The 262,165-nt window shown below is 43.1% G+C and overlaps 1 protein-coding gene, 2 long non-coding RNA genes and 1 pseudogene across 5 annotated transcripts; 3 read left to right on the top strand and 1 right to left on the bottom strand.

Moving 5' to 3' along the window:
• Positions 1-40,330: 40,330 nt before the first annotated feature.
• On the top strand, positions 40,331-41,566 carry LOC103107364 (mediator of RNA polymerase II transcription subunit 7-like; annotated as a pseudogene).
• Positions 41,567-122,772: 81,206 nt separating this feature from the next.
• CNKSR3 (CNKSR family member 3) lies at positions 122,773-246,850 on the bottom strand. Of its 3 annotated transcripts, XM_060205301.1 has the most exons (15): positions 246,297-246,850; positions 206,569-206,667; positions 196,724-196,837; positions 167,149-167,312; positions 155,991-156,193; positions 153,970-154,057; positions 149,689-149,730; positions 146,706-146,825; positions 142,637-142,696; positions 135,156-135,224; positions 133,958-134,104; positions 130,387-130,511; positions 128,955-129,157; positions 128,376-128,465; positions 122,773-124,117 (listed from the first exon to the last, which is right to left on the bottom strand). In XM_060205301.1, exons 1-15 carry the CDS (start codon positions 246,346-246,348, stop codon positions 123,828-123,830), a joined length of 1,866 nt encoding a protein of 621 aa, XP_060061284.1. In that variant the 5' UTR covers positions 246,349-246,850; the 3' UTR covers positions 122,773-123,827. The 3 variants fall into 3 exon arrangements, with proteins under 3 accessions (XP_060061284.1, XP_060061285.1, XP_060061286.1); XM_060205302.1 differs by lacking the exon at positions 206,569-206,667 and having other exon boundaries at positions 246,297-246,849; XM_060205303.1 differs by lacking the exons at positions 196,724-196,837; positions 206,569-206,667 and having other exon boundaries at positions 246,297-246,847.
• On the top strand, positions 150,045-159,495 carry LOC132542658 (uncharacterized). The gene is made up of 3 exons (XR_009553622.1): positions 150,045-150,590; positions 158,883-158,959; positions 159,155-159,495. It is a non-coding gene; the product is annotated as an uncharacterized LOC132542658 (long non-coding RNA).
• A 1,363-nt stretch (positions 246,851-248,213) lies between the features above and the next one.
• On the top strand, positions 248,214-255,087 carry LOC132542475 (uncharacterized). Its single transcript, XR_009553485.1, has 3 exons — positions 248,214-248,268; positions 250,003-250,162; positions 252,693-255,087. It is a non-coding gene; the product is annotated as an uncharacterized LOC132542475 (long non-coding RNA).
• Positions 255,088-262,165: the final 7,078 nt, after the last annotated feature.

Genomic DNA, 262,165 nt, shown 5'->3' with positions numbered 1-262,165 from the left:
AGAAAGGAAGAAAGGAAGGAAGGAAGAGGAAGGAAGGAAGGAAGGAAGGAAGGAAGGAAGGAAGGAAGGAAGGAAGGGAAAAATCATTTTTAATTAATTTCAACTCAAACATGTAGCTTTTGCTGAGATATAAAATATAATTGGGTTTACAAAACCCAGGGGGTAATGGAATAAAAGCATGAGTTCCAGAAGAGAGAAGTGAGAAATTGAAAACTCCAAAGACTATTTTCTTCCTTTTGACACCAAAGTTATTAGTAGGGCATAGCTCCTACACAAATCTACCGCTCCTGTGGGCATTTTGTTCATTTGTTTGTTTGTTTGCTTGCTTATTTTTTAGATAGAGGGTGAGGTATAGAGAAAGAGGTGAAGAGAAACACAGAGGAGACACACCACGGCCCCATCATTGGTGAAATGTCCCCCCTGCAGATATGCCTAGTAGTAGCCACAGGGCACTCCAGCTTGGGTCCTCATACATGGTAACCTATGAGCTCTTTCAAGTGAACCACCTCCCAGTGCCTTCCAAGGATTACTTTAAAAACTAATAATGATGAGGCATATTAAATCTTTATGCAACTTATATTGCATTGGTTATATTTAAAGTTAAGTAAGTCAAGAGAAACACTATGCTGAAAAAGTATATTTCATAATTTATTTAAACATATCATTAATAATTCTAAGTGGCAAATATAATATGTTCTGATCCAGCAAAATTACTCTTATGCATTTATCCAAAGAATACAGGACTTGAAAACACTGATTCTATGCTCATAGCTGCATTATTCACAATAGCAAGTGTGGAAGCAGCCTATGCCCATCAGCAGATGACTGGCTAAATGTGTTATGGGATATCTAGTCCATGGAATACTACTCTGCAATCCAAAAAGATGATATTGTGTTCTTTAGGCCAAAATGGATGGAATTGGAGGTGATCCTATGGTTTCACTCATGTAGAGTCTGGAGAACACGATAAATATGAACTTGTAAAAAAAAAAAAAAAAAAAACCTTCCTAACAAATAAAAAATAATAACGGAAGCATATAAACTATTTCTAAGACTTTGTGAAAACTATGGTGGTTTTCTTTGAGAGGTGGCAGAGTGGGGGCACAGAACGTTACATGGTGGGTGCCATGTATAACTATAGCCTGTAATCTTACAATCTTATCATTCGCTATTAATCACAAATAAAAATAGTCTGAAAAAAACTATAATAACAAAATCAAACGTGCTGATATATTTGAAAAGAAAATGAAAAAAAATATGAGGAAATTTTCAATTTTTTTGGATGGGAGGTACATATTCCTAAAGAATGTGTTAAAACTCCTGCACCCATATGGATTAGAGTCTAATATTTCACCTCACTACCTAGTAACTGTGAACACTTTGAATACTTTCTCAGTTTTTCTGAATAGCAGATGCCTCGTCTGTTGAACAGAAATAATAACCAACTCATAGGACTTTGTGAATCTTCAATGAGCTATCACATGGGGAACATGCAGGGCACAGCGTCTGCTCAATACCTTGTAGCAATTACCTGGAATTGAGCAATTACCTAGAAGTAGCTTGATATAGAAAACTATTTTTCCTAATGGAATTAGCACATACCTAAAGAGTTTGAGGAAATGCGGTAACAGTTTCATCAAGTAGAATAGCTTTCACACTATAGGGTTGATTAAATTCCCTAAATTTCTCTCCAGAAACATTCATGGAACCTTGTTTCAGAGTTAGAAGAGTCATTCTCTGGGTCATTTTGGACATAGTAACTTTTCTTAAAGATCAGTCCTTTAACAGAGAACAACTTGATTTTATTGTTTCGTTTTGTGAAATGTATTTCTAGCTAAGCTCTAGCACTGAAAAGTGGAGTACATGTTTTCTTGATAAACAATCAATAAAGTTTATTCTGAAGAAGTGATTTTTTTTTCTATAACAGACAAGTATTGTTTGTGTTTGACAGTTTTTCAGCCTCTTGAATTCACCTTGAGTCTAACATGATAGTATTTGGAGATGATGAGATTGTCAGATTGGAAGCCTCAAGAATGAGTGTCTTCTCCAGAGAAAAGAGAGCTGTTATTGTTTATTTGTTTTCTACCATGCCCAGGTATAGAGAGAAGTCAGTCTGAAACTCAGAAGGAACTCTTCTAGCATCACGATCTCAAATTTCCAGCGCCCTGAACTGTGAGAAATAAATTTCAACTGTCAAAAAGCTTCTACAGTATTTGGTTAACAACCTCCCAAGTTGATTAAGACACTGGTAAGGTCATTCCATTTGCTTTAGAAAAACAACAGACAAAACACAAGTTTAAACTAGCAATGTATTCTAGAAACCATTTGCTAAGTTAAATCAGAAATATGAACTCTGGTTTCCTCTCATTTCAAAAACCAGAAAAGAAGCCAAGAATAGCAATATATAACCAATGGTCTATTGATTAAGAAGACAGAGAACAGTTTTAAAAAATAGTTATTTTTGAAAGCCAATAGAAAAATTATTGAAGAGCATTAGTTCTTCAATCGATCCCAAAGTAACTATCTAGATTATGCCCCTAATAGACATGGTCATCTTTGAGATTTTCACAATAAGTGCCATGCCTCATGTTAAATCATTATAAAGTGAATGATTTATCATAATTAGAGGCATTTTTAAAAGTGAAATAAATTACTGACTAGATTCATTCTCTATTTACAGAGGCAAACATAACTCTGAGCTAATTTTTTTAAACCCACAGATTAATTCATAGCATGCTTGTCCTTTAAAATTGCAGTGCTATCTGTGTTGGCAAGGTATTTTTCATAGCAGCAAATGAACATATAGAAAATCTATAAACACAGTCAAACAGTGTGCATTCTCTTTAAATCCAGAATCAAGAACTAGCGAGGAGAGAGAAAACACTGGTCACTTGTGAAGCAGACATTACCATGGCCAAAAATCATGTAATGCATGTGACAAATGAGCATGTTTTGATGTAGGATATTTATAGACCAGAGATTAGAGTAGTGCAGAGGACTGAACCTAGAGCCTTCAGGTAATATATATATATATATGTATATATATATATCCTAACCATAAGAGGACTGTGAACCTCCTCTAGTACTAACTATGTCTGCTTAACTAGCAGTGACATTTGTTCAAGACCAAGCATCTTCTAAAGATGTCATCTAAAGGACAGTCGATCTAGCAATGCCCTGAGAAGCAGGAGGGAAAAACCCATCTTAACTCATATTGAAAAACAAAAGGCGTGAAATATCCTTTCATGTTGCCATTTAGTAGATATCTCTTGTCAAAGTAGAGCAAGTAGAAGGAAGAAATATGCAAGCAGAAAAATCCACCTGAGCTGAAACAGTAATGTAAATGGTGGGATGTCCTGGGGTTATTAGATTTTGTAAAAGAAATTTACAAAAGGAAAAACTGACTTCATCTAGCTTAATCAAGTATTTTTCTTTCTTTATTATTATTTTCATTTGTCATCATCAGGACTTTACCACACCATACTGGAGAGGGGGGTGGGAGAGAGAGAGAGAGAGAGAGAGAGAGAGACTAGACAGCAACAAATCTTATCCCCAATGCTATAGTACTCACATGTATTATACCAGGAGATCAAACCTGAGGCTCACACATTGCAAAGCAGTCATCCTCCTAGGTGAGTTATCTATTTTCTTTCTGATTACAATCCATTTCCTACTTGCCCTTAAAATATTCTATCATTGCCAATGTCCATATCCAATGGAGAAACAATTACAGAAGCCAGAACTCCTACCTTCTGCACCCCAAAAAGAATTTTGATCTGTACTCCCAGAAGGGGATAAATGTTAGGAGAAGATGACTAGAGGACTCAGAACCACAATTCCATCAGGACCCAGAAAGAGAAGAGCGGGAAAATAGAAGCACACTCAGAAGTAGTAAGAGGTAATGGTGTGAATTAGGAAGTGAAGGCAAGACCATAGGGGAAAAAATGAACAAAAATAGACAGATGATAGATGGATAGATAGATAGATAGATAGATAGATAGATAGATAGATAGATAGATGATACATAGATAGATAGACAGACAGAAAGACAGATATAGAAATAATGGTCAACCCATATCTGTGATCTTGGGGAAACTATTGCAGTTTCTTCTGTTTTTTTTTTTTTTTTTTTACTTTTTTTTAACTGGTGATTTAATAATGATTGACAAGATTGTGGGGTAAGAAAGACACAATTCCATACAATCCTACCACAGAGTCACATATCCCACCACTTCACTAGAAGTTTCCCTACTCTTTATCCCTCTGGGAGTATGACCAGAGATCTTTACGGGGAACAGAAGTTGGGAGGTCTGGCTTCTGTAATTGCTTTTCCACTGGACATGGGCATTGACAGGCCGGTCTATACCCCAAACCTGTGTCTGTCTTTCCGTAATGGGACAGGACTCTGAGGAGATGGGGTTGCAGGACACATTGGTAAGGTTGTCTGCCCAGGGAAGTCAGAACAGCATCATGGTAGCACCTGCAACTTAGTGGCTGAAAAGCATTAAGATATAAGTCAAATAACTGTAGTTTCTAGTGGAGGCAATGGGGACATGGAGCTCTGGTTGTGGAAAAGATGTGAAACTATACCTTTGTTGTCTTATAATTTTGTAAATCACTAATAAGATTCTTTAAAATATATCATCAGTGTTTCGTTTGCTTTCTGTTTTGCTTTTGAGAAAGACTGAGAGAGAGCAGAGAGCAAAAGAGACCACAACACCAAACCCACCGTCAGTGTAGGGGGGCTGCTACTGAGCCTGGGTCACACCCACGGCAAAGCAATAAACCATTCAAGTGAAGTATTTTGCTGACCCTGTTTTATGTTAACTTTTCTACTAGTTTTTCCTGCATCTCTGTTCTGCTGTCTTTCTTGAGTTGAGAAAAACTGACAGATGGCTTGAAGAACCACAGCTTATTTAAAATGAAGGAAAAAAAAACCAGAAACTCAAATGATTAAAAATTAAATGAATTTCAACACCACTCAAATACTGTGATGCACAAGGAGAGGAGATTGACAGGCTTCCTCTCCCTGCTCCTTCATACATTCCCACATAAGCTGTCAGCCCTGACAATCACGACTGAGACATGAAAATCCACACGTCTATGTGGGGAAAACCCTTCTTTCAGCCAACAATGTCAATCTTTGCTCCCAGCAGACCATTTTACCATAGTAACCAAGGAGGTGAAGAACTGAAGAGAAAAAAAAAAAAAACTAGAACAATCTGTTTCTCTAAACTCTCGAAAGAACTTGCATCAGCTCCCCAGACAATAACTTGGATCCACCTGCATATCAGATTTCAGGCTCAAGGGAAAAAAAACTAGTATAGCCACAGGCCCTTTGGAATATAACTAAAATATCCTTATTAGCTATCTACAAAACGGAGACACCCCCCAACTCTTCATCTGCACTATTGCAGCCTTTACGTTCATGATTAGTCAACTTGTTTGGCTTTATATGTTAACTCTCTTTTCAGCCACCAGGTTCCAGATGTTAGCATGATACCAACCAGACTTCCCTGGACAGACAGTACCACCAATGTTCCCTGGAGCTCCGATTACCCAGAACCCCACCCCACTAGGGAAAGAGAGAGGCAGGCTGGGAGTATGGATCAACCTGTCAATGCCCATGTTCAGCGGGGAAGCAATTACAGAAGCCAGACCTTCCACCTTCTGTTCCCACAAGGACCTTGGGTCCATAATCCCAGAAGTTTAAAGAATGGGAAAGCAGGGAGTCAGGCAGTAGCGCAGTGGGTTAAGCACAGGTGGCACAAAGCGCAAGGACCGGCGTGAGGATCCCAGTTCCAGCCCCCGGCTCCCCACCTGCAGAGGAGTCGCTTCACAAGCAGTGAAGCAGGTCTGCAGGTGTCTCTCTTTCTCTCCCCCTCTCTTGTCTTCCCCTCCTCTCTCCATTTCTCTCTGTCCTATCCAATAACAACAACAATAAAACAAGGGCAACAAAAGGGAATAAATAAATAAATATTTTTTAAAAAAGAATAGGAAAGCTATCAGGGGAGGGGATGGGATACGGAGTTCTGGTGGTGGGAATTGTGTGGAGTTGTACCCCTCTTATCCTATAGTTTTCTCTGTGTTTCCTTTTTATAAATTAAAAAAAAAAACTGGGAAAAAAAAAAAAAAAGAACCTGCATCAGGCCAGTCTAACCAATGTATCCCATAATCTCACCTCACCCCACTAAGGAAAGATAGAAATGGGCTGGGGGTATGTGCTAATATCCAGGTCGAGTGGAAAAGCAATTACAGAAGCCAGAACTCCCACCTTCTGCACCCCAAAAGGAATTTTGGCTCATATTCCCAGAGAGAGAGAGGAATGCTAGGGAAAGACAACTAGAGGGCTCTGTACCCCAACTCCATCTGGAACTAGAGAAGAGGGAAAAAATGGAAAGACATTTGGAAGTAGTAATGGGTGTAGGGGTGACTCAGGAGGAGAATGCAGAATCACAGAAAATAATGGACAAACTATAGAGAGATAGACAGACACTTACAGAAATAATGGTCCACTCGCATCTATGACTTTGGGAGAACTATACAGTTTCCAATGGAGAGAATGGGGACACAAAACTCTGGTAGAACAGTGTGAAATTGTACTCCTGGTATCTTGTAATTTTGGAAACCAATATAAAATCACTAATAAAAAAGAGCCTGCCACAAATACCTGTTCCCTTGCACATCTGGACATCTGAACCTTCCATAAGCCTGCAGAACCTTCAGTCCCAAAACCTGGGGTCTAAGCCCCAGGATATCTGTAGCCTTGGGCAAAAGGGCTCTGCTGCTCTTCTCCTGGGAACTTAACTGGTCACCCCGTGCAACCTTATGACCATAGCTTCTCCTTGAGAAGCTCTCTTTTTGCCAGAGAATGGGTTGACCAGATGCCCAAGGGAAGACCAAATCTAATTTCTGTGGAATGGGTTCTGTTCTTATGGTAGTTTTTGCACTATTTTTAATGTGTTCTTAATGATGTAATAATGGTTTACAAAACTATAATATTTCATGGGTATGGTGTCATACAACACCACTATCGCCAAAGCTTTGTACAGCCCCCTCAGATAACCACCATAGTTCTCACAAAGTCTGGCATATCTGTTTGTTTTTGTCAGGCCACAGTTAATGAAGCAAGGGTCGCATACACATGTTATCATGTTGAGAGGTCTCTCCAACGCAAAATATATATTTTTTGTTATTACCACCAGGGTTGTCACTGGGGCTGGGCTACTGCATAATGAATCCACCTCTCCTGGTGGCATTTAATTTTTCCTTTTTTTTTTATTTGATAGAACAGAGACAAATTGAGGTGGGGTGGTTGGTGGCACACCCGGCTGAGCACAGATGTTACAATACACAAGGGCCGAGGTTCAAGTCCCCAGTCCCCACCTACAGAGGAGAAACTTTGCAAGTGGTGAAGCAGGGCTGCAGGTGTCTCTCTGTCTCTCTCCTTCTCTACCTTCCCCCTTCCTCTCAATTTCTGGCTGTCTCTACCAAACAAATAAATAAAGATAATAAAAAAATAAAGAAAATATTTTTTTTAAATTAGAAAAAAGAAATTGAGGTGGAGGGAATAGAGAGGGAGAGAGAAATTGAGACACCTATTAACCTGCTTCACTGCTCATGAAGCTTTTGCCCTGTAGGTGGGGACTGGGATCCTTGCACATGTTCATGTGTGTGCTTAAACAGATGCACCATTAACTGAGCCCCCAACTCAATATTTTTATTCTATATTCCTACAGAGACAAGAGGAGAGGGAAACGAAGAGAGAAAGAGACAGATGAACAGAGAAGAAGGTACACCACACCACTGCTCCATCATCCATAGAGTTCCCTTGGTGTTGTCCATAATATTCCGGTGTAAGACTGTGGATTGAACCCATGACCTTCTGTACAGTAAGCCATGCATTTCGTTTCCTAAGTTAATCCCCAGCTCCCTCCTGATAGTTTTGAATTCTATGATACTAGTCCCATGGGTGAGTGTTCCCATGGGTCCTCCAGGAAGATGTAGCACATTGAGTTACAATTCTTGAATCACTGACATAAGTGGACATGTCCCCCAGAACTATTAGAGATGCCCTCAGACGTATACAGGCCACAGCCTTGCACCCTGATTCAGATCAAGTCTGTATCTCACCTGGCTCATCTTCTAGGCAATGACAGCTCTGAGGGCCTTCCAGGAGTCAGTTATTCTACTACCCAAACTAGTTGTGATTCAATTCATGACAAGGGACCTGTGACCAAAACCCAAGGAGCCTTTTTCAAAGGCTTTCGGTAGCCCAGTTTGCTATCACATGTAGATAAGGGCCCGGGTAGTGGCACACCCAGTTAACAGCACATAGTACTAAGCACAGGAACCCTCACAAGGATCCAGGTTCAAGTCCCCAGCTCCCCACCTGCAAGAGGGATGTTTCACAAGCAGTGAAGCAGGTCTGCAGGTGTCTTTCTCTCTCCCTCTTCCAACCCCTCTCAATTTCTCTCTGCCCTATCCAATAAAATCGGAAGATGGCTGGTGGGAGCAGGGGATTCCTAGTGCCATGACCTAGCAATAACCCTGAAGGGAGAGAGAGACAGAGAGAGAGAGAGAGAGAAGGTCACCAGGTCAATGAGGGGTCACCCAGAGCCCTGGTTCTCCTGAGGCAAAGTATCGATTATTGGCTACACGGGAGATTCTTACAGAAACACACCTGTTCCCCTGCAGTCCCCTTAGTGGCAACACGAGTTCCCAGTCCCTGTCACAAACTCCAGCCCATGAGGTGTGAGCAGATACATAGCACTGACTGGGAACAAAATGGCAAAGCGCTGTGATGTGCATCCCTATGCTTCTCCACAGGGATAATAATAGCATTTCCTCTCTGGGGGAGACAAGATATTTTTCTACTTGGTGAGGTCTGCGTTGTGTGGGCATGCTCTCAGGTACCCCACTGTTTTCAGTTGCACACCCGCTTCCAATAACTTAGCATCCCATCAGTTTAGCCAGTGTCTTGCCCATGGGCCACGCTTTCCACCAAAGGGAACAGGTGTTCCTCCTGTAGTGGGGGGCTGGGGAGTGGAGAGCCTGCTGTGGTACCATTGCTGGCTGTGACAGAGCCCAAAAAAAAAAAAAAAAAAAAAAAGCAAAATGATTACATAAGTTTCTGGCTGTTCACACTCATTTCTCTGGAGTTGAAGCCAAAATTCCCTCTTTTTTATGCCTAGCTAGCTCTCTTTGGGAAATAACAGTCTAATGAGCCTCAATATTTGCAAAAGGTAAAACCCCGGTCCTCATCAGACAGGAGAATTAGATACCAAAAGAAACTCAACTGCTGGGTATCCGAAGGAGAAAGACAGTCTTAACTGGGAACAGAATGACTTCTCCTGCAGACCCTTACATTACTAATTTCCCAGAATTACGGCAATTTTTTTCAGCCTTCATAGGGATTCTTTTAAGAAATGCCACCTGTGCATTTACAAGTGAAGAAACTAACCAGCAGAGTAGGCGGCTAACAAGCCAAATATCCAGCACCTGGCTTTAGGTCTTCACACTGTAGGGTTTGGCAGAAAGCAAAATAAATTTTATGCCTGAGGCTCGAAGGTCCCAAGTTCAATCTCCAGCACCACCATAAGCTAGAGCTAAGCAGTACTTGGGTATTTGTCTCTGTCTCTTTCTTGCCATATCTCTCTTCCATAAATAAGTTAATTAAGGGGGCTGGATAGTGGCGCATCTGGTTGAGTGCACATGCTACAGGGCACAAAGCCCCCAATCCCCACCTGCAGGGGGAAAACTTTGTGAATGGTGAAGCAGTGTTGCAGGTGTCTCTCTGTCTGTCCCCCTCTCAAAGATCCAGGTTCGAGCCCCTAGTCCCCACTTGCAGGGGTAAATCTTCATGGGTGGTGAAGCAGGGCTGCAGGTGTCTCTCTGTCTGTCTCTCTCTAGCTCCTCTCCCCCTCTCAATTTCTGTCTCTATCAATAAGAAATTACATATATAAACTGTCAAACTTAAGCCATGCTTGAAAGTACCCCCAAATCCATGCTTTCAGAGATTTGCTTTCTCTGAAATCAAAACATGTATGCGAGGCGCCACCTAGTGGACATAAATATAAGTGCACAGGACTTCAGCCTAGACTGAAACATTTCGACAGTCTACTTGAACACTCTTGTAATTCCTATAAACTTCTTCTAAACCACTGTAATTAATATTTTATAAATCTAGGCATGGCAAAAGAATATGTTTACTTCTAAAGGGTAATTTTTTTGCCATTCTGTTTGTTTTCCAATTAGACAATCTTACTGCACAAAACGCTGGAAACAACTTGAAAATTATGGCATAGCTAACGATCGAGCGGATGATCCGCTCCAGGGTACCTGCCCCTGAATACATGGGTATTTATTTTACTTTTGTTTCCATCATTTTTCAGACGCCGTGTGTGAGACTTTCCGCTTGCCTCTGAGTTCTGTGCTTCTTAATATATATATTTTTTTTAAATTAAATAAAGGCAACGACTTTTTTTCTCACTCTTGGCTCATCTGCACATGGCTGTCGCATGACCCATCTCCTCACCCAGATTCAGCATCAGCATATAGCTATGCACCTGCTACCCCCCCACCCCGACCCAGAGTGTTTCACTTCACCTCCAATGTGAAAGTCTACCCTCACCCGAAAGGAGGGCTCCTCTGTTTTTCGTTTACTGCAGAGTACTGAAATTTGACTCTGCTGAAATTGAAGATAGAAAATTGCATCTCTACTCAATAGACACATTTATGAGACTTCAGGGGCTCAGAGTCATCGAAATTGAAATGGAAAAGAAGGACATTTGCTTGAGGGAAGCCAGGTGATGTGGACACAGTCTGGTTCCTCTATCATGCTGTGAACTGTCAAGCCAGGTGGGGGTTAGGTCCAGGAGAAAGAAGCACCACAAAAAAGCAGGGGTACCAAAGCTGAACATGGGGATCTGAGTCCTCCAGGGCACCGGGCAGTGGCGCAGCAGGTTAAGTGAACATGGTGCAAAACACAAGGACCAGCATAAGGATCCCGGTTCCCGGCTCCCCACCTGCAGCGGTGGGGAGGTCACTTCACAAGTGGTGAAGCAGGTCTGCAGGTGTCTCCCCCTCTCTGTATTCCCCTCCTCTCTTGCATTCTCTCTGTCTTACTGAACAACAATGACAGCAATAACACTAACAATAATAATAACAACAGCAATGATAAACAAAAAGATGAATTGCCTAAGTTCCCACAGCAATAAAGCAACACTACATTAAAAAAAAATTTTTTTTTTAAAGAAACTGAAGCTCTGGTATAACGCAGGCCTGCAGGTGTCTCTCTTTCTCTCCCCCTCTCTATAGCCCTACTTCTCTCTAGTTCTCTCTGTCCTATCTAATTAAAAATATATAAAAGAAAGGAAAAGTGGCTGCCAGGGGTGGTGGATCTGTAGTGCTAGCACCAAACCCCATCAATAACCTAATGGCAATTAAAAAGGAGGAGGAGGAAGAGAAGGGGGGGGGGACGAAAAAGCTGGGAGAAACTGAAAAAGGAAGTGAGGACCCAATGGTGGAGGGAGAGGACAAGTTGGTGCCAATGGTGGAGGGAGAGGACAAGTTGGTGCCAATGGTGGAGGGAGAGGACAAGTTGGTGCCAATGGTGGAGGGAGAGGACAAGTTGGTGCCAATGGTGGAGGGAGAGGACAAGTTGGTGCCAATGGTGGAGGGAGAGGACAAGTTGGTGCCAATGGTGGAGGGAGAGGACAAGTTGGTGGAGGGTGTGGTGTGCCGACACCTATCATGTGAAGATGTGCAATTTGTACACCTTTCACAAGAAGTTTTGCAAACCAATATTTTCTCAATAAGATGATCTATTCAAAAATTTATACCAATATTTTTGAACCAAAATCTGAGGAATCACACCTTTTATTAACTAGAGGGAAATGGCCCAAATATTTTAGCATGCTCTATCAACAGTTTGAAAGATTGCAGATTCTGGCAGCAGTAAAGATGATAAGGATGAGAGGAACCACACGATTTATCCTCTTTGCTGCTATGACTAATGAAGAAAAGAGTACCATGAATCAAGTTGCACTAGTCAGAAGGAAAGCAGAAAATAATAAACTAGAAAAATCTAGGACATAAAATTATACACAGCAAGGCTTTATATAAGAAAGGAAGGAAAAAAGGAAAGAAGAAAGGGAGAGAGGGAGGAAGGGAGGAATTTTTTTTATCTTGATTTACTTAATGGATAGAAACAGCCAGAAATGGTGAGGGAAGAGGGTGATAGAGGGGGAGAGAGGCAGAGAGACACCTGCACCACTAGCAAAGCTTTCCCCCTGCAGGTGGGGACCGGGGGCTTAAACCCAGATCCTTGTGCATTGCAACATGTACGCTCAACCAGTTGTGCCACCACCTGGCTCCCAGGTTTTATTTCAGAAAAGAAAAAAGTCAATATAATGCTCCTTCATCTAGCCAATTGTCTGTTTGTACCCCTTCTTTCTTTCTCCTGCATTGGTCTATTTGTTTAAAAAAAAATACGAGCCTTCAAGAAGAACATATAGATGGTCATCTATGTCTTGACTGCCAGTACACAGAATTTTAACATCAAATTTAACATAAGCCAAAACCTCCTTGAGGTTTACATTTTTCCATTAGGGATATGCTATGTGAGCCTACATGTTTCTCTTCTGGAAAATGTCCATTGACACGGAGTCACCTAGTAACATAAATTAACTTTAAGTAGGCCTTAGAACATAATTCTTACAGACACAATAAGAAACAAATAGGGAAAATATAACCTTCTGTGTCAAAGAAAATGTATTCACAGAAAAAAAATTATAATATTCACTGCCCAACAGGAATACGTCAAAATAATTAGACAAACATTCTATTCTTTAAGACTCTGTTGGTGGGGATGTTAAAAGATACAGCTGTGTGGAAAATAGTGTGGCAGTTCATCAAAATATTAGAAGTGGAATTACTATATAATCCATCTATTTGATTCCTAGGTGTGTAACAGAAAAATGAAAAAAAAAAGATCTCCAAGACATATTTGTATAGCTATGTTCACAGCAGCATTACTCATAACTATAAAGTGTAGAAGCAGCCCAACTCTCTGTTGACAGATATATGGATAAACTAAATGTGGTATGTAGCATACTGGAATATTATAAAGTCTTTAAAAGGAAGGGAATTCTACAATGTGGTACACCATAGATGAAGCCAAAAGGCATTATGCTAAGTGAATTAAGCAAATTAGAAAAGGACAGACCTGTATGATTCCACTTGTATAAAATACTGATAACATTTCATAATCATATGATAGAATCAGCAATTAAGGGGTTGGGAGGTAGCACAGTGGGTTAAGCGCACATGGCGCAAAGTGCAAGGACTGGCATAAGGATCCCGGTTTGAGTCCCCCGCTCCCCACCTGCAGGGGAGTTGCCTTACAGGCAGTGAAGCAGATCTGCAGGTGTCTATATTTCTCTACCCTTCTCTGTCTTCCCCTCCTCTCTCCATTTCTCTCTGTCCTATCCAACAACATTGACATCAATAACAACAATAATAACCTCAACAATGATAAAAAAAAGGGGGGCAATAAAAGGGGAAAAATAGCCTCCAGGAGCAGTAGATTCGTGGTACAGGCACTGAGCCCCAGCAATAACCCTGGAGGGAAAAAAGAAAAAAAAAAAAAGAAAAAAAACAGCAGTTAACAGGGAGTGAGAAGGGAAGGATACAATTTTATTGTTTCTTGGATACAAAGTTTCAGTTCCACAAGATAAAGAGTTATGGCAATAGATGATTGTGATGATTATGATGATGGTGATGGTTGTGATAATGGTGATAGTTGTCATGATGATTGTGATGATGGTGATGGTTGTGATGATGATTGTGATGGTGGTGATGGTTGTGATGATGGTGATGGTTGTGATAATGGTGATGGTTGTGATGATGATTGTGATGATGGTGATGGTTGTGATGATGGTGATGGTTGTGCAATTCTGCAGATGCATTTAGTGTCGCCTAAAAATAATTCGGATGTTAAAGTTTATGTATGTGTACTTTATCACAACAGAAGAGCAAGGAAGTATAGAGAAACAGAATGCTGTGAAGTATTAGAATCACCATGAGACCAGAAAGTTAGGCTCACAAGGAAGAAAATGAATTATAAGCTGTGAGCATCCACTGCACATGCTTCAGCTAAGAACTATGCCTCAGCTGTATGAGTGACTCCATGAGCAGACTTCCTCTACCATTGTTCAGTCGCAAGAGTCAAGATGAAAATGGCTAGCTAGCTAGTACCCCTCTGCATCAACTGGGACATATTTCATGATCTAGTAGCTTGTTCCAGACTTTCTATTAGGCAAATAGCTGGATTTCCTAGAAAAATAACACCATAAGTTCCTTTGTTATGAACTCTTAAGATCTGAAGACTAAACAGATAGCACATCAATTAGGGTACCAACACAGCCATGCCCAGTACCACCTGAGTGCCACCACACTAGAAGCAGCTCACTTTTAGTGATTATCTCTCCCTCTCTCTATTTCTATCTCTCCAGCTTAAAAAAAAAAAAAAAAGAAGTGGCCTAGGAGCAGTGAAATCATGTATGTGAACAATCTCCAGCTCATCAAAAAGTATCAATGATAAATTAGGGGAGCAGGTAGTGGCGAACCTGGTTGAGCGTCCATGTTAAAATGCACAAGGACCCATTTTCGAGCCATCTGCAGGAATAAAGCTTTATGAGTGGTGAAGCAGTGCTGCAGGTCTCTCTCTCTCTCTCTCTCTCTCTCTCTCTCTCTCCTTCCTATCTCCCCACTTCCCTCTCAATTTCTGGCTACCTCTATCCAATAAAATAAAGATTAAAAATGTAAAAATAAAATAAAACAATAAATTAGAGGGATAGGGGGGTAGTGTAACCAGTAAAATGCACATTACCACACAGGAAGATGTGTGTTTAAGACATTGGTCTCCACACCTACAGGGGGAAGTTTCACAAGCAATGGATCATTTCTGTAGATATCTCTTCTCTCTCTTTCTCTCTCTCTATCTCTCTATCTCTGCCTCTCTTTCCCTTCCTCTATCAAAATGAGAACTGTGGAGTTGTACAGGCCAACACACACACACACACACACACACACAAACACACACACACACCTCGCTCATGTGCTCTTCTGTTGCACATCTGTCTCTCGGTATATATCGCCTTTTTATCTTTCACTCTCAATCAAAAATAAAATGACCACCAACAGCAGAGGAGAAGGGGAGGAGGACAACATCAACAACAAGAACACTAATATCTTAATATCTTCTGAGATTCAGAAGCATTGTAATATGTGCAGAAATACTGACCTGAGACAGGGAGCAGGTAGGGTATGTGCTTGCAGGGACAGAAGGTTTACTTACAATGCTGATGTAAGTAGAAAGTAGTGAGCCCGCAAACTGGCTCACTGAGATAGCACGCTGTGTTAGCAGCGCTAATACAATTTTGAAAAGGAATGAAGAGTCTTCCTTACCATTAACCTCATCTTGGAGTGGGAAGCGGAGGAATTCTTGCCATTAAGTGTGAGTCTCACCTGTAGGAGTTTTGTAGATCTGTTTCAGTTTGAGAACTTTTTCCTCCCGTCCCAGTTTGTTAGGTCTTTTTCTTTGAATGATAAATGAATGTTGGATTTTTGTCAAATGCACTTTTTGCACCTTTGGCAAGTTTTCATGTGTAGTCTGTTGATCTCATAGATTATTTGGACTGCCACTTCCCAGGCTGCTTCTAAGTCACATTTTTATAGCATCTGGGTAAGTCCTTTAGCATAGCATCCTATCAAATTCTTCCTTCACAAATTAAACATCTTGGCAGAGATACACATGTGAAGTTGGAATGTTTTCTTCCCCATCTCCCACTGGGACTCAGAACTTGCTTGACTCCACTGTTTTCAGTGGTCTTTTTCTTTTAGACAGAAAGTGCGAGAGTAGGAGAGATGTAGAAATACCCTACCGCTATTCATGAAACTTCTCTGCCCTGAAGTACCTTCCCTATGGTGAGCTAGGGCTCAAACCCAAGTATTTGCACATGGTAATGTATATGCACTGGCATGTGAGTTAACTCTTGAGCCCCCCCCTCTTTTGTATGTATTAGGGGAAAAAAACCCACAAAACTGGGTTCAGTCATTTTTTTCCTCTCAATCACTTAACATTTAGCTATTGCCTGATGGAAAGGAAATTCAGTCTAACAGTTTACAATTTACAAAATGATTTGACGTAGTCTGACATACTAAATGTGTTATGACCACCTCATGAGATGGGAGTTTCCAACCCTCTTTTTCTTTTTGAATGAAAAACGTACCCAGCTCTATACAAAAAGTAAAGATCCGTCTATGCTCAAAACTTAAGTATAGAAATACCACAAATACCACAGGATACATGTCGTGTATAGTGAAGTATTATTTTCTTTCGTAAAATCTAACTCCCCTCGTCCAAACTAAGTGGCTTGCAATTCTAACATTTAAATTAGAAACTACGTAGGAGACTGTTAGCTGCCCTCGATGCCAAGAAATTGACCTTTGCTCATGTTTCTCTCTTTGTATTTTGGTGCACCCAGTAACCCACCGACTCTTCTTTTCTCCCCACAGAACTTTCCTCGCACTTTCATGGTTCTCAAAACAACAGAATCAGCACCATTTTGAGACATGGTTATCAGCATGTGCACAGAAAGTTCTTAGCCTATCAAACCAATCTGTTAATTTACTTTTGTACCCATGTACCTTACAATCTAAATTGGTCAGGGTCAAGTCAAGACAAATCGGGGTATTGAATTAAAGAACGTACAGGTAATTTGATTCATGGCCGGCCGACAACAGGAAGCTCAAACACAGACATTTCAGTTGCAAAGAGTAGGTGAGGCTCATCCTGTCCTTTTTAGTCAAGGGCACTGGTAAGAGTAGAGGGCAGACAGCTTCCACACTAATACTGGAATTCAAAATACAATGCCACCCATGTCAAACTAAGGGCATCTTCAGATATTTCTCTGCATTTATATACACACTCACTTCAGCCATTTGAAAGCTGAAAAGATTTTTAAAGAACCAACGTGTCATTTCCATAAACCACTTGCCACCTCCAGAAAGCCTCAAGTTGAGATGGCATTTTCATTTGTTCATTCCTCCTTGTGCAATTTCCCTAAACTAACTCTCAAGCATTTGAGTTTCCAAGTAAAAGAGAAGTTTCAAATACTTCGAGAATGAGTATGGTTTTGTTGCCTTTGTCCAGTGTTCAATTTTGTAAAGAAGCAGAGATACACTGCTAAAAAATACCTAGAGAAACAAAACTCTCTTTTCAAGTATTATAGAGTTCTGCAAGTGTAACTTTATGTTCTTTTGAATTGACGTATTATACATCCTCTTAAAAGGAAAAAAAATCTTTTTTCATTCCTAGGAAAAGTACTCATTCTTCAGTTGAATGAGACTTCAAGACCAAATCCAGTAAAATAAGCTATATTTGATCACTGTACCTTGAATATATAAACTGTGGCCAGACACAATGAGTGGTAAAAAATAAATTCAGCTGTGAAATCTTTAATAAAATAGATACCATTCATTTTCACCACCAACCCTTAATAGATTCCTATTATCTTCAAATAATAAGGGAAGTTGCCTACAGTTAATTTAATCACTGTAATTTCCTAAGAAATAAAGATTGATGTCTAGTTGAAATCATTCCAATTATTTCTTTGAAAATGAGTTCAAAACTGTTAAAATTACTACTTTCAACATTCTTACCAAATCAAAAAATAAATGACATTCGTTCCCAGAATTTTGCATTTAGTAAAATACTCAAATTTGAGGAGGCACAATTATTTTTAAATTTTTCTTCAAATTCAATTTGCTTACAGTTTAATGCAGCCCTGCCCCAATAGCCTGAGAAGCAATTTCTTGCTTAAAAGCAAAAACTTAGCCCAAGGTGGGTCGGGCGGTAGCACAGTGGGTTAAGCGCATGTGGCGCAAAGCACAAGGACCTGCGTAACGATCCTGGTTCCAGCCCCCAGCTCCCCACCTGCAGGGGAGTCGCTTCACAGGCAGGTCTGTAGGTGTCTTTCTCTCTCCCTCTCTGTCTTCCCTCCTCTCTCGATTTCTCTCTGGCCTATCCAACAACGAATGACATCAACATCAACAACAACAATAATAATCACAACAAGGCTACAACAACAAGGGCAACAAAAGGGGGGAAAAATGGCCTCTGGGAGTCTGGCGGTAGTGCAAATGGTTAAGCACAAGTGGCGCAAAGCTCAAGGACTGGTGGAAGGATCCTGGTTCAACCCCTAGCTCCCCAACTGCCCGGAGTCGCTTCACAGCCAGTGAGGCAGGTCTGCAGGTGTCTATCTTTCTCTCCCCCTCTCTGTCTTCCCTTCCACTCTCATGTCTCTCTGTCCTATCCAACAATGACTACAACAATAAAACAAAAGGGAATAAATAAATAAATAAATATGGCCTCCAGGAGCAGTGGATTCATGGTGCATACACTGAGCCCCAGCAATAACCCTGGAGGCAAAAGAAAAAAAAAGAAAGAAAGAAAGAAAGAAAGAAAGAAAGAAAGAAAGAAAGAAAGAAAGAACCTAGCCCAAGTGTGTTCTTCTGCTTCATATAAAACCAATCTATGTAACCACTAGAAAATAAAAAAGAAGATAAAAAGGAGAGAGAAAAGACATGACAAAACAACAGAGATCACAGTAACAGTAACATTTACTAGGGAGATAACCATATAATTGTCAATCAAGTGTTGATATTGTATGTGCATTGGTCAATTCATTATTCACAACAACTGTATTAAGTTGATGTTTATCATGTCCTGTTTTACAGATGAAGGGGTGACCCTGAACTTCACTACTCTGTCTGGCACTCTCCCTCTGATGAATGGACAGCTGTCATCCACTGCTAGTGGGTTTCTGTCTGTCCTGCCCCCACTCTCTAATGGGACACTTTACACACAGACACACACACACACACACACACACACACACACACACCCTTGTTTCTGGTCATTGCTTTGGTAAGCACTTTCCACAGTGACACATACTGTCTTTTGGTCATAGCTCTCTCCCTCCAGAACTATAGATGCTCTAAAAATGTGTTTGAGTGGGGAGAGATAGTAATCAGGGAGTTTTTAAGCCCAATCTCTGCACACACATTGAGGTCTCCCCCACAAAACCAAGCTTCTCAGACCAGCTTTGACCAAGGGTTCTGGGGCCAGCAGGTGGCACTGATGGTTAAGTACATGTGTTTCCATGCTCCAGGACCCTAGTCCAAGCCCTAGTCCCCACCTGCAAGAAGGAAGCTTCATAAGTGGTGAAGCAACGCTGCAGCTGTCTCTCTGTTTTCTTTCTCTATCCACCTTTCTTCATCAATTTAAATACATAAAGTTTTAAAAGTTTTTTTTTTTTAAAAAAAAAGGCCCCTACTGTCTCCCTCTGTTACAATTCCATTGGAATTCCTTCAACTGCCAATCAGGTCTGTCATGTATTTCTACACCACAATTGCAGACAAGCTGAACTACTTTCCTCCAGGGCTCCTGGACCTCATACCATGCACCTAGACATACCACTGATTCCCCTGGTAAAATTTCTCATGAGCCTTCACTGCCAGCAAGGAGGTGATCGTGTTTTGCAGCCTGATATTTCAGATGGTGTTGATAAACTTTCATCCCAGTTCTGCTCAAAACCTTATATTCCAAATAATTATCAGTATGGAGACAACTTTGCTCTGTGTTGTTTCATGGTAAGCTCTGAACTTTATATGTGAGAAGGAAAGACAATGGAAGAAGAGATATTTCAATGGTGAGTTCTCTGGGGACTTTGACAAGTCAGACGGTGGCATGAGGCAAGAAATTGGGGAAGGAAGGGAGGGATTTGCTGTAAGAAAAAGACACGAAGAGGATAAGAGAATGCTAACTGCAAAATTCACTTTCCAATTATGCCAGACTCTCATTAATGAATAAATAAAAAAAATTTTTAAAAAGAGGTTGTGCTTATTGGTACATAAAAGAAACAGACTACTCATACAACTGAAAAAAAATGGCACCACCTCAGAGAAAGCCAAGGAAATAAAAACAACCTTCCCTTAAAGAAAGAAAGGCAAGAATCTGGGTTCAAGTCCCTGGTCCCCACCTGCAGTGGGAAAAGCTTCATGAGTGATAAAGCAGGGCTGCAGGGGTCTCTCTTTCTCTGTCCGTCTTTTAACTACCTATGCCCTCTAATTTTCTCACTGTCTCTATCCACTAAATAAATAGGAAGAAGAAGAAAAAGAAGAAGGAGGAGGAGGAGGAAGAGGAGGAGAAAAGGAGGAGAAGAGGAGGAGGAGGAGGAGCTCCACAAACCCCAAGCCAACTTCTGGGTTGTTAGTTTGGGTTTTTTTTTTATTAATTATTTGTTTGTAGAGATTGTTCTTTTGTTCTATATATGTATTCATAAATTTTTCTGTCTCCTTTTATGTGTATAATAATAATAATAATAAACCGTGCTGGTTTATTATCATTATTATGCTGTCTGCTTAGTTTCTTTCTGTGTTTGCATCAGTGTTCTGTTGCTTGTTTGTTTGCTTATTTTGTTGTTGTTATTCTTTCTTCTGTTGCTTTTGTTTTCATTCTTAATTAATTTATTTTTTAATATTTATCTATTTCCTTTTGTTGCCCTTGTTGTTTTATTGTAGTTATTATTGTTGTTGTTATTGATGTCATTGTTGGTGGATGGGACAGAGAGAAATGGAGAGAGGAGGGGAGGATAGAGATGGGGAGAGAAAGACAGACACCTGCAGACCTGATTCACCACCTGTGAAGCGATTTCCCTGCAGGTGGGGAGTGGGGGGCTCGAACTGGGATGCTTACTCCCATCCTTGCACTTTGCACCACGTGCGCTTAATCCAATGCTACTGCCTGACTCCTTTGTTTTCATTATTAATGCTCCCCCAAAAAAATCTAGAGAGTGGAAAACCCACCCAACTCTGCAGCATCCCTACCCACTCTAGCCCTCCCCACCAGAGGCACTGCTGCTGCTCGCAGAACAACTCTACAACACTGCAGACATCTTCACCTTCTGTAATTTCAACAACTGACAGTAAAACGCCCTCTAGTGGATATAAATGCCTGCACTACTCCAGCCTTGAGACTTGTTTGACTTTATATGTTAGCTCTCTTTTCAGCCACCAGGTTCCAGATGCCAACCAGACTTCTCTGGACAGACAACCACACCACTGTGTCCTGGAGCTCTGATTCTCCAGAACCCCACCCCACTAGGGAAAGAGAGAGGCAGCTGGGAGTATGGATCGACCCGTCAACGCCCATGTTCAGCGGGGAAGCAATTACAAAAGCCAGACCTTCCACCTTCTGCATCCCACAATGACCTTGGGTCCATACTCCCAGAGGGTTAAAGAACAGAAAAGTTATCAGGGGAGGGGATGGGATACGGAGAGCTGGTGGTGGGAATTGTGTGGAGTTGTACCCCTCTTATCCTACACTTTTCTCAGTGTTTCCTTTTTATAAATAAAATAAAATAAAATAAATAAAAATAATTTTTAATTAGAAAAAATACAGTGCATATAATTAACTATGCAGTTGTGTTTATAAAATAAATTACCGAACCAAGTAGATCAGAAGCATCCAATAGCACAGCTATATACAAGATACTGGGTACTGTACAGCAAACCATAACAAAAGGACTTTTCAAAGTTAACCCAATTACCAAATAATGTGATGATAACATTAACTATCGATTGTCTTTTTGAACCCTAAGACAGCAGGAACCTCACATCTCCACTAAAGAGCCTCTACTTCCCCCAGTCCTGGAACCCTTAGATAGGGCCCACTTTCCCGTATGCATCTCCCAATCCAAACCAAATAATATTGCATCCGCTGATCACAACCTAACCAATGCAACAATTGCCACCTCAACATGCTTCACTTCAGACTGTGTCCAGAGACTTCACGTGTGGAATGACAACCCTTCAGCTTCATTACTCGGGTGAGACCTTTCCTTTCATAGTATACTCTAATTCCATCCCAGGTGGTTCACTTTCTAACAAAGTCCCAAAACCTAGATATACACCAGTTTCTGTGAGAGAGAGCATATCTTCACATGTATCTATAAACTACTGCAAAATATATACCTGAAAGCAGAAGTACACTAGAGTTTGCAGTGAGTACCTCCCTAACACTTCCTCTCCACTATTCCAAGCTTTGGGTCCATGATTGCTCAACAATTTGTTTGGCTTTGTATGTTAACTCTTTTCAGTCACCAGGTTCCAGATGCCATCAGGATGCTGGCCAGGCTTCCCTGGATTGAAGACCCCACCAATGTGTCCTGGAGCTCCGCTTCCCCAGAGACACACCCTACTAGGGAAAGAGAGAGGCAGACTGGGAGTATGGACCGACCAGTCAACGCCCATGTTCAGCGGGGAAGCAATTACAGAAGCCAGACCTTCCACCTTCTGCAACCCACAATGACCCTGGGTCCATGCTCCCAGAGGGATAGAGAATGGGAAAGCTATCAGGGGAGGGGGTGGGATATGGAGATTTGGTGGTGGGAATTGTGTGGAGTTGTACCCCTCCTACCCTATGGTTTTGTTAATTAATCCTTTCTTAAATATAAATAAATAAATAAATAACCGAAATACTTTTTAAAATAATAGGTTGAGGGGGTCGGGCAGTGGCGCAGTGGGTTGGGCGCACATGGCGCAAAGCACAGGGACCTGCGGAGAGATCCGGGTTCGAGCCCCCTCCCCACCTGCAGGGGAGTCTTTTCACGGGTGGTGAAGCAGGTCTGCAGGTGTCTGTCTTTCTCTCCCCCTCCCTGTCTTCCCCTCCTCTCTCCATTTCTCTCTGTCCTATCCAACAACAATGACATCAATGGAAACAATAATAATAACCACAACAGTGGTAAAGCAATGAGGGTAACAGAAGGGGGAAAAAGTAGTCTATTCATGGTTCAGGCACTGAGCCCCAGCAATGACCCAGGAGGCAAAAGAAAAAAAAATAATAGGTTGATAAATAAATAAAATGCTGTTTGTAGTCACCTAAATACTGTGGTTAGTGCCCTTAAACCTTTGCCTTCCTTTGATTTCTTTTCAGCTGAAAAACTGCCCCCACTCAGAGAAAACATAGATTGTATGCAATTGGGAGAGTAAGTCAAGGAAAGGTTACAGAGAGGCCTGTGGACAATCGAACACATGTTGGTTCCATCTTGGGCTCAGGACATATTTTCATTGAAAGAAAGGGCTGTATAATTTCTACACCTGTACGACTGGTGAATCATTCATCAGTTGATTTATTACTCTATCAGGGAAAACCCACTAGAGTCCAGGGGGAGGCTCAACAGTAGAGTGCATGCCTTCCAGTCTGGTGCAGTGGTGGCTGACGGAGCTTTGTGATGTTCTCCAGAAGCTATGAGAATCAGGACTGTAGGATTCAGGCACCTCTCCAAACGTGAAACATTAGCTTCATATTTTGGTCAGTGTGCCTGCAGTTTTCCCATTCTCTGGGTTATTTAAGCATTTGTTTAATCTGCAGTAAAGAATAATTGCATTCCCATGCTTGCCAGGAACATTAAGTCCAGCCAACTGGTTCCTAATCCATGTCAAAAGCTCAGTTACAATAAACAATATTTACATAATATGTTTAAAGGCCTATCTGTTTCTCTCAGTCCCAGAATTACTCACAACTCCAAGGGCTGGGACTTCAGGCAGAGACTTTGAAATCACATGCAGAATTTAGTGTGTGTCTACATTTGTAGTTTGCATCAGAGTCTTAAATTGGGCCAAACATAGAAAAATTAACATATAGTAATCTGCATTTCAAGAATAAGTACTTCCAATGAGATGGTACTAAAATACAAAGTAATAAAAAATACAAAGTAGGGGGTCGGACGGTAGCACAGCGGGCGCAAAGCGCAAGGACCCGGGTAAGAATCCCAGTTCGAGCCCCCGGCTCCCCACCTGCAAGGGAGTTGCTTCACACACGGTGAAGCAGGTCTGCAGGTGTCTTTCTCTCCCCCTCTCTGTCTTCCCCTCCTCTCTCCATTTCTCTCAGTCCTATCCAACAACAAACGACATCAACAATAACAATAATAACCACAAGAAGGCTATAACAACAAGGGCAACAAAGGGGTGGGGGGATGGCCTCCAGGAGCAGTGGATTTATGGTGCAGGCACTGAGCTCCAGCAATAATCCTGGAGGAAAAAAAAAAGTAATAATAATGTCTTATACCTTCAAAAATTAAAAAAAAAACTCATATTACTTTTTAAAATCAATTCCCAGCAGAAATGTGTGTCATTTCTGGCACTGACATAGCTCAATGTGGGAAGGAACCTGCTACAAAGCGCTGTCAATCTCCTTCCGCAGTGCTTCAGCACCATGGATTGAACTGCGCCTTTCCCCTTCCCCCAAATCCATATATTATGACCTAGTGAGGGGGCATATTGTTATGTGGAAAACTGAGAAATGTTATGCATGTACAAACTCTTGTATTTACTGTTGACTGTAAAACATTAATCCCCCAACAAATAATTTTTTTTTAAATCAATATATTGGAACTCTAATCTCAAATATTTGGAGATGGAGTTTTCCGAAAGTTATTAGAGTACAGGAGTGAAGACCTCAAGAGGGAATTTGTGCCTATAGAAAAGAGATAAGCAGAGGCTGAGTAATGTATCTGGCAGAATGCACACATTATAATATACAAGGACCCAGGTTCAAGTCCCCAGTCCCCACATGCAGCTGGGAAACTTCACAAGTGGTATGGGAGTGCCATTGGTGCCTCTCTCTCCCTCTCTTTCTCCCACCTTCCCTCTTAATTTCTCTCCATCCAAAATAAATACATTAAATGTTTTTTTAAAAAAAAAGAAAGGCAAGTACCTAACTCACTTCAATATGAGTTACTACTTTAAAAACAGAAATAAAAGAGATAAGAGATAGAGCTTAGAGACTATTTTTCTTTCCCTCTACACAGTGTGAAGAAGCCACAGAATATATTCCCATCTGTAAATGAACAAGATGAGTCTCTCTAGAACTCAGGCATGCTGACTGGCGTCCTGCTCTGTGCAGGTTCCAGAATTTTGAAATATAAAAGCCTGCTGTTTAAGCCACCCATCCTGCTGTATTTCTTATTTATTGGATAGAGATAGCCAGAAATAGAGACAAGAAGGGGAGATAGAGAAGGAGAAAGATAGAGACCTGCAGCCCTGCTTCACCACTCAAAGCTTCCTCCCTACAGGTGAGGAACTCGGGTCCTTATGCTTTGTAATATGTGCACTCAACTAGGTGCACCACCACCCGGTCCCTCTAATTTCTCTATAGCAGTCATTACAAAACAAAGGCTGTGGAGGTAAATTATCTCAAGATTCATTAGAGCACAGAACATCTTATTTTACTTTCCAGATGTCTGCATGAGTCTGAAACTAATTGACGCCCTAACATTGAATAACAGAAAATTTAGAACTAAGTTTGTCGTTGTTACTCTAGTAAGTGGCAAAAGCTTTCTTCTCCTATACACCTGCTATGTGAATGTCACTCCAAGAATAGGGTTCGTTTTCGAATAACTCTTTTGGTCCTGTTACTTATAATTTTATTTTACTTTGCTATATGCATTTAGGCAACCTACCTGAAATCACTACAAAAACATGACAGGCTCTAACTAGGAATATAAGTTCATGGGTTTTCCATTTGATAATTTAAAATACAAATTTTATAACTTCATCTGCAACCACAAACATTTTAACAGACAACTTTACGGGGGAAATATCGATTCACAAGACTGTTGTTTGCAAAGGTGTGCAATTTCACATGTGCCCATGACAGGTGTCAGCATACCACAAGCTTTACCAACTTGTCTTATTCCTTCACCACAAGACAGCCCCTTTTTCAGCCCTCTCCTATTCCCTCCTTCTATTTAAAGACACTTAATTCATTTCAACCATGGACATATTTCTCCAGAAATGACTTCTCTGTTTCTAGAGGTCCATCACAAGTATCATAAGACATCCGAGAAGACTATGAACACAATTTAGAGGGAAGATATTTGCATTTTCACTGCTTTCCGACTGCAACTTAGCATTTTCTTTAAATGCAAATATTGGCAACAAACCACAGAAGTATTAGCTGTCTCTGCATTTTTGTAGAAATCTCAGCTGTATTCACATCCAACTGTGGCTGTTGCACCTATCTCAGAATATCATCACCATGGTATATGATACTGTTTGAGATGTTAGTAAACATAGGGGCCAATGGATAACTCACCCTGTAGAATGCCCTTCAGTGTGCCCTGTGGTCAAATCCCAGCACCATGTGGGAGTGTCATGGCACTTGGGAAAACTCTGACACTGTGATGGCTCTCCTTCTCTCTCTTTGTGCCTTTGTGTCTATCTGTGGAGACATTAGTAAAAAACCAGTAAAATTACATATGCACTAAGAAGGGAAGAAAAGAAAAAGAAATACATATATTACTATCTCACAAAATTTTTATAATTACATATTATATTTGGTTTTATTCTAGACCTTTGATTTTTATTGGATTTTAAAGCATTATTCTGAGGGAGTCTTCCATAAGTTTCCTTCTACTGACATTGATGTCCAGGGCATAAAAGAAGCTAAAATTTTATCAAATACCGACTACATTTAGTTAGTATATCATATAATTTTTACAAATAACTTTGTGTTTGCAAATATACTAGACTGACACAGGAAAATGTTCATTGGTCCTGAAGGGAAAACAGTAGCATCCAACTTCCAATTAAAAAAAAAAAAGATTAGAAGTTGTAGGTGTGTTTTAGTGCTTTTGTCAACACAAAGTCCTAACCAGCACACACGAAACAGAACTATTTCTTAAGACTGTGTTGGCAACTTCTGGGAAGGCATTTAATAGCCTTGTGAAACTTTAGGTGAGCATTTCTATCAGATGGAGAAAGAGGAAGGAATAATTGACTTAACATTTAAGCATCTACCTAGAAGTTGTATCTTTGACTCAGCCATGTAAATATTCATCATTATCTCTGCCCCACCCTGCTTTATCCTTTGGAGAGGAGTCAGTGATTAAGTTAAGAAGCCTACTTAGTTTAAAAGCCCTCAGGCTCCAATAGCCTACAGGGAAGAAAAAGAACAAAAGAGGCTTTTAAGCCACCGAGCTCCAACTCAGGAATTAAAATAACATTGAAACAACTGTCAATTAACACAACTGTGAAACCTTTAATTACCTTACTTAGGCAAAAGACAATCCAGGCAAGAGTGATCTTGAATTTGAAAAGTATGGAGAGAGAGACCTCATAACATACTACATTAAATGGTTAAACCAACAAGAAGAAATATTGGAGAAACGAACCAGGAAAAGAGTCCAGCTAAAAGCCCCACAAAGGTTGAAGTACAAAACAATAAGGTCAACATCCAAACCCTAGTTAAGGAAATAATCACAGGAGTAAAGAGTTTGAAACAATTGTCATCAGAAATGCAGAAACAGCAGATAAGAATAAAAGTCCTGGACCAGATAGTTTTACAAATGAATTCTGAATGCCTATTAAAAGGTACAGAATAGCGAGATAGATCAGAAACCACAAGCCAACAACATGCTGTCTACAAGAAACCCACCTAACTCAAAAAGACAACACAGACTCAAAGTGAAAGGATGGAAAACTATCATACAATCCAATGGCCCACAAAAAAAGGGCAGGAACAGCTATTCTCATATCTGACACAATAGACTAAAAAATGAATAAAATTTAAAAAGATAGGGATGGACACTACTTAATGCTCAGAGGATCAGTCAATCAAAAGGATTTAACAATTCTTAACATCTATGCACCTAGTGAGAAGCCATCTAAATACATCAAACATCTACTGAAAAAGGTACAGCAATATATTAACAGCAACACACTAATAGTAGGGGACTTCAACACCCCTCTCTCTCAACTTGACAGGTCATCCAGGCAGAAAACTCAATAAAGACATAAGGGAGCTAAATGAAGAGATACATAAACTAGAACTATTGGACATTTTCAGAGTCATTCGTCCCAAGAAACTGGAATACACATTTTACTCAAGTCCACATGGGTCATTCTCAAGGATAGACCATATCTTAGGCCACAAAGACAGCATCAACAAGTTCAAGAGCATTGAAATCATCCCAAGCATTTTCTCAGACCACAGTGGAATTAAACAACACTTAACAATCAACAAAAGATTAGTAATAGTCCCAAAATGTGTCAAAACACTACAAAAAATGGGAATAGATGGAAAATTCCTGAAGATAGCAGAGTCTCTATATAGCAAACCTGCAGCCAACATCATACTCAATGGTGAAAAACTGGAAGCATTTCCCCTCAGATCAGGTACTAGACAGGGCTGCCCACTATCACCATTACTATTCAACATAATGTTGAAAGTTCTTGCCATAGCAATCAGGCAGGAGCAAGGAATTAAAGGCATACAGATTGGAAGAGAAGAAGTCAAACTCTCCCTATTTGCAGATGAAATGATAGTATACGTAGAAAAACATAAGGAATCCAGCAAGAAGCTTTTGGAAATCATCAGGCAATATGGTAAAGTGTCAGGCTACAAAATGAACATTCAAGAGGATATGAACAAAACATTCACTACAGAGGAGATCCAAAAGGCTGACAAACATATGAAAAACTGCTGGGAGTCGGGCTGTAGCGCAGCAGGTTAAGCGCAGGTGGCGCAAAGCAAAAGGACCGGCATAAGGATCCCGGTTCAAACCCCAGCTCCCCACCTGCAGGGGAGTCGCTTCACAGGTGGTGAAGCAGGTCTGCAGGTGTCTGTCTTTCTCTCCTCCTCTCTATCTTCCCCTCCTCTCTCCATTTCTCTCTGTCCTATCCAACAATGACGACAACAACAATAATAACTACAACAATAAAACAACAAGGGCAACAAAAGGGAATAAATAAATAAAAAATATTTTAAAAAAAAGAAAGAAAAACTGCTCTAGGTCACTGACTGTCAGAGAAATGCAAATCAAGACAACACTAAGATACCACCTCACTCATGTAAGAATGGCATACATAAAAAAGGACAGCAGCAACAAATGCTGGAGAGGATGTGGGGACAGAGGAACCCTTTTACATTGCTGGTGGGAATGTAAATTGGTACAGCCTCTGTGGAGAGCAGTCTGGAAAACTCTCACGAGGCTAGACATGGACCTTCCATATGATCCAGTAATTCCTCTCCTGTGGTTATACCCCAAGGACTCCATAACACCCAACCAAAAAGAGGTGTGTACTCCTATGTTCATAGCAGCACAATTCATAATAGCTAAAACCTGGAAGCAATCCAGGTGCCCAACAACAGATGAGTGGCTGAGAAAGCTGTGGCATATATACACAGTGGAATACTATGCAGCTATCAAGAACAATGAACCCACCTTCTCTGACCCATCTTGGACAGAGCTAGAAGGAATTATGTTAAGTGAGCTAAGTCAGAAAGATGAAGATGAGTATGGGATGATCCCACTCATCAACAGAAGTTGAGTAAGAAGATCTGAAAGGGAAACTAAAAGCAGGACCTGATCAAATTGTAAGTAGGGCACCAAAGTAAAAACCCTGTGGTGAGGGGTAGACATGCAGCTTCCTGGGCCAGTGTTGGGTGGGAATGGGTGGGAGGGGTGGGTCATAGTCTTTTGGTGGTGGTAATGGTGTTTATGTACACTCCTAGCAAAATGTAGTCATATAAATCACTAGTTAATTAATATGAGAGGGGGAAAATCAATTGTATGTCTCAAAGTTTTTCAAAACACAAACTGAATCTTTTTAAAATATAGGCTGTGTATTCGATATGCGGACTGTCTCAAAAGCCTAGACCAAGTAGATTAGAAGCATCCAATAGCACAGCTATATACAAGATACTGGATACTGTACAGCAAACCATAACAAAAGGACTTTTCAAAGTTAACCCAATTACCAAATAATGTGATGATAACATTAACTATCGATTGTCTTTTTGAACCCTAAGACAGCAGGAACCTCACATCTCCACTATAGAGCCCCTACTTCCCCCAGTCCTGGAACCCTTGGATAGGGCTTTCCCGTATGCCTTTCCCAATCCATACCAAATAATATTGCATCCGCCGATCACAACCTAACCAACGCAACGATTGCCACCTCAACATGCTTCACCTCAGACTGTGTCCAGAGACTTCACATGTGGAATGACAACCCTTCAGCTTCATTACTCGGGTGAGACCTTTCCTTTTATAGTACACTCTAATTTCATCTCAGGTGGTTCATTTTCTAACAAAGTCCCAAAACCTAGATATACACCAGTTTCTGTGAGAGAGCTTATGTTCACACGTATCTATAAACTACTGCAAAATATATACCTGAAAGCAGAAGTACACTAGAGTTTGCAGTGAGTACCTCCCTAACACTTCCTCTCCACTATTCCAAGCTTTGGGTCCATGATTGCTCAACAATTTGTTTGGCTTTGTATGTTAACTCTTTTCAGTCACCAGGTTCCAGATGCCATCAGGATGCTGGCCAGGCTTCCCTGGATTGAAGACCCCACCAATGTGTCCTGGAGCTCAGCTTCCCCAGAGACTCACCCTACTAGGGAAAGAGAGAGGCAGGCTGGGAGTATGGACCGACCAGTCAACGCCCATGTTCAGCGGGGAAGCAATTACAGAAGCCAGACCTTCTACCTTCTGCAACCCTCAATGACCCTGGGTCCATGCTCCCAGAGGGATAGAGAATGGGAAAGCTATCAGGGGAGGGGGTGTGATATGGAGATTGGGTGGTGGGAATTGTGTGGAGTTGTACCTCTCCTACCCCATGGTTTTGTTCATTAATCCTTTCTTAAATTAAAAAAAAAATTTTTTAATTAACATTCAAAAGTCAGTGGCATCCTCTATGCAAACACTAAGTTAGAAGATGAAACCCAGAAACCAAATCCTTTTGCTGTAGCAACAAAAACAATCAAATATCTAGGAGTAAACCTAACCAAAGAAGTGAAAGAACTGTATACCGAAAATTATGAGTCACTACTCAGGGAAATTGAAAAAGACACAAAGAAGTGGAAAGATATTCCATGTTCATGGGTTGGGAGAATTAACATCATCAGAATTAATATACTACCCAGAGCCACATACAAATTTAATGCTATCTCCATGAAGATCCCAACCACATTTTTAGTAGAATAGAACAAATGTTACAAATGTGTATCTGGAACCAGAAATGACCTAGAATTGCCAAAACAGTCTTGAGAAGAAAGAATAAAACTGGAGGCATCACACTCCCAGATCTCAAATTGTATTATAGGTCCATTGTCATCAAAAGTGCTTGGTAATGGAACAAAAATAGACACACTGACAAATGGAATAGAATTGTGAGCCCAGAAGTGAGCCCCCACACCTATGGACATCTAATTTTTGACAAAGGTGCCCAGACTATACAATAGGGAAAGCAGAGTCTCTTCAACAAATGGTGTTGGAAAAAAATGGGTTGAAACATGCAGAAGAATGAAACTGAACCACTATATTTCACCAAACACAAAAGTAAATTCCAAGTGGACCAAGGACTTGGATGTTAGACCACAAACTATCAAATACTTACAGGAAAATATTGGGAGAACTCTTTTCAGCACAAATTTTAAAGACATCTTCAATGAAACAAATCCAATTACAAAGAAGACTAAGACAAGCATAAACCTATGGGACTACATCAAATTAAAAAGCTTCTTCACAGCAAAAGAAACCACTACCCAAACCAAGAGACCCCTCACAGAATGGGAGAAGCTCTTTACATGCCATATATCAGACAATAAGCTAATAACCAAAATATATAAAGAGCTTGCCAAACTCAACAACAAGAAATCAAATAACCCCATCCAAAAATGGAGAAAGGACATGCACAGAATATTCACCACAGAAGAGATACAAAAGACGAAGAAACACATTAAAAAATGCTCTGAGTATGGGAGTCGGGCTGTAGCGCAGCGGTTTAAGCGCAGGTGGCGCAAAGCACAAGGACTGGCATAAGGATCCCGGTTCAAACCCCGGCTCCCCACCTGCATGGGAGTTGCTTCACAGGTGGTGAAGCAGGTCTGCAGGTGTCTATCTTTCTCTCCTCCTCTCTGTCTTCCCCTCCTCTCTCCATTTCTCTCTGTCCTATCCAACAACGACGACAACAACAATAATAACTACAACAATAAAACAACAAGGGCAACAAAAGGGAATTAATAAAAATAAATATTAAAAAAGAATATTAAAAAAATGCTCTGAGTCTTTGATTGTCAAAGAAATGCAAATAAAGACAACAGTGAGATACCACTTCACTCCTGTGAGAATGTCATACATCAGAAAAGGTAACAGCAGCAAATGCTGGAGAGGGTGTGGGGTCAAAGGAACCCTCCTGCACTGCTGGTGGGAATGTAAATTGTTCCCACCTCTGTGGAGAACAGTCTGGAGAACTCTCAAAAGGCTAGAAATGAACCTACCCTATGATCCTGTAGCTCCTTTCCTGAGGATATATTGTAAGGAAGCTTACACACCCATCCAAAAAGATCTTTGTATACATATGTTCTTAGCAGCACAATTTGTAATAGCCAAGCCCTGGAAGCAATCCAGGGGTCCAATAACAAATGAGTGTTTGAGCAAGTTGTGGTATATATACAGAATGGAATACTACTCAGCTATAAAAAACTGTGACTTCACTATTTTCAGCTGCTCTTGGATGAACCTTGAAAAATTTATGTTAAGTGAAATAAGTCAGAAACAGAAGGATGAATATGGGAGGATCTCACTCTCAGGCAGAAGTTGAAAAGCAAGATCAGATGAGAAAACACAAGTAGAACCTGACCTGGAATTGGCGTATTGCACCAAAGTAAAAGACTCTGGTTTGAGTGGAGAATAAAAGTCCAAGAAGGATGACAGAGGACCTAGTGGAGGTTGCATTGTTATGTGGGAAACTGGGAAATGTTTTCCATGTACAAACTATTGTATTTAATGTTGAATGTAAAACATTAATTCTCCAATAAATTCATTCCATCATACACTAGACATGGAAACCAGATATGCAAAAATGGATGAAGGGGAGACCCAAAGGCATTCTGAAAGAGCATAAAGGCATGATGCACAAGATTCATTGTGTAATGTTTATAGCTTTTCTTTTGAGTCTTCATAGACTTTTACTTATTTACTGACTCTTTTCTGGGTGCTACATGTGTGAATCTGTTGAGTAGGTCATTTGCAAATCAGTAAGAGTGAATTATCCTTGCTTTCCTGTGGAAATCATCCAGACAGTCCAACTTGTAGAAAGGTTCACCCCAGTTTGGAGCTGAAAGCAAGCTTCTGTTCCAGAGTTAACATTCTGACTGCAGAAACCACCTGGTCTTACTCTCAGAAATCTCTGAGTCACACAGTCATTTTCATGGAGGCAGCAAAACCACATTTTCCCACTTCCTCTTTCCCCTGTGCTTTATTTGTCTCATTTAGTTGTAACCACACAATGCGGTGGAAGGCCTGTGGACACACACTGAAGTCCTGCAGCTGTCTCCACCTCGTTATCGACTGTGAGGAAAAACTATTGTTCCTCTCTAAGTCTCAATATCTCCTTCTATAAAATCAATATAACTGGGGGTCAGGCGATAGTGCAGCGGGTTAAGCTCACATGGCACAAAGCTCAAGGACTGGCGTAGTGACCCCAGTTCAAGCCCCAGGCTCTCCACCTGTAGGGGAGTCACTTCACAGGCGGTGAAGCAGGTCTGCAGGTGTCTACCTTTTTCTCCCCACTCTGTCTTCCCCTTCTTTCTTGGTTACTCTCTGTCTTGTCCAACGATGAATGACATCAACAACAACAATAATAATCACAACAAGGCTACAACAACAAGGGCAACAAAAGGGAAAAAATGGCCTCCAGGAACAGTGTATTCATGGTGCAGGCACTGAGCCCCAGCAATAACCGTGGAGGCAAAAAAAAAAAAAAATCGGGAGTCGGGCTGTAGCGCAGCGGGTTAAGCGCAGGTGGCGCAAAGCACAAGGACCGGCATAAGGATCCCGGTTCGAACCCCGGCTCCCCACCTGCAGGGGAGTCGCTTCACAGGCGGTGAAGCAGGTCTGCAGGTGTCTAGCTTTCTCTCCTCCTCTCTGTCTTCCCCTCCTCTCTCCATTTCTCTCTGTCCTATCCAACAACGACAACAACAATAATAACTACAACAATAAAAAAAAAACAAGGGCAACAAAAGGGAATAAATAAATTAAATAAATAAAAAAAATTATAAAAAAAAAGAAAAAAATCAATATAACTTGGTACACAGGGTGTTTATGAGGATACAAGGACATAGTTGTCATTAATTTACCCAGTTGGCATCTAGAACTTGGTAGATGGTGAATATTACTTGTTTATTTTTTTATGCCTGTGAATATATTGACTTCTGTGGACACACAGATATCATCCGTTCCACCCCGGTTCCATGGCTGCCAGTTCTTAGCAACATCGCCAAATATTCGTCGGGATGCGGCATCATCTAAGTTCATTTCCCACGTCTACGCTAGACCGGACCTGCCAATCTACGCGGATATCTTCGCCCACCCTGTCCAACGCTTGACATCTCGTCACCCAATCTGGTCCCCTACGCCTACACTGAACTTCTCTGTTCCAGACTCTTGGAAACAGAGTTGGCAGTCAGCTGAGGTCAAGAACAAACACCTCATCACAGATCCCTGCAAGCATCAACCCGACTTTGACCTAGCACGTTATGATTGGGCCCTCCTCAATCGCTATCGAACAGGCCATGGCCGGTGTGTCGCTATGTTCCATCGCTGGGGAGCCAGAGACGACCCGAACTGCCCCTGCGGCTCCAGACAGACTATGACCCACATAGTCAATGACTGCCACCTCTCCAGATTCAAAGGAGGTCTTGAAACTTTACATCAGGCTCAACCTAACGCTGTTGACTGGCTAAGGAAGAAGGGCAAACGCTAGAAGAAGAAGAACAGATATACAGATTAATTTCAAAATTCATAGCTGTCCTTTTCAGTGAGGTGCTGTTGACCATCAACTCCTGAGTGTTATTAGAAAGTGTTTCTGAGTTCCCATCAGATTTTGAGCAGTTTTCAGATGGAATTTTTCACATTTTATATTACCTTGAATGTGTTACAAGGCAATTAGCCCTCAGACCAAGAGGTTCTTGAGAATGATGTGGGTTTCTCACTCTCTCAAGCATTCCCAACTCTTAGCTCATTCCCTAGGACATCAGCGAGCATCTAATAAATTAATAAAAGAGTGAAACACCATCTAGATGTCTTGCATGAAAGTTGGTTTCTGTTAGATTTCCAAGTTGGAAAAGAACTTGAGTCACAGTGGATGGCAACTGACCCTCTAGAAACACCTAGTACCAAGCACAGTGAGCCAGGTTCAACACTCTCCTCAACTGCAGTGAAGAAGTAGTTGAACCGGGAGTTGGGCTGTAGCGCAGCGGGTTAAACGCAGGTGGCGCAAAGCACAAGGACCGGCATAAGGATCCCGGTTCGAACCCCTGCTCCCCACCGGCAGGGGAGTCGCTTCACAGGTGGTGAAGCAGGTCTGCAGGTGTCTATCTTTCTCTCCTCCTCTCTGTCTTCCCCTCCTCTCTCCATTTCTCTCTGTCCTATCCAACAACGACAACAACAATAATAACTACAACAATAAAACAACAAGGGCAACAAAAGGGAATAAATAAATAAAATAAATATTTATAAAAAAAAGAAGTTTAAAAAAAAAGATGAAGAAGTAGTTGAACCGTGCTGCAAATGCCTCTCCTCTCTATCTCTTTCCCTTTTTCTCCCTCTCTCTTTCTTCTTGTCTCTCTATCACTGTGTGTTAACAAAAAAACAAAAAAAAACTAACACAAGAAGCAGTGGAGATATCGTGTGCAGCCATCAAGCCCCAGCACTAACCCTGGTGGCAAAATAAAAATATGAATAAAATTTTACAAAATAATAATGATTTTGATCGGAATCCAGCTATCTTGAAGGTCACAAGGCCAATATGATGGAATCCACAGACAGATCTCTGCTGACTAGCCATAGCAAACTTGGTTCATAAACTTAACCTCAGGAATTTCCACCTGCATCTGCAATTTGGAATTAAAAAAAAAATCTTCATTTGCATTGCTAGACAGAATCAGCCTGTCTGTGTCGAAAATAGTCTATCTCAGGTCACAAAGAAAATAAGTGAGAAGACGGGGGAAGGGAGCTCCAGGCCATTCACTCATTCCTCTCCCTTTTGGCCTATACCCAACTGGTGTCTTCCTGAGGAGAAAAGCAACTGGAGCTCAGTAACCTGCTCCTCCACAGATGCTTTCCAATTTACTTGTCTCCCTCACCCATTATGCCTGACCTCTAGGTAATTGTTCCCATGACTTTTCCATTAAGCATGTTGCTATCTCCACCATGACCATCAAGTCACTCTGTCTTTATGGTTCTCTATGGATTTTTGCAACTGTTCATTCTCTGACTTTCATGTCACAAAAGTGGCATATTCTGTTAAAAAAAGAATAAAGAAAGAAATTAGTAATAGTTTTCTAGCTTTCCTTTTCAACCAGTGAAACCATCCTCATCTTCCTTCTTCCTTCCCACATCACTTCTGGGAAGTGCTTTGTGTGGCAGGCAAATTAACTGTTTTATAACACTCATCCAATCTTGCTTCCTTCAGTGGCCTAGAAACATAACACTTTGTGGTGACAAATATTCTTAAAGAATCTGGCAATGCAACACAATCCTATGTTTTCCCTTTTTAAAGGGAGTGTATGTATTGCAACCTGGAAACAGCACAGTTGGATTTGCATGCCTGAGGCTCCCAGTTTGATTCCTGCTAGCACATGAACCAAAGTTGTACTGTGGCTTCTCTCTCAAATGAAAACCTCCTTATCTCATGTGAAAGAAATCATTTAAAGTTTTTGGAAGAATTGTTTTAGAAAGGAAAGAAGTTTTAAAAAATACAGATAGACTTATTCGTTTGATTTTCAATAGGGAGAAATAAAATACTTTTCAGTCCTGTTGTATAGTAGTACCAGGTATGGAACCTCTAACTTCAGAGTTCAAACATGTGAATCTAGTGTGCTACCAACATCTTTTCTCTCATCCCCTTTCTCTTTACAGTCAAGAAACAAAGATCTAAACATCCTTCTGTGAAGGCTCTTTGTTCAGTATTCCTGACTCTTGTCCTCTCTCTTCAGGAACTCTACAGCCAATGGAGAGACCTGGAGAAAAATAACAGGCATCATCCATCCGCCATGTCTGCTCCTCCTGGGAACTGAACACATGTGACTGCTAGCTGGTAAACTTTTAGACCCCGCCCCCTACAGCCATGAGAAACCTTTACTAGAGCTTATCTTATGGGACTAAACTTTGACAAGCATTTCCAGACATTATAGACTTAGTGTACACTTCACCCTTGATGATAATTGCTTATTTTGCCTTTTACCTGTTTCACTCTAATAAACCATGTATTATTTAAACCAGTTCCAAGATCCTGCTGAGAATCCTTTTACACGCCTAAAGCAGCCCCAACTTCCAAACCCCTTTTTAAGTTAATTTACAACACTCAGACATCTATCTATAGTCTCAATCTTACAAAGCCAAGAGGTTTCAATCTGGCAGTTTACCAGTTGAGACACCACCTCCAGTCTGTTTCACCAACAAAAAGACGGCTGAAGGGAGGAGAAGACTCCCCTAAGACTCACCAAATGCAACTGTGAGTTTCCATTGCTACTGCATTCAGAATCTGGAGCAGTGGGGGTGTGGGGGAGGCCCTATGCTGGCACCAGGGGACAGAGAACTAACCAGGAAACTCAGGAGAAGATCTATACCTCAGTGGTCTAGCAGTGGGGCTGTGAGAGTCACTTTGCATAACCACTGGATTATCTCTGCCACACCCTGCTTTATCTCTTGGTCAGCAGTCAGTTCTTCTTCTTCTAGCGTTTGCCCTTCTTCCGTAGCCAGTCAACAGCGTCAGGTTGAGCCTGATGTAAAGCTTCGAGACCTCTGAATCTGGAGAGGTGGCAGTCGTTGACTATGTGGGTCATTGTCTGTAGCAACAGGGGCAGTTCAGGTCGTCTCTGGCTCCCCAGCGATGGAACATAGCGGCGCACCGGCCATGGCCTGTAGTTAAGCCTACTTATAATTTAAAAGCCCTCAGGCTCCCATAGCATACAGGGAAGAAAAAGGACAAAAGAGGCTTTTAAGCCACTGAGCTCCAACTCAGGAATTAAAATAATATTGAAACAACTGTCAATTAACACAACTGTGAACCCTTTAATTACCTTACTAGGACACAAGTCAATCCAGGCAAGAGTGATCAGTAATTTGAAAAGTACTGAGAGAGGGAACTCATAACATAATATATAAAATGCTTAAACCAACAAGAAGAAATATTGGAGAAATAAAGCAGGACAAGAATCCAGCTGAAAGCTCCCCAGAGGTTGAAGCACAAAATAATGTGGTCAACATCCAAACCCTAGCTAAGGAAACAATCACAGGAGTGAAGAATTTGAAAGAATCATCATCAGAAATGCAGAAACAACAAATGAGACTCTGGAATAAAACACTAATTATCTCAAGGTTATTAGAGAGCTGAAAGCTGAAATAGCTGAGCTAAGAACACAACTAGCTGAACAAGCTAAAACAGTATCAGAACAGGGTAACAAAATAGATGAACTCCAGAAAACAGTAGAGAGGAGAGAGAATAGCATAACTGAGTCTGAAGACAGAATTAGCAAGATTGAGGACAAATTAGGGACAACTAAAAATGAAGTAGTATATCTCAAAAAGAGATTAAGAGATAGTGGAAACAATAACACAGACCTATGGGATGACTTCAAAAGAAAAAATATATGCATTATTGACTTACCAGAGGAATAAAGAGAGGGAGAAAGCATTCTTCAGGACATAAGACCTAGGAACTTCTCTAGTCTAGACAACATAACACATAATGGTTCAAGAAGCCCAGAGGGTCCCAAACAGAGCTAACCCAGACTTAAAGACACCAAGACACATCATATTTAGAATGGAAAGGAATAAGGATAAAGAAAGGATCCTCAAGGCTGCAAGAGAAAGGCAAAAAGTCATCTACAGAGGAAAACCCATTAAGATTAGCAGCAGACTTCTCCACACAAACACTACGGGCCAGAAAAGAATGGCAAGATCTCTATCGAGTGCTCAATGAGAAAGGCTTTCAACCAAGAATACTATATCCTGCTAGACTGTCATTCAGACTAGATGGAGGCATAAAAACTTTCTCAGACAAGCAACAGTTGTAAGAATCAACTATCACCAAGCCTTCCCTGAAAGAAGTTCTGAAAGGTCTCCTATAAACAGTCAGACCACCATAAATATGCCATTAATCAGAACACTCTAAAAATCTACAAGAATGGAATTTAAATTTCTTCAATCTTTGATATCAATAAATGTCAATGGCCTGAATTCACCTATTAAAAGGCACAGAGTAGCAAGATGGATCAGAAAACACAACCCAACAATATGCTGTCTACAAGAAACCCACCTAACTCAACAAGAAAAACAAAGACTCAAAGTAAAAGAATGGAAAACTATCATACAAGCCAATGGTCCACAAAAAAGGTAGGAACAGATATTCTCATATCTGACATGATAGACTTTTAAATAAATAAAATTTAAAAAGGTAGGGATGGACACTACTTAATGCTCAGAGGATCAGTCAATCAAGAGGACTTAACAAGTATTAACATCTATGCACCCAGTGAGAAGCCATCTAAATACAGCAAACTTCTACTGAAAGAGCTACAGCAATATATTAATAGCAAGAGAGTCATAGTATGGGACTTCAACACCCCTCTCTCAACTTGGCAGATCACCCAGGCAGAAAATCAATAAAGACATAAGGGAGCTAAATGATGAGATAGATAAACTAGAACTATTGGACATTTTCAGAGTCATTCGTCCCAAGAAACTGGAATACACATTTTACTCAAGTCCACATGGGTCATTATCAAGGATAGACCATATCTTAGGCTACAAAGACAGCATCAACAAGTTCAAGAGCATTGAAATCATCCCAAGCATCTTCTCAGACCACAGTGGAATTAATCGAACACTTAACAATCAACAAAAGATTAGTAATAGTCCCAAAATGTGGAAGCTCAACAGTACACTTCTTAACAACTTCTGGGTCAAAGAGGAAATCAAGGAAGAAATCAAAATGTTTCAAGAGTTCAATGAAAATGAAGACACAAGCTATCAAAATATTTGGGACACAGCTAAGGCAGTACTGAGAGGGAAGTTCATAGCCATACAAGCACACATTAGGAAACAAGAAAAAGCACAAATAAACAGCCTGATTGCACATCTTACAGACCTAGAAGAAAAAGAACAAAGGAACCCTAAAGCAACCAGAAGGACAGAAATAACTAAAGTTAGGGCAGAAATAAATAAAATACAATAAATAAATACAAGATATAAAGAAATAAATAAAAACAAGAAATAGGGGCTGTGGTGGCGTTGGCGGTGGCGGAGGCGGAGGCAGCCGGCGGTGTAAACCGAGAGCTGAGGTTTTTGATCTTCCACAATGGGTGAGCCACAGCAAGTGAGTGCTCTTCCTCCACCTCCAATGCAGTACATCAAGGAGTATAGAGATGAGAATATTCAGGAAGGCCTCGCTCCCAAACCTCCACCTCCAATAAAAGATGATTATATGATGTTTGGCAACCAGTTCCAATGCGATGACCTCATCATTCGGCCTTTAGAAAGTCAGGGCATTGAAAGACTTCACCCTGTGCAATATGATCACAAGAAGGAATTGAGAAAACTCAATATGTCTATCCTTATCAATTTCTTGGACCTCTTAGATATCTTGATAAGGAGTCCTGGGAGTATAAAGTGAGAAGAGAAGTTAGAGGATCTGAGCTGCTTTTTGTACATGTGCATCATCTCATAAATGAATATTGGCCCCACCAAGCAAGAGAGACCTTGAGAGTCATGATGGAGGTACAGAAACGGCAACGCCTGGAAACAGCTGAGAGGTTTTAGAAGCACCGAGAACGAGTCATTGAAATGATTCAGAATTGTTTGGCATCTTTGCCTGATGACTTGCCCCATTCTGAATCAGGGGTGAGAGTGAAAACTGAGCCAATGGACACTGATGAGAGCAACAGTTTTACTGGACAGAATGAACAACAGAGAGAAAATGCAAGCCAGAGAAGAGACCAAATCATAGAGAAAGATGCTGCCTTGTGTGTCCTGATTGATGAAATGAATGAAAGACCGTGAAGGATATTTTTCCTTCAGTCTTTTTCCTCTCAGTAAATAGCATCATATACTAGTTAATTTGCACTTGAACAGTTTTAAAAGAGATGTAGCTTTAAGTGACTCAGTTCTTGAACTTTATGGGTTGTGAGATGCTATATAGATAGCAATGTTACATTATGGCAAGTGTAGGCAAATTAAGTATGCCTACATTAAGAGTGAACCTTTAAAAAGCAAAGTACGTGCTGCTGTTGTGTGGAATGTTTCTGTTTTTGAAGTTGCAAATAAACATTGACAATATTCTTAGTAATAACAAACTTTCATCTTTTGAAAAGTAGATTTGTCATTTGCTTAAAGAATGATAAATAAAGAGTATTGAGTTATAAGTGTGAAAAAAAACAAGAAATAAATACAAACTATTGTATTTACTGTCAAATGTAAAACATTAATTCCACAATAAAGTAATTTAAAAAAAAGAAATTATCCCTGAAGGATAGTCTTTGTTGGCAAATTACTAATAGAACTTATTTCTTTGATGTAAATTATTATGTGAGAAAAATCTATGATTAATATTATACTTAATTATTAAAAGTTAATCACACCTATTAAGATAAGAAACCTCTTCCATTTCTACCCAACATTGTTTGGGCAATTCAACCAGGGTAACAATACAAAAAGAATGAATTAAAAGCATAAATCTAAAAACAGAAACTATTGTGGGGATAGATAGCATAATGCTTATGCAAATAGTCTCTCATGCTTGAGGCTGTAAGACCCCAGGTTCAGTCCCCCACATCATCATAAGCCAGAACTGAGCAATGCTCTGGAGGAAAAAAAAAAGACTAAAAACAGAAAAAAAACAAACTGTTTTATTCACAAACAGCATAACTATATATACAAAGAAATCTGTAAAACAGCCTGGGGATCCAAAATCCAAGGTTCAGCCCCCTTGCACCACCATAAGACAGAGCTGAGTGATGAAAAAAAGAGCCTGTGTGTGTGATTTACTTCCAACAATAACATCAATGCAAAGAAATAGGCTTTTTAAAAAAAATTTTAAGCAACAGTACTGGAATAAGTAGATGTCCATATGAAAAAAAAAAATCAGTCCCTATCTCACAGACTAAACATAAAATTAAAAAGACATCCAAGAGAAATCAAAATTAGAATGTTTTCAATATCTTGAGATAAGTAAAGATTTTTTTTTATCCAGGACACAGAAACCACTAAGTATAAAAGAAAAAAAAATTGGGGTGGTGGTGCACCTGGTTGAGCACATATTACATGCACAAGGACCCGGGTTTGAGCCCACGGTCCCCACCTGCAGGGGAAAGCTCTTTGAGTAAAACAGTATGGTAGGTGTCTCTCTTTTCTCTTTTTTGTTTGGGGGTTGGGAATCTCAGTGCTTGTACTACAAATCCACTAGTCCTGGTGAACATTTTTTCCTTTTTTTTTTGGATAGGACAGAGAGAAATTGGAAGGAAGGGGGGAGATAGAAAGGGAGGGAGAGAGAGACAAAGACACCTACAGACCTGCTTCACCACTTGTGAAGTGAACCCCCAACCCTGCAGATAGGAAACCAACTGCGGGGGGGGGGGGGGGTTGGGGGGGCTCGAACTGGGATCCTTGCACACGCCCTTGTGCTTGGCACTATGTGACTTTACCTAATCAGTGCACCACTGTCTGACCTCTGTCTCGCTTCCTCTCTACCTCCCTCTTCTCTCTCAATTTCTGACTGTATCTATCCAATAAATAAATAAGGATAATAAAAAATTTTAATTATTTAAGAAAAGAGAAAACTACTTCTGTGGTCCGGGAGGTGGTGCAGTGATAGGACTTTGGACTCCCAAGGATGAGGTCATGGGTTCGATCCCCGGCAGCACATGTGCCAGAGTGATATCTGGTTCTTTCTTTCTCTTCCTATCTTTCTCATTAATAAATAAATAAAATGTTTTTTAAAAATTACTTCTTCCTCACCATTCTATGATATAAATAATTAAAGCATCCACTAGGAGAAAATGTTCACAAACATCTATATTCAAATTGTATGAAGAAATCTCCCATCCCAATAACAAAATCACAAATATGTAACTGGGAGGTAACGGGGGTAGAACAAAGAACATGCAGGTGTAAAAATGTCTCCAGTTCAGTCCACAGAACCACAATGATGCTCTGATTCTCCCTCTCCATTTCTCTCTTTCTCAATCTCCCTCTTGTTAGTAATAAATAATATAACTCCAGAGTGACAAGTAGGTCAATTAAAGATGAAGAATTGACCTGAAAAATACACATCACAAAAGAGATACAAATGGTCTGTATGCACATGAAATGGAGCCAGATGTGGTCGAGCATTAGGAAAACACAACAAAACCACAGTGAAACACTGCAGTAGATAATGAGACAACTTTCAAAGATACGGGCAAATGAAAGCCAACCACAGCTCTCCAGGGTCATTGATGGGAGTATAAAAAATAGCAACTATTTCTAGAATGCTTGCCAGTTTCTTATAAAATTAGACATCACTAGTGTTTGGGGGTTTTGTTTGTTTGTTTGTTTGTTTTTGCCTGAGCCTGAGATCTGATATGCAGGTGGATCCAAGTTATTATCTGGGGAGATGATGTCATGGCTGGGAAAAGGACCAGAAAGCTGGATCAGGGAAGATCCCTAACATTAATAAGATCCCATGTTAGCTCCCTAACATGGGAAAGGGGTATAAATACTGTTGACTGTAAACCCCATTGATTTGATGTGATCTAGGGCCCATAATTAGCTTAGGAGCCAAAAAAACAAACAAAAACACTAGTATAGCTACAGGCCCTTTGAAATATAACTAAAATATGCCTACTAGCTATTGACAAAATGGAGGAGGACCCCCCCAGCACTTCATCTGCACTATTCCAGCCTTTAGGTTCATGACTGCTCAACAATCTGTTTGGCTTTATATGTTAACTCTCTTTTCAGCCACCAGGTTCCAGATGCTATCAGGATGCGACCAGACTTCCCTGGACAGACAACCCCACCAATGTGCCTTGGAGCTAGCTTCCCCAGAGCCCTTCCCCACTAGGGAAAGAGAGAGACAGGTTGGGAGTATGGATCGACCTGTCAACGCCCATGTTCAGTGAGGAAGCAATTACAGAAGCCAGACCTTCAACCTTCTGCATTCCACAATGATCTTGGGTCCATGATCCCAGAGGATTAAAGAATAGTAAAGCTCTGGTCCGGGAGGTGGCGCAGTGGATAAAACATTAGATTCTCAACCATGAGGTCCTGAGTTCGATCCCCGGCAGCACATGTACCAGAGTGATGTCTGGTTCTTTCTCTCCTCCTATCTTTCTCATGAGTAAATAAATAAATTCTTTTAAAAAAAAAAAAAAGAATAGGAAAGCTATCAGCGAAGGGGATGGGATACAGAGCTCTGGTGGTGGGAATTGTGCGAAGTTGCGCCCCTCTTATCCTATGGTTTTGTCCATGTTTCCTTTTTATAAATAAAAAAATTAATTAAAAAATTAGACATCACATTCTTTGATCACTGCTTTGACTTTTTAGTGTTTACTCAAGCAGGAGATGTGCGCATAAATACTTAGAGTGGCTTCAAACTAGAAACCATCTATGTGCCTATCACAAGAAAACAAGTTGTCATACATTCATGTGACAGAACAGAAAACACCCCATGGGAACATAAGCACTGCTGTCACATGCAGTGATACACTTGTGACACTCACACACACAATACTGGACAAACGGAGCCAAATCCATGAGAGCACATGTCATAAGACATTCTGTAACAGAAGCAACTAAGCTACGGGGAAAGAATTCAAGACAATGATGACGTCTGTTGAGAAGGAAAGGTGGGGAAATATCCCAGATGGAGCTAACAGCAAGGGTTACTTGAGTTGATGCATTTTTCAAAACTCTTGGAAGCATATCACTTCTGAACAGTACATTTCATCATATGGAAGCCATCCTGCAATAAAATAATTTATAGTACATCAGATAATTAAGGAATTTTGTTTTGGTGGAATGAACATTAAACTTGAAAACAAATAAAGCTTAAAAAAAAAGAGTGAATTTATTTCATTCCTTCTCTCAAGGATTACAAACTTTAGATTATGAGTAAGATGAGAGTTACAAATTTGTTTTCATTTCCACCTGACCAGGATCATTGTGTGTTTCTAGTTTTAAGGAGGTAATATTGTGGGAGGGGTTCAAGGAGGAAATGGCCTAGTTATAAAGGATAGGATTTCTGTACATGGAGTGTGGAGTCCAGGTTCATTGCCTAGAATCTATATACCAGACCTGAACTGTCCCTAGCTTTCTCTCACACATAAAAGTAAACAAAGTGGGAGTGGAGCAAAGATGGCAGCTTAGAGACAACACCTGGTGAGAGCTCTGCAGGGAAGCTGGGAATCTCAGCACCAGGTTCCAGATGCTACCATGATGCCAACCCGATCTCCTTAGGCAGACAACCCCACCAATGTGTCCTGGAGCCCCGCCTCCCCAGATCCCTGCCCCACTGGGGAAACAGAGAGACAGGCTGGGAGTATGGACCGACCTGTCAACAACGCTCATGTTCAGCAGGGAAGCAGTTACAGAAGCCAGATATTCCACCTTCTGCACCCCACAATGATCCTAGGTCCATACTCCCAGAGGGATAAAGAATAGGAAAGCTATCAAGGGAGGGGATTAGATACGGAGCTCTGGGGGTGGGCATTGTGTGGAAATGTACCCCTCTTATCCTATATATAGTCTTGTCAATGTTTCTATTTTATAAATAAAAAAGGTAAACAACGGTTTTTAATATTTTTTTACTTCATAAGACCAAGAGAAATTGAGAGGAAAGGGGGAACTAGAGATAGAAAGGGAGACACCTGCAGCACTGCTTCACCACTCATGAAACTGTCTCCCTGCACGAGGGGACAGAGGTCTTGAACTCAGGTCCTTGTAAATGGTAATGTGTGTTCTCAACCAGGTGCACCACCACCGGGAGCCAAGTAAACAAATACTTTAGAACACTTATTTTCCATATAACAGTAATCGATATCAATAACTGCTCCCCATTTGACCCACAAACTAAAATCAACTTTATCATTCAGAACTAACAGAAAATAAGGGGTATCTTTTCCAACATTAGCTGCAATGCCTATTATCTATTCCAAAGTCAGCTACACGTCTGTCTCCAACAAGAAGCTTCCCAGAAGACTTTAGAGGGGAAGTCTGAACCTGTATGATTTTTATCCTACGTTCCGACTTCACAACCTAATTGAAGCTACACTGTGATTCCGCAGTAATGTTTTCTATGTAAGTCGACAACTAATCTACACTAGATTCAACTGCATAACTAAATTCTTATGATATGGTTTTAAGTGATCTGGTTATGAATCACTGTACCAATTTGCTCTCAAACAATATTAGACATCTCCTTAATCCAGTCTCTATGAAAAAAAATAAAACATGAACTATTTATAAAACATTCAGACTCCTCATTTGGTTTTACTTACCAGGACTCATAAGCCATGCATGGTAAATTTCAGACCTATAATTTGTGGCTTCCTGCTTCTAAGATTACTCCAGAGTCGTTCTCATGTGACTGTTTTTCTAGTTAAATATTTACACATATACATGAGGTAGAGAGGCAGTTCATATTTGACATGATTTAACAGCCTCTACATCTGTGTCTCATCATAATATGACTCAGAAATGTGCCTACGAAACATTTTTTAGATGTATTTGTCCAAAACATTGTTTCCACTCTTCATCTTGAGACATTTCTGTGTAAAGAAAACAGAAGATAAGATGGTCTCTCCTCACTCTGGTTCCTTCCCAGGTCCCCTCCTCTGACTTCAGGGACCTCTCTGTCTCATTATACATCATTATTTTCCTAATCAAGAGTTGGGTCATGTATTTTTTTTTAAATCAGTGTGTAAGAAATGCATAATTACATTGAGATAAGAAAAGGGAAAATGTCTTGTTTAAATTTTTTTTAAGAGCCTCCAAAAATAACAACTGGCTTGGAATGTGGTATGAAGAAGTTAGCAAGATTGCATCTGTATAAAGTCCTTGCTGAAATAAACAGGTCCAAACTTCACAACTTGAAACATGGACGTTCCCAGCACAAGAACATTATTGACATTTCAGAAGACACCAGAATTTCACATTACAATACAAAGATCTCAACTAATTTCCCCTCTGTCTGTTTAGTCAAGTCCTTTTTTTTTCATTTTTTATTGGAGATTAATAGTGAGTTACAAGATTGTAAGATTACAGTGTCTAGTTTCACACCACACCCAGCACTAAAGTTCTGTGTCTTCACCCTCCCAGCTCCCAGAGATAACTCCCAGAGTTCTCACAAAGTCTTAGAAACAGTTTGTTACCTTGTTTTATTTGTCTGCTACATTTTAAGTTCATAACTTTTTACAGAAATGTGGGGCATAGATAATAGTTTATCTGAAATGTAACCAGAAAACATCTACTACAAATGAAAATACTACCTGAGGAAAGAAAATTCAGATCTTAAGAATAAAATTATATTGTGGCCCAGGAGGTAACACAGAGAATAAAGCACTCAACACTCAACCATGGGGTCCTGAATTTTATCTCAAGCCTCACATGTGCCAAAATGATGCTATGCTCTCTAATTCCATCCCAGATGGTTCACTTTCTAACAAAGTCCCAAACTCTAGATATACACCAGGTTCTGTGAGAGAGAGCATATGTTCACACATATCCATAAACTACTGCAAAATATATACCTGAAAGCAGAAGTACACTAGAGTTTGCAGTGAGTACCCCCCCAACACTTCCTCTCCACTATTCCAACCTTTGGGTCCATTATTGCTCAACAATTTGTTTGGCTTTGTATGTTAACTCTCTTTTCAGCCACCAGGTTCCAGATGTCATCAGGATGCCGGCCAGGCTTCCCTGGACTGAAGACCCCACCAATGTGTCCTGGAGCTCTGCTTCCCCAGAGACCCACCCTACTAGGGAAAGAGAGAGGCAGACTGGGAGTATGGACCGACCAGTCAACGTCCAAGTTCAGCTGGGAAGCAATTACAGAAGCCAGACCTCCCACCTTCTGCAACCCACAAGCTATCAGGGGAGGGGAGGGGATATAGAGATTGGGTGGTGGGAATTGTGTGGAGTTGTACCCCTCCTACCCTATGGTTTTGTTAATTTTTCCTTTCTTAAATAAAAAATAAATTTAAAAAAATGATGTTATGGTTCTTTTTTCTTCTCCTCACCTCTCTTTCCTCTCCTCTCTTTTTCTCTCCCTTCATCTCCTTTCCTCTCCTCTTCCTCTCCTCTCCCTTCATAAGTAAATATATCTTTAAAAAGAAAGAACAGATCTACAATTTAGAATGATTATCTTAAACAAAAAAAATCTAGAAAATATAAACATCACTTCATCACAAACATGACAGCATCTAGCTAGTTCTTCTTAACTGAGCTTTTAGATGTAATTAAATGTGTTTAGAACTTCCAGGGGAAAAAAAAACTAAACTTTTAATTAAAAATTCCCTGCAGGTGGGGAGCTGGGGGCTTGAACTGGCATCCTTAGGCCAGTCCTTGCGCTTCGCGCCATGTGCGCTTAACCTGCTGCGCTACCTCCTGACTCCCCTCTCTTACTATTTTATAAAGTACCTAAAAATACTACATCTGTCATTCTACTGTAGCCCATTTTAATCAAAGTGAGAAGAATTTTATTAAAGATTATTTAGATTCTCACATTCACCAAAAGCTTTTATGAGTCAAGTTTTCTAAGCTTCTTAAGAACAAAACTCTGCTTACGGACTCTTGAAGAGTTTGTCTTTATAACAAAACTCTCCTTAAAGACTCCACATTTCAGTCTTAGTTCCATTTATTATATTCTATCACTTTCTTTCCAGAGTGTAATGAGCTGTGAAGTGGTAAACAGAGAAAAGGAAAAAAAAAAATCAAGGTCTTGCATTAGACACAACTTGGAAAAAATCATCCCCAAATGATTGAAAACAATCATTCCTTTTGTTTTCACTTTTTGATATATATGAATTGTGGTCAACGTGGGAGTTATTGTTGTAGTTTTAAATTATGTGACTTTAGATATACTGACAATTAGTTACATATCTCTTAAATCAGTTAATGTAAGCTTTCCTCTATAGAGTTAGGGGAAAAAATAGTTAACTAATGAAAGTATTCTCTTCAAAACACTAAATAAAATAAGTCAATCTTTCTTTCAAACCATCGTATTTGGTTTCAGTCCTCAAATCTGCTTCCTCACTTTTTTCTGTATGGTGATATAAGAAGCAATAGCAAAGTGAAAAACTACAGGCGCTGAAGCAGGTCTGCAGGTGTCTGCCTTTCTCTCCCTCTCTGTCTTCCCCTCTTCTCTCCATTGCTCTCTGTTCTATCCAACAACAACGACATCAGTAACAACAACAATAATAAATACAACAACAATAAAAAAAAAAGACAACAAGTGCAACAAAAGGGAAAATAAAAAAAAATGTGGGCAAGGAAAGTGGCTTAGTAGTTATGTGCATGCATGAGATCATGGGATCATGGGTTTGATCTCTAAGATAAATAATTTATTTTTCATTAAATGTGACCAGAAATATAATAGAACAAAATATGCCACTGTACTATTCAAGCAAAAGCTGCCATTTATAAATATGCTAAAGAAAGATTTAGGGGTAGTGGAGTTTGCACAGTGGTAGAGAGCTTGCCTCTCATGCATGAGATCTTGAGTTCAATTCCTGAGACCATATAAAAAGAGAAAGAAGAATTAGTGGCCTAGAAAGTGGTGCACTGAGTTAAGACTTTAAACTCTCAATTACGAGGTGCCAAGATCAATCCTTGGCATCACATGTACCAGAGTGATGCTCTGGTTCCCTCCCCTCTTCCTCGTTGATAAATATACAGAATACTTTCTTAAGAAATGAAAGGGGGCCTGGGCAGTGGCACATCCTATTGAATCCTATTGAATGCACATGTTACCATGAGCAAAGGACCTGGATTTAAGTGTCCACTTCCCCACCTACAGAAGGGAAGCTTCGTGAGCAATGAAGCAGTGATACAGCATTCTGGCTCTATTTCTTGTTTTTTTTTTCTTTTTCCTCCAGGATTATTGCTGGGCTCGGTGCCTGCACCATGAATCCACTGCTCCTGGAGGCCATCTTTTCCCCTTTTGGTTGCCCTTGTTGTTGTAGCCTCATTGTGGTTATTATTATTGCCATTGTTGATGTTGTTCGTTGTTGGACAGGACAGAGAGAAATGGAGAGAGGAGGGGAAGACAGAAAGGGAGAGATAAAGATAAGACACCTGCAGACCTGCTTCACCGCCTGTGAAGCGACACCCCTGCAGGTGGGGAGCCCGGGGCTGGAACCCGGATCCTTACACCGGTCCTTGCGCTTTGCCCCACATGAGCTTAACCCACTGCGCCACCGCCCGACCCCCTCTGGCTCTGTTTCTATTTCCCCTTCCTCTTTCAATTTCTCTCGATTTAATCACACAAAAGGAAAAAGGAAAAAACAGTCACCAGGAGTAGTTGACTTATTTTGCAGGCACTGAGCCCCAGTGATAACCTTGAGCTCGAGAAGGAAAGAAGGGAGGTAGGGAGAAAGAAAATGAAAGGGGAATAGGGGAGGGAGAAAGGAAGAGAGGGAGAAAGAATGGAAGGAAAGAGAAAGGAAAAGAGAAAGAGGAGGTAGAAAGAAGGAAGAGATAGAGAAAGAGAGAATGTGGGGGCTTAGATAGCATAATGGTTATACAGAAAGACTTTCATGTCTGAGGCTCCAAAGTCCCAAATTCAATCCCCTGTACCATCATTAGCCAGAGCTAAGCAATGCTCTGAAAAACAATCAGAAATTAAATTTTTTAATTCTTTTTTTTAATTTTACTTATTAGATAGAGACAGAGAGAAATTAAGAAGAGAAGATAGGGAGAGAGACATCTACAGCCCTGCTTCACCACTTGTGAAGCATTCCCCCCTGCAGGTGGGGAGAAATTAAAATTTTAACAGAGAGAGAAAGATTAAGTGTCCATTTAGGGTCTTGGAAAATTCATTAATTCTGTTGACACAGTTCTTTAGAAAATCTGATTCTTCCATGTAATTGCAGACACAAGCAAGACCATAAAGTGAAAGTGGCAAAGATAGCCAGAAAGAGAGCAGAATTGTATTGCTTCCAGCAAAACCACCATTTCTGCATTTAAAAGTTCTGGAAGCTTCTGAATTTCCCTCCATGGGGAGGAAAGCTGGTGGTCAGTATAGGAGAGGTCAAGTTTGAATAAAACAACATTCTGTGGTTCAGTTGATGGCACATCGGGTTAAGCACACATAGTACAAAGCACAAAGATCCCAGTTCAAGTTCTCCGGCTCCCCACCTGCAAGGGGGGTAACTTCAAAAGCAGTGAAGCAGGTCTGAAGGTGTCTATTTCTTTCTCCCCCTCTCTATCTTCCGCCCTCTCAATTTCTCTCTGTCCAATAAAAATGAAAAATGGCTTCCAGGAGCAGTGATAATCCTAGAGGAAATAAAAAAACTTGCTATTTCCAGTTATACAGGTGAACTTATTCAGCAAAAAAGAAAAAAAAAAGAAAAATTAAATATCCCATCTTAGATAAGACCAAAAATGTCCAAATCTTGCTCATTGTGAAATGTTCCTCATTATTCACTATCGATTTTCATAAATTTGGAGTTTTCCACAATAACAAAGTTTTTAAAAATTTAATAAATGTTCAAATGCAACAAAATTTAAAAATGAAGCAGTTGGCATGCCAAATTGGTAGGAAAAAATTGACTTATTCAACCATGTGAGAAGCATCTGCTAGTGCAAGATTCCACCAAAATAACTTTCAGGTGAAGCAAGAAGTTGAATATATAAAATAAAAATAAAAAAACCATAGGATTATTAGGAGCAGTATTGGAGAATGTATTTCTTTTTGGAGAAAGAAGACTTTTCACAACACACAATACCCAACTTCCAAAAATATTAGTGAGTATGATTCTATTAATAATGATTTTTTTTTTGTGGACACAGAAATAATATCAAACAAGGTCAAAAGACAAATGATCAACTGGGAAAAATATTTCAATGCACAGGGCAATGACCTCATTTCCTTAAGATAGAAAGCTCTCTCACAAATTGGTATAAAAGACCGTGAGAGCATTTGAAAACTTGACAAAGAACTCCAAGACAGCTCATGGAAAAGAATCACCAGTGATTTCAAAGCATATAAAAAGACCTCAGTCCTAAAGAAATGAAAAGAGTCCATGAAATATCATTTTTCACTTATTGGAAGTCAGATCTTCAAATATGTGTCATCAAAGTAGATATTTAAAAGAAAAAAAAGCAAGATGAACAACAAAGAATACTCCTCTGTCTGCATGATGACAGTAGCTAAAACACATATAGATAAGACATTTTTACATTTATATTTATTATTCCAGAAAAACGTGTTCACATAATGGGAACTTGGAAGTCTTGACTGAAGTATAACTTTCCATCAGGAATTTCCCACAATGTTTAAATATTTAAATATATGTCTGTACTGCTTTTTCAGGGAATCCATACATTTCCACATAGATATGATGGGCCTAGTCTACTAATAGATCTGTCTCTCCACCACCACTGGTCACTTCCATCAGGAACTTGTGGGCCCATATAGGACCTCGCCCTCGCTGTATAAGCAGCAATGGTAAGGGCTGTTCCACTCTCTGAAGGGAGGCTGGGTCAGCCTACTCTGCCACTCGAGGAAGTCTGGTCCTGAAATGAGTGCAGCCTAGAATGTTCCCAGCTATGACCACAGAACACGGACTCAGATCAACAGAGACTCAGAAGTTATACAAGCTCCTGTGCTAAACAGGAATATTTATGGATCCTATGTCAGATTGATGTAGTAAACAGCTAATGGTATTTATATATTTTTCTCATGTTTGGGAACTACTTTCTGCCCTAATCCAGCTTTCTAGCCAGATTCTCAACTCTGATATCATCTTCCCAGACAATATTTTTAGTTCATGTGCATGTTAGCTATCAGGCGCAGGCAAAAATTACTAAAGTCATGGGCCCCTAGGAACATACCTAAAATAAAATTCCTAGCTTCTTACCACCCTAAAATCCCTATTCTCACCTCTCTATTCCTACTTTCTGGTTCCTACTTATTAAGTATTTCATCCTGCCTCATAACTTACTGCCTTTCAGACATCAAGTTGGAGATGCTGCTATGACTCTACCCTGAACTCCATGGGCAGATGACTTCACCAATGTGTCCTGGAACCTCACCTCTCCAGAACTCTGCCCCACTAGGGATAGAGAGAAACAGGCTGGGAGTATGGATCAATCTGCCAATATCCATGTCCAGCAAAGAAGCAACTACAGATCTTCCACCTTCTGCACCCTATAAAGAATTTTGGTCCATGCTTTCAGAGGTATAAAGAATAGAGAATTTGCCAATGGAGGGGATGGGACACAGAACTTGTGGTGGAACTCTATGGAAATGTACCCCTGTTATCTTACCATCTTGTTAATCATTATTAAATCATTAATAAAACATGTTTAAAAACTACTTGATTAGATAGAGTTGCTAAAAGAAATAAACTAGAATGACAAAGATGAAGAGTAGATGATCTCACTCATGCATGTGATTCAAGAAACAAAGCAAAGGAAAAGACTGGATGAGACACAAAGCAGTCATACTTCAGCATCTGCAGCTCTTAGGACACTAGAGGAAGGGGAAGGGGAGAAACAGTCAAAGGGACCTGAACCCAATCTCTTCCAGTGGATCAACATTGGTGCTACAGTGGAGGGTGAGATGTGTTAACCTAAACTTGGGAAAGATGTGAAATTGAACCTCTGAAACAACACAGTCTTGTGAACAGTAGCTCTCCAAGAAAAAAAAAAAAAAAAAACAGATTATCTAATAGCTACTTGATAAGTCAAAGGACATCATACAACAAATAGTCACTGTGCATCAACTTTGTGGCAACCACTATTTTAAGTTCTGGGGATTTAGATCAACATGGCTAAAGTAAATCTCAAATGAGTTATAATCAGTCTAGTAATCTTGACTGTTATCTCTGAGGCATTTTCTTTGGATGCATCTCTTTTGACGTAAGTGACTGTGTTCCGCTGTATATAAAATAATAGCTGCAGAAACACATTCTTTAGAAAGAACACAAGTGTCATCATCATAAGTTGGATAGGCCTTCTTGCATGGAATGAAGCAAGAAGGGTTAAGGTCATGCAACCATATACATCCATATCATTTAGGAATAACTTTCCCAGGCTCTCGTAATGACTCATCTGTAGAGTAAGTTATCAGTTCTAGGACCAGGCTCAAGCCCTAGCTCCTCACTTGCAGAGAAAAAGCTTTGTGAACGGTGGAGAAGTGCTGCAGATGTCTCTTTTCTCTCACTATCAACCTCTCTAATTCTATCTCCCATCTTCTATCAAAAAAGAAATAAAGAAATAGGAAAAAGAGCTTCCAGGAATAGTGAAGCTATGTAAGCACCAAACCCTAGCAATAACCCCTTGGCAAAAAAAAAAATCTGTATCATCCTCTTTGCAATATTCTGTCTAAACTTTGCATTTTACTTACAGAGACTTAACAAATCTTTTCAATACCATACCACTTCCTTCATTTATGTAAGTATTCAAATCTAAGTTAAATCTTAAAGACTCAGCACAATAGTCCCAAAGACTTTTACTACATTCGATACACATAAACCCCCTAGTCTTATTTCTAACATGTCACCATGTCTTTTTCTGTAGATTTTGAATACCCAGGCCAACACAATGCAAAACTACAGCCGCTTAAGACTTAGTTTCACTTTCAAAAGGTACACAGTTCAGTTATAAGATGAGTAAGATAGAGAACATTTCTGTTCAGTAAAGAGGTGAAAGACAACTACCAGATGATTTCATTCATGTGTGAAATACAGATATTGAGAGTGTATAAACTTGCAATAAAAAGACAAGCAAACTGTCTCTCAGACTTTGTGAGAACTATGTTGGTTATCATTACACAAAGGGGGAAAGGAGTAAGCACGGTACTTCATTGCTGAGTGTGATGTAAAACTATATCCCTGAAATCTGATAACTTTGTAAACCATTAGCAAGTCACTAATTAAAAAAATAAAGAGTGAGGGGTGTTGGATGTATACTGGGTCCAATTCCTTGGTGCCTTCTGGGCATGTGAAAAAAGTGTTTTTGCTTTTTGAACTTCAGATTCTTCCCTATGGAATTTCAATAATAGACAAACACATAGGATTATTGGAAGGATGCTGATCAGGCAAATTCAAATAAAAACAGTAAAACACCACTTTATATCTGTGAGACTGTCACATATTAGAAAAGGCAGAAACTCTAACTGCTAGAGAGACTGTAGGGGGAAAGGGAATCCCCTACATTTTTTATGGGAATGTAAGTTGGTCCAAACCTTATAGAAAACAGTCTGGAGATTCAACAGAACTCTAGAAATGACCCTACCTTATGACCCAGCAATCCCTCTTCTAAGGATTTACCCAGGGAAAACAAAAACAGTCATCCCAAAATGTCCAAAGTAGTACTGTCTAATAGTCCAAACTAGAAGCAACCTAGATGTCCAATGACAGGTGAATAGCTAAGGATATTGTGATATATATGACAGCTGTTCAAAATGATGAGGTAATCTTATTTGCAACAGCGTGGTCAGAACTCAAAGGTATTATGTTGAGTGATGATACAAGTCAGAAAGAGAAAGACTTACGATTTCACTTATAAATGGGCCTTAAGAACAAAGAGCTGCAGGAAGGAAAAAGATAAGGTGAAACTTGGACTGGGTGTGATGTTTTGCACCAAAGCAAAGGACTCTGGGGAAGGAGGGGAAGGGACAGGATGAAGTGACATTGGGGTCCTGGTATGTCTCCTAGACACCAATCAAAGGGAGATGGAGAGGTCATGCCTATGTGTTAAGGACCGTAATGTAGACCATTAATTCCCCAATTAAAAAAAAAAGGAGAGTCAACATAACGTGATTATGAAATTGCATAGTGAATGGGCATCAGTGTTAATCATTTTTAAGTACAGTATTTCTACAATATAGGTGGTGAACACTAGATATGCTGTTTTCTTTCATGAAGGGGTTCTATGGATAATAAATTAGGAAGGGCTGCTTACTAAATGTCTCCACATAAGATTCTCCCACATTGGATATTTACAATACACATTAGCGTTTTAGTTGTGCGAAATCATATAATGAAGAAATTCAATTAACTTTAAATTTCTTTCCTGAAAGAAACAGGCTGGGAGTATGGATTGACCTGTCAACACCCATGTTCAGCAGGGAAGCAATTACAGAAGCCAGGCCTTCCACCTTCTGCACCCTATAACGACCCTTGATCCATGCTCCCAGAGGGATAAAGACTAGGAAAGCTATCAGGGGAGGGGATGGGATACGGAGTTCTGGTGGTGGGAACTGTGTGGAGTTGTACTTCTCTTATCCTATGGGTTTTGTCAGTGTTTCCTTTTTATAAATAAAAATTATATACAAAAAATTATTTCCTTCCTCTTCCTCTCTCTTTTTCTGTCTTTCTTGTCTCTTACAAATTACTCCAGTTCTTTCATTTCTCAATTTTTTCATGACTCAAATTTTCTTCGGCCTTAATGTTCTAATATCTAAAATCTTAAGAGTTGAAACTGGGTGATGATTTGGGTTCCCATTCCACTTTATTGTTTTAGAATCCTGGTCTCACTTTAGACAAATGAAGCGACTTGAGTATTCAGTGTTACTACCCCACAGCACAGCTAAATTAATAATAATCAGCTACTACTGATTTACAAAATTTTCTTGATGATTGATGTGATGTGGGTTGACAGTTAGCCTAAAACATGAATAGACAACAAGTAACAAGAACTTTATTTTAATGCCTTTTCCAAGTCTACAAAGCATAAGTCTCAAAATGACGGGAATTATGTGGAATTGTACCCCTCTTATCCTATGGTCTTGTCAATGTTTCCATTTTATAAATAAAAACTAAAAAAAAAAAATCCTACACACTACACTGCAGAAAAGATTTATTTGTGTTCCAAATTTTTTTAGACTGCAAACAATGTTTTAATTTTTTTAATCAAATAAGAATTATATTTTAAGCATTTATACATATGAACAGCTTTGTCATGACCTGCTAAGTTAATTCTATGAAAAAGAAAGTAAAGTATTCTTTCATAGATTTTTCTACTCATTACCCAAAATTTCTGCACTAGTCTTTTGTTTTAGAAGTCAACTGCCAAGCATTGATAAATAGCGACAGGGAGTGAGAACACAAAATGTAACATGGACTGAACTTAGTGTATTGCACCAAAGCCAAGAACTCTGGGGAGGAAGGGGGACGGGAGGGAGCAAGAGAGTTTGGCGTCCTGATACATAATGAAATTAAACTCATGTCAATTACTGCACTGTAAACATGAAACCCCTCAGTAAAAAGAAGAAAAAAAGTTCAAATGCCCCAGAGCTGAGTGATGGTGTACCTGGTTCAGCACACAGTTACTAGGACCCAGGTTCAAGCCCCCAGTCCCCACCTGCAGTGGGGAAAGTTCTGTAAGTACTGAAGCAGTGCTTCAGAAGTCTCTAACTCTTATATCTCTCTTTTTAAAATTATCTTTATTTATTGGATAGAGACAGCCAGAAAACAAGATGGTAGAGGGAAATAGAGAGGGAGACACCTGTAACTCTGCTTCACCACTCACAAAGCTTTCCCCCTGCAGGTAGGGACAGGGGTTCAAAATTGAGTCCTTGCACTTTGTAACATATGCATTCAGCCAGGTGGGCCACCACCCAGCTCCCTGTCAACTCTATTTAAATTGCCCTCTTTATCTCCTCCTTGGTCCTGATTTCTGTTTCTATCCATTAAATAAGAAAAATATAATAATAAGTTCAAATGACACCAGAGACTGATGAAAATATAGGTCTCCTGACATGGGGACAAATTATCATATGATCCAAATAAGGAGTATCCTCAGTTTAGAATCTTCAACTTGCTTTTACGTCCACAGTACTTCTAGAAACCATACTATGAAAGTTCTATATAAGCTCACAGCTAACCTGAAGCTTTCTGATGCAAGAATCACCATGACCTACCTCTGTCCCAAGGACTGTGTGCTCAGTCTTCTGGCAAGAAGAAAATGAAAAGACTAAGTAAGTATCTGCGGATTTAGAGCAACTGAAATTCAATATTACCCACCAAATCACTTCCTCATAAGGATAATTCTCTGACACCACAATACCCAAAAACAACTGCAGAATCCAATTATTTTTAAGTATAGGATAAAAAATGATCCAATTAAAACCACTCCTCCAAACAAAATGTGATGACAAGGAACCTCCTTTTAAAAAGAGTGTATGGTGATATCCTCCTGACTTCCATGAGCAGATGACCTCACCGATGGGTCCAGAAATCTCACCTCTCCAGAGCCCTAGCCCACTAGGGAAAGAGAAAGAGGCTAGCAGTATGAATCGACCTACCAGCATCCATGTCCAGTGAAGAAGCAATTTCAGAAGCCAGACTTTCCCATCTTCTGCACCCCATAAAAACTTTGGTCCATAATCCCAGAGAGTGATAAAGAATAGGGAAGTTCCAATGGAAGAGATGGGACATAGAACTCTGGTGGTAGAAACTGTATGGAATTTATTATCCTTTGCCCCTCACAATCATGTTCAGTGGTGGGACAAAGCCTTACAAATTCTAAGTATCTCTTGAAGTATGTCACTGCACCTTATTTCTAAAGACTTCCTTGGAAAATAACGGTTTTGCTTAGTTCTGGAGTTTTACATAGAAGGCTCTGCAGCTTAATGGCAGAGGTCAGACCATAACAAATCAGTCTCCTGTTTCTATATTTTAAGGATATCATTCCCAAGAAGCAAACTTTGCTGCATATTACTAATTCCCCGTGCTCAGGAAGTGCAACTTAAAAGTCAATGACTGTGACATTTTCACACTTCTGACCTATAGATCAGGACTTTTTATAAAGCAGATTCCATTTATGGTAAAAGTATGTGAATGAAAAATACCTAAAGTCTAAGCTTAAGACTACATGGGTATATTTTCAAACTTAAAAAAAAAAAAAAAAAACTTGAAAATTTTTTAAGAGAATCTCTCCTTCAGCATTTGGGTCTAGAAGCAAGCATTTAGCAGAGGCGCTACATGAATTCCCACATCTTCCATGCCAATTAAGAGTGCCCTCCTCCACATCCATCTAGAACAGACCCCTCTGCAGGACCTAAGAAACCACCAGGGAGCAAGTCAGCAAAGCACTCCAGGTCTAGGTAAGAGAAGCTGTCACTGAATTAAGAAAGCTCAAGAGAGAAGTAAAGAATTCTGTTATAAAACAGATGGGTTATAGGATCCAGAAAAGCCATCAGCAAAGATATATGTGAACAAGAAATTCTGAAATGCCTCAAACCATACCTATGCTCAGCTGATTTTGAAGGATAGGAAGACATTAGACATTTTTCATTAGATCTAATGAAAAATCCATAGTTAATTACTTCCTGGTGGACCTGAAGATCTCTATAGCATCCATTACCACCAAAGTTAAATGCATTCCATTTCTTAATCTTCAGAGTGTTGATAAAAATAAAGTCATGGTTGGAGTCCCCCAAAAATGTTAATTCATTGAGATTTGTCCTGGTCACATACAAAACCTCAACTCTAATGGCTTGTACATGGAAATCTTGAGAGGATAGGGCTTTGGGGGCAAAGAAAGATGAATCAAAGTAAGTATATCATCTTCATACTTGAAGGGTAGTATCATATGTAGGAAGGCATTTAACTGACAAAAAGCTTAATGTTCAAAAATAAATAATATAGTTTTAGTTGTTAGAGAGTTAATATTTGAAGGGTTTAATTAGGCATTTATTTATCAGATTCAAGTTGTAGGGTCCATGGACCAAATTGCTTTGGTTATCCAAATCAGGTCTATGTAAGAAGAATCCCTTAGCTAATTCACACAGTCAGCATCTGATAATAATGTAAAGTTCTTTGCCTCCCCAGATATATTTATTGTAACCTAGATTTAAGAGTGAAAAAAAAATGTAAGAGTTAGGGAGTTTTAAGTGTTGAACTGAGCATTATTTATAATGAGTTCTACACATTTGGGAAATCACCAAATCTCTTTGGACTTCAGTTTCCTACCCCAAAAGTGACAGAGTTAGAGGAGATTAAGTCTAACTTCCCTTTTGCTAAGTTAGGTTTGGTATCTGCTTTTATGGAGTAAGTACTAACCTTAGGTAACCAAGACAGGTGAGTTGGGACTGTCCTACCCACTCAAGTGTTAGGTTAAAAAATAAAATAAAAACCATACCTAGAGCAATAGCACTGCCTGGGAGACACCAAGAAGTAGAGAATGATTGGGTTTGAATTCAAACCTTACTTAGATGGTAGGTCAAATAAGAGAAACTTGCCAAAGCCTTTGAGAGAAATATGAAAAGAGTGTGGTGGACAAAAATAGAGAGAGGATTTATCAAGCATCTTCTATAAAGTGAATATTCCCTAAACTCTCTGATGAATTTTCTTCTCCTTCTTGCTAATACTTGCCTTTTAGTTTTCCTTTGTGTCTACCGGGAAACTCAGAATGCAAAGGAAAATGAAACTAATTGGGAAGATCTATTAAAAGGCTTTAAAAAATGACAGAAACGCAAAAGTTGATGTACATTTTATAGATTATGTGGGTTCACTTCGATTTTCTCTAAGTATTATCATGGTATTTCATTATGAACTAACTATACTGAACCTGAGGCATTTATAATCTCTCCGTGCTCTGATCTATAAAGAAAAATGTGTAGGGGGTCAGGCGGTGGCGCAGTGGGTTGAGCGCACGTGGCGCAAAGTGCAAGGACCGGCGTAAGGATCCCAGTTCGAACCCCCGGCTCCCCACCTGCAGAGGAGTCGCTTCACAGGTGGTGAAGCAGGTCTGTAGGTGTCTGTCTTTCTCTCCCCCTCTCTGTCTTCCCCATCTCTCTCCATTTCTCTCTGTCCTATGCAACAATGACGACATCAACAACAACAATAATAACTATAACAAGGGCAACAAAAGGGAATAAATAAATAAATAAACATTAAAAATATTTATTTACATTGCCACTGGGCTTTCACTCGTGTTCTGTGCCAGCACCACAAATCCACCACTCCCAGTGACCATTCCTCCCTGCACTCCCATTTCCTTTCCTTTCTTTTCTTTCAACAATGGTAATGATAATAACCACAACGAGGCTACAACAACAAGGGCAACAAGGGGGGACAAGGATGGCCTCCAGGAGTGGTGGATTCATGGTGCAGGCACCAAGCCCAACAATAACCCTGGAGGAAAAAAATAAAAGAAAGAAAGAAAAATGTGGTATCTGGGGAAGTGTAACAGTAGATAGAGTATATGACTTGAATGCATCAAGTCCTGAGTTTGATCTCTAGAACTATATATGCTGGTGTGACACTCTGGTTGGCCATCAGTTGGACTGTCTGTCTATCTATCTTCAAAAAAATGAATAAATATGCTATTTTAAAAGAGAATGTGAGCAGTCTGGCAGTGGATGCAGTGGATAAGAAAACTGACTCTCCTCAACCTAATCAAAGCAACAAGTACCACCTCAGCAAGCTTCACCTCAGACTGTGTCCAGAGACGTCAGGCATGAAATGTCAACCCTTTAGCTTCGTAACTCGGGTGAGACCTTTCCTTTCATAGGATTCTCTAATTCCATTTCAGGTGGTTCACTTACTAACAAAGTCCCAAAACCTAGATATAGACCAGGTCCCATGAGATAGGGCATATGTTTACATGTATCCATAATTTAGGGCAAAATATATAACTGGATGCAAAAATACACAATAGTCTGCAGTGAGTCAATATATGCAGCAAGCAAGTAGAAAGACCTAAAAAGACACCATCAAGTTTCTCATGAAATAGGGTCTGCTTAGAAGTAGATAACCTCTTCACCTACCCATTACACTTCCCTCAGTCAATCCAAAGCTAACCGTATCAAAGTAAGGACTACAAAAGCTGAATAAGGACAAGAGACTGGTATACTTTAATGATGACTCTTTAGTCACTACCAGGCCATCCTATCCTAATTGGGGCCCTAGTTGAAGAGTCCTGAGATTCTCAAACAGACAAGATGGGTCTAGACCTCGAATAAATCCCACTGTCCATTGTTACTGGCCACCTCTATCAGGAACAGCAAAATAGATCCCTTTGTGGGCTCCCATAGGACCTTGCCCTCAACATGGATCAACAATGGTAAAGAATGTTCCATTCTCCGAAGGGAGACTGGGCAACATACTCTATGCTACACCTGAGGAAGATGGGTTCTGATATTGGGGCAGCTTGGATCATTCCAACTCATGACCACAGAATGTGAGCTCAGATCTACAGAAATGCATAGGTCACATAGGCTTCTAAGCTGAATATGGACCCCAGATCAAATCAAATCGATGGGATTTACAGTCAACAATATCTATACATCTTTCCCATATTTGGGAGCTACTCTCTTCCCTGATCCAGCTTTCTGGTCCTTTTTCCAGACATGACAGACAATAACTTGGGTCCACCTACATATCAGATGTCAGGCTCAAAAAAAAAAAAAAAAAAACTACTAGTATAGTCATGGGCCCTTTGGATATACCTAAAATATGCCTACTAACTATCTACAAAATGGAGACCCTCAAATCTTCATCTGCACTATTCCAGCCTTTAAGTTCATGATTAGTCAACATTTGTTTGGCTTTATATATCAACTCTTCTTTCAGCCACCAGGTTCCAGATGCTAGCATGCCAACCAGACTTCCCGGACAGACAACCCCACCTATCTGCCCTGCAGCCCCGCTTCCTCAGAGCCCAACCCCACTAGGGAAAGAGAGAGACAGGCTGGGAGTATGGATCCACCTGTTAACACCCATGTTTAGCAGGGAAGCAATTACAGAAGCCAGACCTTCCACCTTCTGCACCCCATAATGATCCTGGGTCCATGCTCCCAGAGGGTTAAAGAATAGGAAAGCTATCAATGAAGGGGATGGGATACAAAAATCTGGTGGTGGGAATTGTGTGGAATTGTACCCGTCTTATCTTATGGTTCTTGTCAGTGTTTCCTTTATATAAATAAAAACTATGAAAAATAAAGAAAGAAAAGAAAATTGACTCTCAAGTATGAATTCCCAAGTTTGATACCTAGCATCACATGTTCCAGAGTGAATGTCTGGTGTCTTCTCTCTCTCTCTCTCTCTCTGACAAACAAATCTTTAAATTTAAAAAAAAAAGTGATGTGTAAGCCTATACATGCTTCTTGAGCATTACCCCTCTACCTAATTAGATTGATAATATTTTCTAACTTCTACTCCACCTATTTGTTAAGCATTATGTCAGTGTACTTCTAAGGGAATCAAAAGTAAAATAATTGATATAAAAGAAAAGGCCAGGTGATGGTGCAGCTGGTTGAGTGCTCATGGCTCCAGGGTCAAGGACTGAGGTTTAAGCCCATAGTGCCTATCTGAAGGGAGTAAACTTCATGAATGGTGACACAGAGCTGCAGGCCTTTGTCTTTCTCCCTCTTTATCTCCCCCTTCCCTATCAATTCCTCTCTGTCTTATAAAAAAAATAATAAACAGAAGAAGAAATGTCCTTGTCCTCACAACCTGTTAAAGGCAAACAGCCCCCACTAAAATTCAAGAAAATGCCATTTTATTGAGACAAATCCATTGTAGCTTTCCTTTGTTGGTCTGGGGAGAAAGTACTATGGTGATGCACAATTTTATGCCCAAATGTTAAGTAAGAGTATTTCAAGATGACAAGAACATGGAAAATATTTTATTTTCTTTTTTGCTTACTTAAATGCCTTATTGGCAATAAATAGGCATTATATATGTGTCAGAGAAAAAATAGCTTTAAAGCTTAAGTAGTAAGTAGCAAGCAAGCTGATAAAAATTTGACATGTTTGATCAAATTATTTGCCCCAAAGAGTTTCTTCTTCCTTCTCTTCATCTAATTTGACATTTACTAATCTTCTTTGTTTGTTTTCTCCAAGAGCTTTTTATGGTTTTATAGTAAGTAGGACACACAAACAATGTCTACTGTGGCAAATTCTTAACTTTTAATTCCCTCTTTTCAGTCTTAATTTTTAGTAGCAAAGGCCCATCACCTTCATCCACAACCCTCTACAGCTTTAATCTGGAAATATCTTTAGGCACAAGATTTCCCCAGTGTTTAGGCAAATCTTTTCCAAGTATTCCTAACATTATCTTATTGTTCACTATAATGCTTCTTCTCATCTTGCTGGGCTAGTGTGGGGGTGCCTCTTCCCAGGCACATACTCTCTAGGTTGGAGAGAACTCGCAGGAGCCAGCCAGGGTTGCTACTCACTCAGCAACACGAGGGAGATGACTCAGGAACCAAGCTTGTGGTGGCGAGACAATGCAATATCTTTATTGATCAGAGAGCCAAGGCTTTTAAAGGGCAGACCCAGAAGTGGCAAGTCGGAAATGGAAATGGCTAGGAAAGGGGCAGAGAAAGGCAAAAGGCACTGGCAAGGTAGGAATTTCCTTAGCAACTGTTTCAAAGGTTTTAACTGCTAGGATTAATAATACCGTGGAGGCAGGGAGGGTCTTGAGGGTAGAAAGAAGATAGATCAAAGGAATGGAATGGGTGGGGATCTTTCAGGCAAAATAATGATTATGTAGATAGTCCATAGTATCAGGAATGCAGGGCGGAGCAGGGGGAGCTGGCTTAATGTTTTAAGGAATGCCAGGCTCCTGGAGGCAGAAAAATGCAGGAAGCTTTGTAAGGTTCCTCACAATCCCAACACATCTGATGCACACTCTCAGCTTCAAAATTGGGAAAAAGGCTAAGAAAAAACATAAAGTCGTCTTACTGTAAAAAAAAAAAAAAAAAGAAGAAAGAGAAAGAAAAATAAAGGAAGAAAGAAAAAGAAGTTATCTAGCATCCTTCTTCTTGTGCCCTCAAGACAGCCATATATTTTTAGACTCAAGAAACTTCTGTACCACATTCTAGATCAAGAGTTGGGGTTCTGATTATTAAATGACCTTGAGTTACATTCTTAAGTACGCAAAGCCTGTTATCAGAAAGGAGAAAAAAAAAAAAAAGGAAGTGCACTCATTGTAGCAACACTCCTAGTGTTCTTTGATTAGGAAGTTAGAAGATATACTAATGACTTTACTGAACACCTGCCCTAGTGGACAGTTAAGAGACCCATAAATATTACCAGTAGTTCTAAGTAAACACCAACCCACTGTGAAGATACAATCTGTTCAAGAAGCTGCAAGTCGAAACAAAGAGACCTTGAGACATCTATTTTCAGCCTTTGCTCAAAAGCTCACCTCTGGCTCTGATTGCCCAGAAAGTTGCAGGCTTTACTAAAGATAACTCCATTGTCTAAAGTCCCACCTTTGCATAATGAAATATACAAGTCTGTAGGGAGAAGACGGTGAGTGAATTCAGTCCAAGTTTGACAAGGTAAATCCATTACTAGTTTGTACCCAGCACAGAACACACCGGGAGGAGTGTTAAATTCAAAGTGAAACTGACTGTATTTCAGGTCCAAGGCCCTTGCTCTGTTCTGAACAGAAATACCAAAACTTAAAAAGCAACGTCACTTCAGAGGAAATCCCCTTACTTGCTCTGTTTACTTACCCTGCTGTGTTGAAGGTTCTGGTGTCTCTTTCTACAAGCTGACTTCCAGGCTCAGGACGACTGAGGCTCTGGAATTCTTCTCTAAACAACTGATTGACACGGACTTTTGGAATGTTTGTGACTGCTCAGGATCTAAGCAGAGTTCCAGTGGCTAGCTCAAACCTTGCTTGGCAATTCCCTCTTAAGCCTTGTTATGTACGCAAATGTGGCTCTGACTAATCAAGGTGAAAATTCAAGTGCAGAGAAGTCTTGGTAGCTTGGGTTCACAGGTACAGTCCAGCTGCGGCTGGAAAATCTTGGTCAGGAGAAACCAAAGAGTTCAAGTTCAGATGTTTCTTTTTTACAGACTAGCTGTAGCAACATCTGCCCAAGAAAAGATAGTGTCCTTTCACAAGATGACGGAAACTTCAAATGTGGTCATGTCTGTGATCTAGCAAGGACATATCTAGAAATTATTGGGTAGTCAATAATTACACACATTAATAAGAATAATTATTTGCCTGTCTTGACGGTAAGGTAAGAAAGAGTAGGATTGATGATATAAGAAGAAAAGAAAATGACCAGTAATATCAGTCACTTTAGGCTCTTGAAAGGTGGTAAGAATAAGGTTAAAAACAGACCCACAATTGAAGTGAATTAGTAAAACCTTCCTGTTGCAACCATTAATTTTCCAGAGTAGCAAAATCTTCAATCATGTTCAACAAATGGATTATTCTACATATGGCCACCAGACATAAATGACTGCAAATTTCTCCAACACTAGCCAGTAATCTGAGCTATTAAAGCCCAGTATGCATGGTTAGCTTTAAAGTATGACTTGTAGAGGCCTGGTGGTGGCAACATTCAGTTGAATGTATACGTTACCATATGCAAGAATCCAGGTTCAAGTCCCTAGACCCCCATCTGCAGGGGGAAAGCTTTGTAAGCAATGAAGCAAGGCTTCAGGTGTCTTTCTCTCTCCCTATTTTTCATTCTCCTCTCAATTTCTCTCTATCCTATCAAATATGAGAAAAATAAAACATTGAAAAATCTTTGAAGGAATAAAGAAATAATAAAATGAAGTAAAAAAAATAATAAAGTATAACTTCTGGTGGTCAACTAATGGCTTACCTGGTAGAAAGAACATTCCCATCACCATGTAAGAAAACCTGGTTCAAGCTCAAGCCCCCATCTCCACCTGCAGATAGGAAGATTCAGAAGCACTGACACAATATTGTAGGTGTCTCTCCTTCTCTCGTTTGCTTCCTCTCTCTCTCCCTGTCCCCCTCATGTGTACTCATGATGCAATACTCAGTGTCATGAGTAAGTCAACAGATTTTCATGACTGTAGAACCAAAGGTTCTGGGTTCAATCCTTGGTGCCACCATAAGCACCAGCTGAGCAATATTCTAGTTTTGAGCAAGCGTGGCTTTCACGTTGACAGCTTTTAGTCCAGTTTCTGAAAAAATTAAAGCTTGGGGCAGGGGTAGACAGCACAATGGTTATGCAAAAGAGATTCTCATGCCTGACACTTCAAAGTCCAGCACCGCCATAAACCAAAGCTGAACAGTGCTCTGGCTAAATAAACAAATAAAATAAAATAAAATAAAATAAAATAAAATAAAAACAGAAAGGAAAGGAAGGAAGGAAGGAAGGAAGGAAGGAAGGAAAAAGAGAAAAGAAGGAAGAAAGGGAGGAAGGAAGGAAAGAGACTAAAAGCTTCCTCTCTGGGGAGTCGGGCAGTAGCACAGCGGGTTAAGCACATGTGGCACAAGGACCTAAGTAAGGATCCGGGTTCAAGCCCCCAGCTCCCCACCTGCAGGGGACTTGCTTCACAGGCAGTGAAGCAGGTCTGCAGGTGTCTAACTTTCTCTCCCTCTCTCTGTCTTCCCCTTCTCTCTCCATTTCTCTCTGTCCTATCCAACAACAATGACATCAATAACAACAACAATAATAACTACAACAACAATAAACAACAACTAGGGTAACAAAAGGGAAAATAAATATTTTAAAAAACTTCCTCTTTAAAGTATAAGTGCAGCCAAACATCTTTTGGGTGAGTGGTGAAACCTTACACTGAAGATTTAAGTCAATTTAAACTTATTCACTCCTTCATTAGGAGTGAATTCAGCCTCCTGAGAATTATTTTAAATCAGATGCCTTTCTTTACTTTCTTTTTTTTTTTTTTTATTGTTGTAGTTATTGATGTTGTCGTTATTGGATAGGACAAAGAGAAATGGAGAGAGGAGGGGGAGACAAAGAGGGGGAGAGAAAGATAGACACCTGCAGACCTGCTTCACCGCCTGTGAAGCGACTCCCCTGCAGGTGGGGAGCCGGGGTTCGAACCGGGATCCTTATGCTGGTCCTTGTGCTTTGCGCCACCTGCGCTTAACCCGCTGCGCTACAGCCCGACTCCCCTTTCTTTACTTTCTAAGAGGTCTGTACATCTCTCTATTTTAGACAAAGGTACAGGACTTTTGCATAAAATTGCTGTAAATCCTTAATCTATGGTCATAGGGAAAAAATAAATGACCTCGATCAGATTTAAGAAGCCCTGTCACAATCTTCTATTGATGCACATTTTTAAAGAGATGCATATAAAATTAATAACAAGTCCTTAAAAATTGAATAATCTTACTAAACTAAGGGGAGTAATAGGAAGTAATGTCTAGCTTTACATTGACGGAACGAAGTAGCTTCCCACAGGATGATTTCCTTCTAAAGAATGTTGTTTTGCTAGGGATAATTAAGGGTATAAGAATTAGGGTAATTTAAGCTCTATTGAAAAGGAGTTTTTTTTTTATTTATTTAAAAAAGAAGACATTAACAAAACCATAGGATAAGAGAGGTACAACTCCCAGCACAATTCCCAGCACCAGATCTCCGTATCTCGTCCCCTCCCCTGATAGCTTTCCTATTGCAAAGAAACCTAAGAATGCCCCTGAAATTCTGGCTATTTGTGCTGTGTTTACAATAGCTATGCAGGTACATGATCAACTTTAAGCATCAAAGAGATCAACAATTACAGAATAAATCACTAAAATTACCAGGTATACCACTAAACATGGTATTTGTATTTGCTACAAGCTCAGAGTAGAACCTTAGATTCTACAAAAGTACCATCATACTGCACCATTTCTCAGTTTTACAGATTTGAACTCTCCCTACAAGATACACCATGAAAAATTAAATATTCTCCCAAGGCAACATTTCTGTTCCATATCTAGCATGTGATCACATTGGTATAATGATCTGGAATCCTAGCTTGACACATTTTATGAAAGGATGTCCTTTTATATCTTTCACAACAGGCTGGTTTCCATTTTGTGTGTCTCTTTGTTTAGTGTCCTGAATGATCCTCACTCCATGAAGAAATGACACTAGTGTTTGAGGTCCCCCAGTGCCACACTGAAAGCTGCAGAAATGAGTCACGTTGGATTTGGCCCCTCAAAACGCTTGCCAGCAACAGAGATGAGTTCATGGCTCACACTCAAAATGGCTTTTAGACTTTGCTCTCTGTATTCATTTCCTAAGGCTATTGCGTCAAAATACCACAAACTGAGTGACTTAAAACACCTGAAATGTGTTATCTGACAGGAAGACCAAGAGTCTTTGTTGATACGGACATGCTTACTCTGAAAGTTGCAGTGGACACTGCTTCCCAGACCTTCCCAAAGTTTCTGCTATTGGCTAGAGATTCCTTGTCAAGTATAAATGTCAACTAAAGGAAAATCATTTTTCTCTATGACAACCTCTATTATCATCATCCAACAAGTAAAATGCAGTCAAGCTTCAGGTTAACTTAGACCCTCCTTAAACCCTGTCTATCTCTCCCTAACTTGAGGCCAAATCCCATAAGACCAAGAATGGTTAGGATATAAGAAATGACACTCAATGATTTAGCAACTAGGATAAAGTCTAAGCTCATCAGGTAAAAAGAAGGACTACAAAAGATGCTTAAGGGCAAGAAACTGGAACACTTTAATTGATAAATACTAAGCCGAATACCCAAGACCAGGGGCTCTAGAATCCTTAGATTTCCTCATAGATACGATGGCCTAGACCTCTAGTAGGTCCCTCTTTCCACCATCACTGGTCACTTCTAACAGGAACATCATCATGATCCCTTTTGTGGGCCTCTCTGGGACCTTGCCCTCACTGTAGAGCAGCAATGGTAGGGAATGACCCATTCCCCAAAGGGAGGCTGGGTGAGCCTGCTATGTCACTTGAGAAAGAACGGTCCTGAAATTAGTTCAGCCTAGAACGTTCCTAGCTGTGAACATGTACTGCAACTCAGAGGTCACACAGGCTTCTCTGCTAAATATGAATATAAATAAACAAATAAGTATATATCAGACTCAGGCAAAAAAAAAAATCACTAAAGTCACGGGCCCCTTGAACATAGCTCAAATAGACAGCCTAGCTTCTTCCCACATGAAAACCCTAAATTTCATCTGCTCTACTCCTACCTTTGGGTTACTGTTCATTAAACAGTTTGTCCTGCTTTATATCTTTCAGTCAGCACGTTACAGATGCTACCATGACACCATCCTGACTTCCCTGGGCAGATGATCTCATCAATGTGTCCTGGAACCTCACCTCACCAGAGCCCTACCCCAATAGGAACAAAGAGAATCAGGCTGGGGGTTTTGGATGCACCTGCCAGCATCCAAGTCCAACAGAAAAGCAATTACAGTAGCCAGACCTTCCACCTTCTTCATTCCATAAAGAATTTTGGTCCATCCTCCCAGAGGTATAAAGAAGAGAGAAAGTTTCTAATGGAGGGGATGAGACAGGAACTCTGGTGGTGGGAACTGTATGGGATTATACCCCTGTTACATTACAGTTTTGTTAATCATTATTAAATCTCCAATTAAGAAAAAGAAATCCCTCTTCATCCCTTCGTTTGCAACTACATGATTCCAATCTATATCCTTATCAACACCTGGCATTCTTATGTGTCCCCCATCTTCTCAAAATTGAGTTTTTTTCTTTTTTAAAATAGAGACTGAGGCAGAGAGGTAGAGAGACAGAGACTGAAAAGATCACAGCACTGAATCTTCCCTCAGTGCAACAGGATGGCACAAAGCAGTACACCGTTAAAGCGAGTCATTCCACCAGCACCAAATTGTGTTGTTTTCTAGGGTTTTATTTACTTATGTGATAGGACAGAAAGAAATTGAGAAATAAAGGAGTGACGCGGGGAAGGGGACTAGACAGAAAGACACCTAAAGCACTGCTTCACTCTTGGTGAAGTTTCCTTCCTGCAAGTGGGGACTGGAGGCTTGAACCCAGCTCCTTATGCACTGTAACATGCAAAATCATGTTCTTAGGAATATATCAGTCGTTGGATTCAGTATCCATTTCATTATAACCATATTAAATTGGCTAATTGTAGTCACACTAATCTTTTTCCAACTAAGGTCAGATTCTTGAGAGTAATGGAATTTTGTTCTTTTGGGGAGAAAAGAGGACAAATTTAATCAGAACATCTTTTTAAAAAAAAACTTATAATCCTTTTCTGCCAGTAAAACTCATGTATGATAACTGATTAAGAAAATGAAATACACCTGGTGAGCCGGCCGGTAGCTCACCCAGTTAAGCAGACATAATACTGTGCAAAAGGATACACTCAAGGACCCAGGTTCGAGCCCCCAGGTCCCCATCTGCTGGGGAAGATCTTCGCAAGCAGTGAAGCAGGTCTGCAGGCATATATCTTTCTTTCTCCCTCTCTATCTCCACCTCCCCTCTCAATTTCTCTATGTCCTATCAAATGAAAAGTGTGAAAAGTAGGGCACCAAAGTAAAAACCCTGTGGTTGAGGGGTAGACATGCAGCTTCCTGGGCCAGTGGGAGGTGGGAGTGGGTGGGAAGGATGGGTCACAGTCTTTTGGTGGTGGGAATGGTGTTTATGTACACTCCTAGCAAAATGTAGACATATAAATTACTAGTTAATTAATATGAGGGGGAAAATCAATTGCATGTCTCAAAGTTTTTCAAAACACAAACTGAATCTTTTTAAAATATAGGCTGTGTATTCAATATGCGGACTGTCTCAAAAGCCTAGACCAAGTAGATCAGAAGCAACCAATAGCACAGCTATATACAAGATACTAGATACTGTACAGCAAACCATAACAAAAGGACTTTTCAAAGTTAACCCAATTACCAAATAATGTGATGATAACATTAACTATCGATTGTCTTTTTGAACCCTAAGACAGCAGGAACCTCACATCTCCACTATAGAGCCCCTACTTCCCCCAGTCCTGGAACCCTTGGATAGGGCCCACTTTCCCGTATGCCTCTCCCAACCCATATCAAATAATATTGCATCTGCCTATCACAACCTAACCAACGCAATGATTGCCACCTCAACATGCTTCACCTCAGACTGTGTCCAGAGACTTCACATGTGGAATGACTACCCTTCAGCTTGATTACTCGGGTGAGACCTTTCCTTTTATAGTATACTCTAATTCCATCCCAGGTGGTTCACTTTCTAACAAAGTCCCAAACTCTAGATATACACCAGTTTCTGTGAGAGAGAGCTTATGTTCACACGTATCCATAAACTACTGCAAAATATATACCTGAAAGCAGAGGTACACTAGAGTTTGCAGTGAGTACCTCCCTAACACTTTCTCTCCACTATTCCAAGCTTTGGGTCCACGAGTGCTCAACAATTTGTTTGGCTTTGTATGTTAACTCTCTTTTCAGTCACCAGGTGCCAGATGCCATCAGGATGCCGGCCAGGCTTCCCTGGACTGAAGACCCCACCCATGTGTCCTGGAGCTCCGCTTCCCCAGAGACCCACCCTACTAGGGAAAGAGAGAGGCAGACTAGGAGTATGGACCGACCAGTCAACGCCCATGTTCAGCGGGGAAGCAATTACAGAAGCCAGACCTTCTACCTTCTGCAACCCACAATGACCCTGGGTCCATGCTCCCAGAGGGATAGAGAATGGGAAAGCTATCAGGGGAGGGGGTGGGATATGGAGATTGGGTGGTGGGAATTGTGTGGAGTTGTACCCCTCCTACCCTATGGTTTTGTTCATTAATCCTTTCTTTAAAAAAAAAAAAAGAAAAGAAAAGTGTGAAAAAGTAAAATACCTTACTTACTGTATGATGGTTAAACACCACAGATGGACTATTCTGGTGTCTTAACCTTTATGTTCACGCTGTTCTCAATAATGGAAAACAAAACTTGGGGAGTAGCAGCAGCTGCCTTTTGCTCTCCTCACTCAACTAGGACTAGCAAAGAGAATCGCCTGAGAATGCAACAAGATAACACTAGCATCACTTCAGGAACGCAGCAAGTCACGGTCAAAAAAGTAGGATATCCCATCAATATTAGCTCATTGACTTTCAACATAAAGATACGATGCTTCCCCTATCGATGGAAATAGAAACTAGAGCAGCCCCTATAGAAAAGAGTTGAATAAATATATTTTTTTCAATGCTCTTGCTGTTTTTTTAATAAATATTTATTTATCCCCTTCTGTTGCTTGTTGTTTTATTGTTGTAGTTACTGATGTTGTTTTCATTGATGTCGTCGTTGTTGGCTAGGACAGAGAGAAATGGAGAGAGGAGGGGAAGACAGAGAGGGGGAGAGAAAGACGGACACCTGCAAACCTGCTTCACCGCTTGTGAAGGGACTCCCCTGCAGGTGGGGAGCTGGGGGCTCGAACTGGGATCCTTTCTCCTGTCCTTGCGCTTTGCACCACCTGCGCTTAACCCGCTGCGCTACCACCCAACTCCCAAATAAATATATTTTTAAAAAGAGGAAAAGGACAACTTTCTGATGGCTCTACTCATGTAGAGTAGTATTAACTAAAACAAGTGAACTTGCAGTAATAATAATAATAACCTATCAGACTCAGACCATGTTCAAACCATACCAGTTATCAGAGGTCAAATAGAGCAGAAATCAGAGGACAGAATGGTGAGTGTAGTGCGCTTATACACACATATACTGTTAAAAATTCTTTGAATATTTATTTATTTGGGATAGAGACAGAAGTTGAGAGGAGGGTGGGAGATACAGAGAGAGAGAAAGAGGCACCTGCAGTACTGATTCGTCACTCATGGAGCTTCCCCTCCCTGTTGGTGGGGACCTGGGGCTTGAACCTGGGTCCTTGCACACTGTAATATATGCTGTACTAGGTGTTCCACCTCCAGCCCTTACACTCCTAAGATCTCATTGTAATGTTAACAAAGTATTACATCAATAAAATCTTTTTGTAAAACGAAATATTTCCGGGGCCAGGAGGCAGCACACCTGGTAAAGTGCACATAGTACAAAGCACAAGGACCTGGCGTGAAGCAGGGCTGTAGGCATTTTTCTTTCTACCTCTCTATTTCCTCCTTCCTCTCTCAATTTCTCTCTGTCCTGTCCAATAAAAATGGAAAAAACAGGGGATAGGGCGGTTACACGGCAGGTTAAGCACACATGGCGCAAAGCGCAAGGACCCACAGAAAGATCTGGGTTGGAACCCCATGCTCCCCACCTGCAGGGGAGTCGCTTCACAGGCGGTGAAGCAGGTCTGCAGGTGTCTGTCTTTCTCTCCCCCTCTCTGTCTTCCCCTCCTCTCTCGATGTCTTTCTGTCCTATCCAACAACGAATGACAACAACAACAACAATGACCACAACAAGGCTACAACAACAAGGGCAACAAAAGGGGGGGGGGAATACACTCCAGGAGCAGTGGATTCATGGTGCAGGCACTGAGCACCAGAAATAACCCTGGAGGCAATAATAGCAATAATAATAATAATGATAGTATAAATAAAATGTTTTCAAAGTAGGTAAGGCAGTGCTGTATAAGAACACAAGGAATTCTTGTGCTGATGAAACTTTTTTATCCTTGTTTCACATGGGAGTATTCACTAACTGATAGAAACTTTCTACTCAAAAGCCTGTGAGCCATGATTTCTAGTTCAACTCATATTCCTTGCTAGTTGTTAGGTTTTTAACCGCTGAACATGTGGAGCAAATGTGGTTATTTGCTTGATTAATTCCTTTATTTCTAAATGTCAATAATTTTCACTGAATATTTGATAATTTTTAAACAGATTTTTAGAAAAATCCATCCACGTGCAGATGATCTGAGGCTTAAACTGGCTAATTTTTCACCATTAAACTATTTATGTTTCAGTGCTATGTTGGTTTGGAAGGCCTGACTCTGTTTATCTTTTGACCTCTTTGTCAACTCTCTCACACCTGATTATTTTGAAAGTAAACACCGGATTTTCATTCCAATGCCCCCATGTCAAAAAATTTAACTTTTTTATCATTATCTTTATTTATTTATTGGATAGAGACAACCAGAAATTGAAAGGGAAGGCATGATGAAGAGGGAGAAAGACACCTGCAGACCTGCTTTACCACTTGTAAAGCTTTCCCCCTGCAGGTGGGGACCAGGGGCTCAAACGCAGGTCCTTGCACACTGTAATATGTGCATTCAACCAGTTGCACCACCACCCAGCCCCTTGACTTTGTTAAGTCTCTGATGAGGCATAATGACAGTCTAGAATTATGGCACAGCGGCCATAATTTCTGGCCATTCACCAAATATACCTTGATCAATATTACCTAAAAAAGAATTACTATATTCACTCTGATATTGAGAAATTCAAGTTTAACTTAGAATCACTACCTATGGAGTTAACTGTTGAACTTGCTAGATTATCATCCAGTTCAAGATGAGAGGTAGTTACAACTCGAGTAGAGAAGATTAATCATATTTTCATGTGAAATACTCAACAAAAGTAAGTCTCTCATGATAATAAACACAGATGTTTAAAAGCAAGACTATTATAATCCCTACTTTGTACATTTTGAATTCCTGAGCTAGTAAGTGATAGGTAGACCAACTCTGAATAGTTATGTCTTACCCGAAATTGTTTTATCTCTTGCTGTGTCATATTACTCTCCCCATATTTTCTCTGGCTTCTTCCACTACCACTATCACCACCACCATAACCACCTCTCCCCCACCGTCTCCACAGTCACCTCCCTCACCACTTATGTCCAACATCTCACCCTCACCACCTCCACCAATACCATAACCAAAGCTTTCAATGCCACTTCCACCAACATCAATCAAACCATATTTACAATCTCCTCATCTGACCTTCCCCCACCAAATTTCTACTTCTCATCCTTCTTTTTATCTTTTTCCAGGACTCCTCTCTTCTCTTCACACCTTCCTATTTCCCTCCTCCCCAGAGGGACTCTGACCTGCATTTCCTTCAGCAGCTGGGTAGCAGAAATAAAGCAGACTCAGATATTTACCATTCAGCATATATTTACTGAGTGCAAACTAGGTAAGAGACAGGGTTCTGAGGACTAGGGGTGCAATCATCTTGCATTTGCTGGATTCTCTTCAGCACCCAACACTTATCTTTCTGGATCATCCTCACTCACACTCACCTCCTGGCTGGGCCTCCACACTGGAGGAGAAGCAGAAGTGAGCTGTTCAAGAAGGGACACATGAGTCAAAAGGAAAGTCTCAGGCAATAGCCATGAAGTAATTTCTTATCTTGTATTGCCACAGCCAACTACCACAGGAAAGAACTTCCTATTTCCATTCTTAGATGATCTGCATTTGCTTCACACAGCTTAACTGAAATAGTTCAGACCTGAGCCCTCTCCAGAGGATACGTGATAGACGCAACAAGGAAATGAAGGAAGGTAACAGATAAATTAAAGAATGAGCACAGTGACAGATAACCTAGCTGAAGCCCTTCTCCTTGTTTGCATGTGAGCAGAAAGCAACCTCTGTCCCTCCCATTGCTATTTTCTATCTAAGTAGAAAGCTGGAGAGGAATCAGTCTATGTATGACTAATACAATGCATAAGATGATTCTAGAAGCACAGGTCCCTACAGACTAATAAAGTTTACTATTACTAGTTTAATCTAAAATGCTTCTTTGGAGGGTTCCTTTGCTTATATACAAGCAAAAAAAAAAAAATTCCAGACACCCTTGGGGGGGGGGGAATCTCAAGCCAGTATCTCTTATGTTATCTTTTTTTATGCAGATATTTTGCCAAGTCTGTGACTTTTATCTAAAAGCAAAATCCCTTCCAATTGCCTGCATACAAAAGAGAGATTCTCCACAGAGAACACAGTTTCACAAAAGAGGGTGGCAGCCGAATATGCCCTCAAATGAACTGCCCAGAGCCAGAACACATGCTGAATTGTGCTCTTCACAACCAAACCCCCAGTCTATGGTCCAGGCAACTATCAAAGCAGCATCCCTGTAAGCAATCGAGAGAAGCAAGAAGAGTGAACAGCTCTTCTCTTCAAAGCTCTAAGAGAAAGAGATCCTAGAGCCCTGGAATCCAGTGGCAGGTTTACAAAGAGCTGAGCCAGTAATTAGTGCCAAGAGTAAGATTTTAGAACTCCCTGTTCTAGAGTTAGAATTGCAGTGCTGTTCGCTTTCCCATCTTGATGTGCCAAGTGGTCACTTCACCCCCATCAACCAAGAAGTGATGTTACTTACATACAATAGTAGAGACTAGATCCAAGCTGGCTGTATCCCTGAAGGGAGAAAGTGCATAATATTCTTAGTGGTCAAGGTTGAGGAGTCCACACAGCCTACATCTGAGTGCAGAGAGGACTACCAGCAGAAGCAGATCAGCCCCGTAACAGCTCTGTAGAAGAAGAGGAAGTGTCATCTATACTTCCCCAACTGCATTGTTCTTCCTTCTTGCTGTGATCCAACCCTTCCTAGATTCCAAAACCCAGGACACAATGCCTGCAAAATAGGCAAGTCCCATCTGCCTGGCCTCATCTGTCACTAAACATTACCCAGTATATTCATTTCCAGGACACATGGATGAAACATTCCAGGCCTTTGCTTTCCTAATTTGGAGGCAAAGATACTTATTTACAGGCAATAGGAGGTGGGGGGGGGGAAGGAGTGGACTCATTTGCTGAACTGTTCTCTGTGTGTTTCGCTGAGATGCCACTTTTTAAGCAGCAACCTCTTTAAGGCTCATTCTTCTTCCAAATTTCCTTTTGTTTGGTCTCCTCTCTTAATAGTTCCTAATTTGCTAGTAAACAGAGCACAGATCAATTAACATTAAAAAAATGTGTGCCACTGGTCACTTTCATAAGGAACAGCATCTTGTGGGCCCTCTCAGGACCTTGGCTCTACGGTAGGGATAGCCTTAGTCTCTGAAGGGAGGCGTGCGGGGGGGTGGGGGGGGGCGTTAATCCTGCCCTGCCGCTTGAAAAAAAAGACTGGTCCTGAAATGAGTGCAGCCTGCAGTGTTCCTCAGATGTGACCCAGATGTGACCATGAGCTATAAGCTCAGACCAATAGGGACTTAGAGGTTATACAGGCTCTGGCGCTTAATCTAAATACACATTTACATATGGGCCCTGGAGCAGGTGGATGGAGGAGGTAAATAGTTAATTTTAGCCACACATTTTTTTTTATAAGAATGGGAGCTACTCCCTTCCCTAGTCCAACTTTCTAGCCCTTTCTCCACTCTGACACCATTCTCTCAGACAATATTCTCATCCAACCTCAGGCTAGCTACCAAACTCAAACAAAACTACTTCAGTTGTACATCTCCAGGAACATGCCTAAAATAGTTCTCCAAGCTGTCTTCTACCTTAAAATCCCTAATCTCATCTGCTCTGATCCTACTTTCTGGTTTCTGCTCATTAACCATCTTGTCTCAGCTTGGGTCATGCCACCTTCCAGACACCAGGCTGCAGATGCTAACGTGACACCACCCCGACTTCTCTGGGCAGACAGCCTAGCCAGTGTGTCCTGGACCCTCACATCTCCAGTGCTCTGGTCTGGTCCACTAGGGAAAGATAGAAACAGGCTGGGGATATGGATCCACCTGTCAATGCCCATGCTCAGTGGAGAAGCAGCTACAGAAGTCAGAACTCCTACCTTCTGCTCCCCACAAACAACCTTGATCCAGACTCCCAGCAGGGGAGCAGTGATAGGATGAAGATAAGAGGACTCTGCACTCCAGCTCCATCAGCACCCAGAGAGAGAGAAGGAAAAAGAGAGGGACATATGGAGGTAATTTTGCTGTCATGAGTGGCTTAGAGGGAAAAAGACTGAATCAGAAAAAAAAAAAAAAAAGGAGCAACTATGTATAAATGTGAACAGATAGTTGTAGAGAAGATGGTTGGCCCACGTCTACAACTTTAGGGGAACTGTGGTGAGTTGCAGTGTGGAGAGTAAAGGTTCAGAACTCTGGTGGTGGGAATGGTGTGGATTCAAACCCCTGTTGACATAATTCTATAATATAAAAAATTTAAAAAGTGCTATAGCTGCCATTCTTTGCAACATCCATGATAATTCTCTCATGTCAAAACATTTGGTTGTCCTTTCACACTGGTGTAAAGGGGAAATGACAGACTGAAACGTCAGAAATGGTTGAACTCATCATCAGTAAATCATCATCCTGCCCTGTCATCAACCCTTTTCAAAACCCGCAGCTTGTTTCTTTATACCTTACTGTGGTCGGAGGCCCCACATTTGAACCCTGAGACCACTTTGTGCCAGAACTGAGCAGAACTTGGATCTTTCTGTTTTGAAAAAAAAAAAATCTTCAAAAGAAAACAGTAAGCTCTCGATATAGTTACACTGAACTTTCAGAGAAAAGGAAACCAATAGTCTGAAGTGAGCTTGCGGTCAATCGAGTTCTTTGCATTGGTTATCTTTCATTGCTTACTATTAGGATGTTGGTAAATGCTTGATGTTTTTGTTTTTCTATTGTTGTTCTGTTTTCCTATGCAAAAATGTATCATGACTTTTCTGAAAACCCATATAATGCCCTGAACTCAGAGGCTTATAGCAACAAGAACCTGTGACTTCCTAGTTTGTGTGAGTCAGATATCTGGGCCCAGTCTAGTCCATCATCTGGATATGAATTTCCCACAGAGATACATTCAAGGAGTTGGTCTAAACAATGACCATCTCTAGATAAAAAAGGAAACTCTTGGGGAGTCGGGCGGTAGCACAGCAGATTAAGTGCAGGTGGCACTTAATCTGTTTCTCCTTTTCTTCTTTAAAAGTAATGTAAATGATTAAGTGCACGTGGCACAAAGTGCAAGGACCCGCATAAGGATCCCGGTTCGAGCCCCTGGCTCCCCACCTGCAGGGGAGTCGCTTCACAGGTGGTAAAGCAGGTCTGCAGGTGTTTGTCTTTCTCTCCCCATCTCTGTCTTCCCCTCCTCTCTCCATTTCTCTCTGTCCTATCCAACAATGAATGACATCAACAATAACAATAATAACCACAACAAGGCTACAACAACAAGGGCAACAAAAGGGGGGAAAAATGGCCTCCAGGAGAAGTGGATTCATGGTGCAGGCACTGAGCCCAGCAATAACCCTGGAGGCAAAAAAAAAAAAAAAGAAGAAGAAGTCTGGAATACAGCATTCCTCCCAACTCCAGGGCCACACAGACATAAAACTTGGGGTTTGTAAAAACCTTATAGACTAGGAAAATGGAAGAAAAAAGTTAAAACTTCCTTGTGTTCTTATACTGTGACACTAAGACTAAATGATTAGAGGCTTAGCACTGTCATATTTGACTTAGTCACTTTATTTGCTTCAAGTATTTCTTATTTTGCCACCAGAGTTATTGCTTGGACTCTGCCTACCTGAGTCCACTATTCCAAGCAGCCATTTGTTCTTTTATTTTGATAGAGGGTAAGTGACACAGCTAGAAAAAGAGACACCTGCTGCACTGCTACACCACTTATGAAGACTCCCACCGCTGCAGATGAGGACCCGCAGCTTAAATCAGGATCTGAAAGCATCGTGATGTGTGGATGAACCACCACTCAGCCACTGTTTAAGTGTTAATAATTCAGTTATTTCTTTTTATAAGAAAAAGTGACCATAGTACCACTCATTTGTGGCATATGTTGCCAGGGCCTTCAGGCATAAAAATCCTGTATTCTAAAGTTTCCTTGGCCAGCCTTTTAATCATTTTTAAATTTTTTATTAGTGATTTAATAATTATTAACAAGAGAGTAAGATAACAGGGGTACAATTCCATACAGTTTCCACCACCAGAGTTCCATGTCCCATCCCCTCCACTGGAAACTTCCCTACTATTTATCCCTCTGGGAGTCTGGACAAATATTCTTTATGGGGGGCTAGAAGGAGGTCTGGCTTCTACAATTGCTTCTGTGCTGGACATGGGCAGGAGGATCCATACCCTTGGCCTGTTTCTCTCTTTACCTTGTGAGGCAGGGCTCTGGAGAGGTGAGGTTCTGGGACACATTGGTAGGGGCGCCTGTCTAGGGAAGTCAAGATGGCATTATAGTAACATCTGCAACTTGGTGGCTGAAAGGCGGTAAGATTTTAAGTGGAATAAACCACTTAATACACAGGAACCCAAAGGTGAATAGAGCAGGTGAAATTAGGGGTCTTCATGTGGGAAGGAGCTAAGAAGTCTATTTTAGGTATGCTCCAGGGGCCTATTTTGTTATTTTACTTTACTTATTTATTAGTGATCTAACAGTGTTTTACAAAATTATAAAATCCCAAGGGTATAGCTTCGCATCAATACACCGCTTATGTAAGTCAACATACTTCCCACCAAAGTCCTGTGCTGTGCTCTGCCTTAGTAAACAGCATACTTCTCACATCTGAGAGACAGTTTGGCTACCGTGTGTGTGTGTGTGTGTGTGTGTGTGTGTGTGTGTGTGTGTGTGTGTGTGTTTGGACAGAGTTCATTTGTTTTAAGTGAATAAGTATTTCATGTATAAATAAAACCCATCCAGTAGCTGTTCTTCACCTCTTTACTAATTTCACTTAGCATAATCACCTCCAGTTCTATCTATTATATTCCAAATGATACAATCTCACACTTTTTGACTATGGAATAATAGTCCCTCAAATGTATCCCATAATTTATTTATCCAATCATCTGTCATTGGGCTTTTAAGCTGCATCTACATTTTAGTTATGTGAGTAGTACAACTATGAACATAGGGGTGCAAATATCCTTTTTTGTTCAAAAATTATTACTATTATTATTATTATTAACTGGATAGAGACAGCCAGAAATCAAGAGGGTAGGGGGAGATAGAGAGGGAGAGAAAGAAAGATAGCACTGTAGCACTGCTTCATTACTCACAAAGCTTTCCCCCTTCAGGTGGGGGATGAGAGTTCAAACACAGGTCCTTGAACATTGTAACATGTGCACTCAACCAGGTGCACAAGCACCCAGCCCCCAGGTGTCCTTTCAAGTTTGTGTTTCCATGCTTTTTGGAGCTATGCCAAGAAGTAGTGTTGGATCACCAACACTTCCTTTTCAAGGTTCGTTTTCCCGAGAAAGAGAGGGAAGGAAAGACCAGCATATCTAACAAATGGTACTCTAAGGGAAGGAACCTTGGTCTCAGCAATACGAATCACGTGCTCTAACACAGTCCTCTCTAAGAAGATTAATTAAAAACTGGTAAGAGGGGGGTCGGTCGGTGGCGCAGTGGGTTAAGCGCATGTGGCGCAAAGCGCAGGGACAGGCGTAAGGATCCCGGTTCGAGCCCCCGGCTCCCCACCTGCAGGGAGTCGCTTCACAGGCGGTGAAGCAGGTCTGCAGGTGTCTGTCTTTCTCTCCCCATCTCTGTCTTCCCCTCCTCTCTCCATTTCTCTCTGTCCTATCTAACAACGAATTGCGTCAACAAGGGCAATAATAATAACCACAATGAAACTACAACAAGGGCAACAAAAGGGGGGGAAATGGCCTCCAGGAGCGGTGGATTCATGGTGCAGGCACTGAGCCCAGCAATAACCCTGGAGGAGGGGAAAAAAAAAAAACTGGTAAAAGGGGGTCGGGCGGTAGCGCAGCGCGTTAAGTGCACGTGGTGCAAAGCGAAAGGGCCAGTGTAAGGATCCTGGTTCCAGCCCCCAGCTCCCCACCTGCAGGGGAGTCCCTTCACAGGTGGTGAAGCAGATCTGCAGGCGTCTGTCTTTCTCTCCCACTCTGTCTTCCCCTCCTCTCTCCATTTATCTGTCCTATCCAACAACAAACGACATCAACAACAACAATAATAACCACAATAAGGCTACAACAACAAGGGCAACAAAAGGGGAAAAAAATGGCCTCCAGGAGCAGTGGATTCATGGTGCAGGCACTGAGCCCCAGCAATAACCCTGGAGGCAAAAATAAATAAATAAATAAATAAATAAAAATTTAAAAAACTTGTAAGAACCTAGAATTCCCAAACCACACCTAGCTCTCAAATATCTCCATCAGGGGGCAGTTAGTCTTCAGAGATAGGTTTACTCTGTCTAGAGTGAAAAGGTCTAGACAACACTTTAGAATCATGCTTTTGTCATGTTCAAAGAGAAATGTGTCTAGCCAAATAGCTTCACCTGGTCAGTGTCCCTGCTTTGTCACACGTGTGGCCCAGATGTGAGTCTGGCCTCCACCATATATATCAGAGGAAGCTTCAGCGCTTCGAAGTCTTCCTCTCTCCTTGTCGAGTTCTCTGTTTCTGTCCTCTACCTGCAATGTCATCTATTCACCCTGGCACTTTCCCTTTTGTTTTGTTCTTGGTGCTGCCAGGGATTTACAGCTGCAAGTTGACTTACAACTTGATTTACAACTTGGAGCTGTAAATCCCTGGCACCAACAACAAAACAAAAAGGAATGTGCTAGGGTGAACAGATGACACTGCAGGTAGAGGACGCACCTTACCACCTTGAGGCCCTGGATGCAACCCCTGGTACCAGAAAGAGACACCGTGATCAGAACTGATGGTGAAGGGATGTTGTAGTGTCTCTCCCTCTTTTCTGTCTAGTTGTAGATACAGATGATAATCACAGATACAGCCATAGATATAGGGATAACTATAAATATGTAGATACAGGTTTTTAATTGGGCCAAGAGTTTTCTTCGCAGTGGGTTTATTCTCCAATACATGAGCCATGTATGATTTTTTTCTCTCCTTCCCATTCTCTGTCTTCCTCCTGCCCATTAAATAAATAAATCATAAAAAAATAAAGCAACATCACAAATTCCCCTTGAATGAAGACAGTGCGTACTAGAATGAAAAATGTCTCAGTGTATGCCTTCAGTGACGAATTTCAGGTAACCGTAGATTTCAAAACACCACAGACAAAGGAAAAATCCTCAAATCTCCCAAACTGGAAAAAATGAGTCAATCTCACAAAAACAAGGAGTGGAAGGGTTCCAGATTTCTCCTGGGTAGTATTGAGAGTGAGAAGACAGGGGAGCAAAACCTTCAAAGTGGGAGTCGGGCGGTAGCGCAGCAGCAAAGCACAAGGACCAGCGTAAGGATCCCTGTTCGAGCCCCCAGATCCCCACCTGCAGGGGAGTCACTTCACAGGCAGTGAAGGTCTGCAGGTGTCTGTCTTTCTCTCCCCCTGTCTTCCCCTCCTCTCTCCATTTCTCTCTGTCCTATCAAACAACAATGACATCAGTAACAACAACAATAATAATTACAACAAGGACAACAAAAGGCAATAAATAAATATTAAACAGAAATTTTTTAAAAACCTCCAAAGTGTTCTGGAACGTCAACTTCACCCTAGAGTTCTCTTTTCATTAATTCATTAGGTTTTTCTGTGCACCACTGAGGCACAGGGGCAAAGTAAAGACTGAATAGTAGTAGAAAGCCTACTCTCAAGAGGCTGCCATGTTCAAGCTCCAGTCAAAATGGCTGCTCTGTCTGTCACCAAGATGCATCACAGACTGGAAACAGATAGTTGAGTGGGTTGAGTACACATTTACTGGGCTCAGGGCCTTAGGTTTGATCACTGGAACTACACAAAAACATTAGCTACAGCATCAACAGAACTCCAAGGAGCTAGAAAAAGATACATCACATACAACATACAAAGCAGTAACAAGTGTCAAGGAGGGAAAAAAAAACAAAGACAAAGCAGGATAGCAAAGAAAGACTCACAGAAGAGAAAATCCATTAGTCTCAGAAGAGCTAGTCAGAGAAGGACTCAGGAAGATGGCTTTGAGACAATGACCTACAGGAAATGCAGTGAGTCAGCTCTATGAGGCAAGAGGCAGAAGAGAGAAGGAACAGCAATGCAACCGGTTTGGGGGCTCCTGGGTCAGATTGGTGTGAGGAGGTGAGTCTGACTGGAGCAGAGGGAGAAACAGCCAGAAATGAAGGGTCTCACAGGAATGTCTGGTCACATGGGGACATGATAGCAACTTGGCTTTTTGACTCTTACCATGTCAACCAGGTGTTGGAAAACTTTATCTGAATAAACTAATAGAAAAATCGGTATCCTGAGCCTGAGAGCTAACATGTAGGTGGACTAAAAATATTGTCTGGGAAGATGTTGTCAGAGTTTGGAAGATACCTAAAATAGACTTCCTATTTGTGTCCCACCCCAAAGACCTCTAATTTCATCTGCTCTATACCTACTTTTGGGTTCCTGTTTATCAACAATATGTCCTGCTCTATATTTTACTGCCTTTCAGCCACCAAGTTGCAGATGTCTCTGTGATAACATCCTGACTTCCCTAGATAGACAACATCACCCATGTGTCCAGAAGTCTTCCCTCTCCAGACCCCTAACCCACTAGGTAAAGACAGAAACAGGCCGGGGTATGGATCGACCTGCCAATGCTCATCTCTGGCAGAGAAGCAATTACAGAAGTCAGACCTCCCACCTTCTGCATCCCCAAATGATCCTGGGTCCATGCTCCCAAAGGGATATAGAATAGGGAAGTTTCCAGTGGAAAGGATGGGACATGGAACTCTGGTGGTGGGAACTGTATGGAATTATACCCCTGTTATCTTACCATCTTGTTAATAACTATTAAATCACTAATAAAAAATCAAGACAAAAAGAAAATAAAAATCGGTAGCAAGCATTTAGCCATTAATCATGGTTCAACTCTTCAACTCTGCAGAGATAAGATCAAGCAGTCACTTCCCCCACACACACTGGGTCTTTCCTCTTGTATGATTTCACCACTCTTGGAAGACTCTATTTTTGTTATTTTAGATAGAGATAGAAAAATACAAAGAAGAAGAGAGAAGACAGAGAGAGGAGAGACACAATAGCACTGCTCTCCTGCTAAGAAAACTTCTCCTCAGATGCTCTTATGTGGTGGCTAGGGTCTAACTCTGGTGCTCCTGTATGGCAAAGTATGCACTCTAGTGAGTGAGACGTGTCCTGGGTTCACCACACCCCAACAAAAATCTCTTTCTAGGGCCAGGGAGATAGCTTAATAACTTGCTTGCCTGAGTCTCCTGGCTCATTCCACAACACCACATATGTATGAGCTGAGCAGTACTCTGGTCTTTAGTCTGTCTCTCTCTCATCAATTTTTTTATTTACTAAAAAAGAGAGAAAACCAGATTTTCACTCAGGCATATGTGGTAATGAAGATCAAACTCGATACCTCATTAGTGAACGTCCTACACTTTAACAAAGCATCACATTCTTTCTTCATCATCTCCTAAGAAAAATATTATTTTGAGATGTTATTATATTATCCTTTCCATGGTGGCTCCCCTACACACAAAGTAAGATACAGAATTAACCCTCCAAAAAAATCAATAATTTTCACCAATATAAGTTACAAATTAACCTAACCCCTCAATGAGGTGGGTCTATACTTTCTATTCTATGGCATAAAGATAACCATAGTGAGGTGTTTTTTCCCCCTTTTGTTGTCCTTGTTTTTTTTTTAATTGTTGTTATTGATGTCCATATTAGATAGGACACAGAGAAATGGAGAAAGGAGAAGACAGAGAGGGGGAGAGAAAGACAGACACCTGCAGACATGCTTCACCACCTGTGAAAGTGATCCTCTGCAGGTGAGGAGCCGGGGGATCAAACCTGGATCCTTCAGTGGGTCCTTGAGCTTCGCGCCATGTGCGCTTAACCTACTGCGCTACCGCCATACTCCCAACCATAGTGAGTTCTTTGCAGAGGGTACATTATGCAAAGAGAAACCATAAAGATATTAACATTAGCGTGAAGCTAGCCAATTCAGTCCCACCATCACCTCAACTACCTTTCAAGTTATCAATGCCACTCTGCCCCAGGGCATCCTCTGTCAGGTAACACAAATAGGGTTCAGCTGCATTAGTGCAGAAAGTTCCTCTGGAGAGCTCAGGATGTGAGGACAGAGCTAAGGTAAAGGTGCTGACTCATTTGGTAAGGAATCACCGGCAAGAAACAAACAAGAAAGCAAGCTCGCTGTTTATAAAGTCATCCAAATCATTAGCAGAAGCATTGAACTGGGGAGGTAATTATTGCAACAGAGGACTGGGATGAGGAAGCTTGTCAAGTGTGCCAAAGCCTCATCTCTTGTTTCCTGAGGTCAATAAACAATGTTGCAATTGACTGAAAAGAACAGCTGGAGCTCAGCACTTGAAAATCAGAGGGAGGGTTAAAAGCCGAGAAACCCAGCAACTCCTCTCCTCAGGATATATCCTAAGGAAACAAACCACCCACCCAAGGAGATCTGTGTACACCTTTGTTCACAGCAGCACAATTTGTAATAGCCCAAACCTGGAAACAATCTAAGTGTCCAAAAACAGATGAGTGGCTAAGAAAGATACGGTATAAGGGGTCGGGTGATAGTTCAGCAGGTTAAGCACACGTGTTGCAAAACGCAAGGACCCACGGAAGAATCCGGTTCGAGCCTCCGGTTCCCCACCAGAAGGGGAGTCACCTCACAGGCGGTGAAACAGGTCTGTAGGTGTCTATCTTTCCCTCTCTCTGTCATCACCTCCTCTCTCCATTTCTCTCTGTCCTATCCAACAATGATGACATCAACAACAATAAAACAAGGGCAACAAAAGAGAAAATAAATAATAAAAAAGAGAAAGATATGGTATATGCACACAATGGAATACTACTCAGCTATTAAGAATGATGAAGTTGCCTTCATGACACCTTGGATGGAGCTTGAAGGAATCATGTGAAGTGAGATAAGCCAGAAAGAGAAGGATGTATATGAGATGGTCTCGCTCATGGACAGAACCTGGGAAACAAGAACAGAAGGGAAAATGGGAGAGGGAAGCTTTTCAGGTTCTGCTGTATGGTGGTGGAAAAGGGCATAAGCTGGGGTCTGGCGGTAGTGCAGTGGGTTACTGGCATAAGTATCTCGGTTCGAGCCCTCAGCTCCCCACCTGTGGGGGGTCGCTTCACAGACAGTGAAGCAGGTCTACAGATGTCTTTCTCTCCCCCTTTCTGTCTCCCTTCCTCTCTCGATTTCTCTCTGTCCTATCCAACGACAATAATAACAATAATAAGGGCAACAAAATGGGAAAAAATGGCCTCCAGGAACAGTGGATTCTTAGAGCAGGCACCGAGCCCCAGCAGTAACCCTGGAGACAAAAAGAAAAAAGAAAGAAAGAAAGAAAGAAAGAAAGAAAGAAAGAAAGAAAGAAAGAAAGAAAGAAAGAAAAAAAAGGGTAAGTTGGGGGTAAAAGTGTTTTGCTGACACCTATCATGGTGAGATGGGAAATTCTACCCATATGCCAACAACTGTACTGTGAAACATTAACCTCCACCACCCCACCACCAATAAGATAATAAAAAGTAAGGGAGGGAGGGAGGAGGAGCACCCTTCAGGATTCAGCCCAGTAATCACTTTCTGGGGAAGCTTTCTCCTTTCCTCAGTCCAAGCCAGGCTCCATCTTTGCTCTCAGTGTTACACAGGTCATCACATTTCATTCCACGTTTTGTTTATAACCACATGTGATATGTGCCTTCCTGAGTCCCAGTGCTTAAAGGGACACGGTTTCATTTAGTTCTGATACCATCATCTCAAAATCTTTAAGAATCTATGAACCGGGGTCCCCCAACTTCATTTTAAACTATCCCTGTGAATGATACAGCCAGCTCATTTGTGACTCTGCCTTTTATCTAGATTTCAGCTCACTGAAAGCAAGATGAATCATTCCTGAAATCTGTAGCCCAAAGACCGAGTAGTCTGGGGCCCTCAGTAAATGATCTTTGCCCGCTGACTTTTTTTAATTGTTGTTAAGATTGCCATATAATGAGCTCTTCCTGCATCCCGTCAACTTTCCCACCTTCCTCTTCCTTTATGGTGGTCAGTGGATGTTTTTGAATCTCATTATATGACGGAGTAGTGATTTCCAAGACAGCTGCTGTGATAAGTGCACAGTCTCTTCTCCACAAAGATGGGTGTCTGCATGCTGCAGCCCATACCACCAAAACACATCTTCATCACCAATGTGAATTGAGTCCCCAACACCCTCCCTCGAATTTCATTCTTTTTTTGCAGTGTTTCCTTCTCTTGCCCCATCAATGTGTCAAGATGATGCAGATTTTGTGACGCTTAACAGAAAAGAATTTGTCAAATCTTTTTGATTTGGACAGAATCAATTCAATCTCCACAGCAAGCAAATCATGCTAAGTTCACATATCGAATTCATAATGCACAGCTATATGCTACTGTTTTTACTTCGGATAAAAACACATTTCTCTCTGAGCCTCAGTCACTATGAATTCGTGAAGTGAAATTCTGAGTCATTCGTGAAGATACATCAATACTAAATATTTGTTTCTAATTAGATATTATTTGTAACTTCCATGATGAGGTGAAGAAGATGAATTTCTCATTCTGACTAGCTGAGTAGTATTCCATTGTGTATATACACCGCAACTTTCTCAGCCACTCACCTGTTGTTGTACACCGAGGTTGCATTCCAGCTTTTGGCTATTACAAATTTGTGTGCACAGATCTTTTTGGATGGGTGTGATACATCTAGTCTATAAGCATTTATCTGGAACCAGAAAATACCTAGAATCACCAAACAATCTTGAGAAAAAGAGCAAAACTGATAGCATCAGGAGTCGGGCGGTAGGTAGCGCAGTAGGTTAAGCGCACATGGTGCAAAGCTCAAGGACTGGCAAGGATCCCTGTTCGAGCCCCAGCTCCCCACCTGCAGGGGGGTCACTTCACAGGCGGTGAAGCAGGTCTTCAGGTGTCTTTCTTTCTCTCCCCCTCTCCGTCTTCCCCTCCTCTCTCCATTTCTCTCTGTCCTATCCAACAACAACATCAATAACAATAATAACTACAACAATAATGAAAAACAACAAGGACAACAAAAAGAGAAAATAAATAAATAAAATATTTTTAAAAATTAATAGCATCACACTCCCAGATTTCAAACTATATTAGAGGGCCATTGCAATCAAAACTGCTTGGTACTGGAGCCTAATAAACAAAATTGTTTTTAAACCTGGTAGTTCCAAGAGTTCATCCTATTTACCTCAATCCCCTTGTCCTTCTTAGCAAGAAATAAGCCATAGAGAAGTTTCCACTCCCTTCTTTCCTCTAAAACAAAGATATGAGGAGATAGGCTTGAGCATGGCTTTTGCTTCTGTTTTCCTCAGACTGAAAGAAATGAGTCCTTCACCTTTTATAAATGTTGCTGTCACTGTGTCTGGCTTTCCGATACACCTGGTACTGAGAATCAGCAACATCAATTTACATAGAATTTGTTACTTGAACAATGATATGCAAGGTGTTAGAACCCTGGGGTCGGATAGCTAGGGATGGAGGAGGAGGACTGAGAGAGCTCAGTGCAAAAGAGCCTAAGAAGTAACATGCTGGGAGCCGGGTAGTGGCGCACCTGGTTGAGTGCACATGTTACAATGTGCAAGGACCCAGGTTCGAGTCCCCAGTCCCCACCTGCAAGGGGAAAAGCTTTACAAGTGGTGAAGCAGTGCTGCAGGTGTCTCTCTTCCTCTCTATCCCCCCACCTTCCCCTTTGATTTCTGGCTGTCTCTATCCAATAAATAAATTATGATTATTTTTAAAAATTATAAAAGAAGTAACTTGCTGTAAATGTCAAAGGACTGACTATGAGAGGTTAGAAATGAAAAAAAAAAAACTAATTTGACCTACTTGGGTCAGGGTCATGACTGGAATAGCTGAGGTTCTGACTTTTTTTTTATATTGATTTAATTATAATCAACAAATTTGTTGTATAAAAGGGGTACAATTCTACACAATTCATACCACCAGAGTTTTGCATCCCATCCCTCCATCAGAAGCTTTCCTATTCTTTATACCCCTGGGAGTATGGACCCAAGATCATTCTTAGGTACAGAAGGTGGAAGGCCTGGCTTCTGTAATTACTTCACTGTTGGATAAGGGTGTTGACAGGCTTATCCATACTCCCAGCCTGTTTCTGTCTTTCCCTAGTGGAACAAGGCTCTGGGGAAGTGGGGTTCCAGGACACACTGGTGAAGTTGTCTGCCCAGGAATTCATGATGGTGTCATGGCAGCATCTGTAACTTGGTGGCTGAAAAGAATTAAGATATAGGGAGTCGGGCGGTAGCGCAGTGGGTTAAGCGCAGGTGGCGCAAAGCGCAAGGACCGGCGTAAGGATCCAGGTTCCAGCCCCCGGCTCCCCACCTGCAGGGGAGTCGCTTCACAGGCGGTGAAGCAGGTCTGCAGGTGTCTATCTTTCTCTCCCCCCTCTGTCTTCCCCTCCTCTCTCCATTTCTCTCTGTCCTATCCAATAACAACCACATCAATAACAACAACAATAATAACTACAACAACAATAAAAAAGACAACAAGGGCAACAAAAGGGAAAATAAATAAAATAAAATAAAATAAACAACAAAAAAAAAGAATTAAGATATAAATCAAAATAAATTGCTTAAAGAATAGGGAAGCTTCCTACGGAGGGGATTGAATATGGCACTCTGGTGGTGGTATAGAATTGTACTCCTCTTATCCCACAATCTTGTCAGTTATTACTAAATCACTAATAATAATAAAAAAAAAAAACACAAAGCAGAATTTGGGCTGGGTTTAGTGTGTTTTACACCAGAGTAAAAGAGAATTCAGGCAGAGGAGAACCTAGAGGTGGTTGAATTGTTTTGTGGAAAACTGAGAAATGTTACACATATACAAACTACTGTATTTTTCTGTTGACTGTAAACCATTAATCCACAAATAAAGAAAAAAAAGAGTTGGTGTATTGCACTAAAGTGAAAGACTCTGGGGTGGGTGCAGGGGAGGGTTTGAGTCCTGGGATGATGGCGGAGGACACAGTGAGGGTTGTGTTGTTATGTGAAAAACTGGGAAATGTTATGTATGTACAAATTTTTGTATTTACTCTCGAATATAAAACATTAATTCCCCAATAAAAAAAATTAAAGGAAAAAAAGAAAGGGAAAAGACCATCAGGAGCAGTGGATTCTTGGTGCAGGCACCAAGCCCCCACAATAACCCTGAGACAAAACAACAACAACAACAACAACAAAACTATTAAGATGTTTGGAGTGTGGTCTTACGTCCACACTTGGTGCGTGTGCATCACACCACCCTTCTAAGTTCCGCAACCATCTCTCCAGAACCTTCCAAGTCCCCATAAAGTCCAAGAAACAGCGTTGTGCCCATTGTCTTCACAAGCTTGTTTGTAAATTTTTTCTTGTTTACTTCACTTATAACTTGCTATTTTAAAAATTCTAAAGTTTAAAAAAAAAAAAAAAAAGGAAACATGCTAAAACGTTGGCATTTGACATATAGAAGTTGTGACGTGCTGAGTGATTCCATTCTTTGCAGAATGGCTTCGCCAAATATCCTCCTATTGGATTGCAATAATTTGACTCAGAAATGAAAGTGTTAAGCATAAAATACATCCACTTTTATTGCTCCTGTGGTGAGGCTTTTTTTTTTTGCAGTTGTCTACACTGAAATATTCTTAATCAAGAATGTCTTTGCTCCCCACTTGCAGGGGGGTCATTTCACAGGCGGTGAAGCAGGTCTGTCAATGTCTCTCTTTCTCTCCCCATCTCTCTCTTCCCCTCCTCTCTCCATTTCTCTCTGTCCTAGCCAACAACAATGACAGCAACAACAACAACAATCACAACAATGGCACTGATGAACAACAAGGACAACAAAGGAGAAAAAATGGCCCCCAAGAGCAGTGGACTCTTAGTGCAGGCAACAAGCCCCGGCGATAACCCTGGAGGCAAAAAATAATAATAAGTAAATAAATATTTAAAAAGTAAAATAAAATTAGAGGGACAAACAGTGGTGTGCTTCATAGAGCAAACATGCTACAATGTTGAGGACCCAGATTGAAGCCCCTAGTCCCCACCTGCAGGAATAAAAGTTTCACAAGCAGTGAAGCAGTGCTACAAGTGTCTTTTTCCTCCTTTCCCTTTCAGTTTCTTCTGTCTATATGCAATGAATAAATAAATTTTTAAAATAATAATTAGTAAAGACACAAAGTATTCTGAATATAATCTTACTTTCCTTTTTTAAAGTCTTTTATTAATTCATGTTTAATGAAAGAGATATACAAGGAGAGAGATATAGACGGGAATTGTTGGGTGGTGGCATACTCAGTTAAGCTCACATATCACCATGCATAAGAACATGGGTTTGAGCCCCAGCTCCCCACCTGCAGGGGCAATGCTTCATGACTAGTAACACAGCAGTTCAAGCGTCTATCTTTCTCTCCCCCTTTCTGTCTCCCTCCCCTCTCAATTTCTCACTGTCCTGTCCAATAAAAACAGAAAGAGATAAAGGCAAAATGGTCAATGGATTTGTAGTGCAGGCACCAAGCCCCAACAATAACCCTGGTGGTAACAGAACAAAGCAAACAAACAAACAAAATCAAAAAAACCAGAGAGAGAAACGAGAGCATGCTCAGCTCTTGTTGCTGGTGGTGCTGGAGGCTGAAGGGGGTTGAACCTGGGACTTTAGAGCCTCAGGTATGAAAGCCTTTTGTATAACCATCATGTCCTTTTCCCAGCTCTAATGTTACTTTTCTAACTTGCAGAAACCTCCTTATTTAAAGAAGCAAGATTCTCAAAGACAAGGTTTTTTTTATATTTTTATTTTCTTTTTAACTCTAAACACCAAGCTATAATGCAAGACGCAAAATAACCAAGTAGTGTTGCTTAACTAAATTGTACTTTCCTATATTAAAGACTAGAATGTACAAACCTTAGTTTCTCTCTCTCTCTCTCTTTCTCTCTTTCTCTCTCTCTCTCTCTCTCTCTCTCTCTCTCTCACACACACACACACACACACACACACACACACACACTTGCTTAATTAGGAAAATCAACAGCTCCATTCTGATACCTTTAGGGTCTCCCTCTTAGCATGCAAGGATCTCTATATTAGTCTCACCAAATGGGTAGTTTCATCAGCTTGATCTCCCCCTTAAGCCTAAAACTCTAGAATTAAAAGAGTCGCTCCCTTTGTCAGTAAATGGCATAGTACGGGGGGCAATTTGAGCCTAGATCGCTTCTTTATAGCATCCTCCTGACAAATCTCGTGGAGTCTGCCATGCAGTTGTTTAAGAAGCGTTTTTGCCTTCTCTAAATTAAGCCTCACTCAACAATAAGAAGACCACCTGCAGGTCTGAGTGCAACAATTCAGCCGTTCTTCCCCACTTGCTTATGACCTTGAGAAAAGAAATGAGTCAGGATTCTAGAGATGAGACTAGAATCCAAATAAGGCGTAGAGCCCCAGTCAAAATCCAGCTCTTCAGCACAACAAAATGGCCAACAGAGATCTCATTCGTCACCAGAATGCCTTTTCTCAAACAACCCCTTCCAAGCACATGGAGCCCAGTTTTCATGCTAAGTGTTCTCAGCCCCTGGCCTATTACGTCAGTTCTGATTATACCCATTCCTCAGGTTGAGTGAGATGCTCAGCTTCACTGAGTTCTATAAACTCTTTTTTAATTTTTTTTTTTTTTGCCTCCAGGGTTATCGCTGGGGCTTGGTTCCTGCACTACAAATCCACTGCTCCTGGAGGCCAAATTTTTAGATATGACTAGCAACTGGAATCAGTATATTGTGAAGCCAGGGGTATTGTAGAACAAGGATTCAAGGCGTGGGGGGCAGGCAGTAGTACTGTGCATTAATTGCACATGGCCCAAAGCACAAGGACGGGTATAAGGATCCCTGTTCGAGCCCTGGCTCCCCACCTGCAGAAGGGTCACTTCACAAGCAGTGAATCAGTTCTACAGGTGTCTCTCTTTCTCTCCCCCTCTCTGTCTTCCCCTCCTCTCTCCACTTCTCTCTGTCCTATCCAGCAACAGCAGCAATGGCAACAACAACAAGGGCAACAAAATGGAAAAAATGGCCTCCAGGAGCGGCGGATTTATAATGCAGGCACCGAGCCCCTGTAGTCAGAAGAAAGAAAGAAAGAAAGAAAGAAAGAAAGAAAGAGAGAAATCTAGAGCAGTGGATCAAAGAACACAGGCAGCCCATGAACTCTGCAAAGGATTCTCTTCTATAGTCTCCTGAGAAGACAACTCACTGTTGTGCCCTTGTCTGTTGACCCTTCGGAACTCCTCTTTGGGAAAGATTCTGTTTATGTCCTCTCCCCATTTTTATGGGGTTGTTTGTTGTTGGTGGTGGGTTTACTGAGTTCTTTATTTTGAATATTAATCCTTTATCTAATGTATGGTATAGGAAGATCTTTTCCCATTTTTTGGGATATCTTTCTGTCATGGTAATGATTCCCTTTGCTATGCAGAAGTTTTTGTTTGTTTGTTTGTTGGTGGGTTAATGTTTTACATTCACCAGTAAATACAATCGTTTGTACATGCATAACATTTCTCAGTTTTCCACATAATACAACCCCCACTAGGTCCTCTGCCATCCTTTTTGGACCTGTATTCTCTCCTCCCCCACCCACCCCAGAGTCTTTTACTTTGGTGCGATACGCCAACTCCAGTTCAGGTTCTATTTGTGTTTTCTCTTCTGATCTTGTTTTCCAACTTCGCTATGCAGAATTTTTTTTTTTTAGTCTGATGTGGTCCCATTGGTTTACTTCTGTTCTTGTTTTCCTTAGTGCTAAATGTCTTCAAAGACATTTCCAAAGCATAGATCATGAAAAGCTGTGCCAATGTTGTCCTCTGTGTATTTGATAGTTTCTAGTCTAATGTTCATGCCTTTGATCTATTTGGATTTAAAGCACACTCCCTGACCTCAAACGATACTACAGGGCTGTGATAATTCAAACTTCCTGGTGCTAGAAGAAAAAAAAAAAAGACACATATACTACTGGAATAGAATTCAGAGCTTAGAAATATGCCACCATCACATAAGGGCAGTTAATTTTTGACAAGGGGGCCAGAACATGAAACAGAGAAAGCAGTCTCTTCAAGAAACCACGTTAGGAAAATTGGGTTGAAACAAACAAACAAATGACACTGGGGGTGCAGAAGTGGGTTTGCACAGAAGTCTGGTGATGAGTGTGGTGTGAAGCCCTACCCCCCGTAATCCTAGAATCATACAAATCGTCATTAAATCACTAGTAAATCACAGGGGTGTGTGAGTGACTCTTCAACCTGGACTAAACTTATCACTGCCACCCAGTGGTAAGTTTTGTCACTTGGAATTAGGAAGCATAGGGCACAGCAAGCAGCCATGTTCATTCAGTCATTCTGTCACAATCAGTGATTTGGCACAAACGGTCACTGGTCCACATAGGAGCTGAGATTCAAAACTAGCAGTGGTTTTTTTTTTTTCTTTTCTTTTTTACAAAACTGAGAAAAAGAGAGCAAGAAAATACTTACCAGCACCACCACAGAAAGTATGTTTACTTCCAGGGCCAGGTGGTGGTAGCGTACTGGGTTAAGCACATATTACAAAGCGTGAGGACTCACTCAAGGATCCTGGTTTGAGCACCTGCTCCCTTTTGTGAAGCAAGTCAGCAGGGGTCTTTTTTTCCCTCTCCCTCTCTATCAAAGAAAAAAAATTGAAAAAATGGCCACAGGAGCAGTGGATTTGTAGTGCAAGCACCAGGGAATTATGCATGCATAATTTTACCATTTTGGAATCAAATTTTCCTTTTTTCTCCTTCAAATAGAAGGGAAAGGAAGGAAAGAGAGAGGGAGGGAAGGAGGCAAAAAAAAAAAAGTATGTTTACTGCTACTTTCCTTTTTATATTCACACTTGTAAAACACAAACACGTCTTATTAAACTTGTCATTCAAAAGAATAGGATAATCAGGAATGTTATTTTCATAGTAACTTGAGGTCAGATATATTGGGGCCATGGTGGCCCACACCCTGTTGACGGCAAGTTTCCATGTACAAGGACCCAGGTTTAAATCCCCACCCCCCCCCCACCTGCAGAGGGGAAGCTTCACAAATTGTGAAGCAGATCTACTCTCAAATCTTATCTGTCCTATCAAACAAAATTAAAGTTAAAGAAAACATATTTTATTCATTGTGTAATATCGGTATGTGATCATGCATTTCCAACCATATCTTTTCTTTCTTTCTTTTGTCTCCAGGGTTACAACTGGAGCTCGGTGCCTACACTATGAATTCACTGCTCCTGGAGGCCATTTTGTTACCCTTGTTTCCCTCATTGTCGTTGTTGTTATTGCTATCGTTGTTGTTGGATAGGACAGAGAGAAATAGAGAGAGAAGGAGAAGACAGAGAGGGGAGGGAAAAATAAACATCTAAAGACCTGCTTCATTGCTTGTGAAGCAACCCTCCTGCAGGTGGGGAGCTGGGGGCTCGAACTAGGATCCTTTTGCCAGTCCTCGTGCTTCACACCATGTGCGCTACCGCCTGGCCCCCTGCCATTATCTTTTCCTATGTTCATCGTCCCTGACCACTGTCACTAAGTATATAAAACATCCTTAGGAGCTAGAGTGACTGTAATTAGGTCAAGTATAAATAATGTGTTCTTATCAAACATGACCATCTATAAAACCAATGTGCCAACTGTTGCTTCATTTAGATGTACAGGTCTTGTTGAAAAAAAACCTTACATAACTCTGATTCCATATTTCAACTCCCAGTTAGCATAAACTAGTTATTCTCACATTTAAAGTTACAGGATGGTGGGGCCAGGCAGTGGCGCACCTGGTTAAGCACACACACATTACAATGTGCAGGGACCTGGGTTCAAGCCCCTGGTCCCCACTTGCAGAGGGAAAGCTTCAAGAGTGGCGAAGCAGTGTTGCATGTATCTCTCTGTCTCTCTCCCTCTTTGTCTCCCTGAACCCTTCTCAATTTCTCTCTTTATCCAATAATAAATAAATAATCTTTTAAAATAATATAAAATCCGGGTTAAGCGCACGTGGCACCAAGCACAGGGACCAGCATAAGGATTCCAGTTCAAGCCCCAGACTCCCCACATGCAGGGGAGTCGCTTCACAAGAGGCGAAGCAGGTCTGCAGGTGTCTGTCTTTCTCTCCCCCTCTCTGTCTTCCCCTCCTCTCTCCATTTCTCTCTGTCCTATCCAACAACAAATGACATCAACAATAACAATAATAACCACAACAAGGCTACAACAAGGGCAACGAAAGGGGGAAAAATGGCCTCCAGGAGCAGTGGATTCATGGTGCAGGTACTGGTTTTTGCTGGTGCAGCCCCAGCAAAAACCCTGAAGGCAAAAATAAAATAAAATAAAATAAAATAATAAATATAAAATCATAGGATGATGGCTGAGGAAACATATCAGCTAGTAGAGACTGTCAACCTGACGCTGTTGACTGGCTATGGAAGAAGGGCAAATGCTAGAAGAAGAAGAAGCTAGTAGAGAGCGAGAACTGAATGTCCGACGCTCCTGGTTGGATCCCCAGCACCACATATGCCAGACTGGAAGCATTGTTCTCCGGCACATGTGAACCTCCCATGAAATAACTAAAATAATAGATCAAAGTCAAATAAGAATTACAGGATGGAAAAGTGTGATTCTTGAACAAATCATTTAGAATACCTTCTCTGAGCAGCTATTGTGTTGTCTGTAAAAAGCTGCTGGTGCCCACACTGTATGAAGTGACCTGTGCCAGTGGGTTTCATGCTCAAATAGCCTCGGATGCTCCATTCTGCCTTTGCTGCAGGCAATATGCATTATCTTTTGCCACACTGCCCTTCTCTTGCTTGGGTCTGTTTGGACATTCTTTAAATATTTATAATAATCTCTTGGTTTATTTGGATTATGATTCTTGTTACATGTCAGCTCTCAAGTTTGTTTGAGACATAGATAATAACTTGGGCGAATTCTGAAGCTTGAAGTCTCCATCTACAGCCTCTCCATGATTCAATTTGTTGCAGCATCAAATATGCCCTAAGTGGGTGATCAAGAAGCCAGGAAATCCAGGGAATGGCAAACACTGGAAAAGAGATTGGAAAAGTACAAGGTCTCAGGTTCAATCTCCAGTGACACCATAAACCAGAACTGAGGAGTGCTTTTCTTGGAAGAAAGGGGAAGAAAGAAAAAAAGAGAAGGGAGGGAGGGAAGGAGGAAGGAAGGAAAGAAGGAAAGAAGGAAGGAAGGAAAGAAGGAAGGAAGGAAGGAAGAGAGGTGGGGTAGAGGGAGAAGAAGAAGGAGTAGAGAAAAAAGGTTTAAAAGTAACTTAAGAAAAAAATGTGGCTGAGTTTAGTTTTGTTTGCTGTTGTTTATTTGTTTTTTGACAGGATATTTCTGATGTAAATTTTTTCAGGCCCAGGTTAAGTAAAGGAGATTTTTTTAAATGATGAAAATCAGCAGCAGCAAAAATAAAGAGAGAGAGAGGAGAGAATCAGAATCAGACAAGACAGAGTATCATCCAGGCAGCAGAGAAGCTGGAGAAACACGTGCTCCAAAGATGTAGCAGAGAAGGAAAGGCCAAGCTCCCTAGAAGACAGGTAATAAAACCCCCTGCTCCCTGGAGCGAGAGTTGAGCGGTAGCTCAGCAGGTTAAAGGCACGTGACACACAGCACCGGGACCAGCTGAAGGATCCCGGTTACAGCCCCAGCTCCCCACCTGCAGGGGAATCGCTTCACAGGCGGTGAAGCAGGTCTCCAGGTATCTGTCTTTCTCTCCCTGTCTCTGTCTTCCCTTCCTCTCTCCATTTCTCTCTGTCCTATCCAACAACGAATGACATCAACAATAACAATACTAACCACAACAAGGCTACAACAACAAGGGCAACAAAAGGGAGAAAAAAATGGCCTCCAGGAGCCATGGATTCATGGTGCAGGCAGTGAGCCCCAGCAATAACCCTGGAGGAAAAAAAAAAAAAAAACTCCCTGGAGCAAAGCAAAACAAAACAGCACAGCTGAGCTTCCCATGGGGCAGGGAGGTGGGATGAAGAGAGAACAGAGGAGGGAGGGGTTCAGTGGGTGGGGATCAAGTGTTTTTGGTACTTTAGTCTTGGTCATGTGTGATAAGTTGCCGGTGAAGTAGTAAGCGCCTTTATGGCTGAACCAAGGTATGCATTGTTTTAAACCCGTTACCTCAATAAAAAAAAAACAGAAAGTCATCTAGTTCTTAAGCAAATTGTAAAGTCTATATTGACATCTCATTATGAAATTTCCCGTTTAATCATCAAGCCCTCACTTTTGGTAGATTTGACTGTTGCTCGGATTTTTTTTTCCCTCTCTCTCTCTCTCTCCTTTCTTCCTTTCTTTCTTTTTTTTTCTTTCTTCTTTTGTGGCACCAGGGCTTCACACAGGCATAATTTCACCACTCGTGGGTAAAGTTTTCTTTCTTTCTCCCTCAGACAGACAGAGAGAAGGAGGGAGGGAGGGAAGAAGAGAGGAAGAGAAAGAGAGAGAATATGACCACACTGGAGTCTCCCTGAATATAACACACATCCATGCAGTGCTGGAGTTTGAACTAGTCATGCTCACAATAACATACATGCTCTGCCCAATGAGATATCCCTTGATGTCCCCACCTCTCCAGCTGGTCTTCTTTCCTCCCTTCCTTCCTTCCTTCCTTCCTTCCTTCCTTCCTTTATTCTTTCCTTTTATTTGACAGGAGAGAGAGAGAAACTGAGAGATAAGGGGGAGTTAGAGAGGGAAAAAGAGAGCGACATCTGCAACACTGCTTGTCCACAACTTGTGAAAACTTCCTCCTGCAGGTGGGGATTGAGGAATTTTGAAGCTGGGTCCTTGTGCATGGTTACTTGCGTGCTCAACTAGGCACAGGAGGTCCCCATAATTTAAAGGATTTCTTTTACACAGGAGAGAAGGAAAGTGGTGGGGAGAGAAGCCAGAACACTGCTCCAGTCAGGCGGTGCTGGTGATCCAACAGGCAGACTTAGGTACACAAGTCTGGTACTCAACTGGGGGGAGCCTTTGTCCAGCCACCTAGATCCTCGTATTTAAAGTTTCATCTCAGTTTCTGAAATAAGAGTACAGGAAGGAAAACAAACAAACAAACAAACATCTGGATCACTTCTGAGTCACTGAAGAAAACAACTGGGGAAGAAATGATGTCAAAGATTGATGGATCTAATAAAATCTTATCAGTAATGACAACTTTCCATCAGGATGCTTAGAAATTGACATTGGGATGATCCGACATAGGTGGGTTTGGCTACATGGTTGTCACTATGGCAAACATGAAGACATACAGCCCGTCCAGTTTGGGCAGCCTTAGATATCCTTGTCAGTGCTTTGCATAATTTCTTTACACATGAATTTAAGTGAAAAGACACCAGTCCTACAATAACATGATGCAAATTGCAGTTACCAAAGTAGAGGCCAGGTGGTGGCACATCTGGCTAAGTACACATATTACCGTGCACAAGGGCATAGGTTCAAGTCCCCAATTCCCACCTCCAGTGGAGCCACTTCACAAGTGGTGGAGCAGTGCTGCAGGTATCTCTCTCTCTTCCCCTCTGGCTCTCCCTCCCTCCTTCTCAACTTCTCTCTTTTTTATCAAATAAAATAATAAAGTAGTAAAAGTAAAAATAAATTACCAAAGTATATTCACAAAATGAAGAATTATGTCAAGTGTGAACTTCAAGACCAGCTCTCCTGTTCCTTGGCCATTACATAAATAACAGGTATTCTACATGGCCAGTGACCAGTCAAGTGATTTCTTCCATATTCTGTAGGTGGGGGATCACTTTACATCTGTTATTCACTTTATACCTAGACAGTGACATGTGTATAAGAATAAATCTCCGAAATATATAAAGAAGGAGTTAGGAGCAAATAGAGTGCGTGAGGCCCTGGGTTCAAGCCCTGGTTCCACAGGAGAGAACCAGAGATAGCACCAAGCAACCTCCATAAACGATAGAACAGCGCTTTGGCATTTTTCTCTTGCCTCACTCTCTGTCTCTCCCTCTATGCTATCATTCTCACTCCTGCTTGCCTTCTGAGGACATAATATTTAAAAATCTTGGACCAGGGAGGCTGCTCAGTGTTGTTACACATGTACCAGGTCCTTGGTTTATTCCCCAGTATTACAAAATATAAATGAATAAAATTGCATCAAAGAAATAAGAATAATAAGGCTGGGCAGTAGTTCCAGGTTGAGCACACACATTAACAGGTACAAGTACCCAGGTTGGAGCCCCCACTTTCCACTTCGGGGGTTGGTGGGGGTTGCTTCACAAACAATGAAGCAGATCTAAAGATGTCTTTCTCTCTGCCTCTCTGCTTCCCCCTCCTCTCTCAATTTTTCTTTGTCCTATCAAATAAAATAGAACAGAGAAAAAGAAGAGAGAAGAAAAGGAAAGGAAAGGAAAGGAAAGGAAAGGAAAGGAAAGGAAAGGAAAGGAAAGGAAAGGAAAGGAAAGGAAAGGAAAAGGAAAGGAAAGGAAAGGAAAGGAAGAAAAAGGAGATTGCGGGGTAGTGCAGCAGGTTAAGCGCACATGGCGCAAAGCGCAAGGACTGGCATAAGGATCCCAGTTCAAGCCCCCGGCTCCCTACCTGCAGGGGAGTTGCTTCACAGGCAGTGAAGCAGGTCTGCAGGTGTCTGTCTTTCTCTCCCCCTCTCTGTCTTCCCCTCCTCTTTCCATTTGTCTCTGTCCTATCCAACAACTAATGATATCAACAATAACAATAATAACCACAACAAGGGTGCAACAACAGGGCAAAGAAAAGGGGGGGAAAATGGCCTCCAGGAGCAGTGGATTCATGGTGCAGGCACTGAGCCCAGCAATAACCCTGGAGGCAAAAAAAAAAAAAAAAAAAGGAAGGAAAAGAAATGTGGCCACCAGGAGTAGTGATTATTATTTCTCTATGTTTGGTTTAAGTTAAAATGCTAAGGCTACCTATATAGGCAAAGTACTTATGAATAATGACACCAATTGAAATACAATCCATACTACAGCCTAGTAACGGGCACATGACAGCATCCTTGAAGCTACCAGTATGTCTGTCCTTGACCTCATCTTTTTCCTATCGCCCAAGAGAAGGTGTTCATGTGTGTCTCAGAGTCAGGTGAATACTTGGATCATTTCATCTTTTTTTATTCCCTTGTGGGTGAGACTTTGTGGTGGATAGACAAGACTTAGGCTCTCCATTCCAGGGTTGATGAAAGAATTTGCCCTCAGGAGTACCAGCTTTCCTGTCCATTTGCCACTCATCAGCTCAGTACTCTGGCCCTGAACATTCCTGGAAATCCAGCATTACCTTCTAAAATGTCTTCACTGTGATTGATGCCAAGACTTGTAATGGAGCAGGAGAACTCTTTGTATGGAGTGGAAACCTGTGGTTTGATCATTCTTGCCTGTGGTCTTATAAAAATAACCCTCTTTCTTACAATAGTCTGACCAATAGAGGATTACAGCAAATTCCATTTTTAAGTACTGTTATCTTTGAAGAGTTTCATGATCTATGACAGTATCAAATAGTTGTAGTTGCCTGAAATTCTGTCTTGAAGAAGTTGGGTTTCTTTTTCCTCCCCAAATTCTTTAGGAATGTATGCTTGATTTCTTCCATAAATAGTATGCAATGAGTGACAACAATTTAGACTTGATACATACAACTTCTGCATTTTTTTAGATAGATGTACATGCCTAAGTATTTTTTTTTTTTGGCTACCTAGATCTACCTTTTGAACTATAATTAATAAGATAGGAATTTTAAAAAAATAGACATCTCATCCTAACTCCCTACAAGACTTCTTTTTAAAATTAGATTTAATAATGGTTAACAAGATTGTAGGATAACATGGGTACAATTCCACACAATTCCCACCACCAGAGTTCTGTATCCCATCCTCTCCATGAGAAGCTTCCTTATTCTTTATCCCTCTGGGAGTATGAACCAAATATTTTTACTTTACTTTATTTTTTCAGTTCCAGCTTATCTCTGGGGCTGGGTGCCCGCACTATGAATCCTCTGCTCCTGGCAGCCATCTTCTTTCCATTATTGTTGCTGCTACTGTTGTTATTACTTTTATTGTTGCTGTTGTTGTTGGATAGGACAGAGAGAAATTTAGAGAGGAAGGGAAGACAGAGACGGGGAGAGAAAGAGAGACACCTGTAGACCTGCTTCACCACTTGTGAAGTGGCCCCCTGCAGGTGGAGAGCTGGAGGCTTGAAATAGGATACTTGTGCCAGTCATTGGGCTTCACACCACATGCTACTGCCTGCCCTCTCCCTCCCCCCAAAGATCTTCATGGGGTGCAGAAGGTGGCTGTCACTCAGACTTATAAGCAGCTTCCTCAAACCCATGACACTTACTTTGCCTCAGATTCCAAAATCCTAGTTTAAAAATGTGCTAAAGAAGCACGTTGTCAGCTGGACTTGTGTTTTATCCCGGGTCCTGTTCTGGCTGTTTTATCAATGCTGTTAATTTTTTTTTACTCTCTATTATAACACTATATAGTTTTCAGGTGTACGCCACTGAAAATCAACCTTAGTTCTCCCTTGGTCATGACTGATACTCATCCCACCAACTCTGAGGCCGTCCCTTTCTCCTTAGAGTAACCACTAAAAGATGTTTTAGCCCCAAAGTTTATTACTGTTTCATGTAATTCATTTGTCTATTTGTTTTCTCTATATACCATATCTGAGTGAAATCATATGTTGTTGGGTTTTCTCCATCTGTTTCATTTTACTATCATGACACCCTGCATGTCCACTATTCAGACCTTTTCATTAAAAAATATTTATTTGTTAATATGAGTGAAGGAGAAGCAGAGCATTACTGTAGCAGATGTGATGCTGGGAATTGAACTCAAGAGCTCAGGCTCTTAATGGTGAGTTAACACACTTTTCCCAAGTTGGAGGACTTCAGATGTATAATTTTATACCTAGACATAGTCTAAGTGTAAGCCGCTACGGCGTTCACCCAGTTCTGTATCTTATCTCTACTGCCACAGTTCTCACAAAGTTCAAGAAATCATTTGGGGGAGTCAGGCTTAGGTAACGCAGCGGGTTAAGCGCATGTGACGCAAAGCACAATGACTGGCGTGAGGATCCTGATTCCAGCTCCCGGCTCCCCACCTGCAGGGGAGTCGCTTCACAGGTGGTGAGGCAGGTCTGCAGGTGTCTATCTTCCTCTCCCCCTCTCTGTCTTCCCCTCCTCTCTCCCTTTCTCTCTGCCCTATCCAACAACAGCATAAGCAACAACAATAACTACAACAACAATAAAAACAACAAGGACAACAAAAAGGAAATAAATAAATAAATATTATTTTAAAAAATCTTTTTTAAAAAAAGAAAAGAAATCGTTTGGTTACCACATTTTTTCCCCAAGTTCAGTTGCTTTAGTCATTTACATTCCACGTATGAGTGAAACCTCTTTATGTCAATTAGCATAATCACCTCCAGTTTCTCCTCGCTTGTCCCAAATGATACAGTCTCGTGTTTTATATCCTATAACTTCCTTATCCAATCATCAGCTACTAGGCATTTAGGTTGTGTCTATATTTTGGCTGTTGTAAATAAGGCAATTCCATGCTTCTAAATCTAATACTCTTGCTACTTCCCCATCTACCAGGCCATTCAGTTCAGGATGCATGTCTAATGCTGATTACTAGTTAAATATAAACAGTTGGAATAATAGTAATTTCTTACTGTGTGACAAAACCTCTAAGATTGCACGAGCTGACAAAAACAATAGACTTATTTTCTCATGGGGTTTCTGTTAGCGTGAAACCAGGGGGGCATTCACTGGGTGGCTGGAGATTTCAAGAGTTCATTGTCAGGATGTCACAGGGGGCTTCAGGCACCTGAAGACAAGACTGGATAGAGAAGCCGCTTTCAGATTAGTTCCTTTGTTTGGTTGGCAAATCAGAGCTGAATAAAGCAGGGAGGTCTTGGTACCCTGACACAGAGTCCTCCCCATGGCACTGCGTGAGTGTCCTCCCAACATGGCAGCCCCGGATTCAGTGAGCTGAGAAGGAGCAAGATGGTACCTGGAGCACCTTCTTCAGTCCTCCCTCAGAGTCAGATGTCCTTTTTACAACATCCATATTGGTGACGGGTTTTTTACCGTTTACACCAGGAGAAAGCCCAGCCCCCATAGCACTTAAAGAAGCTCGGGTACTTGACTCTCTATCTCTGTCTTTCTATCTCTCTGTCTCTGCCTTCTCAGCCTCTATCTAATAAAATATCTTTTTTATATATCTATTTATTTTCCCTTTTGTTGCCCTTGTTGTTTTTTATTGTTGTTGTAGTTATTATCGTTGTTGTTATTGATGTCATTGTTTTTAGATAGGACAGAGAGAAATGGAGAGAGGAGGGGAAGCAGAGAGGGGGAGAGAAAGACAGACACCTGCAGACCTGCTTCACCGCCTGTGAAGCGACCCCCCTGCAGGTGGGGAGCCGGGGGCTCGAACCGGGATCTTTCCGCCGGTCCTTGCGCTTTGTGCCACATGCGCTTAACCCGCTGCGCCACCGCCCGGCTCCCATAAAATATCAATAAAGCAGGAAAAGGGTGCTTGCTGGTGGGAGTTGTTGGCATCGACCTGTAGACTGATTTCCTAGGGAATTGTTTCCTTTACAGGAGAACAAAGGCAAAGGTCCCTAGTGCCTAAATAATTGTTTTAATTGGGAGGTTGAAAGTTTATAATACACATGTTGATACATGGGTACAATTTCTCATCTACTCATGATAAGCGTCTGCAAAACATTCTCACCCCAACTTAGGTCATTTTCCATCTTTAGGAACTAAGACCTCAAAGTCTCCCCTACCTTCACACTCTGCCTGCACTTTTTTCCCAGAATCCTTTGCGTTGGTGCAATACAACAAACCTATCCCAACGTTTACTTTGTGCTTTCCCTTTCTGTTCTTGTTTCTTTTTTTTTTAATATTTTATTTTATTTATTTATTCCCTTTTGTTGCCCTTGTTGTTTTATTGTTGTAGTTATTGTTGTTGTCGTCGTTGTTGGATAGGACAGAGAGAAACAGAGAGAGGAGGGGAAGACAGAGAGGGGGAGAGAAAGACAGACGCCTGCAGACCTGCTTCACCGCCTGTGAAGCGACTCCCCTGCAGGTGGGGAGCCGGGGTTCCAACCGGGATCCATATGCCGGTCCTTGTGCTTTGCGCCACCTGTGCTTAACCCGCTGCGCTGCAGCCTGACTCCCTCTGTTCTTGTTTCTTAAGTTCTGTCAACAAATGAAATCCTCCCATATTCACCCCCGCCTTTTTTTTTGTTTTGTTTATCTTACTTAACATAACTTCTCCAGGCATCATCTAAGATGAAGTGAAGAAGGTGACTTCATCATTCTGAATAGTATGCTACTCTTAAGAGTAGTATTCAATTTTATATATATCACAAGTTTCTTGGCCACTCATCTGTTTTTGGTACCTACATCTTGATATTGGAAAGAACTAAAACATTCTCAATAAGGTGCAGAAAGTCAAATTTTACATTTCCTGTTCGAGATATTATTTCACATTTTATGCAAGAAGTCTGTAACTTTATCACCTGACATCAGTTTTGAGATTCCAGAGCTGAAATTTACAGCTTTCTAACTAAAGAATGAGGAGAAGCAAGTTGGACCGGGGGGAAAGCAGGGGAGACCAAGGAGAAAGTTGTTTGTTTCAAACATTCTTCAGTACTCTTCTTTAAAGTTGTTTGATTTATGGGCCCCAGATCAAATCAAATCAGCGGGGTTTATAGTCAACAATATTTATACACCTTTCCCATATTTGGGAGCTACTCTCTTCCCTGATCCAGCTTTCTGGTCCTTCTGCCAGCCATGGCATCTTCTCCCCAGACAATAACTAGGATCCACCTACATATCACATTTCAGGCTCAGGGAAAAAAAAAAAAAACTAGTATAGCCACAGGTCCTTTGTAATATAACTAAAATATGCCTACTAGCTATCTACAGAACGGACACCCGCCCCCCGACTCTTCATCTGCACTATTCCAGCCTTTAGGTTCGTGATTAGTCAACAACTTTTTTGGCTTTATATGTTAACTCTCTTTTCAGCCACCGGGTTCCAGATGCTAGCATGATGCCAACCAGACTTCCCTGGACATACGACCCTACCAATGTGTCCTGGAGCCCCACTTCTTCAGAGCCCTTCCCCACTAGGGAAAGAGAGAGGCAGGCTGGGAGTATGGATCGACCTGTCAATGCCCATGTTCAGCGGGGAAGCAAGTACAGAAGCCAGACCTTCCACCTTCTGCATCCCACAATGACTTTGGGTCCATACTCCCAGAGGGTTAAATAATAGGAAAGCTATGAAGGGAGGGGGTGGGATACGGAGTTCTGGTGGTGGGAATTGTGTGGAGTTGTAGCCCTCTTATCCTGTGGTTTTGTCAGTGTTCCTTTTTTATAAATAAATAAATAATAATAGGTTGTTTGGCTTAGTTTCTTTCTCAGACTGGTAATCTCCATGTAATGAAAAATGTACCTTCTACTTCTGAAAGTAACTGTCACCGTGGAATGACAGTAGGACTACATTCTGTTTTGTTTTGGTCTCTGGAATGTTTGATATGATAATATCTTAAGACTGTTTGGAATTTCCTTAGGATCTTCTAAGATGACAGAAAAATCATGAGTCTATTATAAGATGATGTTAGCCTTGTCACCGCTGGGTTGGCAAGCCAGAAATCTGGCAAGTTCTGATGAAGCAGCAGTTTAAAAATATTTATCTAAAACTTGATTTAGCTGCCAAACCCCTGTAGAACGAGAGTTTCTGCAAGCTGTTTCTGAGACCCGAGAGAATTGTGGTGGTTATCTCTGGAAGGTGAAAGAGTGGAGACGCAGAACTTTGGTGGTTGGGTGTAGTGCGAAACGGTACACTGTAATCTTACAATCTCGTAACCTACTATTAATCACAAATAAAAACTGTGTGGGGGGGGGTGGCGGGGGAAGTTTCTTGCTGGTCCTTAGATGTTTCACTGTCCCTTTGTGGAATCTGAATCTGTCCACACATTTGTAAATAACCCATTTGTGAGAATACATTGGTGACCGCCACTGAGGGTCCCATCTGTTTCCTATTGGGATCTTGACCCTCACTGTAAAGGCTGGTTCTTTAACCTTTCTATCAATACAACCAACATTTCATTCTCTCGCAAATGCAAAGTAAATTACAAAGAACTAAAGAAGCCAAATCCAGGGTGCACAGTTAAATAAATAACAAAATAATTTAGACACAGCCACACAGGAAAGGGAAGAAAGATGTCTTCTGGTACACAGCAATTAATGGAACCCATCAGAAAATGGAAGAAAGATGTCTTCTGGTGCACAGCAATTCATGGAACCCATCAGAAAGGAATGGTGAAAAAAGGAGGGTTCTTTGTCAGCCACAGAATCCATGATAACCACGGAGTACAGCATGCCGTGACCTTGTGTGGCTATTCACAGAGGAATATGAAAACACAACGTGAAATTTCTACCTGTAGTGGGAAAAAAAAGAAGTCTTAAAAACTGCAAACACACATATTCAAGTTCTTATTGAGTTTGACTTAGAGCAAAATGTCTCTAGTCAACTCTTTCATACATCATTTTGTAACATCTGAAGTAATAGCTGTGCATAAAACTGGAAAGCTAATTGGAGAATTAATATTTGAACTTCTCCCAGAGATCTTGATTCTGTCTCTCCATCAGATAGATTTTACCTAGTTTTTCAAAATAACAACCCAATTACTGGATATATGGAAGTAAGAAACTCTCATAGTTGAAAAGGAGGAGCTCTGTCTCTATAGGATAACAAACTCAAAAATGCTGTATTGAATGAATCATCTTTTTGGTATTTGACTCCTTATACATCAGCATTGTTAGTCTTGTGTTTGTCCTTTTATTTGCACATGCTGAGTTTTGAAAGTTGAGACTTCAGCATGTACAAACTGGATGAGAAGGACAATTTATATACTTTGTATATATATTTTTAATTTTTATTATCTTTATTTATTTATTGGATAGAAACATCCAGAAATTGAAAGGAAGGGGGAGATAAAGAGGAAGAGAGTCAGAGAGACATCCGCAGCTCAGCTTCACCACCTGTGAAGCTTTCCCCCTGCAGATAGGGACCAGGGGCTTGAACCCAGGTCCTTGCTCATTGTAACATGTGTGCTCAAGGTATACCACCCCCCCTTTTTTGTAATTTACCAGAGCACTGCCCAACTCTGGCTTTTGGCAGTGCTGGGAACTGAACCTGGGAACTTAGAATTTTGGGCACAAGGCATTTGCATCACCATTATACTGTTCCCCTAACCCTCCATTTTTTTTCTATGTGAGCTCAGGCATAAAGCATAATTATCTCTACGTATCATTTAAAATAAGTATTGATTTATTAATGATAGAGAAAATGAAAGAACCAGAGCATCACTCTGGCATATATAATACTAGGAATATAACTCAGAACCTCATGCTTTTAAGTCCAGTACGCTAGTCATTGCAACCTAGACCAATTTTTTTCTTTATTTAGAAAGAGAAAGAAGGGAGAGAAAGAAGTAGAAAAGAGAGACTCCATAGCACTGCCACTTCATCCATGAAGTTCCCCTGGTACCATTCAGGGTGGTATCAAGGATCCATTTTAGGGTCTCACACGCAGAGCACTATTCCTTCTCATTTTTCCATTTTTTATTTGTGATAAATAGGGTTGTCAATTTTTAAGACAACATGTATAGTTCCATATCACACCCACCACCAAAGTTCCCTTCCCACTTCCTAAAGATAACCAACATATTCTGACAAGTCTCAGAAACACTTTGCTTGCGTGTGTGTGTGTGTGTGTGTGTGTGTGTGTGTGTGTGTGTTCTAAGTTCATTTTTTATAAGGGACAAAGCCAGGAGAGAGATGCTGGGAAACCTTTTCTAACACAAACCTCAGTGTAACATGCTATACAGCTGTCAGAGGATCCGTGCCATGTGCTGTCAGTCACCTTCAGAGACAAAACGACTCTGTGATACATGCTGAAAAGCAGCTTCCTGAGGTACGTGCAGTAAAGGGCATCGCAGTCCCTGACCTTCTCCCAGACTAGACTAGAGACTGAGAGAATGTCTCAAATCCATAAAACAATAATTACATGATTGGGTGAAGGATCCAAATTCATGGGGAAATTTGCCAGAATTGGCTGTCTAAATGTGTCTTAGTAAATGTGCCCAGCGTTCCGTTCCAGACCAGGCTCTGAACAGTTCCAGGGTTCTCTGCCTCTGAGTGTTTTCATTTCCCTCCTCTCCTTCAGACACTTGTGGGGCTGGATTCCTGCACTGCAGAGCCAGCTTCCAGCAATTCATCGTTCAGCTCTTATTTCCCTTAACATAGTCACCTGTAGTGCCATCATTTTGGCCCAAGAAACACAGTCTCATTTTTTTTTAACTGCAGAGTAGTATTCCATGGAATGTATGCCCCCAAACTTCTTTATCCAGTCATCTGTTGATGGGCATCTAGGCTGCTTCCATTCTTTGACTATTGTGAATAATGCAGCTATGAACATAGAGGCGCATGTGTCCCTTCTAATCAGTGTTGAGTGTCCTTTGGATAAATGTCTAAGAGTGGTATTGCTAGATCATAAGGTGATTCCATTTTTATTTGTTTGAGGACTGTTCATTGTCTTTCAGAAGGGCTGTCCCAGTTTCCATTCCCATCAGCAGTGTAGCAGTCCACTTTTCTCCACAATCTTGCCAATACCTGTTGCTTTCTGTTTGGTTGGTGTAGGCCTTTCTCATAGGCCTTAAGATGGAATTGCAGTATACTTTTAATTTGCATTTCTTTAATAAGTGAAATGGAGCATTTCTTTATACGTCCATGTGTATCTCTAGAAAACTGTCAATTTAGTCTTTTTGTTTGTTTTTTGGTTTTAACTTTAGAGCTTTATTGAGTAATGGCTTATAATATAGTCTTTTTTTTTTTCACCACTCCTGTCACCTGTTTAGTTTTCCTTGTTTGTTTAAAGCTAAGCTATCTCCTGAACCCACTTCATGTCTTACTTATTTTTTAATGTCACATGAGTACATGTCCCGAAGACAGGAGTCAGTACACCTCTACCAAAGTCCTCTCTGACACGTCACATCTTTTTTTTAATTAATTAATTAATTTATTTATTTCCTCCAGGGTTATTGCTGGGCTTGGTGCCTGCACCATGAATCCACTGCTCCTGGAGGCCATTTTTTCCCCCTTTTGTTGCCCTTGTTGTTGTAGCCTCGTTGTGGTTATTATTATTACCATTGTGGATGTTGTTTGTTGTTGGATAGAACAGAGAGAAATGGAGAGAGGAGGGGAAGACAGAGAGGGGGAGAGAAAGATAGACACCTGCAGACCTGCTTCACCGCCTGTGAAGCGACTCCCCTGCGGGTGGGGAGCCGGGGCTCGAACCGGGATCCTTAAGCCGGTCCTTGTGCTTTGCACCACATGCGCTTAACCCACAGCGCCACTGCCCGACCCCCCACTTCACATCTTTTGTAACCTCATTCAAATTTCTTTTTTTCTCACCCTAGCTGCCTTGGATTTTAATCTTCCAAAGAAAGTGTCAATACTTTCATCCTCACTCCAGTTCTGGTTTTAAGAGTATCGGGTTACTACAACTGCCTATCCTGTCGATGTACTTGTGGGTTCTCTCCTATTCAGTGTTCTTGTTGCCCCACCAGAGGGAAAGAATGAATTTCCTGTCATTCTTTTCACTTTTTATTGATAAATTGTATCTGAGTTTCATTTGCTCCAGTTTTTTCCTTCATTTTAGAATACTACAATGTTTCACTATACCTTGAATGCTGACACTCTTTCCCATCTACAACTTGCTAATTAAAGTCATCTCTTTCATGAGAATAGCTAGACTTCTTTCATTCTGACTTGCAGTTCCACCATAAGAATAAACCACAACATGAACAGTTTGGAGGAGCACTGGGGCTGTGCTGTGAAAACACAGGCAGATAGCCAAGTGACACACATCAGAGCCCTCCTGGAGATGACCTGAATGTTCAGAAAAGGAAGCAGCAGGGGGCGAGTCAGCCCCTTGCTATAAATTTCATCAAGAGAAACAGACAAAGGTCTAACAAAGTCCAACCTCAGACTGAAGGAAAAGGTCCCTAAATCCTTAGTGGATTTCCTGGTTGAAGGAGGACCAGGTCCTCCCTACCAGGATCAGGAGTTGTGCTCTGAGCTGAGTGACCCTGCCAACTAACAACAGGATGTGTTACATTAAAATTCTTGGTGTGGAAGACATCACCCTGGCCTCCTAGGTAATATGAGGAAATTAAGGTCAACACTTTGCAGTGGATCAGGTTTTATTGCCCTGAATAATAGGTCAGAACCAGTTTCCATGGAACTCCTCAAGCACCGGACTCATTTTCTCAAAAATCAGCTTTAACAAAATGGGTCTTTAGCATGTTAACAATGCACCTCTCAGGTGGCTGCCATTTACTCTCCAAATTTAAACTCAGGTGTGAAGTTGCTGTGGCTTAGGATATGTGGGTGACTGATGCTGCTTTAACCTTGCGCCAGCGATGCAAAAAGTTTCACTGATTCTCCTGGTATGTTCTGCTATTTTTCCAGTTCCTTCCTTTTTTTTTTCCCCACTCAATTAACTATTAAGAGTACTTGTGTTTTCATTTTCTTATCTTTTTAAATTTTTATTAGTGATTTAATAATGATAAACAAGACTGTAAGTAAGATAAGAGGGGTACAATCTACACAGTTCTTACCACCAGAGTTCCATGTTCCACTTCCTCCATTGGAAGCTTCCTATTTGTTTTATCCCTCTGGGAGTATGGATCGAAATTCATTATGGGGTGCAGAAGGTGGACATTCTGGCTTCTGTAGTTGCTTTTCTGCTGGGCATGGACATTGGCAGGTTGACCCATACCCTGTTTCTATCTATCCCTAGTGGCGCAGGGCTCTGGAGAGGTGAGACTTCGAGACACATTGATAAGGTTGTCTGCTCAGAGAAGTCAAGATGGAATCATAATGACATCTGCAATTTGGCTAAAAAGTGGTAAGATATAACGCAGGACAAAATGTTTTTTAAAAAAACGTAACCCAAAGGTAGAAATAGAGCAGATGAAATTAGGGATCTTCCTGTGGGAAGAAGCTAGGATGTCTACGTTAGGTATGTTCCAAGGGACCTGTGACTTTAGTAATTTTGCCTGAGCCTGATAGCTAACATACAGGTGGGATAAAATTATTGTCTGGGAAGATGGTCAGAGTTGATAACAGGTATATTTTCATTTATATATGGATTGTTTGTGTTCTCTTTTTGATTTTTTAAATTATCTTTTTTATGTATTCAATAGAGACAGCTGGAAATTGAGAGGGAAGGGATGATAGAGAAGAAGGACAGAGAGAGACACCTGCAGCACTGCTTCACCACTTGCAAAGCTTTCCCCCTGCAGGTGGGGACCTGGAGTTTGAACCTGGGTCCTTGCACAGTGTGACATGTGTGCTCAGTCAGGTGCACCACCACCTAGCCGCAACTATGTGTGTTCTCTTCAGGGAGATAGGTTTCACTCACTTTGGTACTGACTTGTCTTTCTCTAACCAACTTGGAAGAAGGATTTATACATCCTTGGTGTTAATCCTTTGGATCTGATATCTTCCCTTAATTTGTAGCTTTGTTTTCTTTCCAAGCTTTTGATGAAAAAAAAATAAAGTGAGGAACATTAGTGTGGTTAAATTTATCAATCTTCTCTTTTACATTCAGATGTCTTATAGGACACATCCTTCCATATTCCATGGTCATAAATATAAAGAAATCCGAGGGTAGAGGAGATAACCTTGTCTTGTTCCTGAGGCTCTAAGATCCTGGGTTCAATCCCTAGAACCACCATACACCAGAGCTGAGCGGCCCTCTGGTGAATACACTTGATTTTCTCAGGTCCCAGCTGCTAGCCTTCAACTCAACACCATACAGTTGGACTAGTCCTCCATTCCATCTTGCCTACTGTATAGAATTCATCTTTTGCCCCTACTCCCATCATTAATTTTTGTATTGCTAATTTGAAACCGCCTGTCTGAGTCATAAATACATCCCTGCAGTCTTCTGAGTGGGTTCAAGTTCTCAGCAGTTGCTGCACTGTTGTAACTCAAGAAGCTGTTGTTGGACGTAAAGTTAATCCTCCCTATAAATATGACTGAGTTCTGACACCTGGCCTTTCTCTTCAAAATGAGAGCCAATGTCGTGAAATTCTATATGTGGTGGCAGCATGTGGGAGGAGAAAGCTTCATACAAAGTTTTGCTTTGTTTTCTCACAGAAAACTTTAGACACTTTTTCTATTTTTTCCCCTGACTACATTAATTTTACCATCCAATTACTTTACTAATATTTTCTCTACCTGCCACGTGACTTATACAGACCTTGCTTTTAAAGGCTCAGAATCTAAGTTGAAGAGACAAATGTCTAACTCATAAGAATCAATCAATGTTCTAGAAAAATAAGAGAGACCAATTAATTCTGTTCAAGAATGCTCAAAAGGATCTCAATAGGATGGCCCTGGGAGTCACCAAGTCTAAAAGGGTAATTCCTCCAAGGATATAAAATTCCAGAACCAAGAGCTAAATAAAGAGTGTAAAGAAAGTGCACTAGCTGAAGGTAACAGTTGATAGCTATTAGTTAAACAGCACACAGTTAATCAAAACACAAACCAAGTCTTACATGTTGGCACTTAGATTTTATGTTGTCTAAATTGTACAATTAAGTGACTTTGCTGAATACAGACTAAAGGGATTCCTTCCTTTAGGAAGAAGGAAACTAAAACAGGTAGAAGCACTTACAGGTAAAATAACCCTGAACAAGATTAGCTTAATGGTCTTCAGTTGATTTAATAGCCCTATAAGCAAAAAGAGAAGCAAATTTTCAGAGTCCTCATTTAATTATTTTCTTCTTCAAAGTCAAGTTCTAGTTTCATTTGCTAACTGCTTGCCTGACTTAAATGTCTACTGGCAGTCATTGTCTCTCCTCAGTATTGTCTTAAACACAAATAATAAAGTACCAATTTAGTCAATCCCCTTTTCTGAGGAGTTAAGCCGATAGTTTCCTAAAATATAAATAGCTGAGTAAGATCAAGTTTGAGAGTTGTCATTAGGTGTTTAGGAGCAGATATGAGATCTGAGAAGACAGATAACCTGCTATGACACATGGCACAGAAATGAGTTTTACTAGAAAGAGAATGAAGGGGCAAAAAAAAAAAAAAAAAAGACCTTTGTCCCTGGGGCATTTTCAGTCTACTAGGTGAACTCTATAGACTGCTGATTATGTGGGCTTTATGTTAATGTGGCTACATACCCACAAATTCATGCAGTTCCACCTAACAGAAGGAGGCAGATGTATGAGTTCCAGCAGAGAAAGGATCTGGGAAAGTTGCCCTAAAAATGTGAGTGCGGTTCCATTCGGTCTTGTAGCACAGATAAATAAATTTCATGGGCAATCACAGAAAGAGATTCTACCCATGAAATTCCTTCTGGAAGCAGCACATGAAAATATTACAGTTATGTCTGCTAGGCATCTGTGGGTCTGCGGGTTCACAGTCTGCTAACACTGAGCTCGCCCACATGGGTGAAAATCAGGCATAAAGTAAAAGCTGAGGCTGACAGCCATTTTCTAGGGCTCCTAGGTTCTTTTTCCTCTAGACCCACCGAAGCAAGAGTTAGATGAAGGCATCCCAGGATGAGTCTTTCATAACTTCTGCAGAAGCAAAAGCAATGTATCAGTTTCCTTTCTTCCTTTCTTCCTATTTATTGCCTCCAGGGTTATCACTGGGGCTCAGTGCAGGAACTACAAATCCACCCTTACTGGGAATTTTATTTTATTTTATTTGGCAGGACAGAGAGAAATTGAGAAGGAAGGGGGATAGAGAAGGAGAGGAAGAGAGACACCTGCCTGCAGGCCTGCTACTCTACTTGTAAAGGGTCTACACTGCAGGTGGGAAGTGTGGGCTGGAACCCATCTGGATCCTTGTGCTTGATCAAGTGTACCACTGCTGGACAACCCCATCTGTAAGTTTTATATTTTTGTCAGAGTTCCTTATTTCATGAGAATTCCAAAGTAAGGGCTGGCAAGAGAGCTAACCTGGATAGTAGTGTGTCTGGCTGATAGTAGTGTGTCTGGCTGATAGTAGTGTGTCTGGCTGACATACTGACAGACCAGGTTGGAGTTCAGTCTCCATCACACGGAGAAGGCTCAGTGCTATAGTATGTCTGTCTCTCCCTCTGTCTTTACAGCTGAACAAGCTAGCTCAGAGAGGTAAAGCCCTGATGATGACAACAATGAAAGGATTCTCAAAAGAGAGACCATTTTACATGATTCCTTAGTGTTTTGTGTCTCCACTGGACATGGGGATTGGCAGGTGGATCCATACCCCCAGCCTGATTCTTTCTTTTCTTATTGGGGTAGGGCTCTGGTGAGATGACAGTCCAGGACACATTGGTGAGGTCATCTGCCCAGGGAAGTCAGGATGGTGTCATGGTAGCATCTACAACTTGGTGACTGAAAGTGGGTAAGATATAAAGCAGGACAAAATGTTTAATAAATAGGAACCAAAAAAAAAAAAAAGGAATGAGCAGATGTGAATAGAGATCTTATGGTGGAAAGAAACTAAGAAATACATTTTAGGTATGTTCCTAGGGGCCCTTGACTTCGGTAATTTTTTGTTTAATAGTTAACATGCAGGTGGACTAAAAGTATTGTTTGGGAAGGTGGTGTCAAGAGTTGAGAATAGGGCTAGAAAGCTGGATTAAGGCTGAGAGTAGCCGCCAAACTTGGGTTTTCTAAATCATATGTGAAGCAGAGACATAAATGTTGAGTATAACTTCAAGCCAAGGTGAGAGACAGCGGTTATCCAGCCAACTAGGAGAGATGGAGCAAATGCTCAGATTTCCTTTGCTTTCATATATTACTTTATTAAAGAACATTGAACTGAAGAGTGAAGATGAGCTAATGATAAATCCATGCAGTGCTAAAATAATTCCCTCTTCTTCAGAGTACATCCAATCATAGACAGACTTCTATCATTTCACGAGTTCCGACTCTGCTAAAAAGTTCTGAATAACAGATTTGCCAAAGAAAAGTCTCCGGACAGCAGTCAGTCTTCTGACAGTGAGATATCATTTTGCCAGCTGTGGACAAAAGAATGAGCAACTCCCTCTTGACTGGGTCTGGTTTATGTATTAGAGCTACAGAGGGCATACACAAAGAGTTGCCTCAGTTATGGGCTGGGCATGAATACTGAGAATCCTACCAACATTATGGTCTTTAGTCCCCAGAATCATAGGACGTACAGTCTATTATTATCCTCATTTCATAGAGAACAGAGAGATATCATAGCGGGCTTCAAGTCACAGAACCATTAAACGGTAACACAGGACAGTGGGATTAGCTACTTTCAAAAGCAATCCCCCCCCAACACACACACACTACTAGGTGCCAATTTCTAAAAGAAATCTAAATCCCTCCATTCTTATCCTGGGATCAGTATCATAGCTAATTAGACCAAAAAAAATTTTTAAAGGTTCTCCAGGAAATTTAATAAGTAATCACTTTCTCCTTATATTAAGCCTCAAACCAACACACTTCCTGCAATCATGTTGATAAAAGAAAATAACAAATAAGCCCCTTAAGACAGAATTTGACTGTTGTAAAACTTCCATAAAATGATATGGTACCTTTTATAAGATGACTAATAGTGTTTTCTAGCCCTATATCCTACAGGTTGTAAACTAGACTTTATAGCTTCCATCAGGAATCACCAAACATCTAAGATGGCAGTTCTCCTAGACTTCATTCATTATGCAAGACTTCATACACATTTGAAGAAATATCAGAAAGATCAACTTTTAAATCAGTTTTTATTCATGAGATTTTTAAATACTTACCTTCCAGGTAATTAATATGAATATATATAAAAATATACATACTAGGGAGTTGGGCAGTAGCACAGTGGGTTAAGCGCAGGAGACGCAAAGCAAGGAACAGCGTAAGGATCCTGGCTCTTGCCCCCGGCTCCCCATCTGCAGGGGAGTCACTTCACAAGCGGTGAAGCAGGTCTGCAGGTGTCTTTCTCTCCCCCGTCTTCCCTGCCTCTCTCCATTTCTCTGTCCTATCTAACAACAACATCAATAAAAACTACAATAAAACAGCAAGGGCAACAGAAGGGAGTAAATAAAAATTATATATATATACACATATGTATATATATACATATGTATATATATATATATATATATATATATAGAGAGAGAGAGAGAGAAAGACAGAGAGAGAGAGAGAGAGAGTAATTTCAAATGTCATTGGACAAGTCAAAGATTACCACTCCCAGGGGTCGGGCAGTAGTGCAGCAGGTTAAATGCACGTATCACAAAGCGCAAGGACCGGCATGAGGATCCCGGTTTGAGCCCCCGGCCCCCCACCTGCAGGGGAGATGCTTCACAGGTGGTGAAGCAGATCTGCAGGTGTCTATCTTTCTCTCCCCGTCTTCCCCTCCTCTCTCCATTTCTCTCTGTCCTACCCAACAACAATGACATCAATAACAGTAATAGTAACTACAACAACAAAACAACAAAGGCAACAAAAGGGAAAATAAATAATAATAATGAAAGATTGCCACTCCAAAAGTAGTTTATTCATTTTCAAGATGGCTAAACTCTTGAGCTGTCATCTCATTACAAAGGAATGATGCAGTGACATCAGAGGAAGCACACTATGAATTACTTGTCTGCAAAGATTAACCACAAGAACCGGAGGTGAAAATATCCAAATTAGGCCAAAGCACCACCCCAGTTATGCCCATTGCAGCAAAAATAAAACAAAATAATATTTTTATTTGCTGATATTATTTAATGCCAAAGATATCTATTTACACATCTTCTTTGGGGGTATGTAACACTATGTGTAAATATGAAAAATGTGTACAGGGCCAGGTGGTGGCATTCCCATTAGAGCTCACGTGTTACCGCAGGCAAGGGACTGGTTTCAAGCCCAAGGTCCCCACTTGCAGGGTGGAAACTTTATGAATGTTGAAATGGTGCTGCCTGTCTATCTCCTTCTCTATCCCCCTCCCTATCTTCCCTTTCTGTCTCTATCAAGGGAAATAATTAATGGAGGTGATAATACACACACACACACACACACACACACACACACACACACACACACTTGCAGGTTAACAAAGTGAAACTTAGGAGTCTCCAGACCAGAGTTAGACAATACCTGATTTTCAGACAAAAACAAAACAAAACACACACACACTTTTTAAAAAAATATTTATTTTCCCTTTTGTTGCCCTTTTTATTGTTATAGTTATTATTGTTGTTATTGATGTCGTTGTTAGAAAGGACAGAGAGAAATGGAAAGAGGCGGGGAAGACAGAGAGGTGGAGAGAAAGACAGACACCTGCAGACCTGCTTCACCGCCTGTGAAGCGACTCCCCTACAGGTGGGAAGCCAGGGGCTCGAACCAGGATCCTTATGCTGGTCCTTGGGCTTTGCGCCACGTGCGCTCAACCCACTGCTCTACCACCTGACTGACACACACACACTTTTAAGACTTCACATCCATTGATGAGAGAATAGACATGAGAGAAGCAGAGAGAGAAAACAGACAAGAAAAACAAACAACAAAAAAAAAAACAAACAGAAAACAGACAAAAACCCTATAGCACCACCCACTGATGAGTGAGGGCTTATTTTCACACTCGTTCTCAAAGAGACTGCATCGCCCCCTAGAGGCAGTGTTGTGTTGGAACATGAAGGTGAGGGGGGGACCTTTTATACTTCATCTTAACTGGTATTTGGATGTTAACATGTGTCTTACACATTAGCTCCGAAACAGCAAAGAACTAACGTTCAACTGTTTTCAGCACAACTTTCAACTGTTCAAGTAGGCATACAGATGGACACCCACTTTAGAATTATCTATTTATCCCTAAATATCTGGGGGAATTTTCAGCTGTTTTAAAATGTGTTGGATTTTTAAAAAATCTTTTATTTTATTTTAATGAGACAGGAGAGAGAGAACACAGAACTGCTCAGCTCTGGCTTATGGTTGTGCTGGAGGCTGAACCTGAGACTTCGGAGCCTCAGGCATGAGAGTCATTTGCATAACCTTTTGCTCTCTACAGTTCCCTGAATTGGATTAAAAAATATTTTGCTTTATTAATGTTTTAATTTGGCTTATATATGACAGGGTAGACAGAAATTAAGAGCGGAGTGAGAGCTAGAGAGGATGAGAGCAAGTCACCTACCTACAGCACTGTCTGACACCGCATGAAATTTTCCCCTGCAGGTGAGGATTGGGGATATGAACCTGGGTCCTTGCATGTACACTCAACCAACTGTGCCACAGCCCAACCTGCACATATTTTTTAAAGACAGCAATTAGATTATTATTTATATTGAAGAAAGCCTTAGTTGAGAAACATGACTATGAGAATGGGTGTCTTCATTAGATCACTTCAATTTTAATCCCAGTGTTGCCTTTATCTGCTGTGTACCCACTAAACACTCTGTGGAATTACTATAAACTTCCATTTTATATAGAATTGGTCACATCTTAGAAAATCGTATTGTTGAATCAATCCCACTCCTTGTATTCAGTTAACCAACACACTCACCTGTATTAATCTGAATTTGTAATTGCCATGTTTGCGTTTTGCAAACAGACCCAGTGTGTGTGCACTGTTTTGTGATTTCACTGCATCTTGTAAACTAGCACTTAAAGGAAGCATTACAGAATATAAAATATTATGCATTTGCTTATATTTCATTTGGAAAAATTCAATCGATGCTTATATCTAGAGGCTGATCCTATTCTGCATCGACTTCACTTCTCAATAGTACATGGAGGGACTATGGAGATGTCTTAGTGGTAGGACACAGGACTTGAATGTCTGAAGCCCAAGTTTGAACCCTAGAACTGCATGAGTCAGAGCTGAGTGGGGCTCTGCTCATTGTCTCTTTATCTCATACAATCAAATACATATTTTAAACATTTTTTTCTGGGTAGTAAATGGAGGTGATGTTTTCATATCTGAAAATTCCAGTATATACTTATATTCATAGCAGCAGTTTGTAATAGACAAAGCTTGGAAGCGACCCAGATGCCCAACAACAGATACGTGGCTGAAAAAGCTGTGGTATACTCAGCTATTAAAAATGGTGAATTCATCTTCTTCACCTCATCTTGGACTAAGTTTGGAGGAATCCTGTGAAGTGAGATCAGCCAGAAAAAAGAGGATGCATAAGGGATGATCTCACTCATAGACAGAGTTGAAAAATACTTTTACAAAGCAGAATTTGGATTGGAGTTGGTGTATTGCACCAAAGTAAAAGACTCTAGGGGGTGGGGGTGGGGGGATGAATGCAAGGATCTGGGACGTGATGGCGGAGGAGGACAGGGGTGGGGGGCTGGGGTGGGGTGGTCAGGTTATGTGCAAAACTGAGGAATGTTACACACATATAAACCACTGTGTTTTGCTGTCAAAAGCATTAATCCTCTCCAACCAATAAAGAAAAAAAATTGCATTTGTCATTCATAATATTTATAAGAATGATACATGTCCTTACAAAAAATAGAGTTGGGTCCTCACTTCTAATCCCTAACATCCCCCAAATGCTTGAGAGTTTATTTGGTTATTTTGTGTTTGTTTGTTTGTTTGTTTGTCTTAAGATTAGTTCATTTATTTCATCAGAGCAAGAAAGAGAGATCAGAGCACGGCTCAGCTATGACATCGACTTGTATCAAGGAATGAACCCGGTACCTTCAGAGCCTCAAGTCTGAAAGTCTGGTGACTCCTGCTTCATATTGCCCTACAAGTATTTTGGTGTTTGACCACAGCACCCATGCTGGGCACTCATGAGCTGGAAACACCTCCAACACTCTTTTCCTTGAGATTTGTGTAAGCCGCAAAGCAGAAAAGTTCAACCACGCAACTGAGAGTAAGAAAAAATATACAACTATATTTAAAACACTTAAATTAACAGGACAGCACTTCTCCATTCTAGCGAAATATCATACATTCCATTGAGACAAGAATTAATATCAGACACACGGTTTTTGCTAGTTGGGAATGAGCTTAGTGACTGTGAGAGCTCCTGAGATAGGGAGCAAGATTTATAGGCCTTCAAAAAGAACCACCTGCTCCTTTAAAGAAAACAAATGCTCAACGAACAGGTCAAAATGCAGCCTGATGTCTCCCTCATAAACCTAAGAACTGGTGCTTCATTTTTTTTTTTTTTTGGTTTTGTTTTTGTCTGAATTGAGCCTTTTGGTTGCCAGTCAGCACATCATGTAACTTCTTTCCCCTTAAAGATGATAATATATAACAACCACCACACCTTCAAAGGAACCAGGAAGTTCTTCTTGTGGAATAAGCCCTCTGTGGACATGACCTCACATCTCTGTCAGCCTCAACCTACACAGACGTCATTATGAACAAGGGATGGAGCAAAAGTAATGGGTGTAGCCTTTATCTTCCGCTTCGAAGGAGCATCAGACAGAACTCTGTCACGTACTGCTTCACAGAAATGGCTACTGTCCTTCCCTTCCAGAAGGGGTAGCTAGATGGGGGGGGGGGGGTCAAATACATTTTCTTCACGTTCTTGTGCTTTGCCAGGAGCAGAAGTGGGACGGTCAAACTCACCTGTGTGACAATGGCCACCCACTTTCATCCCACCTCTCAAACAGTCTCCTCTTAGCCCCCAACACCCAGCCTCATTAGTGGCCAGAGCAACCCTGGTCATAGCTCAGGTTTCTAGAACAGTCCAGCTCCATCTTCTGACCAAGAACAACAGACACCCCAATCATTCTGTGTTGGTTCCCTTACAATCACTTCCAAATTCCATAAATGGTACACGCTTTCAAAAAAAAAGGGAGAAATGGCAGGAAGTCACTAATATAATACTGCGAATGCAAAATCAGGTCGGCAGCTGAGGACACAAGGCACTTGGTGGCAGGAGAAGAGAGCAGCTGGGGGGAGAGGAAAGGGCTCAGTGAGTCAAGAGTTTGAGGCGAGTGAGCCAGCTGACCAACAAGGAGGGTTCAGTGGACTTGGCCCCCGTGGACACGGCTTTCTTTTTGGTCCCTTCCTCCTGGAACGGGATGGTGGCGCTGCTGTGGAGATCCGAATTGAGGTAGCACCTGCTGCCCCGGATGTAGTCGGCACCCCTCACCAGCTGCCTCTCCACTGGGGCCCTGGAGAAGCGGTACTGAGGACAGCTCTCCTCCACAATGGGCGGGATGCGCTCGTTGCTGAAGTACCTGCAGAGAGCATCCTCACCTGTGGACAGACAAATGTCCGGAGGTCACTGGCAAGGATCAAAAGACTCATGGGAGTATCTGTTGAGCTGAAGCAACACATCTACTGTGGTCTCCAACTGTCCACCTGAGTGTGGACACTGAATCAGCCCAAGTGTCTTGACAGGTGAGTGGAGAAGCAGAATGGTGTCTGCCTACAGAGTAGAGTCCTGCTCTACTGAGAAAAAGATGAGACCTTGCCGCTTGCAATGACAGAGGTGGAACTGGAAGAGATGGTGTTACAGTAATACACCAGAGAAGGACAAATAACAGATGGTCTCGCTCGTCGGTGGGCTTCAGGAAACAAAACCAGGAAGGAAATATAGGCTAAAGGGTTAATAAACTGTGGTCTGTCTCAACAGACCCAACGACTGAAAACAAGGAATGCAAGTAGGAAAAGAAAGGGAGTCTGGGGGCCCACTGTTCTGTGATGGAAGGAGATGACACTTTGATAATAAGCGAGGGTGTTTACATTTATCTTCAGGAGATGGAAAACGGACTCTATGTTGTCAAACACGTCTTCAATAAGTAAATAGAAAGGCCTGGTGGTAGCACAACTGGTTTCAGCACACATACCTGATATGATTATTTTTTTTTAGATACGGCTATTGTGTGGAACCTTTCATCCTAAAATGAGATACATAGAATATGAGGGAGACTATCAAGTCTTTCTCTCGCTTCCTGACCTCTTTTTTCTACCCTCTCTGCACCCCCTTGCTACACACACACACACACACACACACAGAGAGAGAGAGAGAGAGAGAGAGACTAAGTGGGCCTTTAAGAGGTTAACAGTATGAGAAAGAGGATGCTGACATGTTTAACACTAAACAAAGGCTAGTCCTGCCACCTGCTGACTGTTCTTCAGATTGTCACTTGTTATCTCGGCATCCTGGACTGACCCAGGAACCTTCTGCCTGCCTTTTCCACATTAGTATGATCCAGGTGAAACAGACGCTTAAGGGAAAAGCTTTTTCCAAGTCCCAGCAGATGGCAGGGAATAAGGACTCTGGAAGCTGTGTCTCCAGCACTGTTTTCTTCTTCCTTTTACTATCTCAGAACTAGTGCATTTGAACTCTTCACTTGTTCTGGTTTCCGCACTGTAAAGGTCATGTTATAACTCCCCTTCCAGTGCTGATAATCGAATGTAATCTATCTATATGAATAAACACACTGAATACTAATCCAATAGCCAGTAATTTTGACTATCTGTTGAATAAACACTAATTTCATTCCTCATAGTAATTACTTTCTAACAAAAAGGATTTGAAAGGATGGGGGAAAAAAAATGATGTCTATCAAAAAATCAAACAGATTCTAATAATAATAGATTTCAAAACTAGGGAACTGTTTAAGAAATCATGCCTGACTACTAATTTTAAAAACGATACTTTTAAACATCAATTGTGCCAGCCATCTTTTAGTCCTCGGCATTTATCCAAAGGACATAGAAACATCAATTGGAAAGGCTGTTCGCAGCCCTATGTTCACAGAAACATCATTCACTATAGTCAAAATATGAAATCAACTTAACTACCCACTGACAGGTGACTGGATAAAAAAGTTGTGGCATCTATTAGGTGGAATCATATTCTTCCCTTAAAAAAATAATAGGGGGGCTGGGCGGTGGCACAGCCAGTTAAGCACGAGGACTCAGATTTGAGCCCCACTCCCACCTGCAATGGGAATGCTTCACAAGCAGTGAAGTAGGTCTGCAAGCATCTATCTATCTATCTATCTATCTACCTATCTCTATCTTCCTCTCCTCTCTCAATTCCTCTATCTATCTCTATCTTCCTCTCCTCTCTCAATTCCTCTATTTCTATCTTCCTCTCCTCTCTCAATTCCTCTCTGTCCTATTCAATAAAACGGGGGAGAAATGGCCACCAAGAATAGTGGTGGATTTGTAGTGCTGGTACTGAGCCTCAGCAATAACCCTGGTGGCAATAATAATAGTAATAATAATAGTAAATGATAAAATTGTTCCCTTTGGTGTGGGAACAAAGGAACCCTCTTGCGCTGCTGGTGAGAATGCCAGTTGGTCCAACCCCTGTGGAGAGCAGTCTAGAGAACTCTCAGAAGGCTAGAAATGGACCTACCCTATGACCCTGCAATTCCTCTCCTGGGGATATATCCTCAGGAACCCAACACACCCATCCAAAAAGATCTGTGTACACATATGTTCTTAGCAGCACAATCTGTAATAGCCAAAACCTGGAAGCAACCCCGGTGTCCAACAGCAGATGAGTGGCTGGGCAAGTTGTGGTCTATATATACAGTGGAACACTACTCAGCTATTAAAAATGGAGAATTCACCTTCTTCACCCCATCTTGGGTGGAACCTGAAGAAACCACGTTAAGTGAGGTAAGTCAGAAGTAAAAGGATGAATATGAGATGATCTCACTCAGAGAGAGAAGGTAAAAAGTAAGATCAGAAGGGAAAACACTAAGCAGAACTTGGACTGGAGTTGGTGTATTGCACCAAAGTAAAACACTGGGGGTGGAGGGAGGCTTCAGGACCTGGAACAGGATGGCAGAGGAGGACCTAGTGAGGGTTGTATTGTTATGTGGAAAACTGGGAAATATTATGCATGTACAAACTATTGTATTTACTGTCATCTGTAAACCATTAATCCCCCAATAAAGAAAGGGGAAAACAAAAGAAAGAAATTGTTCCTTTCAGGATGAAAATGGATGGAACTGGGGGTTGAGTGGTGGCGCAGAGGGTTAAGTGCACGTGGCACAAAGGGCAAGGACCGGCATAAGGATCCCCGTTCGAGCCCCTGGCTTCCCACCTCCAGGAGGAGTTGCTTCACAAGTGGTGAAGCCGGTCTGCAGGTGTCTGTCTCTCTGTCTCCCCTCCTCTATTTCTCTCTGTCCTATCCAACAACAACAACAGCAATAACAATAATAATAACAACAGCAAGGGTAGCAAAATGGGAAAAATGGCCTCCAGGAGCAGTGGATTCATAGTGCAGGCACCCATCCCCAGCAATAACCCTGGAGGCAAAAAAAAAAAAAGGTTGGAACTTGAGGTTACCAGCTAAAGACAATTAGTTCACTGGATAGCTTCACTCTTATGCAAAATATAAATAATCAAAGCCAATGAAGTGGCAGAAAGAAATAACTCCTAGACCCGGTGAAAACTTTTATGTGGGGGCTGGGTGGTGGTGCACCGGGCTGAGCACACATGTTACAATGCACAAGGACCCAGGTTCAAGTCCCTGGCCCCCACCTGCAGAGGGAAAACTTCACAAATGGTGAAGCAAGGCTGCAGGTGTCTCTCCGTCTCTCTCCTTCTCTATCTCCCATTTCCCTCTCAATTTCTGACTGTCTTGGTCCAATAAATAAAGATAATAAAAATTAAAAGGGGGGCCAGGCAGTGGGGCACCTAGTTAAGTGCATACATTACAGTGCACAAAGATCCAGGTTCAAGCTCCTGGTCCCCACCTGCAGGGGGAGGAATCTTCACAAGTGGTGAAGCGGGGCTGCAGGTGTCTCTCTGTCTCTCTCCCTCTCTACCTTCCCCTCCCCCTCAATTTCTCTCTGTCTCTATCCAATAAAAAAATAAATAAATAAAACATAAAAAATAAGAGTCCAGGTTCTTTAAAACATAAATTAAAAATAAATAAAAAAACTTGTATAGGTATTGGAGGGGAAAGGGCACGGGGTCAAGGGTCTTTCTGATAGTAAGATGACAGACACTACTAGGACCTTGGGAGAGTGTGTAACCGGAAACTGGGGAGCCAGGTTGTGGCGCACCTGGTTGAGCACACATGTTGCAATGAGCAAGGACCTGAGTTCAAGCCCCCGGTCCCCACCTGCAGGGGGGAAGCTCTGTGAGTGGTGAAGCAGGGTTGCAAGTGTCTTTCTGTCTCTTTCTCTCTCTGTCTCCCCCTTCCTCTCAATTTCAGACCGTCTCTAGCCAATAAATAAATAAAGATAATAAAAAATAAATAAATAAAATTGGCAAAAATAAGCTTAAAAATGTGGACCATTCTCTTTTAGAGCTTGTTCAAGTACCCAGGACTAATCAAGAAGACACTGCGGTTCTAGAATCCTTCCGTTCTAGAACTAAGTGGGCTGGGAGATCTTAAGCACTTCCGGTTTCATAGGAGGGAAGACAAGAACTGTGAAGGATGAAGGACTCTAAGCAATTACCACAGCACGTTGGGAAGGAGAGCGGGAACCAAGGTCTGGACTCTACTGGGTGCCCTCTTATTTGCTTAAACAAAGCCTACCTTTCCTTCCGTGGCCTCTAGGTCTGGCAAAAGGATCCACAATCCCCATCCAGCTCCCATCAGCAGGCATGGACAAAGGTCGGGGCTTGCCTTCAAGGGGGGAAAAGAGTGACAAGCTGATGTGATGTGGGGCTTCTTGTCCTTGTTTATAGTTGAAACACCCATCCCCCCAACTTAGCATTCACTTTAAGAACATTGTTTTTTCAAATATGCAAAGCATTTTACAGCATCAGATTTCCATAGCGAGCAGTTAGGATAGAGGCAGGTTGAATTTGAGTGTGTGGGTCTCAGGAGCCAATAAAAATAATAAATAAATCGAGTTCAACCCAGGCACTATAAGTTAAAAAGGGTAACGTGATCTCACCCCAATGGGCTGCGGATGCCAAGCAGAGTAGTGACTCAACAAGGCCGTGTTTGAGAGCAGTGAATAAAGGTCTCATACTTAGCATTTCATTGAGGTTTCTGCTTTTCTCAGATTACCCTGCCTGCCTGCCAAATCCAGCCACCAGCCCCAATAAGGAAGGGGGTGGGGAAGAGGAGAAGCCAAGGAAGGAACACAACAAACACAGGCAAACTCACCATAAGATGATGTTTTCTCTCTCATTTTTGTGGGCAGGACATTGGTCTCTACTGAATAGCCAGGCAGCTGATCAGAATCAGCAATGGTGAACCTCCTTCTCTGGCTTTCCTGGTCCAAGAAGGAATTGGGGGACTCGGAACCCTTCCGGACAGGCTGTTTGCATTTACTGAAGCCCCCGGAGACAAAACTTCCATGGTCATCCCTGCAAGAGAAGGGGTAGTCATGACTTTGTTTACAGATGTCCTCTCATTATTACCGGGGACATAGCAATTAGCACACAAAGGGAAATTCAAATCCTCCTTTCCACTAGTAGATGGCTTCTTTTCGTCTTCACTGGAGTTTCACCACTCTAGGCTTAGGAATTGCCTCCTGAGAGTCAGTCTGCGCCCCAACTTCTCTCCAAAAGTAGCCACCACAATTCTCCCAGACTAACAGATACAGATTCACTTCCTTCCTTATTTCATTAAGCATGATCACTATCAGTTCCATCCAGTCAGTTCCAACGGACACATATTATAGTAGTTACCTGCTGAGTATATGTCTCATGACTTTCTTTTTGTATTTGTAAGACTCAAACTAGTGATTTTGGGTTTCTTTATTCTTTTTTTTTTCTTTTTTGCCTCTAGTGTTATCGCTGAGGCTCGGTGCCTGCACTACAAATAGACTGCTCCTGGAAGCCATTTTTTCCACTGTTGTTGTCATTGTTATTTTGTTGCTGTTGTTGTTGTTGAACAGGACAGAGAAATGGAGAGAGGAAGAGAAGACAGAGGAGGGAGAGAAAGATAGACACCTGCAGACCTGCCTCACCATTTGCGAAGTGAACCCCCTGCAGGTGGGGAGCTGGGGGCTCCAGCTGGGATCCTCATGCCGGTCCTTGTGCTTCGCACTATGTGCACACTTAACCCAGTACACCACTGCCTGACCCCAAGTTAATGACTTTTATTCCATTGTCCGAAGCCTTTGTTTTCCCCCTACCTCTAAGAATTCTTCACAGTGTTTTCTCCCTCATTATTTTAAACTCTTGATCAGGAAGATGAAAAGCCACACCCCAAGAAGACACGAGGGGGCATTTGAACAAAGATGGCTGACTCCATGTGGAAGCTGATAGCTGTTTTTATTAATTTCTAAGGCCCCCATCTTCACTTCCTTTCTAAGCACACCTACACCTGTAATATTACAACTTATGGGTGTCCTTCCTTTTTCCTTTTCCCCGTCACATACAGGAAACAGGGTCTGACTCCTTCCGGTGTTCTCTGGATTCTCCTCCCCCTTCAGCGATGGGGCAGGATCACAATTTCCAACAGTAGTTTGGAGACAGCTGTCACAGTGGAGTTGAGCTCCCTTCCCTTTCTTAAGACCCCTGCTGGTCTTCACGTCGTATCTGAAATCTGCCTCCACAGAAGACCATGAAGTGGACAGGCACTGACATACCGGGGAGAGTAGGGGACAGCAGGTGGAGGGGGGATGTACAGGTCCAGGATGGCGGGCTTCTCCTTCTTCAACGAGGCGTCCATGGTGCTCTCAGGGGACTGGGTTGTGGTGGGAGGAGGTGAGGTCTGACACAGAAGCAAGCACACAAGGTTAGCTTGGAGGTCTTTCTCCGTGTTCCCCAAACCTGCACCAGAGCCCACATAATCAGAAACCAGTCACTCATGTTTATGCCTACTGGCAACATGTAACTTGTGTTACTAGAAGTACACAGAAATAACTGAGGTGGGAGTCGGGCGGTAGCACAGCGGGTTAAACGCAGGTGGCGCAAAGCACAAGGACTGGAGTAAAGATCCCGGTTCAAGCCCCCAGCTCCCTACCTCCAGGGGAGTCGCTTCACAGGCAGTGAAGCAGGTCTGCAGGTGTCTGTCTTTCTCTCCCCCTCTCTGTCTTCCCCATCTCTCTCCATTTCTCTCTGTCCTATTTAACAACATGACATCAATAAAAACAATAATTACAACAATAAAAAAGAAAAAAGTTTATAAAAAAAGACGTAAAAAGGAAATAACTGAGGTGTGTGTAGAGGGGAGAGGCAGGTTCAGCTAGCAGAGTACAGAACTTGCATGCCTGAAGCTACCAGTTCAAATTCTGAGCAGTGGCTTGACTTCTCTATTTTTTTTTATTTTATTTTTATATTTATTTTCCCTTTTGTTGCCCTTTTTATTGTTGTTGTAGTTGTTACTGATATTGTCATTGTTGGATAGGACAGAGAGAAGTGGAGAGAGGAGGGGAAGACAGAGAGGGGGAGAGAAAGATAGACACCTGCAGACCTGCTTCACCGCCTGTGAAGCGATCCCCCTCCCCCCGCTGGTGGGGAGCCGAGGGCTAGAACCGGAATCCTTAAGTTGGTCCTTGCGCTTCGACCATGTGTGCTTAACCTGCTGTACTACCGCCCGACTCCCAACTTCTCTCTTCTTTTTCTTGCTCTCAGGTGAAGCTCTAGCTCATATGAAATAAATAAGGTAAAACATTTTTTTAAAGATAGACACAAAGAAGGCAGAGAGGAGGGGCCAGTGGTGGCACACTGGGTTAACCGCACATAGTAAGGACCTGCACAAGGATCCCGGTTCGAGCTCCCAGCTCCCCAGCTGTAGGGGGATCACTTCACAAGTGGTGAAGCAGATCTACAGGTTCTTCTATATCCCTTCTACCCTCTCTACATCCCTCTACCCTCTCAATTTCTCTCTGCCCTATCCAAAATCATAGCCACAGGAGCAGTGGGTTCATAGTGCAGGCATCCAGCGCCAGCAAAAACCCTGGAAGGAAAAACAAACAAACAAAAAAGGCAGGGACTGAAAGAGAATTGACAAGATCACAGTACCAAAAATTCCTTCAAGGCACTGGGTGCTGGGTTCAAACCTGGATCACGCACATGGGAGATAAAAGAAGATGTAGTAACTAGCAGTTTCCAAAGCCTGGCTACATTGGATGTGAGGGCGATCTGGCTGCGACATCTGTCACCCCATTGATCGCCAGGGTTGATTCGGCTGATCTGGCTGGCTAGGCGGGTGTCCCCTTCCTCCCTCACCGCTCCATGTGCGTCCCTCCCAAAGCTGCGCGCTCGGTCGAAGAGGACGGCCTTCCGCGAATAGAGACGGACCGGTCTTCGGTCGAGGGTATACGAGTAGCTGCGCTCCCCTGCTAGAACCTCCAAACAAGCTCTCAAGGTCCAAAGCCTGGCTACATACAAAGCCTCAAGAACCAATAACCTGGGATAGAATTCTAGACGGAAGGACAAACACAGATACCCTGTCCTTGGTGTCACACTGACGGCACCTCTCTCAAGCAAGTCGCAGTGAGGAGTCTATGAGCTAATTCTGACTGATTTGTTCTACCCCACCCCATAAAATGAAAATGAGACACATTTCCAGGGTGTGAAACACCAAGAAGTATCAAATCCATGGCCTGGAGCCAGTGCTACTCCTTCTATTTGAAAGTATCCAATAAAAACCACAGATGGTTATGAACAAATTGCAATCTTAATCTGATGAAAAGGATATTAAAAGCGCTTTTCAGGGGTCAGGAGGTGAAGCACTTGGTAAAAAGGACCCATAACAAGGCATGGAACCCAGGTTCAAGGTCCTGTCACCCACCTGCGGGGGGTGGGGGTGGGGGGAGCGTCATAAGCAGTGAAGCAGGGCTGCAGGTATCTCTCCCTCTCTCCTTTTCTATCTCCCCTTCTTTCTCAATTTGCCTCTGTCTCTCTATTTTGAATAGATTAATTAATAAATTATTATTATTTGCCTCCAGGGTTATCACTGGGGCTCGATGCCTGTACTATGAATCCACTGCTCCTGCAGCCTTTTTTTTTTTTTATAGGACAGAGAGAAGTTGAGAGAGGAAGGAAGACAGACACCTGCAGACCTGCTTTACTGCTTGTGAAGTAACCCCCCACCCCACCCCCGCTGCAGGTGGGGAGCTGGGGCTTGAATCAGGATCCTTGCACTGCGGGTCCTTAAGCTTTGTACCATGTACACTTAACTGGATGTGCCACTGGCTGCCCCGCCCCCCCCCCCCCCCCGTTATTTTTAAATGACTTTGAAAATGTACTTTTCAGGGCCTGGAGAGCTAGCCCAGCACATGAGAACACAAAACTTGCAAGCAAGGTTCCCAGCACCACTTATGCCACAGCAGCAGATCACAGAACTGGCTCCTCTCTCTCTCTCTCTCTCTCTGTCTCTCTCACTAGCGATGGCATATTGCATCAAAACAAAGGGCTCTGAGGGAGGAAAAAAAGAACAGGATGAAGAACACTGGGGTCCTAGTGCGTCCGCTAGACACCAAACAAGAGAAATGAGAGGCTGTGCCTATGAGTTAAAGACTATATTGTAGGGGCCAGACGGTGGAGCACCTGGTTAAGCACACACACTACATACAGTGCGCAAGGAGCCGAGTTCAAGCCCCTGGTCCCCACCTGCAGGGGGAAAGCTTCATGAGTGGTAAAGCAGGGCTACAGGTGTCTCTCTGTCTCTCTCCCTCCCCTTCCCCTCTCAATTTCTGTCTCTGTTCAATCTCTTTCTTTCTCTCTCTCTCTCTCTTTCTTTCTCTCTCTTTTTTTCTTCCTCTCTTTCTCTTTCTTTTTTAAAGAAGAAGAGGTAGTTACTAGCAATTTCCACAGCCTGGCTACATGGTGGAAAACAAAGCCTCAAGAACCAATAACCTGGGACAGAATTCTAGAATCAAGAACATATAAATAAAAATAAATAAATAAGTAAATAAAAAGGTTTAAGGAAAAAACACTATACTGTAAAGCATTAACCTCCCCCCCAATAAAATTTAAAGTAAAATAACTACTTTTTAAACTGCACAGTACCATAAGGGGGCCATACTGTTTACTGCAAATCTAGACTTTCTATGTCCACACAAGTTAAGATAATCAGGTGTATATGAACCAAGTCTTGAAACTAATCACTGTCCAATGTCAGCCTTTTATTTTTGGAGGCAAAACTGACACTGGATAAAGGATGGAGCCCCTCACAAGCACCTGTCCCTGCACCTGTCCTTGTCCCTGTACCTGCACGAGAGGCGGCTTCCAGCGCAGGTTTTTTAGGGGCGCAGGAGTGAAGTTGAAGGAGCCTGTGGGGCGCTTCTTAAGCAGCAGCACGACTCCTGTAGGATTCTCTCTCAACTTTCTCACCAGGTTTTTCAGCTGCCACCCCACCTGTAGAGAAGAAAAGAGAGGAGAGTCAATCATGGTGGTGAAAGGGAGTCAGTCTTGCATCTAAGAGCCAGGTTTGCTGGTAGAACACACGACCACCATGCCTCACTTCGAGTATCAGAGTGGTGCTCTGGTGTGTGTCTGTGTCTGTCTCTCTCTCTCCCCTCCCTCCCTCTTTCTCTCTCTCTATCCTCTCTCCTCTATGAAACTCACTCTCTCTTTGAATTTATTTATTGGATAGACAGAGAGAAGTCGAGAGGGCAAGGGAAAATAAGGGGAAGAGAAAAAGACAGACACCTGAAACCTGCATCATCACCTTGGCAGGTGGGGCCCGGGGACTTGAACCTGGGTCCTTGCACATTATAATATGTGTACTCACTATGTGTGCCAACACTTGGCCCCTATGCAACTCACTATTTCCTATGAATTAGGTCTTTTAGAAATCAGTTCATCTTACCACTTCATTTAAAAAACAATTATTATTATCTTTATTTATTTATTGGATAGAGACAGCCAGAAATCAAGAGGAAGGTGGTGTGGGGGAGAGAGAGAGAGAGAGAGAAGAGAGAAGAGAAAGAAGAGAGAGAGAGAGAGACCTGCAGCACTGCTTCAGGTTGCTACAAGTCGTCAAGTTTTCCCCCCTGCAGGTGGGGTCTGGGAGCTTGAACCCAGATCCTTGTGTGTTGTAACATGTGCGTTCAACCAGGTATGCCACCACCTGGTCCCTCACTTCATTTTAAAAAATATTTTATTTTTTATTTGAATAGTTATAGAGAGTCATTGAGAGAGAAGGGTGAAATAGAGAGAGAGAGAGAGAGAGAGACTGACCTGCAGCACTGCTTTCCAACTTGTGAAATACTGGGGATTTGAACTGAGGTCCTTGTGCATGTAACACATGCACTCAACCACGTGCACCATCCCTTTCTTAGCACATCTTAAAATGATGGGAAATTGGCTATAATATATATATTTAATTGAGATACATGGGTGTGGATTTCATGGGAGTTGTGGTGGATGTTAGGGCAAAGAGTAAAGTCTTAATGAAGACACTCACCACAGTTTGCCGATTGACTTGAATAACTTCATCACCAGCGTGGATCTTCTGAGACTTATCTGCGGGCGACTGTTAGAAACAAAGAAATTATTAGAAATAGAAAGCTGGGGGGGGGGGGATAACCTATCTGCTGTGAGTATAAGCAATGGAAATAAAATGTTCTCAAGAAATGTTACACAGTGTACTTAAGTTCCCTGAGACTGCAGGACGGGCAGAATCTGACCTGACGCCCCTGGGTTCAACCCTCACCAACACTAAACACTGTGCAAAATGTTTTCGATAACACTGAGAGGTCAGGACAACAGAAACATTTATTTCTTCGGAGAAAATAATTTGACCTTTTTTCCCCACATTAAAAAATAAATGCATTTTAGAAAGTCCGGTGGTGCTGAAACTGGTTGAATACCCACATTACCATGTGCGAAAAAAAAAAATCAAACCCCTGCTCCTCACCTGCAGGGGGGGCACTTCACCAGCAGTGAAGCAAGTCTACAGGTGTCTCCCTTTCTACTCCCTTTAACTCCCCTCCCAATTTCTCTCTATCCTGTAAAAAAAGAAAAGAAAAGAAAAGAAAGCCCCCACCTGCAGGGGAGTCGCTTCACAGGCAGTGAAGCAGGTCTGCAGGTGTCTATCTTTCTCTCCCCCTCTCTGTCTTCCCCTCCTCTCTCCATTTCACTCTGTCCTACCCAACAACAACAACAGCTATGACAACAATAACAACTACAACAAGCACAATAACAAGGGCAACAAAATGGGAAAAATAGACTCCAGGAGCAGTGGATTCGTAGTGCAGGCACCCAGCCCCAACAGTAACCCTGAAGACAAAAAAAAAAAAAAGAAAAGAAAAGAATAAGATGGCCCCCAGGTTCACAGTGCTGGCACCAAGCCCCAAGGATAACCCTGGTGGGGAAAAAAATGTCATCTGCCCCTTAAAAGTCAGCAGCATATTTGCAAGTGAGATCTGTGTCGTGGTCACCATGGGGGTATGGATCTGGAAAAGGGAATGCCCTATGTGTTCCATTTTGTGCTGCATGTCTAATGCTCACCCAACACTGCTAACTTAATGTTCCTGGACTAAGGATTCATTTAAAAAGAGCTTCACTTGGGAGCTGGGTGGCCTTGTACCTGGTAGAGCACACATGATACAATGTACTTGGACCCAGGTTCAAGTCCCTGGTCCCCACTTGTAGGGGAAAAGCTTACCGAGCAGTGAAGCAGTGCTGCTGGTATCCCCCTCTTCACCTCTCTAACTCCTCTTTCCTTTCCAGCATCTACTTCTATTCAGTAAATAAACAGAAATTTTAAAAGTTCCATAAGTGAGCTAAGGACTATATACGCCATAGAATACTACTACCCTGCAACCAAAAAAAGGATGAAATTGTGTCCTTTGGGACAAACTGGATGGAACTGGAGGTGATGATACTCAGCAAAATAAGTAAATGAAAAACAGCTACCAGAGGGTTTCACTCAGATCTAGAGAAATGATACACGTAAACTTGGAAGAAAAAAGACAGAAATAGAAGCAAGCAAACTGTTTCTAAGACTGTGTGAGAACTCTGGTGGCTACCTTTGGGAAGTGGGAGCGTGGGGACACAGACGTTAGTGTGGGCTTTGTGTGGAGCTATACACCGTAACCTTTAAGTTAGTAACCTACTGTTAACCACAAATTTAAAAACTGAAGAAAAAGACAAAGAGAAGAGCTTCACTATTAAAAGATGGCCTTTTGGGGGCCTGGAAGTCCCTATTTATGATATGTAATCTTAAAAATAATACTAACAGGGGGTCGGGCGGTGGTGCAGTGGGTAAGCGCAGGTGGCGCAAAGCGCAGGGACCGGCGTAAGGATCCCGGTTCGAGCCCCCTCACAGGTGGTGAAGCAGGTCTGCAGGTGTCTGTCTTTCTCTCCCTCTGTCTCCCCCTCCCTCTCTCCATTTCTCTCTGTCCTATCTAACAACGAATTGCGTCAACAAGGGCAATGATAATAGCCACAACGAAGCTACAACAAGGGCAACAAAAGGGGGAAAAAATGGCCTCCAGGAGCGGTGGATTCATGGTGCAGGCACCGAGCCCAGCAATAACCCTGGAGGAGGAAGAAAATAAATAAATAATACTAACAAAGCTGTCCTGAAATGACTTCCCAAGGATTCTCATACTTTCATTTCTCAAATGTCCTACACAGTGATTAAAGGTTGTGCTTGGCAGAACACTGGTAAAGAGAGAGCTTGATACCAAAATTCTCCTCAGGGCAGAATCTCTTGCCCATCTTCACCATGAGCCAGAGTGTTGAAAAAGGATTCTTGCCCTGGTTTGCTACAGAAGCATGATGATCTGAAGAAGAATGGATCCATTCTTCAGAGGTGAATCTAATCCCATCTGAGCTCAGGGTGGAGAATAGAAGAAACAGACAGATGCCTATCAAGATGCCTGATCAAGGCCCTGAACATCAACCAAGAGGTCAAACAACAACAACAACAAAAAAATCGGGTTCAGTTAATCTGACCTTAGAATGATCTGGGCTCCTCATGCAACTTCCTCCCCAAAAAGAGCAGAGGCCTGAGGTGGCCTGCTGGTACTGCTTCAGTCTAGAGTCCAAGTAAGAGGAAGATGGGGATGATGGGGCTAGGCGCAAGTGCATCTAGTTAAGCACTTATGTTACCATGCGCAAAAACCCAGGTTTGAGCCTCCCGCTCCACACAGGTATACTTCACAAATAGGGGTAACACTTCACGAGTGGTGAAGCAGGTCTGCATGTGTCTATCTTTCTCTCTCCCTCTCTATCCGTTGCCCCTCTCAATTTCTCCGTCCTGTTAAATTAGATAGATAGATAGATAGATAGATAGATAGATAGATAGATAGATATGGAGAGGAAAACATGATTAAAAAAAAAAGGCTGGGGTCAGGTGGCACAGCGGGTTAAGCGCACATGGTGCAAAGCACAAGGACTGGCGGAAGGATCCTGGTTCGAGCCCCCGGCTCCCCACCTGCAGGGGAGTCGCTTCACAGGCGGTGAAGCAGGTCTGTAGGTGTCTATCTTTCTCTCCCCCTCTCTGTTTTCCCCTCCTCTCTCCATTTATCTCTGTCCTATCCAACAACAAACGACATCAATAACAACAATAATAATCACAACAAGGCTACAACAACAAGGGCAACAAAAGGGGGAAAAAAGAAAAGGCCTCCAGGAGCAGTCGATTCATGGTGCAGGCACTGAGCCCCAGCAATAACGCTGAAGGCAAAAAAAAAAAAGGTCACTGGGAGCTATGAATTCATTGTATAGATATCAAGCCCCAAAGATAATCCTGGTGGTAAAATGAGAGAGAGAGAGAGAGAAGGAGAGGGGAAGGGAGAAGGAGGAGAGAGAGAAAAGGAGAGGGAGGGGGGAGAGAAAGAGAGAGAGGGAGAGGGAGGGGGAGGGAGAGGAAGGAAAGAAGGCAGGCAGTGGATATTTCCAGGCACCATCACCCTCCTAAGCCAGGTTTCCACCAACATTGACTCTGAAATCACAGTAACCTGGAAAGCTGTCCAGAAGTCGACAGTTTCTACTGCTGTTGAAGCATAAAGTACCTGGAATCACACACAAAATATCCAGACTAAGTCCTAGGGAGGTGCGCTCTGACCTAGCTTCTCAGTCTTTCAATAAGACTCAGCAAGTGTTGAGCACATTCCAAGTATTCAGTGGAGCACAAGTTGATGGTACTCAGTCAATGCAAGAACAAGTGACAGTTTCAAATGACTACCAGGTAGAATAAAACAAGTTTCTTCTTTCTGGACCCGAAACAAGATGGCAAACAAATCTCTTTTTGAGATGATTTATGTATGGAATCACTAGTGTTAATGGCACCTAAGCAAGCCAACCTTGATCTATCTATGCTCAAACCCCCATCTATGAGTCTGATAAGAATTGTAGGATATGGATCATTGTGTTTTATATCTCATCTGAAAACAGCTTAGTTTAGTCTCTCATTCAACTCATTTTTATATATATATTCATTTATTTATTTTCCCTTTTGTCGTCCTTGTTTTTCATTGTTGTTGTCACTATTATTGTTGTTGTTGTTGATGTCGTCATTGTTGGATAGGACAGAGAGAAATGGAGAGAGGAGAGGAAGACAGAGAGGGGGAGACAAAGACAGACACCTGCAGACCTGCTTCGCCACTTGTGAAGCGACTCCCCTGCAGGTGGGGAGCCGGGGGCTCGAACTGGGATCCTTGCACTGGGCCTTGTGCTTTGAGCCACGTGTGCATAACCCCGCTGTTCTACCACCCGACTTCCTCTCATTCAACTCTTACTCTCAAAACAAAAGAAGAGAAATCCATGTACCCACTAGCAGCAGAGTACACAGGTTTCCATAAGCAAGGGCCCAGGTTCAAGACCCCAGTCTTTACTTGTAGGGGGGAAGCTTCATGAGAGTGGAGGTGCTACAATTTGCTCTCTTTGTGTCTCTCATTCAACTCTCTTTCACCTCTATACAAAAGTGGAAGAAAAAGGAAGAAAAGAGGTAGGAGGATGGTTTCTGGCAACAGTGTAGCATGCAAGCACCAAACACCAAAGCTTACCTTGGTGGTTTAAAAAGAAAGAAAGAAAGAAAGAAAGAAAGAAAGAAAGAAAGAAAGAAAGAAAGAAAGAAAGAAAGAAAAGAAGATAAGGCTGGACAAGAATACCACGATGTAGCCCTTTAAGAACTGAAACCATTTCTCTGAATCCTTCCAAATCCAAACCAAGGCCCTGGGTGGTCCAACTAAGTGGTCCAACTAAAATGTGTGGAAAGTTCTGATGAGAAGAGATGGACTATTTAATGCATTGTGTGTATATGACAGAGAAAGAGAGAGACAGAGAGAGTGAGTTGCATTACGCCCAGCCTAAATACAGAACTCCCTATATTATTACAGATCAGTGACACAGTATAAACATTTCTAGGGTTTGTCAGTGAATTCTCCAACTCAATAAAAACTACTTACAGACTCTTCCGTCTTCAAGCCACTTTCTGTCAGTCACAAGATTTATTTATAATTTACTAACTGTCCTAACAATGTCAATTTTCCCCTACTTTAAAACTCATGTGTGTGTCCCACACAGTCCGTCATGCTTATTCCATCTTATTTCATTTTAAAAAAATATGTTATTTCATCATCCAAAACAAAATGGATAGAACTGGAGGCGATTATACTAAAGTGGAAGGAGTAAAGAGGCAGAAGAGAGCTACCAGATGGTTCCACTCATATGCATAAATAGATAATGAAAGCAAATAGTCTGGCAAAAAAAAAAAATAGCCAAACTAAAGTAAATTATCTGGAGAAAAAAATAGTAGCCAAATTGTCTCTTAAACTGGGTGAGAACTATTGTGGTTGTCAGAGGGACTGGGTAGGAGAGCAAGGGAACTGGTGGTCACTATCTTCTTAATACATATATATTGATGTAAATGGAGAACTCTACCTCTGAAATCTATAGTCTCACAAACTGTTATTGAATCACTAATAACCAAGATTATCATATAATTTTAAAAAAATGCCTCACAACTACAGCTCAAAATTTGATGCCCATTTCTACTGAACAAACTGAAGAGGAAAAAAAAAACTTACTGTAGTTTTAAGAATTATTTCCTCCTCTCTTCATTACTTAAATTAATTAATTCCCCTGATGCATACTCCAGAGAAGCTATTCGAACATTTTAGGCTTCCTAACCACACCAGTCAACACCAAGCCATACTGCAGGTTGCAAGATGAACACACTCAGATGTGAGGGCGATCTGGCTGTGACATCTGTCACTCCCTGATCACCAGGGTTGATTCTGCTGGTCTGGCTCGTTAGATGAGTGCTCCCTTCCTCCCTCACTGATCCACATCATGTGTGTCCCTCCCAAAGCTGCAAGCTCGGTTGAAAAGGAAAGCCTTCCCTGAATGGAGGTGAACCAGTCTTCGGTTGAGAGTAGCGGCACTCAATCTGCTAGAACCTTCGACCAAGCTCTCAAGAAGAACACATTCAACTGATTCTGTTTTAGAAATGTCAGGGGGAAAAAAAAACCTTGCATGTGGGGTAGGGGAGCTATCGCAGCATTAAAGGATCTGCATGCCTTAGACCACCCCCCCCCTGAGATGCCAGGTTCAAGCCTCAGCACCATCATATGCCAGAGCTCTCTCTAAAAAAAAAAAAAATGTAAAGATAAAAATCCTTTTATGTGGTATATTGCCCCAAAGCAAAGGACTCTGGGGATGCGAAGGAAGAAAGGAAAGAGATGAGGTGGAAAGGGTCTGGGATCCTGGGTAGATAAATGACAAGCAGAGGTGGGGCGGGGGGTGGGGGAGACCTTTCAAGAAGCAGAACTTCCAAAGGGAAGAGTGTATACAGCCTGCACATTGCCGATAGAAGACAGCCTTGCTTTTCCCAACCGAAGGACTTGATGGAGGAATCCAACTTCAGTCTCATGCCAATATGAAGACATACGACTCCTGGGACCAGGCAGTGGCACCTGGTTGATGGCATATATTACCATATGCAAGGACCCAGGTTCAAGCCCCTGGTCCTTACCTGTAGGGGTGGAAGTGTCACAAGTGGTCCAGCAGATATGCAGGTGTCTCTCTTCTATCTCCCCCTCCATTCTCACTTTCTCTCTGCCTCTATCCAATAATAAATTAAAGAGAAAAAAAAACTACGCGTCTTTAAAGGGGAGGAAGGAAGGAAAGAAGGGAGGGAGGGAGGGAGGGAGGGAGGGAGGGAGGGAGGGAGGAAGGAAGGAAGGAAGGAAGGAAGGAAGGAAGGAAGGAAGGAAGACAACACTATGAAAAGAACTGATGTCATGCAAAAATCCCAAAGCAATTGCTCTGGTAACATGTGTAAGTTCCACTTCCAACAATTTGGATCACTATGCGCGTTATGGCCACTGATTGCAGTTTACGGAAGAGTAATTGTCTAAGAGGAAGTGAACACTGTTCCTGTACCCGTGGGTTAACACTTCCAGGGAGCGAGAGAAACTATTAACACAAGGGCTGGGCTGGGAGGCGGACTGGTACAAGGTGTGCAAACAGAAGCAATCAAAGGGGAATTTAAATAATAAATTAATGGCAGCTGGCGAGAGGCAGCAGCCTAGCAACGGCCGTCAGCAAACAACTTGAATGCGTTCTTAGGACAAATAATAAAAGAGGATGTGAGTGTTTCTTTTTTTAATTTTTTAATATTTATTTATTTTGCCTTTTGTTGTCCTTGGTTTTGTTGTTGTTGTAGTTATTATTGTTGTTGTTATTGATGTCCTTGTTAGATAAGACAGAAATGGAGAGAGGAGTGGAAGACAGAGAGGGGGAGAGAAAGATAGACACCTGCAGACCTGCCTCACCACCTGTGAAGCGACTCCCCAGGTGGGGAGCTGGGGGCTCGAACTGGGATCCTTACACCGGTTCTTGTGCTTGGCGCCACATGGGATATTTCCCCAACCCCGTGTCTCACTGGCTTAAGCCTATAATGGTGCTGACACTGGCCAGACATACACTTACATTTTCTGTGGTCCCGGTGATCACATGGAGCCCGTCGTAGGTGGATTTGATGTACATGCCCTGGAGTGAGGCACAAATAAACCGACTCAGGAAATGGAGCCCCAAGTGAGATCCCCACTCATAAAACATTCAAGGCAGCCCCCCTTCAGCACAACCCTCATCTTTAAACCTCCTGAATTACCATGAAACAAGAGCTGGAGGGGAACGGAACATACCGAGAGGTGAATGAAAGCAATCACAAGGGAGATCTCTTTGCTATTGACAACTGTGTACCAGGCACAGAATTTTGCCATAACCCCAGGGACGCAGAGACTGGAATCTTCTCAGGCCCACAGGGTGAATGAGAGGTTTCACATGGGGACTGTTCTCTCCCACCCATCTCTGTGTGCGGTGACACAATACAGCCAGTCAGTTCAACTTGGTGTCAGCAGTGACAGCAGGGTCATTCGGACAAGTCACTAAGAATCCAGATCTGGACTTATATGGGCAGAATGTTAAATAACATGTCGGAGATAAATTAGAAGTGGGTCCATGTATTTATAGAAAGATAAATCCACTCCTTCCTAAAAAAAAAAAAAAAAACCCAAAAAAACCAAACTCAGAGAGGTGACCAACATATTGCTACGGAGACATTTCTGTAAGGTCATGCAAAAGATTTCCTACTCGGTGGTCCAGGAGGCGGTGCAATGGATAAAGCACTGACCTTCCAAGCATGAGGTCCCGAGTTCAGGCCCCGGCAGCACATGTACCAGAGTGATGCCTGGTTCTTTCTCTCCTCCTACATTTCTCATTAATAAACATATAAAATCTTTTTTTAAAAAAAAATCTTATTCAGGCAGCGTGGAGGAGCACCCAGCGGAGTGCGCACGTTAACAAGTATGAAGACCCAGATTCAAGTCATTTTATTATTATTTTTTTTATTATCTTTATTTATTGGATAGAGACAGTCAGAAATCAAGAGGAAGGGAAAGACAGAGAGGGAGAGAGACAGAGAGACACCTGCAACCCTGCTTTACCACTCACAGAGCTTTCCCCCTGCAGGTGGGGACCGGGGGCTCGAACCCAGGTCCTTGAACATTGCAACATGTGCGCTCAACCAGTTGTGCCACCACCCAGACCCCCAGGGTCAAGTCTTAAGTTCCTACCTGTAGAGTGGAAGATACATGAGTGGTGGAGCAGTGCTTCAGGTGTCTCCTTGATCTCTCTCTCTCCCTCTCTCTCTCTCTCCCTCCCTCTCTCTTTCCCTCTGTGAATCCCTCCCTCCATCAAAGAAAAAAAGGTAAAAGTGGCTACTGGAAGTGCTGGAGTTGTGAAAGGCACAAGTCCTAGAAATAAACCCTGGTAGAGAAAAAAATAAAATCCGGGCTGGATGGTGGCGCACATGTCACAATGAGCAAAGATCTGGGTTCAAGTGCCTGCCTGGTCCCCAACTACAGAGGGAAAGTTTCACAAGTGGTGAAGCAGTGCTACTGGTGCTTCTCTCTTTTTCTCTCCATCTCTCTCTTCTCTCTCAGTTTCTCTGGGTCTCTATCCAATCAATCAAAAGTATTTTTTTAAACCAATAAACAAATAACAGAAGACACTGGGACATTTCACCAATGATTGAAGAGGTTCAAGCCCTCCAGGCCCCAATTATATGGAGAAAGCTTCACAAGTAGTTAAGCGATGCTGCAGCTGTCTCTCTTTCCCTTTCCCTCTCCCTCTCTTGTCCTTTCTCCCCATCAAAAACAGAGGGGAGGGAGAAAGGGGGAAAAAATGGCTGCCAGGAACAGTGAATTTTGTAGGTGCCAAGCGGCAGTGTTAACTCTGGTGGCAACAAGCGAACAAAAAGCAAATAAATTTCCTGCTAAACTTGTCTAAGAGGGAGGAGAGAAAAAACATATACAGGACAGACAGAAGTTGGCCACCCAGGAATGGCTATGTGAGGGCGCAGATGCACTTCAGACATCCTTTCCACCTTGAACTTGCCATGCTCTCGACTGGAGTCTGTCTACTGTACGTCACTGGGCAGTGAACATTGCAAAGTCCTTCCAGGTGCCCCACATGCCTCTCCCTCCCTTTCCGCGCCCGGGTGGAGCAGCCACTGCCCACAGAACCTCCGTACACCTTCCAGGAGCATTTGTAGGCACAACTTTTTTTTTTTTTTTTTTTTTTTTTGCCACCAGGGTTATCTCTGGGGCTTGGCACCTGCACTATAAATCACCGCTCTTGACAGACATTTTTTCCTCCCTCTCCCCCAATCTTATTTGACAGGACAGAGAGAAATAATTGAGAGGAGAGTCAGAAAGGAAGAAAGATAGACTCCCATAGGCCTACTTCAAGAACCGCTCATGAAGCAGCCTCCCTTCAGGTGGGGAGTGAGGGGTTGAACCCGGGTCCTTGCATGTAGTGGTATGTGTGTTTAACCTGCTGTGCCATTGTCTGGGTCCTGTGGGCACAGCTTTATCTGGAAACACAAACTCCATTTCTGCCCAGTGGTGCCGGGCACCTCACTGCTTTTGTACTTGACAGTAACTCAGTGCCCTGGAGGCTTTCCTGCCTCATCTAATGCAGTTCATCATTTCTGTTGAAGCCCGATGGTGTCAGTGGGCTTGTTTCTATCCACTAAGAAAAATAAATTTTTTAAAAAAGGAGACAATAACTTGGATTCACTGGCATATCAGATTTCAGGCTCAGGGACAAAGAGAAAAAGGAAAAAAAAAAACTAGTATATCCACGGACCCTTTGGAATTTAACTAAAATATGCCTACTAGCTATCTACAAAACGGAGGACCCCCCAACTCTTCATCTGCACTACTCCAGCCCTTAGGTCCATGACTGCTCAACAATCTGTTTGGCTTTATATGTTAACTCTCTTGTCAACCACCAGGTTCCAGATGCTAGCATGATGCCAACCAGACTTCCCTGGACAGACAACCCCACCAATGTGTCCTGGAGCTCCACTTCCCCAGAGCCCTTTCCCACTAGGGAAAGGGAGAGACAGGCTGGGAGTATGGATCCACCTGCCAATGCCCATGTTCAGCGGGGAAGCAATTACAGAAGCCAGACCTTCCACCTTCTACATCCCACAATGATCCTGGGTCCATACTCCCAGAGGGATAAAGAATAGGAAAGCTATCAGGGGAAGGGATGGGATACAGAGTTCTGGCGGTGGGAATGTGTGGAATTGTACCCCTCTTATCCTATGGTTTTGTCAATATTTTCTTTTTATAAATAAAAAAAATTTTTTTAAAAGGTGAGGGAAAATATGGTCATTGGTAGTGGTAGATTCACTGTGCTGGCACTGAGCCTAACTGGTAGTAATAAAGATAAGATCTTTTTTATTTTTATTTATAAAATGGAAATATTGACAGTACTATAGGATAACAGGGGTACATTTCCACACAATGCCCAACCCCAGAGCTCCATATCCAAGCCCCTCCTTTGATTGCAAGGGAAGATAAATATATTTTTATCTTCTTATTTATTTATTTATTTTGCCTCCAGGGTTACTGCTGGGGCTCAATGCCTGCACCATGAATCCACTGCTCCTGGAGGCTATTTTTTTCCCTTTTATTGTCCTTGTTGTTTAATGTTGTGGTTATTATCATTGTTGTTATCGATGTTGTTGTTGGATAGGACAGAGAGAAATGGAGAGAGGAGGGGAAGACAGAGAGGAGGAGAGGAAGACAGACACCTGCAGACCTGCTTCACCTCTTGTGAAACGAGCCCCCTGCAGGTGGGGAGCTGGGGGCTGGAACCAGGATCTTTACGCCGGTCCTGGTGCTTTGCCCCATGTGGCGCTTAACCCGCTGCACTACCACCCGACCCCCTGGAAGATAAATAGTTTTCAGTGTAGCAAAGGTTGGGAGATAACACAACCATAAGACCACAGAACTTGCATGTCTGCATCCCCAGCTTCAGGCTCAATCCCCAGCACCACCATATGTCAGAGCAGGGCCGGGCTCTAGCTTCTTTCCCTTCTCCTAATGAACGGCAAATGAGTGGCTTCTAAGAGGCAAGTCTTTCCACTCATAGTGTCGATCCTAGCAAGGGAACAGGTGTAAAGCAGGTGCCAACCGGTGCTTACCAGGCCCTCCCCAGGCTTGATGTTGGGTAAGTGGACTTCCTCCAGGCACGCACACTGGCTCATCACTGGGTCCGCCGTGGAGCGGACAGTTTTGTCACAGATGCCATTTAAGACCTTGACCTAGAGGAAAAGGCAGTTGGGAGAGGCTTGATCATTAACCAGGTTCATCTCAAGTTGAACGCTATAGAGGTGTCCTTCCTGTCTCCTCTGCTCAGGCCGGCTAACATGTGGGTGTCACTGTTCAATGCCTGTGTAGCTTCCGGACCCCACGTTTGCAACCCATAGAAAGACTGTCACCATTTCAGCTTGTTTGGAAAAGGTGCCACTTTCATTTTAACTAGGCTACAACCACTGAGAAGCAGGGGCCGGAATTCCACAGCCAAAAGGAAGCATGTCTATGGTTTGTAAGAACCACCCCCATTCCATCATAACACATCCTGACAAGGCAAGAAAGATCTTTTGCCTGAGTCTGCTTTTTTCCTTTTCTTTTGCCTCCAGGGTTATCACTGGGGCTCAGTGCTGGAACGAACCTTCTGCTCCTGTTGGCCTTTTTTTTTTTTTTTTTACTAAATAGGACTAGAAAAATTGAGAGAAGGGAGGGAGATAGGGATAGAGAAAGACAGACACCTGCTTCACTGCTCATGACGCTTCCTCCCTGCAAGTGGGGAGCCAGGGGCTTGAACCTGGATCCTTGCTCAGGTCCTTGTGCTTAATAGGTTGTTCCACCGCCCACCCCCCTTGATCACACTGTCTTTCATGAATCATACTTCATGTCGCAAACCTCATCACCAAACTCAGTCTCCTGGATTCTATCGAGGTGCTGTTTTGTCTTTTTTTTTTTAATTAACTTTTTTTTTTTATTATCTTTGTTTATTGGACAGAGACAGCCAGAAATCAAGAGGGTGATACAGAGGGAGAGAGACAGAGAGAGACACCTGCAGCACTACTTCACCACTCGCAAAGCTTTCCTCCTGCTGGTGGGGGCCAGGGGTTTGAACCTGGGTCTTTGCACATTGTAACACATGCGCTCAACCAGGTGTGCCACCACCTGGCCCCTGTTTTGTTTGTCTTAAGTTTGAGTCTACAATCTGTTTTGTGATCACTCATTCTCTACACACCAACCAAGTATGCCAGGGAGCTAGCTCAGTCTGTCAGAACAAAGGACTTGCAAGCCAAGACCCCAGATTGCAGGTTCAACTTCTAGATAGCAGAGGCCAAAGCTGAATGGTACATTCAGGTCATTTCTTAGACTTCTTTCTCTAGCTCCATTCTCCACCATTATCTCCTAATAAATCTTGAGATACCAATCAGCAATTGTGTACAAGGTGAGAGACAGCATGAGTGAGGGGCAAGCTACTTGCTCTCCCTGTGGAATCCCAGTGGTCACAGAAGGTTGTATCTTCCAATCAGATCGACCTAACTTTTCAAAATTAAACAACCAACGAAATCGGGACATCCCAAAGAGGAATTTTTCTTTTCTTTTTTTTTTCCCCCAAGAAGAGAATCCAAGAAGTGACACATTGTACATCCCTCCCCCCAATGACTGAACCTCCCTATTTATGGAAAACATATTTATAGCAGCTTCATTTCTGAATTCCTTAGCATCAGGCGGAGGGAAGCCTTATCAAAAGAGCGCAGGCTAGTTTCTGTCAAAAGGAGGAAGTCGTGATGCATAGTGACAAACCTCATACAGTCACAATCATCTCTCCACCACCACGTCCCACAAGATCGGGGTGTGCCAAGTTTGTGTGTGTGTGTGTGTGTGTGTGTGTGTGTGTGTGTGTGTGTGTGTGTGTGTGTGTTTTGGAAATTATTTATTTCCATAAACCAAAGAGAGTACACAACTCAAGCAGAGGCAGTGCCAGGCATCCTTCCCAGATACTCCATGCAGATAAGTCCTGCACTCTACCAACTGAGTCATCTCTCTACACACACATACACATACACACACACACACACACACACACACACACACATTTTTTTAATGCAGAGCAAGGTAGTGAATTCCAGGCCTTACAGCTGTGTAGTATCAAGACTAGCCTCCAGACCTGATTTTTCCAGTTTGTTGTTGTTGTTGTTGTTTGTTTGGGATGAGGGAGGCAGAAAGACAGAAACAGGAAATCAGAGTGAGGGGTGAGACGAGGGAAGCAGAGAGAGAGAGGACAGCACTGTGGAATTGCTCTGCCTCCCATGGAGCTCCTTTCGCCTGTGTTCCCACATGATGCCAGGACTCAAGTCCAAAGCTTTGTTGCTTGGAAAGGTATATGTCCCTCCGGGTAAGCCATTTTCCAACCTTCTTCAATTTCCAAATGGTCCTAGAGTAAAATCTGCAGATCAGGGTCAAGGAGATACCTCAGTTTGTTAAACACCAACTTGCTTGCTTGAGGCTCTTGAGTTCAATTCCTGACACCACCGTATGTCGATCCTGAACTGTGCCCTGGAACTCTCTCTCTCTCTGTCTTTCTGTCCTTCCTCTCTATAAATAACTAAATGATTCTTTAAAATGATATGAGGAAAATATCTTATTTCTTAACAATCAATTTCAGACCAGTTTAACCCTGACTAATAGGCTAGCCAGCAATTTAAATACAAAGAGATAGTTTAGCTTTGGAGGACAAGACTAAGCCCCCCAGAGGCCCCAGATTCAGCTGCTGATACAATCAGAGCTGAGTAAAACTGTTTTCCTTCTTCCCCTCTCATTCTCTCTTTACTCCTATCAAAAAATATATGATTTTTTTTACTATAATTGTACCTTAGTGAAATGTCTGCAAGGGGGAAAAAATATACCTAAGTAAATACAGCAACTCTCTCAGTAGTGGGGCTTGCTAAGTATCTTACTTTCTTCCCACCTCAATTAATAGATCCACATTCCCAATGCCAATGTTTGGAAATATATCTCAGCATAACTAAACACAGTGCATCTGCTTCAACTCACTATCTTAGGAGAAGAAACATACCAGTGGCTTTTAGAGTAGATACTTACTACAGTTAAAACTTTATCCTCCATCTCAGCAACCAGGCAATCCTAAAAAGTAGAAGACAAAAAGAAAATGAACATCTAAGAGCAAAAATACTTTCTGAGACAGTTGGTTTTGCCCTCTAGATTTTTCCTGGAGCCCAGGATGGTTCCCATCATGCCGTCCACCTCAAGTCTCAGGTTCTAGAGGGGCAAAGGAAGAGATATCTAGACTAGACGGAGTTTGCACAATGAAAATGGAGGTGACATCCAACTAAGCTCTCTCCTGAGACAAGAAACATATCACCCCCAAGAACCAACTCATCTGAGCACCTGTGACAATCCACCTGCCAACCAGATTCTACAAGATCAACAGACCAGAGGCCAAAGTCCAGAAACCCAGCAATGGTTCTCCACAGTTTCCCAGACTCTAGGAGCAATGAAGGAACCAGTCAGGGAGCCCTTAGCTCTGGGCCCACCTCTGTTAAGAATAGCTTTCAAATCAGAGCCTGAGTAAACTTATAACCACAAAGATTTATTTTAAGCACCAAGGAGATTAAATCAGAGACCTCAGCCCCGGGGTAGATGAAAAAGGCTCAACAAAACATTCATTAACACGGAGCCAAAAAAAAAAAAAAAAAGTGGTCCTGAGGTATGTGCTTGATGGCATCACATAAAGGGCTGGAATGTGGAGCATTGTTTATTCAAGTTCAAGAACAAAAGCCTGGAAACCCTCAGAACCAGATTGGCCAGCCAGGGACTGTAAGAATCACCACTGTCCTCTCAGAAAGAGGCCAACAGAAAATGACCAATGTGAAACTCTCACCAGCCAACCTTCCAGAACTGGTCTGAAGCAGATGTCCATCTCCATGGCAGGGCACACGCAAAAGAAAAAAAGAAAGCAGGTCCAGCTGACTCAGGCCTGTGAGGTATAATCCCTATGGGAGACAGCCTCAGGAATATGGTGACTGTTTCCTATATCCGAAGGATAGTGATCAACCCTGTGGAGTTTCACTTCAAGCAAAAGGTTTTTTTATAGGACCAGGTCCCCCAGCTCTCCACCTGCGGGGGAGTCGCTTCACAGGCGGTGAAGCAGGTCTGCAGGTGTCTATCTTTGTCCCCCCCTCTCTGTCTTCCCCTTCTCTCTCCATTTCTCTCTGTCGTTCTCTCTGTCGTTCTCAAGGAACGACATCAACAATGACAATAATAACCACAACAAGGTTACAACAATAAGGGCAACAACAAAAAAAAAAGTGGAAAAAAATGGCCTCTAGGAGCAGTGGATTCACTGTGCAGGCACTGAGCCCCAGCAATAACCCTGGAGACAACAACAAAAAAAAAAAGTAGAAAAGGAGAAGTGGAGAAGGAGGGAAAGGGAAGGGAGAGGGGGAGGAGGGGGAGGAGAGGAGGGAGAGAGTGCAGATGGATTCCTGGGAACCAGCAGAGAGCTGAGCAGGTAGTGACCACCTTACTATGTGTGAGGTCTTCTTGGGTTCAAGACCTAGCAACACAGGTCAGCACAATGGGCAGAACATAGGGCACTCTCTGGTGGGGTAGTATTTTATTGTTCCTTTCACCCTCTCTCTAAATATCAAGATTTTTTTTATTGATGTGTCAAAGAGGTCGCTTCATGGCAGCCTGCTTGCATGAGGTCTGCGGCTCATTCCCCAGAACTGCGGGGGGCGGGGGGCGGGGGTATGTGTGTGTTGGTAATGATGGAGCCAACAGGACAGAGACACTCTGCTGCCCACCCCCCCAGGCCCCCCTTGTCTAAGTCAGCATGAGGAAGGGGTCCGTTTTTACCTTGCATAACATCACTGTGGGTTCCCACACCCACTGCTGCCAGAGGAAGCAGCTGCAGGTGTGACTTCATAGCATTTGGCAGAAGGCAACCGAATGGAACAAAGGACGAGGACCAGGTCACCCCCCTCCCTTGAGTCACATGCTGGGGAGTGGTGATACCTTTCCCTTGGGTGGGTAGACACAGGCCAGCCTGCCTGGCAGAGACCCGGCCGTGGGACAGCTACCAGCCACCTCTTCCACCTTCCACCTGTTCTTTTCTTTTTAATTTTTTTTCCAGTGGAACTGTATTTCTTTTATGAGTGATCTAATATTGATTCACAAAATTACAAGATAACGGATACAATCACGCTCTGTTCCCATCACCCCAGTCCTGTGTCCCCATTTTCTCCCCTGGAAACTGCAGTGGTTTTCCCAAAGTCACAGATAGGGGCTGACTATTATTTCTACAATTATCTGTATGCATATATATATATATATATATATATATATATATCAATTTTCCCTATGTTGTTCTTGCCTTCTCTTCCTTCCTAAGTCACACCTATCCCTATTACATTATTATTACTGTTATTATTATTTAAAGATAGACAGACGGCCGCATGCAGCACCTCATTAGGATGTGTCTGGAGTCTAGGAAGCTTGACTACCCTACGTTCTCCTACAAATGGACCTCGAGAGCTTGTTTGGAGGTTCTAGCAGGGGAGCGCAGCTACTCCTATGCCCTCGACTAAAGACCAGTCTGTCTATTCAGGGAAGGCTGTCCCCCTCGAGAGAGCGCGCAACTTCAGGAGGGACGCACATGGAGCGGTGAGGGAGGAAGGGGACACCTGCCCAGTCAGCCAGATCAGCCGAATCAACCCTGGCTATCAACGGGGTGACAGATGTCCCAGCTAGATCGCCCTCACATCTCCTATTACTGCTTCCAAATGCCCTTCCTTTTTCTCCCTCTTCTCTCTCTACAGGCTCCTGATGGGACTGGGAATTCAGAGCCCTCTAATGACCTTCCCCTAACACGTCTCCCCCTCTGGGAGTTATGGACCCCAATTCTTTATGGGGTGCAGAAGGTGGGAGGTCTGGCTTCTGTAATTGCTTCTCCGCTGAACATGGACGTTGGCAGGTCTATTCACACCCCCAACCCATTTCTAACTTTCTCTAGTGGGGTAGGGGTCTGCAGAGGTGAGGTTCCAGGATGCATTAATGAGGCTGTCTGCTCCAGGGAAGTCAGGATGGAATCATAGCAGCATCTGCGACTTGATGTCTGATGGTTTCATTTTAATTTTTTGAAACTTCTTTAATTTTTAAAAATGTTTATATTGTCACCCGGGTTATTATTGCTGCATGATGAGTCTACTACCCTTCCTGATAACCATTTTTTCCTTTATCTGCGCCTCCCCCCTTCACTCCTTTCTTTTTCTTTTTTGATAGAAACAGAAAAACTGGAAGGGGAGGGGAAGACAGAGAGGGAGAGAGGACATCCTGCACTGCCTCAATGCTTACAAAGCTTCCCCCCTGCAGACTGGGAGCAGGGGCTTTAAGTCTGGGTTCTTACACATGATGATGTGCGCCACACAGGTCTGCCCCTCCAGCTGCATTCACAGACAGATGCAAAAGGACAAAAAAGTAGAGGGAAAATAGTGAGAATGTGTGCTGCGGCTGGGGAGTTAGCTCAGCTAGCAGAGCACAGGACATCAGAGTCTGAGGGTCATGGTTCATTCCCCCAAGCCACATATCCTGACTGACCTGGTATCTGACTTCTCTCTCATTAAACAGAAATCACACCTAAATGTAAATAAAACCAGACTCCAGGGACTGGGCTATGGTATAAACAGCTGAAAACATACACAAGGGCCTGGGTTCAAGCCCCGGGTCCCCGCCTGCAGGGGGGAAGCTTCATGAGTAGTAAAGCAGTGTTGCCTGTGTCTCTCGGTCTCTCTCCCTATCTCCCATTCTCCTCTCAATTTCTCTTTGCCCTGTCAAAGAAGGAGGAGGATGAGAATGGGGATATAAAACTAGATTCTGTTCTCAGTTCCTCTTCTCTCTCCTTCCTTAGCCGATCTCTTAATTCTAACTTGTCACCATTTTCTCTTTCTCCTCAGAAATTGTTAAGTTCCAGTAGTTGTACATGGGCCTAGGTTCAAGTCCCCCAGTCCCAGCCTGTGGGGATGGGAGAACTTCACTTCTCTCTTTCTCCCTCCCTCTCTATTCCTCAGAGCCCAACAACCTTGGTGTCAAAAAAAAAAAAAAATCTAGACTATTAAATCAGTTATCTTACAAAAACAAAAGAAGTCAGCTTTATGATGTTAAAACTATGGGCTATTTTTTTTACTGAAACAATCGGTACAGAGACATCTAATTTCCAGACTTCTCTGTCAGCTTTCTTCTGATAGGGGGGAGGGGGGGTTGAAAAAGAGAGAACAGTCCTTCACACTTGTGCATCAACCCTCTGAGAAAGAGGGGAAATGGAAAAAGGCAAGGGGATCAGTTGAGGAAGTGACGAGGACTCACCTTCTGGACCGTGGTGGTCAGGTCCAGGCAAAGCTGGATGATTTTGTTCTTCGTTGCTGAGAAATCTGAGATCCCAGTGAATGGAGCCCTAGAAAACAACAAAACTTCCTTAAAATAAGCGTGTGGGGAGGGAGGACACTGTGTAGCCTGCCAAGCAGCCTGGCTACCCGACAGGCCAGGACAAACACCTATATGGAACTGTTTCCTCTTACCTCACATACAGAAGCAAGATGGAAATAAGAGGCTGGATAAAAGCCCAGTGAAGGGAGTCGGCCGGTAGCGCAGCGGGTTAAGCACAGATGGCACCAAGCACAAGGACCGGCATGAGGATCCCGGTTCGAGCCCCCGGCTCCCCACCTGCAGGGGAGTCGCTTCCCAGGCGGTGAAGCAGGTCTGCAGGTGTCTGTCTGTCTCTCCCCCTCTCTGTCTTCCCCTCCTCTCTCCATTTCTCTCTGTCCTATCCAACAACAACGACGACATCAATAACCACAACAATGTTAAACAACAAGGGCAACAAAAGGGAAAATAAATAAATGATTAAAGAAAAAAAAAAAAAGCCCAGTGAAGCCGAGCAGAGAGGGTCCAGAGAGATAGCCCACCGGACCATATGTACAGGCCAGGAGGTTCGAGTCCTTGTGACACGTGGAAAACGCTATGGCAATGAAAACCATTCCAGTAATGTTCTCGTTCTCTCTGCCTCTGTCTCTGTCTCTCTCTTTCTCTCACTGAAAAAGTGACAGGACAGTGGAAAGAATTTACTTGGATAGTATACTGCTTTGCCCTGTACATTACCCTGCTTTAAGCCAGGCCTTCACACCACATTGATGGGAGGCTTTGGTGCTATAGGTTCTTTGAATCTATTAAAAATAATAATAATAAGTGGTCCAGGAGGTGGCACAGTGGATAAAGCATTGGACTCTCAAACATGAGGTCCTGAGTTTGATCCCGGCAGCACATGTACCAGAGTGATGTCTGGTTCTTTCTCTCTCCTATCTTTCTCATGAATATTTTTTTTTCTTTTTTATTTAAGAAAGGATTAATTAACAAAACCATAGGGTAGGAGGGGAATAAATAAAATCTTTAAAAAAATAATAAATCAGGGAGTCGGTTGGTAGCGCAGTGGGTTAAGCACAGGTGGTGCAAAGCGCAAGGACCGGCGGTAAGGATCCTGGTTCGAGCCCCCGGCTCCCCACCTGCAGAGGAGTCGCTTCACAAACAGTGAAGCAAGTCTGCAGGTGTCTATCTTTCTCTCCTCCTCTCTGTCTTCCCCTCCTCTCTCCATTTCTCTCTGTCCTATCTAACAACGACAACATCAATAACAACAATAATAATAACTACAACAATAAAACAACAAGGGCAACAAAAAAGGAATAAATAAATATTTTTTAAAAAACAAAAAAATAAATAAATCGATGTAAAGGCAAGTGGCTGGGGGTGGAACACCTGGTAAAGCACACATGCCGCTGTGCGCAAGGAGCCAGGGTCAAGCCCCCACCCCTAAATGCACGAGGGAAGCTTCCCAAGCAGTGAAGCAGAACTGCAGGTAGGTCTGTAACTCTTCTCTTTCCTCCTCCTCCTCTCAGTTTCTCTCTCCTATGAACAAAGAAGGGAGGGAGAGAGGGGAGGCAGGCAGGCAGGCAGAAAAGAAGGAAAGAAGGAGAAATCATGCAAGCATGAGGTCCTAGCTGCCCCCAGGGGGGAAAAATGTGCAGAGAGAATTCAAGCTGCCTCTTTAGCTCGACAGTAGCCCTTACACCTGCCAAACATTTCATCACTGATCTTTAACCTCAGCAAAACACAATCTCAGCAGTTTCGCTTTGTCAAGGAGAGTTTAATTTGTCCCAACTAGTCTCCTTTCTCCGAAGGGAGTCAAAAACCTAGCACATTCCCAGCACTGCCCAAGAGTCCCAGATGCAAGGGCAGAGAAGGAGGAACAGCGACTCCTCTCCCTGAAGCAGCGTGTGCAGGCTTCTTCACATCTCTGCTCTCCTCACCGGCAGGAAAGCCAGCCCATCACTTACCGGTCCAGCCACGCCAGCAAGGCCTTGGCAGCGCCGATGAGCTCCACCACGGAAGTCAGGAACTCATTGGGGGGCTTGCGGGATGTGTTCCCGTCGTAAGCTGGGCTCTTCCGCCGGCTGCTTGTGTAATTCTGCAAGTTGTGGGAAGAGGCTCGGAGCTTCAGAACCAAGTTCTTCATGTTATCGGTCTCAAGGCCATAGTTCTGTGGGAAATAAAACCAACAGGGAGGAATTCAAAACCATCAGCGGCATCTAAACTCTCAGAATAACACAAAAGCCCAGGGAGTGACTTGATTATTAACTCCCTACAATAGCCGCAAGACCCTCTATGATCTACCCACAGTGATGTACCCAGCTACTCGGGCGGGTTGGTCCTTCTTTCTGTTCCTCCCTCTGCCTGCTCTGGCTTCTGAACCTTGTTCTTGCTAGAGACTCTCTCTCTCTCCCTCTCTCTCTATCTATCTATCTATCTATCTATCTTCCAGAAATACTGCTTCCATGACTCTGGTCACAGACAGCTCATTCTGAATTCTTATATCCTAACTCAAATGTTTCTTCTTCTTTGAAGTTTATCTGACCCTCAAACGCAGTTTAAGAACTTTGACATTCGGAGTTTAATCATGGGAGATAGTTTGCTCAGTAGAGTGTCTTCTTCACCCTGAGCAAAACTCTGGGTTCAACACCCAGCGACACATGGGAACTCCTCAGATAGCACAAGGGAGCCTCTGTAAATGCTGGACTGGTGCTGTGGTGACTCTCCTCTCTGTATCTATCTCACTGACTTTCAAATAAACAAGAGAACTGAAGATTTAAGTTCTGACCAACATCCATATCCAGTGCAGAAGCAATTACAGAAGCCAGAACTCCTTCTTTCTTTTTTTTTAAAAAAAAAAAAAAAAGAATTTGGGTCCATACCTCCAGAAAGAGAAAATGTCAGGGGAAGATGACCTGAGAATTCTGAATCCCAATTTCACTAGGACTCAAACATTAGTCACCAGGAATCTTTGTTTTCACACCATCATTGAAAGGGAAGGGAATCTGGGGAACACCAAAGGGACGCAGGTACTATTTCATTTATCTGAGAGGAAAGAAGAAAAAGGAAGGACATTCAGGAGTAGTAATAGATGTAGGTGTGACTTAGAAAGGAAGTGAAGAGGCAGAGGGTAGATAGCATAATGGTTGTGTATGTTTTAGGAGTACAATGCTAAAACTAGATTTGTATTTGAACTTTTAAGTTGCTTCCTTGCAAAATAATGCATATTTTCTATTACTTAGGAACTTGGTGGGGAGGGGGAGGAATTAATGGATGACAGTTGCTGATGCCTGTGTTAAGAGTTTCCAGCTTGCTGCAAAGCACTCTCTCCCCAGCCTAGATCCCCTCCACCTTCCTGCACCAGGACACGAAAGCCCCCTACCCCCTGGCTTCCAAAGTCCTTTACTCTGCAATACAACGAACCCAGTCCAAGTTCTGCTTTGTGTTCCCTTTTTTAATTTTTCTATTGGGGGATTAACGGTTTACAGTTGACCATAGGATATAATAGCTTGTACATATATAACATTCCCCAATTTTCCATATAACAATTCAACCCCCATTAGGTCTTTCTCTGACATCATGTTCCAGGATCTGAACCTTCCCCCTGACCCCAGAGGGTTTTTTTGTTGTTTGTTTTGTTTTGATTTTTCTGTTTTTTTTTTTTTTTTACATTGGTGCAATACACCAACTCCAGTCCAAGTTCTGCTTTGTGGTTTCCCTTCTGATCTTGTTTTTTAACTTTTGTCTATGAGTGAGATCATCCCATATGCATCCTTCTCTTTCTGGCTTATCTCACCTAACAAGATTCCTTCAAGCTCCATATAAGATGAGGTAAAGAAAGCAAATTTATCATTTTTAACAGCTGAGTAGTATTCCATTGTGTATATAGACCATCACTTTCTCAGCCACTCATCTGTTGTTGGACGCCTGAGTTGTTTCCAGGTTTTGAATATTACAAATTGTGCTGCTAGAACATGAGTATACATAGGTCTTTGGGGGTAGGTTTGTTGGGTTCTTAGAATATATCCCCAGAAGAGGAACTTCAGAATTATAGGGTAGGTCCATTTCTAGCCTTGTGAGAGTTCTCCAGACTGCTCTCCACAGGGATGGACCGATTTACATTCCCACCAGCAGTGCAGGAGGGTTCCTTTCCCAAAGCAACCTCTCCACCACTTGTAGTTACTGTCATTTCTGATGGATGACCTTCTTTCTCATAGGAATTGAGTGGTATAAATGCTGTCTCATTATTGTCCTTAGTTGCATTCCTCTGACATGAACTTGGAGCATTTTTTCCTATGTCTGGTGGTCTTTTGGATTTCTTCTTTGGTGAATATTCTGTCCATATCCTCTCCCAACTTTTGGATAGGGTCCTTTTTGTTGTTGTTGAGTTTAGTGACATATCTCTCTATATATACATACATACACACACACACACACACACACACACACACACTGCTTATTGGCCTTTTGTCTAATGTATGGCATGTAAAGATCTTCTCCCATTCTGTAAGGAGTCTCTTTGTTTGAGAGGTAGTTTCTTTTGCTGTGTAGTAGCTTTCCAATTGGATAGACAGGGAGTTGGAAGTTAAGTACAAAAAAGAGAGATTGCACACTTACAACTGAACACCATCTTTCTCTAGCTTTAGAAACAAACAACTATAGGGATCAAGAGATGGCTGCCCAGTAGGGCACAAACATACTATGTAGGAGAGCCCAGGTTCAAGCTCACATTCCCCTACCTGCACTGGGAAAGCTGCATAAGCAATGAGGCCGTGCGTGCTGTAGGTGTCTTTCATTTTCTTTGTCTCTTTATCTATCAGCCTTTGTAAGTCTTTCTATCTCTGTCTCTCACCCTCTAGCAAAAAAAGAAAGAAAAAGGAGTCTTCTGGGAATGGTGGAGCAGTACGGGAGCCAAACCCCAAGAACAGCCCAGGAGGTAACAAGAATAAATCACTAACCTTCATGGTAAATGTACGACTAATAATATACTCAGTACTAACAGTAATGTTCTATGTAAACCCCGTACTGATATTTTTCTCAGTTATTTTCTAGAGAAGAAACTTTACAGTGTCCTTCAATGGAGAAGACAACAATGAAAAAGAGGAATTTTTGTCATGTCCTTTAAATTCAGAGCATCAAAGACTCACAGTGGATAGTGGGTGAAGAGTCACATGACACAGTTTTGAACAAACGGTGACTGAGATTAAATGGAACTGTGCCTTCATTCGGTCATTCAGCCTGCCAACTTACATCAAGAGTTCTGAATCTTAAGAAAGCAGGAAAAATCAGCTTTCTATTGCCAATGTCACCACAGATTACCTGGAACTTCTATTATTACGCCAAACATTTACCTCTTCAACTCAGCGAAGAAGAAATGTATTTTTTGTCTTTCAGAAAGTTTAAAATTGTAATCTGCTACAAAGCTAGCACTCTGAAGATTGAAAAATGAAGTGCTACATTTCCTTTCCTTCATGCAAACTCTCTCTGCAATTTGTTCTCATTTTATTCTATTTTATTTTATTTTATTCCCCAGAGTAAAAACTCTGAACGGGAAGGATAAATAGATTTAGCAATGATAAAGCATCACATTTTTTAAAGGAGGAAAGAATAAACAAAGCTAGGAAGGAAAAGACATTCCCTACAACCCCATTCTACTATAAGAAAAGAACAAAAAAGGGATTATTTTCACTCAGAAAGAACCTCCACTGTAGAAACATAATCAGGAAAGGATTACTGACTTAAGTGCCCATAGTGAAAGACAGAAAGTGAGCAATTTATGTAACCAGATTTGATTATTTTCACAAGTCTCCACACACACACACACACACACACACCCCGCCTGCAAACGTGTCTCTCAGAAACTCCTTTAAGATAAAACATCAGGAAGCCAGAAAAGTGACAGGAGTCTGCAAAACTGTATACACAGACACCAAGCTTCACTTTCAGAATTAACCAGTGGGGTCAGTTCCTGAATGAGCAGCAATAACCCATGAGCTAAGGAAGGAAAAAGAAAAGGAGTAGATTCTTACTACTGGCGCTACATATTTCAACTACAGATCATCTCATCCAACTTTTCCACCACTGTCTCCCATTCCTAATAGCTCCATTCATGAGTCAAGGCATTCACAAAGGAAGTCGTTGGGATGCACAAAGTCATCCTACTGGCTGGGATCAGTTAAGATTCAACCCAGGATGAGGAGACAGCATAGTGGTTACGCAAAGAGACCCTCAGCCCTGAGGCTCTGAAGTACCAGGTTCAATCCCCTGCATCACTATAAGCCAGAGCTGAGCAGTGTTCTGGTAAAATAAGTATTTTAAAAAATAAATTTGACGGGGGTCGGGCGGTGGCGCAGTGGGTTAAGCGCATGTGGCGCAAAGTGCAGGGACCGGTGTAAGGATCCCGGTTCGAGCCCCCGGCTCCCCACCTGCAGGGGAGTCGCTTCACAGGCGGTGACGCAGGTCTGCAGGTGTCTATCTTTCTCTCCCCTTCTCTGTCTTCCCCTCCTCTCTCCATTTCTCTCTATCCTATCCAACAACGAATTGCGTCAACAAGGGCAATAATAATAACCACAACGAAGCTACAACAAGGGCAACAAAAGGGGGGAGGATGGCCTCCAGGAGCGGTGGATTCATGGTGCAGGCACCGAGCCCAGCAATAACCCTGGAGGAGGAAATAAATAAATAAATAAATAAATAAATAAATAAATAAATTTGACTTCTGGAGGTGTGGCTATGGAGCCGGAGCCATCAGACTGCTCTCTTGTGAAACTAGGAAAAAAACAAAACAAAACAAAAACCTGGAGACTCAACAAAATACAACCAGGATTTCTTCAGAAACTTACTAAGCGGGAGTCGGGCGGTGGCGCAGTGGGTTAAGCACACGTGGTGCAAAGCGCAGGGACCGGGTAAGGGTCCCGGTTCGAGCCCCCGGCTCCCCACCTGCAGGGGAGTCGCTTCACGGGCGGTGAAGCAGGTCTGCAGGTGTCTATCTTTCTCTCCCCTCTCTTTCTGTCTTCCCCTCCTCTCTCCATTTCTCTCTGTCCTATCCAACAACAAAGCAACGTCAACAATGGCAATAATAACCGCAACGAGGCTGCAACAACTAGGGCAACAAAAAAAGGGGAAAAAAATGGCCTCCAGGAGCGGTGGATTCATGGTGCAGGCACCGAGCCCAGCAATAACCCTGGAGGAAAAAAAAAAAAAGAAAAGAAAAAAAAAAAAAAAAAAAAAAAAGAAATTTACTAAGCCACAGCCACCAAATTGCAGATGATACTATGATCCCTGGGCAGATGACCTCACCAATGTGCCCCGGAAACCTCGCCTCTCCAGAGCCTTACCCCACTAGGGCAAGATAGAATTAGGTTGGGTGTACGGATCCACCTGCCAATGCCCATATTCAGCAGAAGAGCAATTATAGAAGGCAGGCCTTCCACCTTTTCCACCACTAAAAGAACTTTGGTCCATACTTCCAGAGGGGGAGAAGTGTTAGGGGAAGATGGCTACAGGGCTTTGAACCCCAATTCCATCAAGACTCAGAGAACAGGAAAAAAGGAAGGATATTCGGAAGTAGTAACAGGTGTAGATGTGACTTAGGAAGAGAAGTCACAATTACAAACTAGTGCAGGTGTGACTTACAGAGGAAGAGAAGGTAGGATCAAGGTGGGGAAAAGGATATATATGTATGAAGGTAGATAGCTTTATAAATAATAATCGACCCATATCTGTGACCTTGGGAGAACCACTGCAGTTTCCAATGGAAGGAATTAGGGACACAGAACTCGTGAGATCATGAAAATGGTATGGAATTACACCCCTGTTATCTCATAATTTTGTAAATCAATATTAAATGACTAACAAAAAATTTAAAGAAAATAAATAAATTCCTTGGCGCAAAGCGCAAGGACCAGCATAAAAATCCCAGTTCCAGCCCCTGGCTCCCCACCCTGCAGGGGAGTCGCTTCAAAGGTGGTGAAGCAGGTCTGCAGGTGTCTATCTTTCCCTCCCCCTCTCTGTCTTCCCCTCCTCTCTCCATTTCTCTCTGTCCTGTCCAACACTGATGACAGCAATAAAAACAATAATAATAACTACAACAACAATAAAACAACCAGGGCCACAAAAGGGGGGGGAAATAGCCTCCAGGAGCAGTGAATTCATAGTGCAGGCACTGAGCCCCAGAAATAACTCTGAAGGCAAAAAAAAGAAAAGAAATAAATTCAACCAAAAAAAAAGTTAACCATTTTCCTAAAGGCATCTAGTTCACTCTTAAGCAAGATCAAGTTAAATACAAAGCACTAGCAAGGATTCCTCTTGCAGTACAATCTTGCCCACTAAGGACAGCGTGTCTGAATGATTGGTCATGGATGAACATAGAATGATCTCAAGGATGCACAAGCCCTGCGGGCAGGTAAGGATTAGACAAACATCATCAGTATTTCAGGCCTTCAATGACACAGTTAGGTGGCCTCACTTAGCGTGAGGCCACTCCACTTTCTTAGAGTCTATTTTAAAGTTGAAGACACATCTGTCCCTCTTTGGCTCTTCACAAAGCTGAGGTCTGCTTGAGTGGACAAGGAAATGGGTTCAATTATACTGTTACTCTCAATCCTACCCTGTGGACCAAGGCCATTCAAATGGGCTTTATGCTATAGTGAGTCTTCTCATCTACTCTGCCCATGGACGGGACCAGAACAAGGTAGCAGCTACTGGGAACCTGAAATGGACCAAGTGGGACCAGAGAGATTGAATTGGGTTTTATTTTAATTTTTGTATTCTTTTTTTTTTCCTCCAGGGTTATTGCTGGGCTCGGTGCCTGCACCATGAATCCACCGCTCCTGGAGGCCATTTTTCCCCCTTTTTTTGTTGCCCTAGTTGTTGCAGCCTCGTTGCGGTTATTATTGCCATTGTTGACGTTGCTTTGTTGTTGGATAGGACAGAGAGAAATGGAGAGAGGAGGGGAAGACAGAGAGAGGGGGGGAGAAAGATAGACACCTGCAGACCTGCTTCACCGCCCGTGAAGCGACTCCCCTGCAGGTGGGGAGCCGGGGGCTCGAACCGGGATCCTTATGCGGGTCCCTGCGCTTTGCGCCACGTGTGCTTAACCCACTGCGCCACCGCCCGACCTCCAATTTTTGTATTCTTTATTATTGGATAGAGACAGAGAGAAATTGATAGGGGGAGGAGGAAATAGAGAGGGAGAGAGACAGAGAGACACCTGCAGCCCTGCTTCACCACTCGCGATGCTTTCCCCCTGCAGGTGGCAACCAGGGGCTTGAACATGAGTCCTTGTGCACTGTAATGTGTGCACTTACTCAGGTGTGCCACTGGCTGGCCCCAGTTTTATTTTAATTTTACATAGCTGCAAATAAATACAAGCTATCCCACTGGGTTTTGAAAGAGCTCAGGAGTTGGACTTCATTTCTGAGAAGCAATGCTGGTTCCACCGCAGAGCACAAGTCCTTCACCGGAGTCACCTCCTCAGTCAAGCTCAGTGTCCACACAAGGCAGTGCTCCTCTGTGCTGTGTCCGCACCACTTCACAGTCCGTCTACACAGCACTTCTGGAACTGTAATCTCTAGCACTTGGCTATTTCAGGCTCCTATTCTTTCTCTCTGCTCTTTGCCTTTGAGAGACTTTGATTTCTTTCATTCCCCCCCCCCTTACTTCTAATTCTATTAATTTCCTGTCCAGCAGCAAATCAACATCCACTAACCTAGGTTTTCATAAAATAATAATAATAATAATAATAATAATAAACCTTTTACAACACCAGGGTCAACCACTGATATAAAGATATAAATTAACTGCTGGGGGGGGAGAGGCAGGGAATGTGTGTGGAGGGGACAGTGATTGTTAGAGGCAAAACACATCATCAATTCACATATGCTGTCATCTATTCGGTGCCAACAAATTAACTTCATTCTATCCCTGATACATTTATTACGGGAATATTTACTTGCCCCGAGTCCTTTGCTTTGGTGTATGATGGTAGAAAAAGACCTAAATTAGGGGGAGAGAGTTTCGCACACACATGTCATCATGGGGTGATGAGGGGCTGTACCCCTGTGTCAACAAGTTGACTATGAACTGTGACCCCCACCAATAAAGTGATTTAGGAAACAACAGTATTTACACAGGAGATTGCATTAAGACTATAGACAGTGCAGTAAAATTCTTCTACAAACCTTCCCCAAGCCTCCCCCAAAAGGCATGCTCAACTGTAAAGTCTCTTGGGAACCTGTCAAATGTATTCCCCAGAACTCTACTGCATGAAGCCAGAGTCTGAGGTCAGACATTTATCTACAAAGGAAATTACAAGGAAATTGTAGGAGATAAAACACAGCTTTTGCTTCTGGCATCTGTCCAGCTTTGTTCAGCTTCATCTAATATTTTTTTTGGGGGGGGACGGGGGTAAAGGAAGGCAGCCGTCACCTGGAGCAGCCCACCTGATGTGACAGCACAAAGTGCCTCTAGTCCATCCTTCCTTCCCTGCACCTCAAGGTGGGGAATTCAAAGGGATTTTGCTTATCTTCAAAAGCATCCTCCCTGAGCAGGGATGGCAATGGGCAGAAAAGACCCAAAAAAAGCTATGCTTGCAGGAAATAAACTCCAATGTGATTTACTGTGGTGAACAACAGTTTTAATAATAAGCAGGATTGTCAAATGTCTTTGGGAGAGAGCAAAGCACATATGCACGTAAATCGTGGGCCACATCAGGGGAGTGTGACTGCACAGATGGGGGAAACAGACACCACCGCTGCTTCCCTGAAGAGCACAGAAGACCCCAGTGCTCAGCAAAGCCTGCCCCTCCACCAACGCTCACCTCACTGTGTCCCAGTGACCCCCAAGTGACAGATTATTTATCAGCCACCAAGAAGCTCCCCAAATAAGACCTTGGTGTATCTCAGAGCCAGACAGGGCCCTATCCTTTAAAAAAAAAAAAGGACATACACAATGTGGCAGGTTATATAATCAGTGGAAAGCAGCCCCAGTAATGGGCAAAGAATCAGGGGCACATTCTCTCCCACTGCCCTTTGTGATTCCATTGTATATTGTCCTGGCTCGAGGCCCCAACACTGAAAACCCAGCCCAGGTGCTGCTGGGTGTCACCAAATCCTGACAGTTCCAGAAAAAAACCAAAATGGATCAAGCCAATGCCATGGTGTGGTGACAGACAAGTGAAGATCTCACCCCATGCCCACCCATTTATAAACTCAGGGGCACTGCAGGTAGGAGAGGTCCCATCTAAAGGAGGCATCCAGAAGCCACAGGTGCACAGAAAGAGTCGGGTCCTGGAAGAATCTTCCGTTCCAGCCAAAATTCAGTCATCTGCAAAATGTTAACTGACTTCACTATTTTTCTCCCTTTAGCTACCGCTGTGTAGCTGGGCTGTTGCAAATACAATCGTGTTTAACTATCGCAAATATTTGAGTAACGCAGATGCTTTTAACAGTGCCGGGAATAGACATGAAAACCAGAGCCCGTTTCTCACTTCTGTGTAGAAGGACACACTCTCTTCACTCGTTTCCATCTCTGTCTTTATCAAGGATAACAAGATCAACTAATGCAGGCTTTTTCTGCAAAAGATAACTTCTTCCTGTGAAGTGCAACACAGAAAATGTTCTGGATTTGGGAGGAACTGACAACCCCTGAAACAGCAACTTCACTCTACCTTTGCAGTGTAGGGGAAGCTGGGAAACACATAAATGAATGGTTGTTTTCCAATAAAACCTTATTTTCCAAAAGGGGCAGTGGGAGGGGGGGGTCAGAGAGATAGCTCAATGGGTAAGGTGTACGTGCCTCATACTGGAACCCCAGCACATGGTGTCACAGTTTTGGGGGGAAGCTCTGGTTCTCTGGTCTTTATCTTTCTATCTGAATTAAAACAAAACAAACAAAAAAGGGAGTCTGGGGAAGCTATCACGGGAAGGGATTGGATACAGAGTTCTGGAGGTGGGAATTGTGTGGAATTGTACCCCTCTTATCCTATAGCCTTGTCAATATTTCCATTTTATAAATAAAACTCTTTTAAAAGCAGCCTGGTAGTTAAATCACACATGCATAAGCACCAGCTCCACATTAAATAATAAGTGACAATAGTAATGAAAGATAGTGGATCGGGTTTGGGGAGACAGCATAATGGCTCTGCTAATGACTTTCATGCCTAACAATCCAGGTTCAACCCCCAACACAACTTTAAACTAGCTGTCATCTCTGCCTGCCCACCCCCACCCCCAGGCCTTTTGCCTCCAGGGTTGTTGCTGGGGCTTGATGCCTATACTATGAATCCACTGCTCCTGGGGGTCATTTTTTTTTTCCATTTTAGTGAACAGGACAGAGAGAAATTGAGAGGGAAGGGAAGAGAGAAAGAAAGAAAGAGAGAGAGAAATGTAGTAATCTGCAGACCTGCTTCACTGTTTGCGAAGTGACACCACCACCTCCCACCCTGCACCCCACCCCTGCAGGTGAGGAGTCAGGGGATCAAACCAGGATCCTTGTGCTGATCCTTGCACTTTGTACTATGTGCGATTCACCTGGTGCACCATCGTCTGATCCTGCTTCTCTCTCCACCCCTGTATTTCTCTCATTAAAATTAATAAAGTATTTTATGACATGGACATATATTTTTAAAAAAAAGAGAGTGGGTCAGATTTAGCTTATAGGTCATAGTTTATCAGCTCTTCAACAACTGATTTCTTTCTATTCTCTCTGACTTTTTTTTTTTTTTTTGCAATGCTGGGGCCTGGCACACGGACTGTCTCTCTACTTCAGGGCTTACTTTTTTATTATTTTAATTCACATCCAGAAGAAAAGAGAAGAAAAGAAAAGAAGGAGAAAGAGATGGCAGCACTGATCCACCATCTGTGGGGCCTCCCTCGACCCCATAGTGCTTCTACTTAGCACTGGGACATACACCCAGGGCCCCAAGCACAGTAAGGTGTGTGCATGTGGTCCACCATGGGAGCAATCCCTCCAGCCCCACTTCCCACCTTACATCATCTTCAGCTTAGGCTTTAACTTCAACCCGTCATTATTCAATAGCAATAAGCTAAATCACAAAGGATGCAGACATAGGAGACTGAGACAGAAGACCAGCATGGTACAGAGAGCCCTTTGCTCTGAACTCACCAGTGCACAGAGTAGGTCGACAGCCTCCAACACAAGCTCCTGGTGTCCGATCCGTGTGACACCGAGCTCCTCCAGATCCTGATGAGAGATTTGCAGCAGCTGCTCCCCATTGATCTTCTCCCGCTCAAACTTGTGGACATACTGCTGCAGGCAATCGTCCAAGCCTACCAGAAAAGGCACAAAAGAAAAATCACTATAGTCATTCTGTTTCCTTTCTTCAAATGGCTATTTTACACCTGAGTGTAAAAGCAACTTCTGGAGTCTCCACTTACACTACACTTATTGACTGTCTATGTATTGCGTATCTCCACTGACCTTGCAGGTATGTGCTCATCTCATTTTGTACCTTACCTGGGAGAAAAAGGGTATCGACATTCAATTGCTGATTTTCATTCAGTTAAGAAACATTTTTGGTATTCTCAGAAGGCTAGAAATGGACAGTCTACTCTATGACCCTACGATCTCTCTCCTGGGGTTATATCCTAAGGAACCCAACACACCCATCCAAAAAGATTTAGGAAGACCTATGTTCATAGCAGCACAATTTGTAATAGGCAAAACCTGGAAGCAACCCAGGTGTCCAACAACAGATGAGTGGCTGAGAAAGTTGTGGTCTGTATACACAATGGGATACTACTCAGCTATTAAGAATGGTAAATTTGTCTTCTTTAACTCATCTTGGGTGGAGCTTGAAGGTATCGTGTTAAGTGAGATAAGCCAGAAAGAGAAGGATGAATATGGGATGATCTCACTCAAGAACAGAAGTTGAAAAATAAGAACAGAGGGGAAGATACAGAGCAGAACTTGGACTGGGTTTGGTGTACTGCACCAAAGTAAAGGACTAACGGGGGCTTTCAGGACCTGGTGCATGATGGTAGATGCATGATGGTGGATGAGGGCCTAGGTGTGGGGTTGGAGCGTTTAGCAGAGAATTGAGAAATTTTACACATGTACCAACAACTGTATTTACCACTGACTATAAACCATTTATTCCCCAATAAAAAAAATTCTAAAGAAGCATCTTGTGTCTTATACTATAATGCAATGCTCAGTGCTAAGCAGTGAACTTCCAACATCCAAACCAATTTTCAGCTTACAACATAACATTGTCACATGGCTGTCACAGTTTTATGACAGTTATCAACTGAGAGAATAAACAAGGAACCCCGGCTGACATGAATGCCAGTTTTCTGTACTTAGTTTGTCTATTTGCAAAGCATCTCTTCCTTTGAGACACTATCACTACCGGTTTCCCAGTGGAGGTGATCTCACTGGGCTGGCCTACCTAGATGCTTGCCACAGGATTCTATCTACTGGCTTGCTATAGGTTACGGAGTGGTCATGTGACCCAACGACAGCCAATCAAAATCTCCCTGATACTTGGTAAACCAACATGGGAAATCAGAAGGTCTTTTTCCTTTGCAAATGGAAACCATGAGGATGTTCAAAGTCTTTTTTTTTTTCTGATCAAGTTTCTGGGAAATAAATCAATTTGAGAGACAAAGAGAGACTTGTTAATAGCTTACAAGTCCCAGGACTTAACACTCTGTAAAGATATTTCTATCTCTAGCATTATTCACATATTAAACTAAACTCTTTATATATATATACTTTAAATTTAAGTTGGTTTGTGCTGAGTTTCTGTCCCCAGTAAAAGAAAAAAAAAAATGAAGGTCTGGAGAAGGAAGCAGCACTGGTTCCAGAGAAAGGCCACAGGAAGTAGGTTAGCTTACGGGAATGCTTTAAGGTGAATGCAACCACCAACAATTCTGTATTCTGATGCTCTTATATAATAAAGTAGGGGAGCCATATAGTATCTTAAAGCATTTTTTGTGTTTTTTTTTTCATTTGTTTTGTTTTGTTTCCCTGTATATACACAGGAACTCTCTAGTCTACTTGAATAGTCTTGCTGGAATAAAACTTTACCCAGAGTCAATGGAGTTACTCAGACCTGTTGTAATAAGGGACACCTCCACATTTTTGAAAGATGAGGTTTACATAAATTCAATTCCAATGGAAAGAATAAAAGTTCAACAGTGAAAAAAGTGTATGTGGGAGGTGTGTCGCTGTGTCCCCTCCCAACACACACACACACACACACACACACACACACACACACACACGATTTACTTCTCATAAAGATTTACTATGTAAGATTCCCTACACTGGGAAAAGAAGACACAAGGACCATAAGAAGTACTAAGGCAGAAGCAGAAGAAGCTTCAGTGTTGTGGTGTTTCTCCTCTCTCTTTCTTTCTTTCTTTCTTTCTTTCTTTCTTTCTTTCTTTCTTTCTTTCTTTCTTTTTTTTTTGCCTCCAGGGTTACTGCAGGGGCTCAGTGCCAGCACAAGGAATCCACTGTTCCTGGCAGCCATTTTTTTCTCTCCACCCCCACCCCCAATTTTATTCGATAGAATAGAGAGAAACTGAGAGGGGAGGGGAAGATAGAGAGGAAGACAGAAGATTGACACCTGCAGATCTGCTTCACCACTTGTGAAGCATCCCCACTGCAGGTGGGGATCAGGGGGCTCAAAGCTGGGTTTTAGAGAGGTTCTGTCTCTCTATCTGAATGAAAAAAGTGGTCAAGGGTGGTGAAATCATGCAGGCAAGAAGACTGGTTTCACTAAATAACAGTAACTAATAATTACAGATTTCATTTGTCATCAAATTTCAGAACATCTGTGTTATATATGTGTTTCTGTTTCCCTCTCCTGGACTCTAATGTTGATGAAAATCATAGGCCCCAGGAATTCAAAATGCAGTTCAACTTGGAAACAGCATCTCTGAAGTGGGGGTTTAAGTTAAAATGAGGTCACATGCAAGGGTCTTAACTTAATATGACTGCGTCTTTATACAAGGAAGTACACAGAGAAGGAAGAAAATGAGAAGACAGTGGGAGAGAAGAAGGAATCTACAAGCCAAGGGCAGAAGCCTCGAAAGAACTAAACTCTGCCTGCCACTAAACAAGAACCTACTGAAGCAGAAGGTAAATTTGTGTTCACAGTGCCACACAAGGCAACTTTGAATATTAAGCAGAAATAAAGATGAAATCAGTCTTTCCATTTCATTAACTGTGAACGTTAATTCTGTGAAGGGACAAGAGAGGATTCCAGACGTACATTTTAGAAGTAGCTTCTAGAGCACTGTAGAATATTTTAGACAAAGAGAAGGATGAGGATGAGGATGAAGTGGAAGGTAGGACAACATTCTAGTGGGGAAGGGTGTTATAAAAAGAGATTGAGACCTGAAGGATCTAGAAAATTTCCTTGAAAGGAGAGATCAAAATTGTTTTGAAGACCTCCAGGAATATGAATGATCCAACCTCAAATAATCAGATGATTCCAGAGATGTCAGAGAATGACCAAGTAGAAGAATCATTTTGTAACCTGCTCAAAGTCAAAGCTGTAGCGCCTTAAAGAGTTCCCCACAAGGAACACTCATATATTGAATATGCTAGGATTTAGATTATATTGTCCTCAGTTTTATTATTCCAATACATCATAGCTATTGTTCAGTCATTCTATTGTTTTGTATACGATTAAACATTTATAAACCACCAAATGCAACTATCAGGCCATCCCACAATGGAGGGGGAATTTCCCAATATCGAGTGGTTTTAGAATTTGCAATGAAGCATACACTTTTACTTATTTGTCAAATGTAGCTACGTGCCAGTTCCTTGCCTCAAGGAATTTACAGAAAGTCTAGCAGGACTGAGAGAAATGCATAATTAAATAAAATTAGATTAAACACATTCCAGTTACACAAATTAGATTAAACACATAATTCAATGTGAAAGAGCCATGAAGGAAACGAATGGACTCCCACAGTCTAGAATGCCTCCCACAGCAAGAGGCGGCCCTAAACTTCCTCCAGTATCACTCAGTTCCTGTGCTGTTGAAATTGTCCTCAACCACCACCACCCTCCCACGTCCCAATCTGTGAAGGAGAACAGAAATCACTCATCCCACACACAGGAAGTGGTGGAAGTGGCTAAGAGTCTGAGCTCCTATCTTAAATCCACGTTTTGGAACCAGGGCAAAGCATCCCCCCCAAGCCATCCCCCCCCCACAAAAACCAGGGACAAAGCCACCTCCTAGTGACCTAGAGCTGCAAAGAAAATTAAATTTTATTTTTTAAAATAAAAAGCTTCAAAGTGAACACTATGAATTTTGTCAAAAAAAAAAAAAAGTGATCTGCTCAGATTCTCAATTCTTTTTGTATAGAATACAAGTTTCAGGGGCCAGGCAGTGGCACATCTGGTTAAGTGCACGCATTACAGTGTGCAAGGACCCAGGTTCAAATCCCTGGTCCTCACCTACAGGAAGAAAGCTTCACAAGTGGTGAAGCAGGGCTGCAGGTATCTCTCAGCCTCTTTCCTTCTCTGTCTCCCCGACTTCTCTCAATTTTCTCTCTGTCTCTATCCAATAATAAATAAATAAATATTTAAAAGAAAGAATACAAGTTGCCAAAGAGACACAGAAACTCCCCCAAAGTTTGGGTACACCCCCCCCCCAACATGGACAGAGAGAGAAAAGTAACCTTTCACAGAAATGTTCCCAAATTTGAGGACCCACCATAATCATTGAATCCACTGGCAAATGTTTTAAGATTTACATTAGAATAGAGACACCATGGGCTAGAGAGGCAGCTTGTGGGAAATGGTGCCTGACTTCCCACATGTGGACACCGCCCAGGTTCTAACTCCAACACCACAAGGGAATGCTGAGATACCAGGAAATCTAGCTCTAATGCTACAGTCTCTCTCTCTCACACTGTCTATCTCTCTCTGAATGAAAATATGGGCCCAGGGGCAGGCAGTAAAACCACACATGCATGAAGGAAAAAAAAAAAAAAAAAGGAAGAAAATAGGAAAAAAAAATATATAGAAAGAGACAAATTTTGAATAATTCCTTTCATTCTTTTTAAATTCCCCATGACCTAGAATATTGTCTAGTGGTCTGGGAAACCTCTACAGTGGCTAGAAATCCCTGAGTTTAATTTCCAGTAGTTTAGATTTCAGAGTGATTCTCTGGTTCTCTCTCTCTTCCCTCTCTCTCATTTTCAAGTAAGCAAATAAATCTTTAAAAAAAAAAAAATCATCATTTGAGCTCAATTACATTGGTGAAATGGATGCATGAGCTTGTGAAAACAAAGGACTTCACTTAAGTATTAAAGTCACACTAATGAAGAGGTCAGCTGGTCTTATCTTTCCCGCCACCTCCCCTCACCCCCACCCCCACCCAGCACGTAAGTACTTAACGATAATGAAAACTTCTCACCTTAATATCAGTTACAGGTATTTGCTCCAGTTTCAACCTCAGTGATGAAAGGAGGTCATTTCTACATTAGGAGGACTGTCATACACAAAACAAAAAGGCCCTCTTTGTGAGAGGGTATTTGTACTCCACTAAGAATTATTTTTATTAATCTCACTAAAATACGCAAAGGACTATGGAGATGAAGGTCTCATAGTCCGAGTAAATGTCCCAGCTCAAAATTCTCCAGCTACTCTCTTCCTAGTTCGTGGATCAGACTGAAACCAGATCGTAGACCCTCTGATCTGGCAGGTGAGGCCCAGTGGAAAAAAAAAAAAAAAGTCACAGAGGGGCCAGGTGGTGGCGCACCTGGTTAAGCGCTCATATTACAGAGTGCAAGGACCTGGGTTCAAGCCCCTGGTCCTCACCTGTGGGGGGGGGGGAACCTCACGAGTGGTGAAGCAGTGCTGCAGGTGTCCCTCTGTTTCTTTCCCTCTCTATCTCCCCCTCCTTTCTTAATTTCTCTGTCTCTAGCCAATATAAATAAATAAAAAGTTTTTTTTAAAAAATGTCACAGAACTCTGCTTTTAGCCTTGAGACTCCAGGTGGCCTAAGTACAAAGAGTCCAGAGCACATCTTAGTGTGGTTCACTTTGAGTACTTCTTTTATACATACATACATACATATATATATATATATATATATATATATATATATATATATATATATATTTCCCTTTTGTTGCCCTTGTTGTTGTAGTTACTATTATTGTTGTTATTATTGATGTCATCGTTGTTAGGGCAGAGAGAAATGGAGAGAGGAGGGGAAGACGGGGAGATAAAGATACCTGCTTCACTGCCTATGAAGCGACTCCCCTGCAGGTGGGGAGCCGGGGGCTCAAACCGGGATCCTTAACGCTGGTCCTTGCACTTTGTGCCATGTGCGCTTAACCCGCTGTGCTGCTGCCCGCCTCCCAAACATTGAGTACTTCTGACTGTTCAAGCATGTTTTATCTACAGTGGAGGTGAGGAGGTGTTTGCTTGCTTTGCTGTTGCTTTTTCAAATAAGAATTTTTTAATTTGGGGACCAAGAATTTTTTAATTTGATGGCATATCCTCAGTTGAGTGCACAAGCATAAGGGCCCAGGTGTAACGCCTCAAAGCCCACCTGAAGGGAAGGTCACAATCAATCAAGGAAGCAATGCTGCAGGTGTCTATCTTTCCCTTCCCTCTTCATTTCTTTCTGTCAGAGCAAATAAAACAAGTATTTTTCAAATGCTTTCATTTAGTACACGTCTGCATTCTCATCTCTTTCAGAACTTTTGAAGGCCATAAGTGACAGACAATGCAAGTGGGATTGGGGTACAGTGTGTTCCACTGGGAGTAGCTGTAAAAATCGATCACAGATCACACAGATTCAGTGTTAGTGAGTGAATCCAAACCTACAAAGCAATTACTACACGCAAAGCACAATGCTAGAGCTGAGCTTTCATCACAAGGAAGACGATGAAGGATGAGAAGTTGGCCTATCTTTGAATCTCTGCGCCATAGAAAAAGAAGTAAGGCTGATGTGGTACAACTGCAGCTAACTACAAGATCCTCAGACTTCTCAGTACCTTTAAAGACATGACAGGATGAAGATATAACATCAGTACTTGTTAGTATTTGCAATCTTCCAACACTCCTCATAACTTTGCCCAAATATGAGACCTGCTAAAAATTAAAACTTGAGTTTAAAACAAAAGAAACTCAAGATCTCTGGGCTTCTATAGATGCTCACAGTAGGACTGAAAGAGCAGAGCTGGTTTCAGACCCTGCCCAAAGGTAGAATGCTAAGACCTACATAAAGAAGACCTCTCCAGTCTCTTTCAGGTCTAAAAGAAAACGGTATCTGGGGCCAAAAGGCAGTGCATCTGTTAGGGTTCATGCCCTGTCATGCACATATCCTGTGGGTAAACCTTAGCACCACGTGGGAGGATCACAGCACTGGGGAGAAGTCTGGCGCTGAGGTGTTTCTCCTTCTCCTTCTTTCTTTCTCTATATATGCATTTGAAATGGAAAAGAATGTCAAAATCCAGCCTGGGAGCAGTGGCACTGCACATGTGTGAGGCCCCAGCACAGGTAGGTGGGTGGGTAGGTAGACAGATTCTATATAATGCCTGAACAATAAATAAACGAGTAGGTTTCTACATAATACCTGAGCCGCTGTAAGTCACACAGACTTATGGTTGGAAAATATAGAGAAGGAAAGAATTTTCCCAGGAACTTACATCCCAAACATCTTCAGAGTTGGAGGGGGAGAAGTGTTAACAAATGTAATAACTTGGTCGTAAGAATAACTTGGTTTTTCTACCTTGACTCACGCTATGAGCATAGAAAGTCATTGGCTGAGTGCATCGTTCATTTGAAGAAGCTACATGAAACCCAGAGAGATCAAAGATCCAGCCACAAAGGACTGGGGAGACAGTTCAGTGCACTAGAGCACAGAACCTGCACTCCAGAGGGCCAAGTCCAGTCCCCAGCATCACCATATGCCAAAGCTGGACATGACTCTGGTCTCTCTCCCTCCCTCTGACAGATAAATAAATATAAAGTTTAGGGACAGGAGATAGCACACCCTGTAGAATATGTGTTTTGCCAACTGGATCCAGGTGTCCAACAACAGATGAGTAGCTGAGAAAGTTGTGGTCTAATATACACAATGGAATACTACTCAGCTATTAAAAAGGGTGATTTCACCTTCTTCACCCCATCTTGAATAGAGCTTGAAGTAATCATGTTAACTGAGGTAAGTCAGAAGCAGAAGGATGACTCTGGGATGACTGCACTCATAGATGGAAGTTGAAAAACAAGATCAGAAAGGAAAACACTAAGCAGAACTTCGACTGGAGTTGGTGTATTATAGCAAAGCAGAAGACTCTGGGGAGGGCTGTGGAGGATCCTGGAACGTAATGGCAGTGGGGGGTATATTATTATGTGGAAAACTGGGAAATGCTATGCATGCACAAACTATTATATTTTACTGTCAACTATCAGACCATTAATCCCCCAATAAAAAATAATAATAAAACAGAACATGTGTTTTTGCAATACATGAGGACTTGGTCAAGGCCCAGCACCACAGAAGAACACCATGGCACCAGAGACAGTAGAACGATGCAGTAGTCTTTGTCGCTAAAACAAAGAGAATGAAAAAGCCAACCTGCTTTGGACCACTTGCAGAAAGCTGATCCATACATCCCTTCTGAAGTGCCACCAAGGAAGCGTCAACTAATTCACAGCTTCGGTCTCTTACAAGAAGCAATGTCAGGGAGGGAGTGAGCAAAGGAGAGAGTAAAGGGTAGCCATGTTTTGCTTCCAAAACAAATTCAAATTGTGCCTGTTAATAATCCCTTGCTTCTCTGACTCCACGTCACTCAGGAGACATCAGAGAATGGAACTAAGAAATGAACCCTCCTTGGGTTTCACTACACGTGCAGATATATAAAAGGTTGAAGCAACCATCCTTTTAATGCCAAGGTCACCTAGGAAGCGAAAACAAGAAGTACCTTACTTCAAGAATTCAAGCTACTCAGAAAGTAGCCATCAGAAAGGTTGCCCTTCGTTTGAAGCTTCTGAAGTTTTGAAGTACTAATAAGTACTACATCCCAGCTGACTAGGAACCAAGACACTGGCTTCCAAACCATGCATCTGACTGGCCCACCCAGTTTGATTTTCCCTCCCACCCCACCCCAACCGGCTGCACAGATTCTGATGTTGTGGCAGGGACCCATCCCTCTAACCTCCACCCCCCCCCATACACCCATACTCCACCCCAAGATTCTGAAATGTTGAACAAAACCCAGCCACAACAGAACAAAGTGTTCAGCACAGATGAATAAAGAAGTTAGTATGGAGTATGGGACACGGAACTCTGGTGATGGGAATTGTATTCCTGTTGTCTTACAATCTTGTTAATCATTATTAAATCACTAGTAAAAAATTTTTTTAAATAGGGGCCAGTGGTGGCGCACCTGTTTGAACACACGTTACAATACACACAACACACAAGGACTCTGGTTCCAGCCCCCGATCCCCACCTGCAGGGAGAAAACTTTGTGGTGAAGCAGTGTTACAGATGTCTCTCTGTCTCTCTCCATTTCCTGTTTTGCTTTTTCCCCCCTTATTTTTTTAGGCCAGAAATCAAGAGGGAAGGGGGGTGATGCAAAAGGGAGTTTGCAAAAGATATAAATTGGATTTGGTCTAAAGACAACTGTTTTGCCATGTCCACAACCTAGAGAGGGAGAGAAACGGAGACGTGGGAAGCCCTGCTTCACCACTCGCAATGCTTCCCCCCTGCAGGTGGGGACCAGGGGCTCGAACCTGAATCCTTGTGCACTGTAACATGTGTGTTAAACTAACCAGGTGCACCACCACCACCCGGAACCTCTTTCTCCCTTTCTATCACCTTCTTCCCTCTTAATTTCTGGCTGTCTCTAGCCAATAAATAAAGATAATTTTTTAAAAAATTTTAATTAAAAAAGTTAGTATGGTCACAAGTCATCTCTTATACTAAATAACTGAAAAGAAAATGAAAAAGAAAGGGTATGTTAATCAGAGTCAAGCAATCCATCTGATGCAAGACGACCGGAATCCAGAATCCGGCAGTCCTGAATGATCAGACTGGAGTGGACGACCGGAATCCAGAATCCGGCAGTCCTGAATGATCAGACTGGAGTGGACGACCGGAATCCAGAATCCGGCAGTCCTGAATGATCAGACTGGAGTGGACGACCGGAATCCAGAATCCGGCAGTCCTGAATGATCAGACTGGAGTGGACGACCGGAATCCAGAATCCGGCAGTCCTGAATGATCAGACTGGAGTGGACGACTGGAATCCAGAATCCGGCAGTCCTGAATGATCAGACTGGAGTGGACGACCAGAATCCAGAATCCAGCAGTCCTGAATGATCAGACTGGAGTCATTTTCCCATATTCCTGCCCCCAGAAAGCACGAGGCTATGAGATATGCTAATGAAGACGGGGTGCAGACTCCATACCGACTTGCACATCTGAGGTTGTGTGTACAGAAGTGAGTCAGCTACCTGTGTATCCTTGTGAACAGCCAAATAACACAGTGGCCAGTGAGTTTTCAGACTTGAAGACCTTGGAGAGAGATCCACAACACCTTGCCAGGACACTCTGAGAAGAGATGTGTGATGGCCATTCAGGAACCAAACCACTGCATCCAACTGTGTCAGGCTCAGACCAGAGAGAAGGAGGAGAGGAAGACCGTCTCTGTGTGTGTGTGTGTGTGTGTGTGTGTGTGTGTGTGTGTGTGTGTGTGTGAGAGAGAGAGAGAGAGAGAGAGAGCACGTGCCTGCCTGCCTGATTGCCTATATATATATTTATGATGTATCTATCTATCTATCTGAAAAGTCAGCCTAGAGCAGTGAAATCATGTGTAAAAGGTTCTAGCCATGGAAAAAAATTATGTCAAACATTAACACGAGCAAAATAGCTCAGAGAGTGCTCCTGCTTTGACACGTGCATGGTGCCTGAGCCAAGTCCCAGCCTGGCCCCCAGTGCACTAGAGGAAGCAGTGAGGTAGCTTTTTCCCTCTGACTCGATGTCTTGTCTCTGTCTCTCTGAAAAAGTTGGATCAGAGCAGTGAAGTGCCAGCAATAACAACAATGAAAATCTTATGTTAACTCTGCTCAGGTCTGGCGGTGCTGGGGATTGAACCTAGAACCTCAGAGCCTCAGGCATGAGAGTAACCATTACTCTGTCTCCTCTACCATTCACTGCACTTAGCTTTAATTTTTACTGTGCTAAACCTTGGGGGGAAGAAGAAAGCAGTACCCACACTCAACAGCAAGCTAAAGTCTCAAGCACGAATCCTTGTAGCCTGTGGACCACACGGTAGCCGAGGAAGCAAGTTTGGAGTCTCAAGATCCCCCCACAATAACGGGGTTGTCAATTCTAATTCTGCCGGGTGGAAAGTTCCAGCATGGGAGAGGGATACTCACAACACATCAGTCACCCGTACCTGAACCTATCAGGATTTCCATGGAAGAAAGAAAAAAAAAAAATCCACCATGTGTCCAGCCTTCTACTGCTGTGGTCATTTCAAAGTCCACGGTCTAAACAGCCAGATGGCATGTTAAATACAGGCCCTGGTTTAACAGGGTGCTGGAGGGCACCCAGTACCCGGATGGACTGGGCTGTTTCTCTGATCCCTGTCCTGCCGCCAGGGCGGGATGCTGGCCGGGTGATCATTATCTTCATTTAACTGATGGAGAAACCAGAACGCAGAGTGGGCCTTCCCCCAGCACACCAGGACACTAAAATTACGCAGAAAAGCATAGCTAGAACCTCAGTGGGGCACTGGGGCCCTCGCAGAGGCCCATAAAGAAACAGATGGGAGGGGAAGTGACATACACGGTACATGAGTACAGAGACCGTGCCCTAGGCGCCATGCTAAAGACTGCAGGAAATGGTAGCTGGCACACTACTGAGCACACGCCTTACTAAGCACAAGGACCGGGGTTCAAGTCCCTGGTCTCCACCTACAAGGAAAAAGGTTTCATGAGCAGTGAGGCAGGGCTGCAGGGGTCTCTTTTTCTCTCTCCCTCTCTATTGTCCCTTTCCTTCTCAATTTCTCTCTGTCTCTATCCGCTGAGATTAAAGTATCTTTTAGAAAGACACAGCTGTGGTTCACATAACATAACTGAAGCTCAAAGAACCAGCCAATAAAGTGGGATTTAAAATCCACTTTTCTGGGGAGAAGAAGCTGCAAGGTGGATGATTTTGGGGAATTGGGCCACTGGAACCAAAGTGTCTGGATTCTGTTCTGCTTCTGCTTTGTGACTTTGTGCAAATTACTTAACCTCTCTGTGTCTTGGGATTTTTCTTTTCTCACAGAGAAAACAGAAGTACCCACTTCCTAAAAGCCTCTGGGTGATTCAGAGATTCAACACTTGTGAGTGAGTCCATAAAGCTCTTAGAAACACTCATGGGAGGCGGGAGGTAGCACAGTGGGTTAAGCACACGTGGCGCAAAGTGCAAGGACCAGCGTAAGGATCCCGGTTCGAGCCCCAGGCTCCCCACCTGCAGGGGAGTCGCTTCACAGGCGGTGAAGCAGGTCTGCAGGTGTCTGTCTTTCTCTCCCCCTCTCTGTCTTCCCCTCCTCTCTCCATTTCTCTCTGTCCTATCTAACAATGACGACATCAATAACAACAATAATAACCACAACCATAATAAAAAAACAAGGGCAACAAAAGGGAAAATAAATAAATATTTAAAAAATTTTTTTAAAAGAAACACTCATAATGGGACATGGTGGTGGCACACCTGGTGAAGCTCACATACTACAGTGAGTAAGGACCCAGGTTCAAGCCCCTGGTCCTCTCCTGCAGGAAGGAAGCTTCACACGTGGTGAGGCAGGGCTGCAGGTGACTCACTGTCTCTCTCCCTCTTTATCTCTCCCTCTCCCCTCAATTTCTGTCTCTATCCAGTAATAATAAATAAATAAAAATTTTTTTAAAGAGATAAAGAAGCATTCATGACTAGGACAAGTCAGAAGACTCTATCTATAAGCTGCTACAAGCTATATTTTAGGAGAAACATATGATGTTCCAGGAAGCCAGGTGACCTGAGACTTTACCTCCTATTTTTTCCCAAGACCTGAACCCAACCTATTTTTCAAGAAATAGATAAGATAGAAGGTGCTCCCTTTCTTTTTTCAATCTGGTGATTTTATTTGTTCACTTTTTGTTTATTTTATTTGAATTTTATTTATTTACTTATTGATGGATAGAAACCAAGAGATATTGAGAAGGGAAGGGGAGATAGAAAGGGAAAGAAACAGAGAGACACCTGCAGCCCTACTTTGCCACTTGTGAAGCTTTGCCCCTGTAGGTAGGTGGGGACCAATGGCTTGAACCCAGGTCCTTTCACACTGTAATGTGTGCATGTAACCAGGTGCACCACGGCCTGGGCCCTATTTATTTTATTTGATAGAGGCAAAGAAATTGCGAGGAGTAGGGGATATATTATATATGGGGGGGGGGGAGAGACCGAGACCTGTAGCACTGCTTCATCACTTGCAAAGCTTTCCTCCTACAGATGGGGAACAGAGTCTTGAATGGGGGGGGGTCCATGCACATGGTAACATGTATACTCAACTAGATGCACCACCGCCCAGTGCCCCCAAGGTCATCCTTCTGCCTGTATACAATTATAAATTAGTAAAGTCATGAGCCCCTTGGAATATACCTAAAATAGACCTACTAGCTTTTTCCAAAATGGAGACCCCCAAATCTCATCTGCTCTATTCTTACCTTTAGGTTCCAGATAGTTTAACAATTTGTTCGGCTTTCTATCTTAGTGCTTTTTCAGACACCAAATTGCAGATGCTACCATGATGCCAGCCTGACTTCCCTGGGCAAATGACCTCACCAATGTGTCCTGGAACCCCACCTCTCCAGAGCCTGCCTCACTAGGGAAAGATAGAAACAGGCTGGGAGTATGGATAGACCTGCCAACACCCACGTGCAGTGGAGAAGCAATTACAGAAGCCAGACCTTCCACCTTTTGCACCCCATAATGATCCTGGGTCCATAGTCACAGAGGAATAAAGAACAGAAAAACTTTCAAGGGAGGGGATGGGATACAGAGCTCTGGTGGTAGGAACTGTGTGGAATTGTATCCCTCCTATCCTATGGTCTTGTCAGTATTTTTTATTTTATATATACATTTTTTAAAAAATAATAATAAATTGTAAGTATTCCCCTACAAAAATAGGATAGTGAAGTAGATTTGAGTATTGGCCCTGCCTCCATTATACTCTGGAATATCATAAAGTCTTTCCTTTCTTGCAAAGGCTGTGAAGTAACCTGTTTGGCTTTCTGATGCAGTCAGTACAGACCTCATTCAGCATCTCTCTCCCCTTTACTAGTGAGGCTTTTACACTGTGCAGGGAGAAAAGTTTGTGAGCCTGAAGCTCTAATTCATAAATGCTAAACAACCTCTATCAGTTCATATTATCTGTTCACCAAAGTCGGATGCACAGAGGCTAGAAAGCTGATGCACGGGACCAGGCAGTGGCACACCTGATTGAGTGCGCACGTTACAATGCGTAAGGACCCGGGTTCAAGCCCCTAGCCCCCACCTTCAGGGGAAAAGCTTCACAAGGGGTGAAGGAGGACTGCAGGTGTCTTTCTGTCTCCCCCTTCTTCTCAATTTCCAGTTGTCTCTATCAAGTAAATAAAGATAATTCTTAAAAAATTTTTAAAAAGAAATCAAGCTGATTGCATGGTCCCTCTGGTGCAACATTTCTAGGATCCTGAGGTCTTGGGAGCACTAGGCATGGCTTATTTGATCACTGATTTATGACACTTCACTTACTCTTACTCCTTTGCTTGCTGTGTACTTTACAAGTGGAAAATCCGAGTCAGCTCTGCATTCGGCAGTTTTGTTTTTGTTTGCTTTCCTCAGCAATGCATGCTCACACCATGGCTTGGCATCACACTGGGCTTTTAGATGTCGTGCTATTTGCACACTTCCCAGGCCACGATACAGTGAGCAAACGTATATCCTGCATGCATTCTGCAACCCACAAAACTGCGTGACTCGCTTTACTGTGGTGTTTGCTTTATTGAGGTGGTCTGGCACCAGGCCCTGGCATTTCCAAGGTGTATCACTCGACCATCTTCTCGTCTTCGCATGAACACAACACCACTGTTATCTAATCCGCGGCTGGCACGATGGTCGAGTGCTCTAGATCCCATTGATGGGCAAGTAATGGGCACTACACTTGGTATACGGTGACGTCCATGTGGAAAAGGCAGTGCTGTGCGGGGTGGCCGGTGGCCCTCCCACTACAATCGCACAGTTCCGTGCATGTGGACCCAGGTTTGAGCACTGGGCTAGCGCATGAGAACATGGACAAGAAAGATCGATACTGCGGTGTCTCTCCTTCTCTGTGTGTGTCTCCCCCCTCCTCTCTCTCTGCCTCTCACGCTCTACATAGAAGAGATAAAAATACATGGCAGCTGGGAACAGCAGAGCACTAAGCCCCAGCACCAAGTTCCAGCAATAGGCCTGGTGGCAAGAGGAGAGGAGGAGGAGGAAAGAGAGAGAAAGGTGAGGAGGGAGAAGATGAAAGAATGGAAGAAAGAAAAGAAGGAAGGCCTTGGGGGAGGTGGTGCTGAGGGAAAGAGGAAGGAAGGAAGGAAGGAAGGAAGGAAGGAAGGAAGGAAGGAAGGAAGGAAGGAAATAGGGTATAAAGGTGAAAAATTGCAAGATCTAACAGGTTAGAGTAGAATGTCACGCTCCCTATTTTTGCATCATAACCTCCAAAGTGCAGTTGTGTACATGACACTTTTGATTGACACTCAGGTTTTGTGTTAACGTCATCTGGGTCTGATAAGGATACAGATGTCTTGACCTCCAAGGATCAATGACATCATGGAGAAGGGACAATGTTACAAAGCAGGGACAGTAATACCCTCTGCTCTTCCTCCCTCAAGGAGAACAGGAGATGCCTGACAAGCTTTGTGAGCTTTAAAGTAAAAAGAAAATTGGGTGGGGGTAGATAGCGTAATGGGTATGTGAAGAGATTCTTATGCTTGAGGGTCCGAAGTCCCAAGTTCAATCCCCTGCCTCACTGTAAACCAGAGCTGAACAGTGCTGTGGTGATAATAATACAGGGTTGGGGGGGGGGGGACATACACCTTGATGTCTACAACATGGATTTTGGAGAAAGTTAAAAGCCAGCATGCTCTCAAGAGGGGTATCACTGATGGTAAGGAAGCAAAGGTAGTGGAGAAACCTCCGAAATATCTGCATTTGATGAGGAAACATGGCAGCCCTCTCTCTCCTCCTGCAAGTTGGACTTTACCCATGAACCATTTTACTGGCCCTGGCCCAGATTTTTCCTTCAGATAAAAAGAGCAGTAATGGACACAGAGTAGAGTGACACTAATAAAACTGACTGACTTTAAAACACAAAGAATTGGGGCTGGAGCGACAGCATAATGGTTCTGCAAAAAGACTTTCATGCCTGAGACTCTGAGGTCCCAGGTTCAATCCTCAGCACCACCATAAGCCAGAGTTGAGAAGTATTCTGGTCTCTCTCCCTCTCTCCCCTTTTCCCCTATATCTCTCTCATTAAATAAATATTTAAAAGAGAATGGTTAAAAAAATAATTTACAAAACTCAAAGAATTTGTGGAATTCACAGAAGTCTCTACCTGGTTTAATTAGGACAAAACTAAACTCTCATGCTAGGACCAAAAAATACACACCATCAGATACTGCCCTGAAGGTTCTAGTGAACAGCCCAGAATATTCCAGAATATACCATGAACACCCCAGAGAAAAGGCACAGGGAGAAGAGAGAATACTCCAGAGAGAGAGGGAGAGGAATGAGGGAGAGCGAGAGGGAGAGGGAGAGGGAGAAACAGTGCTGAGAAGCTGTCAGTGCAAGTCAACCCCTACCTATATATCCTGGAAGAAAAACAAAGAGGAAGAGAACCTGTCTGAGGTGTGTATTCTTAAGTCAGAAAACAACCCAGCTCACTGGGGTCCTGTACAGACTTGCATCTTTGCCCAAAAACCAAAAGCAGAAAGAGTGTCTGCCTTACAGAAGCGCACAGAAGCCTGAGCAAGGACGCTGGCAAGAAATCAGAAAATATTGTCAAGCTGGAGTGTTTGCTCTATTACCCTCTGTAACCCAGGCTTTGCCCCAAGAGAGAACTGAGCAATCAGTCCCTTGAAAGAAAACTCTTTGCAGGGGAAGGAAGTGAAGAAAGATACATTGTCCTCCTCCGGTTGTGTTTTCTTATGGGAGGGAGGCTTCTCTATGGGAAAGAAAGAAAAAAAAGTTAATCAGAATGCACAAATAAGAGGAAAGAAAGCAAGAAGAAAGCATGAGGAGAAACTCTGGGAAAAAACAGATGCAAATGTCATGGCTACACTGTTTCCACAAAGAACTCTTGCTAGTTCCACAGACGCTGGGACCTTAAAGGAAACAAAAGTTACTGAAAGCTTTCCATGGAAGCTTCTACCCTATCTCCTACCAAAGCAAGTCCACCACTGACTCCCCCCACTAGCACCAGCACCCGCCCCAAACTCAGTTATGTCCCTGGAATCCCCTCCAGACTTTTCATTTGTAAGCTTCTACTCTGGGACTGTCGAGGCATTATCAACAAAACAAAATCTTTTTTTATAAGCAACCCCCCCCCCCAAATGACATTTATCAAGGCCTGGAGATAGCTCACCCAGAAAGAGTGCACACTTTACATGGGCATGCCATATGAGAACACCATGGATGGTACTAGGTCTCTCGTCTGTCTGCTTCTCCCTCATTTCTTTCCTTGTATCTCTCCCTAAATGAAAAATCCAGACCCAAGAAGTCACACAGGGGCGACATGCACACAAAGGATCCTGAGTTGACTCCCATCACACACACACACACACGACATTATTCCTCCACCAAAAGGCTCATTTCTGAACCAACTTAGCTTGACTTTCTTTGCATGAACTGTAAAACAGCACCTCTGTGGGAGCATCTTAGAAACACCCTCAGGAGTTTTTCATGAAATACACACTCAACAGGTGCCTCTACAGAGGACCAGCAGCTGGAGAGGCCATTCAGGCATCAACAATTGTGCAGGAACCCTAAACAGAGAGCCAGAGACCGCATTCCTAAGACAGAGCCTCTCCAAGCGCTGTTGCATTTATGCACTAAAAGTAAAGTCACGTATCTAGAATGATGTGTATGGAAAACGTATGTCACGTTCCTCTATAGCTAATCTGAGTGCCATTTCTTCTATGTGCTCAGTTGGTTTAACTCATCTTAACACCATTTTCAAGTCTTTAAATCACTGCTGTCTGGCATATGTAATAGCCAAGGAATGGAAACAAGCTATTCTTTAGTCAAGGACTGATGAGTGGGCAGAGTAGATGTGGTTTATATTCAGAATGAAATTTAAATCAGCTACTAAGAGAAAGAGAGAGAGAGAGAGATCAATCTTTGCCTTCTGCATGGAACGGAAAGGAACTATGCTAAGTGAATTAAATCCAAAGCACAAGGACACAAAATGGATGGTAATATTCATATGTGGGACTTAAGAAAGAAATCATAGCTTTCCTCATGTCTGGGAGCTACTTTCTGCCCTAACCAAGGCTTTCTAGCCCGATTCTCAACTCTGACACCATTTTTCCCAGACAATATTTTTAGACCATCTGCATTTCAGCTATCAGGCTCAAGCAAAAATTACTAAAGTTATGGGCCCCTTGGAACATACCTAAAATAGACTGCCTAGCTTCTTCCCACACGAAGACCCCCAATTTCATCTGTTCTATTTCCTACCTTTGGGTTCCTGTATACTGAACAATTTGTCCTGCTTTATATCTTACCGTCTTTCAGCCACCAAGTTGCAGACATTATTAGGATTCCATCCTGACTTCTCTGTGCAGACAACATCACCAATGTGTCCTGGGACTTCACTTCTCCACAGCCCTACCTGACTAGGGAAAAACTGAAACAGTCTGGGGGTATGGATCCACCAGCTCAAGTCCATGTCTAGTGGAGAAGCAATTACAGAAGCCAGAAATTCCACTTTCTGCTGCACCCCCCCAAAAAATTTCAGAAGTCTATTTTATGCATATTCCAAAGGGCCCATGACTTAGTACTAAGTTTGCCTGAGCCATCCACACTTCCAGAGAGACAAAGAATAGAGAAGTTTCCAACAGAGGAGACGGCACATGGAACTCTGGTGGTAGGAACTGTATGGAATTATCCCCCCATTCTCTTATAATCGTGCTGATGATTATAAAGTTACTAATGAAAGAAATCAGAAAAGAAACAAGTCAGGGGAACAGACAGAGGAGTAGAGCATAAATAAATCTGTGGTCTACATCTGCAGATCAAAGATCTCAGGAGAAGAGAGCTGGGGGTGGGGGGGCAATGCTAACATGTGTTTTGGGAAGATGTAAAACTTTACCCTGGAAACAAGAGCCTTGTAAAACATTTCTTCAGTTGAAAGTACTAGTGATATGACAAATGAACCACTGTTGTAAATTACTATCAGATGCCATAACAGAAAGTATCAGAAAACTTAAATGCTGTGAAAATAAAGAAAAACCCAGTAGATAGTTATCTTTCATGCTTCATCACGGTAAAAGGCAAATAAATAGCAAGTGACAGATACGGGGGTGTGGGGGGGGGGAGATGAGCTACAAACTATCTCCCCTTGATCCAGCCATGACAGTATGAACTCATCCATAATACAACCACAGGCTCCTTCTTCTAGAAGGTTCTTCTGTACCATTTCGGGAGATGCCATTCCTGAAAGGAAATGTTAGAAAATGAGAATTGGTCACACCAGGGAGTTTAAAGAATGATGCCTGACAGTCGTCCTATCTGGGTACCTGCAAAGGATGCCTCTTCGCCAAGTCAACAGACTCTGTTCAGCAAATTTCCAAGATGTCAGTCAGTCCATACTCCAGCTGCAAGCACCTGGCTTGGTCAAGTTTCAACAAAAGCAACTTTCAGAGCAAACGCACACCACAGAAACACAAAGAAAGAGCACCTGCCCTTTGGGCAGACAAGCCCAGACAGCACTCTTCATGATGTGACAAAGTGCCTGATGGGGCACGGCTGGCCCCGTGTGTAATAAACACAAAGCCGCCCTGAGCAAGAGCACCCAGCCTCCCCCTGTCCACTCCCACCCCCTGCCCCGGGCCAGCGTAATGCACCTATTTATACTCAAGTCAGATAAAAGCAGCATATCCTTGACAGCATATTCGGGTACCCGCAGAGCTGCAGAGTAGAGGGCTAATTATCACCTGTCATCCTCCAAGCTTAATAAAATGCTAACTAGCATACCACATTCAAAGAGAAAGAGCCAGTATTCAATTTGCATGTATCCCATTGTCTCCTTCCTTGGGCATTCGTCTACGACTCAATTGTTAGCTCTCAACTGCGAGGTCCTTTCCGATGGGAATCGCTCCCTGGCCCTCAGCACTCCTCCTTCCGTATCTCATTGCACACCTTGCTGTGTAATCTACTTATGGAGCTGGTGTCTTTCTCCACAACATGACAAATTCTATGCAGACCAGTTCAGATTGGTTTTGCCCATCATCAGACTTTCATCCATTGGGAAAGTTATTGGCACAGAGTAAGCTTGCAAGAATAATTTGTTGGGTGAATGTGTTCGAAGGCTGTGAATTTGTGCTATATGATAGAAGGCTTGGCGGTGGGCAGAGCATTTAAGAGGCTATTTCAAGGCCTGAGCAGTGGCTTATCCAGGAGAAAGCATGTCTTATCGAGTGTAGGGTCCTAAATTCAAATCTCAGCACCACATGACAGCACCATGGAGTTCTGTGGATGGTGGAACAGTGCTGTGGTGTCTCTCCTCTCTGTGTCTGTCTCTTCCTCTCATTCTTTCCTTAAATAAGAAGGAGGGAAAAAAGAAAGAGGAGAAGGAGGTGAGGGAGATAGAAGGGAGGAAGAGTGGAAATAAGGACAGGAGAGAGGAAGTGGGGAAGAGAGAGAGGGAGGTAGGCAGAAATATTGAACCAGGGAAGCTGATGGCTAGTATTATTCATGCATAAGATCCTAGGTTCCTTTTTTCAACACTGTTTTTGTTTGTTTTTATATTTATTTTCCCTTTTGTTGCCCTTGTTTTTGTTGTTATTGATGTCGTCGTTGTTGGACAGGACAGAGAGAAATGAAGAGAGGAGGAGAAAAGAGAGAGGAGGAGAGAAAGACAGACACCTGCAGACCCGCTTCACCGCCTTTGAAGTGACTCCCCTGCAGGTGGGGAGCCGGGGGCTCGAACCAGGATCTTTACGCCGGTCCTTGCACTTTGTGCCACGTGCGCTTAACCCGCTGTGCTACCACCCGACTCCCAACACCATGTTTTTATGAAAGGAGCCCTACCATGTGCTAACCATTTCCATGTGTGGTGTGTAGGACTGAATCACCTGGCACACTAGCATATTGATTCTTCATATGCAACCTCTGAAGTGGCATTACCATTACCCTCAGCCTATGGAGAAAAACTATGGCTGCAAAGATGTAATGCCACCAAAGCCAGGCTTCTGGAAGTGTCTGCCATCTGAAGCACAGGCTGGTTGAGTTCATTTATAGCAGAACACTTACCCCTCCCCTTCTCCCTCCTCCCTCCTGCCTCCTGTTCTGATGTTGGGAGAGAAAGACTGGGGCTTGCATGCAAAGAAAGGAGAAATCAAACTGCATGCAGTCACTAAGTGTCCACTCTATGTCCGGATGAGGCATGAATTGTGGGAAGCACAGACCAGAGATAAAACTCTGTCACAGAGATGGAAGACAGTGGAGATGGACTAGGTCTTAAGACCATAGGGGCTTGGGATCACAAAAGAGATTCAGAATTAGAACATGTCTTGCATGTGTGAAGCTCTGAGTTCAATCCCAGACACTAGCCAAGTGAAGACAGGTTTGGTAGAAGAGAAGTCAATAGGATCTGGAAAATATGAGGCTGGCTAAGCCAGATTCCCTCAGGAAAACCTCAGAGTCATCCAGGTATGAAGTGATGGAAGGGGAGGAGGAGACATGACAAGAGAGAAAGTGCCAGAACGGAGGACCTATTAGGAATGACACATGACAAGTAAGAGTTAAGTCAGAGGCAACACCCAGGGTTTGAAGTAAGCTGACTGCAAGACTCAAGCTCTAACCAGGTGGAAAATGGTTGATAAGAAAGGGCAGATCTAAAGAGAGATTGAGGACATGTAGGAAGAGGAGGCGATGTGTTTCCTCCTGCACCTGCCAGGCTGACAGTGCCCCTGTGAGTCAGAGCACAGGCACCGCCCAAGGGCCTGAGGATGGGCCAGCCCAAGGAAATGACTGTTTACTACATGTTTACTAAGTTTGTAGAGAGCTGGTTAAACGTAAGTCTCAATTATTCTCAGGAGTCCGCAAGACCAGTCTTGCTATCTCCCTTCCTTTCACAAGGAAGTGGACATTTAAGGGAAGACAATGGCAGAAGGGACCCAACTAGAAAGTGGTAGAACTAGTCTAGAGATTTGAGTTTCCCAGAACTCACGGTCTGCCCACTGGTAGACACCGACAGAGAAGCAGGAGAGTCAACAGGCTTTTCTGAAGAATGCGAGATGAGAGGTGTAACACAGGCCCGGCCCCTTTCCACCACCTCCTGGGCACTGTTCAATTCCTCTTGGCCAACCTTCACTGCCTTCTCCAATTGAGCAATTGTGTTCATGAGTCAAGAGCCAACAATAATCCTTCCAGATCCATGCAGTTTCCATGAACCACTCCCCCTTTTCAAGTGAAAGCGATTGCCTCCCCACAACCCCATGCTCCTCACCACCCGTCCACTCACACACCCCCATCACCCCTCCTACCACCCATCCAACTTCCCCCTTCACCCACACCACCATGCACCCACCATGCCAGCACAGACAAGCTGAGGCTCAGTGCCCGCACTACAAATCCACAGTCCCTGGAAGCCATTTTCTCCATTCTGTTGTTGTTCTTATTGTTGTCATTGTTATTGTTGCTGTTGGATAGAACAGGGAGAAATCGAGAGAGAAGGGGAAGAGAGAGAGGGGGAAAGAAAGATAGACACCCTCAGGTCTGTTTCACCGCTTGTGAAGTGAATCCCCCCCTCGCCACAGGTGGGGATCAGGGGCTCAAACCAGGATCCTTAAGCTGTCTTTGCGCTTCTTACCATGTGCACTTAACCCAGTACGCTACCACTTGGCCCCCAAAGACAAGTTCTAATTCAGATACACTGAAGCAGTCACTACAAAGCACCCCCCTGACCGCAGGGCTTATTCCATGCTTCCCTGGGGCCTCTCTCCTCTGGCTCCATCTGAGTGATGATTATAGAATCCTCAGTCTAAGGTCAGCCTTCTGGAGAGAGGAAGCTTGCTCAGCTCACTGCAGGGCTGCTCCTGGGGCTGTGACCTCCAATAAGTCCCAAATCCCATAGCTGTTTCTCCTTCACCACTTCCTCTTCCAAAGCAGAATGGCAATTTCTAGGAAAAAGACAGGCCCTCCCTCCCCACCACCACGGTGTTCTCTGTGCATTGCAGACAGCAGGTGCCAGCAAGGCATCACTGTTGCCACAGATGATGAAATCCAGCCTGCACTACAGTAACCCCTCCAGGGACCTCCCCTCGCACACCTGGGAACCCAAAGATGAAGTCTCCAAGCCGGCAGAACAAGAGCCTTAAGGATCCCTTTTCCCATCCTGCACTCTCTCCCCACCTAGCAAGCAGTATTGCAATGATATTAAAGGTCTTTTCTTTTTCAGATATGTCAGGAAGATTTGAGTTCTCTTTCTTGAAATGGGATAAACCCTATGCCATAAAGTGCATCCAGTTAAATCACACAGTGCAGGACTTCTCTGAAACCCTCACTCAAAGCCAACTGGCTTCATTATAGAAAGCAGTTCATGAGCCGGGCGGTGGCACAGCGGGTTAAGCGCACATGGCGTGTAGAAACCAGTTCTTTTCTTGCCTACCCTCCAAAGAAGCAAGTTGAGAAAGTTCTAGAAAGGGTTCTGGGGGTCTGTTGCTAGGAACATCTGCTACCTAAATACCCAGAGCAGTAACTCTGGGAATGTGATAGACATTCTGGGGTCAGTTGGCAAAGACATTCATGGCAACATATTACCATCACAGCAATCACATGCTTCAGAGAGTATGCCAAATCCATTCTTTCATAAGCTCAGGATGCTGGAGGCGCTCTGTTCCTCCAGCATAAGAAAGTATATTAGTGGGGCCAGGCAGTGACACAGCCGGTTAAGCGCACACATACAGTGGACAAGGATTCAGGTTCAAGCCCCTGGTCCCCATCTGCAGGGGGAAGCTTCATGAATGGTGAAGCAGGGCTGCAGGTGTCTCTCTGTCTCTCCCCCATTCTATCTCCCTGTCTCTTCTCAATTTCTCTCTGTCTTTATCCAAAAAATAAATAGATTTATATATAAAAAAAGAAAGTAAATCATTTGTTTTAGGATGATTCCCAAAATCGTAGCGAAAATCCAAATTATATTCCTCGATTCCAAATTATATTCCTCCATGAGGATAATTTCTGGAACCATCCGTTCCACCCCGGTTCCATGGCTGCCAGTTCTTAGCAACATCGCCCTGCCAGATATTCGTCGGGATGCGGCATCATCTAAGTTCATTTCCCACGTCTACGCTCGACCGGACCTGCCAATCTACGCGGATATCTTCGCCCACCCTGTTCAACGCTTGACATCTCGTCACCCAATCTGGTCCCCTATGCCTACACTGAACTTCTCTGTTCCAGTCTCTTGGAAACAGAGCTGGCAGTCAGCTGAGGTCAAGAACAAACACCTCATCACAGACCCCTGCAGGCGTCAACCCGGCTTTGACATAGCACGTTATGGTTGGGCCCTCCTCAATCGCTATCGAACAGGCCATGGCCGCTGCGCCGCTATGTTCCATCGCTGGGGAGCCAGAGACGACCTGAACTGCCCCTGCGGCTCCAGACAGACTATGACCCACATAGTCAACGACTGCCACCTCTCTAGATTCAAAGGAGGTCTCGAAACTTTACATCAGGCTCAACCTGACGCTGTTGACTGGCTACGGAAGAAGGGCAAACGCTAGAAGAAGAAGTAGCGAAAATAAAAACACTCAGGTCATGTGGTGTAGTACACCAAAGCAAATGACTATGGGAAAGGAGGGGAAGGAAAGGGACTTGGGTTTGGGGGGGGGAGGCTTTGGGGTAGTGGAGCATGAAGGCAGGAAATTACCTAAGTTGACTTAGGGGTGTTTTGTAGATGCCTATCACTGGAAGATGAGAAACCACATCCATGTGTTAACTGTACTATAATCCATTAACTCTCCCAATAAAGTACAATGAAAAGGAAGAGAAATTCCCAGGCCAGGAAACAATGTTCTGTGGGAAGATTCCCATCCAAAGTTGTAAGGGAACATTTTTAAATGCCCAGGTCTTAGAGAGTGACTATCAGAAGCATATCTATCTCTGGACAAGGCATTCCCTCATCAAGCCTAGAAGACAGGATGATAAAGCCATATCTATACTCTGAAAAACTACAGAGTCCACTTCCTTATCTTTCCAAAACTTCACAAACAACTTCACTCGCTGCAAGACAGAAATAGCTGTGCAGTCACCTGCCTTGAAGTCAGTTCAAATCTCTCTGTACAGATAAAACACACCTTCTATCAAAGTATCCAAGACCTTTCAAGGAGAGGGATTTCATTGTGATTTCTCAAATCTGTCCACCACCGGAGTATCAATAAATGAGAAAATGGGGGGGGGGGGGCAGGCAATGACATACCCAGTTGAGCACACATAGTACTAAGTTCAAGGACCCGTGCCAAGGGTCTGGGTTCAAGCCCCTTGCTCCCTACCTGCAAGGGGGGATGCTTCACAAGTGGTGAAGCAGCTCTGCAGGTGTCTGTCTTTCTCCCCCTCTTCCCTCAATCTCTCTCTGTCCTTTCCAATAAAGTGGAAAAAATGGCCACCAGAAGCAGTGGATTTGTAACGCCAGCACTGAGTCCCAGCAATAACCCTGGAGGCCAAATATAAGTAAATAAATAAATAAATAAGAAAATGAATATAAGATGATGAGACTGTGATTTCTACTGAAATACATGGGAAAGGAGAGTGGGGCTAAGGACAGATTCTTAGAATCTCTCTGCAACTTGTACAGCTTTCTAAAATCTTTTAAAAAAAAATATTTATTAATAAAAACAAAGAGAAACTGGGAGAGAGAGATAGACAGGGAGAGAGAATGACAGACACCTGCAGACCTGTTTGACTGCTTAGGAAGCATCCCCCCTGCAGGTGGGGAGCCAGGGGTGGTTGAAAAGGAGAAAGGGAGATTGCAGAGGAGGCAAGGCACACCCGCAGCACTGCTTGACTACTTGTGACGCTCTTCCCCTGCAGATGCAGGCCAGGGACTTGAACCCAGGCCCTGGCACATTTATAACATATCCTCCCTACTTGTACAGTTTCACATGATCTTAAATAAAAGAACCACTACACTGTCTGTTGCTAATTCACTAGATCAGCGTGGCCTGGACTCACCCAAGATCGTTAGCACACTCTGTCCCCTTGTCCTCTACGTGCACTAAGAAACTCCCTTTCTAAGACTTGCTGTCAGTTCTATGTACCCTCATGTTGCTTTTCCTAAACTCACAAATATACTCATGTGACACCCATCCTTACCCCCGCCCATCCCTGGGTTAGTCCCTTTCAGAGGATGAAGTCTAAATATCCTGTTATCACTTAATGTCAAACACTACTGGGGTTGTGCCAGAAGCCAGTCCTGAGCCCAGAGAGCTCCTAAACTAACAGAGACAAGCAATGACCACACTCAGGTGACAGGTCAGGGGGCACATGCCAGAGCAAAGATCCAAGCAGGGAAAGGAGACGAAAAGTCATGCTGATCAGAGAAGGTTTCCCTCCTCTGAAAGGCTGCAACATCCTGGAGGAAATGGCAACATTTATGAGGAGCAAAGGCCTCTCAACTTGGTGAATCTACTTCAGGGCCAGGCCTGGGGTTAACAGCATAATGGTTATGCAAGGATACTCTCAAGCCTGGGCTTCCAAAGTCCTAGGCTCAATCCCCTGCACCACCATATGCCAGAGCTAAACAGAGGTCTAGTTAAAAAAAAAAAAAAAGGAAAAAAGGAAGGAAGGTAAGTCAGTTGGTCGGTCGGTTGGTCGGTCAGTCTGTCTGTCTGTCTGTCTGTCTGAGACTTCAGGGCCAAGCTCCTCCTCAGTCTTCAGGCCCTTGCCTCCTATAGCCCCAGCCACATGGAGAAGGAATTCCTTCTTCCACACTGGGATGATTCCTGATTGTATGTACACTTGCATGCAGTTTCTCTCTGCATGTTGTACCCACCACACACCTGCCTTATTTGGCAGACCCCTCTTGATGCTCCAGGCTCCCCTGAATCTTCTCCAGACACCTGTCACATGCCAACCACCCCATGGCCCTCTGTAGGAATCAATTCATCTGTTCTCCTACCCCAGACCACACATTTTTATCCATGTCCCCTGAGTCCTTGATATGTGGAACTATGTGATGACACTAGTCCCTAAAACCTAATCGTTCAAGGGACTCAGTGAATGAATGAATGAATGAATGAATGAATGAACGAATAAACAACTGGGTCTGTTTTTCTAGTACCATCTCTGAAAATATCTGCCTTGTCATAAAACCTATGGTCTGACAGATTCACAAACCTATGAACACTCTTTTTTTATTTAAAATCACCTTTGTGGGTCAAGGCTATAGCTCAGTGCATAAACGGGAGAAATGCATCCAGAAGGCTCTAGGTTCAATCCCCCATGACCACAAACAGGATGAAGCAATGCTCTGTGTACTTTCATTTAAAAAACAAACAAACAAACAAAGAAATAGAGAGTTCTGGGAGATACTCAACATCAGAGCACAGGACTTTCCTATCTGATCCCCACCCTTCCCCGAGGCCACAAGTCTAATCCCCAGCACCACCATATGCCAGAGCTAACTGGTGTTCTGACCTCTCACTTTCTCATTTTCCCTCTCTCTCTGATTTTCCTGTTTCTTTGTTTTTCTTGTTGTTGTTTTTGCCTCTGGATTATCACTGGGCCTCGGTAGGTGCTGGCAGCCATTTTTTCCACTTTATGGGCTAGGACAGAGAGAAACTGAGAGAGGAGAGGAAGACAGAGTGAGAGAGAGAAAGATAGACACTTGCAGACCTGCTTCATTGCTTGTGAAGCGTCCTCCTGGGTCCTTGCTCAGATCCTTGCACTTAGTACTATGTGCGTTTAACCGGGTTCACCACCCAGACCCCCACTTTCTCATACTCTTATCATATAAAAATAAAAAGTAGATCTTTTTAAAGGTCTTCATAGAAAGAGAAATACAGATAAACCCTCTCTTGTAAAGGTGACCATCCCCCCCACCCCGCCCCATGAAAACTGTGTGTTTTGCAAGTCTTTGAAGTTCTTTTCACCCTGTATAAAATCACCCTGACACCTAGAAGTCACGTGTCACTCACTAGAATCAGGGACAACTGGGTTCTGTGAAGGCAGAATCCCTTTGTGCCGAGACAGTAAAAGGATTTGCACAGAGGATGAGAATCCAGGGCTGGGTGCAGTGAAAGTAGCTTCTAATCTTATAGCCTGTGACTGTTCAAAAACACCCTAACCATACACCCTCTTGGGATGGGGTGGGGTGCTTATCTTCTTCTATATCTTTAATGTCTTGAACTATACCAGTTTCATCCTAGGGGTTAACTCAAGAGAGTGGAGGAGTGGGATGGGGAGGTGGACTGGAAGCAAGACCAAGAACCAAGACACTGTACTGTTTTTAATAAAAAGTCAAGGCAATTCAGCCACCAAGTTTCAGATGCTACTGAATGTCATGGGCAAAATGACCTCAGCAGTTTAGCGCAGAACCTCACCACTCCAGAGCCCTAGCTCACTAGGGAAAGGCAGAAACAGGCTGGGGGGTTATGCATCAACCTGCCAATGCCCATGTCCAGGAAAAAAAAAAAAAAACAATGGCAGAAGCCAGAATTCCCACTTTCTGCACCCCAAAAATAATTTTGGTCTATGTTCCCAGAGGAGGATAAATGTTAGGGAAAGATGAACAGAGGGCTCTGAACCCCAGTTCCATCAGGACCCTGAGAGAGAAGAGAAAAAAAAAAAAAAGAAAGAAAGGACACTTGGAAGTAGTAAGAGGTATAGGTGTGACTAAGAAAGGAAGAGAAGGTGGGGCGGGTTGTAGCTCACTGGGTGAAGTGTACATAGTGGGAATCACAAGGATCTGGGTTCAAGTCCCCGGCTCCCTGCCTGCAGGAGGGTAGCTTCGCAAGCTGTGAAGCAGGTCTGCAGGTGTCTATCTTTCTCTCTTCCTCTGTCTTCCCCTCCTCTCTCCATTTCTCTCTGTCCTATCCAGCAACAGCAACAACATTGAAAAAAAAAAAAAAAAAAGAGTCTCCAGGAGCAATGGATTCATAGTGCAGGCACTGAGCCCTGGTGATAACCCTGGGGGCAGAAAAGAAAGGAAGAGCAGACAGAATTCTAGGGGGAAAAAATGGGCAAAAAAAAGAGAGAGAGAGAGAGAAATTTCAAGAATCAGAGAGATACATAGTTATAGAAGAAATAGTCAACCCTATCTGTGACCTTGGGAGAACTGCCGTAGGAAATGGGGACACAGAACTCCAGTGGTGGGAACAGTGTGGAATCACACCCTTGTTGTCTTATAATTTTGTAAATCAATATTAAATGATGTGTGTGTGTGTGTGTGTGTGTGTGTGTGTGTGTGTGTGTGTGTACCTGTCAAAGCAAGAAAGTGTCCCTTCAGCACAGAACCCTCTACCATGCTTTGAGTTTCTATCTTGTCTTTCATGTTGGGCAAATCCAAGCTCTCAAGGTAAGATGCTCCCATCTCTGTGGAAGAATATGAGGTTCAGAGTGGTGTTTCAGCTGCAGAAAACTTTGACTAACTGATCTTAGAAGGACCCACCAGGCCACACCACCAGCTGTCCTTCCTCAGACAGCAAACCCCCAGCACTGAAACTAAAGGCTCTTTAAAAATAACAAAGGAAAACATCTCAGCTGCTGCAGCCAAATGCAAACACAAAAGAAGGGGCTGGAGGGAGGTGAATCGCTTCCATATTTCACAGAAAGGCAGGGAGGAATGCACCACAGTGAAACCCCGGGCTGACAATGACTACCCACACGACTGGGACCCCTGCTAAAAATTAACACAAAAATGTGCAAGGCAGAGCTCCAAGAGCCGGGCAAAGCTATTGGGAAATGTGTGTGTTGACTGCCCAGTTGTTGTTCAAATCAGGTGTCCTCTTCCTGGGATTCGTGCGGATTTTTCTCTCTCGGTCCACAGGAAGCACCTGGAAGAGGCTTTCAAATGCAAACACTCGTGCCAGAGTAAGTTAAGATTCAGTACGTGCAACCTACTGTAACTGTAGAGGGTTGTCGCCACCTCCCCCCTCCCCCCCCAGCCCTGACTGCTTCACACAGTGGTTAAGATTACTGGGCCCTGGAAGAGATGGGGGCGGGGGTGGGGGGCACTTCTGCACTGCTGGGGTCCTGGCTGGGAAGAAAACGGAACCCAAGCCAGGCCCATAAATCACGCAACTGCTGCTATTCCAGACGGGTGATTTCTGCAGAAGCAAATGTTCTCGCGATTGACTGTCAGCAGTGAAGGAGACAGACTTGAATTTGCAGCTTTCCTTTTGTCTTTCTTCTTCTTTCTTTCTTTTATTATTATATTGAAGGGATACTGCTGTACTAGATAGCTGTGGACAAATGGGTACAGTGTTTTATCTGCCCTTGACAGATGGCACCTCTGTGTTTTAAGAAAGAAATTGAGAGGGGTAAAAGGTTGTAAGCAAGCCACAAGAAGTGGTCGTTTACATACCCGTGTGAGGGGCAGGGACTTGAGCGGCAGATCCTGGCTGAATAACAATGGCAGTTCTGGCTTGTCACCTTGTGACTTGAAGGGCCAACCTGACCACACAGTAGGACCCAGGGGTGGCTGGACCCCAAGGATAATGATGGCAGGGACAGAACCTAAGGAGGTTGGATTTGGGACATGGCCCCCAAGCCTCTATGTGATGCCATGGCCTTTCTTGGTTTTGCTTGGGTTTTAATTAGTAACTGTTTGTCTCTTAGAACCAATAATAGTTTAGTCTGTCTCTGAAGGTCAGTCTGATGAGCTGAGACGTTTGCAAATGTTCTCTGTTTTGTTTGTTTCTTTTTGTTTTGCCTCCTGGGTTAATTGCTGGGGCTACGAATCCACTGCTCCTGGCGGCCATCTTTTTAAATTCCTGATTCATACTCCGTTGAATATATGTCCCATAGCTACTTTTCTTTCCCCCTTTTGGATAGGACAGAGAGAAATTGAGAGAGATGGGAAAATAGAGGAAAAAGATTGACATCTGCAGACTTGCTTCACCTCTTGTGAGGCTACCCTCCTGCAGGTAGGGAGCCAAGGACTCGAACCAGGATCCTTGTGCAGGTCCTTACACTTCTTACTTTGTGCGCTTAACCTGGTGTGGCACCGCCTGACCCCCGTCCCACAGTTTCTTTATTCGGTCATCTGTTGATGAGCACTAAGTTTCTTCCATATTCTGGCTATTGTGAATAATGCAGCTATGAGCATAGGGGCTCTTATGTCCCTTTAAATTAGCCTCTTTTTTTGCCTCCAGGGTTATTGCTGGGGCTCAGTGCCTGCACCAAGGAGGCCATTTTTTCCCCTTTTGTTGCCCTTGTTGTTGTAGCCTTGTTGTAGTTATTATTGTTGCTGATGATGTCGTTTGTTGTTGGATAGGACAGAGAGAAATAAAGAGAAGAGGGGAAGACAGAGGGGGGAGAGAAAGATAGACACCTACAGATCTGCTTCACCACCTGTGAAGTGACTCCTCTGCAGGTGGGGAGCCCGGGGCTCAAACTAGGATCCTTCCGCTGGTCCTTGAGCTTTGCGCCACGTGCACTTAACCCACTGTGCTACCGCCTGACCCCCTAGTGTTTTCATGTAAGAGAGAGAGAGATTTATACAGGAGAGGGAGAGTTTCACATGACACACAGAAACAGAGAGAAGCCACTCTGGTTACATACAATGCTGGGGATCCAACCAGGAGCTTAGGGCGGGTAGATCCAACACTTCACCAGCTGAGTCATTACTCCAGCCATCTTCGCCCACTCATCTGATAACAGTTTGTTCCTATCAAAGATCTAAGTAACTGACCAGCAAAGTCTCTCTCCCTCCCGCATATCTCTCCCTCTTTCTCTCTCATCTAGAATTTTCCTCCCTAAGGAAGGCAGCAACTGGTAGCACAAAAAGTGAGAAACTGTGGAGAGAAGATTAGGGAAACAGGTACCATGTGGCCATCGGCTGTGTTTTCACAAGAGCGCTGATGGCTAGATTCGTTCAGGTCACCTTCAGAGCACTGAAGGAAAAGAAGATACTGAATGAAGCGTCTTCCTCCTTTGTCTAAATAGCTTGTGCTGAGTTCACAGCGACAGCACCCAGTACCAGGAATTGTAGCCTTGTAGGGAACACTCACAAACACCCATTGGACTGCTGGGAGTTAATAGGCTTGTATACAAAATAACATTTTAGCAAGTTGTCACCAAATATTTCCCATGATGTCAGCATCCCAGGAATGTACCCCAACACTGACCTGCCCTGCTTCCTCTCCCCAATTCTGGGTCTCACGCCTCATCGGCAAAATTCAAAGACATGCCCTTTAGGTCAAAGAGTTGACCAACTTCTCTTAAAAAGAGTTTGCAAAGTTATAAAGCAGGGTCCGGAGAAAGATGTGAGATACGTTCTCTCCGTGCTTGAGTTGGAGATGTCAAAGACTGTAAATCAAGTATCTTCTAACTTTAGCTCAGCCCTGACATAATAAAATAAAAGTAAACATTTAGGGTAGAATTGGCGCCACGGTCATAAACTCTCAGGACAGGAGATGAGCTCGCCCAAGCTGAGCTGACCCAAGATATTTTGCCAGGTGCCGGCCAGCCTGCCATAAAACATGTCCAGTCTGCTGGCCAGCACCAAGGTGGGTGGGCCCATGCTCTCCCTGGCCTCTCCCTAAAAGGCACCCAGATTTGGAGAGGTCTTTTCTGAAATCACTGGTGAAGTGAACTCACTTGGTGGTGTAAGAAATGTTCTTAAAACGTTTGAGGTTTCTCTAAATTCCCTATGTGGAAAGACCTTGAAGGCTGTAGTAAATGTTTGGGTTCTGGTTTGCGTTTTTGTTTTACACAGCAAGAAGCTAGTGCATGAAGAATTTCACCACTTCTTTGCATTGAGAGAGAGATAGAGAGAGACAGAGAGAAAAGGAGGGGAAGGGAGAGGAGATGAGGGAGGGGAAACAGGAATGGAAGTACCATGGTCCCGGACCTCAAACTTTATCACAGGACTATTGGTAATAAAGATTGCCTAGTGCTGGGGGTGGGGAGATGTGTGTGGGTGGGCAGTGGCACATCTCGTTAAGTGCATGTGGTACTATGCACCAGGACCTGAGCATGGACCTGGGCTTGAGCTCCTGATCCCCACCTGCAGCTCGGATGCTTCAGGAGTGGAGAATCACTTTACGAGTGGAGAATCAGATCTGCAGCTGTTTCTCTTTCTCCTTCTCTGCTCCCCCCTCCCTCCTCAATTTCTCTCTGTCCTTTTGAATAAAATAGAAAATTGCCAGGTATTGGAACAAAAATACTCATGTCCAAATGCTTTATGTTAAGTATTTCTTTAAAAAACATACAGGATGGAGGGCCAGGCATAGCAAAGTGGGTTAAGCACACAAGGTGTGAAGCACAAGGACTGGCCTAAGGATATTAGGGGTCACTTCACAGGTGGTGAAGGAGGTCTGCAGGTGTCTATCTTTCTCTCTCCCTTTCTGTCTTCCCCTCTCTTGAATCGTCTCTGTCCTGTCCAACAACGGCAGCAATGACAACAATAACAATAATGACAACAAGGGCCACAAAAATGGGAAAAAATGACCTCCAGGAGCAGTGGATTCACAGTGCAGGCACCGAGCCCTAATGATAACCCTGGAGGCAAAATATATAGTGGGGGAGCAGGAGAGAAGTCACCTGCTGATACACAAAAGTTATCTATTGTGAGGTGGTCTGAGCCCCAGCACCACATGTGAGAACCGTGGACGCACTGGGGAAACTCCATGGATGGGGGATCGGTGGTGTCTCTCCCTCCCTCTCTATCCTCTCTCATTCGTTTCTCATGATTATTTGCAAGATAGTTGTGCCACTCTCCTCGCACCCACACCACTGCAGCTTCAGACCTCTGTGTATAGAGAGGTGAGCCCATAATGATTGACACTGTGGGCTTGGGATGCTGTTAAAATTCTCCTACTTCCGCACTGATTTTAAACGTTGAAAAAAAATCCACAGGAAACTCCCTAAAGAAAGAATTAACATTCAAGTTAAACAGCTGCACTATCTTCAGTGGACTGGGCACCTATCTCGAGAAAGTGGGGTAAAGTAACCCCCCTCCAAAGGACTAAAGAGTGAGACCAAGTTCAGCCTCCGTCCCTTTGGCCAGTCTCCAGCCTCAGAGAGACCCCGGCCTTGCTGTCTGAGTTCTTTGGCTGCTTGAATTTGCAACAGAGGCAGCTGCTTCAGTTAAGATGATAGTCATTTGTTTTATATTTTAAAAAGCATTGATTTCTTTCATGTGAGGATAGAGGTCTCTGGTCGATGTGGTGTGCACAGAACTGGGAACCTCAGGCACTCAGACTCTGCTCTACCAGCTGAGGTTTTCTCTTGACAGTGGTCATCACAGTTTATTTTCAACATTGGATTCATTTGTTTGGGAAAAGATGCAGGGAGAAAAGCATACTAGGGTTTTGATGGGAGAGACCTGGCCCCTTTGAGTGAAGGGATGTGAAGTGATAGGCAGAATTGAGATGTGACTCTGTTTTCAGTTGTGAACCAGAAGACCACCTGTATCTTCAGAACTTTCGGGGGTTGGGGGGTGTGTGCTAGTATTTCTTGACTTCTGCAGGGAGCAGGACAAGTGAGGGTGTCATTGGCTTTCTTTGGCACAGATACCATGGTTCCTCCCATCACTGTCATTTTGAGCAAATATACCTCCTTTTAGGTGAAGCAATGGTTTTGGTTTGTAGTGAAAGAAACAACAACCCAGAGAGGGAGCTAGTACCTAGATGAGGGAAGGGAGGGAAGATGAGGAAGGGGAGAGGAGAGGAGGAGAGGTAAGGAGAAGGGGGGGAGAGGGGAGGGAGAGGAGAAGAGAAACAGTCACAGCATCCAAGCTTCCCCAAGAGCTGAAACACCTCCCAGATGGTACCCGGGCTTGAACCTGGGTCTCCTACACAGCAGAGCACACACCCTATCCCAATGAGCTACCTCTTCAGATCAAGGCAGTATTACATGTAAAGGAAATTGCGACTCAAACATCAGCTATGCATGTGTCCACTCACTCACAGAAAATCATTACCAGTGAGCATTTGAATAAGTATGAATATTCACACACATTTATTAGGTATGAATGTGTTTCCACCGTCATGCAAATAGCAAGGAAGGGCTCTGGGAAATGCCACGCCCACAGACTTGGCCAGTAGGGACAGCTTTTTCTCATTATCTACAGGCCTGACTGTAAAGAGTTTTATAAGAAAGCCTCTCTGTAGAATCGGATGAAGAAAATTAAAATCTGCAGGCAGCAGAGAGACAATGGAGGTGGTTGGTGGTGAGGGGTGTTGCAGGCAGCTGTGAAAACAAATCCCGCTCCACTGCTTCCAAATGTTTCACCGGAGAATTTTCCGCGATCACCAAGCTGCGTTTCTGCTGGCTGGGACTGCGTCAAAAGTGGTCTACCATGTTGTATCTGTTTCCATGGCCATTAAAAACTAATCAGGCCCTGCCGTCTGGCTCCAGAAGGTGATCATGGAAATTCACATCCACACCTTCATCCCAGCGGCACCTTAGAGGAAAAGCAGGGAAACAGAATCTGCTGCTTTGAGCCTTCAGAATCTAAGGTAGAGTGATATTCCAGAACTGTCTTCCTGACTAAATACACCTAAGCCCAGAAAAGAGCCTCCAGTCTCTGGTAGGTCCACACGGCCCTCACAACAGTCATACTGCCCCAGATGCTCAGAAATATCCGGCACCCTTTAGGCTAGAACAAACTGGGGTCAGGGCCCGGCAGTGGCAAAAGAGGTAGGTATACAGATTACCCTGTGTACGGATCCGGGTTTGAGCCCCCACTCCCCACCTGCGGGGGGGGGGGGGATTTCACAAGTCTGCAGCTCTCTCTATCTCTCTCGTGCTTGTTCTCTCTCTCTCTCTCTCCCCCATATTCTTATCCTCTCTCAATTTCTCTCCACCCTATTCAATTAAAAAAAAATAGGGGTAGATAGCTTAATGATTATACAAAGAGACTCTCATGCCTGAGGCTCCAAAGTCCCAGTTTCAATCCCTTGCACCATCCTAAATCAGAGCTGAGCAGTGCTCTGGGAAGGAGAAGGAAGAGAAGGAGGAGGAGAAGGAGAAGAAGAAAGAGGAAGGAAGAAGAGGAAGAAGGAGGAGGAGGTGGTGGGGGGGAGGGGGAGGGGAGGAAGAAGATAGAAAAGAAATGAAAGGGAAAAAACTAAAAAGAAAAAAAAATGGCCACCAGGAACGATGGATTCATAATGCCAGCACTGAGTCCCAGGGATAACCTTGGTGGCAATAAAAGTAAATAAAGAAATAAATAAGGAACTGGGGTCACTGGTGATCTTTCAGTGCCTCTTTCCCTCCCAGAAACAAGTTGCAAACAGTCCATCTTGTCTTAAGAGCTTATGACTTCTACACCTTGCACAGTTTCTGCTGCTTGTTCTGGTAAGATTTCCAACATCACCCTCCAGCCTGGCCACTGGACCATTTTTAGTTTCTTTGCTCCATACTTATCGATTCATTTATGACAAAAGACAGACCCAGAGCGTCACTCTGGCACAGGCAACACCAGGCGGCGAACTCAAGACCTCAAACCTACAAGCCCCATATCCTAGCACACCGCCGCCTCCTGGGCTGACAATTTGATTTTCTTAAGTTTTTCAGCAAGAAGGTCTCACATCCTCAAGCAACTAACTAACCTAAATCTCTCTCTCTCTCTCTCTCTCATCAACTGCAGGTACACCAGACCATACTGTTATAATTCATGTTGACATCCACCTTGCCGGATGAAAAGCTCTTCTCTCCCTGACCTCCCAAGTCTTCTTACTCTAGCACATGACGGTATCAACACCAACGATTATTCTAGAAGCAAGGCAGACAAGGAAGAGACTAGGACAGTCTTCACTACTGCTGGGGTGAGGCCCACAGGGCAGAAAGCTTTTTAGGACTGGGAGGAGAAGAAGGGCATGAGAACCAATAGGTAGAGGTTGGAAAAACAGTGTGACGGAGTTGGGCGGTGGCCCACCTGGTTAAGTGCACACACTACAGTGTGCAAGGACTCAGGTTCAAGCCCCTGGTCCCCACCTGCAGGGGGCAAGCTTCATAAGTGGTGAAACAGGTGTGCAAGTGTCTCTCTGTCTCTTTTTTTTTTAAGTTTTTTAATATTTATGTATTCCCTTTTGTTGCCCTTGTTGTTTTATTGTTGTAGTTATTATTGATGTCCTCATTGTTGGATAGGACAGAGAAATGGAGAAAGGAGGGGAAGACAGAGAGGGGGGAGAGAAAGATAGACACCTGCAGACGTGTTTCACCGCCTGTGAAGCGACTCCCCTGCAGGTGAGGAGCCAGGGGCTCGAACCGGGATCCTCATGCCGGTCCTTGCGCTTTGCACCACATGCACTTGACCTGCCGCACCACCACCCGACTCCCTCTGTCTCTCTTCTTATCTCCCCCAGTTCTTAATTTCTATCTTCCTCTATCCAATAATAAACAAACAAACAAATAAATAAATAATAAATACATAAAAAAAGGAAAGCAGTAGAGCTTCTAAAACAGAGTTCTGGAGAATTCCGTTTCCCCGCCCCACCCCCTCAGTATTTCTAGATAGAGGAATGAATCATTCCTAAGTTAAGTTATGTGAGATAAGCCAAAACGAGAAGAATGAATATGGTGGTCTGATCTCACTTGTGGGTAGGAACTAAGAAACAAGGGCAGAAAGAGAAAATACAGGGCTGGGTGGTGGCGCAGCTGGTGGAGCGCACACATTACAATGCAAAGGCCCCAGGTTCCAGTCCCCACCTGCAGGAGGAAAACTTGGCGAGTGGTGAAGCAGTGCTGCAGGTGTCTCTCTTTCTCCCTCTTTATCTGCTCCTTCCCTCTCAATTTCTGGCTGTCTCTATCCAATAAATGAATAAAGATAACTAAAAAAAATAATAATAGAGAGAAAACGTATGGGGATGGTGTACTGCACCAAAGCAAAGAATGAAATGGGAAGGGGAAGGGAGGAAGGGGGGAGGGGGGAGGCAGAAGGGTCCTGGTGCATGATGGGAGAGGTAGAAAAGGACCTAAATTGGGGAGAGAGAATGTTTTGCAGACACCTGTCTAAAGGAGATGAGAATTGTAGCCATATGCCAACAACTATACTGTTAGCCACTAACCCTCCAATCAAATTATTAAAAAAAAATAAATAAAGATTGGGACCAGGGCAAGGGAGATAGCATAATGGTTATGCAAACTTGAATCTCATGCCTGAGGCTTTAAGGTCATAAACCAGAACTGGGGGGGAGGGGAGGAACAAAATTGGGAGATAAATATATTGAACTGGAAACATCTGGAAGAAAGAGTGTGTCACGTTTCTCAGGAGGAAGAACCTTCTCCAGGAAAACACAGATTTACCCCATGTTAAGACAACTTCCCCACCCTGCCCCGTTCCTCCTGGTGCTGAGATCCCATCAGAAGCAGACAAACATGAATTGAAATATAAAAGCTTTTCCTTGGGGCTGGAAGGTGCATTAGAAAAAAAAAGTCCACTTCAATTACAGATAAGCAAACCAGGTAAATGTTTAAGCTATTTATTGAACCTCTCCCAAAACAAACATCAGGACTGCGTTTGAATCTCAAGCCCAGGTCTAAGCTCTCAGCACTACAGTGAGGGTCACATTCCTCCAGCTGCTACCCGTACAGGTGACCCTCCGACACCTCCCTCTGCACTTGTAAGCAAAATGTCCCTGGAGAAGTCGGTGGCTTTTTGTGACTTTGAAACTGAGGAGAGCCTCTCCAGTGACTAAGAACCAGAAGTAATCTCCATCCTGGCAGCTCTTCCCACAGTGCTTACAAGAGGCGAGCTTACGAAAGAACCTCTCGGCTCCCAAGAAAGACACCGAGCTGGTTTCTTTAATTGGACTTGGAGCAACCGAGAAACCTTCCATGTGGGTCTGTTGGGCCAGATGATGACAGACGACTATTACTCAGTAATAGGCACGACAAGTCAGGGACACACCCGAGGATTACTGTCACACCTACCAGTTATCAAAGCCCACAGTAAGCAGGCAATGTTAATAAGCCATGGACGTTAATTGTAATATAACAAGAAATTTGAACTTGATGGACCTGCCTTGGACGACAGCCTTCCCAACCTGTGAGCGACAGCACTCTATACACTTGGCTCCCAGCAGCTGTCAGGCCTCAGAACACAATGTCCGTGGGATAAGCACAGAGGAATAAGAAGTCTTAAACATCCTGACCTACGGGGCTGTTCAAAAGTGTAGAACACAGGACTTGCAGGTGTGACAGGTCCCAGGTTTGGTCCCTGACATCATCATACGCCAGAGTTGATCCATGATCTGCTTAAAAACAACAAGAAGAGTTGGGTGTTGGTGCACCCAGTTGAGTGTGCGCAAACATAGGTTCAAGCCCCTAGTCCCCACCTGCAGTGGAGAAGCTTCATGGATGATTAAGCAGTGCTACAGCTGTCTCTCTTCTTCTTTCTCTATCTCCCCTTTCCTTCATGATTCCTCTCTGTATCTATCAAAGAAAGAAAGAAAATGGGGCCAGACAGTGGCACACCTGGTCAAGCACTCACATTACAGTGTGCAAGGATGCAGGTTTAAGCCCCTGGTCCCCACCTGTAGGGGGAAAGCTTCAGGAGTGGTGAAGCAGGGTTGCAAATATTTCTCTGTCTGTTTCCCTCCCTATCTCTCCCTTCCCTCTCAGTTTCTGGCTCTATCTAATAATAGATTTTTTAACAATTGTTTAAAAAGAAAATGAAAAAATATAAGAACAACAAGAAGGGAAGAAGGAAGAAAGGAAGGAAGGAAGGAAATGAAACCATCCATATCTTGACTTTTAACGGGTATATCTGGCATTTGCTCTTTTGAATACCACTGTCTGTCAACATTCTCATCGAAGAACATGTGATAAGGTCCTGTCTTACAGTTCTTCTCATTGATTTGTGGTTTGCCACATGTGAAAGATTAGCTGTTTTTGTTTAACTATTTCATTGTCCTGTTGGAAAGTAAATTTCCCCACACATCCAAATATGTTTTATTCTATGCAACCAAATTAACAGCTGGGACTTCACTCAGTATATACTATATATTGTGTGGTTTATTTTCCCATGTGCTATGACAAACCTGCTCTCTTTCTTATTTTATTAAGATAGAGGCAGAAAGGCAGAGGGAAAACATATCATGACAAGTCTTCTCTCTTATTTTATTAAGACAGAGACAAAAAGGCAAGAGAGGGAGTGAAGAGACCCTAGCAGCAAAGCTTCTTCCTTCAGTGCAGTGGGGGCCAAATTCGAACCTGGGTTGCACACAAGACAAGCCAGCACACTCTGCAACGGAGCTACTTCATGGGCCCAGCCAATCTTCTCTCAACTTTATCTGACCTGAACTTGGTAGAGTCTCTCTACCATTTGACCTTGACTTGTCAATGTTAACTACTCAACAGAAGGAGGAAGCAAGCCTGTTTGTTGTTTACCTTTATTTCTGTGTGAAATAATGTGAAAGCATCCAAATATATTAACCTTTTCTGTTGTTCAACACATAATGTTACACTCAGTTTATGTGTGTCACCTAGTGTGAAATTATCTCATTCACAGGAACATAAATCTTGATGGTCTGTGAATAGAGTGACCCCAAATTTCAAATCAAAGCTAATCAGGCAAACAATGCATATCTTCAGTTGACAATGTCCATATAGTAAGTGACGATCAAGGATCCGAATGTCGGCAGTGGCTCTTCACCAACATCTTAAGAAGGCAGCAGTCACCAGAGTTTTCAGAGTGAGAAATGGCTCACACAAAAGAGAAATCTGTACAATCAAAACTGGGAGAACCACTGACTACACCAGTTCACTTTCTCTCCAGACAATCCTCAAGACTTCAACATGTGGCCATGCAAACTCATGTCACTGAGAGTCATGTCATGGGCTATCTGCATTTTCCCCAAGATATACATGTATATATATATATATATATATATATATGTATATATATATATATATATATATATATATATATATACATATATATATATATATATATATATATATTTGCCTCCAGGGTTATCACTGGGGCTCGGTGCCTGCACTATGAATCTACTGCTCCCTGTAGCCATTTTTTTTCCATTGCTGTTGTTGTTATTGTTGTTGTCATTGCTGCTATTGTTATTAGATAAGACAGAGAGAAACTGAGAGAGGAGGGAAAGACAAAGAGAGAAAGACAGATAACTGTACACCTGCCTCACGGTTTGTGAAGCAAGTGGTGGGCAGCCAGGGCTCAAACTGGGATCCTTACACCAGTCTTTGCACTTCAACCCTCAAACCATTTTACTGGGTGAAATTACTGGTTTATAAGACAGCAATTAGCACTTGGGTCCAATTTATCATCTGCCTGTGTATCTGCACACCAGTCCCACCACCAACTGATTGTCTCCTTTGTTGCATCTTGGGTAGAACATGAAGGAATTGTGTTACATGAGATAAAACAGAAGGAGAAAGGCAAATATTGGAAGATCTCCTTTATAGGTGGAACTTAGGAAAGAAGGGGAAACAGAAGGTGAAACTGGGACTGGGTGTGGTATATTACAACAAAGCAAAAGCCCACAGGTGGGTGGTAAGATAGGAGGGGATAGAGAGGACACTAGGCACAGCCATGATATTTAAAGCTTTTTTTATATTTATTTATTTATTTATTCCCTTTTGTTGCCCTTGTTTTATTGTTGTAGTTATTATTGCCATCGTTGTTGGATAGGACAGAGAGAAATGGAGAGAGGAGGGGAAGACAGAGAGGGTGAGAGAAAGATAGACACCTGCAGACCTGCTTCACCACCTGTGAAGCGACTCCCCTGCAGGTGGGGAGCCAGGGGCTTGAACTGGGATCCTGACACCCGTCCTTGCATTTTGTACCACCTGCGCTTAACCCACTGCACTACCGCTCGCCTCCCAGCCATGATTTTTAAAAGTTAAGTCCAACTTTGTTAGAAAGACCTTCAGGTCTTATATTCTTCACTATCAAATACTGACCAAAGGTCTAGATTGCTAGGTTGAATAGATAAGTAGCTATCGGCCCTGATTCTTTCAGGTCTACATGTGAGTCTTATCATCTGACTTTGGAGTAAAAATTACCACTCGTGGGGGCCAGGCGGTGGCACACCTGGTTAAGTGCACAAACTACAGTGTGCAAGGACCCAGGTTCAAGGCCCTGGTCCCCACCTGCAGGGAGGGAGCTTCTCAAGTGGTGAAGCAGGGCTGCAGGTGTCTCTCTGTCTCTCTCCCTCTCTATATCCCTGGCCCCTCTCAATTTCTCTGTCTCAGTCCAATAATAAATCAATACATTTTTTTAATGACCACTTGTTGAAAAAAAAAAGGAATGGGGGAGTCCACAGCGTACCCGGTTAAGTATAGGTGGCACAAAGCGCAAAGATCAGAGTAAGGATCCCGGTTCAAGCCCCCAGCTCCCCACCTGCAGGGGTGTCACTTCACAGGCGGTGAAGCAGGTCTGCAGGTGTCTATGTTTCTCTCCCCCTCTGTCTTCCCCTCCTCTCTCCATTTCTCCCTGTCCTATCCAACACAACATCAATAATAACTACAACAATAAAACAACAAGGGCAACAAAAGGGAATAAATAAATAAATAAATAAATAAACAAACAAACAAAGGCATGGTAATTGTATGGAAGAAAGCAGAACAATTATAATTATTATTGATTTAACAGAGTACCAGCAGCTGTGTTTTTCTTCTCTCCTCTCCTGGGTCAACTAGGAACACCAAAGGAGACCACCTGGGACAGCAACAAGACAGGACTAGAACGACTTCAGGAACTCACCAAATCACCAGTGAGTGCAAACATGTGTGGCTCGTGGAAAGAGAGGAGCCTGGTGAGAGATTAAGTAGCTGGTAACAGTCCGGCAGTTTACCAATTGAGACACCACCTCTAGTCTGTTTCACCAACAAAAAGACGGCTGAAGGGAGGAGAGGACTCCCCTAAGATTCACCAAATGCAACTGTGAGTCTCCATTGCTACAGCCCTCAGAATCTGGAGTGGGGGGGTGGGAGTGGGTTCTGTGCTGAAACCCGGGGACAGAGAACTAGCCAGGAGAAGATCTATACCTTAGTGGCCTAGCATAAACCTATGGGACTATATCTTTGATTGTCAGAGAAATGCAAATAAAGACAAAAATGAGATACCACCTCACTCCTATGAGAATGTCAGACATCAGAAAAGGTAACAGCAGCAAATGCTGGGAAGATTGTGAGATCAAAGGAACCCTCCTGCACTGCTGATGGGAGTGTAAATTGGTCCAACCTCTGTGTAGAACAGTCTGAAGAACTCTCAGAAGGCTAGAAATGGACCTACCCTATGATTCTGCAATTCCTCTCCTGGGGATATATCCTAAGGAACCCAACACACCCATCCAAAAAGACCTGTGTACACATATGTTCTTGGCAGCACAATTTGTAACAGCCGAAACCTGGAAGCAACCCAGGGGGTCCAACAACAGATGAGTGGCTGAGCAAGTTGTGGTCTATATACACAGTGGAATACTACTCAGCTATTAAAAATGGTGACTTCACCGTTTTTTCAGCCGATCTTGGATGGATCTTGAAAACTTCATGTTAAGTGAAATAAGTCAGAAAGAGAAGGATGAATATGGGATGATCTCACTCTCAGGCAGAAGTTGACAAACAAGATCAGAAGAGAAAACACAAGTAGAACCTGACCTGGAATTGGCATATTGCACCAAAGTAAAAGACTCTACGGTGGGTGGGGTGGGGGGGGATACAGGTCCAAAAAGGATGACAGAGGACCTATTGGGGGGTTGTATTGTTATATGGAAAACTGGGAAATGTTATGCATGTACAAACTATTGTATTTACTGTTGAATGTATAACATTAATTCCCCAATTAAGAAATTAAAAATATACTAATAATAATGATCGATCGACAAGACCATAGAATAAGAGGGGTACAATTTCCCATAATGCCCACCACCAGAGCTCCGTATCCCATCCTCTCCACTGGAAGCTTTCCTATTCTTTATCCCTCTGGGAGCATAGAGCCAGGATCATTATGGGGAAAGCAGAACAATTCTTCTATTCTTCACTTCTTCTCATGCAACAGTATGTCACCTTCGCTGGAACTGTGAGTCTGCATCAAGCAAGCCAAGGCAACAATTGCAATAACAAAACACACAACATCCAATCTGTTTTTATAAGGGAAAAAAATAAAAGACTCCTCTAAGGTTAGCATTATCGTTATCTAGCTATCATTCAGGATAATAATTATATACCTTAGCCCACAAAATTGTTGTGAGATCTTCTGATTGACAATTAAGTGATTACAAAGGATTGATTTCATCCACCATTAATCACACCCAGGAAGTCTCCCCTAATTGCATTTAATAAGGTAGATTTCTTAGAGTTCTCCCTAAACTCCTGGGGTTGCATTATAAGCATTTATATTTTTTCTCTTGTTGCTAGTCTTAGAAAGTAGTCTTTTCTTTTTTTCTCTCTTTTTTTTCTTTTTTAAGATTTTAATTATTTTTTTAAATTTTTTTTTTATTTAAGGAAGGATTAATTAACAAAACCATAGGGTAGGAGGGGTATAACTCCACACAATTCCCACCACCCAATCTCTATATCCCACCCCCTCCCCTGATAGCTTTCCCATTCTCTATCCCTCTGGGAGCATGGACCCAGGGTCATTGTGGGTTGCAGAAGGTGGAAGGTCTGGCTTCTGTAATTGCCTCCCCGCTGAACATGGGCATTGACTGGTCGGTCCATACTCCCAGTCTGCCTCTCTCTTTCCCTAGTAGGGTGTGTCTCTGGGGAAGCTGAGCTCCAGGACACATTGGTGGGGTCTTCAATCCAGGAAAGCCTGGCCAGCATCCTGATGGCATCTGGAACCGTTTCCAGAAGATGTGATCAGAGCTCAAGCCACTAGCAGCTTCTCAGTCCTCCATCTTCCGGGAACCCCCAAGATTTTAATTATTAATGAGAAAGATAGGAGGAGAGAGAAAGAACCAGACATCACTCTGGCACAAGTGCTGTAGGGGATCGAACTCAGGACCTTATGCTTGAGAGTCCAAAGCTTTATCACTGTGCCACCTCTCGGACCATGAGAAGTATTCTTTTCTTCTGGATTCAATTGACCATGATTTTATTAAATGAATTTACTTTCTGTAGCTGAGCTGTATAGTGCATATTATCAAGGTATGCATTGGATCGACCTTCTCGTGGTGCATCCCGTGAGTATCCATTCATTGGGGAAACTGACGATCCTTCCTAGCTGACTGAATCCACATGGATCCCAGTCACTTTCAAAGCCAGCAACAAGCAGCTCCTGACAGCTTTCAACCTGACCTGTTGACTGGCTACGGAAGAAGGGCAAACGCTAGAAGAAGAAGAATCAAGGTAAACTTATTTATTTTAATCAAGAAGTAAGAAAAAGAGGCCAGGATGCATGCTGCCTTAATAGAATGTGTTTTTAACATCATTCCTAGCTAAGGTTTTTTTAAAAAATAATAATAATACACGTGGTCTGGGAAATAGCACAGTGGATAAAGCATTGGACTCAAGCATGAGGTCTTGAGTTCAATCCCTATCAGCACATGTATCAGAGTGGTGCCTGCTTCTTTCTCTTTCCCTCTTTCTCATTAATAAATAAATCTTTTAAAAAATACAATGAAATAAAAGCAAAAATCCTCTCAAATGGTGGTTGGGAAATGAATAAAAAAAATTAGCATGCAAACTGTCAGATTGTTTAAAAAAACATACAGAGAAGAACATCCAATTGGTTGAAGTAACAGCTATAAACATCCTCCAAGAATCAGGTACTCAAAATCAAGAGGTCAGGAGTGGAGGCTAGAAGCAGAAAAACTAGGAGCCTTTTTTTTTTTTCTTAAGGCAACTGTTCCAAACAGAAGTTTCACAATGATAACTTTTCCCTCACCAGGGCCTTGCTAAAAAGCTTCAGTCTACCTGATTCCACTACTTATGAATTTTTCCCTTTACATTGCGCTCTGGTGGCTCTCTTGGGGTTGGGGAGGGAGTGCTCAAACCAGATTCTGGAGTACAGTCACATGTATGCTCTACCAAGTCTACCATGATAAATCACTTTGAAAGCCACATGCCGCCCAATGGCAATCGTGGCTTCAGGAAAATGGAAGCTTTCCCAGCTAAGCATAGATGTGGCAATGTCAGCCACCCACAGCAGGCCGGGAGACAATGCCCAGCAAGAGAAAGGGCAGCCCCACCCTGCAGAGGTGGGGTTCTTACTCTGTTTTGTGTCATCCAACCATAATCTGGTCCCATTTGTCTTAAATATAATCTGTGTGTCCTGCCAGAGTTCAGGACCTCAGAACTTCTCTGTTCCAGACTCTTGGAAACAGAGTTGGCAGTCAGCTGAGGTCAAGGACAAACACCTCATCACAGACCCCTGCAAGCGTCAACCCGGCTTTGACCTAGCACGTTATGACTGGGCCCTCCTCAATCGCTATCGAACAGGCCATGGCCGGTGCGCCGCTATGTTCCATCGCTGGGGAGCCAGAGACGACCCGAACTGCCCCTGCGGCTCCAGACAGACTGTGACCCACATAGTCAACGACTGCCACCTCTCCAGATTCAAAGGAGGTCTCGAAACCTTACATCAGGCTCAACCTGACGCTGTTGACTGGCTACTGAAGAAGGGCAAACGGAGGAAGAAGAAGAAGAAGGAGAAGGAGAAGGAGAAGGAGAAGGAGAAGGAGAAGGAGAAGGAGAAGGAGAAGGAGAAGGAGAAGGAGAAGGAGAAGGAGAAGGAGAAGAAGAAGAAGAAGAAGAAGGACCTCAGAAACACATCCCCACGTGGCTCGTCTCTGGGTCTGGAAGAGCAAGTCTGCTTCACCCGGGCCTAGGTCTGCAGTGTTCAGAGGGTGCATCTGAAAAGATTCAGGTGCAAACTGCACCATGTGCAAGTCAGCAAAGTGAGTCAGCGGAAGGAATAGGATGTGCAAGCCTGAAGTCCCGGGTTCAGTTCCCCAGCACTGTGTATGTCAAAATGGATTGGTACTCTGACCTGTGTCTCTCTCCCTTCCTCCTTCCCTCCCTTGAAACAGATAAAGGTTACCAAATGGAAATCACAAAGTGAGAGAAACAGTTTATCTTACTCGCTAGAATGAGGGGAAAGGAGGAGACTTCCCAGCCTTAGATGATTCTTCTTTCCACTTCTAGAGAATAAATTCCTCTAAAGGTGTTGCTTCAGAAGGCCGGGTGGTAGCACACTCAATTAAGTACATGTATTACCAAGTGCAAAGACCCAGGTTCAAGGCCCCCTACACACCTTCAGGGGGGAAGGCTTCAAGAGCAGTGAAGCAGGTCTGCAGGTGTCTATCTTTCTCTCTCCCTCTTTAACTCTCCCTCCCCTCTCAATTTCTCTCTTATTCTATCCAATAAAATAGGGGTAAAAGCCTCCAGGAGCAATGGATTTGTAGCACCAGTACCGAGCCCTAGCAATAACCCTGGTGGCAAAAATAAACAAACAAACAAACAAATAAAGGCATTGCTGTTCCTTTGGTTCACCCCACGAGAGTGAACACAACATTAACAGACCCCGTAGCTAGAACACAGGATTTGCACACAGAAGGGCCTAAGTTTAATCACTAGCATTGCACAGGCCAGACTTGATACTTTGATTCAGTCTCTCCTGAAACAAAGAAAAACTCTTTTTAGTTTATGCGTTTTACCGAGACAAGAGAAAAAATGAGAGGGAAGGGGACTGTGAAGCGTCCCTGTCTCCTGTGCAGGTAGAGACCAGGGCACTTGAACCGGGGTAGTGGCACATGCACTCAACTGGGTTCGCCACTGCTTGGCTCTTATAAGTAAATAAACGTTTTTAAGATGACATTATACGCTAAGCTGGAAACCACCATTAATCATTAACCAGATACGGGCAGGTTGCAGGTGGTAACACACAGAAAATCTCCACACCTGAGTCCCCTCAGCACCTTTTAGTTGGGCTCCTGGTCTCTCCCACCCCCCAGCCCCCCACCCCCGCACCTCCCCACCCCATCAGCCTCAGTCCCTCACCTTTTTCTGTGCTGCCTTCCCTTTACTCCCCCACAGCCAGGTTGCCCAACCTCCACATTCTGAAACTCGTGTCAGTGTGTTTGTAGTTCCGCATTTTTAATGAGTTTTTATGCTTCCTTACACTAAAAGGCAGACCAGCTTCAGATTCCACAGACCAAAGGAAATAAATACCCAGGAAGTCCAGGGGACTTTAGCTCACAGACTGTAACTGCTAGTTCTTGAGAGTCAGAGGTTGCCAATAGAGTCCAGACTTCACTCTGGGTGAAACTCTATTAGAGAGAGATAGCTCTCCACAGAATTCTGAGTCAAATAATGAAATACAGCAGTCTGTAAACACACACACACACACACACACACACACACACACACACACACACACCATGGTATCTCCAGAAACCAGATCCCTGATAACTGCAAAAAAAAAAAGAAAAAGAGGGAGTCGGGTGGTAGTGCAGCGGGTTAAGTGCACATGGCACAAAGCGCAAGGACCAGCATAAGGATCCAGGTTCGAGCCCCCGGCTCCCCGCCTGCAGGGGAGTCGCTTCACAGGTGGTGAAGCAGGTCTGCAGGTGTCTTTCTTTCTCTCCCCCTCTCTGTCTTCCCCTCCTCTCTCCGTTTCTCTCTGTGCTATCCAACAACAATATCAATAACAACAATAATAACTACAACAATAAAACAACAGGGCAACAAAAGGGAATAAATATTTTAAAAAAAAGAAAAAAATCAGTGTTGCTCAAGACCCTTATTTCTTTTTGTATTTTTATTTATTTTGTTAGTTAAAGACAGAGAGAAATTGAGAGGGGAGGGGCAAATAGAGAGGAGAAGACGTAGTGACGCACGTGCTGTCCTTCCTAACCACTTGTGAAGCTTCCCCCTGCAGGTGGGGACCAGAGGCTTGAACCTAGGGCCTTGTGCACTGTTGCACTTAACCAGGTACACCACTACCTGGCCCCAGGACCCTTATAATAAATGGTGTAGTACTTGCTTGCATTCTGAATTTCAGTACATCTTTCTTCCTTTTTTTTTTTTTTCCTTTCTTGCCACCAAGATTATCATCTGTAGGTTTCGGTGCTGGCACTACGAATCCACTGCTCCTGGTGTCCTTTTTTTTCTTTTTCTATTTTATTGGATAAGACAGAAAGAAATTGAGAGAGGAAAGGGATAGAGATGACAGATACCCACAGACCTGCTTCGCCAGTTTGTGAAGTGTTCCCCCTGCAGGTGGGGGGAGCCAGGGGATCAAACCCAGATCCTAGTGCAGGTCCTTGTGCTTAGTATCATGTGCGCCAACACCTGGCCCCATCAGTTCTGTCTTTCAATGTGGGAAAGTAAATCATCAGCAACAAGGAATTTTTCAAAAGGTTTGCATTCATTCCCCAACAACTTTTTTTTTCCAAGCTATTTTAACAAGAAAGATAGGGAAAAAAAAAAAAAAAAAAAAAAAAAAAAAAAAAAAAAGGAGCCAGGCAGCTATTAAGAACAATGAACCCACCTTCTCTAACCCATCGTGGATAGAGCTAGAAAGAATTATGTTAAGTGAGCTAAGTCAGAAAGATAAAGACTAGTATGGGATGATCCCACTCATAAACAGAAGTTGAGAAAGAAGAACAGAAAGGGAAACTCAAAGCAGGATTTGACTAAATTTGTAGTAGGGCACCAAAGTAAAAACCCTGGGTGAAGGGTGAGGGTGGATGTTCAGCTTCATGGGGTGGGGTAGGGTTGGGGGAAGGGATGGGACACAGTCTTTTGGTGATGGGCATGGTGTTTATGTACACTACTATTAATTTGTAGACATATAAATCACTAAGTAATAAGAGAGGGGAAAAACTGATTGAATGTCTCAAACTTTTTAAAGCACAGACTGAGTCTTTTTAATACATAGGCGGAGTCTTTGATATGTTGACTCTCTTAAAAGCTTAGTCTAGGGAAAACAGAAGCAACTGGTGGCATAGCTGTATATAAATAATGTCAAAGGACAAACAATATGGTGATGGTGTGTATGATACAGTAAATCCTAACAAAGGGATATTTCAGAGTTAACCCAACTGCCAAACAATGTGATTACAGCAATAACTAGCTATTGTCTTCTTAAACCCTAAGACAGCAGGAACCTTCTGCTTCCTCTATAGAGCCTTTATTTCCCCCAATTCTGGAACCTCTGGGATGGGGCTCACTTTCCTGTGTGCTTCTCTCAAGTCATACCAAATGATACTGCATCCGCCGACCCCAACCTAATCAATGCAACGAGCACCACCTCAGCATGCTTCACTTCAGACTGTATCCAGAGACATAGGGTGTGGAATGCCAACCTTCACCCTCATTACTCCGGTGAGACCTTTCCTTTCATAGTATTCCCTAATTCCATTCCAGGTGGTTCACTTCCTAACAAAGTCCCAAAACCTAGATATAGACGAGGTCCTGTGAGATACAGCATATGTTCACATGTATGCATAAATTAGGGCAAAATATATACCTGAAAGCAGAAGTACACAGTAGTCTGTGGTGAGTCAGTATCAAGTTCATAAAGAAACAGTGTCTAATCCTCCCAGGATACCCAGGGTATCCCTCCTCACCTACATCCTATTACAATTCTCTCACTCACTCCAAAGCTAACCTCATCAAAGCAAGGACTGCAAAAGCTGACTGAATAAGGGCAAGAGACTGGCATACTTTAACCATGACTCTTTAGTCACTATCAGGCCACCCTGTCAGCTGGGGCCCTATTTGGGAGTGCTGGGATTCCCAAACAGACATGATGGGCCTAGACCTCAAATAAATCCCTCTCTCCATTGTTACCGGTCATCTCTATCAGGAACAACAAAATAGACACCTTTGTGGGCCTTGATAGGACCTTGCCCTCAACTTGGATCAACAATGGTAAAGAATGTTCCATCCTCCAAAGGGAGGCTGGACAACATACTCTATGCTACACCTGAGGAAGATGGGTCAATATTGGGGCAGCTTGGAATGTTCCTACTCATGACCACAGAATGTGAGCTCAGATCTACAGGGATGCAGAGGTCACAGAGGCTCCTAAGCTAATTATGTGCCCAGATCACATCAAATTGTTGGGGTTTACAGTAAACAATATTTATACCCCTTCCCCATATTAGGGAGCTACTCTCTTTCCTGATCCAGCTTTCTGTTCCTTTTCAAGCCATGACATCATCTCCCCAGACAATAACTTGGATCCACTGGCATATCAGATTTTAAGCTCATGGGCAAAAAGAAAAAGGAAAAAAAAAATAGTATAGACACAGGCCCTTTGAATATAACTAAAATATGCCTACTAGCTATCTATAAAATAGAGGACCCCCCAACACTTCATCTGCACTATTCCAGCCCTTAGGTCCATAACTGGTCGACAATTTGTTTAGCTTTGTATGTTAACTCTCTTTTCAACCACCAGGTTCCAGATGTTAGCATGATGCTGACCAAACTTCTCTGGACAGACAACCCCACCAATGTGTCCTGGAGCTTCGCTTCCCCATAGCCCTTCCCCACTAGGGAAAGAGAGAGACAGGCTGGGAGTATGGATCGATCAGTCAACGCCCATGTTCAGCAGGAAAGCAATTACAGAAGCCAGACCTTCCACCTTCTGCATCCCACAATGACGTTGGGTCCATGCTCCCAGAGGGTTCAAGAATAGGAAAGCTATCAGAGGAGGGGATGGGATACAGAGTTCTGGTGGTGGGAACTGTGCGACGCTGTACCTCTCTTATGCTATGGTTTTGCCAATGTTTCGTTTTTATAAATAAATTTAAAAAAGAAAGAAAGAAAGAAAAAGAAAAAGGAAAAGGGAGCCAGGCGATGGCACAGCAGGTTAAGCACACACAGTATAAAGCACAAGGACCTGCTCAAAGATCCTGGTTCGAGCCCCCAGTTCCCCACCTGCAGGAGGGTCACTTCACAAGCAGTGAAGCAGGTCTGCAGGTGTCTATCTTTCTTTCTCCCTCTCTGTCTTTCCTTTCTCTCTCAATTTCTCTCTATCCTAACCTATAAAAAGTGAGGGAAAGAAAGATACAGAGATAGATATCAGAGCACTTCTCAGATCTGGTTTATAGTGTTATTGGGGACTGAACTGGGGACCTCAAAGCCTCAGGTGTAAGAAAATCTTTCCCATAACCACTGTGCTGCTGTCTCCTCGTTGCTACTTGTCTCCCCTTTTCTATCTAAATGGGCAAACTATGGAATAACACCAAACTCTAGCACAGCTTTTTTTTTTTTTTATCTCATTTCCAAATTTTCATTTGGCAGAAAAAAAAAAAAAGGACTTTCTACTGCACTCACTCATTTTTGTACAAGCCAAGAGGACACTGTCATTTACCAAGTGAGGTCTTGTTGGAACTAAAATAAAAGATTATATAATCAAATGTGTAGTGTTACCCATCCAGAGGGTGTGACACGTCCCAATTTATCAAATATCTTGTTAACACAGTTGTCTAGGCCTGAAGTCAGTGCTGATTGTTAAAGAATTAAAATTCATGCAGCTCTTAAGTCACACTGAAGAGAAGTGTGTTTATTCTTGGAAGGTGCTCTCACACTGGGTGGTCTCTTGTGTTTCAATTCCTCTCCTCCCTTTTTTTAAATTTATTTATAAAAAAGAGACATTAAAAAAAACCATAGGAATCAAATACAGGGGTACAACTTCACACAATTCCCACCACCAGCTCTCCGTATCCCATCCCCTCCTCTGATAGCTTTCCTATTCTTGAACCCTCTGGGAGTATGGACCCAAGGTCATTGTGGGAAGCAGAAGGTGGAAGGTCTCTAATTGCTTCCCCGCTGAATATGGGCATTGACAGGTCGATCCATACTCCCAGCCTGTCTCTCTCTTTCCCTAGTGGGGAAGGGCTGTGGGGAAGCGAAGCTCCAGGACACATTGGTGGGGTTGTCTGTCCAGAGAAGTTTGGTCAGCATCATGCTAACATCTGGAACCTGGTGGCTGAAAAGAGAGTTAACATACAAAGCCAAACAAATTGTCGACCAGTTATGGACCTAAGGGCTGGAATAGTGCAGATGAAGTGTTGGGGGGTCCTCTATTTTGTAGATAGCTAGTAGGCATATTTTAGTTATGTTCCAAAAGACCTGTGGCTATACTAGTTTTTGTTTGTTTGTTTTTCCCTGAGCCTGAAATCTGATATGCCAGTGGATCCAAGTTATTGTCTGGGGAGATGATGCCATGGCTTGAAAAGGAACAGAAAGCTGGATCAGGAAAGAGAGTAGCTCCCTAATATGGGAAAGGGGTATAAATATTGTTGACTATAAACCCCAACAATTTGATGTGATCTGGGCACATAATTAGCTTAGGAGCCTCTGTGACCTCTGCATCCCTGTAGATCTGAGCTCACATTCTGTGGTCATGAGTAGGAACATTCCAAGCTGCCCCAATATTGACCCATCTTCCTCAGGTGTAGCATAGAGTATGTTGTCCAGCCTCCCTTTGGAGGATGGAACATTCTTTACCATTGTTGATCCAAGTTGAGGGCAAGGTCCTATCAAGGCCCACAAAGGTGTCTATTTTGTTGTTCCTGATAGAGATGACCGGTAACAATGGAGAGAGGGATTTATTTGAGGTCTAGGCCCATCATGTCTGTTTGGGAATCCCAGCACTCCCAAACAGGGCCCCAGCTGACAGGGTGGCCTGATAGTGACTAAAGAGTCATGGTTAAAGTATGCCAGTCTCTTGCCCTTATTCAGCTTTTGCAGTCCTTGCTTTGCTAAGGTCAACTTTGGAGTGAGTGAGAGAACTGTAATAGGAAGTAGGGGAGGAGGGTATCTAAGTCTAAGTAGACACTATTTCGTTATGAACTTGATACTGACTCACTACAGACTATTGTGTACTTTTGTTTTCAGGTATATATTTTGCCCTAGTTTATGGATACATGTGAACATATGCTGTATCTCACAGGACCTGGTCTATATCTAGGTTTTGGGACTTTGTTAGGAAGTGAACCGTCTGGAATGGAATTAGGGAATACTATGAAAGGAAAGGTCTCACAAGAGTAATGAAGCTGAAGAGTTGACATTTTCCACCTGAAATCTCTGGACTCCTCTCTTCCTTTTCCTATAATCACTGTACCCAGTTCAAGACGCCCATCACAGCGGAACACGGGGGCCCAGTCTCAGGCATTGGCTTTTACTGGTCTAACAGCAGAATTTGGCCTACTGGTCATTCATCCTTCTGGGGACACACTCTTCAATGCCCCCAGAACAGTGCCTTCTCTCAGTGTCCCTTCTCTCAGTTACCACTAAGAGGACACTTTGTTGCCATCTCTGCTGGTCGTTCATCTCCATATTTTTAACAGTTGGAATCCCTGCCCAGCCCCTCACCTCCCTGCCTGAAAAGGTCTTCCTGGGAGTCAGGCGATAGCGCAGCACGTTAAGCGCATGTGGTGCAAAGCGCAAGGACCGGAGTAAGGATCCCGGTTCGAGCCCCCAGCTCCCCACCTGCAGGGGAGTCGCTTCACAAGCAGAAAAGGTCTTCCTTTCTCTAACTTCCCTGGGTGATACTATCCAGACTGAAAGCTCTGGTACTCAGTCTACTAACTACTCACTCACCCAACCTCGTCCATACATCTAGACACAATATGTAACTACCTACCTGTTGGAAAACTGTTGGAAGACCCCCCCCCATTTTCTTGATGTTGTAGACCTCTGAATTAGAATGCCTGTTACTTACTGATAATTGGTGATTTCTTGAGTAGGGGTAGATAGCTTAATGGTTATGCAAAGAGACTCTTGTGCCTGAGGCTCCAAAGTCCCGGGTTCAATCCCGTACACTGCCATATGGGGTTGGGCGGTAGCACAGAGGGTTAAGCGCACATGGAGCAAATACCACCATAAGACAGAGTTGAGCAGTGCTCTGGTCACAAAAATAACAATAATAATAAATAAACAAATAAACAAAATTTCAGGGGCATCAAGGATTGAATCGTTGCTCTTTTAGGGGTAGTTATCCTTTAAAAAAAATAATAAAAATAATTGCTGATTTCTCTGCTGAACTATCTTCCTAACTACTGAGAAGCTATGTATAGAACAAAAAGAATGCTGACCACCTGCAATCTCCCACGTTCCCACTCTGGCTACAAATTCCTATTCTCTGATGGGCCTCTGGTAGGTATGTCTTATACTCACGAGCAGTTTGGGTCAACAGACTCGAAGACAAAAAGCTGCCCAAAGGTGCAGACTGTGACCAACACTGCAGCCCTCACAGACCCCGCAATGCGTGATGTGAATAAGCAATCTGTATACCTACTGCATGACAATGCCATGGGGGTCTAGCATGAACTGTCATAACTTGTGTGTGCCCTTATGAAGATGCTTTTGATGTAATACAAACTTTTGTCTATTAGAGTCCTGGATAGGATTACACTATCAATACAGGTGTGTGTGTGTGTGTGTGTGTGTGTGTGTGTGTGTGTGTGTGTCCACCTCCAGATTTGATTTCACAGGCAAGAGTGTTTGAAGATTATCTATCTACCTATCCACACTGAGACACGATGGGGGCTCAGAGGCCTGACATCTGCTCCTTGATATCGAATACTATATTTCTCTAAGTTACTTTGCTGCGTAAATGACCAGGCACTGCAAATAAAATCAGGACCACCTCCCCTTTCCCTCCACTTGTGTTCTTCCACCACTCTGAAAGATGAAAAATCTATTATCCACCACCATCCTCCCAAGACCAAAAGCTCCATGAGTATCCTTCCTCATGGATACTGGATTCCTACGTAAACTCCATCACCCTTTCATGGAAAGCTCTCCTGGTGACCATGCACACTGCCGGTCACCCATGTTCACCTCATTTCATCAGCATGGTCTAAACTGTGCCCCTGACTCTGCCCTGCTTCATTCTTCTCAACACAGCCAAAAGCAAATCAGTGTCACTCCTCAGTCTTCCACTGCTCCAAAGCCTTCTATTGCCCCAAATATCCACACAGAAAAAAAAAAAATCCCACTACCATAAATTCAAGTCAAAACTGAATAATGATCCCTTCTTCTTCTAGCGTTTGCCCTTCTTCCGTAGCCAATCAACAGCGTCAGGTTGAGCCTGATGTCAAGTTTCAAGACCTCCTTTGAATCTGGAGAGGTGGCAGTCGTTGACTATGTGGGTCAGAGTCTGTCTGGAGCCGCAGGGGCAGTTCGGGTCGTCTCTGGCTCCCCAGCGATGGAACATAGCGGCGCACCGGCCATGGCCTGTTCGATAGTGATGGAGGAGGGCCCAATCATAACGTGCTAGGTCAAAGCCGGGTTGACGCTTGCAGGGGTCTGTGATGAGGTGTTTGTTCTTGACCTCAGCTGACTGCCAACTCTGTTTCCAAGAGACTGGAACAGAGAAGTTCAGTGTAGGCGTAGGGGACCAGATTGGGTGACGAGACGTCAAGCGTTGGACAGGGTGGGCGAAGATATCCGCGTAGATTGGCAGGTCCGGTCGAGCGTAGACGTGGGAAATGAACTTAGATGATGCCGCATCCCGACGAATATCCGGCGGGGCGATGTTGCTAAGAACTGGCAGCCATGGAACCGGGGTGGAACGGATGGTTCCAGAAATTATCCTCATGGAGGAATGATCCCTAAGGCCCCATCACTCCTCTCCAGTCTCCACTTCTTCATTCACTCACTCTGCTCTGGCCACCTGGACCTCCTTGGTTCTTCCACATGTCGGACTCCCTCCTGTGTCAGGGCTTCTGCAAATGTTATTCCCTCTGGCAAGAAAGGACTTCCATGTGTGAGCTGCACTGCTCACTGAAATCTTTACCTAAAGAGCCCTCCACTCTGGTATGGACCACATCGGAATACTATGAATTTGGCTTCTTGTCTGTCTATCCCACTTGACTCTCAGTTCCAGGAGGACGAGAACTATCACATTAAAAAATAAGAAGAAGAAAAGAGTTATGCGACAGAGAGTTTCACATGAGGAAGAAGTCAGAGCCCCGTTCTAGCATGTGCAGTGGCAGAGATGGAACCAGGAGGCTCAGGCAAGCAAGTCCCGCACTGTACAAGCTGAAATTATGGTCGATTATTTTATTCACTACTATCACGGCTCTTGACTAGTCCCTGGCAAACAGCAGTCACTCAATAAATACCTGTTGGCTAATTGTGTGGCTCTAGCAACCCTTCACAGGCCAATGGTGCCAAAGGTAAGAATGCCATTTCCACACATGTGGCCCAGTGAGACGGTCTTCCATCAACAACTTGGTTTCCAGAGCTAAAATTAATATGAAAGGGCTGGGAAGACAGCATAATGGTTCTACAAGAAACTCTCATGCCTGAGCCTCTGAGGTCCCAGGTTCAACCCCCAGCAATACCATAAACCAGAGCCAAGCGGGGCTCTAGTCTTTCATACTGTGTCTTTCTCTTCTCTCTCTCTCAAAATAAAATAAATATTTTTAAAATTAAATTAACGTGAAAGATAAGGAACAACCTTCCCAAATACCAGAGGATTCAAAGGAGCATGGATTTGAGAAGCATCAATGAGAAAAGTGTGTCTTGTGATAGAAATGCCAACCATGCCAACATGGGGAAAGATGTTATTTTTAAAAAGTCTATCACTTTATAGCCAATTTTATTAAGAATCTTATCACTGGGGCTGGGCGGTGGCATACCGGGTTAAACACACATAGGAAGAATCTGATCACTGTACCCAAAGGAAATCATAGCAGATGTCCCATTTACTTTTAATTAGTTTTTTTTCTTTATTTGATAGGACAGAGAAAAGCTGAGAGGGAAGTAGGAGAGGGAGACTGAGAGACACCTACAGCACTGCTTCACTACTCATGAGGTATGCCCCCTGCAGGTAGGGGTAAGGGACTTGAACCCAGGCCCTTGCACATGGTGACATGTGCACTTAAGCAGATGCAACAACACCTTGTCTCTCATCCCATCTACTTCTAAGGGACGATGGAGAATGTGAAGCGGGACTCAGGCCACAGGTATGAAGGAAGGACCAGCGACAATCTCCCTTGGGTGCCAAGCCCCTGGAGAGCCCTCCACACCCTAGACTGTCTTCCAGCTGGTCCTTCTAGTCACCTTGGGCTCTGGCAGCCTACAGAGGAACAAAGCTCGGGGACTTGGCTCCCTCCACCCACACAGCAACTGCAGCCAAGCGTGTCAGCCAGAATTGCTCTGCTTATCTCTTGTCACTAGACCGAACAATTGGGATTACTCCACATGGCACTGTGCAAGTATCAGCATGGACTTTCTTTTATTTATTTATTTATTCACTCACTTTTGTTGCCCTTGCTTTTTTTTTTTTAATTGCTGTAGTTATTGATGTCATTGTTGTTGGGTAGGACAGAGAGAAATGGAGAGAGATGGGGAAGACAGAGGGGGAGAGAAAGACAGACACCTGCAGAACTGCTTCACCGCCTGTGAAGCGACTCCCCTGCAGGTGGGGAGCCAGGGGCTCGGACCTGGATCCTTATACTGGTCCTTGCGCTTTGCGCCACCTGCACTCAATCCTCTGTGCTACCGCCCGACTTCTTTGGACTTTCTTTTAAAAAACATTTCATTTATTTATTTATTTTGAATAGAGATGGAGAAATTGAGAGGGAAGGGGGAAGTAGAGAGGGAGAGAGAAAGAGAGAGAGAGACCAGCAGCATTGTGAAGTGTCCACCTGTAGGTGAGGACTGGGGTCCTCACCCAGGATTCTCCTCCTATACTGTAATCTGTGCCCTTAACCAGGTGTACCACCACCCAACCCCATCATTCTGGACTTTTTGCATGTACTCATGGCTTTCTAGAACTCTAAAACCATCTCGACTGTGTTCTGTGTTCCATCACTTAGCAAGGGAAGGCACGTGGGGAGGGGGCTGTACAACACGAATTCTGGGTGTCGCGTACACTAGCACGTCGTCGTTCATTTCACACTCAAGTTGCTGAGGGTGTGGGTTACAGCCGGCACGATTCTATTTCTGCATTTCTTCACGTGCCAAGATGCATGATATTTACACCTCATTAAAAGAGGAGACAATTATGGCACTGCAGTAGGAGTGGCCACTGTATATTTCTCAAGTGCTTGAACCATGCAGGATGTTAGTGACGATGCAAGGAGTATCATCTAGGATTTTTTTGGGGGAGGGGGGCAGTGGTGAGCTGTCGCTGTAAGTTAAGCTCACTCTTAACCCTGCAAAGCAGTTCTCCAGAATTCAGTGTCCACCTAATGGTGCTGCCATGCTGAGAGATATATATATTCACAAGGTCCCTTTAAAACACACACACGCACACACACACACACACACACGGGGCCAAGTGGTAGCACACTTGGTTGCTTGAACATGTTACAATGCACAAAGACCCAGGTTCCAACCCCCGGTCCCCACCTGCAAGGGGAAAGCTTTGCGAGTGGTAAAGCAGTGCTGCAGGTGTCTCTTTTGTCTCTCTTCTTCTCTATCTCCCCCTTTCCTCTCAATTTCTGTCTCTATTCAACAAATAAAAAACACTACCCAAACCAAGAGACCCCTCACAGAATGGGAGAAGATCTTTACATGCCATACAGCAGACAAGAACTTGCCAAAATATATAAAGAGCTTGCCAAACTCAACAACAAGAAAACAGATTACCCCATCCAAAAATGGGAGAGGACATGGACAGAATATTCACCACAAAAGAGATCCAAAAGGCCGAGAAACACATGAAAAAATGCTTCAAGTCTTTGACTGTCAGAGAAACGCAAATAAAGACAAAAATGAGATGCCACTTCACTCCTGTGAGAATGTCACACATCAGAAAAGGTAACAGCAGCAAATGCTGGAGAGGTTGTGGGGTCAAAGGAACCCTCCTGCACTGCTGGTGGGAATGTCAATTGGTCCAGCCTCTGTGGAGAACAGTCTGGAGAACTCTCACAAGGCTAGAAATGAAACTACCCTATGATCCTGCAATTCCCCTCCTGGGGATATATCCTAAGGAACCCAACACATCCATCCAAAAAGATCTGTGTACACATATGTTCTTGGCAGCACAATTTGTAATAGCCAAAACCTGGAATTAACCCAGGGGGTCCAACAACAGATGAGTGGCTGAGCAAGTTGTGGTCTCTATACACAGTGGAATACTACTCAGCTATAAAAAATGGTGACTTCACCGTTTTTTCAGCCGATCTTGGATGGATCTTGAAAACTTCATGTTAAGTGAAATAAGTCAGAAAGAGAAGGATGAATATGGGGTGATCTCACTCTCAGGCAGAAGTTGAAAAACAAGATCAGAAGAGAAAACACAAGTAGAACCTGACCTAGAATTGGTGTATTGCACCAAAGTAAAAGACTCTGGGGTGGGTGGATGAAGAGAATACAGGTCCAAGAAGGATGACAGAGGACCTGGTGGGGGTTGTGTTGTTATATGGGAAACTGGGGAATGTTATGCATGAACAAACTATTGTATTTACTGTCAAATGTCAAGCATTAATTCCTCAAAGAAATTTTTAAAAAAAGATTAAAGGAGGTGTACATAAGGTCAAACTTGAACTGGGTGTGGCGTGTTGCACCTAAACTAAGGACTCTGGGTAAGGAGGGAAAGGGAGGGGCCAGGCAGTGGCACACCCAGTGAAGCCTAGTACTAAGCTGAGGGACCTGCGCATGAATCTGGGTTCGAGTACCAGCCCCCCCACCTGCAAGGGAGTCACTTCACAAGCAGTGAAGCAGGGCTGCAGGTGTTTATCTTTCTCTCTCTATATTTCTACCTCCTCTCTCAATTTCTCTCTGTCCTGTCCAATTAAAAAAAGAAAAAAGGGGACCAGGCGGTGGTGCACCAGGCTAAGCACTCACGTTACAGTGTACAAGGACCTGGGTTCAAGCCCCTGGTCCCCACCTAGAGGGGGAAAGCTTCACAAGTGGTGAAGCAGGACTGCAGGTGTCTCTTTGTCTCTCTCCCTCTCTATCTCCCCCTTCCCTCTCCATTTCTTTCTGTCTCTATCCAATCCAATAATAAATAAATATAAAAAAAAAAAAAGGAAAAGATTGCCACCAGGGCAGTGGATTCATAGTGCCAGCACCAAGTCCCAACAATAACCCTGAAGGCAAAAAAAAAAAAAAGGCTATACTGTAAATCATTAACCCGGCACCCCTCCCTCCAATATATTTTTTTTAATTTGGGGCTAAAATCTGATTTGGTCTATACTAGTGCCTCTGTTCTTTTTGTTTATTTGTTTATTGGATGCCAACCTGACTTCCCTGGGCAGATGACCCCACCAATGTGACCTGAAGCCCTGGAGCCCCACTTCCCCAGTGCCCCACCCCACTAGGGAAAGAGAGAGACAGGCTGGGAGTATGGATCAACCTGCCAATGCCCATGTTCAGCGGGGAAGCAATTACAGAAGCCAGACCTTCCACCTTCTGCACCCCATAATGACCCTGGGTCCATACTCCCAGAGGGACAAAGAATAGTAAAGCTATCAGGGGAAGGGACTGGATACGGAATTCTGGTGGTGGGAATTATATTACATATAAATTATATATATAAGCTTATATATAATTTATATATACTATATATATAAATAATATATAAATTTACCCCTCTTCTCCTATGGTCAGGTCAATACTTCCATTTTATAAATAAATAAATTTTTTAGAAATCAGGGAATGAACAATCATGGACCCAAAGCTTGGAAAAGTGGAGAGGAAGTATTAGGGAGGTACTCACTGCAAACTCTAGTGTACTTCTGCTTTCTTACTTCTCCACTTTTCCAAGCTTTGGGTCCATGATTGCTCAACAATTTGTTTGGCTTTGTATGTTAACTCTCTTTTCAGTCACCAGGTTCCAGGTGTCATCAGGATGCCGGCCAGACTTCCCTGGATTGAAGACCCCACCAATATGTCCTGGAGCTCAGCTTCCCCAGAGACACACCCTACTAGGGAAAGAGAGAGGCAGACTGGGAGTATGGACCGACCAGTCAATGCCCATGTTCAGCGGGGAAGCAATTACAGAAGCCAGACCTTCTACCTTCTGCAACCCACAGCGACCCTGGGTCCATGCTCCCAGAGGGATAGAGAATGGGAAAGCTATCGGGGGAGGGGTGGGATATGGAGATTGGGCGGTGGGAATTGTGTGGAGTTGTACCCCTCCTACCCTATGGTTTTGTTAATTAATCCTTTCTTAAATAAAAAAAAAAATTAAAAAAAAAAAAAAAAGAAATCAGGGAATGAACCCAGGGTCTTGACCATGTGCAATACCACTGTGTAACTTCTTCAGCCTAACTTCTGAAATGGTTTCTTAACTCTTGAGTGTATATACAGACACGTATACACTCTGTGAATATGTATTTGTGTGTATACTCTGTAAGCACGTACACATATATCCATACATATCTATATAAAAAGAGAGGATCTATTCACTTAACAGGGTAAACTGACAGCTTCCGATACTCCTTAACTTTGTCAAGAAAATTTTGTAGATTGCATTCTGAGTGAATACTGCTCTAGCATAATCTCTGAAAATTAGTGGTTTTGTTTCCCAATTCAGAGCACACTCAACATCAAAAGACTTTGTGTCAACTGATAAGTTGATCAGTTCATACAGAAGCTCGCAAAGCAGCACAGAACATTGGCTCCTAACCCCTTTTTTCAAGTCACCTGTGAATTCTTTCTGTATCTGCAGAAACAGTTCCTCTGAAGGTCAATGTCACACAGCCAAGGGCAAAGCAAAATCAACCAAGAGAATCCAAAGGTCTTGTTTTCATACACAAGAGTAACTAACTCAACGGTGATCTCCTGGGTCCATCAAATTCATATTTCTGGCTTAATATTTCATATTTCTGCAGTTTTGGGAAAAGTGCAACAGGAAAATGAAGTCATCAGGGAAACTACATAGTTGATGAACTACTATAGAGTTCATTATATTTTCATGCTAAGCATATGTTTCTCAGTAGGGCAACTCACACCTGAACTCGGCTATCCACAGAGGGTATTGCAAATGATCCACAGATATGTTTTATTTAAACGATATCCAAAAATAAGCAGTTCTCTAAAAACAGGGAAGTGTCAGTGGACTTTCTAAATTTCCAGCTGCATTCAAAAACAACAACAAAACTCCCAAATCAAAAGATCCAAGCGCTGTAGGTCCACAGTTGGCTGGAACTGAGCAGTCAATGTGTTGGGGATTCGTCACAGTCACCATCACTCCCTAATGTCTCTCACACCCCTGTTTTTCGATATCTATCACTGCTTTCTGGGCCTGCCAAGTCCTGATATCACTTCTGGTCCTGAGTATTCACTTGTGTTCACTTTTTTTTTTTTTTTTCCTCCAGGGTTATTGCTGGGGCTTGATGCCTGCACCACAAATCCACTGCTCCTAGAGGCTACTTTTTCCCATTTTTGTTGCCTTCGTTGTTGTTATTATTGTCATTGCTGCCATTGTTGTTGTTTGAGAGGACTGAGAGAAATCGGGAGAGGAGGGGAAGAGAAAGACAAGACACCTGCAGACCTGCTTCACCACTTGTGAAATGATCCCCCCTACAGGAGGGGAGCCGAGGGCTTGAACCCAGATCCTTGAGCTTCACACCATGTGTGTTTAACCCACTGCACCACTGCCCAGTCCCCTTGAGTGTTCCCTTCTACAGCATCTTTTTCACTCTGAACCGTCTTGGTCTTTGCTGACTTTATCAAACTCTGCCTACAGTGATTCCATGTCCAGGCACTAAGACAAAAGAGCTTTTCAGGTTGGAGCTGTAGCATACCTGCCATTCTGAGTATTTCTCATTTTATGGTCTTTCCTAATTAGTCCTTTTTTTTTTTAATTCTTATCTCTTTTACTTCAGAGAAGAAAGAGAGAATGAGAAGGGCGTCCAGGTGGTGGTGCACCTAGTTAAGCACACATATCAAAGTGCAAGGACTTGAGTTCAAGCCCCCGCTCCCCACCTTCAGGGGGAAGGTTTCATGAGCGATGAAGCAGGTCTGCAGGTGTCTATCTTCCTCTCCCTCTATCTCCCCTCCCCTCTCAATTTCTCTCTGTCATGTCGAATAAAAATTAAAATTAAAAAAATTGATGAAAAAATTGGCCACCAGGAGTGGTGGATTCGTAGTGCAGGCACCGAGCCCCAGCAAAAAACCCTGAGAGAAAGAGAGAGACAGAGAGACAGAGAAGCAAAGACCATAACGTCACTTTACCATACATGGAGCTTTCCTAGCACCATCCATAGTGCCCCCACGCGTGCCAAGGTTCAGGCCTGGGGTCTGAGACAGAGTAATTGCTTTTTTTGCATGAGCAATCTCCTTGCCCCTTACTCTGACATAATGGGTTAGCTAAAAAACCAACCACAGGCAGAAACAATGAGGTAACTGGCCTGACTTTCTCATTCTTTCTCCCTGATAAAGATAATACTTTTAACTTTTTATTTTTTACTAGAGCACTGCTCAGCTCTTACTTTTAACTGTTTTTTTTTACTAGAGCACTGCTCAGCTCTTACTTTTAACTTTTTTTTTTTACTAGAGCACTGCTCAGCTCTTACTTTTAACTTTTTTTTTTTTTTTTTTACTAGAGCACTGCTCAGCTCTGGCTTGTGGTGGTGCAAGGGATTGAACTTGGGATTTTGGAGTCTCAGGCATGAGAGTCTCTTTGTATAACTACTATGCTGTCTACCCACCCAAAATAATACTTTTAAAATAACAATTAAAACATTCTTCTTTTTTAAAAAAATGCATATATCTGTTCTTTTTCTCAAATTTAAGCTCTTGGGAGTCAAAGTAATCCTATATTCCAGGTGCCATTATATGTCTCTGGTGGATGGTATTAAGTAAAATTCAAGGATTTCTCTGCCTGCCAAAAAGACCTTTCTTTACACAGTACAACTGAATGCATGTTTCTAACCAAACCGCTTCATACCAGATGTCTGTAGATGCCTGAGAAGCAAGGAGTCTCTATGCTTCCAAGTATTTCTTACCAATAATTTCAGGCTTTCGTGCAGGTGGTCATTGTCAAATACAAGACTCAGAGCCTTACAGTCTGCCCACCGTTCGCTGAGGGCTCCAGTTGTTATCCGTGCTAAGACTGTGCTGACAACCTCAACAGGTGTCCGGAAGGTCCGAGCCTAGCTACACAGTCAGCCAGCCTCCCTCTGCTTCAAAGACCAAACTCCAGCCTGTCTTGTGCTAGGTCATGATAGAAAATCACTCCAGTGAGACACCATGGACTGTGCAGTGAAACCAGACTGGATTTAAGGCAGGCGCACACACACACACACACACACACACACACACACACACACACACACACTCCTATACCCAAAAGCACTGAATGTCCCCTCTGTTGCAAATCTCTGAAAATAGGAAGTAGGACGTTTCCTTTCACTAAAAGGCTTTCCTGAGGAAAACATGAATCAGACGATCACTATCACTAGAGAGGGGGTTTCCTCTCGAAAAGGACTAAAGGGTATTCTCCTGCAAGGCGTGTGCAGGGGTGGGCGGCGGTGGAAAGTGCATTAAGCTTCCAGGTGATTCTAACAGGAGCCTCCTCCTCCCTGCCTCCCACTTCTGTAGGGGGAAGTGAGGCATTAAGGATTCAAAGATGTGCTCAGCTCTTGTCTACTAAGGATTTCTCCAAGTTATGGCAGTGAAGGCAGGCGTCTACTCAAAGAGCCACCCATTCAGGCCCATCTTTCTCCAGGTTCCTTTGACACAAATGCTTTTTAAGTTATAATCGCGAGCTTTCTCCCGTTTGAGGTTCACTGATCCGCAGCCGAAGGAAGTGTTGTGCTCAAATAAACACCACCACCTTTGGCCTTCTGGTCCCAGGTTAGAAAACGGTTCAGCCATCTGATGTCAAAGAAAACAAACCGAGCAGAATCCACTTTCACAATGTGCCAGGAGAGAACGACAAGGAAAGAAAGCTTATGGGTGCAAAACAGAAAAAAAAATAGATCCGGCTATTTTCCCCCAAGACCTAATTATTTATTCTTATGAGGGACAAAGACCAGAAGAGTTTCTTGGGCTAAATCGAGGGCCTGATACCTGCAAGTCCTATACTCTGCCCACTGAGCTGCTTCTTCTCCCTAGCTACAATCTTTTTTTTCTTACTTTTCTTTCTTTCTTTCTTTTTTTTTTTTTTTTGCCTCCAGGGTGATTGCTGGGGCTCAGTGCCTGCACCATGAACCCATTGCTCCTGGAGGCCATTCCCCCCCCCTTTTGTTGCCCTTGTAGTTATAGCCTTGTTGTAGTTATTAGTGTTGTTGTGGTTATTATTATTATTATTGTAGATGTCATTCGTTGTTGGATACGACAGAGAGAAATAGAGAGAAGAGGGGGAGAGAAAGAGAGACACCTGCAGACCTGCTTCACCGCCTGTAAAGCGACTCCCCTGCACGTGGGGAGCCAGGGGCTCGAACCGGGATCCTTATGCTGGTCCTTGCGTTTTGCACCACGTGCGCTTAACCTGCTACACTACTGCCTGACCCCCCCTTTCTTTCTTTTTTTACAGATTTATTTTTTAATTTTACATGAGAGAAAATAAAAGTGACCAGAGCATTGCTCTGGCCTCTGTAGTGCCAGAAGCATATTTGCATTCACACATGCAAGTCCTGTGCTCTGCCCAGCTCTCCCTGAGTCTTTGTACTGGCTTCCTACATACACTCCCAGCTCCATCACACCACAGGGCCTTTGCACCAGCTGTCCTCTCTATTGGCAATGCTCCTCCCTCTGATTCACCAGGGGCTCACAGCTTCCATCCATTCATGTGTGATGCAATATTCAGAAAGGCGTCCCCAGTAAGTCCCTGAAGGAGTCTCCTGCCTGTCACTCCCCTTTCTCTCTATCTTTCTTCCTGAAGATTATCCACAGCAGATTGTTTTCAGTCCTGAGCTAAAGAATAAACTCAGGTATCTCCACCTTCCAGGCCCAACGTTTTCCCTTTAATTTAGAGAGAGACAGAGGAGGAGTGAGGAGAGAGGAACACGCCACCACACTACTCCATCATCCATGAAGCTCCCCCAGGGCCACCCATGATGTTCACATGCAGTGCAGGAGCTCAAACCCAAGGTCTTGTACATGAAAAGGAATATGCGTTACAGGCTGGGGGTGTGGCCTGACCTGCCAATACCCATGTTCAGTGGATAAACAGTTACAGAAACCTGAATTGCCACCTTCTGCAACCCATGAAGAATTTTGGTCCATATTCCTAGAGAGGGAGAAATGACAGGAGGAAGATGACCAGAGGGCTCTGAACTCCAACTCCATCAGGACCCGGGGAGAGAAGACTAAAAATGCAGGAACACTGAGATGTAGTCATAGGTGTATTAGTTGGAAAGAAAGAGAAGATGGGACCATAAAAAAGGGAGGGGAGCAAACAGACAGTTGTAGAAATAATAGTTAATCCTTAGGAGAACTGTTATAGCTTACGATAAACGCAATGGGGATATGAAACTCTAGAGACAGGACTGGTGCAAAGCTGTACCCCTGTGACCTTGTAATTTTGTAAATCACTAATAAAATATTTTTTTAAAAAAGGTGGGGGGGGCAATCATCCAAGGGCCAAAGCTATACCAGCCTCTCTGGAGAAGTGACTCCTGCTATGAATTACTTGCCCTCGCTGCCAAGTGATGTTTATTACAAACACAAGCGCGCATCTTGAAATTGCCTTTGGCTCTCATCAGCACCAGGTCAAGTATCCTCTTACAAAGTGTCATCACTGCAGACCACACACACACAAAAAAAAAAAAACCAGGTTGAGCACATGTGTCCAGCCTAATAGGTGAAAACATGTCTGGAGTGCTGGGCTAGCAAGCACAGACCTCGACTGCCCCTCAAGCCACGATGAGCACACCATCCCCTAAACATGCAGATTCTAATCCAGCCCACCTGTCCTCCCTGTGCATCTCTAACCAGCTCCCGGGTGATAGTCACAAACCCAGCAGGTACCAGCCAAGGGTCAGCAGACAAGGGCAAAATCCAGTCCCCGGGCCATGCTCACTGGAAGTCTAGTTACTCAAAACAGAAATGTTGACAGTCAAAGGAGGTTTTTCAAAGGAGGTTTGTGAACTTGGCAGAAGGCCTCTTGATCAGCTGCGGACCCTGGCCCGTGGGGCACTGGGTAGAGGCTAGGAGATGGCAGGGAAATATCTTTGAAACTGACTGTCCCCCCCTCCCCAAATGATAGGAATCAACCTCCTGACATACCCCACTGCTCACAGAAGAACTCATGTCCTGGAGCTATAGGATAAAAGAGAGGAAGCAATAAAAGTCAGAAATAGTCATTTAAGAAGAGCTCCCACTAAGATCACAGAGCTGGGGCAGAACTGGTTACAAAACCTGAGTTTGATTCTGGGGTTTACACTCAGCACCAAGCTTACCTGGGAAGAGGCCACATGAGGACTCTCTCTCTCTCTCTCTCTCTCTCTTCATCCCTTCATCTTTACTATGGGGCTACTGATGGTCTGAAAAGTCATCTGCAGAACTATGTTCATGGCAGCACTATTTACAACAGCCAAGCGTCCAACGACAGACAAGCGGATAAGCAAATGGTACATACACACATTGGAATATCCTACTCAGCTGTAACAGTGGTGAGGTCTTGGCCTTTGCTACAACAAGGATGAAACTGGAGGTGGTCGCTTCAAGTGAAATGAAGTTTGAATGAGAAGACCAAACACTGGAGGGCCACACTCATATAGGGAGTACAATGCCACCAAGTCAAACTGTTGAATGACAAGGAATACCTGGAGGGCTCAGTAGTACCACCCAGAAAATAGAAGTGATTACAAGTGTGGCTTGGAAAGGTGGAGGCAGGGCTTGGGTTTTAAAAGTAAGACCTCGGTCTCTCTCTCTCTCTCTCTCTCTGCCTGGACCATCATGTAAGTGGTTACTTGGTTTTTCATTCTCTCTTTCTCTGTCTCTCTCCATCTTTCTCTCATCCCCTAACATGTGAATATTCCCAATTTTCCCAAATAAACTTTAAGGTACCCAGAAAATGCATGATGAACTTTTTCGTGTCGAAGGGAACATCAGCCTCCCCTTCCCCCCCATAACACAAAAAACAAACCCTGAGGTTCCGAGGCACAACTGCGTTTGCAAAAATGGGAGAGGGATGTCCAATGGGCAGTGGGAGATGGCTCCTGGCACCCTGGTGGTGGTGTGGGAATAACACACTGTAAACGCTGAGTCTTGTAAGCCGACTCCGGATAATAACAATACCTTGCACAGCTGACCGAGTTTTCTGAGAATGAACCGCAGAAGGCCAAGGACAGCACTGAGCAGTGTCTGACACATAATAAATGCTTCAAGACTGCTTTTGTTGTTGCTGCTGCTGTTATGATTAAGAAAACTGGGGGCTGGATTTCAGTAAAACCCAAAACTCTGGAGAGAGAGCATCTGCTTTGCATATGTGAGGTTCTGGGTTCCATCCCTGGCATCAGGAGGCAAGAAGAATCTAATAGTTTAGGGGACCATGGAAGTGGCTCAGTGGTAGAACACAACTATGCATGTATGAGGCCCCGAGATCCATGACCAGCATTGCATCAAAAGAGAGTCAAGGCCTTGCAGCCACCAAGTCGCAGATGCTGCTATGACTCCATCCTGACTTCCCTGGGCAGACGGCCTCACCAGTATGTCCTGGAACCCCACCTCCTCAGAGCCCTGCCCTCTCTAGACAGCCACACTGGTGAGGCCGTCTGCCCAGGGAAGTCAGACAGAAACAGGCTGGGGGGATGGATCCACCTGCCAATGCCTATGTCCAGACCTTCCACCTTCTGCACCCCCATAAAGAAATCTTAGTCCATACTCCCAGAAGGATTAAGAATAGGCAAGTTTCCAATGGAGGGGAGGGGGACATGGAATTATGGTGATGTGAATTGTATGGAATTATACCTCTGTTATATTACAATCTTGTTAATCACTAATAAAAAAAAAATGAATAAAAAGGACCGCAGAATGAAAAGAATAATTTTTGAAGATGACCGAAAGGTAGACTCAACAGTTTTTCCCCCATCCAAGAAAGAGATCTCCCTCTTTCAGTGACCTCAAAGACTCCAGAGATATTGGAGGTGCTATACAAGCTGGAAGCTAGACAGATCTACAGGAAGCTGCTAACAGAGGACTGCGGCCGAGAAGGCAGGATGGACTTAGCCCACAGCTCACATACAGCAGGTCCCCAACACAAACAACCCAACACTCACAGGCTCAGACCCTGAACAAGATAAGTCCCCTAAAGTGCAAGGACCGGCATAAGGATCCCGGTTCAAGCCCCTGGCTCTCCCACCTGCAGGGGAGTCGCTTCACAAGCGGTGAAGCAGGTCTGCAGGTGTCTATCTTTCTCTCCCTCTCTGTATTTCCCTCCTCTCTCCATTTCTCTTGTCCTATCCAACAACAACGACATCAATAATAATAATTACAACAATAAAACAAGGGCAACAAAAAGGGAATAAATAAATAAATAAATAAATAAATAAATAAATATTTTTTGAAAAAAGGTAAGTCCCCTTTACTTCGGGTGGGAAATAGGGCCAGTAGCTGGCCAGAGAGGTTTCTAATCTGAGATCAGTTTGGGGGTGTCTTTATTGATTGTGTAATCAGCCTTTCATGTTAAATTCACCATTCTTTTTCAGTTCTATACCCCTTCACTTTGTCTCCTCTGTCCCCACCCTATTCCTCTCAGGTAACCTCAGACCGCCTCAGCAATTTTTCTCCAGCCTTCTACACATGGGTGAAATCATCTGATAGGTGGTTTTATTTTTGCCGCTGACATATCACACTTCACATACTCGCAAACTCCACCATTTTGCCCTCTAAAAGAAGGTTGTATTTTCTTTCAGAGCAGAATATTACTCCACTGTCTGAAGGAACCAGTTCACCTTTCTGTGATCATCTATCAAGGGAGATTTCAGTTGCTTCCACAGTTTAGCTCTTGCAAACAATGCTGCAGTGAACACTGGGATGGATCTATGTTAGTGTGTGAGTGGTTTTGTGTCCTTCGGAGAGATATGCAGATGTAAGGTTGCTGGCTGAAAGGAAGCTTCATCTGAGCATCTTAAGGAAGTTTACAGCTGGGTTTTACAGGTGTGTTAATTCAATAAGACATTTATTAAAAACCTCCCTGTTGCAGGGAGGTCAGTGGGCGAAGGAAGAGCAGGACAGGGCTTCCGGGATTAGCCTGCCACCCTTCCCTCTCCTTCTGAAGACACCTCCCATTTTCAGGACACAGAAACATATGACAGCAGAAACATCATTAGGGCAGCTGACATGATGACACGACTTCTAATGTCTAGATCAGACTTCAGATGTGGCATCATATTAGTTAAGGGGTTGACTCAAAGAATGAAAAGAGAGAACACTGTTTCTGAAACGGAACTGCCCAGACACTGGGTATAAGTGAGAAACTATGTGTCCTACTTTAAGGACTGATCTATAAAAAACGAGCACATGTAACTTCACTGTGTCAGATATTTTTCTCCTGACTGAGAAAAGTCCGATCTTTTTAAGGGCCACAACATACCCAGGAAAATGTACATCTTACTGTTTGTGGCATGCTGGGTTCAGTCCCTGGCATCACATGCCATCACAAGGTGAGATATTCGCCACATATTCGTCGGGATGCGGCATCATCTAAGTTCATTTCCCACGTCTACGCTAGACCGGACCTGCCAATCTACGCGGAGATCTTCGCCCACCCTGTCCAACGCTTGACGTCTCGTCACCCAATCTGGTCCCCTACGCCTACACTGAACTTCTCTGTTCCAGTCTCTTGGAAACAGAGTTGGCAGTCAGCTGAGGTCAAGAACAAACACCTCATCACAGACCCCTGCGAGCGTCAACCCGGCTTTGACCTAGCACGTTATGATTGGGCCCTCCTCAATCGCTATCGAACAGGCCATGGCCGGTGCGCCGCTATGTTCCATCGCTGGGGAGCCAGAGACGACCCGAACTGCCCCTGCGGCTCCAGACAGACTGTGACCCACATAGTCAACGACTGCCACCTCTCCAGATTCAAAGGAGGTCTCGAAACTTTACATCAGGCTCAACCTGACGCTGTGGACTGGCTACGGAAGAAGGGCAAACGCTAGAAGAAGAAGAACAAGGTGAGTGGCAACAAAAGGAACCCCAGGAATGGATGGTAGACCCTTTGGTGTCTCTCCCTCTCCCTCTCTCTGTCTTCCTCCGCTCTCTTCTAAGAATAGAGAATTTAGGTGGCTGGGTGGTAGCGCAGCGGGTTAAGCACAATACGGAGCAAAGCGCAAGGACCAGCATAAGGATCCGAATTTGAGCCCCTGGCTCCCCACCTGCAGGGGGGTCGCTTCACAAGCGGTTAAGCAGGTCTGCAGATGTCTGTCTTTATCTCTCCCTCTGTCTCCCCTTCCTCTCTCTGTCCTATCAAGAACAACAACAACAGCAGCAACAACAACAATCATAACAATACACAAGGGCAACAAAAGGGAAAAAAATGGCCTCCAGGAGCAGTGGATTTGTAGTACAGGCACCGAGCCTCAACAATAACCCTGGAGGCAAAAGGGAGGGGAGAGGAGGGAAGGGGAGGGGAAAAGAGAGGAGGGGAGGGGAGGGGAGGGGAGAGGGGAGGGAAAGAAAGAAGAAGAGAGGAGAGGACAGGAAAGGAGAGAGAGAGAGGGAATTACCATTAAAAAAATTTTTTTTTTAATTACTTTGGATAGAGCCAGATAGAAATTGAGAGGGAATGGAGAGGAAGAGGGGAAGGGATGGGAAAAGAGAGAGAGACAGACAGACAGACAGACTGCAGCACTGTTTTACCCCTTGGGAATCTTGCAGTTGGAGACCAGGATCTTGTAACAGAAGACACATGACCCTAGAGTTGCAGCAACTGTGTTGCACTGAGTCACGGAGAATGAAGAGAAAGCCCCACACTATGTCACTCACAGCTAACATCCACTGGGCTGGGTGACAGAGAAGCCTTGCCGCCTGGCAGTCCCTCAGAACCCTAAATGACTCTTGACTTGTTTCACATAAGGAAACCAAACCTCCCCTCTGTTTGCAGGCCTCTAAACTGGCTTTTCTATGACATGCCACTCCCCCTCTTCTCACCTCACCCAAGCTCTAAGAGGCCCTTTGCTTTGCAAAGAGCTCTTGCTACAAGACCTGAAAGGCAGGGGGCTGTGAACTGTGGATTAATCTGATTCACAAATGACGATCTTGATACATACACCAGATACACAATAAAGCGTAGGGCTTGTGTGCCTAAGGTTCCATCCTCAGCACACGCCAGAGCGGAGAAGTGCTCTGGTCGGTCACTCTCTCTCCCTCTCCCCCTCCCCTTCCTCTCCCCCACTCCTCCCCCCCCTCCTTCTCTCTTTCTTTCCCTCAGACAAAAAATAGATGTGTTTTTTTTCTTTTTCTTTGTTGCCTCCAGGGTTATTGCTGGGGCTAGGTGCCTTCACTATGAATCCACTGCTCCTGGAGGCCATTTTTTCCCATTTGTTGCCCTTGTTGTAGTTGTTACTGTTATTGTTGTTGTTACTGTTACTGTTATTGTTGTTGTTGTTCTTGGATGAGACAGAGAGAAATTGAGAGAGAAGGGGAAGACAGAAAGGAGGAGAGAAAGACAGGCATCTGCAGACCTGCTTCACCGGCCGTGAATTGACCCCCCCGCCCCCGCAGGTGGGGAGTTGGGGGCTCGAACTGTGATCCTTGAGCCAGTCCTTGCGCTTTGCACTCTGTGCGCTTAACCCGCTGTGCTACCACCCAGCCCCACCCCTTTTTTCTTTTATTTAACTTATGTCAGACTTAGGACAGAGAGAAATTGAGAGGGGAGGGGGCTATGAAGAGGGAGAGAGAGGGAGGGAAACAGACACCCGCAGACCTACCTCAGACTGCTTGTGAAAGCGTTCCCGCTGCAGCTGGGGAGTAGGATCTCGAACCCAAGTTCTTGTGCATGCTATCATGTGCACTTAAACAGCTGTGCTGCCATCTGGTCCCCCCAAAGTACGTGAATTTTAAAAGAACATGTAGAATAAGGCACCCACACTCTGGACCAATCTCCTCCGCTAAGACAAGATACTAATGACTCACATCTGGAAAGCCTAGAGACTCATTCACCTATGTGATAAAGGTTCTGAACTAGTTCTAGGTGTGAACCTGGCAAAAAAGAAACTTCTGAAAAGAAATGCTGGACTGAGGCCAAGTCACCTGGGTTCAAACACAGCTCTGTCACCTCCCAGCCATGTGTCAAGCCACTTAGCTGTTCTATACCTCGACTGCAAAATGAACTTAATGCCTCTTGCCCCAAGAGTGGTTGTGCATATGAACTAAGCCACTTGTATACATACAAGGCTTGGACTTTTGCCTGATACACTGTTTCCTGAAGATCTACAAACATGATAAAATCAGTGACAGCAAAGCTAAAGTTTAATACAAATAAGAATGGGGAGGGGAGTTGGGCAGTAGCGTAGCAGGTTAAGTGCACATGGCGCAAAGCACAAGGACCAGCGTAAGGATCCTGGTTTGAGCCCCCCCCACCCCCCCCCCCCGCTCCCCACCTGCAGGGGAGTCACTTCATGGTAAAGCAGGTCTGCAGGTGTCTGTCTTTCCCTCCCCCTCTGTCTTCCCCTCCTCTCTCCATTTCTCTCTGTCCTATCCAACAACAACGACATCAATAATAACTCCAACAATAAAACAACAAGGGCAACAAAAGGGAATAAATAAATATTTTAAATAAAATTTAAAAAATTTAAAAAAAAGAATTAAGGGGGCCGGGTGGTGGTGCACATGTTACAATGCATAAGAACCCCAGTTTGAGACCCCAGTCCCCACCTATAGGGGAAAAGCTTTGCAAGTGGTGAAGCAGTATTGCAAGCGTCTCTCTGTCTGTCTCCCTATTACCCCCTTCCGTCTTGATTTTTGGTTGTCTCTTCCCAATAAATAAATAAAGGTACTTAAAAATTTTTTTTAATTAAGATGATTAAAAAATTAAAGTGACAGAAGCCTGATAAGGTCACTCATTCTACTGACATCAACCTGTTCTCCAATGTTCACCTCTGGCGGAGCACATCCACAGGACGGCAGACTGCTGACTCAGGTGGTCTTCAACCTACAGCTTTCTCCAGTGCTCAGAAACAACCAGAGTCACACTCGTGCAAGACCACCAGTGGCAGAACAAAGGATGAATACCCAATGATCTCACTCACGGATGGAGCTTAAGAAACAAGGGCAGAAGAGAAAACACAATGCAGAACTTGGACTGGGGTTAGAGTATTACAAAGCAGAGGACTCTGGGGAAGGAGGGCCAGGTATTGGAGAAGATGGGGTGGGGCCCTGGTGCATGATGGTAGAAAAAAGGACCTAAGTTAGCAGTGAGAGTATGTTGCAGACGCCCATCCTGGGGAGATGAGAAACTGTGTCATGTGTCAACATGTGTCAACAACTGTACTGTAAACCATTAAGCTCCCAATAAAATAAGTCGGGGGGGGGGGAGAGAGGGGGGGAGAAGTGGCAAAGTTTGTTTGCAATGAAGGGCTGCTTATCTCAAGGACGCATTCATAAAATAGGAGGTTGGGCAGAAAGGCTAACAGAGGCAGCTTAAAATAGTCCAGGAAGCAAAGAAGTTTGCATAAGTCGACAGTGGAATCCAAAAGGCCCTCCCTCCGCTTTCAGGTCATCACTATGAGAGGCATTCAAGCAGCAACGTGCCAGGTAGTTTGAGAGAAAGCAGCATCTTGTCATCTCAGAGCGAGCCAAAACACTTTCTCCTTTTTCATCTTTTCTTAGATTGGAACACGGAAAATATCCAGGTCATTCTAGGAGGCCTTTCAGAGGTCCCCGCGGGCACTGGCATTCTGTAGAACGCTGCCAGGCCGAGCCACAGGTATGTAACCTAATCAGCACCCCATGCTCCAGGCCATCAGGAGACCCAGCCACCCACAACGGCTCTTTCAGGTCAGTAGGAAACTTTTCCCCAGATGTAATCCACCACTGAGTCATAACGTCAAAGCAACTGGATCCCCAAAACATTTTCAGCTGCTTTTCTCTCCAAATGCTAAACAAACAGAACAAGATGTGAGTTTACACTTCCCCACTCCCAATCCTAAGAGAGGACCAAAAAAAGACACAGATCTAGAGGGTGTGAAGTGTGAAGATCTCGCTCCATAATCTTTTCTTCGTGTGCCTGTTACCATTTTACTGCTTGTACATTAGCAAGAAGGCTGGCAGGGGGCTCAGGAAGGCCAGAGTGAGCAAGTGCAGCCCTTTCTTTGCTGGGGTGCAAGCAGTTTTAATCAGCAGATAGCCAGAGATGTGAGATGTCCATGGGACCTGCAGTTTCTAGGAACCATATTTAAGAAAACTAAAAGGGGTGGGGGGCTGGGTGGTGGCACACAGGGTTCAGAATGCATTGTCACAATACTTGAGGACCTGGGTTCAACTTCCCAGCTGCAGGGGGAAAGCTTTCTGAGTGCTGCAGGTGTCTTTGTCTTTTTCCTTCTCTATTTTCTCTTCCTCTCTTGATTTGTCTCTATCAAATAAATACAATGCTTTATAAAAGCAAGGTCCAATGTCAATGCCCATGTCCAGCAGAGAAGCAATTACAGAAGCCAGAACTCCCACTTTCTGCACCCCATGAAGAATTCTGGTCCATACTTCCAGAGGGGTGAATGTTGGAGGGCTCTGAACTCCAATTCCATCAGGACCAAAAAAAAAAAGGGAAGGACACTCAGAAGTAGTAGGTGTGACTAAGAAAGGACCATAGGGGAAAAATGTAAATATAGATCAACAGTTATAGAAATAATTGTCTCCCCACCTGCAGGGGAGTCGCTTCACAAGTGGTGAAGCAGGTCTGCAGGTGTCTGTCTTTCTCTCCCCCTCTCTGTCTTTCCCTCCTCTTTCCATCTCTCTCTGTCCTGTCCAACAACAATGACAACATTAACAACAACAATAAAACAACAAGGGCAACGAAAGGAAATAAATGCACAAATATTTAAAAAATAATAATAATTGTCAACCTATATCTGGGGAGAACTACTGCAGTTTCCAATGGAGGGAATAAGGATACAGAATTCTAGGGGTGGGAAAGGTGTGGAATTATCTCCTGTTATCTTATAATTTTGTAAATCAGTATTATTAAGTCACTAATAAAGAAAGCATACGACCAGGTCCAAATAAATAGGGGAAGCAAGTTTTAGCAATAAAATAGATGACCCGACAGATCCTAAAACTTCAGCATCTAATCCATTTAAAAATATACTGATATTGTTTGTGCTCTTTTTTTCCCCCCAAACCACATGGAGCTACTGATTCTCCAGACCATACACAAGCAAAGATTGTTGGAATCATCAGTTGCTTGGGCTGCCACTCTGATGGACACACAAGTGAAATACATCAACAATTCAAGTCTAGGCAAGTGGCTGGGTGGGGAACTCACTTCATTTCAAAACAGGGTCTGGGCATTTATAGTTCCCAAGTTCACGCCTGGTGCCAAGCAATGACAATGCAGTTCACTCTGGCATTCCCCATCCACTGGCAGCACATAAATAGTCCTTATTTTCCTCTTGGTTTTAAGTCAGAGCCCAGAAAATTTTGATCTCATTCTTACATATCTTCTTGGATGGGGTGTGTGTGTGTGTGTGTGTGTGTGTGTGTGTGTGTGTCCTTTCCCTCTGAGGATCTGGAAATGGTCAGCTATACCCCACTGACACATCCCTATGTGTCATCTATGCTATCCCTATGTATCCCTATGTATCTCTATGCTCCACCTTCTAGGCAGGACACCTCATTCCCTAGGATGCAGGGGTACCAGAGAGGAGAAGCAGACGTGATCGGTTTTCACGGTGAGACCATCTGCAAGATGACCTGCTGTTCCCAGTATTACATTCCTCGCAACAGCAATAAGAAAAAGTTCTTAGCAAGTTGTCACACGCTAGACCCTTCAAGTGACTATTATTAGGAAAGGGAAAGGACGCCAATCCTTCACCTGGAAGGACAGAATAAAGAAAGAAAAAAAAAAGTATACAGTAACAGGAAACATTGAGAACTTAGCTGGGAGGAAGCTGAGGAACCCTTGAAAGCACTGTTTTTTATCTTGGTGGGTTTCACTCTCTTGCAACAGTGCAAACAGGTTCGCAGTCTCCCTGTCACTTTTTCCTGGGAGACTTGGGCAGCACTCCAAAGTAAACTTGACAGCGTGTTTCTCTCTCTCTCTCTCCCCTATCCAGTCCCATTCCATCCACTGCTTTTCCTCATCCCAAATGCTGCTGAACACAAGGCAGGGGTTCAAAACAGTCAACTGGCTCTTTCCTGGAGATTAAATGAGGCCTGATACTGAGGCATGCCCAGGGCTCTGGGGCCAAAGTCCCTGGAGTCTCTTGTGTGTGTTGGGGGGGGGGGAGGGGGGCCAGGGTCTGGTCCCAAGTTTCTGTCCAGAAGGGAATGTCTTGGTGTCGGTTGCAGCTTCTCTCTGTGTGACTGTCTCTCTCTGTCTTTATGTGTGTCTGTATATCCCCGTCTCTGTCTCTCTCTATCTGTCTGATCTTTCTCTCTCTCTCTCTCCTCCAACAAAAGCAAGAGCGGCTGGGCGAGCCGCCGGAGTCTCTACCTTTACCTGTGCAACCGCCTGCCTAGGGCTGCAGCAGGCGGGAGGGCGGCCCGTCTGAGGTCTGAGGTCTGAGGTCCGAGGGGAAGCACCCACACAAAGGCGCCTTGTGCCGCCCGGGCGCCGCGCACCGTAACCCGGGTTGGCGCACAGAAGTCAGCGCACCCCTCACCCCACTCCTCCTCCCCTGCAAAGGCTGACACTCCCAACCCCCAGTCTTCTTCGCCCTCTTAGAGCTAGGCCGGCCGACGGAATAAGAGGTTCCCCCCATGGCTTGTCACAACTCGCATCCTCCCTCCCCCCAAAAGTAAGTAGGAGAGCAATGACACCCCGAGAAAGTTTGCATGGTCGCCCTGCAGCTCAGCCCCTGCAGGAAAAGCCCTGGCACCCCTCAGCTCCCCAGCCGCCCCCAGCCCCAGACCTCCACCCCCACAAGCTCACCTCTGGTCCAGTCCACCACTTGTCTGGGGCTCCATTTGGTCACGGGCTCCATGGTGAAGAGCTTGGTGCCAGCCGGGCTGAGAGTTGCAGTGCAGTCCGGCCCCTCCGGGAGTCCCCGAGTGGTCCCCGGGCGCCGCTCAAGGCTGCATGGCCCGCGGCCAGTCGGGGGCGCACCGCTCCGCCTCCAGCTGCCGCGGTCCAGCTGCGGAGCCTCCTCTCGGGAGCCGGGCTTCAGCCGCTGTTCCGGAGTCGCCCGCCCGCAGCGGCGGAGACGCGGGGCTCCCAGCCCAGGCCCCCCCACCCCCGGGATCGGCCGGGCGCGAGGGTCCCCTGGCGCGCCGCCCCCTGCGCCCTGGGTCGGGAGGGCCGGCTGCGGGCCCCGCTCCTAGGCTCCGGGCCCGGCTCCTTCCCGCCCGCTGGGCCCACCTCCCGCGCCGCCCGCACGCCCGCACGCCCGCCGGCCGCCGCGCTCACTCGCCCGCCGGGGCACTGGGAGGAGCGGCGCAGCCTGCGCGCTCGGGTTACAAAGTTCCAGCTCCGCGCACGGCACCCGGAATAAAAGTGGGGGCGGGCCCCGGCAGCCCCGGCAACTCCTGGGAGGAGGAGGAGGAGGTGGGGCCCACCCAACCGCCGGCTCCAGTTACTTCCCCTTTGCAGCGCTGCTGGAGTGCATCCCCAGAGCCTCCCCCCCCCCCCATTTTCCTCTGGGGGTGGCGGGGTGGGCCGTGCTGAAGACCTGCCCTCCCCGAGAATTTGTTGCATGAACGCTGTTGGTGGCGGAAGTCTGGACATACACACACACAGCACACACACACACAAGGTCTACCCGCGCATTTTCTGTGTGTTTAAAACTTTGTATGCACATTGATGTCTACTGGTGGCTGAAGTCTGTCTGGGGACATGCACGCATGCACGCACACACAGATCTACCAAAACATTCTGTCTGTGTTTAAAGGTTTGCATCCACATTGCCCTGCCTCTAAGCCTTTCTTCTTTGGAATGTCTAAAAGTCAGATCTCTTCCTCTCTTTCTTCCTCTCTTTCTTCCTTTCTTTCTTCCTTCCTTCTTTTCCTTCCTTCTTTCTCTCTTTCATATCTTTCTTTCCTTCCTTTCTTTCCTCCCTCTGTCTTAAAGGACACGGGGGACAGACACCGCTCAGCTGAATTCAGCAGGTGATGCTGCCTCCTGGCAGTTAGTGTGAGTCACAAGACGTTTGTAGCTCTCAGCGTGCTATCAAGTCATATTTTCATATTCATATTTGCTAAGTGAGCTAATGCACAGTCGGGTTAGTCACACACGTTAAGGTGGGAATGTTGTTAGCTGGCCAAAATTGCTTTTATTATTATTATTATTGTTATTATTATTATTTTGTTATTTTTAATCAGTGCACAGTTTCAGTGACTGATTGCAAATTCATAATCACTGGACACGAAGTTGGGGGCAGTGTTAACCCGGACTAAAGGGGAATCTGAAGTTGCAATCTCTACCTTTCCTCCTCCTTTAAGATCCCCCTGCCTCCTTCCAGAGGCACTGCATCTTGATTCTCACCAAGATCACTTGAATACTTTCTGATTCTTCCCTTCAATTTCTCTTACATCTTTCCTTTGGGAGTTCTTTTTTTTTTTTTTTCCTTAAGGGGATTAATGGTATACAGTCAACAGTAAAATACAGTAGCTCGTACATGTGTAACATTTCTCAGTTCTCTATATAACAATCTAAACCCCTACAACCCCTACCTAGGTCCTCCTCTGCCATCATGTTCCAAGACCTGAACCCTCCATGCCTGCCAACCCCAGAGTCTTTTGCTTTGGTGCAATACACCAAATCCAGTCTACAGCTTTGTCCTTCTCCTTCTGTCCTTATTTCTCAATTTCTGCCTATGAGTGAGATTATTCCATATTCATCCTTCTCTTTCTGGATGATTTCACTTCACATGATTCCTTCAAGCTCTGTCCAAGATGAAGTGAAGAAGGTGAGTTCATCATTTTTAATAGCTGAGTAGTGTTCCATTGTGTAAATCTACCATGATTTACTCAGCCACTCATCTGTTGTTGGACACCTGAGTTGTTTCCAGGTTTTGGTTATTACAAATTGTGCTGCTGTGAACATCTTTTTGGATGTGTGTGTTTGGTTCATTAGGATATATCCCCAGGAGAGGAATTGCAGGGTCATAGTAGGTCCGTACTTAGCCTTTTGAGAGTTCTCCACACTGCTCCCCACAGAGGTTGGAATAAGTTACATTCCCACCAGCAGTGCAAAGGGGTTCTTTTACCCTTGGGCATTCTGTACTCCTTAAGGACAGACCCTACTTGCTCTCATAGAGCTCTAGTAGTGATTAACTCTGACTTTGTGACAGTAAATGGGGAGAAGGACCTTGACATTGGACCTTGAAGTCACTGAGAAATGCATTCAGTCTTATGGACTCCTGTGGTGTCTCCTTTGATTGGGATTAGGTTAGTTGATCTCCAAACCAAGTTATTTCTGAGTAGGAAATTGGGCAGGAGGTGGAGGTTGTCTACTGATAGTTAAGGTTGGAATAACAGAAGTAACTCAGACATCTGGTCCCTATAATTAGGAAGGAAAGTCAAACGCTAATGATTTCATCACAGAATTTTACTTGGTGTTTTCACACTCATTTGTGTTAGTCATGATTGGAGGGCTAGAGGATGATAATCCGGGGAGTCCAGCAAGAGTCTGCAAAACATCTTGCCACTGTGTCAACATGCTTTATGTACTCAGTGCATAAACACTTCCTAGCTAAGGAGGAAGGCTATGCTAAAATCTCTAACCCAGAAGACCAATTAACTATCTAAATGAATTAGTGCTCGCTCTGTTTACACTTCAAGTCCTGAAGGCTAATTACTATTTAAATAAGGCCTTCTACCTTAATTACAGCTGTTAGCTTGTGAAACTTTTAGGGAGGCCTGCCTTCCTGTCTGATACGCAAACGTGAAGACATCCAAATGGCATCACTGGTGGCCTGTAATGGAAGCAGATGCTGTAAGCAGAGAGCTCTGGAAAACGAACATACGAGCAAAATGATCATTTATGAAGTTGTTTCTTTCTCTCCCCCTGCTCCCTATTAATCTGTAGCTGGGGTACTTCGCTGTTTTTGTGCGTGCCAATAAAACACCGCTTTTCATCTTCTTTGGAAGCAGAATTTCTCATTGGTACCTTGGTTCTTACCACAATTCTTGGCACTTACAAACTAAATCCACTATTACTGTTTTTGTTGACTCAGTTGTGTACAACTGATACTAGCTTTCTCTTTTAGCTCCTTTGTCTTTTCTGACGATGGATCCATTTCCTTGCACATTTAGGTCATTTGTTCAACTGATGGAGATGCATTCAGTACTTATAAGAGACTGAGCTGAATTCAAGGAGGATTCAGAGACACATGTCCAATTGCCTTTAGGGATTAAAGACTTTCTATGGTTTTCCAAGGGGGTAGGGGACTTTCTTTTTTTATTATTATTTATAAAATGAAAATATCAAGAAGACCATAGGATAAGAGGGAAACAATTCCCACCACACCACCAGAGTTCCCTATCCCCTCCCCTACTTTGGAAGCTTTTCTATTCTTTATCCCTCTGTATCACGATGGGGAGCAGAAGGTGAAAGGTCTGGCTTCTGTAATTACTTCCCAGCTGAACATGAGCGTTGGCAAGTCAATTCATACTCCCAGCCTGTTTCTGTCTTTCTCTAGTGGGGCGGGTCTCTGGGGAGGTGTAGTTCTAGGACACATTGGTGAAGTTGTCTGCCCAGGAGAGTCAGATTGGCATCATGGTAGCATCTGCAACTCAATGGCTGAAAATGCACTAAGATATAAGACAGAACACATTGTTTTCATCATCAGGAACCTAAAGGTAAGAGTCTAGCAGATGAGATTTGGGGGTCTCCATTTTGGAAAAAGCTATGAAGTATATTTTATATTTATTCCAAGGGGCCCATGACTTCACGAATTTTTGTCTGAGCCTGTCAGCTAACATGCAGGTAGGCTAGAAGAATTGTCTGGGGAGGTGGTATCAGAGTTGGAGATAGGACTAGAAAGCTGACGACTTTCTCCTGGGTTCTTCAGTCAGAGGGAGGCTCAAGGGAGTTTTATAGACATGGGTGATAGTTTGAACCAGTTCATTTTATTTTAAATTTGAAAACTAGGAGCATTTTGAATGAGTAGTCAACACTATAGTTTAAAACACAAGAGGAGAAAAATATGCAGACTTTAGCCACATTATTACTCTGTAAGGACTTTCTCATTCCCCAGTTCAAAACTGTTTTACAGAGAAAATCACAACTGATGCTTAAATTTATCTCATTTAACTAATGTCCTCTCTTATTCTCTTTCCATCACAAGAGTTTTTCTGCCACTATTTTCAGAACACTTCAAATTATTTAATGTTTTCTTCCCATATTATTGCCTCATATGCATCTCTCATATTAATCTGTTGTCTTAAGAGATATCAAACAATTCTGAGAAAATGCTGCCTAAGAAATACCCTGTAGTTAGAGCTAAGTCTTATCTATGACATCACCTCACTGCAAAAGTCACGGGTTAATGAAATTATCCAAGCTGCTGATGAAATTGTCTTTCTTTCAATCTCATTACATCTGAATTCTTCACGCCATATTAATGTGATTATCTTCCTAACACCATCATGTTCCTTATCATATAATTCAAGTAGCAAAAAAGTCCTCAAACATTTTCTGTTCAATCTCCTAAGTGCCACCCAACTTCTCTGAATTCTTCTGGTCCTTCAGTTACATGAGTTAAGTCAGCCTCCAACAGGAAAGATGAATCTGATTTGCTTTAACTGAGCCCTGTCTGTCAGTCAGAGACCAACGGTGAACTGAAGTAGTCAAGAAACCATCTATTGTAGCTATGATTGGAGAAGTCGATTAAACTTTCTGAACAAAAGAAAGAGGATGCACTGATACTATGAAGTTCCATTTCTCCAGGACACAGAGTTATGTTTTTGAAGCATTGTTATATGAGGCAATAACCACAGAAAGAGTTTGGTCTGCCTTAATTGTAAGTACCAGAGTAACTAACAAAGGGCTATGTTGGAGGCAAAGAAAGAAGGAACAGTCCTCCACATTCCCTCCAAGGAATTTTGCTACTTTTTGTTCCAAAACGATCAAACTGCAATATCCAAAAAGAACAGAATGTCATATGTACTAATTGTTGTTACAGTTTCAATTTAACTTGAGTAAATCTCTGGCCCCAAGTAAAGGTAATGCCAAAAAATCTCAGCTTAGTTATTTTTGTTTAAATCATAAATTATATGTTGACAATGAAGAAAGCTCAGGATGGAAAAAAAAAAAAGATTAAAGTGAATCATCCTCTAATTTAAAATACAATTGTGAGGGGGCCAGGCAGTAGTGCACTGGGTTAAGCACACATAGTACAAAGCAGAAGGACCCATGCAAGGATCCTGCTTGGCGCCCCCAGCAATCCAGCTGCAGGGAGGTCGCTTTACAAGCAGTGGGGTTCATTAGACATTTAAGCATGTCACGGGACCCTGTCCCTTCATTTTCCACAACTGGTCCCTTGTATCTTGAAATATTAGAACCATTGGGGATGGTGGGAAGGTGGAAAGGAAAAGAACATACTAGAAAAGCAGGAAGTGCTTGGGTCTGCTTCGACATCAAACGGGACGATGAAAATTAATACTAATCAGTGTTTTCCTTTAGGGAGTCAGATGATTTCATAGGATTTGTGGAGGCACACTCCCAAAGGTCTCACTGGACAGGAAAACTTGCATTTGCTGCCAAAAAGTCAGCAAAATGGTTATTTAACATCACAGTCAGCTCAAAAGTGGCAGCAACAGTAACTGTTTTGCAGAACTTGTTTTATAGTATGTTTTTCATTGTGGGAAAGGGGGTGGGCTCCCAGATCAACTCTTTTTTCCATATGAGTTTCACGTTAAGTTTTGCTTATTGTTACAGAGGAATGGGGTTTTCTAACTATTTAGTCTCCACTTTTTACTCTTCTTCTTCTTCTGAACTTAGTCCCAGAGAAATCAGTTGTCTAGAGGAGGGGAAGTTAAACCTCAGGTTAGGTGACAATAGACAGTCCCCCTGTGGTGGGTAAGCTCTCCACTCTTGAGTCTCAGGAAATACAGGTAGCTTCATGCCCACTGGGAAGTAAGCCCTTCTGTCCAGCTCCAGATGATGCGCCCATGTTACTGCCCCATAGCGACTAACCAAGTAGAGTTGGGAGTAAAGCCAAGAGGGAAACAAAGTCCCCATCCCACATCAGTTGCTGAAACTATACACTGACTTAAAAAAAAAAAAAAAAAGAAAGAGAGGAAGAAAGAGAGAGAGAGAGAAAGAAAGAAAGCAAGAAATTGAGCTGGCTTCGCCTTCCAGAGCTCAGACTGTACTCTCCTCTCCCAGGTCAAAAGGAATACCAAAGGAAACCACCTGGGACAGCAACAAGACAGGACTAGAACGACTTCAGGAACCCACCAAATCACCAGTGAGTGCAAACATGTGTGTCTCGTGGAAATAGAGGAGCCTAGGGGGAGATAAAGTGGCTGGTAATAGTCCGGCAGTTTACCAGTTGAGACACCATCTCCAGTCTGTTTCACCAACAAAAAGACAGCTGAAGGGAGGAAAGGACTCCCCTAAGACTCACTAAATGCAACTGTGAGTCTCCATTGCTACTGCCCTCAGAAGCTGGAGCAGCAGGGGGGTGGGGTTCAGGGGGAGGCCCTGGGCTGACACCAGGAGACAGAGAACTAACCAGGAAACTCAGGAGAATATCTATACCTCAGTGGCCTAGCATTGGGGTTGTGAAAGTCTTTTTGCATAACCACTGGATTATCTCTGCCCCACCCTGCTTTATCTTTTTGAGAGGAGTCAGTGATTAAGCTAAGAAGACTACTTACAGTTTAAAAGCCCTCAGGCTCCCATAGCCTACAGGGAAGAAAAAGAACAAAAGAGGTGTTTAAGCCACTGAGCTCCAACTCAGGGATTAAAATAATATTGGAACAACTGTCAATTAACACAACTGTGAACCCTTTAATTACCTTACTTAGACACAAGTCAATTCAGGCAAAAGTGATCAGGAATTTGAAAAGTACTGAGAGAGGGACCTGATAATATAAAATGGTTAAACCAACAGGAAGAAATATTGGAGAAATGAATCAGGACACGAATCCAGCTAAAAGCTTCCCAAAGGTTGAAGCACAAAATAATGAGGTCAACATCCAAACACTAGTTAAGGAAATAATCACAAGAGTGAGTAAAGAGTTTGAAATAATTGTCATCAGAAATGCAGAAACAACAAATGAGACCCTGAAAGAAAACACTAATTATCTCAAGGTTATTAGAGAGCTGAAAGCTAAAATAGTTGAGCTAAGAACACAACTAGTTGAACAAGCTAAAACAGTATCAGAACAGGGTAACAAAATAGATGAACTCCAGAAAACAACAGAGGGGAGAGAGAATAGAATAAATGAGGCTGAAGACAGAATTAGCAAGATCCAGGACAAATTAGGGACAACTAAAAAAGAAGTAAGAGATCCCAAAAAGAGGTTAATGGATACTGAAAACAGAGACCTATGAGATGACTTCAAAAGAAATAATATACGCATTATTGGCTTACCAGAGGAAGAAAGAGAGGGAGGGGAAGAAAGCATTCTTCAGTCCATAATAGCTGAGAACTTCTCTAGTCTAGACAACATCAAAGACATAAAGGTTCAAGAAGCCCAGAGGGTCCCAAACATAGCTAACCCAGACTTAAAGACACCAAGACACATATTTAGAATGGAAAGGAATAAGGATAAAGAAAGGATCCTGAAGGCTGCAAGAGAAAAGCAAAGAGTCACCTACAGAGGACAACCTGTAAAGTTAGCAGCAGATTTCTCCACACAAACACTACTGGCCAGAAGAGAATGGCAAGATCTCTATTGAGTGATCAATAAGAAAGGCTTTCAACCAAGAATACTGTATCCTGGAAGACTGTCATTCAGGCTAGATCAAGGCAAAAAAAAAAAAAAAACCTTCTTAGACAAGCAACAGTTGAAAGAATCAACTATCAACAAGCCTGCCCTGAAAGAAGTTCTAACAGGTCTCCTATAAACAGTCAGACCACCATAAATATACCATAGGTCAGAACACTCTAAAGATCTACAAGAATGGCATTAAAATATCTTCAATCTATATAATATCAATAAATGTCAATGGCCTGAATTCACCTACTAAAAGGCACAGAGTAGGAAGATGGATCAGAAAACAGAACCCAACAATATGCTGTCTACAGAATACCCACCTAACTCAACAAGAAAAACAGATTCAAAGTGAAAGGATGGAAAGCTATCATACAAGCCAATGGCCCACAAAAAGGGGCAGAAACAGCTATTCTCATATCTGACATGATAGTCTTTAAAATCAATAAGATTTAAAAAGATAGGGATGAACACTACTTAATGCTCTGTGGATCAGTCAATCAACAGGACTTAGGGAGCAGGCGGTAGCACAGCAGGTTATGCACACATGAAACAAAGTGCAAGAACTGCCATAAAGATGCCAGTTCGAGCCCCTGGCTCCCCACCTGCAGGGGAGTCACTTCACAAGTGGTGAAGCAGGTCTGCAGGTGTCTCTTTCTCTTCCCCTCTCTGTCTTTCCGCCCTCTCTCCATTTCTCTCTGTCCTATCCAACAATGACGATCAATAACCATAACAATAAAACAACAAGGGCAACAAAATAGAATAAATAAATAAATAAATAAATAAATGGTATAATAAAAAAATCAATCAAGAGGACTTAACAATTATTAACATCTATGCACCCAATGAGAAGTCATCTAAATACATCAAAACATCTACTGAAAGAGCTACAGCAATATATTAACAGCAACACAGTCACAGTAGGGGACTTCAACACCCCACTCTCTCAACTTGACAGATCATCCAGGCCGAAAATAAATAATGACATGAGGGAGCTAAATGAGCAGATAGATAAACTATAGCTATTGGACATTTTCAGAGTCATTCATCCAAAGAAACTGGAATGCACATTTTACTCAAGTCCACATGGGTCATTCTCAAGGATAGACTGACCATATGTTAGGCCACAAAGACAGCATCAGAAAATTCAAGAGCATGGAAATCAGAGCTCAGACTTTCATGGAAGCCATAATTCCATTTGGCACCTCCTCTTTTGTGGCCACTTTGTACCTCTTTGTACCCATTCTCCAGTGCTACAAGTTTCTCTTCTTTTCTCTGTCTCTGCCTTTCCCTCTTTGTCTCTCACCATCTATTAGAAAGAAAGGAGGGAACAAAGAAAGAGAAAGAAGGAGTCAGGCGGTAGTGCAGCAGGTTAAGTGCATGTGACGCAAAGCGCAAGGACCGGCGTGAGGATCCTGGTTCTAGCCCCCGCCTCCCCACCTGCAGAGGGGTCGCTTCACAGGCGGTGAAGCAGGTCTGCGGGTGCCCCCTCTTCTCTCCATTTCTCTCTGTCCTATCAAACAACAACGACATCAACAAGAATAACAACTACAACAACAAGGGCAACAAAAAGGAAATAAATAAATAAATATTATAAAAGAAAGAAAGAGAGAATGAGAGAAAGGAAGGGAGGGAGGGAGGGAGGGAGGGAGGAAGAAAGAGAGGGGAAAGAAGGAAGGGAAGATGGGAGAAAGGAAGGTAGCAAGGGAGGAAGGAAGGAAGGAAGCTTCACAAATGGTAAAGCAGGGCTGTAGGTGTCTCTCTGTCTCCCCCTCTCTCACCCTCTTCCCTCTCCATTTCTGGCTGTCTCTATCTAATAAATAAAGATTTAAAAGAAAAACGCAGAGTTCGAAACGCAAGGACCCACACAAGGATTCCAGTTTGAACCCCCGACTCCCCAACTGCAGGGGGGGTAACTTCACGAGTGGTGAAGCAGGTCTGCAGGTGTCTATTTTTCTCTCTCCCTCTCTACCTTCCCCCTCCTCTCTCCATTTCTTTCTGTCCTATCCAAAAAATCGAAAAAATGACCACCAGGAGCACTGGATTTGTAGAGCCAGCACAGAGCCCCAGTGATAACCCTGGAGGCAAAAAGAAAAATGAAAAGAAAAATGAAAAGGAAGGAAGAGAAGAGGAAAGGGAAGAGGAAGAGGAAAAAGCGATGAAATTGTGGATGACAGCAAAATGATATTCAAGATGCTATAGATTGTTCGGAGTTTTTTATGTTTATTTATTTATTTATTTATTTATTTATTTATTTATTCCCTTTTGTTGCCCTTGTTGTTTTATTGTTGTAGTTATTATTGTTGTTGTCGTTGATATCATTGTTGTTGGATAGGACAGAGAGAAATGGAGAGAGGAGGGGAAGACAGAGAGGGGGAGAGAAAGACAGACACCTGCAGACCTGCTTCACAGCTTGTGAAGCGACTCCCCTGCAGATGGGGAACTGGGGGCTCGAACAGGGATCCTTAAGCCGGTCCTTGCACTTTGTTTCATGTGTGCTTAACCCGCTGTGCTGCTGCCTGACTCCCCTGTTCAGAGTTTTTAAAGCAGACTGAGAGAAGCAACAGTCAGACACTGTCAGTAATGCAATGACAGCAACTTACGCTGTTTGTCAAACCAAAGGCTTCACCTCTGTCAGTATCAAGATGAAATAAACAAACTGGGTGCATAGAGAAACACTTGTTACTATTACAAGACACCACTGGCCAACTCTGGTTTATCCTTCTAAATATATATCATTTAAACAATAGTTTTTAAAATTTTATTTCTGTAAGTGGAGTAGAGATACCAACTCCCAGACTACACTCATGCAATTCCTGCACTCTAATGTTTAGCAACTACCCCTGACCCAGTTCTTCTTTGAAAGAGGCTAGATCCACAAGAAAATAATAATAATAATAATAATAATAATAATAATAATAATAATATGAGGGTCTGGATGGTGACTTACCCAGTATTGTAAAAGCGTTACCATGTGCAGTCTGATTTGAGCCCCAGCTCCCTACCTGCAGGGGGGACATTACACAAGTGGTGGTGACACAGGTCTGCAGGTGTCTCTCTTTTTCTCTCCATCTCTGTTCCTCCGCTGGTCACATTTATATCTGTCCTTTATAATAAAAAAGAAAAGAAAGGAAAGGAAATGGGAGGGGGGGAGGAATGGCCACTGGGAGTGGTGGATTTGTAGTGCCGGCACAGAACACGAGTGAAAGCCCAGTGGCAAAGTAAATAAATATTTTTAATGTTTATTTATTTATTTATTCCCTTTTGTTACCCTTGTTATAGTTATTATTGTTATTGTTGTTGTTGTTGATGTCGTCATTGTTGGATAGGACAGAGAGAAATGGAGAGAGGAGGGGAAGACAACGAGGGGGAGAGAAAGATAGACACGTGCACACCTGCTTAACTGCCTGTGAAGCGACTCCCCTGCAGGTGGGGAGCCGGGGAGCTGGAACAGGGATCCTTGTGTTTTGCGCCACATGTACTTAACCCGCAGTGCTACCGCCCAACTCACATAAATAAATTTTAAAAGAAAGAAAGAATATGAGATACCCCAATTTCATTGACAAGATTATTTCTAATTAAGCCTTAATAATTAATCAGTTTCTATGTTACAAAGCGTGAAAATCCAAAATCGGTGTTTTTATTTTTCCAGAGAGGGAAAAATATACAGAAAGGCCCCAGATCTAGCTCTAACTGCACCCTTTCAGCAAATCATTTCTGAATCTCTAAAGTCTAGATCAAACTATAAGACCTCTCCCAGATGTTTGTTATATATATTTAAAAATGTAACTGTTGTAGCACTACTTACTATAGTTTAAAATCATCAGAAATAAATCAGAAATTTGCCCTCCTCCCAACCAAATGACAGTTTCATATATAAGTAGGGCTTTTAAAAAAAATTCTTTATTGGGGGTTAATGGTTTACAGTCAACAGCAAAATACAGAAGTTTGTCCATGTGTAACATTTCCCAGTTTTCCACATAACAATACAACCCCCTCTAGGTCCTCTGCCATCATGTTCCAGGACCCACATACACCCCAGAGCCCTTTACTTTGCTGCAATACACCAACTCCAGTCCAAGTTCTGCTTCGTGTTTTCCCTTCTGATCTTGTTTTTCAACTTCTGTCTGTGAGTAAGCTCATCCCATATTCATCCATCTGTTTCTGACTGATCTCACGTCACATGATTCCTTCAAGCTCCATCCTAGTTGAGGCGAAGAAGGTGTATTCACCATTAAAAAAAAAAAAAAAGATATTATCTTTATTCACTTATTTAATAGAGACAGCCAGAAATTGAGAGGAGTGGGGGAAGAGGCAGAGAGACAGAGAGACATCTGCAACCCTACTTCACCACTTGTGAAGCTTTCCCCTGCAGGTGGGGACCAGGGACTTAAACCCACATCCTTGTGCACTGTAATGTGTGAGCTTAACCAGGTGTGCCATCACCTGCCCCCCCTTTTTAATTTTTGAATTCACAATTTTTAATAGTTGAGTAGTATTCCATTGTGTATATATACTAAGTAGGGCTTTAATTATCACTTTTTTTTTCATTTTGCACTCACTGTATAAAATAGTATGTTTTTCTGAGACAGTGGACTTCTGTTTTCTTAGGTCTATATATATGTACAAATAGAAATATCTCTGATACTGAAGAAACCAATTTCACTACCAATGCAATAGAAGAAAAAAAAATCTTTCCTTTTCCCTCTTGTTCTCAATACCTAGTTCTATTAGCAACTTCTCCTACCCAGAAGTAGAGATGAAATTTGCACATAATTAACAAGATCTGAAATTTGTTTTTTCTAAAAAACTAAATATGATCTCTTTTCCTTCCGACAGGATTGTTTCTTTAGTTATTTGCCGGCGGAGGTAGGAACAATTCAAAGGATGATGTTCTCTTTCTTGCTGGTTAATCTACTAGGAAACATAAAAGCGTCCCTTGTAGGAAAAGAAGGACCTTCTATAGTAGACAAAAACCCTTTATCTTTAAAGGTCAGGAGGTTAAACCATTGTCAGCTTCTAGTAGAGCTTCCATACTTACAATGAATTCCTAAAGCCTACTCGTGAAGACTACCCAATGAGGAAATCCACTCATAGAGAAAGGTTGAGTTTGATGAGTTCTAAGTTCATCATCCGGTTAATTGCACATGTTACAGTGCCCAAGGACCCACGTTCCAGCCCCCTGATCCCTACCTGCAGGGGGAAAGCTTTGTGAGTGGTGAAGACACGTGCAGGTATCTCTCTTTTTCTCTCCCTCTATCTGCCCTTTCCTCTTGATTGCTGACTACCTCTATCCAATAAATAAAGATAACAAAAAAATTTTAAGAGGTAATTCCTCTGTCATCATATTTGGGCTACAAGGGTCTCTGTGGCCCTATTAAATAAGTCAGTATTATACCAGGTAGCTAAATACTTGCCCCTTGCCCTCATTTCTCTGTGTTATTTATAACTTCTGGAAGACCAGATGCAAGTTTTTACCTTTTCTTTTCTTTAATTTTTTAATCATTTAACTAGGATCAACAAGTCTATTGGATAAGAGGGGTACAATTCCCACCACCAGATTTCCCCATCCCATCCCTACACTGGAAGCTTTCCTATTCTTTTTTTTTTCTTTTTAATTTTTATTTATAAAATGGAAACACGAACAAGACCATAAGATAAGAGGGATACAATTCCACACAGTTCCCCATCACCAGAACTCCGTATCCTTTCCCCTTTTCTGATAGTTTTCCTATTCTTTAACCCTCTGGGAGTATGAACCCAGGGTCACTATGGGGTGCGGAAGGTGGAAGGTCTGGCTTCTGTAATTGCTTCCCAGCTGTACATGGGTACTGACAGATCGATCCATACTCCCAGCCTATCTCTCTCTTTCCTTGGTAGGGCAGAGCTCTGGGGAAATGAGGCTCCTTTCCTATTCTTTATCTCTCTGGGAATATGGACCCAGGATCTTTATGGAGCGCAAAAAGTGGGAGGTCTGGCTTCTGGAATTGCTTCTTTGCTGGACATGGGCTTTGGCAGGTCAATCCATACTCCCAGCCTGTCTCTATCTTTCCCTAGTGGGGCAGGGCTCTGGAGAGGTAGAAATTCCAGGACATGTTGGTGGTGTCGTCTGCCTAGGGAATTCCCACTGGCGTTATGGTAGTTACTACCTTTTCTGATGTATGACCTTCTCACAGGAGTGGAGGGTATCTCATCATTGTCTTTATTTGCATTTCTCTGGCAATCAGTACTTGGAGCATTTTTAAAATATATATTAGTTTGTTTCTGGGATCTCTCCTTTGCTGTTCTTTTCTGTTCATTCTCTCCCCATTTTTGGATGGGATCATTTGTTTTCTCATTTGTTGCGGAGTTTGGTGACCTCTTTATATATTTTGGTTATTAGCCTCTCATATGATGTATGGCATGTAAAGATCTCCTCCCATTCTGTAATGGGTCTCTTTGTTTGTGCTTGGCCAACATCTTGATTGCAACCTCATGAGAGGTTCAAACCTCATGAGAGGTTTTTCCCACCTGCAGGGGGAAAGCTTCATGTATGGTAAAGCAGGGCTGCAGGTGTCTCTCTGTCTATTTCCCTCTCTATCTTCTCCTCCCTTCTCAATTTCTGTCTGTCTCTGTCCAATAATAGATAAATAAAAATATTTTAATTAATTAATTAATTGAATGGGCTGGGCAGTAGCACAGCAGGTTAAGTGCACATGGTGTGAAGTTCAAGGACTGGGGTAAGGATCTTCGTTCAAGCCCCTGACTCCCCTCCTGCAGCAGGGGGAGGGGGGGATCACTTCACAAGTGGTGAAGCAGGTCTGCAGGTGTCTATCTCTCTCTCTCTCTATCATCTATCTATCTATCTATCTATCTATCTATCTATCTTTCCCTCCTCTCTTGATTTCTCTCTGTCCTATCCAACAGCTATGGCAACAATAACAACAACAACAAAAGCAACAACAAGGGTAATAACAAGGGCAATAAAATGGGAAAAAATAGCCTCCAGGAGCAGTGGATTCGTAGTGCTGGCAGCGAACCCAGCAATAACCCTGGAGGCAAAATAAGTAAAATAAGAAATAAAGAAATGTCTAAATAGCAGTGATACTTATAGAAAAGATGGAGTCACTTTTCTATTGTAAGGATGATTTTACTACACAGACACAGATCTGTGAGATCTGTTTGTTGGCAATAGGAAAAAAGCTCAAGAGAAGATAAAATTCCAGTATCTCGACCTATGGTGTTAGGCAGCAAACAAGTATGAGAAAAGCAAGTTCTAGAAAATCAAGTCATAACAGTGACCAACCTACACCAGAATCTAGTCTGAGGGAATGGATCAGACGTTCTCTACAGCATGTGATTAGCTTATTGATAACTTAAAATTATTGAGTGACTGTAAGATGAACCCAACGTAGTACGTCTTCTAAGAGCCAAAATCAATCATACAGGGCTCCTCTTCAGCTAAGCTTGTTTTCTGGTGTATTTTCTGTAGCACCAGATAGTTCAATCAATTGCTTCTCTTTGTTCAGCAAATTCCCAATGTGCATCTGAAGACCCATCTAATCAATCTAATTATTTTTTATCCATGTCCAAGGAACTCCTTCTCTACTAAACTGCCTCTTTATTCACGTTACACAATCCCTCTGTGTTCTTCCCAGGCACTCATTGTGTCTTTGTGCTTTCTTTGTCCTCTCCGGGCACTCAAGATACTTAGCAAATGACTCGGCTGTGTTTTGCCACACGGCTTGGAAGGTCTTTGGTGATCTTAATGTCAGTTCAACAAGAGGTTGAAAATCTGTCACGAGTTCCTCTGTTCTATGTGATATAATGGAAACAATATTCTTAAAAGTAGATCATATCTCCTAAAAGACAAGATAACAGAACTCAAGAAATGTCACCGTCGAAAACAAATTGTCACACTAATCTTATACAAGGCAA

This window comes from Erinaceus europaeus, chromosome 13, assembly GCF_950295315.1.
Source record: "Erinaceus europaeus chromosome 13, mEriEur2.1, whole genome shotgun sequence".
Lineage (NCBI taxonomy): Eukaryota > Metazoa > Chordata > Mammalia > Eulipotyphla > Erinaceidae > Erinaceus > Erinaceus europaeus.
This window is presented reverse-complemented; position numbering and strand designations above follow the sequence as displayed.

Excerpts from the sequence above, each read along its gene's own strand:
- CNKSR3 (XM_060205301.1), bottom strand. The coding sequence starts at position 246,348 with ATGGAGCCCGTGACCAAATGGAGCCCCAGACAAGTGGTGGACTGGACC. Across the intron at positions 196,838-206,568 it reads ACTTTTGAACAGCCCCGTAG|AGATGGGAGCATCTTACCTT; the intron begins GTCAGGATGTTT and ends ATTCTTCCACAG. Across the intron at positions 142,697-146,705 it reads TCAAGCCTGGGGAGGGCCTG|GGCATGTACATCAAATCCAC; the intron begins GTAAGCACCGGT and ends GCCTCACTCCAG.